Source organism: Oxyura jamaicensis, chromosome 10, assembly GCF_011077185.1.
Source record: "Oxyura jamaicensis isolate SHBP4307 breed ruddy duck chromosome 10, BPBGC_Ojam_1.0, whole genome shotgun sequence".
NCBI classification, from domain to species: Eukaryota; Metazoa; Chordata; class Aves; order Anseriformes; family Anatidae; genus Oxyura; species Oxyura jamaicensis.
The window spans coordinates 12,842,835-13,085,328 of NC_048902.1; the positions used below are offsets into that span (position 1 = coordinate 12,842,835).

Consider the following 242,494-nt stretch of genomic DNA (forward strand, 5'->3'; position numbering starts at 1 on the left):
GTGGGGGGGTGGGAGGGTGGGAAGGGATTGGGGTAAAGTTGTGCCAGGGGAGGTTTAGGTTGGATATTAGGAAGAACTTCTTTACTGAAAGGGTTGTTAGGCGTTGGAATGGGCTGCCCAGGGAAGGGGTTGAGTCACCATCCCTGGAGGTCCTTAAAAGACGTTTAGATGTAGAGCTTAGTGATGTGGTTTAGTGGAGGACTTGTTAGTGTTAGGTCAGAGGTTGGACTAGGTGATCTTGGAGGTCTCTTCCAACCTAGGTGATTCTGTGACTGTGTATTTACTGAAAGGCCTGAAGCCACCAGTAGGAGGCATATTGGGCAGATGGGTTGGTAGAGCCACACAGACAGCTGGTTCTGCCTGACATACAGGTGTTTAACTTGGCTGCTTACAGATTAGCTACTAGATGCCAGAATTTTTGAGGGGATCACCTTGTTTGAGAAAAAGTAGCTCTTGTCCATTCCTTGTAGCAAGTTCAGTGAGCGAGCCAAAGTGGCAATTTTCACTTCCTCCCTACTCATCTCTGACATGGTCCAAAAACCCCACTCGCCTTCTGCCAGAGTTGGATTTCGGTGGGAGAGAAAATAGTCTTTGTAGTTATGGCACTGTGGTTCTTGCCTTTTCTTGTGGTAGAACCAGAATGTGGAGCAAGAACAGACATTGCTGGTGTTCAGTATTCCCTTTTCAGATTACAGGCTATTGTTAATGTTTTGTCATTCTGCAGAAAGTTTTTATCTTGTTTTCAATAGATTGACAAACATTAGCCAAGCTCTGGGTGCCTTTACTTGAAAGAATGTTTTTCAGTAGTTCCAAGATGAGCTAGTCCTTGAATGTAAGTATGTTGGGATTCAGTCTGAGAAATTTTTGAGCTTTGTCCAAAAGTTAGAGTGCAGAAATAGCTGTATAACACCAGCAAAGCCAGTCTGCAGTCTTCCAAGTTGTAGTGAGCCATAAAATAAATGTACTTGATGCACTGCTGATGGATGTCATCTGAGAGTCTCCAATAATGGTGTCAGATGACAATGAAATGCTCTCTCCTAGAACACTGGTTGTCAAATTCAAACCTGGTATAAAAAGGTTAAGAAAATTTGCCCAGAGCATAATATTGTCACTGGTGTACTTCTCTTCTTACAATAAGTGTGTGTGCAGCTAGAATGATCTAAGATGGCTGTGGAAGCCAAAATTTTCCTGCTGAATTTTTGCCTGGTATTCCAACCTGACTGCCTTGTCCACCTGATCCCTTTTGCAACATTTGTCTTTCCTGTATGGAAGCAGTTCTGTAAGAAAGAGACTGAGCAACCTCACTTTTAAATTCATGTATAAATTTCTGACTATTGTAACAAAATATATATATATATATATCAAATGTTAATCTAACTTTTTTTTAATCTTTAATAGAGAAAAATAAGAATATATATAGAATGTAATATTTTGTTCTTACTCCACAACAAAAGCTGGATTTCATAACTTTAAGTAATAAGCACTCAAAATGCTATTAAAATGCTCTTCCTAATACTGTGCTTTATGAATGCAAGATGTGTAGTCAACTTCCTGAACATTGCATTTGAAATGTAATTCCTATCATCGGGATTCACTTGGTCTGAAGAGTTTGTTGCAGGCACCTGTATTTTGTGTTAAAGAAGCCCATGTGAAGACTCTGGACTTGTCAACTTCTTTTAGCAATGATTTCTGTTAGCACGGGATTGTAACAGCAGTTATATTTGGTTAACAGGTGGCCCCTAATATACATATATATGGGTTTGTGTGCATATGAATAACATGAAATGGGTATTCTGTATGTACACAGAAAGCTAATTCTGCAGCAAAGTTGCTAGACGTTGCAATTTACAGTAAAGCTACTGGACTGCAGTGACAGCCACTCTCTGTTTCCATGTGTATGCTTGTTGTATTTTTTTTTTTAAGGATTTTTTTATTTTATTTTTTTATAAGGAGAAGGTGTCAGATAAGTGTAGAAAATGAATGTGTTTATATTTGGGATGAGCAATCCTGTTATGTTATTTCCAAGTCTGCCTTAATGCTACATGTTTTCATTACATTCCAGAGAGATGGCAAAAAAGGAAAGTAAAAAAAAAAAATTTCAATGAAAATTCAGGCAGAGCCAAGTAAGAGTGGAAGAGTGGAATAAAAAATGAATCAAGAGAAGCCTGTGTGTAAAGAAGCAAAGTGGGAAAATGAAAATTTTAATGCAAATAAGTGTCTGTGCCAGTCTAGTATTTAGAGACTGCTCTGTTTCAATGGATGTTCAGTTAGTAGAAACCCAGCGTTATTAAAACTAAGAAAAGGGAGTCATTCTTTGAAAGGAGTATGAATTTAACTGATGGAAGAAACAGGTCCGCGAACTGTAACAAGTTTTATGAACACTAAATATAGTTTGAGAGGTTTGAATTGCTCTTTTAACTCTTATGTATCTTGGTTTCTACTGTACACTTGTAAATCATGACAGTTCTCCAGACAAAATGTGTAATTTAGCGGATTGGTCCTAAAACTGCAATGCTCTTTTTTTCTTCTTCTTTTAAAGTGTTCTGAACACTCATATTCCTTTCTGTGTGGTATGATTGACTATAGCCATACCACTTAATGATGTGTCTCAAGAAACCTTGTGGCATCCCTTGCCCTACTGTTATACAAGAGGCCAGTCGCATTAATGTCTCCAGCAGTGACACAGCTGAGGCATTTCAGCATCTGCCCTTATAACAGAAATGTAGCTGTAAATGAAAGACAGTATTTTGGTTGTGGTTTAGACATCCATAGTGCTTTGTCTGAGTTAATCAATGTGCTTGTATGACATGATTAGTTACAGTTATGTTGTAACTCTTTTTATAGGTGTGGTAGGTGTGAAGCAATTAGGTAATAGCCTATGAGTCCAGAGCAGTCATTAGAATACCATATGGAGCCTGGATAGGGTGACAGTGGAATTACGCAAATGTATTGGGTATTTTTGTATGGATGTATTGATTTTTGTTTAGAAACGAAATTTGAAAAACAGTACGGTGGGTCTGGACAAATGATCCCCCCACAGGGCTGTGCTGTTATAGCACAGTGGCTTTCCTCCAGCCTGAAGCTGTGCAGGTGCCAGGTCTCAGCAAACCAAGGGTTCAAAAGAATCAAAGGGTAATTGTCATTTGAAAGGCAAATCATAAAATGATCAGCACCTTCTTTTCGTAGATGGCTCTGGAGACTTATCGCAGGCAAGCCCCTCAGAAGAGCAGCGTGCTGGAAAATTACACCTCCGGAGCGGGTTTGGAGGCTGGCTTCTCACCGCAGCCCCGCACCTTGCAAGCGTCTGCCACAGCCGGAGCTTGTACGCTCAGCCTGAGGTAAATCATAAAAGTTTGCTCCTGAACAGTCATTTCGTTGAGTGCCTCTAAATCTGTTTTTGCAGTCACGTCAGTTCACAAGTTGACAGCTTAACTTAAAACAGGGAGTACAAGCTTCACTGTCTTCAGTGCTGTGAAGCTGCTCTGGAAGACGTGGTGTCTGCTCCAGCTTTCCCTCCCTGGGGTACTGCAGCTCCCCATAGACCCCTAACCGGTGGCTGAATGCCACAAGTTACACTTCTGAATGTGTCATTACTGCTGTTTTACTGTAGTGACTGATTTATTATGCAAGTCTGCGGTTGTACTGTAATCAAAAATCCATGTGGCTTTGGGGAGACATGAGAGGGTAACCAACATTAGTCTAGGGTGGATTTGAACTTTCTAGGTGTTGAGTTGTCACCAAAAATATTTACCTTCCCTTTAATATACTGCACAGTAGATTACCTTCTTATTCTAAACAAACAAACAAAATATAATGAATTAAAAGACCTTGTCATATATTAATGAAATTCAAAAGACTTAAAAGAGGGGAACAAAGGGGCAGTCATAATGAATGTGATATCTGAAACAAGAGCCAAGTTTAAAAAATGATTAGCTGTTTACTGGCCAAAGAAAACAAATCTCTGTTAGGCCTAACCTGCCTATTCCTCTCCTAAGTCTCAAATACCAACACATGGGAGTTCTATGGTGGAAATTTAAGTTTAATTCTGTTTTGTTTTACTTGGCGATTGTATTCCTCCAACCTTATTGTTTTTCAGCATTCAGGATTTAATCCTGCATCTCAATATAAGGTATAAGAGCACAATCAGTCCTGCAAAATAATAAAAACATCACTTCTCCTTATGACATGTTGCATAATTCCCAGGGACTGGCCTAGAGGAAAAGCTTCCCTTACAACATATTTTACCCATGAAGAACCCATTTCATATCTCCACAATAGATAGATGAAAAATGTACTAAATATCAGTCATAGCTGACAGCTACAACTGTAATCTTCATTCTTGATTTGGAATCCATTGATAAATGAACTTGTGCTAACGCAGCATTTTTGTGTTTGTGCTTTTTGGGACTAAAGTGATGCGTGCTTTGGTTTTCTCTAGAAAATAAGAACAGCCTCACAACCCCTGGGTTTATCTGGTCCAACAGCCTGTCTCCAAAAGTGGAGCAGTGCAGGAAAATCTGTCACGATTCCTGGATGTGCAAAACAGCAATATCAAAAGCTGGCATAAAATCATTTTGCCATCCAATGTTCTGGGCCAATGTTAGATACACGTGGTACTGAGGAAAAAAGATTGACTTTACCAACAGAGAAGGGATGCTGACAGAAGATGAGGAGGAGCATATTTTCACCAGTAGGCAGAACTCTTGTTAGTACAGCATTCCTAGTTTGTGCCTCATCACGTAGAAGGATGTCAAGGATGGCAGAAACAACAGATCATGGCCAGTGGAGTAGATGATAAATTGCATGAAGAGTTGAAGCAGCTGGAGAAAATCCAGGCGTGTTGAGAATATTACTACTTCAGGAGCTATATCGCTGAATGTCAGTGTGTCTAGTGTCAGCAGCAGAGACCTGTTGGAAAAAACAGAAGTGTCAGGGAAGAGTAAGAACAGAGCAAGAAAATATGGTATTTCTGTCATGTACTCTCCTGTGTTCCACCTGTATTTAGTTAAGGGAATTTCCTGAACTTATTGTGATTTCATGTATAGGAACCTTTGAGGATTTATTTTCCAGGTATTTGTTTAGACTCGCATAAAAATTGCATAAATTTCTTGCATCCCTGGTATCCATTTTTGAATTACCCTATTACCTCTTGCATTAAGAAAATCTACACTTTTGCTTTGAACCTGGCTTTCATGTGTTCGTGCTTAGTTCTTATGTTGAAACAAACAGCAAACAGTCATTCTTTATTTAACCCCCTTTAGGCCATGAATGATTTTGTAGCCTTCCCCTCTCTATTCTATGTGAAGATTCCCAGCCTACCATTTTTTTTGTTGTTTGAAAGCTCTTCTGAACTCTTACTCATCCTTGTTACTTTTCTCAGAATATTGGCCTCTTCTAACGTACCTTTCTCAAGCTGAGGGCACCAGAACTGCACACAGCATTTAGGGTGTAGGTGAACTATGGATTTATATGGCGGCAAGAATATATTGCCTGTTTTGTTTTCTATTCACTCCTGATTCCTCTTTCTTAGGCTTTTATATGTGACTTTATTCTAAGAGATGCGTTTTGAGTTTTCTGAAAAAATGAAGTAGGAAACCTCGTGAGTATTTTGGCCCTACTGTGAAAAGGTCAGATTTTAAAAAGACTTAGGTATCCTTATTCCATGTATTCTTCAGAAATTGCATAGCTTTCCTTCTGGAGTATATAATTCCCTTAGAATCACAGGTCCAATTTTTGAACAGGCATCTTGAGTTGTATGTGTTTCCAAGGCCTTTATATATCTCTTAATAAAATACTATTACCTCTCAGCTGAATTCTCCCTTAAAGAAATGGCATACACATTTTAAACTTCTAGCATTACATAAAAAATTAACGTGGACTGTAGACACTATGCTTGGGATATTTGTGTACTTAACATTGGCTAATGTGTAGCTTATGTAGCTGTCCTTTAGCTCCCTGATGTAATAGGAAAAACAAATCTTTCAACATGTGCATTAAATTCCACAGGATGTTTAGGAATAGGAAAATAATTAATTATTCTAATCAATTCTATTGGTTTTCTTTTGTAATCTCTTTGCTGCTGTGCCCTCTTGTTGAAATTATGTCTATTTTCACTTCCTGTGTAGTCTTATATTCTTTTTTTCTTGTGCCCGTTTCTCTCATAAAAAACTCATTTTTATCACATTGTTTGCTTAAACTATGTTGTCTTTGCTGCAGTCATTTTTTGAACATAAACATTCAGGTTAGGTTTACCTAGATAGCTTATTTAATAGTAAGAGTTTAGAGAAACAGTAAGGAGTTTGGCAGGCTAATTTACTCAATTTCCACAGTAAATCACAGCTTTGACTAGATCCTGACAAGCCTCAAACCAGACAATTTAGAACTGATTTGGGGTACATCTACATTATTCTATGAAAGCTGCTACAAACGTATACTTGGATGGATTTTCCGTAGCTCTTTGAAAGCCTGGCCTCTGCTTTACAGTCTTTGCATTTCTTCTGTTGTGAAAACAGAAGAAAATGAGCTAGTATTTACCTTGCTCCTTCACATGCCAAACATCTCAAATAATTTCTGTATTGTAATGACTCATTCAGTCAGAGAAACTTAATGTCCTTTACTCACATGAATGTTTTAACCATCATAATACTTTTCTGAACTAGTTAAGTGTTATTAACCCCCTCCCCACCATTTTTTTTCCAGCAGAAAAGTGCAGATAAAAGAAATTAGAAACCCCATTTTCAAAAATGGTCTATTAAAAAAAAAAAAAATGCAAAAAAATAGGAACAACGTTTTGGATTTGGATGTTAGTCATTCTACCAGTGTCACTTAGGAAATTTAGCAGTTTTGGCAACACATCTTTTGAATCTTGCTTTTCAGTTTTATTTGCACATTAAAAGTATTGTTTCAAAATGAACATAAAAGCATACTTCGCTAAGAGTCAGTTCTAGAAAGAATAAGGGCTACAATACTGAATTCAGCGTGGTTGTAAAGCTGTGCTCCAGCAGTTTATTTAATAGTGATGTTATTTATAGAAAGCTCCTTCACGTGATGTTGTTGCCAGCAACACAGATGTCCCTTGAATGCACTCTATTTTAAATAAAGGTGAAAGGCTAAGGAAAATAGAAAAAGAACCCACCTTTAATATTTGAATTCAACAATAACAAGCAGGGTGTGGCCACTCTGAAAGCGTGGCTTGTTGGATGCTTGGGAGAAGGGAAGGGTGGGAAAGCTCTCTGCTTACCAGTTCCACAGTCTTGTTAGCAAAAACACATCTGACACCAGCGATTGTGGCCTGAGAGATACAGGGAGAACGGGTGGTGCTTGCAGTCATTACAATGAGTAGAGGGGTCTTGCTTAGTCCTTGGCACGTGGCCATGCAATAAGCATTTTTAGGGGTGTTAATGTACTTAAAGTTTCAGAAGTTGTGAATGAAAACTTGAGAATTGTTGCCTGCATATTTTAGAGGGAAAAAAAAAAAATAGTTACCTTCTTTGGACTGCTTTTCTTTTCCCCCAGAGAGACAGTGAAGCTCTTCACATAAAGCTTATCCTGAAAGCTTCATGCTTAATTCACTGTAATTAAACTGGATGCTGTGGTATTTTCAGCATTTTAGATTAGACTTACAAGCTATTATTTACAAAAATAAAATAAAATAAAATAAAAACCTTTTCCCATTTGACAGTGGTATGGTAGTGAATGAAGTTCACAGGAATGTGGGTAGGTCAGAGACAGAAAAAAGCACATTTTACGCATGGATAGTCATCCTTGCAATACCAGGAAATTTTCATTTTTAATTTTTTTTATTATTTGATTGAATGAAAAGTGATAAACTAAAGTTTCCATGAACCAAAATTTTAAGGCTTAAGTAATAAGTATTTACCTGAAATCAACGTAGTGGAAGCTAGAGGCATCCTAAGCCTGGAAAAAAATCACATATAGATCCACCCAGAACAGACTTCCAGTAACCCACAATCACCCAGATCTCGCTCTCCAACATATGAGGTCACCTGGAACAGCCACCTAGTTTTCTGAATTCTCCTTTTATTGGGGTTTATTCATTTAGTTCTGATTCAAGAGGAGTTAGAGCCTTAGAAAAAGTTTTAGTGTTGTATAAAATCACAGCCAGTGTGCTTTGCTATTCCAGAAGACTCTACCAAATAACTTCCACTCTATCTTATCCATGAAGAATTTTATTCTGAGAAAAGGGAGTATTTTTCTGAGTGTGTAGCATGGTTGAGTGTCTGCCATAAAACAGACTGTTCACCTCTCCAAAAATGATACAAGCAGGTTGTAGCGAGCCTAGTATCTAGACAGATTTTGTCTGGGCTCATTCAGCACATGGAAAAAATATTTCATCTCATTTCTGCACAAACTGACACCACAAAGCCATTCCCATTTATTTTCCTGACACATTGTTGTGTTGTTCAATACTGTATGTAATTTCCCCTGACTTTGGAACAAACTGGTAGGATTGAGTGAAACTCTGACATTTCTGTAGTTACAAGGAAAAATGAGATCATAAAATACAAAGTTAACTACCAAATAATGATTGGGGTCTCTGTACAGCAACATCAAGCATATCTGAAGTAAACAGCTTTAAGTTTTGCTAGCCAGATACTATGCAGCTATTTCTGTTGCTTTCTATAACCTTGTACAGGCACTACCAAAAAAAAAAAAAAAAAAAAAGAAAATCACCTACAACAACTTTGCACATAGTCCTAGGCTGTCAACTTGAGAAAATTACCAATGCTGCAAATGGCACAAATAACACCCCCATCTGTGTCCTCTTCTAATCACAATAGAAAAATATCAAACTCCTTTGCAGACAAAAGCAGCACTAAGAAACTTGCAGGGAATTTTCTTGTTCCTGCAGAATCCAGTAGTGGAAAAATAAATGTGCAGCAAGCTTAGAGAAGCTTGTAGCAGTTCAGGGCTGAATGTTAAGTGCAGAGGTGAAAGACCTGTGGAGCAACTGGTATCCTAGGAGCCTGACTTTACTTGAAGAAGAACAAACCCAGTTTGGAGTTCCATATTAGTTGAGCTATGAAGGTAAAAGAACAAGTTGCATTTCAAAGACGTTTAAAAGGTACAAAAAGCTTGACTCGCAACTATTTGTTGTCTCTTCAATCCATCACCGTTGGGAATCAACCAATTTTATTTTATTTTTTACACCAATCCAACAAATAATGTTTGCTTATCAGTTTGTTCAAATTGCTGCATAAGCAACAGCTGAGGAAAGAAGTAGAGACACATCTGAACAAAAATAAAAATCAGTGATGGGAAAGTTCAGGAAATCACAGAATCACAGAATAGTCTAGGTTGGAAGAGACCTCCAAGATCACTGAGCCCAACCTCTGACCTAACGCTAACAAATCTTCCACTAAACCATATCCCTAAGCTCCACAATGCAGTGATGTAAAGGTAAAATGAGGTAAAATGAAAGCAGAAAAAACTGCAAACAGAAGTACATCCATCATTCATGTGGGACCACCTGGGCTCCCCCTTCAAATGGAGTCTACTTTGAAGGTGTTAGCAGAATAGTATTTTGTTATTTATTTGAAGACTATAGCTCTTATTCTTATCAAGGACTAACTGCAAAGAATTCACAGTTCCCCTTGAATTTACAGCTAGCAAATCAAAGGTAGCTCATCTGAACTGGGACAGCTGCTTTTGTGCAACTGATTCAGAGTTGCATGGAATAACAGCCCTTCTCTTATGCCTTTTATTATTTTTTGTGTACCAAGACTTCTGCAGATGCTCAGGCATTGGGGCCTTAAAATTAATTTCTATGAATGAGTGCTTTAGTAAAATGTGATCACTTGAGTGGTCTTAGAAAGTTAATGCAAAGGCAAGAGGAGATAGGTAATCTGTGATAACTGAAATATAAACTGTCAGTAGTTGACCATGAATTAATTGTAAGTCACAGTACATTGGGTTGCAAACCATGGACCTTGGGAGATCTGAGTTTAGTTTCCTGCTCTAACACAGATTTACTCTCTGAAGCTGGGTAAGTCATTTAATCTCTTTTGCTCACCTCTGCCCTTTTGCTGCTGTTGTCTCTTTAGAGTCTCCTAAAAGGTGACAGTCTGTCACTACAACACCAAGCTCCATGCAGCCTGATGGGAGATGGGGCTCCCTGCACGCTGTCATTTGAAAAATACGATAACACTGCTCATAAATAATAATGTTTTACAATAGCCCTTTTCTTCAGCTCCCAAGAAAAGGACACAGCACACTGAGTTAAAGAAACAACTCTCACCTGGTAATGTTAAGGATGCTCTGAACTGCTCTGAACACCATAGAAGTCAGAAGTTGTAAAATCCCAGCAAGTTGGTGTGATTTTAACACAGGTTTAGGCCTGAGCTTGAAAATATTTCTTCTAAAGAGAGTTTCTTTGAAAATTAAGGTGTGAAATGTACTTCTCAAAATGATTGTGGGTCTTTCAGGGTTTCGGGTTTTATTCCCATGTTTATTGGTGCCTTTAGGCTTGCTAATGCCTTTCTAGCTCGAAATAGCAACTTAAAAATGGGAGGAAAAAAATCTGCTATTGCAAGTATTTTAATGCAAGGTGATTCATTGCATGTGCACTGCAAAATGACAGCAGTGACTCCGTGGCTTGTCCACGCTCAGGGAGCCTTTTCCGTCAAATACTTATGGTATGACTGGATACATGCTCAAACTAAGATCTTTGTTTAGTAAATACTGAATATTCCCCTAGTCCTTTATATCCTGTCGTCATTTCCTTTGTACAGCTTGCAGCTGTAGTTTCAAGCCAATGTGCAGATTTAGCTGGGTAGGCAGAGTTTCACAGTGTGTTTAACCATGTAACTGAGATCTTTTCTCATGGTTTTTCCTCTCAAAGTTCTTGCAGCTCTGTAGCCTATACCAACATCATCATCTCTGGGAAAGGTATAATTAGCAGATTTGTTCATTATCTATTTCAGAAGTATGAATATGCTGTAATATATATACATATATGTATAAAAGTAGGGAACTTGGTTGTCATGTAGTCATAGTTTGTGGTTTTGGAAAGCCACAGGCTCCAGGGTGGAGATAGCCATTGTATTACATTAGCTATTTTCTCACAGTGTAAGCAGCAGCAGCTCAAAACACTGTGGTCCAGACAGCAAAATACACAACAAAGAAGCAGTTCCCTCTTGTAGGCCCATGTGTCTCACCAGACCTCTGGCAAGAGGTGGGTGGAAAGGGGATGCTGGCAAGCTCACGAGTGCCCCGTGCATAGGGCAGAAATGGGAATGGGGAAAGGGAGAAACTGTGCAGTGGTGAAGTCGTGTGACAGGGAACGTGAGCTGGGTGAAACAAGTGGGGGTAGGAGGACAGCTTACCTCAGGTCTTCACAGGACTTGCTCCACCGTAATGCCTGTGTGTGTGTTGGCTTTCAGTGGCAAGGGGGAAATCGGCAATATTGCCGAGAGCTTCTGGCAGTTTTGAGTCATGGGCAGAGCACATGGGTTTGGGATTGAAATTTTCCTTTTTTTTTTTTTTTTTTTTTTTTTTTTTTTTCCCTCCAAGTAATATGGAAATGGAAATAATTCCTGTGAATATTTTCTTTTTATATTGTCCTCTTCCTGTATGATTCTGCTTGCTGTGTTGACTGTGCAAGGGATTAACACCAACCTAGAGTTAATTAATTGTATAATAAACTTCGGTGTCAGGGCTGCAGCCCCTCTCAGTTCTCACTCTGTGTAAGCTCTGTTGATGGGCTTTGGTTGTGCAGGAAGGGAGTTTGGGTATGCGTGTTAGGAGACGTATTGAAACAGTGAGCCCCATTTGGGTATGGCACTGAGCAACTCTTCCATGGGAATGTGATTCAGCTCTGTGACACAGTCATTATTTTCCCCTTTTCTGCCTTGCAGGATGTATATGTGCTTCAAAGCCACAACGTGAAACCTGCAAATTTTGGAAGCACTCAAACTCAGCACTTCCTGGGATTTATTCTCCCAGGAGAATATAAGGATATAAGGATGTCAGAAAGGCCACAGAAAAATAAACTCGCTTGAGGTAGGATTCATGCTCAATTCTCTAAAAAATTGACTCCCATTTTAAGCACAGTAATCCTGGACAGGTAATGATCAGCAAGCAGCATCCCATTTTCCACACTTACAACCTGGACCACTGCATCGGTGGCCTCGCTTATAGCTTGTTCGTGTCATGTGTCAGATATTTGCTCAGGCCAGAGCCTGTGGTTGATGCCTCCTGCCCTGCACTAGCAGGGAAAGCGGTTGAGACCCAGTACTTTTGGTAACAGGGTGTGTCATTCCACATGAAGGGAGTCGGCCTCCCAGAGATGGTTTTTCCAGTGTTAAGATAATGGAATAGCGCAAACTTTCAGGAACGTGGAAGACCAAGCCTCTCTCTGAAATAGAAATGATTCTTTTGACAGGGTAACAGAAGAAAGCTGATAAATAATGTTATCACACTGAAGGAAGCAATAAATTTGCAGTGTTCAGAGTATCAAACCAATGATTAGCTCATTCAATTTCAAATTAACCTCATTAAATTTTGTAAATGTAAAACCTCTTTTGAAAAATGACTTCAAAAGTGAACCTTACTCTAGAGAAATGGCTGGAATTTGACCTCTTTCTAATTGCTTTAATTTTTTCCCTTTTACTCTAACATATTATGATGGCGCCAATAAATACAATAAGCTGTGTCTTCTGCCAAAATACTTCATAAAGTGTTATCTGTCTTCCAGGGGAATGGGGAGGGGAGATCTGCTAGTTTAAAAATTAAGTGAATTAAAAAAAAAAAAAAAAAAAAGAGAGATCATATAGAACATGTATTTCAAGATTAGACAATCTCAGAGGCCGTGTTCAGAATTAAAAATGTTTTATATTGGACTTTCATGCAAAACGATTCTTGCCAATTCATTTACACCACTAATTATCTTGCAGAAATAAAACTGCTTCATGAAGGCTCAAATCCTGGATCCCAGTCTGCAGCTTCACAGTCATTTCTGCTCAGGGGAATTTTAACACGATATTCCCCCAGGTGCTACAATCGGGTCAACAGCTCTCCTGGGAGCTCGAGCATAGAAACAGCTCCGTGGGAGTCAGACAGCTTTAGCGCTGCTCACAGCAGATGCCATCCAGAGAACATGAAAGAAACATATATTTATTATCTCCAGGCAGACTACAGAGCAGGAGCAGCTCTATATAATGGCTTTCCTGCTCCACAGTTCCCCAGGGTTGTTGCTCAGCTGGAAGAACAGACAGGTGAGCCAGCAGTCTGCCTCTGTCCTGAAGGTGCTGGTGTCCTCTACACTATCTGGGCAAAAAAAAAGCTAAGATGTTTGCATTCAGCTTCATGATATGTGAGGGTGAACATACTTCACTGCCATTTCCAGAATTAAACACTGTCAGTGTAGTAAGGCTAGCTTTAACAGCACAGATGGGGGGGATTTTTTTTTTTCTTTTGTTTCTGAAAACACTGCGGAGGGCTCTTTCTGTTATCTGGCTCTCCCACCTGTTCCAGCTGCGCTCACGGAGTTGTGTTTAGTTTGCAAGGTTCAAGGTTAGCCTGAGGTTGGGCTCAGACCATGGCCAAGAAATGTAAACATGTAAAAGGCATGTGGTATGAACGCACTTGGGAAATGCCATATGGTGTTCTTCCTCCTCCCCATCCTTGCTAGTGAAAGGCCGCTGATATTTTTGCAACAAACTCTCTAGGAAAGAACAGATAGCACCAAGAGAAAACTGCAGAAGAACAAGGCTGAAGCTCAGATGAGAGTTTGCCCCTTGTCTGAAATGCTTAATCATGCAACATGATTTAGGCACTGGTGTCTGTGGACTCACTGTTTCTGCCTGTCTTGCATGAGCCATGGTAAGAAAGTCATCTCAATCATTTCAGGTGCATCCAGGCTGCTTTAACCTGTTTCCAGTGGCTCCTGGGCATGTCTGCGCTGCACAGGGGAGATACCTGCTCTGGCTCCAGGCAAGTTTTCTCCAGAGCCAGGAGCAACACAGCTGTGTCACTGTGGTGCTTTGCATAAGGGTAATTGTAGTGCTGGTATTTCTGCGTGGCTGTGCTCAGGGCTGCACATCTCTACCGCCTTGTTCAGGCACATGGGGATAACTCTCGTACAGCTCTGCCTTTTGCAGCACAAAGATTTGCTCTCCTCACGCACTCTGAGGATTTCTCCTAACTTCAGTTTCTGCAATTGCTTCAGCTAATTGCTGTCTTCTGTTTCAGCAGGAGATGAACCCACCACAGAAATCAGCCCCCGCTGTTGCTAGCTGTGCTGACCTCCTGTCACTCAGTTGGAAGAGCCGGAGATCTCCAAAACAGTTTCTGATGAAAGGGACTAGCATCCTACACCAAGGTACGGTGCAATACTCAAATTCTTGCTCTAGAGGCTCTATTCTGAAAGCCCACCAAATGCAGGATTGCCCTGCATTTACCAGGAATGGCTGCCCTCCATCTTCTTCTCCCCAGGTACCCTGACTGACCCAGAAGAACTTTCTCCTTTCCAAGCTACCATTTTCCAGACAGCATAAATCCTCCACCAATTAGTATGTTGCATGAGCTCTAAAAACGACGAGATAAATGCTTCAAATCTACTAGAAAAATCACAAAAGGTCTATTTTTTTGTAAACCTTCCATCAATTCAGCTAGAGTTGTATTGCAGTGCCCAATTTCCCCAGCCAGTTGGCTTGCTTAAGTGTCTTGATTCCATAACCAGGTCTCCTGGGCAGCATGTGACTGGCTGGAAGGCACCCCCACCTTTGAATTTTTCCTTGAAAAGCTGGGTACCTGTCTGTAAGTTCTGAAAGTTTAAATTGTTTGCTATTTATGATTTGGTTTCTCTTGCCTGAAAAATCCCCAGGTAAGAACAGTGCCTGCTCTCAGCTCCTTTCTTGCTTCCCCAAATGTAATGGGGACACACGGGCCATACATTGCTCCCAGCTTTCCCCCGTATATTTGCATTGTATCTGTACCCTGGGTAATCTCAGGGTTGACCTACAGCCATCTAAGTTAAGGTTAACATTTCTGTTTGTAGTCAGAATGTGTCCAACATAAACGTCACCCACTTTTTCCCCTCATTCCTCTCCCCTTTTCTTTTATTTTCACACTTCCTTCAGGTACAGCATTGTAAGAAGCCAGTTTCAGTGTTGAAGTAGACTTAAACAGTCTGCATTTGGTCTCACCCCAACTCTGCATTTCTGTTTCTTTAGCCGTGATCCTACAACTGCTGTGGGGACTCACACCAGAAGCAGAAGCACTGATGCGATACACCAGCTATACAGTGGGGGATAGGGGAAAGAAGAGGGCAGAGAAATGTGTTAAATTGGCTTTGTCTCGCACACCTTTTCTCCAGTAGAGTGTAAAGAAAAGTGTACTACTGGAGCATGCAGGACAAAAAATGAGCAGCATGTCAGGTTAAACCAATTACAGTTCTGAGTAGTACGGATGATGTGTTAACGGGGCTTCTCAGAAGAGTGACTTGGCCTCTGCCTGCTCGTGAGGATGCTGGGTGGTATAATGACAGAATTTTCACATGGCCAGGATTTCATTACATCATTTGCTAGTATATAGCATATCACAAGGGAATTTTACTTTATTTTAATATAGTAACAATGAACAGCTGGCTGCATTACAGCCCTCTGTGTCGGCGAGGATACAGTCAAAATATATTAGTCTAGTTTAAAACAGTCAAATTACATTTTTGTAGGTTGGCCAGTATGCGCTGTGAATGAGCAAAACAAGGAAAAGACAATTCAATAGTGGAAATAAAATGTCAAACATAATGAGAGCCTGAGCACTATGCAGCAGAAATGTTGGCATGAAAGGTGTTAGAGGGATTTAACCTACTTAAGGGACATAGATTATAAAGGCATCTAGTTCCCAAGACTGCTCTGTTGCCTAGCAGGACTTTAAGCCAGGAGTTGTATATGATACGCTGATCTATATCACTATTTATATCACTATTCTGATAAAATTAGGGTTTGACTTGCTTGAAAATCCCTGTGTTAAAAATGTCAGTTATTAGCTCCTTTTGTGCCTCTGTGAGTTTAGTAGGGACATTTGATCATTCCTAGCTACTGACACTGCTTGGTCGATTAGGATGGTGTCTGTACCACCTTCCCTTCCCCTCCAGCCATACCAGTGAGCGATCTTCTCCGCCAGTTTTGGTACCTATAGCAGAGAAGTCTAGGACCATCTGCACACCAGCACTGTGTGGGCTGTCATAGAAGCTAGCATGCAGTTACAGCCTCTGTAATGGTTAACAGACTCTGCTCCATTAGCCTCTACTTTCTCGTTTATTCCTGTCTGGCCTTCATCAAGTCTCCTAATTTTTATGAATCTCAGTTCACCAGCAAGAGAATTAGGTTTAAGCACGATTTACTTGTGTGTTTTGACAGATGGACAGAGTGCTGCAGTCTATTCCATAGCAAAATATAAATACCCCACACAAACTCATATTCTCATGGGATTTTTAGTGAAGTTTACTGAAGCATATACAGAACGATACAAGTTAATAATAGGAAGAAGAGGATTTAGATGTCACTTCTTGCCAGTCTGTGGTATTACCCACCGACCTTTCCAGAGCACTTTGCAAATGTAGTTTTACAAGCTGAAAAGGACACTGTGTTCCCATAGTTTCTATAAAAGATCATTCTGTGATATTAAAATACAGGATCGACAGGAAGCTTTCGCTGATGATTGGCCTGATTTTTTTCTTAAATACTCATTTTTATACCTTGGCATTTATATTTTCCTAATGGCCAGCAGAGTAACACTGTCATTAGCTTTTCTTGCCATTAGAAACAAGTAGATGTATTCAGCCTGCCCCATCTTAGAGTAGTTGATTTCTTTGGGCATCAATCGTTTGTATCACTTTTCTCAGAACATCCTCTGGCTCACCTGTTGTTCTGCTTTGGAGATGGATGGCCAGAACTAATTGGCCTTACCAACCTTTGAATAAGCAAACAAACTGGAATCTTGCTAGACAATTAAATGTAACTTAGTTATGCTAAAATGCCTGGATGGAAGGGGATTCAAAACTGAGATTTAGAAGGAAAAAAAAAAAAAAAATGCCAATAATAACATTGGGGTATCACCTTCAAAGAAGGCTTTCAAAAAGGTGTCCCAATTTAAGGTTGTGCTTTGGGATTAGAAAAAAAGTCTGAACAATATTATACAGATTTTTTTTCCCTTTAGAAAATAATTTTGTGATCTGTGAAAGACAGTGAGGGGGAAATGTTTCACTTCAGCTGGGGAAAAGGACATCAGAACCCATTTATACAGGGCCTCTGAAAGAAATATAGAGGGACTGATGTCTCGCATCGTACAGTCACTGATAGAGAAAGTGAAGGCTGAAGGTTGTAAGGATGGGTGAAATTTCCCCAGTGCAGAGACTCCCTGCTGCTTTGGTCCGTAGCTGAGAAATGTACTTCTGGATACCATGAAATGCAGAGTCCTGCCTGCTGTCAGCAAGAAAACCACATTTTTGCCTTTCAAACAAGAGACATTGAAATGCAAAGCTGCTATTCTTAAGCACAGAGAGGTGTTAAAATGGTTTATTAACTAATAAAAATGTGACTAGACTCTGTGTGAAGGAAGGTGCTTTCTACCTGTGGCTTCCCAGCTGATGAGGCACGAAGTAGGAAATGCATGGGGTGCTTATTAAAGGAGGGAAGAAAATGGTAAATTCACAGTGCTGGGGCTCCTGACTGGGGCGAGTGAATTAGAATGAGACACATGCAGTATTTCATGTTGGCTCCAACATCTCAAACGACAACCACACAGAAAACACAAATGTAATAAAAATTGTATTGTCTTTGGAATAATGGAGAGAGAAATTTATGATGTTTGGGTGACAACAAATGATGTGATTAAGACTGCACTATAATAACAATTGTGATGATAGCTATTTTAAGGAACTTAAACCTTTTGACAAATTCTCCTTTTAAGCTTTCTTGATTGCTGCAATAGCTGATAAAGAAAGTCACTCACAAGCCTATTTCTTAAGCTTGTTAAAAAAAAAAAAAATGTAGGAAATTAAATAAAACACATATCCTCGTTCCAGGTTGCATCTTTTAACATAAACAGGTTAAGAAACATCATAATAGGATTCAATGGAAACAGTTTTTCCTATGTAGCAATTTCTGTCTTCTTTGCTTAAAGGCTACTTTAACACAGTTTAACCTAAAATTAAGCATCTTGAACATCCCTAGATGTTCCAGCACTGGAATATTAGCACGTGCATTGCTTGATAATTTCCTTTAACAACTCAGCATTGTCCTTATATTAAGGTTTTGATGTAGCATAATACTTAAGAAAGTTGTTCATTCTTCAGCATTTGCTTTTTTGTGGTGGTGGTGGTGTTTATTTATTTATTTATTTATTTATTTATTTTCTGGATATCCATGAAGTTAAGCACATGCTTAATTGATGTGTTGACTCAGTGCCTGAGACAGTTTATCTGCAGTGTTCCTGTAAAATGCAGCGCCATGTAATGGGCATTTCAGCCTGGGGCATTTCAGTGCTCACCAAGAGCTGATGCAGGCTGGGCTAGCATACCTGCTGGGAGGATATGCAGTAGTTAACAGCTGTGGTGTTAATGCTCTGCTCTGCAAATAAAACATTTAATAAACCAGGCTGTCTTTAGCCTTCATGTTTTCATTGCAGCTATTTCCCAGACACCAAAAGTTTAATTTATTTTTTCAAAAGAGACACCACAAGTATAAACTATAGCATATCTGTTTATTATTTGTAGACGTTGTATGTTTCATTGCTGAAGAGCAGTATCAAGTCTTTACACGGGATGTTGAATTTAGTGCTGCTAAGGGAAAATGATCCATCTTCCCTGTGCAGAAAGCATTACGTCATGAAGGGATGGAAACAAAGAGCTCTGAGGGACTAGGATAGGCAAACTTCCCTCCTTTTACAGGAAATGGGTGAAGCCTTGCTTGAAATTATTATTCAGACGTTTTGTGCTGTGAAGGAAATGTCTCCTGATAGCCCAAGCTATTGGTTTCCTGTTGTGAACTAACAGTTTTGGCATAACCAAGAATGGACAGGAAGGGCAAATGATTGGGGGTCAGCTGAAGAACTTTGTTTTAATGAAAAGACCAGCCCAAGAAAGTGGGAAGAAATTTACCTGGAAAAAAAAAAAAATGAAATTAAAGGGGGGTGGGCGGAAGAAAAGGGATCAGCTGTCGAATGCTAGGGTCTCCTCATGGAAGTAAATAATAATAACAACAACAAAAAAAATCCATACTGAGGTTTAGCAGGGCTCGCAGAAAGCAGGGAATGTTGTTGTTGCACAGGAAGTATCACGGGGGGAGAAAGCCCTTTGTATCCTACCTAATTAAGAGCCTGATTCAACAAATATATATCCGGCTTCTACACTGAGGAAAGCAATTTTTGGAAGTTTTCACAGATGTGGGACTTTTTTCAAGCAGGACCTTATAACAGAGGCACTTCCAAGTGCTATTTTTCAACCCTGTTGTATAAATAGAACTGCCATTAGGTCCCTGAAACCGCCTTAGCGTCAGGCCCTCCGACTGCTTGCCTCCCATTTGAAGCAAAAGCAGGCAAAGGGAAGGGGCACGTGTTATATTTTCCCATCTCAGACCTTCTTCCCAGCCTACTGCGACAGCAGAATGGAGATGGTTTCCCCTTGGCTTTTCCCAAGGCCACTGGGGATCGGTTCACCTTCACGAGCTTGCTAACGCAGTGCCTGGGCTGCCTTCACATTGCTGTCCGAGTCGTTTTTAACATAGAATTTTGTGTTACATGTTCTTGTAGCAACCACTTTCACTGCAAAGATCGTTTTGATTGTATGGAACTTCAAGTTGTAGAAAACGGCCACCTATTACTGAAAACAGAACATGAAAAGAGTCAATCAGTGTTTTCCTACTCCTAAAAGGCCTTCCTTGAAGTGTTTTTTGTGATGCCAAACCCATAATAGTTTGTAAAACTGTGCCTGAATTTCTCTTTGGATTTAATTTAGATGGAATTTTAAAATCCATGTACAACAACATTTCTGCTTTCTACTCTTAGAAAAATACAAACTTCAGTCATATTTGAATCACACTTTCTTTTAACATATCCTTTTAAATATTTTTGTTTCCATTTAGGCCTGCCAACATTTCCATGGAAACCCCCAAAAATAAAGATTTTCCCAGCCTTGTGAGAGCACACCTGCAAAAGAAAGAATTGCAGTTAGCCTCTTGCCTGTCCAAAGCGAATCTCTCATTATTGGTGTCACCTAAGGACATTTTTCACGGTTGGTATCATTTTTTATCTCAAAATTTATTGGAAGTATCAACTTAGAATTTATACAATTTGAAATCTTGCCATGGAGCACTAACAGAAGTCTGTTGTTATACAATACCTCTCTTTTTAATATACTATCTCAGTTTCAAGGGAAAAAAAAAAAAAGCTTTACAGATTGTAGTGTTGAGATTGGAAGTCCTGAAAAAAACAAGATGAAATAAGCACTCACCTCAGTGAGACAAACAGATGTACAATGAAGTCCCAATAAGTTGTCTTAAGAGAAGTCATTCCACCGGCTTCAGGAGGATTTGTATCAGAATTACAAAGACAACTGAAAGAATTCATCTGCTTCTTCCTAGTAGAAAGGTGCAGCATGTTTACTATTGAACAGCTGGCTACTGTGAAAACTGATGTTTAGACTTTTCAACATTGTTGATGTTAGACACACACATATATATTAGAGAGATAAATTTAAAGCAGTCTGATCTGTAATTTTGTAATTGGAACTAATTCTGTGTAGTTTTCCACTTAAAAATATTAATATATACAATTAAAATGGCTTCACTTGGATTTTTTTTTTCCAACAAAAAGGCAGCTATGATGGTAGAACTGAATTCAGACAGTCTGGCAATACATAAGAACAATATTTCAAGAAGATATTCTTAAATTTCATATATATATATATAAAAAAAAAAACTCAAGCTGACAAGAGCTGACAAGTTTTTTATTGGAGCCTACTGTCATTTTTAGTTACATGAATTATATATCCTGTTTGCTAAATTGTTAAATTTCCTGTATGTGAAGGCTTTTGATTTGTATGCATTTCTGCAGTGAGGTGTCAATTTGACAGCAAGTCTGCATCAGTAATGAGCACCACTGGGAAAACAGAGACTTTGCTGTTTCTTTTTACTAAGGAAAGACTTACCATAGATCCCAAACCTAATGAAAAATTGAACTTTAAATACTGCTAAAAATACACCTTTACGTTACTAATGGTAATATGGGAAAATCTCCTACATATTGTTTTGATTTTTTAAACATACCAAAAAAACTTAATTTAAATTCATTCAGGTCTCACCTAGGTTTGCTTTTCACCACTGCTTTATAACTCTGTGGCAGAATTGTTAGCCAACACAGACAAACCTCAGAAATGCTAACTATGGCATATATGTCGTATCAAATGATCCTGTTGTAATTAATAGGATGTTCTGTGAAATTTCATGCTATTCCATATGAACATGAGTATCAGCAAGAGCTGATCGTCTCAAGGACTATGGAAGAATGAAAGGAAAGAGCAAACTCAGACCTCAAGCAAAGTGTTTTTGCTATGGAACTGAGTCTGAAGAGATGGAGTTTCATTCACAGAACATGGAAACTGGATGTGACAAACAAGTGTCATGACTATTGCACCATCTCAGACTACAATCTCACCAGAATATATATGTTTTGCAGGACTGGAGCTTCCTGTTGCACATATGAAAAAAATCAGAGTAGTAGCCTGCTGTTTATAAGAAGAAACCTTCACAGAGTGGCACAGGTACTGTTGATACTGGTCATTCAGAGACAGCTCCCTCCCACTGTTAATAAAATCCCTGTCCTAATCACAGCATTGAATTACTTTTTGCAGAACTTAACAGCTTTAAGTAAAACATTATCACAATTCCAAATATTTTCAGTCAAAAAGGTTTCCATGTCACAAGAGAAATATTTTGCTAGCAAATGCTGATTCAAATATTGTGTATTCCCACTGCTTTGGATTTTGCTCTAGGCTAAGTAGATGACTGTTTAGCGCTGATACAAAGCTGTCAAATTACTTCCACTGATCATCAAAGAGCCAGTTGTATTTGAGCATTAAGTGGGGAGTATTCCTGTGCATGCATTTGTGCTCAAAATGACTGTTAAGTTTTGTTGCATGTTCATTGATACCCTTTAAGATGGATTGGTGTTGCAGATGGGAGTTAAGAGTTGAATGCCCTTGTGAAGGTGGGTGAGAATCTCAGTGGCAATAAGATTAAACTGGAGAAGGGTTATAAGTGTTCTGAGTTCTTCAGTGGCAAATGCCATGGAAACTACACAGGATAGCTGTCTGTCAGCATTGCTGAAATGCACAGGAATTCCCACGCAGGGTCATTTTTTTTCAGGAATGAAGTGGAGAAATTAAACTAATTGTAGAGAAAGTTGTAAACTGGCATAGATTTAAGCTCAATCATCATAAAATTGTTCCTGTTCCTTTGGCTAGATGCTCTGTGTGAGTGTTAAAATCACCTCTTTCGTTTGTACTTGCTTTCTGGAAGTGATGAGATTAAAACAGCATACTACTACTTCAACTCAATAGGGAATGATTGGAACTGAAAAGCGTTTATTTGTTTGGCGTGAATCATTCTGCAGTATGTTTCAGTTCCATTCTGAAGGGGAGGTTTGTTTGTCCTTTAAAGGCTTACTTAAACAGGAGAGGAAGCGAGAATGAGCCCCTGGCACCTTTGCTTTGCTAATGCAGCTGATGCATGCCTCACTTCATACTGCTGACGTATTGCTAAAGGACATCTAGGATAGTTTCAGCTATTCCAGTTTTATTGTTACTACATCAAGCTTTTGCCACTGGTTCCCATGATTTTTGGTAGTGTGATCAAGTATTAATATTGAAATATGAGTGTCAAAGAGAAGGTTACAAATAAAGAAAGGTGATGGGTTTTGCTGTAATGTCAGTGTCTATTGGCTCTACCTTGCCAGTAATTTTTCAGTGATCTGGACGTTAAATAGCTTTGTTTAAAAAATAAAGCAGATGCTATATGGCAAAAGATGTCTCTTGAAGAGGACTGATGCAATGTGGAGAGGGTAACTTAATATTATGGTAACCACTTGGATTTGATTTTATCTACATTATTAAATAGTGCCACATCAAGGACAACTTTCAGAAAAAGAACTCAAAAGTTATAGCTCCTACAAATGTGAGAAGAAATACCAGAAAAAAACATTAGCTATTCATTTCTCTCGCTGCCTCTCTAAGCTTAATTCTGCCTCTTAATCTCCTCCTTAAAAGATGTGTTGAGAAGTAGAAGCTTCATTTTTCTATGTGTATTTCATTTCCTTCACCTGCTCCTTACTCTGAATTTCCTATATTAACTTGGTTTGTCAGTGAGAACTGGTGATAAACTGGGATCCCAGAGCAAATGGCTGCTTCTTACTGATTTCTGTATTAAGTATCAGGAGCCCTTTCAGTCTCCTTGAGTTCCACCTGAAAAGTTGGTTGTTTCCATGCCAGCTGGGAAGACTTCTTGCTCAGATTTGCTTCCCTGCTGGATATGTTGGGCTGGTCTGAGGAGCACATCTGGTCACAAAAAGCAGCAAGTTCCATTACAGTTAGGGTCATGGGGATTGATTTATGAGAAGGGACACATGCTTTGTATGCTCCTTTATCTTCTGTGTGACAGTGACCTCAGGCTCCCAAATCTAATGCTCAGATGTTGAGGAGGAGTCATCTTGCACTAATGCACAGTAGTTTTGGCATATATATATATATACATATATATTTAATGGAGTTAACAGTTCAGGTCAGATCCCTCTATTCTGATTTATGTACAAGCCAGTCATGGCTTAAGGATTGAACTGATGATTGTATTGTACCAAGGGAAGTGGGGTTTGTCAGAAACAAACACATATATAATTTTTATGGGGAATTATTATTGTCAGAAAGAACAGGCAGGCTTGAAGTCTTTTCCATGGGTCTGAAAAGGAGTGGCAAGATCTAAGCTAGAGACAAGGATAGGCCCAATTCCTCTTAATTTAATCTAATTATGTTAGTCAGGCCACTTGAGAGATAAGAGTACTTAGCATGTGTAGAGCAAAGCTCCCTTCCATATTACAGCAATCATATTCTGTTGGGAAAAGTGGTCTTGCAAGGCGAGCTGTGCAGGCCTGTAGATAATTTCTCAGAGACCTCCTAGAGTCCATAATTGCCGACACACATTTAGCCATACTGGCAGCAAACACAGCACCTCAGCCCAGCCACACGGAATACAGGGACTATGGGGTTCAGAAATCATCTGTTTTAATGTCATGATGTGACATTTGTACACAGGGCTCCACTGAACCCATGGTGTCGGTGGCTACCTTCTGGGGGAGGCTTGTTCCCTGCGAGAGACCTGCAGGAGCTTGGTGCCTCTCATTTCAGGAGCCCCTTTGGGACCACTTGGAGTCTTTCCCTGAGCTGGTGGGTGGAGGAGATTCAAATCAGGCAAATAGATGGATTACCAATAACTCATGTTGTTTGGCCATCTGGATGTATGGCCGCTGCCAGGCTCATTTTTCAGCTTGATGACCATTATGATTTTGGCAATAGTTGTGGCTGCTCCCATTCATTCTTTCAATAATTTCCATTACCCTTGCCAATTATTTTGGGGGTCTCAGCATTTGCTTTCAGAGCTATGCGTTTTTGTTTCATGATCTCTGAATGGTGATTTGCATGAGTATGTCTCTTTGGGACTGCTTTTGATCTTCTTAGAGCAAGTTTTACATACAGCATATGCCTTTTGAACTAGCTTGTGACAAAATGACTCAGACAATGCTGCTGTAAATAACCTTCCTGCAACCAGTGAATGAAAAGGAGACAAGTCTCAGCTCTCAGCTTTCCATTTTGCTGGACAGGGAATACACACTAAGCATCCAGTCAGATGGAAAAAAAAAAAAATGTTTTTTGGAGTGTTGTCAGTAGCAGATCCCAGCTGTTCCCTTGGATATAGCACACAGAGGGACTCCCTGTACAGGACTGGTTTCAGCTGCATTTTACTCCATGGTTTTGTCCATTTTTAGTATTTTGTCAGCCCCAACAGGCTGAAGCAGGCATCTTCTTGTGTATTTTAAGCTGAAAGAAAAGTCAGTGAAAAGATACTGTCTATATAGGCATCCAGGAGGAAAAATAAACTAGCATTGTAGGATATCAAACTACTTGTTCTGAAACATTGTTCAGTCTTATTCTGTCAAATATAGAGTGTACAGCTCACAGCCTACTGGGGAAAAAAAATGAGTTCCCAAACATGCTCAAAATACTAAACTGTTCCCAGGAGAGAAAAATCTAAACAAATCCTATCCCCCTTGCTGAACACACCCAATCCTTCCCTAATCTAAACAGCCACTGACACTATCACCTTCTGCCAGCAACTCTCTTTTATTGTTAGGAAGGAAGGCTTACGCTGCTTCTGCAGGTTTTTGCCACCTCTGTACAATTGCATGCCTTAGATATTCCACCAGCTGTGTGCTACCAATTCTTCGAGGGGCTGACACACACAGAAAGGGATTCTGTATCAGAATGCTTCTGCATTAAGACTGTGTGGTGACTAGTGGTGACTGGTCGTTAGGTCACCACCAGTCACTCGTGAATCAGCAGCACACAGCTGTCTGAGTATCTGAGGCTAGTCACTTGGGGTGACTGGTGCCATCCCTTGCATAAGGGACCAAACAGCAGACAGATTTTGGAAGAATGGTTTCAGAATGACATGCTTCCTGATATTAACAAAGACCAGTGTACTTACCACAAAAAAAACAGACAAGGCATCTCTAATTACCAACCCTAACTCATTAAAGTAGGGTTTATTAGTTTTATAGGCTTGATACAAGAGGTTATACTAAGGATCAAGGCTGTACTTGGTAAAAATCATCAGTTACCACTAGAAATAAAAGCATTTTATATGTCATTTCCTTGAATATGTGCTTAATAGTTCCAAGTCTTTGAAAGCATGTACCAGCTACTCCCCATCGCACAGCTGCACTGGCTCCATGCTCTCTGGATTCAGTTCAAATCTTGTTTTCAGTGTGACAGGAACTTTTGTCAACACTGTAGTTGAGCAACAAGATGCATGCCAATAACAAGACAGATAAACAAAAATACCTTAGCAAGTAGGTGAGGTTCTGGATCCTAAAGCCCTGGGAAAGTTTGGCTAACTTCTCAGCATTAACAGGCACATAGCTATAGCACTGCATATGTGGTTAAATTGTACCTGAGATGGCCGCCTCTCAAAGCAGGTTCTGTGACATGACCCAACTTCTGTCCAGGTTGCCCTTGCAGACAACCGGGATCCATGTTGTCCAAAAGTGCCGTGTGTCCTCACGTCACGTCAGCCTTATGTGAAAGGCTGCAGGACATCTCGTCTGGCTAGCCTCTAAGGTATGTTCTCATCACACAGGGACATAGGGAAGTGACTGGGTCAAGTCATGCTCAGAGCCTGTTAGCACTGTGGGATAAAGATCAGATGCTTGGAGCAAACTTGAGTGTACTCTGAGTATGTCACTTTGTCCCAAACAGACAGTCAGTCCCAAATTTGCTGCAGGGGCCTGATGGGGAATTTAATTCAAAGCAGTCGTGAAGGTTTTCTGTAGGCCATGCTCATCTCACTGAGCTCCCCTATCCACTGGATCAAAGAAACTGCAGAAGATTACACATCAGGTATGCACAATTTCATAGCAAATGAAAATACATACTTTAAATGTCATATAAATACTGTGGATTGCATTCATAGCATGCTGGAGGCATAGTTAAATACCATCATTTGTTTTTCTTCAATGCATATGTCATTCATAATGGCCTGCTAACCTCATCAAGTTCTTCATGCTTTAAGGCTGAGACACTTCTATGTGATATACATCACAACCCCCAAAGAATAATGGTAGAAGAAAATAGGAAAATTCCCTCCCTATAGGGAAGACTCCCCTCTGGCTTTAAGGACATACAACTTCCAATTAAACCCTTACAAAAGGGCTGATAGGAGACTAAGGCTTGGTACTGCCACAAAATACGTCTGTCTGATGAGGTGCCTACGGCACAGCTGTAGCTTTACAAACAAGTATCAGTAAATCCACCTTTGAATGCAGTTCATCTGTCTGGAGAATGAAGTTCATCTTTCACAGTACAACATGGTCTTCTAGACAGAAGGAGAAAGGAAAAAGAAAAATAATAATAATAATAATAAAACATTTATCATTTCTTTGCCAGGCAGAGTTCAACTTGAAAGAAACTGGATGAATTGTGCATCATTCATCTAAGGAACAAATCTACACTACAGATTTGTCTGAGAGACAAGTGAATGCAATCCAAAAAAGCTATCCATTTCAGAATGGGAGGCTTGAATTCAATCCAACCATAAAATGCATGCTGAGTAGCATCCATTTATTCAGGGTAGTAATGGCTTCTTTTAAAAGCACATTGCCTTGATCATTTGTGTTAAACATGGCATATATACCAACAAAAATCCCCATCTCTGTGAATGCAGGCTATCTGCCAGCTCCACAAAGGGATTTTTTTAAAAAAACAGCTACTGAGCAAGGGCTGTTGCCTGCAGAGCAGATTTTATATGTTCAGTCTACTGTGATCATCAGGTCTGAGTGAACAGTAAATGGAATTCACAAGCCTTTCCAAGTCACCTCCTGTGTAAAGCCCTGAACAGACAGTCCCAGAAGTGAAGTAAGGAACAACTTCTCTCCCCGCCCCTTTGGGCAGCTCGCATACATGCTTTTAGCAGTACCTAAAACAAGAAAAACACCTAGATCCACTTCGCTGGGATTGACGGAAACAGAACGGAAATGAGAAACTGATTGAGTGGTGAGCCGGCTTCTCTTGCAGAGAAACTTCCAACTTTCTTTCCTAATGATTTTTTTTAAAGCACTTCATTTTTGCTTGTATTCCATTATTAAAAAAAAAAAAAACTTGGCCCATGAGATGAGTACTCGGTGCCTACACTGATGAAAGCCGTGAGAGGCCTTAAATGACTTCAGCAGGAAACTACTGGGAAGGGGAGTGGTCTGTTTTCTGACAGTCCCATTACACATTTCTAGGAAAAATCTTTTCAAGTTCTGTGTACGAAAATGAAACAGGATTACAGCACTGCCTCTCTCTTGGAGACGATCTCAACAACACTCTTTTCCTGCTGCCATGCTGGAATGCTGCATGTAATTCCCTTTTTCCTCCCTCCTTTTCTCCATCTATCTCAGGATCTTGGGCTCAGAAACAGCACTTGAAATGTGTTGAGTGTAAAACTGCAATCTGAAGTCTGCTCAGACAGGACCCACGTTTTGTTCAGGTAACCTTCAAGAAGACTTTGTTCTGCAGTTGCATTCATAAATGCATCTCTCTTTACCCCAAACCCTCACAGAAACTGTTTAGTGAGCTCAGGAGTTTTCCACTTAGTAGCGATGACAAAGCACTTGACTACTGCAAAACCCATGACAGAGAAGCTGAGCAATAACAGCCGCCAGCCAAATAGATCACTGGGGTGGAAGGTCATCCTTGAACTCTATTTCCATTTTTCCCCTCTTGGTAAATTGCTCTGGGAACAATCCTCTTTTCTAGCATAATGTAATCAAGAACTAGAAAGTCACCACCACTTACACAGCACTGCAATTCCTGGCCTGACTGACCGTGTTGGGAATTTGAACTGAAGTCTCCACCCAGGCAGCATGTGGAACCAATGTAATGGCTAACACAATTCAGAGCTTAAAATGGAGCGACGTTGCAGTTCCAGCTGGTTTTGTAAGTCAGAACATGAGATTCTTGGAAGCGTTATAGGAGAAATAGAAATAAACAGAGGTGAGGAATGGCTCCTAGTCTGATGATGTACACTAAGGAATATCTGAGTGACAATGCAAAAGGCAAGGCAAAAGCAAAGCACCACTAGACAGCATTACACAGCAACATACTCGGAACCAAGACAGCAACGAGAAAGTGATGACTCTGGGACATGCTTCTTGGGAAAGAGGTGCATTATTTTTATCTCTGCTTTTAGAACAGCCGCAGCCCTGTGCATATGGAAAGGAGAAGAGCTGTAACAGCCTAAGGGGTAAAAGAAAAAAAAAAAAAAAAAAAAAAAAAAACCTTTGCTGAAAAAAATTTGCAGAAGAAGAAAGGCTTGCTGTATGAGTTTGACATGGCCCAAGTGCCCTTAACAGGTTCTGTGACTCACAGTGTTCTACAAATCCCTTAATTATCTGAGAGTGGCATCTCCTGATGTACTGACTAAATCCAAGCTTACTCTGGAAGGGCCTTCTTTCTTGAAAACTGGTACATTCTTTTTGATGAAACAAGTTTCTACATTATTCCTTAGTCCTAACATGCAGAGACCCAGAATCACTGACAAGCATTCACCTTACTACCAAACCTCTTTCCATGGAACTTGCTGCCTCTAAGCAGAAATGCTCAGCTAACTGCCTACCCCATGCCCTTGTTTAGTGGCTATCTGCCTTTCCGGCAGACTCTGTCTTCCCAACCCAGTAGTCTTTGAAGGCAAGAAACCTACTGTTTTGTAGAGAAGTGTGTGGGGAAGGAAGGTCAAGCCACAGACTTCAGAAGGAGTCTCCTTTGTGTGCATGTTTATGCCTGCGTACCTCGTCCCTGCATCTAACACACCTGTTGCATCCTTATCTGTCTGAGAAAATCCTGATTGCTACACCGTATTTGGAGATCACAGGCAAAGTTCATTGTTCTTAGAGTTCATCCATCAAGACTAACAGCACAGGTAGGAGGCTAGAGATAAAGTGTTTATACAGTGAGAGAATCATGATACAAGATCTGCGCTGAAAAGAGATGATTTGCCATATTCATACAGAGCACTCGCTGTGTATTTAGAAAATACAGAAAAGATAGGCAATAGAAGTATTTGAGGAGAAAAAAAAAAAAAAAAAAAAAGTGAGATCACCACAAAACACTTCTGAGATTTTCACCCACAAAAACAAAATAGCAACTTATAAAAAAGAAAGAGTGGATTTTTTTTTTTTTTTTTTTTTGAAAAATCTCAGCATCACAGTCTCGAGCAATGAAGTTCTATGCTGGCATTACAACAAAATACCTCAAACCATGCTAAACCTGTACATCCCAGTTTAACATCTGCAGGTAGGACTCACCCTGCAAACCAGATCTAACTAGCATCATCTTTCCTAAGTACATTCTAAAAGGCTTTAATTCCCAAATGACCTGGTCTGGAGGAGATAATTCTGCACTCTTTTGAGTGGTGATAAACAGCTTGAAAACAGCATGCTTCAGGCTTGCAAGAGTCCTCAAACATGCTACTACAAATACAACAGCCTTTCAAATTACTAGAATTTACTTTAAAATTGCTAAAATTATTAAAAAACAAAAATAAAAAACTTTTTTTGCACAAAAAATACATTTAAACTATTATTCTAAAATAGACTATGAACAGAAGCAAAACATGAAAGCTTTTGCATCATGTAGGTTATCTTTTTTTTTTTTTTGTAGCTAAAGTTCTTTAAATATTTTAAATTTTAAATTAATATTCTGAAAAGGAGGGAGGGGGGCTAGTTCAGACAGCTATTGAGAGTTGTCCATCTTAAAGAATTTTCCTCTAGATGTGCTCTATACTTTCTTTATGCTTTATTCTCTGGATAGGACTGATTTTTTCCTTGATATTTGCGATTTAGGTAAACTCCAGATCACTTCAGCAAAGTGCACTTTTGCAGGAAAGGACATGCAACAGATCATAGCTTTAGAAAGGATCCAAAACCAGTTAACAACTGCATCTTCTGTAAGTAAAACTACTCCATCTTATAAAATCATCTCATAGGGGAGGAAATATCTAACAGTAACATTAAATGAGTGTAACAACAAAAACAAGTAAAACTTTGGCTAAAACAATACTTCTGGGAATAGCTTTGACAAAGTCATTATGATTTTTTTTTTAAATCATGTTTCTATCAGAGAGCATTACTAATTTTTAAAGTCTGTTTCACTTGAACTTTTGAACACCACTCTACATTTGCAAAGCACAGTTGTCATCCCAGGGAGAATCTTCAACAGCCTACTGTCATTTTCAAAGGGAAAGGGAAAACATAGCAAAGGCTTCAAAAATGTGAGTGAATTATTTCATCCCCTTACAAGTGCAACATGTGCTCTCTCTTCTGTAGTGACAGTATAGAAAACAAGATCTAATTAAAGCAGTTCCTTTGCCAAATGAGTGGGATCTTGTAAAGACTTGGCACACAACTCTGATTCAAGCTTTCTTGTCTTAAACAAAACTAAACTTAATACGGAATGTAATAATAATGCCCTGATGGGGTCATTCAATTTTTTTTTTTTCAATCAAGTGACCACAAAGTGCTGGGCCTGTGGTCAAAGGGACACTCACTATCTAAAACAGCAATATTGAAGAAAATGGGGAATTTTGCATAATGTCACATAAGTGAACCAAAGAACATTTGGCCTTTTGTTATCTTATATACCAACCCAGAAAAGCTTTGGTCTAGCATGCCTTTGCCTCTGCTCTGCCAAAGTGAACAGGTGTGTTTTTAGCCACACACAAACCAAAAAACTCAGAAGTTTCAGAATGTACCTTTGAAATTTAGAAGTAAAATTATTTTTCCAAGAAAGTGATTTTCATCTTATTATCCTGAAATAAGTAAATATAGTGTCTTGAAATAAGAAATATAATCTTGCAATTTCGTGGGTGATATTGGTGGTGGGGGGACAGTTGGACCAGATTATCTTGGAGGTCTTTTCCAACCTTTATGATTCTATGAAACTGCCCATAAAAGGCAGATAGGCAGGGAACCAGATAAAACCACAGATAGTGTTTTGTTGGTTGGTTGGTTGGTTGGTTATTTTTTTTTCCAGTTGGAGAGAAAATTAAGGAAAATTAAGAAAAAAAAATATTTTTTTTGATTTAAAAAAAAAGAAAGAAAAATACAAAAACAAACAAACAAACAAACAAACACAACTTTGGTAATACAAGCTGAGCATGAGGTATGGATCACCATTAATGTACAATTTTTTAAAAAAAGTCCCAGGGCCCAATATAGAAAACTCATAGAAGATTCAGTAATAAATAGATTTTACAGTGCAGTGTAAATCCAGACGCTACTTCTCTGTTATTGAACTCAAGCTGCTGATTAACTCAATACACAACATTAGCAGAACAGTAGAGTTAATTCAAAGAGAGCCAGAAAATGCCCCCAAAAGCCTAAATGCTACTCTGTTGAGAAATCAGTGCCCATGGCTGCTACAACAACTTTGTTAGCCACTAACCTACATCTCACAGTATCCAGCTAACTCACCAGCACCCCGAGTACAGAACACCTCATAAATACATGAAGCCAGATTACCCTTTCTTCTGAATAGCATTACAGCTCTTTGACAAACTGTGTGTGAAACACAGTTCCTGGGAATATGGATTAGAGACAGCTCTTCAAGATGTATTTTGAAAACACGTATGTGGTATTGAGGTAGTTGGAATTTGCATACAGAAAGAACAGGTATATTTCTGATGCGATCTGGACCTCAAATGGCATGAACTGTCTTTAAGTGCACGGCCTGTATGAGGACAATGTGCACAGAGCACAAAGGGATCTCTGTTCCACATCTGGGTGTTGTACCAGGAGCAGAGGGCGGAGGGAGGGAGGCGAAATCTGCGATGCTGATGTGAAGGTAAGATGCAAGATACGGGCATCTGGCAGCCATAAGAGGCAAATGAGGTAGAGTCGGGCCTCTGGCTGCTTGCCAGCTGAGGGTGTGTGCAAGGATAACAAGAGCTTTTAACCCGTACCGAGAGGTCAGGATGGTAGGAACAGAATTATGGCACATTGTAGTTCGACTGCAGATTTCTGTGCTTTACAGTTCCAGTAAAATTCTACCCCATTTGATAATTAATATTTAAAATATATGCAATCAAACTTAAGCACAAATGACCATGTCCACAAAACATCTAGACGTATAGCTCCCATTAAATTCACTGGGCGTTAAGCCCCTAAATACTCCTACTGTTACGACCAAATATTTAAAGGTGGTTTTGTTTTTCTTTTTCCTTCTTAAAAACTAGATTGTGCCCTCACTTTGAAACAGATGTCTGTTGCTCGTAGCTTTTTCAGACCTGTATTTTACTGTAGCTCTCCACGAGTACCGCAACCTGCAGTGTCCCAGGCAGCAGCACATTATCTCTGAAGTTTCAAAGATAGTGCTCGTGTGTCTCTGCAGCTTGTACCCCTCACTTCAACAACTGCTCTTCAGCCTGCTCGGATGCTACCAACCCAACTTGCAGGCTATTGGGACAAACTTCCCTGACACAACAGTCAGAGGAGTAGACAAGATTACAGATTTGGAATGAGTTCCTGCCTAAATTCAGTATTAAGAAAATTTTATGCAGTCCTTTTTTGCACACAAATTCTCTTGCAATGCCTAGGACCAATCTTAGTTTTCCAAACGGCAAGTTTTTAATTATGAGCAGAGAAACAATAGCTTACTTCAACATGAAAAAGAATACACCCACTATTTTTCCATGTTCTATAATTCAAAAAATAGGTCAACTAATTAGCTTTAAAGCTTTCAAGAAGATTAAAATTGAAATATAGTGCTCAATTTTCTCTTTGTTTTTAAGCCAGACAACACAGAGATTAAGAATTTTCAGACTAATGGCTACCTTAAGACAGTGAAAGGGGTGAAAGTTTTGAACTATGAATCTAACATTGCCAGAACACATTGATTCCATAGTAAATTTTTAAACAGAGTAATTTTTTAAACATAGACTAAATGTAAAGCATTTAAATAAGGCCATAGCATTAACTACATGACAATTCAGAAGTGCTACAGGGCCTATAATTCATCATGCTGCACCTACAGATCTACCTGGCTTTTTTCACCTTTTTTTTTTTTTTTTTTTTTTTTCCCCCATAGAGCGCACATCTAGAATGCAAATGGGGGCCAAAGTACACCTGAAGAGCACGCCTACCAAGTCAAGGGGCTTCCTAGATTGAATGTGAACCAGACGTAATCAACATGTTCTGAAAAGAGCGACCAGAAAACAGCATAGTTTTTACTCTGGATATTAAAAACATAACACTGGAGGCCAAAATTCGTTTTGATCATGCTTGGCAGTTAATGACAACAGAATTATAATCAGCATCATGTTGACCCAGTGTCCTCCAAGCACTTTCTGTGTGCACCAGAGGAACACCTTGTACAGACAAGAGTATGAAACAAGGTCCCGCCGTTCATCAGTGCTGCAGCCACTGTGCACAACAGGCACCACGTTAGAGAAATGTTCCTAGCTTCAGCAGCACGCCTGAATTTCAAACAAAGGAAGCCTCACAACTAAAATCCAGACAAAGCCCAATCCCGGTGCTGCTGTTCTGTGCGCTATTGGAGACCCTTTGAACTCAACTGACTGAATGGGCTGAACAAAGAGTACAGCACCCCAAAGGATTGGGGAGTAACAGCGATTTCAAACCACCTTGTTATGAGTCCACCCTGGCATCTGTATGGGCTCCTGTGCCAATGGTACCACTTACAAACAGCCTCAAGGCACCACACTGGTGATGGAGAATTTGATGTGAAGTCTCTCCTGCTCACCTGAATGCTCAGAGCAGGGAGGCAAGAGACACAGCAGCTAGTACAGACACTTTCAGTCATCCAAAGGCTGGTTAAACACATCCAGGGATACAAGCTGCTTACAGCAGCCTAGCATACCACTGAACCACACCCTTCAAGTTATTTCCAGCAATCCTAACAGCCACTGCAGTCAAAGACTGTCTTGGGGTTTGCATCTGAAGTCCAGATCCTGCAAGAAATGCTACTGCAGGATTTGGGGCCATGTTCTACGCTTTTCAGGATTCTCTGTCCTTAGACTCAAGTTCAGGTTCCTGCCACCCAAACAAGCCTGAAGAAAAACTACTGGTAAGTACTGGAGGTAAGTCAAACACTGCCAAAACCTGACTGCTGAGGTATCCTATACTTGCAGTCACTTCACCTTAAACTAATTTGACTTTAAAACTTAACTTAAGCGAGTTATTAGTAATCACTTTACACATATTTCTTTATTTTGTTGGGGAAGGAAGGGAGGGAGAAGAGAAAAAAATGAAGCTATTTAGCTTTCCAACTATTTAACATAAAACCCAAAAGAGCTCCATCTGGCAACCAGCAGGATTTCTAAATAATCTAAATAGTATCTACATAAGAACCAGGCTGTCTATAGTGAGACAACTTCGACATTTACAGGCACAAGAAGCCTTTATTAACATAAAAGGAAATTATAAAAAATTAAGTTAGAACAGGAACAAGAGTCTGGCAAACTGACAAAAGACCCCAGGAATCTCTGGATTAATCTTGAAATGCGGCCTTTGCCTTTGTCGGCATATAGCACCATACGCTGGTTGGTTTAAAAAAACAAACAAACAAAAAAACAACTTAGGTTCAAAGGACTGTAGTATACAATAAAATCAGTTCCAAGAAAAGATTCAGATTCATTAAAATCAATATATGTAATTCCTCACTTTCCAACACGAGAAGACCCCTGATGTTTTAACATCGTGGAAAATATTAATATTTAATTACAGACTTAACTGAGTCATGGATGAGGCCCCATTTCCACAGACATCCTTCTTCATTAAGAAAATAGTTTATAATGCCACTAATTCTGTCAGTTAAATATACCTTTGAATAACTTTTTATGTAATTTTTTTATAATTCATAATTTCCAAGTAAATAAACACCTCTCCATATTTAATTTTCCGGGTTATCCATAGGATGGAAATGGCCTTCCATGTCATACCTAGCCTGCCTGTTTTTTGTCCTGTGTGCATGAATGCTCCAAGCCTGGTGGTGTTTTGGTGTCTTACACAAGCTGTTAATGGTCAGGGTGCCACTTTCAAGCTGCCACCGGGATTTTCTGTCAGCGTCCTGCACAAGAGCCAAAGAACGACACCAGTGGGCCCAAAAAAGCCCGTGTTGTGCTGATCCTGTGAGGATGGGGCAGCCTTGAAGCTCTGTGCTTCCTGAAGCTCTCCTGGGTTCCAGGAGGGGAATTTCTATCTTTATCACTGCCCATCTGGCACCTCTCGCAGGCAGCAAGAACAAAGAGTTGGAGTTAAACGTTCTGGTCCCTACCATCTGCTTCTGCTCGTAAAGTCTACAAGGAGCCTGATAGGGAGAGGAAACAAGAAAACAACCTTCATCTCCCACCAAACTGCTCTGGCAAGTACCTGTTTTTGCCTGTACTTCTAAAGGCAGCCCTAGGGGCCCTTGGTTCCCTACAGCAGTACAGCTGCTTGACACAGAGCATCCCAAATGCTGCCAGCCCAACATCTCCATTCACAAACATCTAACAGCCTGGAAAGAAAGGTTGCGTTGTTTGAGATCTGCTTTACTGGATCAGCCTCTGTTCTATCTAGAATAGGAAAATTCCTGTGGGTTTAATAGGAGGTATTACCCTACAGATTTTCTCTGGTTCCACCTCCTTTCCCATCAGCCACATCCCCTCTTGCTGCGAGGCTGCATACACCATGTGTTGGCTCGACCCCTTCTGTCTCTGACAGAAGTTTGGCCAAAAAGAGCAGATTTTCTGCTACTTTGATCATTTCCTGTGGTAAAAAAGTGAAGGGAATTATCTGACCCATGGTCTTTTTTTTCTTAGTTTTGAAAAATAACAAGGATTTACATTTGCAAGTTCCCTTAAATAGCATACTTGCTTTTCAATAGCATTTTGCTGCTAGTTTATTGGTTGTCTTACAGAGCTTTTAACTTTCTTTTTTTTTTTTTTTTTTTGTAGAATCAGAAGACACATTGCTCTGTCAAATTCTGCAATCAACTGCTATATTTAATCAATACAGAACTTCATTATGATGAAGAAGCAACCAAAAGGTAGTATCAAATTCACAAGCAATATAAAAGTGGCAGCTTCTACCCTGTTAAAAAATTCTCACATGTAAAAAAGGAGCTTAATTCTCTTTTGGTGGGGATAGTGTTATTTTTGGCTACAAACATGCATTGCATAATGTATTTAGAAATATTTAGAATAAATATTTAGAAATAAGTTAACCCTTTTATAAAATACACTATTAGAATAAATCCATGAGATACAAGCAGCCTGAAATACAAAGTTTTCTCTCATCTACGAGAGAAACTTTGGAACCAAGGTTCTCTCTGGAAGGTTCTAGTTCAAAAAGCAGGTCTAATGCTTGTCTAACCCTATGTTGAAATAGTGACATGACCTGTTTACCCAAATGGTGTAAGAATTTTGGGCAACACAGACCTCAAGTATGAAGCCAAGTGATTATCGGTGACCATTATGTGGCCTGAAACTGCAACCTGAAAGCAAGTCCATTAGGTATTTTTTTCTGTCCCAGAAAATACAAAGTAAAAGAACAATATAAATATACCCAGTGAAATAACCTTAAATCAGAATTAATATTCTATAGGAATACATTCCAAAACAATTATCACAATATACATCATCTTTATAAATAATTATTTTCCTTAACCATTTACTCAGAATGCATATAAACAGTTGTTTGTATCAAAAGCCCTTTTTTTGAACTTTGCTAGGTTTGTAATACATATAGTACAGATTTTGACAGATAATCCCTTGAGCTGAGGCCAGAGGAGTGCATGACTACCTTTGCTGTTAGTGAAGTTCTACTGTGGGAAGAAACAATGAAGGTATATATTTATATACTTCAAAATATTATCAGAAAGGTATCAGTATCCTTGTTAAAAACTGAAATTGTACTGAACCACAACAAAATTGGTGCTATCATTAATAATATATTGCCCTTCATACACAGAGGCAATAAGGAGGCTGCACTGTGATCCATATAACCTCATTAATAATGTATAAATGAATCAAAAAGAATCTAATTAGTTCAGCAGTGCCAAAAATTATCAAGTAGAAACATCAAAAGAGCCGGTGGGATTTTTTTTTTTTTTTTGTCAGACATGCTGCAGAGCTGCCCTTCGGAATCCTCTGGTTTGTATCTGGAAGCAGGCCTCCCAAATGTAGGTTGCGGTGACTCCAACGGGCTAGAGCTGGGCGACGGGCAGCACCGTCTCCCCACGTCCCGCACGAACTCCTGCACCACCTAGGATCTATGCAGAGGAAGGGTGGAGCCAGTTCCTCACCTCCTTTCCGCAGCCGCAGAAGATAGCACATCCTGAAAGCATTATGTTTGCTACAACCCCTTTTTTTCTCCTTCCCCTCAAGTGCAACTGTGGAAAAGAAGGAAGGGTGGACTGGGGCAGCATCTCGGCTTCCATGGAGACATGCTAGGAGATACAAAGGAGAGCTGAGCAGACAGCCGCAAGCACGTAAGAGGTGCAGGACCTCCCTGTAGATGGCCTTGACTTCCTGCAAATCCCTTGGGAGCCCTACAGCTGTTCCTGCCATCCAGCTGGGAAAACGTGAGTGCACGCACACACAAGTCTCTGAGGAAATACCTGCAGAGGTTTCTTCCACTGGATAGTCCAGCAAATTTTATCTAAGCCAAAGTTAGAACAGTATCTATCTGTACCCATGTGGGTATACACGTATAAAAACACTCATGCATATGTCTCTATCTATACATAAAAGTGAGAGAACTTTTCTACCCTACTGCGTCCTCTGCAGCATGTAGTGATAGCGTTATATTGCAGCAGAGAGGTAGTGAGAAAGCCATACCCAGGGGAACGTAGCTTGGATGGATTTTTCACAAAGAAAAGTGCGAATTGTACAATTCACTGAAGTAAAAAATTACCTTTAAGAATAAACAAGACCTAATAGTGGAGTCCACTGTACTTATTTTCTTTTCTGACCCTGAAGATACAGATACATAAGCTTAGCATGGACCTCCTTAGACAGGATGTATTTGTCCACTACACAGTCCTGTTTTACTCATGTTTGAAATTAAGTAAAAGCACCATATGCAAGAGAAACAATAACACTATAAAAGGAAGGCCTTTCACTACTCTGGGACTGTTCTATATCTGTAACCAAAAGGCTCACTTCTTCAAAGAAACAGATAGGACAATGGTTGTACAGTAAAGGTTTAAAACACGGCAACAACATTTTTAGGTATATTTTCCAATAGCTTTCAACAGTGTTCAAGCTGCAGACCTGTAAGAAAAAATACAGTTATGCAATGGAGCTGCGCAGACAAATGAGGCCCCCTTACCAAAGACTTGCTTTTCTTATTTACCTTTCATGGAACATAAGGAAGGCAATGGACCCCACAAGCCCACCAAGATCAGGCTGAAAAAAATCCCTGCAGTTACAGGAACTACTGTGGTGTTCGCTTAGGTCCCCTCACAGCTCCCAAGGAAATCAACTGGAGCTGAACTGGGCCTCAAAGTTAGCTAACTTTTCACAGTATCTGCAACATCAAACTTGATGTGCTTTGACAGAAACCTGTACCGAGGAGTTCCAACACAAACATCTGAGTAAATCAGAGTGCCCAGTCCAGCACGCCTTCACGCTCCTAAGGAGACACACAGAATAAGCCAGGCTATCCAACAGGGTGAAGTTTTTCAAGAAGTCCTTAATAAAATAAAATGAAATCTCACAAGCTTAATGCACGTAGCCCACGACATCTGCTAAAGTTAAAATACACAAACTACTCAAAGATTACACAGAACGCTGATAACGACAAACAAAGCCAGCCTATGCCATGTCGCAGCAAATGCAGATACAGAAACCCCAGCGCATCCAGCACTGTCCAGCTTTCCACAAATACAATTAAAGAGTATCTCTATCAGAGACGTCCGTCCCAAGGAGGAGGGGTGGTACCAGGGGAGGGACAGTAGTTACGAAAATAAAAGAACTGCATTGAAGCCTGTATGCTGCTGTCTAGAACTACATTTGTACCACCCATTCCCTGGGGAAAATGACATACAATGCAAACAGGCCTGGTTGTTCAATTATTCAAGTATTAAGAGATTCACAGAAAGACATCTGAGAAACATAACATTTTAATAGATGAAATAAATACTCCAGTACATGCAAGATAAAAACTGACATTGGAAAAAAAAAATTAAAAATCACTTTTGTTATAGTGTAATTTTTTGTTTGTTTGTTTAAACACTCACAGTAGCTTTTCCCCCAGTTTGGAAATCAACACATGGAAAACAAAATCACAACCTCCAGTCCTTCCACTCCTACACACCAAATGCACTTCTAACCTACACTTGATGCAAAATAAAAAGTCATACAAAACAAAAACAAACAAAATAGTAGCTACATCCATCATCTATGTGGTGGTGGTTTTTTTTCATTTTTTAAATGAGTGAGAACTGAGGTAACCTTTTTCCTGAACAACCGAACAGTAAAATTTAGAAGGGAAATTTCGGAAGACAAGACAAGACAAACTTTAAAAACCGCACCCAGCGCGATTAAAGCTATTTTTTTCTTTTTTTCTTTTTTTTTTTTTTCTAAGATACCCCCACCTCCCCAAATATAAAACTTTTAAACAGTTGCTGTTACCATTTGTGAGAAGACCATGTTGAATAAAGGAACATTTATCTGCAGATACTTCCTTGACTTCAAAGTAAAATAAAAAGAAGCCAAAAGCGGCTACCTTTGTTAGTACGTATAGTTTGAATATGCTGTTCTGCTTCTTCACCACATGAAATCAAAGGATTGGGCTCATCCAAGCAAATTCTTTGGTATACAAAAAAGGGGCGAGGAGGTGGGCTATTATTTTCCTTTAGCAATGACTGGGATCTAAACAGAAGGTGTGGGGGTTAATTCACAGAATTGGAGTTCACTGGCGGTAAAGTCCTGGGTGAAGATCTTTCTCTTAGTGCCTGAGATAACAGGTTGCAACCATCCGAGACGGCGCAAGCTGAGTTCCTCAACCTTTCCCTGTAATCGCTCATTTTGGTGCTACTTTCGGGGTGTTGGGCTATATCCCTGAGGCATTGGGTCAGGAGCACACAAGCAGATACCACGCTCATGGCTCCTCCTAGGATAGCAGTTTGCACAGCTTTGCCCTCTGGATTAATGGTGGCAGCTTTACCCAAAAACTGGGGCTCAGTGGCAAAGCCCACCAGAGCATAGACAGACTGCACCAAAGGTCCACTGAACAAGACGCAGCGGTTCCTGGTCAGCTCACTGGGTGAAGTCTTGACCTCCTTGACACACGCCAAGAGGGCGGAGGCGCTGGTGCTCATACATTTGACACTGAGTTTGAACTGCTCCTTTGCAAATTTATCCTTGGATTTCTCACTGGCCAGCACGCAGGCGTCTGTCAGGAATTTCAAGTTCTTGGACATGTTCTGGGAAACCTCCAGCAGGAGCTGAGGGCTCATATCTGCCAGAGGGGTGGTCTTCAAGACCCCACAGCCGTGCTCCACCTCATGCCTACATCGGGTCACCTTGTAGCGATCCACCAAGCCAGGCATGGCAGGCTGGGCCCCCGGAGTCTCCACTGCAGCCAGGTAGGCAGCGTGGGCAGAGCATTCGGTCAGGGAGACCACCAGCTCCCCCATCTCCATCAGGCTTTCCCCCACCTCCCCGAAGCGTCCCATATTGAGCTGGCTCTGGACGTCGTGGGTCAAGATGGAAAGTCCTTTGGTCCTGGCAATGATCGTGTCCCTGCACTTCTCGAAGGACTCACCGAAGACAGACAAGCTCTCGGTGTTCACCGGCCTGGTCTCGCTCGACAGCAGCAGCAGATCGGCCACCAGTTGCATCTTGATCTTGCAGTGGTCGCAGATAGAGACGAGCTTCTTCCTCTGCACGGAGCCGCTGCTGGGGACGCCGCCGCCGCCGGACACCTCGCTGCTGGACTTGCCAGAGCCGCCGCTAGCCATAGCGCCGGGGGGGCACTCGCATGCCGCTCGCTACCCCACTGCCACCGCCTCTGCCTCCGCCGCCCGAGCAGTCCCGACTGAGCCCGGCAGGATCGCTCTGCCTTTTCCGCAACATCATTCCATTAATCGCCGGGAGGCGAGGGCAGGCTGCTGCGGGGGGCGAGCTCCGCCGGGGCTCCCGCACCGCTCCGGCGCCAGCCTCCGCTCCTACGACGCTCCAGCGGCGGCTCGGCGCTCGCCGGGACCCCCGGGGCCCCCCTCGGGCATGGCGCGGCTAATTTATTAGCGCCGTTATTATTTTCCCCCTCCTGCTTGCACTTCCCTCGCCTTCCACCGCGGAGGGATGGGGGGGATCCCGGCGCGAAGTTCCCTCCTTTAGGAGCACCTCGGAGGAGCGGGGGGGCCGCGGGGATTCGGGGTGAGGGAGCAGCCTCCCGGGTCGCCGCCGTGCCCGGGCTCCCGAGGTGGGCGAGCGGCAGCCGGGAGCGGCTCGCAAGGGCCGGAGGGGCGGCGGCTGCGCACCATGTGCCGCCCCCGGCGGCCCCGCGCCGCCGGCTCGCAGGAAGCGGCGCGGAGGGTGTGGCTGCCGGGGAGGGGAAGGGAGAAGGGAAAGGGAAAAGGGGGGGGAGAGGAGGGGAGAGGGAACCGGAGGGGTTAAGACCGCGGGAAGGGATGGGAGGGGGGGGGAATTAAATTTAAAAAAAAAAAAAAAAAAAAAAGCCACCGGATCCGGGTGCTGGGGGGAGCGGAGGGCGGGATCCGCTCGCCTTCCTCCTGCGGCTGCCTCACTCCTTCCTGCCTCGAGCGTTCACGCGGCCGCCGCCAGCTCGCTCCCCGCCGCGGTCCATGCCCGCTTCGGCCCCGGGCCCCGCCGACTGGGCGCCGCCGCCCCGAGTTAGGCTCTTCCCGCAAACAAGGGCGGGGGCTCCGGGCTACAGCCGCGGATGCCGCAACCCGCCCGGCCTGGCGCTGCTCCTGCCATGTTCTGTAGCCGAGTCGCCAACTCCCGAGGAAGAAGGAGAAGAAAAAAAAAAAAAAAAAAAAAAAAAAAAACAAGCGGAGAAGGGAGGGGAAGATCTTCTTTTAAATTCCCTTTCTCAGGCTTTGAGACAAACTATTGGGACGGGGGGGCTCCCGGGGGCCTCCCCGCAAGCCGTTCCGGGCTCTGGGGGGGTCCCCCCCCCCCCCCCTCCCCGTTGCCTTTGCTGTAACCTCACTTAAGCCTATCGCAATCTTTTGTGCGGTGTCACCGCCCTTCGTTTAAATCCTGCCCTCCCCCCGGCGCCCCGCTCCACGCCTGCCGCCCCGCCGCTCCTCCCCGCCGCCGGGGGGCCGCAGCAGCGCCGTGCCGCGGCCGGCACCGCCCGCACCGCCACCACGGCAGCGGCCCCCGCGGCGTTAAGGCGTGAGGAGAGCCCGGTGTTCGCTTGGGAGGGCTGCGGGGGGCGAAGGAGGGCCGGGGGAGGTAGGGACGGAGCGGGGCCGGCGGCCGGGCTCGGCTGGAGGGGGCTGAGGGGAGGCGGAGGAGCCGCCGCCCTGAGGTGAGGGGCGCGGGCTCGTCCCTGAGGGAGAGCGGCGGGGGAAGGTGGCGGAGCCAGGGGGAGGCTCTCCCTAACTGAAAGTGTTTATAAAGCCGGTTCTAATTGGTGCTAAAGCGTGGTGGAAGGGGTCGTGAGCTTTTTATTTACGGGTAAACACATCCCTCGACAGCTCGCGGTGGTCTTGAGACAAGTTTTAACCCCCCCCCCCTTTTTTTTTGAAGCAGTGGAAATTAATTTGTGTTGCTGTCACAGTGTTTGAAGATGGGTTGCCATCGGTTAGGCTGTAGTGGGGAGAACATAATCCTACTGACACTAACTTTGTGTATGAAAAGTCTTTGAAAACAAGACTTTCTCCTCGGTATGTTTCTGTTCTGGAGCACCCCAGGAACTCTGGTCCTGTCAAAAGCAAGGTGTTGTGCTTGGTAAATCCGAGGCAGTCGAGTAAATGCCATTAACTAGTAATAAAATGAAAATTACTAATTGTGCTGGAACAAGTTTTAAGAAGATGGGTTTAATGTTCCCTGGGATGCTTCCAAGGGGAATATGTCGTTTGGTAAATGATGATGATAATATTGGTGTCCCACGCATGAGATTCTCTGCTGTCATGCCACATCTTTATCAACATAATCCAAAAGAAATCAGAGTCCATGTTGGAACCACATTTTACATTTGCTACACATCTTGCTGCAGTTAAATAATAACATTCTTTTGCCCCTTTCAATCAGACTTAACTTTTTAACTCAGGCTTGTAATTCTGGGTACTTACAACACATTTAGCAGGCTACACAAATCCAGAAATACATCATTCTCAGTTCACAACTATGTTGAAGTCCTGCTACATTCATACGTCTGCAGGGGTATAAGTGACCTTGATGCAAGTGAAATTTGGACCAGCCCATGCCCTTGCAGGCCAAATCCAGTAATGTCCTGGCACAAACAGAGCCCCTCTAATGGATTGCATCCGTTCTCCGGGCAAGTTTATTTGTACATCTCCTCCCCCGTTACCTGGAGGAACCCTTGGCCTTCTCTGCTCACTGGCAGGGAGGGACGTGAGCAGGATGCCTCCAGTTCTGGAGGTGGTAGGGTTAACAGGATGTGTGCTTTTTGGGGGGTGGAGGGGAACCCTTGCTGTAGAGCCAGGCTTGAGGGAAGGGGCAGATAGATAGGCAGTTTTGGGTGTGTCCAAAATTCAGCAGTTCTCCACCCACCCCTCACAGCAGCAGTGTGAGGGAAGTTCTGTTTACTTAAGTCACATTATAGCAGTTTAAAGGAAGGTCATGATTTGGGCCTAAACAATTTTGGTTTACGGCCAACAACTCGTTTTCAAAACTATAAATAGGAATGATTTCAGAATACTCTCACAAATAAAAATCAATGGGCAGCAGAAGCCAGCTGAATTGTATTTCAAAATACTTCCAGATATGTCCTTAAGTGAGGCAGTGGGATATTACGTAGCACAAGGAATGCCTTTCATACAAATATTAACCTACTTTCTTTTAATGAGTAGTGACTACATTTAATGAGGATTTTAAAATTTCATTTTAGAAACTTTAGTTCTCACCCCTGGCTAGAAGAGGTGTTAAATAACCTAATAATCTCTTCCATTTTTAGATGCTGCCACTATGATTATCCACATGGAGCCATTCCCCAGGGACAAAGGGAACATCCGTGGTTTGGACAGTTTCTGTTGCAGTTCATCCACAGCCTCTGTCCCTGCTGCCCACATCAGAAACACAGCGAGGCCTCAACCCATGGCAATTCTAGCAGATGAAAAGGTCACCAAAGCAGTTCGTAACTCCCTTAATATAAAGCAAATATTCTCTGAGCTCCTTTAATCTGTCTTCAAGACTGAGGTACTACTAAACATCCTCAGCATTAGCAAGGTGGAAAAGTGGTGATTGTTTTTGTTGGTCAGTTTCTTGTCTCCAAGTCTCTTACCAAATGTCACTTTCCTCTAGTACAAGCCCTGGGTATTCAGCTCTTTTGCATATGAAATGTGTAATGAAGAGAGACACAGCTATTCATTTTGGCTTGTTTTTTGGAAGAAAAAATGTAGAAAATACCACCTTGGTCAGTCATTTCTTGGAGCACCTGCCTGTTGAATCCTTCTTACAGATGTCATTGTTGCTTCATAGGTATGCCTCGCCTAGCTAGGTTCAAGATCACAGGTAGTCTGTTTTGGTTTTATTTTTTTGTTTGTTTGTTTTTAGAATTGTTATTATTTGGTGAAATAAATCCTTGACTATTTTTGGTGCATCTGAGTATGTGGCCAGGTGAACATACATAATTCTGAAAGATGTCACATGAACAGCGTGCACATAATTTAAGGAAAAAATAAAAAGTTTCTGTATATGCTCAAAGGAACAGGGAAGAACAGGGTTAGCAAGCATGTAGGCTTTGTCTTCAGTACATAAACTAACCAGTTCTCTCCTACTCCCCATATAGCAACACTCTAGTGAAAAGGTATTTCCTTCCATTATTTCTATACAATTTGCAGGCCATTATTTGACTGTAAACACATGGTCTTACTGTAAAAGGGAGCTTTAAAGACAGATTTTCTTGGGTCCAGTAATTTGAGGAGGATTGTGGATCAGCTAGCTACATGCTTTAAAGGTCCACTAGATGTATCTGTATTGTTTAGGTTGAAAATTTTACTCAATTTTTGGGGTGGTTATATACCAAGTCCTTGGCACATCTCTTTCAAGGAGGATTTGTACATACCTGCTTGATTTCATGGCTGCTGAGTCCAAAAGCATCCTGCAGGACTTTGGCAGCTCTGTGAATTAGTGTACAGACTCAGAAGACATGATAATCAGGTAGCCATGCTTGGCTTTAAAAAGATTTCACCGACAGACTCTGAATGAAATAACACTCTGGGGCTGAAAACAGCAGGCATTGTCAGATACAAGGGATTAAAAGGCTTTTTAGTGTGGCTTAATAGTGTACAGAAGATTGGCTTACTTGTGAGAGTTCTTCTTTCGTCACATTGATCTTTATTTTGTATTGTGCTTCATACAACAAAAACTGGAGGTCGAAGTCTTCTTTCTTCAGTCATCTGACAACGACTTGGTGCTTTTATTGCTTAGTATTTTTATTTATTTTTTTTTGTGAAGGAGAAATTGATTTTTTGCTCCTGTAGCCAATGTTGAGTAATAGCTGAAAAAAAATACCAAGTTGTAATAATTTTATGAACGCTGTATGTGGCCTGGTTGGTGAGAGGAAGTCACTATGGAATGGGTTTCACTACTTTATATTACTGTCCTGTATGGATGTATTGATCTAACGTAATGAGGAGCTAGCTGATGAAGGAATAAGAGGTAATTCAGCAGTTCCCCTGTGTCAGCTGTATGTGACTAAACCCATGAGGTGGTAATTACAAGATGATAGCTCCAATTCCGAGGGATGCAGCTGCCTTGTCAGGCAGAGAACTAGAAATGAGAGGAGGATAGCATTGGCAGAGACTGACAAAGGAAATAATTTAATACAGAGCACGACTTTGCAAAAGGAGCTGGGCCTTCCTTTCACCAGCAATAGAGCAGTAAGTCAGACAGAAGGAAAGGCAAGCGCGTTGACTGGTTTATTGTTTTTGAGATCTATTTTGTCTTAAATGGTTTGGTGCTAAGTAAGTGTTTTGTGGTCAGAACTTACCGTTGCTGCTTTGTGAGAGACTAAACCTGCAAGGTCTGGGTCTGTCTCAGATCTGCAGAGGTAATCATGGTTGTTACACCAGGGATGCAACCTGAGACCTGGTCTGCATGTAGCAAAAAAAAGACAGCCGGAGATCTGGAGGAGCAGTTAACTGATCACTTGCGACAGCAAATAGCAAACGCAAGTTTTGCTTGTTCTTCTTTGAAAATGATTTTGTGTATAAATAAGTAACTTTTAGAATAATAGGTAGGCTTTCACAGACTTAAACTTGGTGTTTGGTGCTTCTTTTTCCTTTGTATGGCATAGTTAAAAACACAGTATCTGAGATAAGAAAAATAATACATAGATACGGTAATATAAGTATCTCATTTATGTCTAAAATACTGTTTAGCTCCTGTTGCTGCAACAGAAAGATAATACAGCAAAAGTCGTTTTTTTATTTCTTTATTCACTGTTTATCTCACTGTTGTTTTCACCACTTACCATATATAATTGATTTTTTGTCCCCTGCTGTAAATATGGATTTTTACTACATTGACGTGGTAAAGAGACAGGTTTTTGCATAAAAGGGAAATACAGCTATAAAACTTGGTTTTCACAGAATGGAAGGTTGTGCCATGTTTCATGCTGAAACAGCCAACAATGGCTTTCTGCGTCTTGGTCTCATGTACAGGTACAGGTTTGTAGATCAATTGTCTTGAAACTCAGAAGCACTTGATGGACGAGTAGTAAATGCCATTGGTAAGAGTGGTCTGGCATAAACAGGAATCCCAGACCCTCCCTTCAGGCCCTTAGGTCTGGTTTTGTTTTGTTTTGTTTTGTTTAGATCAAAGGAGAACTTCGTATTTTGAACAAAATGTGCAAGGGCCCACCCTTCCTGAATTGCATTTTTGGTTATATGTTCAGTCCTGCAGCTGTAATACTCAACAGAAGTCTTTTTTTTATTATTATTATTTTCTTTTTTAACCCCCTCTCCTTTTTAATATATATCATGAGAGGATTTAATAGATGTTTTCATAGGATAACTGCAAGGAGTCTCTGATCCTACACTTCTCTCACATTGTGCCTGAGTAGTCTGTGAGGAGTGCTGCTGATCATTACCAGTTTAAGTCTAACACCTTTAATTCATCAGAAGTTCGTGTAATGTATTACTTACACTGGATGTAGGTGCCAAAACTGACCTGTAAACCTAAAAGTAAATTGGGACTACAAAATTAATTTGACTTAGATTGTGGAAAATAGACTATAAATGGAATTCTTGTGGGAACAGTATAAAATTCCTCTTTGACATTGATTCAATGTAATTCTTTTCTTAAGAGGGTAACTTTAAATTGTATAACCAACACTTCGCTTTAACCAGCACAAGATTTTTAGCAAATTTAGGGGTAAGACAAGTATTGACAAGAACGTTCTGTGGTCTTTCTGAATTTAAGGATTTCAGTGGCTAGCTTTATTGCAGCTGACTAGACAGTCAGACATCATAGCCCCTCCGAAACCTGATCAGATGGGTGATGCTATGAAATTAACACTCTTTGTCAAACATCTCCATTCAGTCCATAAGTTTTAATTTATAAAATGCGTATGCACATAACTTTGTGGTAAATATATGGTGAAAGCTGAATTCAGAATCTGAATTTCAATGTTATAACTAAATCAGAAATTTATGTTCAAATCACAGTAATTGACCCCTGATTTGGGAAAATTTTTCAACGTGGACCCAAGGTCTGATTAGCTGCAGATCAAAAATAAGTATTCTCTTAATAGATGATGAGTGTTTGATTTATGCATGAAATTAATTTGAGGACTGAAATTATTCTAAATCATTCATATTTTGCTCTGGATGCTGGCATGCTTTGCTTGCTATGCTGCTAGTAACAGTATTAAGCAAGATTTTTTTCTCTGTCTTGAGATTTAGGAATATTTTGTTGCTTTTAACAAGAGCACATTAATCGTGTCTGATTCTTCAAGTTTTTCCCTGATTGTGACTGTATTTAGAAGTCTGAATTAACACACGCACAGTCTTTGCATGAGAGCTCATGCATTAGATTGTCTCTGCAGGGGAAAATTTAGGGTACTTAAGTTAATTTGCACTACGAAAACACTAATTTTGAATGTTTTACTGAAAGTAACTCAGAAATCCCTGGCATTCTGTAAAATGTAGGACAATGCTTTTAAACAGAGTAAGAGTACTCTGAATGCTGGGTCATCTCAAAACTTGCTTCAAATTTTCTGACATCTGTAACTGACCAAGTCTTTTGTATTATTTAACACAGTATTGGGCCTGTCCTTTACTAACCACGTAGGTGCAAAAGCAGGTGTCATGTCTATCTGACTGTAAAAAGAGTGTGTCTGGCCACTAGACCTTAATCATTTTAGCTATTCCAAGTAATCACTTAAAGGCTGCCTTTTGCCTCATTCATCTCAGCCGCTACTAAACGTCCTCTTGTATTAGCAGAGTTCTTAAAATGAATTACTTCTTCCAGACATTGAATGTGTTGATAGCAGGTAGCTCTTGAATCTTCTTCCACCCTTCTGCATGCTTAGGGTTGATCTTCAGACGCTGTTAGTTTCTTTTCAGCTCTGAACTGTCTGCATGTCGTTCCAAGAAGGATCTGCCTTCCTTGGTGATTTCAAGTTCTTTGTTTTTTTCCAAGGTGACTGTCAATGGAAAAGCTATAAGATCCAGTGTATTACCTCTATTGTACTGTATTTGCAAATAAAAGTAAAGTATGATGAATGAGAATCCATGCTTAGATAGAAAACTGCACATGGAAACCCACCACCAGTAAAGACTTGAGAGAGCATTTGGCAGTTCCAAATATGTGCAGGTTCTTTTAACTCATAAGAAATAACAACATTGGGCAGTACCTTATGCAGATGTACAGTTCCAAAAAATGAAGACTAGATTAAAAAAAATCAGGTGGAGAGTGAATCCCAAACTTCATTAACAGAAATTTAGGACATCCTGAATAATCTCAAATTACAAACTTGACCTAACCCTACTCAGTAATGAAAACATTTTACATCAAGAGGGGGAGGTAGATTTGCATTTTTGGTAAAGTATAACTTTGTAATTGAAAACACTAGTAATAAAATTCGCATGTTGCGGAAGTTGAAATTATATTCACAGCTTGAGACCTCCCCTGGCATGACTAGGTGAGACTTTAAGCTACCAGATAAATCATTAAGCACCTTGCATTTGCAATCTATAATGGCAGTAGCTATTCATTGTCAGGTATGCTCTTTTTTGAAATTATAATAGTGTTAGCCGCTAGGACTGTAAAAGCTGTTAAGGAATATGGGAGTGCTTAAACTATAAAAAGCATATTTGTATGATTCTATGGCTACCCTGAACCAAACACGGCATGTTTCACTTAAAAAAAAAAAAAAAAAAAAAAAAAGACATTTTTTTCTGTCAGTGATATGGATGGATAGCTGCATGGCTTTTGTTTCATGTATGGGAAAGAACAGTGGAGTACAAAGAGTATGAATAGGTGTTTGTCCTGCAGGTGACTCCACAGAGCATATATACTTTGAGAAAGTTCTTCCCAGGCACAGAATTCTGCCTGATAATTGCAAGTTCAAAGACAAGCATGAAAAATATCTCCCCTTCAAAGTAACACTTTCATATGCATGACAAAGAAATGCATAGCGTTGTTTGGTGCAATGCTTGATATACTGAACTTCTTGCTCACTCAGCAAAGGAAATTGCATTGCTTTTGAGATCCACATGTGAACGTAGCACCAGATATTAAAGAAAGTCAAAGTTGGCTTGGTTGTTCTAATAAGGAAAAACAGTTGAAGAAAATATTTCCCAGTAGAAATTAAGTAAAAATACATTTTATGCTGCAGTCTAACATTACAAAATTGAATCTGTAGTCTTTTTTTTTTTTTTTCCCCTCAGTGAATGTAAGCATGATCCAGTAATAACAAAGTTAGCAGGAACATACTTTAGTAAAACCTCATTAATCAGGGCAATCTGATATTAAATATAACCAATATCAGGAAACTATGAGAAATCACGGAGCAAATGTGCTCATTAGTGACTTACTGGACAGCTTTGTGAGAGGTACTTGACTAAAACCCTGTTCCAGTTACTGTACGTTTAACAAGCTCCATGAATAGCTATGGTCTAACAGCTTCCTGTTTCTCAGGCACACTTGGTAGTATTTCTGAAATTTTATAAAACAATAACCCTCAGGATGGAGGTTGCAGACCAGGCTGGTTGCTTATCAGGGCACTGCAATCTTGGATCCCACATCCTCTGCTGCCTGCTAACTCTTGGAGACTCCAGTTTCTCATTCTGCATGTGTGCTTGGCAAGCTGCTGCTGCTTCGTGTGGCACGTCTGCCTGAAGTTTACAAGCTGTGTGTCCCATCAGGGTTTTTATCAGGTCAGGAGATAGTCCTGGATTCAGAAAACCTCCAGAACCCATGCCCCAGATGCCTACTGACTGCTTCTGTTCTGCATGCTGTGCCCATAAGCACAGCAGGCTCCTGTTTGTTGCAGGACTGTGTGCAGTGACAGAATTAGGGCTGAGGTGTTCACTCAGAACTGGTTCCATTGCCCTTGGGTGCCTGTGTGTGAATGGAAGAGCATCCTGTTTGCTAATCAGCCCGGCTCAAATATTGCCAGTAACAGCTGCTCTGATGCTTCCTCATACTCCCAAGTTTAAACATACTGGAGTCCACATCCAGAACACAAAAGAGAAGACAGTGCTATTTATAATTAAGATCACCTGTATGATGAAAAAAATGAAGACTGAAGAGTTAAGTATGCCTATACAGACATTCATTTGTATAATTCATTTTGCTTTGGATAATGGAAAAGTAGCGTGTACAAAGAAAAAGCCTACTCGTTTTGGTGGTGGTCAGATGCTGTGGAATATTATTTTAGTAATAAAGTAGCTTTATTTTTAATAGTCTATTATAAAAACTGATATCGTTGTAATTATTGATTCACTAGTTTAGAGACTCAGTGCAGTTGGCCCGGTTCCTATCACACAGACCAGTGGACACGGATCCTCGTCCTGCTTTAAAGAAAGGATGAAGCGGGAGGACCTGCACGCTGCCTGTCGGGGAGCTGCCCAGCCGTAGGTTTGTAAAACCACGGCCGGACTTTCACGTGCAGCCCGGGCCGTGTCCCCTGGGGCCGCAGCCCGCACCATCCCGCACCGCCCCGCAACGCCGCGGCTGCCGGCCCGCGGGCCGACATGTCGCGGCGGGGCGGCCGCTCGCCCTTCTGCCCACCCCCGACTCCCCCAGCGCCTCTCGCTGCCCTCTCCCCGTCTCCCCTTCCTGCTCCTCCTTCTCCTCCTTGCCCTCCCCGGGCTCCTCCGGCGGCTCCGGGCCGAGCCGCGCCTGCCCCCGCCCCTGCCAGCAGCCGGGGCCGCCCTCCCGCGGCTGCGAGCTCCGGCACAAGATGGCGGCGGCCGCTCGCTGGGCCCTGCTGGGCCTGGCGCTGTGGCTCTGCGCGGCCGTCCGGGCCGGCGAGCCGGAGGGGAAGCGTCGGGCCGGGCCGGCCAAGAAGAAGGACATTCGGGACTACAACGACGCGGACATGGCCCGGCTGCTGGAGCAGTGGGAGGTACGGCGAGGGGCTGGGGGCCCGGCCTGGAGCGGGCGGAAGGGTGAAGGGAGGGATGCTCGGTGGCTTTCGGGCGGCTGGGGCCGATTTGTGTCCCCTGAGGGTACACCGCCGGGCTGAGCGGGCCCCTCGGGGAGCTGCCCTTTGCCCAGCGCCACCAGCCCCGACCGCCGGCTGGGGAAGGACCTCAGCTGCTGTGGCTCGCTGGCGGTGCGATGCCAGCGTTTGGCAGCGTTAAGCGACACGGATTTTGTGAGTGAAGGTTGAATAGCAAGAGGGATATTTATTTCACTTTTACGGGGTGGTCATATTGTTGGGTTTTGATTGATTGTCTTTCGTGGTTTGTGTTTTCCTTTTCTTGCCACCCCTCATTATAATGGTGTTTTCTAATTCCATCTCTCTGCCCTCCTTAACCCCCATCAGCCTGCTGCCTTAACTTTCTTTGACAGGTCGCTTTGGACAATTCCTCATCACGCTTTTCTCCATGTGGTTGTTGTGCTACTGTTCAGTTCTCTGCGTTATTTTTATCTTCTGTCATCTTCTGATAAACGCCAGAGCACTCGTGCCTTGTTTTTACTCATGAGGCTGTTCTCCAGAACATTCTGCACAAAAACTGGAGGAAAGCTTCTGTCTCATGCAACACCAGTGACGGCTGCAAGTCAAAATGAAGAAGTAGGGTTTGTATTCATAATCCGAACGCAGTTACTTATCTGAGAAGTAGGGATGCCTGCCTTGAACCTGCTTGGCTTGAGCGGACTCCTTGTTCTCATGAAATGTTACCATGTCTTTCTGCCTCCAGAAAAGCATTTTATTAGAAAATTGAGTTAAAATTTAAATTAAATGTTGTAAAAAGCCCAAAGTTCACCTTCTGTTAGTGTTATCAGCCAAGGACCAGATAGTCCCAGATGCTAAAAAATCAGCTTAAATGGTAGTAGTGGGCAAATTCAACCAAGTTTGGCATAGTAGGAAAAATCTTAAACAATAAGCATGTCTGAATTTGTGAATTAGTAGTTTGGTGAAAGGGAGATGCAAGTTACTGCCTCTGGGACTCTTTGGCTTCATGTTCTGTTCCAGCTGTGTGGTAAGCAGGGTCAGGAAGCCATCCTGTTTTTTTCTCTTTAGCTGAAGCGGGACTCAGATCCAGTTTGCCATGTGCTGCACAAATGCTTGCAGCCATGTTGCATGCAGATGTGGCTGAGCAGCTGGAGAGTTTGCTGCTCAGGTTGGCATTGCCGCTGAGGAAATGCGCGTACAGCCAGGGCCATAAGAAGAAAAAGACTTACTGAAGCAGGGGCTCAACAATTGCCAATTGTGTGGTCTTCTGGATGGTCAGCTGTATGGCATTTCCCCTGAGAGTAGTTAGGGCAGATATGGGGAACATGAAAGACTTGAGGGTGGGGTGGCGGATAAAGAAGAAAAGCCGAGAGTGGGCTTGATGGGGTGGGGATGACAGAAACAAAGGAGCCATTATGAATTTGGATAAGAGCAAGAATTATGCTCGGGAGTGAGGGGGCACAGGGCACAGAGCTGTACAGAATCAAGTTTCCTTAGTTTCAGCCGAGTGAGATGATTCCTAATATTCTATATTTCCTTGGCAGTTAGCACAGAATCACTGGAGGGTGGTGGTCTTAGCATCCCTGGGGTCAGCCACAAGCCTGGGAATGTACTGGCTCTACCATGTGCGTGGCTGCCTGGTGAATATAGTGTGATCTGGTGGGGAATGAGCATGGGGAGAGAGGAAAAGAGAGGGATTTTGCTTCAGCAGCTCGGCTGCAGAATGTGAACTAGAGTTTTAAAATACGAGCTCTGTCTTCTTGCATCCTGCTTTCTTACTTGTGAGACTGTTTTAAAAAATTCTGTTCATATTAACTGCAGATAGATAGGTAACATTTCCTGATGAACATGGTTTTTGTAAGAGATTTCGTTGCAATCTTCAGCATCTTTGAAGCTTGTTTCGATACCGCTAAGGCCTGAGGGACAAAGTTACTACTAAGATCTTTCCAAACTTTTAAGGCCAATAGGTTGGAATAGAGCAGGCTTGCCAAATTTAGAGAAGTTCAAGGGGTTTAATTTTGACAGCTTGCAGATTTTAATTTTTGTGGCTTGCTACCCCCACAGGGATCAGTAAATGAACTATGATTTATCAGCATTTGGTGTACTCAGCCATTACTTTTGGTAGAGAAAAAATAGGGTGGGAAAAATGGGCTTGGTGTGTGCCACCCAGGGATTTCCCATGTGGTAAGGGACTCTCCAGCAGTCTTGAGTCCAGAGGAGCTGGAAACAGAACTGAGAATCTCATCTGAAGGTTTTTCTGTTGCTAAAATGTCATTCTTTAAAACAGTCCGCCGTTGCTATAAGCTTCAGGGTTTCTAAGGTTTGACTCTGAGCTATGAGTATTTAATAGGCTGTGGAATTAGGTGGCGTTTGTTGCTGATATTTTTAAAAATAAAGATAAAGGAAGTTGATGAGAAAGGTATGAAAACGGGAACTGAAGGGAGGATAAGGAAAGAATGAATACATAGTTGTCACTGTATCTGTGCAAAGTTTTCCCTCTGACACATCATGTTAGAGTTCAAATTAATAAATCTGCTGGACATTTCAAAGCAAAAGTTTACACTTTTCTGTCTTTACTTTGTAGATAGCTTTATAAATACAAAATGGTAGGATGTTCTGTACAAGATCACCGAGAAAAGAACTAACATGCAGGAGAGCTTTTGACTGCTTCTTATAATATTTATACTCAAACTGGAATAATAGCGCTTTATGAGCATTCAGTTGAATTGTTAAGAGAAAAATCAGGTAATATATATTCCTAGATTGGGCTGTCACTAAAGCTAAAGTCAATATTCCTAGGTTGGGCTGTCACTAAAGCTGAAGTCAATTTCTTTATTACATAAGGAGTGTTTGCAAACACTTGTTTCTGCCTTTCCCTTTCAAAACTATGAAATAAGTTGGTTTTGCACTAGCCAAACTGGTATAAAGCAAGGTTTAATTTGCTCTTACTTCTGAAGAACATTTTTCATTCAATCATGTAAGATCTTGTACTTCAGCAGTACTTTACAAATACAAGTGTTTTCTGGCTTCCTCTACAATAAGCCTTGTCCCGCTTAGTGACAGCAGCAGGACTTTCCCGGGGCTCTCCTTTTGCTCCCAGTTCACTTGATGTGGAAATGTCAAAGGCATGTGAACTATTAAATACACGCTTCAGACTTGAAAAATTGAAACAGGTAAGTAATTAGTAAGGAAAGGAAGGATAATATGTAAGTCATTTGCAAATCTCATTCTATAGTAATTAAATTTTGAAGTCCCCTGTCAGAAAGACAGCATATTGTGTGTAATTGAGATGGGAAAAGAGCGTAGGTCGCTTGTATAAACCTTAACCTTTAAAGGGTATGGGACGCTCCCAGTAGTGTGAGGGTGTTGTGGGAGTTCATATGCGCAGGCAGAAATAAGAACGTAATGCACTTGTAGCTCTAAAAATTAATCTGGGCTCCTGACCTCCGAGGCTTCTGAAGGGGGGGAAATATCTCTAGATACTTCTGCAGTTCACATTCCTAATGGAGCAATGCATATTTTCTCTAAATGTTTGAAGTCAAAACAACACCTAAAATATCTACCTTAATTCCCACAGATTTAAGATTCCTGATTTTTTTTTCCTTTTCTTTTTTTTTTTTTTTATTTCTCTAATATAAATACTGTTAAGAAATCAAATTCTGGCTTAATGTAAGCTGTCACTATACTCACTTATCTCTGTTGGGAGCTTTTTCAAGGGGCAGTAGTTTGAATTCTGCCTATCCAAATATTTAAATGCCTGTCAACGTCAGCAGAAGCATTAATAATTTCTTTTTTATCTAACACTGATTTTGTCTTGGTGATTATGTTGTCAGAAAGTGAACTTCTCTTCATCTGTGCATTAGAAAAATCATGAAACCTTTAATATAAGTTTTCTTGTGACTTGAGCATTGAAATTCTAAATTCTTTTATTTGTTTAAAGGCTATAGTGAGGAAAATGAAATTCTCATTAATGGCAGAGTTCCCAGAACTGAGCTTTGACCTCAGTTGTACATTGCTTTTATTATTATTTATATGTGTATGAGGCTCTTCAGGGCAGTTTTTTTCTCGGTTCATCTTGTGTGCTCAGTAAACTTCTGTGAAACTCTGAGGAAGAAAAAAAGGTTATTTTTGAAGTACCAAGGTGGAGTTGCATTGAATTGGCCATGAGGCTGAAATATTTCTCAGTACATGGTAAAATGAGATTCTACGTGTTGGTATGAAAACGTGCATCATTGCGAGGGGAGGCTTACAAATGGGAAGAGCACTCTTAGTGAAATATCCTGAGACAAATCTCCATGTTTCTTTTTATTTGAGAGTCTCAATTTTTAAACTACTGTCCCTATCGAAGCAGAGTTACTTTGTATAAGCAATGGAGAGCTTTAAAAAAGAACAATTTTGTGGAACAGTGAATTTTAAATTATCTTTTTCCTTTTCAAAACAGAAAGATGATGACATTGAAGAGGGGGACCTTCCTGAACACAAGAGGCCTCCAGCACCAATAGATTTCTCAAAAATTGATCCGGGCAAGCCTGAAAGTATCCTGAAACTGACGAAAAAGGGGAAGACTCTGATGATGTTTGTCACTGTGTCAGGAAATCCCACAGAAAAGGAGACAGAAGAAATTACCAGCTTGTGGCAGGGCAGTCTCTTCAATGCAAACTATGATGTACAAAGGTAAGCTGTTGTACACGAGGGTAAGGTTTTTGTTTTTACAGAGCTCTTACTTCTTTCTTCCTGAAAATCTTTTTGGTTGTTCATCCTGTGCTCCTCCCTAGCTCCATCAATCCTCACTCTTCCTTTGTTTCTGCATCAGTTTATATACCATTTTGTTTTTCTTCTAAGTCACTCTGGAAAAATTCTGGTGTGGTGCACAAATCTTTTTAACGCTTACTCATGATGTGTATAGAGCCTAGCTTCTTTTTATCTCATTATGGTTCAGCTATTTATCAGTTTTAGCTGCAATAGTTTGCCTTTATGTGTTGATGGAAAACATCACACTTGGAGAACTTGTAACCACAAAAGGCTTTTTGTTGCCCTAGCTAAAAATGAGATTTTTATCCGAGAAAGGATGATTTTGAAGCAGAGGAATGTTGCACTCTGGAATTGAGACTCAGAAGGGTTGCAGTAAGACCATTAAACAGATTTAATGTCCATTAGTAGATTTTATATAGTGTCAAATTAGTTCTAGAGTTTTCTTCATAGTCTTTCTCCTACTTGGTTGTTTGTAAGCTTAATACTTTTTAGTCGTGTGTGCTAGTAAAATGTGCTCATCCTCATCCCCAAGTAACAACAAAAACAAGAGCAACTTCTTGCTTTTAGATGGATGTCTATCTTGGAGTGCGCTGAATTAAGCAAAATGTTTTAGCACCGGAAAGGCACAGAGCTAACTGAAAAAAATATATGTATCTTTCCTCTAGGTTTATTGTTGGCTCAAATCGTGCAATCTTTATGCTACGTGATGGCGGTTATGCCTGGGAGATCAAAGACTTTCTGATAAGTCAAGAAAGGTGTGCGGATGTTACTCTGGAAGGCCAGGTTTATCCTGGCAAAGGAGCAGATGAAAGTGAGAAAGGGAAAAACAAAACAAAACCTGAAAAAGCAAAGAAGAAAAAAGATGCAGACAAGAAATCTAAAAGCAGCAAAGAGGACAACCGAGCAACCAAGCAGAGAGATGATCTATGACGGTCGCATTAACCAGACTGAATACTGCTCTGCTGTTCCTTGAAGGGAAACTGAAGTTTCTGTACAATTTCTGGCTTTACTGGGGGGAAGGAAGGAAGCAGACATTACTGAGGTTAAAAGACTTCTATGTTGAAATACACCAGTTTACTTATTAATGTTGGCCATTTGTTTAGTTACAGGAAAGGTAATGTTTAATGCCAGCGACTGACTAGTTTGTAATTATTCATGCTTTTGTTGTTGTTCAAAGTTAACATGAAAATCTGTGTGTCTAATATTACAAACTTAAGTGGAAGGGAAGAAATACCGTCTCGGAATACACCTGTGTTTACCTGTAGTAGCTGCTGTCTGTCATGGGTATGCAAGCTGGTCATTCATTCATCGTTACTCTTAGGTAGCAGAGTTCATTTCTAAAAGATTTTTTGGGAAGCCAATTTGCCAGATTTAGTTTGCAAAACTGGCTGAAATTGCAAAGAACAGTGTTACAGTGGCCAAAGGTGCCTGAAATTACAGGGTTTAGGACGTCTGACTAGACTGCCTTTCTTTAAAATAAACAAAAACTCTTCTGTCCATACCAAAAATCCACAGAAGCGCTTAGAAGCGTAATAGAAGGCTAGGCAGATACTCAACTAATGCACTCCAAATCAGTACAAAAAGAGATTCCGTACCTATCAGAATTGATGCTGTTGCAGTTATGGAATTACAACACCAACAGGAAAGGTGTTGGGTGAAAGGAAGTCAGATTCATGACATTCAAGTTGTAACTGCTGCCAAAGACCTGTGCCCATCAATGCAAATGGTACGTATGCCCCATTATCTTGACAGTGAGTGAGAAGATACAACTTTAACTCAAATTAATTTGTTTTGCTAAGGGTTTGCTTAAATCTTTGAAAAAACACTAGTTACAATAGAGAGTTACACGTGAAGTAGACGTACCAGTTAATGATGTCTAATAACCAGATTATGGTGATTTTTTTTAATTATTTTTTGGTAGATTCCTGAGTGACATGGTTGACTGTAAATGAACGTTGATTTAAATACAATGAAGATTGATACTTGGGAGCAAGTCCAATTTCTCTTTGAAAGACTTCATGTAATTAGGAAGGTTTAATGATAATGCAAACTGTATTCAGTTGAATGCATGGCTTAGAGTTGCATTTCCTTTATCCCTTACTATGTGTTAAGGACTAAATGCACCAACTTTTTGTTCCACATCGTTTATCGTTTTCCAGAGGATTAGCACGGTATTAATTGTCTTCATTCAGTAGTTCTAAGATAACGTTCCTTTGACTTTTTTTTAAGGTGCTAATATCCAAGTGTTTTGGATGAAAGGTCCTAATTGAACCATAATGGTTGATTTTGTGGAATACTTCAATATCAAAAGTGGGAAACTGTGACTTACTGAATGCTTGTTCCGAAATAAATTATGTGGCTAAACTTACTGTTTCACTGAGTAGTAAAACCTTTTAAATAATAATACATTTAGATAGATAACTGGGGAGAAACTAACCTGTCTTTGGTTTCTGTAGTTACTTGTAAGGACCGAATGATGTTGATGGAAGTTCCAGGTGATCATTTTTGTTTACTTTCAATGGCATTTCTATTGAGTATTAAATAAACCTTTCCTACCACACTTCACTAAAGAATTGTTGGAGTGGAAAACTGAAAACCGTGTATTTCTTCAGGTTTAACTTTTATATATTACTGTTAATCCAAAAATGTGGCAGAGTTAAGTCTCTGTAGATACTTGGATATGGCACTGGGGAGAGATGTGTAGTCCATTCCTTGTTCATAACTAACTGATCAATTTGTAATTTTTTCTGGTTTTGTATCTCCCTTATTTTAAAGAATATTGCTTCTCAAAAGATAAACGTTGTTCAAATGAAACTGTAAATATGACGTTGATCATGTTTTTGTCTTTTTACAACATAAATCTGTAATACAGAGATGACAAATAAGATTACCATCAGAAAGGTGTGGAAATGTTCTGTAGTTTTCCTAATGTTACGAAGCATAAGCATATGACTTCTTTTTTGATCAAACTGTTTTTTTTTTCCTGAGCTGAATAATTAAGCAATGTGAAATAGTATATGGTTAATATAAAATCAAATATGCTAAGGAGGAGGGACAAATACTACCCTACAACTCTAGCCCAACTTTTGAGAATAGATGCTTGTTTTAGTCATTCATAAATCAGTGTTTACAGTAGGCTGGGTCTCTTCGCATTCAAGTTAAAAGAACGGGGAGAGACTAGCTTTGAAATTCAACCAGACAGTTGGCCAATTGTTTGCTTTTGAGTGATTAATTTGAAATTGCCAAATGTAGGCATGTTTTGTACCACATAGCTCACTTTAAATGTTTTTTTGTTTGTTTCTTTGTTTTTTAAAGATTTTGCTAGGTATTCTGGTGTTTGACTCATTTTTTTTTTCCCTCATATAAAATACAAAAAAATGCCTTCAAGTAGACTTTGTCTTGCATTTTCCTTCTCTCTTCTCTCCCCGCCCTCTGCCACCCATGCTTTATACCCAACAAATGAATAAATATGCTACTAAGTGTAATGTGTTCATCTGGAAGTAACGTAACCACCAGCCAGTCTTTCTCCGATGTCACAGTTCATAATTCTACTCCAAAACACTTCATGTTCCCTTTTAAATCTCTTTGGGATCCTAGCACTTGTACTGGTACAGTGTTACATAATCAATGTTATTTTCTACTCATCTAAGAGACCCAAAGACAATATTATAGATATGTATAGAAATATCTTCAAAAAGTTATTTGAGGTTGTTAATTTTCTAGAAGTAACCCAACAAATGCTGGTTTTCACTGTACCGTGTTGTGCATTCAAGTCTCACCAGCCTTCCAACAACAGTTTTGTGGCTCTCTATGCAGGCAAAAGATACAGCGTTTACAATGAAGTTCAACAAGTAGGTTGGTGATTACAGATCTCCTTGTTCTTGCCTTCTTATTAAGTTCTACACAGAGGTACGTGGAAAAACATCTGCTGGCCTGACAGCTAAACTTCTGCTGTTTTTCTCTACTCCATTTAGTTATTTCTCTGTTCTAGTGTTGTAATTAAGTTTTCAAGGTTATCGTTATATTTTAATCCAGCTGCCCTTCTCAGAAAAAAACAAAAACAAAAACAGTTTGACAATGGTACCACACACAATGCGGTTGTATTTTGTAAAAAAATTCTGGTTGACAATATTTTGTCTGATAAAATACTGGAATTAATATCTGTTTTCTTTTTCAAGATAATCCTAATGTATACTGTTTGCCTGGTGTGTTCTACTGTGTGTGTTTGTTTTTTTTTTTTTCCAATTAAAATTCCTAGCTAGAAGAGAACAAGGGCATTTCCTATTCTTGAGGGCTTAACATCATCAAGCAAAGTAAGTAAGGAAGCTGACATTTCAATTACCAGGACAAGGACCTGGAAGACCTGAGAGAAGAAGCGTATGCAACAGTTGAATCCTGGTGGTTGAATTTAGAACAGAACACCCTCACCAAAGACTACATCTTATTATTTAGGAGATGCAAGCAGTGTAAACATTGATTTTTAAAAGAGGAGAATTCCAGGTGCAGACCTGACTACATTGCTAAAGTTTACACATAACAATGCAATAAAGTTCAGTGCCATCAACTTAATATAAAACAATGCCTATTACCAGTCTTTTATCTCTATCTGTTGCACATTATTTGTCCTGCTAGCAAAAGATGCATAGGATTTGTAGTTTGCATTCCTTTCGCAGCTTCTCTTTTAGTTTGTCTCTAACACCATTCTTGCACTGGGTTGTAGGTGAAGGACACATTTTTAAAATTCCGTCTTTAAGTAAGTCCATTATGACACACTTAGAAGCTCCCCAGCCAACAGGACTTCAGATACTCACTTCTCAAAGCATTTCTCTTCTCTGAAAAGTCAGGTCAGCTTTGGCTTCAAGAAGACCCCACATTCCCATCACTGCTTTTAAACTCTTTCAATTTTCTTTCAAAAAGGAAATAATAAAATATAATTCCATTAAGATACGGAACAGCCTATTTTTTGTTTGATATTTGGCCACTGTTCTCTTGGGCTTTATAGCAAGGCTTGGGAATTATTTCCAGTCTTTCTGTGGCTCATTTCCTTTCCTATTTAAGGAGCAACAGTGCTTGCCTTCTTCAGTTTTCTTTGATGGCATGCATGTTTACAGCAATGCAAAGACTCCTTGCCTCTATAAGATGCATGGAGATGCCTCTGTTTATGCAAATACCTGTTCCATTAGTGCTGTGATGTTTCTGATTCTTAAGATTTCCATCCTACTATGTGTGTTGCTATAATTTCATTTGATAATTCTTATTCTATCTGTATATCACTGTTTTCAGTCTTTCACACTCATTTTAACAGGGAAAGACTCTGGACTCGGTTTATATTAAATTGCCAGGAGGTTAGAGCTGCTTGGATTCATGAGGGGAAAACACTCTGCTGTTTAATTTCCAATTAAAAAAAAAAAAAAGTCTGGCAATGCAACTTATTTGGACACATGATGCATCTCAAGCAGAAGAGGTTTGTGCACCATGGATTCTGATTATTATTTAAAAGGTTGATGTAGCACATTACAACCAAATGTTACACAGTGTACCAGATTTTATCCAAAGACAACTGGTTAATGCTTTGTTTCTTTCCAGTGTAATGCTCCTTAATAGGCCAGTGGTTTCACTTTTGATACTGCTTTTAGTTGGGAATAAGTTATCAGTGGCATTGTAGCGATGGAATTTTCTAATATCAAAAGTAAGTCTGTTAACCATCACTTAAATTAACAGTAAAAAAAATTCAAATAAAAGATTTTTTGAAAAAAAAAAAGTGTTTTTGAAATGTTGGATGTTATTGTGGGAGGGAGAAACGGGATAGTTAAAGGAGCTGCAGCCTCCTTCCAGTTTTACTGGCAAAGGCCAGCAAATACATATTGGCAGAGCACATGAACTTGCTGTTAAGATAAGGATGGCCTTGGGTCAGACACTGCTCCTCGCCTGCTGATCCCACATAGCTCTGTGCTGTGCGATAAGACCGTCTTCCTGTCTTGTGAAGTACTGTAATTCATCCCATTTAGGGTGCCTTCAAATACTTCAGCTCATGAACAGCAGCACTGGGGTGACCGCATCAAAATGGAGCCTTTCATCCTGTCATCTGAAATGAAATCTCACAAGTATCCAAAACAGTACATACTTCAAATTGCAGAATTCCTTTGCATGAACATTGTATTATTTATCCCGCCTGTCATAGCACAGCGCAGCCCTCCTGGCTTGCCATCCTTGATAGTCAGCTGTTGTCTTTCTGCTGCTATAAAACACGTTAATAGCCATGTGAACTTTAGATAATTGCAGTTATAATAGGATGCAGTTGCCAGGGAACTTAGTGGAAGCGTAGATATGGAGGTGTTCTTGCACTTAATACAGCAGATGAATAGAGGATTTTGAAAACTGTAAGCTTTTAATGTGGGAGGTAGGTATTTTGTTGTGATCTAATGAGCTGTGTAACCCAACCCAAAGGCCATGTTCCCTCCACCTTCCATCCTGTCTCTGCTCCTTCCCACCCTGTTCCCACGTCGCATCACCATATAAGCCATATTGCTGGGTCTCAGATAACCCTAGTGGTGCAGAGCCTGAAATATATTTCAGTCACCTTAGTATTTGTGGCAGTAGCAATAAGCCAGGACAGTCTTACTTCCTGGGATGGGAAATCAGCCTCAGATTCATGACAGCAAAAATGACACTCAAGAAATACCCGAATACTTAGTAGCAGCAGTTGAATGCGGTGCAGTAGAAATAAAAGCCAGAGCAACTGCACTGGATCCCTAAGTTGCTGCTACCAGCAGGCAGACCCTTGGGCCTTAGGTGGGGGACTGGCATTTCAGGAAACATTTCTGTCCTGTACTGTTCATTGCTCGCTTACACAAGAGACGACAAGGAGGTGGCTGTACTGGGGATGATCTCTCCCTAACCTCACATTACAGCCTTTGCCAAGGGAGGAAATACTTATTTCTAAAGGGTTTTCTCCAGACCAATTCCCCGGTAAGCCCCCTCTCCGCTTCCTCCTTGCAGGCCCCTGCCTGTGTCCCACAATAGCTGCTGTCTCTGTGATATGCCAGCTAGGACCCCAGCTCGGAAATCTGCATGTATTTGTGAAATGATGGAGCTCCCCTGGGCTTTTGTTTCAGAGGGGACATGCTGCCTGGACTCGGCTTTGTGGCAAAGAGATGGCTGCAGGGAGGGGCTTTCGAAGGTGCCGTTCATGAGGAAGGCCTGCAAGAGGAAGGAAGGGTGTAGTTGCAGTGGTGGTTTCCCCACAGCCCTCCCTATCCTTTGGTCAAAAGGAAGGTGGTGTGACAGAACGGAGCGGCCTCTGAGTCAGCGGACGGGATCATGGCCCATTGGTGATGCCAGGACTCATTGGAACTCATGCACCAGCCTTGTGTACTGGTGGGAGGTGGGGGCAGGCTGGGCTGCACAAAATGTGTGGTGTAAAAAAGCTGATCCTTGCTGTCCATGTGTGGAAGAAGCAAGGCTTTGGCCCTCTGTTGGGCTGTGAAGCTGGGAGACCAGCCCTGCATCTCCTAGTTATGAGCAGAACCGTATGCAGGCAGCTCTCTTCTTTGCTTGGTGCTCAGAATAGGCTAAATATAAGCTTGTGATGTTCTGCTGGGAATATTACTGTCATGCTGGGATAAGAAAGGGTTTATTTAAGAACTAAAATCACTTTTTTTTGGTCGTTGTTTGGTGGTTTTTTTTTTGTTTTTTTTTTTTTGGTTTTTGATTCAACTCCCCCCTTTTGTTAAAAAAAAAATAAAAAAAATAAAAAAAAAAAAAAAAAATAAAATAAAATAAAATAAAATAAAATAAAATAAAATAAAATAAAATAAAATAAAATAAAAAACCCGCCCCAAAGGCCCGGGCTCCGCTTCACCCCTCCTGCAGGGCAGGGCTGGGCTGAGCAGGCCCCGGGCACCGCCCCGCGTCCCGCACGCGGCCAGCAGGGGGCGGGCGCGGGCAAGCGGCGGGCGGGGTCCCGCGGCGCGGGGCGGGAGGCGGGCGCGCAGGCGCCTTCGGCTCTCAGCGCGTTGTAACCCCTGGCAACGCGCGGCCTGTGGGCCTGCGGGCGGCGCTGCGCTACGCGGCCGTGCGCTTCTTGTATTCAGTGTGCCAGGGCTCTGTTTGAATATATACAGCCGGCTGAGTGGCCTGGTTATTTTAGCGCTGGCGTAGAGTTGGATACAGTTTGGTGTTAGTTCTGATGGCTGCATGTATCATAGACATACACAGCCATGAACACTGCCTCGCCTATATACACAGACATATTAGATATATACCCACGTACAAATAGTGTATGCACAGAAATAATATTCAAACACACTTGTACACACATATACACAGACATCATAGAAGCACAGAATAGTTTGGGTTGTAAGGGCCCTTAAAGTCCATCCAGTTCCAACCCCCTGCCGTGGGCAGTGATACCTTTCACCAGACCGCATCGCCCAAGGCCCATCCAACCCAGCCTTGAACACTTCCAGGAATGGGGCATCCACAGCTTCTCTGGGCAACTTGTTCCAGTGCCTCACCACCCTCATTGTAAAGAATTTCTTCCTTATATCTAAACTAAATCCCATTTTTCAGTTTAAAGCCACGACCCCTTGCCCTATTACTACATTCCCTGACAAAGAATCCCTCCCCAGCTTTCCTGTAGGCCCACTTTAGGCACTTGAAGGTCTCTGTGGTGCCTTCTCTTCTCCAGACTGAAAAAAAACAACTTTCTCAGCCCATCCTCGTCAGAGAGGTGCTCCTGCCTCTGATCATCTTTGTGGCTTCCTTTGGGCCTGTTCTATACATCCATGTCCTGGTGCTGGGGGCCCCAGAGCTGAATGCAGGGCTCCAGGTGGGCTCTCACAAGAGCAGAGCAGAAGGGGAGAAGCATCTCCCTCAGCCTGATGGCCGTGCTGCTTTTGATGTAGCCCAGGATGCAGTTGGCTTTCGGGGCTGCAAGCTCACACTGAAATTCTCATCAACCAACACCCCCCAGGTCCTTCTCCTCAGAGCTGCTCTTAGTCCATTTTCTGCCAAGCCTGTATTTGTGCTTGGGATTGCCCAAGCCTGGGATTGCCTGGTGGGAGGCCAGAAGGGGGGGGGGGGAGGACGAGAAAAGGTGGGAAAAGAGTGAAACAAAGATGAAGAAGTTGCCCTTGACTCCTTCCCGCGTCATTGTGGCTAGACAAATCTTCAAATGTCTCCTAAGCTAGGAGGCCTTGTGGGCTGTAGGTCCATATCAAGAGCAACGCACTTCTCATGTGGGCTTTTCTGCTGAAGGAAGGGCTGTTGGTACAAAATGGAGGAGCAGCAGGAGGCAGGGAGCTCGTGCATGTGGTGCCCCTGGGGCAGCCTGGTAGATCTCAGCATCGCAGCCCTTGATGTTATCACACTATTAAATTAGTTCCCCTTTTTTTTTTTTTTTTTTCCCTGCACGGGGTTTGTGGATCAATGTTTTTTTTTTTTTTTTTCCTCTCCCCCCCCCCCCCCCCCCCCCCTTTCCATGTAGTTGATCTTCAAAACATGATTGCATCAGGAATTTCAATCCGACATTAGTACGCAATGTGTGTTTTCAGTCTCCTGCCCTGGAGGAGTTATAACGGCAGGTGATGCCGTAGGCTGGAGCAGGGACCATATTCTCTAATGCACTACCTACCATTGTGGGACTTGGCTGATTAAAACTTGTGCTTGGATGTTAGAGATGCTGATATCTGTAAACACCCCCCCCCAAAAAAAAAAAAAAAAATCCCATTCCAGTTTTGAAGCCTCCAAATGTTTTATAGCACAGTCTGCTCAGCTGGCACTGCCCCAGAGTGAAAAATTTACTGTCTAAAGGTCATATTTGATCTGATAGTGAGATTATCAAACTTTAACAGCTGCCCACTACAAAACCTTTGTGTTTTATATATTATTTACATGTATATACATACTACATGTTTACCCTATTTAACTAAGAAAATAAAATATTTTGTGAACAGGGAAACTAAGGAAGGTTTTTTTCTGTCTTTTAAAATAAGTAAGGAGCTGTGTACCTGGATGCAATAGGTGGGGGGGTGGAGGGGGGTCTCCACTCTAGACCTAGTGGCATTTCATCAGCCTTATTTTCTTATGAAACTAAGCTACTAAGAGGTAAGCTAAGACACTTGAGGTGCAACGGTCTGAACAAACTGAGTTGGATGAAGAAGGTGATATTCCAGAAAATACCAGTTCACTCTTAGAGAGATACACTGAAGAGACAAGAGTCAAAAATAAAATAAGAAATTTGCATTGAATATTTATTTTGATAAACATTGTGTACTCCGAACAACTACATGTTATTTCAGTTGTAAGCCACAATCTTTTGGAACCAATGTCCCAACAGCTCTTGTCACCATAAAACAGACAGTCAATGCATTACCACATTCTGCGGACATAGAGAGCTTTCAAGTGCAAAGCAGATTATCAGAAAAGCCATATTGCCGACCTCCTTAACAACCTAGGCAATGCTAAACTCCAGTAAAATGCTTCGTATGTCTGCAATTTAGTTGTCTTAGTGCCATTGTAATAAATAAATAGAAAATATATCTTTTTATTGGAAAGTCTATAAGAAAATGTACAAAACACTGTACATCTAACTCCGAAAAAGGACCAGCTATTTCGGCAACAGGTAAAATAAGCATTTGAATAGATGAAAAAAAAATAAAAAGAGAGAAAAAAAAAAAAAGAAAAACAAAACAACAAAAAATCAAACAAACATCCAAACAAGCAAACATCCAAACAAACAAAATCCAATCAAAAAAAAAGAAACATTCTGACAATGGCAACTGCGTTGGCAAACTTGAGAACATTTGCAGAAATAAAACCTTATAAAGAGGATAACTGCAGCTTGTGCAGGGACTGTTAAAAGGATGTACAAAGTATAAGCAGTCAGTTAATTCACTAGTCAAAATGTGCACGTTTAATTCCTACAACAGTCAAAGATTGAAAAGCAATCGTATGGCACAAAACTATTGCTGACTGGTGATGGCATCAAGCTAAGCTCTGCCTTCAGAGTAACACACTGACTTCATCCCATACACGTCAATGGGAGCCCTTTGCATTTCACGGGAGTGCCTGCCCCATTACACTCTGCTATGATGCTCTATTATCCCTCAGGCTTACAGACTGCAGTGATCCTGTACTAAGTATTCACAGCATGAGACCCAGCCCTAGCTCCAAAACAGGCCCCATGTGACAAGCTTTGCATGATACAATAAGCTACTTAAAAGTTTTCTTCTCCTAATAAGACAAGATTTTTTAGGAAAAAAAAAATCCTAGAGCCAAGTCTTATGATTTCACCCTGAGAATTCCAAAAACTGTAAAATCAGAAGCTACAGCTTTCACACAAATGCAGCATGCTTGTAGTAGCTGAAGACAACAGTCTAGAGGACAGCCCTGTGTGGCACGATCCTCCCAGGTGTTTCCACATGAATGGGAACCTCCACCGACCCAGGGGAACACTGCTCCACAGGGTGGGTATAGTAAACCAGATCCAAACCAGGTACATTCTGAATCTCGCTTTCCTGCCCATGTCAAGTGCTCATGAAAGAAATGCTCATGGTTTGGTCCATCTCATGGAAGCGTGTGTGCTCCAGTGGTACAGGTGCAATTATACAATCAGAACTGCCTCGGCGTGGTGAAGATGTTTAGATGAACCAGCCTAAAACACTCAAGGGATTTTTTTTTCAGTGTATTTGCTCAACTTCAGGGATCTGGCTCTGTTCTGGCTACCAGAGAATGTCAGAGAAGCGATAATTGGATCGTCATGTTTTAATTCTGAGACTGGCTTTTTAAAGGAATAGTTTGTGATTTGAGGGTGAAATCCCCAAACCATCATAAGACATCGAGAAAAACAAAAACAACAAAACCCACCATCTTACTTGCCTTTTTAAAGTGTTGCCCATTTATTCTGGAAACAGCAGAAATGCCTAAAAATCAAAAATGACTGTGCTGCTCCTTCATTAACAGGCTCTTGTTCAGAAGCAAGGGAGGGACAGCTTGGATTATTATTTTTTTCTACATACACATGACATTCAGCTAGTTCAAAACAACTATACAATAAGACTGAAAAGAACGTTTCCAGTTTCAAAACCCAGGAGAGGCTGACATTCAGAGCAATCGATCTAAAAAGTAGGGTCCGGGCTTACAGAGTTCAGCATCAGCCCAGCTGTGGAATGACTCACTAAATCATCGCTCCTTCATCCTAGTTACAAGACAGTATTTTGGATACTGTGGGGGAAATAAAAAAAAAAAAAAGTAAAAAAAAAAAAAAAAAGTGATTTAGTTACCAAAGCTCTAATTAAACCAGAGCAAATTGAAGTAACTATCAGCAACAAGAATAATTTCTGTAGCAATGTGAGCTGGGAAAGACAAATTAGGGAACAAACCCGGATATTACTGGCAAAATTGACAATTATATGTGCTTTTCAAAGCTCTTCATCCTCTCTCTAATTCCTCCTCCTGACAGCCACAGACTCTATGCCTTCATGGCACTTCTGAGCAACAGGCAGAAATACCACTGAAGACTGGAAGTGCTTACAACAAGACAATCTTTAATTTCCCAGCTTCAAGAGGTGTCCCCGGGGGGGGTGCTGACTCTCACTCATCTGCCTTCATTCCCCAGCTAGTGCTTTGAAGAAGGGGGGAAGGAGCCACAAGACATCCAACTAGTGTATGGGGATTCCCACTCTAATTCTTCAGCTTCCTGGTAAGACCTCGAAGACTTCTACCTCTGCCACCTTCCACCTAGATTTCATGCAGCTCTTCCAGGGGGTCAAGACATGCCTGTCCTTAAGCCCGAGGACGTGGTGGGAAAGCAGCACCCAGCAGACCAGCCCACCCTGTTCCCTCCGACACCCCTGGAAAGATAAGGGCTGCTCACCCAGCTGTGGCTGAGCAACCCAAGTCCCAGTATCCCCAGCTGAAAATGGGAAACCTTGAACAGGATGCTCTCTTTGACTGGCTACCATAAACCTTCCAGACTGGCCCTGAACATTATTATATGGAGGAACTGGATGCGAGAGGCTGAGAAAGTGTATGTGCTGAGTGACAGGTCTTTTCTTCCATCCTATGGCTAGTTGAAGGAAGACCGCCTATTTGAGTGACCACTATTGAATGTCCTGAATCCGTACAGGAGAATCACAGTTCTCCGAGCAAGCAGAAAGATGTGGTTGCACCAATCTCTGTTGGTGTTGCTTTATTTGCTCCTCTCCTCTCTTCCCCATCTATGTGCCATGGGTTAGTGTTTACAATACGGATCCCAAAGAGCTTGATCAGTTGTCACAGAAACTTTAGGGTAAATTCTTGCTGTCCGGTTATCCTAGCATCTAGGTAATCATTCAAATACACTCTTGCTGTCTTAGATTTTCAACCAGCCTTCGAACTGGCTAGTTACACCATGAAAAAAACAAAAACAAAAACAAAAAACACAAGTTTTTGGACAATGTGGAGTCTGGTACAAACAAGAATCTTCAGAGGCCTTTAGGTCTAGAGCTGATCCTTCGAGAGACAGCAAATAACTTAGTCTGTCGTGGGCGTGCTGATAAAACCAGCACCTTGTAAATCTGGTCAAACCTTGCTTAAGTGACACGAGCATCAACATGACATCAGTGAGCAAGTCAGCTGGTGAGGAGCTGATGATCACGGGATATGTGCTGATGACAGAGGAATGCGTTTCCGTCACATGTGGCCACTCTAGCTACTTACAGTAAGATTTCTTTTTGAACAACAACAACAAGAAAATGCTACACTGCTGGAGCACGCTGGTGATGTGCTTGTCATGACCAGTCAGTAGTCCGTCCGACTGGGGGCAGTGCTGGCAGCCAGAAGGCGAGGCGTCGTGTCCTCATAATTTCATTTTCTTCACCACAGGAATTGGCAGTGCTTGGTAGATTTTAGCCGAGTCCTCATTAGTGACCAGCTTCACCCAGACAGGACGGAAGCTGCCTTTGAATCCAACAAAAGCCATTTTTTCTGCAAAACAGAGCAAATACATTAGGAGTGCATCAGGGCTGGAAACAAATAGGGAAGCCAGTGTGTGGCTACACCCACATGGCTGGACGGATGCAGGTGGTCAAGAGCACAAATGTGCATGCAAACTTTGCCAATAATGCATTATCAAGATATTAAAAAATACTTTCCTGATGAAGTTTAATTAAAATTGCATTTACGTGCTGAATGCTTGCATTAGTTAACAATAGCCCTTTTGTGACACATGGCAGAGGAGAAAGAGAGCAGGAAACCCCCTGTCAGAGCAGGCAGCTTGAGATGTCTACTGAAGCTATCATCATTTGCATGGTGGTTATACGCAGGGGAAAAAAGCTTGCAGTTATTGCTGATCAGAGCATTATGCACAAAGAACAATAGTGTAGTGCAGTACGCGATACTTTGAAATCAAGATGCTTGGTTTCAAGTTGGAACTTTGTTTCAAGAGAAAACCAGATAAAAATATTTACAGACAAATATTAAAAAAAAAAAAAAAAAAAAAAAAAAACTGTTTTGGGGCATATAGTGAGGGGGAAAAGTCCAATATTTCTATTGTTAAAAGACCTCTTTATTTAAAACAAATCTGGAAGCCCTGGAATTTGTTTACTCTAACAAAAACTGCCAGGTCACTTTTCCATCTACAGTTTTAAACCAAATGCTGTTATCCAAACCTGCGGGGGATACAAACCTCCTGAATAAGTAACTGACCGCTCCCAGGATGTCTGAGCGCATGCTGATAGAAATAAGCAAGGCAAAGTTTAGGGGCCGAAAAAAAAATGTGTCTTTATGGGAACCATGGGAGGGGGAATAGATCAAAGGGTTGTTAGATCTGCATTTTTAAAACGCAGTTACCTTTTAACCTAAAGCCCTCTCCTGCTCCAAGTTTCTCCAGTACTTTAGTCCACGGTCCTCTTGAAATGAATCTTCCTTTAGACGTCACCAGCACTATAGAGCTGAAGGAAACAAAGCCATTTATAAACAGATTAAGAGTTAGAAAACAGTCCTCGCTTGTCTGGCTTGAGCCTGTGTGACTCAAAGACACCCATGAACTGCAGTGGTTTCTGCCTTAATGGCTTTTGTCAAAGCTAACATCTTAGTCATATGTTCACTTTTCCAATCATGCAAAACCCATTAGAAAACAGATGGAATTTGCCTCTTTTTTTTTTTTTTTTTCTTTTTTTTTAACACACTGGCTTCTGAGGTGTCACAAATGTTTCCAACCAGCACTTCCATCATGCTTTGCTTGGAAAGGAACATGCTCTCCCTGGGATGTTCATTGCAGGTCTCAAATAATCTCTTGGCTTAGATTATTATTATTATTATTGTCCTACTTGCATATAGTTTTTCATCTCAAAATTTCTTGGGGTCCTTTACAAATGCAAAGTGATAAACAAAAGACTTGAGTTAAGTACTTTAAACTAGTACAAATCTGCAAGCACTTGGGTAAAACTCAGTAACCAACTGGGCTTAATTCTAAAAGTGTAGAATTAAAATCTGAATTAAACATGAAGGGGTAATCATACAGTGAAAATTGTCCAGAGTGGAGCAGAGGCCACTCAAGGACGTTAACTCATTGCTTCCTTACAAGATGCACAAACACCTCCAAGCGTTATCTCAGAGTGTATCAAGGAAGTGCAGTACACTTCAGTGAGCTTGGTGGAAGCTTGCTACTAAGTTCAGTGGGGCTGGGATGCCGTTCTTGCTCAGCTCTTAATTAAAGCTGCATGGCAGAACAATTGAGCAAACACTTGTTTAGTTAAATAATTGAATTCCACCTTGCAGGGTTTCCATGAATGAAGCTTTCCTGACTCAACTGATTCTCAGCTGAGAGCCTTGCTGGGTCTGCTTTCCTGCATCACAGTGGACACAACTCGCTAAAATTAATTAGGCAGCAGCTCCTGCAGAGCTCAAGCCCTGAGCTACTGAGTGCCATAGTTACATCCTAACACCTCAGCTGGAACTGGAACTGTTCAGGGGAAAACAGCAATGGATGGTGGCAAAGGAAAAATAGAAGCAGAGGAGTTAAGAGTCATTAGGTCTTTTCCTAAAATAAAACCGAGGTGTTAAAATCCACCAGTGCTTACAAGAATGGACTGAGCCTTCAGGCTGGTTTTTGACTATTTTGTGCATGCTGAATCGCTTCTTTGTTTTCTTTTTTTTTTTTTTTTTTTTCTATTTAGTAAAATCTTTAGTTTCTATTAAGCCTTTTCTGGTATGGAAGTTTAAAATAAATTAAACAGATGTTTTGTTTTCTTACCCCTGGGAAACTCATCAGATTTTTTTTTTTTAAAGTAATTTGGCCTGCAGAGAGTTCCTTAAATGAACCAAGAGGCATGCCATTGCAAGAAACAACTCTTCTCACATCCCCAGACCTATAAACCAATAAAAGGTGTTCCAGGAGTATCTTCATGAGAGGCTGGCTAGATGTTTTGGGTGGTGGGGCCTCCTCCCGTCTGTGAGCACCACTCCTCTGTACAGCTCGTGCCCTGCGCCGCAGAGGGGGAACGGTGACAAGAAGCTGCTGGCTGTACCGTCCCTCCTTTATGGTGTCCACGTACGACTGAACACCCTCACTCAACAAATGGGTGAACAATGTTTCATGGTTATAGGTGAAGTCTTTGTCTGATTGGAATGGAAAAGCTGGTAAAGCTTTTGGTGAAAGGAGAAGAATTTGAGGGTTCAGCCTTAGCAAGCACACACAGCTGAGTGAGACCCAAGAGCTGCTGACCAGGTTGGATCTAGTTCCAGTCCTAACTCTAACCCTAATCCTAATCCAGTTCCAATACTAATCAAGAGAAGACAATGAGGCTCAGATAGGCTCAAATGCACTTAAAGCCTAATTACAATTCAAAATTCCTCTAGAGTAAGAAAGAATCCATACAGCAGGGTTCAGCGGGGATAGAGACTGGACTTTTTGCAAAGGAGGATGATGGTCTCTGTGAAATGTCCTATTTTATTTTTTTTTTATGAAAGAAAAGTGAGCAATTACTATACTTCTCTACTGTAACTGCTTGATTTTTTTTCAACCTTTAGGACTATTTAAGACAGTAGAAACACTTTTGTATCCTCATGCATGGCACCCCACTGAAAATTCCCCCCCTTCCCCCCAAAGGCTCTAGAATAAATCCTAGAAAATTATCCTGTTGATCTACCTACAGTTATTTCAGATGGCTCATCAGCAAAGCAATCATAATTGTATTAAATGTTAGGTACCAGATTTCAAATCAAAACAGGCTTAATAACAGGGAAATAAGTGCATTTCCCTGTTATTCCCTTTACTGTTCCCACGGGCAAACCCACTGTCCTCCAGGATGCAAGAGCATTCGTTGGGTACCTACCACCCACTTGCAAGTCTCTGCATTTCTGTCTGCCCATGTTTTAAAAATAAAAGCACACAGACCTTAAGTGTTGGCAGGGAACATGTGCAAAGAGGAATGCATTTTATTAGTGGGATTTTCTGCTATTTGAGGGAGTGTGCAGGCAATAGAAAAATGTAAACTGTGCACATCTGTACCGATAAGTGCTGAGTTTATTCTTGAATTTAAGCCTGCAGTTTATCTGTAACCCACCACATAAATGTGGATCTGCAGTTTATTAATCAAATGTAGCTCTGCAGCTTATCGGAGGCTTGATCTGTTCCTAAATCACAGTCTGCATCTTTCTGCAGCCTGAATGTCCTGTGCACATTTGGACTCTGTTGGAGTCAGCAGGTACAGAAACACATTGCTAGCCCAGTCAGCCTGGCCTGTGTTAGGTGACTAAAGCCACAAAAAAGATGTTTTGCACAGCATTCTTGTAAAGTATGCCTTAGTAACAGCAGATTACTCACTGATCTTTGATGTTGTTGACATAGTTTTCGATTTGTGCTGGGATTCCTTGTAGAATTGAATTCTTGAATGTTACTCGGTCAACCACTTTCCCATGATGTCCATCAATCACAATCAGTTGAATACCCTCATCAGTGAGGAAAAACCTTACACCATCAACCTGTGTGGAGGATAAGGAATATTCTTGGTTTATTGAAGAAGCACAGAAGCAAAACATTAATTTCTTAGAAGCACTGATAATGTTGGATCAGGGGACTGCTCCTTATATCAAAGGGCAGAATTCCAGATCACTGAGGTCAAGCTGTCCAAGCTGTCCAGCTTTTTTCTTTTCTTTTCTTTTCTTTTTTTCTTTTCAAACTACAAAGCAAAAGTGACCCAAATCTAACTATTCATGGTAACATAATAAGCAAGTTTTCCATAAAAATGAAGCAAGTATCTTAGATATCTTTGTCTCATAAAGTTCACTGGGATGACCTGCTTACCTCAATGTATGCAAAGTCGTCCTTTAGGTGGAAGTACTGTTTCTTGTAAGTTTCTATTTTCACTTCCAGTAGGTGATCCTTTGTTTTCTGTTTATTTAAAAAAAAAAAAAAAAAGTTTCTGATGAGGATTTCCAATACCTGAATGCTGAAAGCATTTTAAACCTCAAAAATCAATCAGCAAGAAAGCTACATAATAAGCTGTGACTTGCCAAATTGCATTGCTAATGAGACTGGGCACAATGGTAACCTCTCTGCTCACCCTGCCAGCATCTAAATTGTTTCACCAAATGGCAGAGCTTAAGTGATTGTCACTTTGCAGAGCTGATACATGATTCTGTGAGGCTTTGCTATGCATTCCTGCTTCAAGGGTGATGAGTGGAAAACAAAAGAAATCAAAACAGAAAAATATTCCCCTCCTTCCCTCAGAACCAGACTGGACAGGATACAGGAGACAAAGTGTTGTGCAAAATCCTTTATATGAATGAGACACTCAGCTGAGCAGTTCCTTCTGTTCTTACAGCCTGGAAGAGCTGGAGGCCACGCAAGCATACTTGTCTCTCTCCAACATCACATTCCCTGGACCAACCTGCCTTCCAGATCATCACTTTTTACCCTGTGCTCTTAAGCACAGCTTCAGCTGAAGGCATGAACAGCTCTGTCCTTTGAGGAACAATGCGCTCTGCGCTTGCAAGAATATGTTTCATATAATTTTGTATGCCTGGTCCATTTCAGAAAATCAGGCATGGGATATCCTGAATCCAGTACAAAGTCTTTCCATGACTATGGGAACAATAACTACAGATTCACAATGACAATAATTCTGTGATAAGAACAGCTACTTTACCAGCTGTGCACTTGATAGCTTCTTAGGCATTGGCACTTCTACTATGGGCGTCTCAATGTACTTGGGATAGGCCATGGCTTCACAGTCACTGACACCAGCATGCTTTGGAATCACAGCTTTGATCCTTATTCGTTCACAGCCTTTAACAGAGCAGAAAGCAAATCTCTCCTTCTCATTTTGAGCTTTAAGTTTCAGAAACAGCAGCCTGTGGATAGGAGAGAAGAGTGAAGAGCATACTTCAGCATTCTGAGCAAAAATGACTAAGTCCCGTTTTCAGTGAACTCTTTCCTAATGCTCTGTAGTAATGCATGTTGCAAACCCTCAGTCTGCAAATGATATTGCTGAACATATTACATGCAATTAAATGGATGCATCTCAGAAATGGCTTGGGGAGGTCAGGGAAATTAAGACAGAGATTAGCTGACACCTGAACTACCTTAGAGCTCTATTTTATAATGTTCATTTATGCAGAGAGATAAATGGTTTTTATTTTATGTTTCTTTCTTTCTTTCCCATTTTTAAAAATTTGTTAAAAGAAAACAACAGATTTCACACTCTTGGTTCCTGTGCATCCCTTAGTATTTATAAATGGTTGATGTTCAAAAGAAAAAGGGTTGGGTGTGTCTCCAGTTCAGTGCTATGGTCCGCACTTTACTTTTTTTCCTAATTTGTATTCACTTGGCAAAACATTTCCCAGAGTAGCTGGCAGTGCAGCACAGCCTATGAATGACTGGCAGCTGTGGGAGTCCCAAGAAAATTAAATGCTGGTCACATTCCCAGAAAGAATTCCCATTTTTGTTGTGATCCCTGCTAATGGCATTAGCCAAAAGGCTCACGATTTCAGCAGCTTTCTCAGCACTGTGTCCAAATAAGTAAGGGTCATTTCCTTACCCAGTGTCCTCATCCCAGTAGTAGTATCCCTTGCTAGGATATCTGTACTCCAGTTTCTCCATTTGAGAGGTTCTATAGAAGGTTCCAGTTTTGTATGTTTTCTTCAAGAGACGATTGTGAATGTCTGACAGGATGGAAAATGTCGTCCCTCTAGGATAACAAAACCCTACTTGGATCCAGTCGTTCCTAAAATAGCAAAGACCCAAATTATAACAAGTTGACACATGACTATTATTTTTCTGGGCATGTTAAAAGCCAATTTAAATAAATCACTCTGAAATGTAACTTATTTTTTTCATGGCCAGTTAAAATTTTAATGACTTGGGATGAATCAATGCCGTGTAAATTAGACACAACATCCGTAGGTTAGTTGAGCAGTGGGGGTCAGATCCACTCCTGACTCCTACACCTCCAACTTCCATGCACCGGGAATGAATTAGCTCTAGGCTTCTAAAAATGAATGGTGTTATCTTCCAGGGCTTCCCTGGGGAGGAAACAGGAATCTGAGATGTCAGATGGAAGATGGTGAAGTCAATGGGCTTCCTGGAACAAGCATGTTCATTCTGGAAGAGTTCACGAGGCGATGAGCTCACCCATTAAAAATATGCAGTTACATTATTGAGCAGGAATGTTGGAATTCTGTTGGATCACTCACTTGTTGAAGTTGATGAGCCATATGGCCAGCTCTTCAGGGGCCGTCTTGTCCCAGTGGATGGTGTAGCCTTTCCTCAGAGTTATAACCGGCTGATACTGCTGGTAATGAGTGCTTTTGCTCAAAGCCCCTTCCAAGTAGAGTGGGTGATTGTGGTAGTCATTTTTTATTATTTTCATTTTGAGGTTGGCTGGCTTGTAGGCTTGGATGTAGATCTAGATGAGAGAAGGAATGAACTTGAGTAAAACATTAAAAGCTCAGCTACTTAATAGCTGTGAACTTGTGTGAGGCCTGTGACTTCAGCAGTGACTTGTATGACATACACTTATACCTGTATGTTCAGTTTCTTCAGTTTCCTTTTCAACAAAATAGACAGTTTTCAGGGAAAAAATAAAAAAAGAAGATAATTTTCTTATCCACTGAGTTCAAGAGTGTGTGTCAGTTAAGGTTGGAGGGAGGCCTACAATATTTAAAAGTGTTAATGGCAACCCTTGGCTGTGGGATGTCATCCACCTCAGACATTTGACTTCTGTTAAACAAGGACCCTTCTGTCTGGATTTCAGAAGCAAGAAAAACAGCTCAGTGGTTATGAATTGATTTTAGTGGCCCTACACTGAAAAAAACAACACTTGCAACACCTAAGACTAAAAAAAAAAGGTGCTACCAATGAGAGGAAAGTAAGGGCTCTCTCCCGGCAGTAGGGTGAGAAGCTCGTGTGGTAGGAAGAATGGTTTGTGGTTACACAACAGGATGAAAGTTCATGAGAGCTGAAGCCTAATTTTGACTCCTCAGCACACTTCCCATAGGGGTAGTGGGTAACTGTGGGTAACATTTCCCGCCATTAAACAAGGGAAAATAACCTTCTCCTACCGAGAAACCAGTACATTTGGGAATATTAATCTGTTACTGCTTGTGGAGTTCTCACAGGACTTCAGGTAAAATTTGTTTCAGTTAACAGTGAAGGCCAAAGCATCTGAGCAAAAGCACAATATCTTCACCTTCAAAGCCACACGGTCACGCATGCAGTTAAGTCCTGAGCACACCGAAGAAAGTGTTTCTAAAGGTCAAGATGTACAGTGTACAGTGCCAAGAGAATTAAAATAAGTATAAAGTGATTACAAAACTGCAAAGTTAGCAGCTTTACCTGTGCGTAGTGTCCACTGCAGATAGAACCTCTCCAGTCGGGCACATCGATGCAGTCAGGGTGTTTGATTAGCCAGTTATCTTCTTTTATCAGGTATGAGCCTGGATATTCAGACACAGAGCCATCTACATCATGAAAAACTGATGTTTTATCACCATCCATATCCAGATCATTGAACCAGGGTCCGGGTTCTCCAAAGAAGACCCTTGAGGTAATCTAAACAAAACAGTGAAACACATTTATGTCACCAAAAATGAATTAATCAGTTAAAGTACAAAGCAAAGGACAGCTGTGGTCACTGACACGGCTCAAAGGACCCATTTTCTGACTTAATTTGGTTTTAGAAAACAGCATGGACAAGAAATGTTGTTGAGTTTGGGGGTCTAGTTGTGCATGTAGAAATCAGTATATGCCTTAATATCATCATTCTTCAAACAGCCACAGATTTTTGGCTGTTCAGCTTGAGATATTGTAAGCTTGATATTGAGTGACCCTGAAGCTCCATGCCTCCAGATGAAGGCTGGAGTTCCAGGTGTTTTGGGATAACAGTTCTGTGCTAATAAAGCTATGAACTTCTGAAATAGGGCATCCAAAGCTGGAAACAACTAAATCATTTTCAGCTCAGCTGGTCCTGTTAGTTGGCAGGAACATCGGTGTTATTTGCTACAGGAACATTGGGATTTTCCCCCTTTTCCTGCACACTGCCTCTTCTTGAAGTCTGAAGTCAGTATAGAGATGGGTTGTGCTCTTTAAAGGTGTGTCTGGTTTCTCAGACAGAGCAGACACAGAGTTTCCTGCTGACCGTGGGGGAAAGGCTAAAATAACCTAAACTGCAGCCACAGTAGTGAAGACTTGTTTTAAAATTCTGGAGGAAGGTTCAGGAGACAGGACAGTTCCACTATAGCCACTTCACTTGTTGTCCACTAATACTTTATGAAGGTTCCAAAGCCACATAAAGTCATAATGATGCTGGGAACAATCAGTGACCTCCCCTGGGAAATGGCTGCTCAGGCAACTTCTGACATAATTTTATCCAGCATAAATAAATGTCATGTCACCAGCCTGCTTGGTGCAATGTGAGAGAGTGACCTACCAACACTTTTAGGGGAATTTTGCCTTTCCCATCCCATTTGGCACAAGGATCACTAGTCAGCACATTTCCTGACACGCGAGCAAGTTTGCTAACTTTTAGAAACTTAAGCAACCCAAATAATTTCAGTCCCAACCACTTTATTTATTTGTTGGTCATGTTTGGCAGTTGGATTTAACAGCTGCTAGAGGTGAACATCAGCAACCAGTTAGCACATATTTATGCAAGCAAATACAAATATAACTAAATCACAGCCCCCAGACCAAGTTCAGACCAGCACCCAGAAGTTCATGTTGTAATTCAACATTTGGCAGCCACTTTTTGGCTGGATTCTGCTTTCATTTATGTCTGCAGAACTGGAGTCCATGGATTTACTCTGGTGTGCAGGGCTGTACAGTTATCCAGCATCTGCTCAGTTTCACTGGCTGTTTCCCAAAATTAGTATTTGTTGCTTCTAGGCGGGTTAGACCTTCCACAACAGACTTCCCTCTGTTGTTACTTTAATATTATACCTGTGTTGAAAATAAGGTGGCAGATTCTTCTCCCTAATTCACCAGTTTCCGAGACATACAGAAAGGAAAGTGATTTTCACTTGGATGTCACTTTATATATATATATATATATACACTGATGGCTACTCCTGTTTTGCTGCAAACTGAATTTGCTTGTTATTTCACCCACCCAATTTCCTCTCTGTCAGGTGTCATTCTCTTTACTAAGTTTGTGGCAAGGAAAACAGGCACCTCCTGCCGATCTAGTGTTTTTTGTTTTGGTTTGTTTTGTTTTTCCCCAAAGGCTGTTACACCTTTTTTGCCCACAACCCTGTTTCCAAGCCAACTGGCAGAGGCCTTGCTGAGAAGGATAACTCACAGGGACGTCTTCAAAATGAATGTCGGTTACGTTGTTGTTGGGGCAGCTCTGCCAGGCGTTATTGAGCCTGAAGGCCAAGGCACTCGTGTGCCGGCCGTCAAGGGCAGCAAATTTGCGGAAGGTGCAGTTCTGGACGTTGATCGGGCCATCATAGAACTGAATCCCTCGAATGGGAAAGTTCCTAAAACACATTTGGAGGAGACAGAGAGACATGGTCATGACATGAGCATGAGGTTGAGAATGCATTCTAGACATGGACAGTCCCACAGCACTTGATTCTCAGCTGCTATCATTTTCCACAGCCCATGACTCCTGAGTTAATGTTTTGGAAGAGAAGGGATTTCCCTGCTTTTTAGGTCTGTGAAGTCTTCTTAACCTTGCAAGTTCATCTCAAGTTCTCTCATGTCTGAGACAGATCGTCTTTATTTAGTCTGTACTCCTCAAGGGAAGGAACTTACAGCCGTGCCAAGGCATTGAACTAAAAATGAATAAATGTGTGCTATCACAAATGAGTTCTGCAGCAGCGAAACCTGAAACTCCTCAGGTCTGCACAGACTCCTTGGGCTGAGTAACAGCAGGGCTAGAAGTCCTACCACATCTTTCAGACAAACAGTGCAACTTAACTTCAGTGAAAATGGATTTGAAATCGAGGAAAGATCTCACTGATAAGGTTGAAAACAGTTGAGAGGGCACAAACCAATGAAACTTTAAAAGCCTTTTCTGATACCATCTGCAAGGTAAAGACGACACTGTTTTCATGCTGATTAACTGAATGTGATATTTAAAATCCTTAAGAGGCTAAGATGATATTTCATATTTCACTTATAATAAATCAGAATTTGATCCCTTTCTCATATGAATGGTTTCCCTTCGAAACCCTATTTCTGTGGCAAGTTCACACTTCCGTCACTGTGAGTTTTGGCACACAATACACAGGACGATATATGCCCATGTATTTATATGTAAATGATATTAGAAGGAAGGTCCTAGTAGAGTGGCTTTTCATTATTACTATGGTTAACAATAAAGCTGCTGCATCACTACCAACAGGCAACGTTGAGACACATAGAATGGCAGAAAAATATCAGTTGCACTGTTTTTTACTACAAAGCTACAGTTAGGATAACTGTTTTCAGGAATAACAGCAAAACATTACTTCACTTGCAAACAGATCTGTAGGACTAAGGTCCAGGAAGAGGCCACACACGAAGTTCACTAGATGTTTTGAAGCTATTTACTGAAGGCATCAAATTCCTGTAGCACAGCAGCTCTGAGGACATCTATGACCACATCTAGGCCAGCTCAAGCCCAGGGAAGGCCTTCTGTGAGATTTCCTGGCAACTGCCTTGGATGGAGACGGCCACTTTGTGCAACCACTGCTGACTGTGTGTACCAAAGTGCCCAGCTAGCACACACTCCTTTGGCTGTCTCCTCAACTCTGTTTGCAAAGGGGAGGTGAAAGGGGAGAGGAGCTTGATGCCGTCTTGGCAGCCTGCAAGTACATACCTGCCAGCAGCAGCTGTACAGGGAGGGCTTTGGGACAGGGAGACATGAAACCAAATCCTTTGTGTGCAAGTTATTAAACCAAACAGTGCTGAGGAAACCACACCGGCTTGGAGTTTGTACCAGAAGTGGGAACAGCGAGCACTTTGATGTGCTGAGCTGGACTTACGGGCCGATGGGCAGGGTCCTGCCTCTGTGGTCCAGGCCTCCAGGTCCCCAGATCTCATTGTCCATAGTCTCTGTGCCCAGGTTTCCACTCTCGCCAACGAACAGGCTGTTCTTGATTTCTTGCTTTGAGCCGTCATCATGAGGGAAGGTCCCACCACTAGAGGGAAAGGCCTGGAGGTGAAGGGGCTGCTCACAGCCTCTGTACCCCACGCTGCGACACAACCTGCGTGACACTTACCTCGCCAAGGTCAGCCCAATGCCATTGTCTGCAAACCTGCCGGGACAAGAGAGATGCTTCAGAAGAGATTTTTGTTTGGTTTTATCATTTGTTTTATCACGTCAGATTGAAATCCCTAAACCAGTGAGGCGGAGGGCAGTAGGGCTTAATTACTGAATGATGCTCGTAGGAGAACTCAGGTTTTTGTGTGCTTGTTCCCTTTCCAGTTTTGGAAGTTTTTTTGGCACATCTCGAGGTATATGTGGGTCACAAGAAGCAGCAGCCGTGCACCTAATTGCTCCAAGGAAAGTTAAGTCTGAGATGGCTGGGTGTAGTTTACCTGTCAAAGCTTTTTCCCTACATCTAATGATCACACTCTTTTCACTGTTAGGTAAACAGATTGTGTTTATCTCTCACCCCAACTACCTTTTATTATTTAATAATGCTTTGTCTTACCCATAGCTCTGTGCTTCCCTGTGTTCACGTATTACATACTGTTTCCATGAAATAACTTTACTAGGGGACATGCTATAAAAGCAGTGAAGCTTGGCTTCTTTTTCACTAGCAGGAAGATAGAGATCTGATCTTCCTTTTTAAAAATAAAAATTACAATGTCCTCCAATTTTGCTCAAATTCCAAAGCTTTTAAATGATATAAATCACAACTATCGATCAATACCTCCAGCTTATGGGGAAGCTACAATTAATATGACGGTTTGAGTCAATATCTTGATGACACATTTACACAAGTAAATGTACACTTGTGTCACTGTTCTCTCCTGCGTATCAAAACCCTTAGTGGAGAGCCAGCAGCTGAAACCCAGCTCCGCCTTATCCCTCTTCTGTCTCTAGGTGGCAGCCCATTACACGCTATCGCCTGCCCTCTATTTCTGCGGCCCCATAAACGTACCCCGCACACCACGTTAACATTTGTTTTGTTAATGTACTACATAAGTCTTATTGTAGCAACGCAAACGGAAATTACGGTGGCTATAAAGACGATTACAGTCTGACAGCCGCTCCCTTTTATTCAGATACAGCCGTAGGATTGCTACTGGAAGCTCATAGAACGGGGTAGCATGCCCCGTTTATTGCCACGTGATATTTTGGTACCCTCCGAACGTGGCACTCAGCAGCACAGACTCAAAGTGACATGCGAGTGATCTGCAAAGACATCACTTGTCAGCCGAGGTGCGTGCTAGGTATTTCTGGTTCACAAGAAGCACAAACTCAGTGCTACGTTTCCGACTGTTCTGCCCCGATCTCCTTCTTGCCCATCTGACAGGTCGCTAGAGCCAGTTTATAGCCTCTGGTGGCTTTAGGAGGCATGGGTCACTCCAGGGTAAGGCAGCCCTGCCAGCAGCTGCGCACCAGATAATGGAGAGACATGTATTTGTGGCAGGGTGATCACAATATGCCTTGTAAAGTAGCTTTTTTCCTTTTTCTCCTCTTTCTTCTTGGTTGATATCAAGAACCTGGCTCAGCAGAAGGAAATGTAGCAGATCATGTGTTTTCAAGTGCAAAAGAAATATCTGTTCTGACCAGCACAGGAAACAGCCTTCAAAGAGCACAAGACGTGTTTGCCCAGTTTCATTCCCTTGCTGCTGTGATGCATAGTTTCATGTCTACTTCATCAGTACTAGCTTATTCAGCATAACACTGAACCACATAAAGCTGATCTGTGACCAGACCTAGCCAGGGAAGGTGGTGGATTTTGCTGACTTCTTGCCAAAGCACCTTGTTTTTTGTGTGAGAAGGTACAGTTATTTGCATCTGTGCACACCTGTGTGTGTGTGTTTGCGTGTTATCATTTTTGCATGCTGGTCAGAATCACACAAAAACAATCTAAGTGATCTTAGTGCAGACAAAAAACAGGTTTTGTTTGCATAAAACAATGCCTGCGTTTACTTAATGTTTCATCTTTATTTCAATCTTGGCCATATGAAAAGGTGCAAAGCAATATAAATAGTCTGAACCACAGCTATGCTCGCCATAAACACCAGGCTGAACTCCGAGAGTTGAAATAAGGCAAAACTCACTGGCAATTGTCCAGCCACACATCTCCACCCCGCAGCCAGGCCCCGTGATCCTGATTCTTGTAGGCAATAAAGCGCTCGATTATTGCAGGTTCCCTGGGCTTCAAAGGATCAGCATCTTTGTGTGGGCTGTATCTGTAACCAGAAGGAGAGAAGAAACGTTGGCGAGGGAAGGCAGCCTCGCTCGGACTGTGGCCCTGCAGGACATCTGGTTTCTGCTAGCTCAGAACAGCCCTGGGACAGCAGTCCGGCCAAGCAGCGTGTCTCGGCGAGCTGTGGTGGCCAGACCCCACTGCCAAGGGACGGCCAGTCCAGGCGAGGCAGTTGTAAAGACTCGCTCCAAGTTTCCTTTCACCTTGCCATTATTGTATTGCTGATATATTGCTGCAGGCATGGAAAGTTTATTATTGCTCCCAAAAGGCTGAGATGTTTTTTAATCCCTTTCTGTTACTCTTTAGCATATTTCTGTTTAGATAAGTGTCCTTTTGTTTCCCCTTTTGAGCATTCTTATCTCCTACCCTTGGCCATACTGTGACAATGAGCATTTTTTCCTCACTGCAGAAAGGAACTAAAACATCTTGGAGAGGGGCTGAGAGTAGCTCCTCCACTACCCATTGCCCAGGACACACATAAGAGATTTATTAGCTCCAAAACCCTCAACTATGATGAAATATTGGCCTGATGTAGGAAAGAAAAAAAAAAAAAGAAAAGAAAAAAAAGAAAGAAACATAAGTGGAAGCTACAGCAAAGTTTGCCCTCAGCTGCCGCCTGTCTGCCACTGCTCAGACAAGAGTATCTGAGTGAGGATCTGGTTTACTGCAGTGCTGCTGAGCTTGGCTGGCATTTACCTACTTCTGAGTGGTTGCTCTCCTCATTGCTACCGAAGGAGCATCTTCCATCAGTACAGCACGGCTTAGAAACCCTGACAGATGAGTATTCAAGTCAGTGCCAGCAGCGGATGGTCCAGAGATTAAAATTCATGCCTTGCCAATGGGTAGCGAGGCCAAGCTGTCAAATCGCTAACAGATATTCAATAGCGCTTTGCTTTGCTTAATAAGCCATCATATCAATCTAAAACCGAGCAGCAGGCTGATGGAGTTCCAGTAAATGAATATTGCTTTGGCAGCTTCATCACTATGAATTTGCTTTCAGAGATTTAGTATCAGCCCTTGTGAATTCCCTAGACATTGTTAAATACAGATATTGTAAGATGGATTCCAGTTTCATTCACATCCATGTGTATCTGGAATAACGCTACAGGGTACAGAGTTCTGCCCAGTTACTTAATGCCGTAACCGAATGCAGATTAATCTCTCCAGCTTTGTAACTGTCCAGCCTACCTCCAAGGCTGCCTTGGCTGGTCCAGCTATAATCACTTATTCAGGCTTTCAGCCTCGACACGTGAAAAGTAGAAAGCGGTAGAAATATTTTGAGCTGCAGCCCACGCTGGTGGGTAATCACCAAGCACAAACATGACTGCATTATAAATTGCTTGGCTTCCAGGGGTCATTCCTGCCCTTGTATGGCAAGGGACAAATTGCCTTTTGTAATCACTTACTGTGCCTCTGGCAACAGGCACTTTCCCAAGGCACGTGTTCAGCTATCTGGAAAAGCAGCATCGAGCTCCCAAGGGAATTTGGAGGTATTTGCAGGGAAGACTGGTCTTATTATTTTTAGCAGTTAATTTTATTATGTAATTAATTTCAATGTAATTATTTCAATTGATTTAGCGTTAAAATGATGGAAATAATATTCACTTTGGAACTTTGTTCAGCATCAGTTGCAAGGCAGGGCACTGGGGTGATGCAGACATAGGACAAAGGGCACAGCAGCGCTGGCTGGGTCCCCTCAAGAGGACTGATCCCACCCATGCAATCCTTGCCCAGTATGTGACTACAGCGCCCGAGAGATGGAAAGGGGACAAGAAAAAAACTGAGAGTCATTCTCCCTTCCTGGGCAGAGATGTTCTGCAGGTTGCTCTTCCCAAGTGGTTTCTTCTGTTGAGGAACCCAGTCATGGGAAAATGTAGGTTGAGTGCCACTGGAGGCACTGGTGTCAGGGAATAAAACTGTGCAACTTGAGAGCATTTAAGTCCTTTTCTCTCCCTGGGGTTGGCAACTATGTTAAGAGCCAGACCCAACCTCTAATGAGATAAAAGAGTGCAAGCACAGCCTTTACACTATTACACTTTGCCTGCAGAAGCCCTTTGCTTACTTCAGCCTCCCTGCTGTGGTCTGCTTTGGGGAAAGAGTGGGAACCGCCAGGTGCCACCAGACCAGCAGACCAGGTCTGCTGATATGATACATCTATAGAGAGGTTCTATCTACAAAAAAATCAATAGAACACCCTAGTGCAGGTGTAATATCCATGCCAGCTCAGCTCAGAGCTGAAAAGCAAGGACAAAACAGGAGGATGTACATGCTAGGAGTTGTTTATGATAGGCAGTGGGGAAGACAAAGTTAGGTGGTAAATCTAAACAAAGACCTTTCTTCAATAAGAATCCCCCAAAGCATCACAATTATTCTTATCAGCTTCCTTGGGAGCAATGTCATAGCTCTCAATCAGTGCTATATGGAAGGCTTTTACAAACCAAGCTGTGCAGAACACTTTACCTCCCAGAAATCAGTGTCAGGATAGGTCTTTTGTCCTTGGCTGAGGCTGGTGTGGTTTTAACACCATTATCGATGATCATTCCAGCCTAAAAGAAAAGGGAAATGTGACATTACAGTATATTTATTCTATGGTTCTTTTGATTTCCAGGCTCTTTCTCTAATTATTCTAAGCCAAAGCTTATCGCATGATCCTAAAAACTGTTTCTGTTAGTAACATACAGTATCAGGACTTGTGTACACCCCCCAAACTGCTGCAGGTTAACAGAAACCGGGTGACTCTTGTGAATGCACCCCCGTACCCATGAACACGCTACCATAGTCCCAGACCCTCAGTGATGAGCATCCCTCACTGCACAGCCCCACAGCACGGGGGTAAATAAGGCAAACGCGAGAGAAAGCCATCAGACACGGTGGCTGTATTTATCCCTCTAGAAGCTGTTCAGTTAATTGCTAACATTGGCAGTTGGGGTCTATAATTAGACAAGCTGCCAATAGATGATGCTCCTAGAGGAGCTATTTTAGGAGAGCAGCAGCACAGAGCCTATTGCAACTGAGCGGAGCGAAGAGCCCTAATGCCCAAGAGCCAAGTTGAAGCGGGTGCTGGCTGACTCTGCGTGCTCCCAAGCCAGCATGCGAGCTGCTTTATCTGCAGACACAAACAAGATTGCATGAACTTTTAGTAAAACAGAAAGCACAGGCATTAATAGCTTGCAGACCCAAAGAGCTGGAGCGAGAAAATGGTGTTTTTTTGACGGCAGCATTCCAGTTGCGTGCAGACTCACCCGGTAGTTGGAATGTGCGCGGTTGTTGGAGAATTTCCCCATCGGCATGTGCTCCGAGTAGCCGGGGGAATACATGCCCGCCGAGGGCCCCGTCGGCACGTGGTGCAGCACAAACCAAAAGCCTGTTTCCTGAGAAAAAGAACCGGCAGCTGAGCCTTCGCTTGAACCTCTTCACTGGTCTGCATTAGCCCGAGGATTTATCAGTAAACCCACAAGACACAAGCCAGAAGATTTCAGGACAAATCACAGCTAGCAGCATTGACCTCTCTACTACACTCAGCAGAAAGCTGAACGTACACACACGCAAACACACACACACACATAAATTCACAGTCAAACTCCTGCCCAGCATTTTCAGGGTGCTTTAAGCTAAGCTCTATATAGATCTATATAGAAGGTATAAGCAAGACTTTGTAATTCACTGGTGTCCTCCCATCAGTGGATGTGCAAGTCTTAAAAATCAGGTCAATGTTATTTATCTGCCTAAAAATGTATTTAGGAACCTGAATCCAGGTAATCAGATTTTGAAGGTTTAGAAAGACTCATCTCGTAAACAGAGATGCATTTGCTTAAGAGACGCATCTCTTTGTTTAAGGATTTATTTATTTATTTCTCTTTGTAGAAAAATAAGAGTTCCTGCTGTGACCAAGAATTCCTGTGGAATTAACATTAGGGCTGATTGAAATTTCAGAGGAACATTACTGTACCGCAATCAACAGAATCATCGACAAGGACTGGCACTATGCAGTCAGATTTATTTCATTTATTCAGGCTGCACACTGTGCAGAGGGTGGGAATTTTTGTTAAATCCATCCAGCTCTAGAAACAGCAAGTGTGGAGAAACAAGAAGTGTGCAGCAAAAGGAAAAGCATTATTTTTTACTGGCAGCACTAACCACATTAATATATGTTTCGATCTAGCAGTTTCAAAAATGCCTGAGTAACAGAAGCAGGTTTTGTTCCAACCAGAGCCTCAGCCTTGCAGGGCTCGAAGTTCTGAATTGTTACCAAATCAGAAACTTCTGTACTCACTTCAGATCCCGCAGCTGCACAGTTTATAAGGTTGTTGTGTGGGTTGGCTATCCAGAAGGTGGATACGGCGCTGCAGATGAGGAAAACAAAGAATGAGATGAAAATGACACTTTGAGCACATGCCAGAATCACAGCTCAGCTCCCCACAGTAAAGGCATGGCTGATAATGCCCCAGATAAGGGGTCCTGCCTAGGGCAAAGGGGCTGGTTTTTTTCTTTCCCTTCTCATACCACATTTGTCCTCTGTGGTTTGACAGAGAACATGGCCTTATCTTTTAAAACCCCCGAGTATTAAATGAGGAATTTCTATTGCAATTCCAAGCCTGCTATGAAGCTGTCAGGTGTCAGTCATGTTTTATGATAAGGTAAATATGTTGTTGCACAAGCTACAGAAAAGCACTTTGCCTCCTAATAAGCCTCGGGTTCATTAGAGGTTCTTTTAATCAAGGGACCCGATGAATTACCTCTAAAGGCTTTCCAACTATACCCCAGCACCTCATTTTTCTGTGAGCTGCTGTGATTCATTAACTTTATTTGCTCCCACTCCCCTGTGCATTTCTTCTGGGACAAAAGGACTCCATTTGCCTAATGCACATAAAAGACTCTTAATTGAAAGATTCCCATCAAGGAGGGAAGATCAATCCATCACCGTGCCTCCTGTGACATGCAGCATTCATTAACCAACGAGCACATGAACTTTTGGAGGAAAGCCTCCAGTGTTTACAAATAGCAGACTTGTGGCTTGCTCCCTAAATTTTCTGGGTGAGATTCAAGAACCTACCTAACCGTTATGTCTGTCTTATGAAGGACTTCATGGGGGCTTTATTCCAATGGATTTTGCTGGCCTAAGACAAAGACTCATCCCTCGTCCCTGTGCTGGGCGCCTTGGCCGCCGCCCCAGGGGATGGCATGGGTTGATGCGTGGGACAACACTGGTGTACTCATGCACCAGCAGGCTGGATGAACCCCGTGCAAAACCAAGGTTTTGTCTGATCAGCCCCTAAATGCTTTTATAAAGGAAGATGTGGCAGATGGAAGTACCGTAGGATTTTTTCATTATACCTCTGCATATTATTCCTAATGCTTTTTCATATAATAACCTTCCAAAATACAACACAAAATATGTTCCTCTGATTATTAAATGAATTATCAGTGGAAAATGAGCACAATGGATGATTAACTCTTATTTTATGAATGGAGACATTGAGTGTAATTTATAAACAAACACAGATGTGAAAAAGAGCATTGCATGTATTTCAAATCTTTCCCTTGCCAAAGTAAAAAGCTAAAAATATGTTTCTTTGGCCAAAACCCCAGTTTGTTCTGAGGACAGGATGGGTGATACTGGCAGAGTCTCAGCAGGTTGAGAATTTTTCTAAATACATGAAAACCCTCAAAGATTTTTAGTTACTAGGCATCAATCAGCTTCTCACTGTCTCATTTTGAGGATAGAAGTCTAGCTCCAGAGACCTTCTCATCAACTTCTTGTTGGTCAGAAATTCACTTTCTTCTAGTGTAGATCTTTTTCCCCATCCAAATACAGCAAAATAAAGCCCTGGAGAAAAATCTGAGCTAGGGGCAGAAGCTCTCCTCTCTCCCAGCATCAATGCCCTGTGGTCTCAAGAGAAGACTTCACTGGGAAGGACCTCCATTCTCTTGCATGGGGGTATTGTTCTCAAGCTTTGATGATCGCCACCAATTTAAAACTTTCAAAGGCAAACTTGACATCCACAGATTTGCTCCAGACTGTTTGTTATGTTCCCTGTCTGCTTGCCTAGCTATTAAGCACACAGGTTGTACTTTAAGAGTGTAGTACTCCATAAGAGTCAGGGGAATGGGAGGAAGAACAAGAAAGCTAATTAACTACCCAATATGCATCAAAACAAGTAGGTGGCCTAAGCAGCCAGTAATTACAAACTGAATCATGTTCCTAGGTTGCACATCTTGATTTAGGGAAAATAAATAAATAAATAAATAATAATAATAATAATAAAACAGCTGGAAAATCAGGGAAAGGAGTGCTAGAATGGCTTTCAGGAGCACAGTGACCTGAGCCTTGTGACAAGGTCAACTACCAGTACAGTATTCTTGACTGGCATTTCTCTAGCCTATGTTTAAAAATTGCTACCAACAATGATCCTATTAATTCTTCTAAGAATAAATTCTAATGCTTAACTGTGGGGCCAAGCTGGTCGTATTTCTTCTATACTTCACCTGATTTTTTTTATTTATTTACTTTTTACTTTTTTTTTTTTTTTTTTTTTTTTTCCTTCAAGGCAACAGAACTGCAAAAAAGAACTTGTAAAATTCCTTCTTGTATCAAGTGCTTCTATAATCCTCATCTAAACCTCAGCTGGCAGGTCTGAAAGGACACTTAGAGGAAAGCATCTTGCAAAAGAGAGATGAAAGGCATTCAGCATTTTTCAAGTTTAATACTGAGTTTGTGGCAAATAGAAGTTTTAAGAAGTTTTCATAGAAACATTTTCATGAGCTCATACACAGACAGAATATTAGAGATCCAGCAGACATATACAGTCTTTGATCTTTTATTGCCAAGTTCTAATTCTGTACTAAACTGCTTTTATCATACCATTTTGGTTTCACTTCACAGTTTGAGTAAACTGCCAAATGAATGCTAATGCTGTATCATTAAACAATATCTATGCTCTGCAGATAATGGCTTTAGAACTAATGGGAGTATTTTCAAAGTCAGCTATCATTCAATATGATAGCCCATTCTAAACTCAGCAACTTCTGGTTGAACCAAGGAGACTGCTCTCCCAGACCTTGGGACATGAAGCCCAGATCTGAAAAGAGGACTACCTAATTGTATGCACATAGTCCCGTCCTTTATGGCTCAGTTCTGCAAAGAACAGACAGAAGAAGAGGAGGCTCCCACTCACCTACAGTCCTGCCTGGGTTTGGGAATGTACCCTGGGTAAGCTCCCTCCGTGATCAGCTTGCACATCCTGCTGTCCCGGTCAGAGGGGAGCAGAGTGCTAGGTTTAACAAGCAGTCCAAGGCAGTGATCAAACGTGTTGCGCTCTTCTGGTCCATCTTCCGTAAAGAAACAATGGCCCAGTGCATCATAACCCACAACATCCTTCACCTGCATAAAGAAAACAAAGGTCTGTGTTCAGGTTTCATCCTTCAGCCATTACATAATGAGAAGAGACTTTACAGTAATAGCACCCCAGTACCCTCTTGAACTCAAAGTGTAGAAGCAAAGGCAAAAGCAAGATCACTTCCTGCTCTTAAGAGCTGACAGCATAAACAATAACTCCAATGTTTAAATTTAACTAGAATTTGTCATCACCTAGGAAATGTTAGTTCCATTCTTTTGTCTGTCTGCAAAATCAGAGACTATCTAGCATGAGGCCGGAAAAAACATCGGGTGAGGAGATGAGCGAAGGATGTTAGATACTCAGATCACATCTGGGCTCATTCATCTTCATATGGAGTTACATGAACAGCTATATAAAATGCATCTGAAAAATGCAGCTGAGCTGAAAAAATATTTTTTCAGGCTATCAGAGAGGTGGCAAGTTGTTTTCCAGACAGGCTGGCTTGTTTTAAGTTTGACCTGATCCTTTTTTCCAAGTTGTTGACAGAAGCTCTACTTGACCCTGAGACAAATCAGCTGGTGTTAATCAAAGCTGTTCTGTTTCTGGTTTGAATGATGTTAACATCAGGACTCCATTGTGTAGGACAGAACAACAGCCATCAACCCACTAGAAGATCTGAAAAAAACAGTTTCAGGAGCATATATGTAAATATGTGAGTTTGAAGCCTAAGGCTAGGACTGGCTGGGAGACAACAATCCTCAAACATGCTGTGTCCAACCAAGTCGGTTGTTATTGCTTATGTCTAGGATATGGAAAATGAATTTCAGGTCAGGTGAAGTGCTGGCTCTCCTGGCTCTCTCCTTAATTGTTCCATCAGCCCTCACCCATCAGCCACCTTTGACGTAAAAAACCTTTCTGGCAAAGCTTAGCTAGGTGCCAGTGTGTTCCTAGAGATGCTTCTGATGAAAGAGCAATGGTGAGGGGGCAAAAGAGGATATTAAACTGGATACAAAGCCTGTTCTTTATGGTGTCATTGGAAGACCTAGATTCCCAAGCACCAGAATTACTTTTGTAAACAGGACTGGGATTCATCTGTCATCTATGTGCCTCATCTCAAGGCAAGGAGCACCGATTTCAAATCAAATCCCAGGACTTGTGTTGAAATGATTACAAATATGTTTTCACATAAGAAAGAACACCGCTTGCCAAATATGTTACAAGCTTACACCTGCACCCACATCTATTATGCATCATCCATGCTCCACTGTAAATACTCAAATCTCTGGACACAAGTCACCACAGTAAATTAAGCACAGCTAAAATGACCTGCAAGGTTGTGTATTCCATTAAATTACCTAACTGAAATTTACAGCTAACTTTGCCCATTTAGTTAGATAACAGCTTTTGCAAAATTGAGGCTTCTTTATTTAGGTGGAGTAACTATGTACTACACTGAACTGTCCCTTCCTGGACATGTGAGCTGTCCCAGCCTTGCAATTGTAAAGTTTTATGGGATAGGAGAATATGTCAGGAGAGTGACCTCTTTTCAGAAGTTTTCCAACGTGTGGAGGAAGTCTTTCAATCACAGAGATGTCAGAACTGCACACAGCCACCAAAGCCAATTAGTTTTCTCTCACACAGCAGTACCATTGGAAAGACATGTAAAGAATGCCGCTGCGACATTTAGATGACGGAAATGGTTTCCTTAGAGAAACACTAGCCACGTGGTGTGGCTATTTATCTTGCCAGCTGGCATACTGCTCCACAAGGAATGGGGTATGAAAACCTGAGGTGACCAGACTAGAGCTGGGGCAAAGTCCACCTCCGTGCATGGGAAGAAACATCACAGGAGAACACCTCCCCCAGGACGTCCAGAGAGGAGTGAGGCAGATAAAGGAATGTGCACTGGCAGGGGGAGAGCCAGCAAGCCTGGTGTTGTCCTAACTCATCCCTGAAAGGCCACAGAACAACATAGTTATCATCCAGGGACCTGTTCCCTAATGTGCTTGTCACCCTCCGTTTGATTAATTATTTTTCCCATATCTCATCTCTCGGTCAGCTCTGACTTAGTTTCCTGTGTGTGTTTTCATACACAAGCCCAGTGCTGAAATGTTTGGATAGAAAAAGAGCTGCTTCTTCCAAAAGCATTTTTCCAATGGATTTAATTTTTGATTTGATTAAAGCCTTCTTAATAGTCCATAATCTCACCTTAACCATGAGTAATTTATGGCCAGATAATGCCCTCCATGGTAAAACTGTGCAGTATGGCTGGATTACTAAAAGAAGATACCACTGAAGTAGTTAGCACAGCCACTTATTCCATGAAGTACAGCTCTCCCCTGGCTCCTGCCGGAGTGTTTATTGGCCTCCATTTAATTTCCTGCCCTGATGGCTGTTTCTATTTTAGCTTGCTTGCTGGGATCCAGTGGGGAGAGTGGGAATCAGAGCAAAGTTTCATCCCCAGGACTGCAGTGGTGTAACTGGGTGGTTTTATGGCCAATGTGTTGAAGAAAACATTGGGTAATTATTGGCATTTTCAAACATTAATTATGGTGGGAGGAGAATTTCTACAGATTTGTTTCCAGAAAGACCCTCTTTCCCTTCCTGTGACTATGAATTTGTAGACAAGTGCAGAATAGCCCACTGATGCAAGTGAACTCCTGTCGGGATAGGGACTTTTAGCAGCACAGTGCAGACCCACAGATAAAACAGTCCTGCCATCAGGAATAAATAGGCACCCTTCAAGGCATTTACACAGGCACTTAACTACAGTCTTCTGAGCCCCTTGGAAATCAGTGGCCTAAAGTTAAGTACATCCTTAAATGCTATATACTGTGCTGAGGTTTAACAGTCCAGCTGATGTTTTTTTGCATGTTTCAAAGTACAGTTCATGCACATCATCAAGACAAATTTTCCCCCAGAAAAGTATGCTTTGGGTCTACCTGACCTCAGAGGGAATGACTGTTACCTGGGGGAAGAAGGAGCTCATTGCTGTCTGCACAAATGGTGCTCGTGCATGTAGAAACATGTGGTGTTGCCCAGGTTAGAAGATAATAGGCAGCAAGGAAATGTACGGAATAACCCTAGTAGTCACCAGAGACCCGTGTGGGTGTCTGTGAATTTATCTGGGGCAGAAGGAAGAGGAAAGGAAGGAAAATAGAGTCGGAAAGCAGATGAGGAGATTGCGGTGGAATCACCTGAGGAATCAAGGCTTGGAGCTGCTGAATGCAGATGTCTATCAGAGCAATGAAACACCATTTAGGTGATGCAACCTTTGGAGCACCTCTTCTGTGATGCAATTGAACAAACACAGTCAGATCACTTTATTTCACTGGGGCTTTCAATTCAGCCATCAGCAATAATTGTATGGTTAAAATAAAAAATCGGTTAAATATTATGAGTGGAGTTGAGCGTTCACACATTTCAATAAACTATAATCTGCAGAGATTATATTTTTGATCAACAGTTTAAGTTTTATGTCCTAAACTCTAAGATTTCTCTTGGATGCCTTATGAAGGCAAACCACAGTCATCTAGGGAACGGTGGCTGTTGAGTAACGGCAAGAGAAACAAGCTGCTTTCATCAGCTGCATCAGTCTGTCTGAATTTCATCATGTCATCTTGTCTGGAAAAGCCTGAGCACATGGATCCCTCTGCCATAGATTCCCCAAGGCACAGTTGTCACTCACAGAAAGCACAAGAGACAGAAATATTTCCAAATGCCCTATACAAATCCATCTGTCTGACCCATACGAAAAATGCCAGGCACTGGGTATTTGGGTTGGCAAGTATTAATCAGTAGAGAACGAAGATCTCACGTCACATTGAGAAGCAGGATTTTAGCTGGCCTGCAGCTCACCCACAGCTGTGCAACCTCTGTGTAACCAGTGCGTTCATGGTGCCATTGGTAAGAGCCTCGGGATCGTGTGAAAAACGAGTCCTGCAGCACTGCCCTTCCACCCTGCACATGAATTGCGTGCTGAGCCCCCATGTTGGCAACTCTGAGTTGGCAAGATCCCATATGACCCTGAATGCCTTATATAATTTAAATAGCAGAATGCTTTTTTCTTTTCTTTTTTTTTTTTTTTTTTTTTTTGTTTTTACTTTTTTTTTTTTTTTTTCCAGAAGCCAAGTTCACGCATTAGGTTGCACATTATAAACTTAGAAGGACAGAGGTCAGAAGCAAAACCTCGTATTCGTAAATAGCAGATAAAAGCTGCTCTGCTTCTGGAGCTGCAATTTCAATGCCCTTTCTTTAACTTCTGTATATTTTAATTATGCCTGTGATGTCCTTTTCCACTGCTGCCACAAAAGAGGCTGTAGCCTGCAGTCTGTGCCTAAAGGAGACTGTAAGACTAAGCCTATCATGCACTAGTGTCAGCAAAGGAGGAAGCACTCATCGGTAAACAAAGGATTACAACTATGTCTTCATCAGGCTTTGAATGAATGATATCCCCCAAGTAAGTCTGAGCGTAGTCTCTTGTAGACTCCTACTGTGAGAGGGTATGGTGACTTTAAAACAGTTAAAAAGCAGCATGAATATGAGCTCCTAATGCCATCTAGGTGATGGTCTGCTGGTGATACGTCTTCTTAAATCTCTGTTATATATGGTAGCAAGGCTCTTGACTATGCAAATACTCCAGGGCTCTCATACACTTTTTTTTTTTTTTTTCCTTTTTGAATACCCTGCCACCTCCCTGAATGGGCAGGGATCCTTTGCCTGCAGAAATCATGGAATTTCAAGACTCTGTATTTGAATGGATACTTGGGAAAAATTTGGCTAGTCAAACCTGATGGTTATTCCACAACTTTTGCAGCTCTGCATTTGGGATAGATTTCTTCATATTTCCTGAATGTAGGTAAAGATCTCTTTTCTCTTGTTCGTTTTTGTGAATGGAGCTGACTGGATATATAGCTTCAGGAATAGCATTCGTACAGTACTTTTTGGATCTTGGTTTCTTTACTGCAACCAGGTGGGTGCTAGGTAGGAGACCCTATCTGTTATTAATGGTGTGGTTGGCTTGGAAGATACGGCCTTAAAATGGTGGGAAGCTGACAAAAGCAACAAGGGACATGACCAACACAACCCATTCCTATCTCAGAAGCACCAAAGGAGCAAGTGTGTTTTCTGAGGAAGCCATCAGAGGTGGGATAGCAGTGTGGAAAGCCTTTTGGGGTTACGTGCCAGTCTCCAGGACACTCAATAAGATTGCATTTTCTTCTGCATGCTTACATAAAGAAAACATCCCTACATCTAGGTAGAATCTGAATGTGATTTCATCATCTCTGGTGTGCTGTAAGTTGTCTGATAAGCATATGTCATTATATAGATTTATCCTAAAGGATTTCCTGCCTGGAGAGCAACTCTGACAAATCAGAACTTTGTGAATACTTAATGTAGTGAACGACATTGCAAACGGAAATCTTTATTACAGGAAAGATGAAGCACACTTAAACCTTCTGATTATCCTCTTTAAATAGCAAGCTCTCTGCCTATACATAGACCCAACTGCTCATTAGAGATGGGCTGGTCGGCAGACATCCCTGCACACAGACAAAAGCTCTGCCCGCTCTGAATCGCACACAGCCTACAGTGCCACTGTGGTCTCCTTCTTAACACAGGTTGAATAACGCCTGGAACATACATCTACATAATCAGGACAAGAGAAGGAAACATACTAGTTCTAAGAATAAAACAAATGACCCTGAAATAATTAAGCTGCATTCACGCTACAAGGAAATAATTTGGTGCCTTGATCGGTAAGGCAGACACTGGGGTTTCTTACCAGTAAGCCATTGGATCCATGGACGGTGACACAGCGGGAGAAGGTGTGGTGGATGGAGACATCCTTCACGTACGTTGGAGGGTTGTAGCCTCCTTTCTCATCCACATCTCCAGCCATATGGAAATGAATTGGGTAATGTCCCATTGTCTGCTGTCCCATGTATTTCAATTCTAGGCCTTCCATATGGGTAGCCTTAAAATCAAGACCAATCTGGAGAACAAGAGAACATCAGTCAGGAAAGATGAGGAGAAGGGCAAATACAGCATAGGAATGGGTGTGTGGTATCTGCTAGAGAGAATTACTTTGTGCAAGGGGAGTATAGCTGCAGGGTGAGGGAGAGAGGGTCATGGTGGCCAAGGGGACCATAAGCGGATCTGTGGCCCCACCACTGCTGCCATGGCTACATCTGACTTCATTTGGAAGAAAAAAACATTCAAATTTAATGTTTTCTGTGAGTTTCTGTCACCTGGGCTCAAACTGACACCCCTGGGCTGCAACCACCAGAATCTGGGGAGAACTGGGATGGGAATGTGGAGGCTGTCTCTCAGAGGGGTTGAGCACCAGCCTGTGTGGCTGAGCAGTGTCTGCAGGCATGTGAGGTGCACTTAAAAGCTGGGGAACAGGCAGAAGCAGTGGGGAGGATCTGCTGCACCCAGGGAGGGGATGCTCGCCTCCCTTCCCACATCTTGGCTTCCTTGGTATGTGAAGGTGTGGTGAAGTGCAAGGAGAGAGCTGCAGCCCTACCTTGATGTGTCCCCCAAAGGTGTCGAAATCGAAGAAGGAGCATAGCTTGCTGCCGTACTCATAGCACCGTCCCTCCATCTCGCCCATCACCACGATGTTGCGGCTCAGCAGCCCCACTTCTGCCCGCATGTCCACGCCGTCGATGACTTGGCCAACGTGGAGGTATGCTGCTTTCCCTGGGGGAACAAGATCCAGTTTCAGAGTTACTCTGCCAACGCTGCTGGTTTCCCCTAGTGCTTCCCGTGGCGGGGTTGGTTGATAATGAAAGGAGTAATTGAATCAGCAAAAACTGTTGGCTGACTCCTCAAAAGGCAGAAGGCTGGAGCACAGGTGTCACACCATGTCCTGCTGAGATATTTTCAACAGAGGAAGTGGGATTTTTTTGGTCTGAAGTTGCTTCATTTAGATAGGGAGTTAAACCAACAGCCTGTCAGACAAAACACATTTCCTACCTCAGAAAGGGGCTGTGATCACTTGAGAGATTTTTACTTAGGTTTGCAATCAGCTGCGTATGAACATTCAGTGCAAAGAAAATTGATGAAGCAGCTACAGAAAAGCCCCAAAATTACCATAGCACTTTCTATAGCGAGATGCTGGCAGCTGCTCAGACCCTGCAGCACTGCTCACGGGCGAGCATCAGCCTGACCCTGCTAACACCATGGCTGCATAGCATTAAGGTCCGGGCAGAAAGCCTTGTGGAAATTGTGGGACCTGGGACCATTGCAACCCCTCAGCCAGCTTGTGGCTGGCCTCCACACACACCTGGCTCTGGGGAGGGTTTAAAACCACTGAGAGCCTTTCCTGGCCTGACCAGAAAGGGGTGAAGTCCGGGCAGTGTGGATGTCTAGAAAGCAAAATAATCTCTTTGCTGTAATTTCATTCAAACGTATTCATGCTTCTTCCTTCCTTCCTTCCTCGGCTTTCTGCAGAGAATGCAGTTGGGAAAAGGTTCATCTTACGGACTACATTCTGTATTATTCCAGTAAAAATAAGTAATAAACTCTTTAAGTAAACACTGAACTTTAAGAAATGCTACACTTGCATGTATTTAATTTCAGTGGAATCGTTCAAAGCAATAATTAGAAACAAATGGCAAGCCCAAAGCCTGGCTATCCCTGTGAAGCACTTTGTGCTGGAGCAGAGGTGCCAAGTTGCAGGGAGGATTTTGAACACTGAAACATTCTTGTTTTAACCAAAACATACTGCTTTGACTCTATAACAAAGATAAGCAAACACCCCCTTTCTCCTGGAGCTGGGAGCAGTGTAGTTCGATGGCAGTACTGGGATTTGGGAAGGGTGAGTGCTCCTCCTTGTCCTGAGATTACTGCCCTGCAGGACAGGGTTCACCCCTATGTGAGCCTCTGCCTCAGCTTCCCACCTTCAAAATAATGTGACAGTGGTAAAAGACACCCTCGGTTAACTGGAGTGGTGGTGATGGCAGGACTGGTGAACGCTTTTACCCATTTATCCATTCAGCTCCTGATAAAACAAGAGTATCACACAGGGGGCAGGAAGGCTACAGGAGCATGTCGTGGGATTAATTATTTGGCAGTAGTTTAGCTACGGAGGAGAAAGACTCGCTTCATCTTTTATGTTTTCCTCATATAATCTGCATCTTGCTGACCCCTCTTCTCCTACTTGGGTGAAAGAGTCTGCTGTGGGTGGAGGCAGCCTGTGGGGGCTGTGGTGGGGAGAGGATGCTCCATGAAGCTCCATGCTCAGCCCCAAAAATAAGGGCTGTAAGAGGCTGTGGGTTTGCACCTCACTTGCATTTGCAGTCACCTTCTTAGAAAGGTCCTGGGTTTCCCTGCAGTATTGTTCTGAAGCCAGCAAGCCTCTTCAAGTGTGTGACCAAAATCATATCCAGCCTTTCCAAAACAGTTTTGCCTCCCATATTCACATCTATTAAAAAAACCTGTGCCAGTGGGTGTCCTCTGCATGAGGATACCCTGTGCTGGACCCTAGAGCAGCTCCATTAAGAAGCACAGCCACTTGTTATGAAGCTGTTTTTAAGCTGTTATTTTTCAGTTTCCCCCAGAGTTGACCTTTCCGTGATTTACTGAGATGCAGGAAGAAGTTCAGATAATCATAAGAACATCCTATTTCAAGCCACATATCCAGGATTTGTGGCAGTGAAATTAGATAGGCAGTTTTGTTATTTAATGTGCTGAGCTCTAGAATAATAAATGTCATGCTTGCATGTATTTAATTTAATTTAACACCAGTCCAGACATGCAAAATAGTGTAAGCACTGACAGGAATTTTAAATACGCACTAACCAGTTTCTAAATATAACTCCTTGGGTGCATGTTTTTCACTCTGTGCTTTTGCTGACTTGACTTGTTTGGAGATAAAAGGAGAGACGGAAAGCACTTCCAACGTGAAAGTGGATTTTGAATAATAACCCCTTTAACAGAGTTTTGAAAAACAATCCTCTCCTTCCAGCAGCCAGAAATTCAAGCTCCTCATGGCAGTGTGGCCGTCCTGCCAAAATGGCTTGCAGGAGACAGAACCAGGCACAGGAGTGCTCAGGTGCAAACCTGCTGCAAACTGGCACCGGGCATTTCCCACGGGTCCGGGAGCACCGTGATGTTTGTCCATTGACACGTGGCACCTCCAGCAAGCCAGCAGGGCACGGCCGTGAGTGGCATGAGGAAGAAATAAAACAAAAGAGGCTGCTCCGTGCTGAGCTTGGGGAGTTCACCTGGGGATGGGAGCGACTCACTGCAGAGCTGCAAACCTAAGGCTAGGTTGCTGCTCGCCTTCCCAGGGAGCAGCCGTGATGTCCGAGCTCCTGAGATGCTGACCGTGGGCAAACCCAAGCCTGGGGTGTGCAGACCAGCCCAAAAGTGGTTTGATATGAAGAAAGGCAACACTGTGCTTTGAATGTGGGAAGAATGCATCTGCTACTTCAGCATCAGAGCTGATGCCTGCAATTGCCCAAGCGCTAATGAACCCAGGGTCACTGATTCACCATCTCCCTCTTTGGACTTGTTCTTCCTGCATCCCTCACGGGGAGATGTTGCCTCGCTGGTGAGCCAGACTTGTGCTGTGCTGTAATCTAAACCAAACAAAGCCTTGTGGCCGCACGGATTACATCTCTCCACAATAGGCCCATGTGATGGGCTTAGAAGAACGCCTTTGGTTTGCTGCTCTATTTGTCATACTGGTGCCTTCAGTTAAAATGTTAATTCACAGGGAAAATCAATCTCCTTTAATGTGCAGGCTTGCCTGACAGAGGTCTTGATTCAGCAAAATACGAGCCCGTTTCCATGCTCATGACTCAAGACAGTGACTATTAAAGTTACCAGAGCAGTTAGTAAGAAGAAGGTAATTATTAAAAGAAAGTATGCATTAAGATAAACATAGATGATCTACTAATCAAAGACACACTTATGTCAACACAGCAATTCAAAGTAGAGTGTCTTCAAACTGTACAAAGCTTCAGGAAAACCTGCTGTACTTGAACCTAACCATAAAACCTGGGTCTCAGGCTTATCATACCTGCGAAGGGTGGGACTGTAAAACTATTTCAGCAGCTACAGGTGTGGATGAGTGCTCAGCTCTGGCAAGATACACACAGATATGTCTCTGACAACCCTCCCAGGTACACTCATGCATTCCTAATTGTGTTGGCTCTAAGTGCCATAAACTACTACATCTCCCTTTCAGAAGTGAATCAGACATGAGAAGGTCTGGGTTGGATGGAGGTAAAGTGGAGCTAAGATGCTTCTGGTTTATTTTTTAATTCTCTTTTTTTTCTCTAACGTGTCTTTTGTTCTCCTCTGAACTCTGTGGATTAGACCTTCTCTCTCATGGTCTTTTAGTGTACCCTAAACCAGACTTTTCAAGGAAATGATAAATAAAAACCTGTCTGTTCAACTCCAGTAACCCAGTGACAGCGAATCCTTCAGGGCCCTTTTAAAACCAGTGCAACTCATTGTAGATGCCAGCCCAGACCTCTGTCAGATTTAGCATTTTTGCCAAACATTTGTCATCAATGGTGGTAATGCCCCTGTTGCTTATATTTAATAACCAACAAATGTTCACACAGGCATCCTGTCAAACCCTCATTGTTCTGAATTAGCTTGATGGGATTTGCTATTGCATCCCTAAGCCACAAGCCTGTAATGCAACGGGGCATGGTTTGGGAGAGCTGACCAGCCTCTTGAGCCAAACACTGCAGCCTGACATCTTAATGAAGACATATTCCTCCAATTCATGGGAAATCAGTTTTTCAGTGAAAAGACATAGCAGAAAGGATGAAACTTTATAAGGAGTTCAGAGCAAACTTAAGCCTTCTTGGGATATATTCCTGCTGGGTTAGTTAATTCATCCTATTTATGGCCCTTTCTTCTTCTTCTCCTTTGTGGTGCCCCAGGGCACACTGCAAAGCTCAGAAGCACACCCTCAGCTGTAGGAGTGGAAGTAGCCATGAGTTCACATGGATAATAGTAAGTATATGCTTTAATGCTGCACTGGACCAGAACCTTCTGCCAGTAGCCATTTGATTTACTGGTTAAAATGAGCAGACCTTAATGCTGCAGGCAGGTGTGAGGACTGGTGTGCACAGGTCTCTCTGTCTTACCCCAGTGACAGCATCACGCTCACTCCTAAGCCCACTGCTGCCCCACCTCATGGCCTCTTTCTGCAGCAACTACTTGGCAATCTACTGACTTATTTCTGTAAATGCTGGGTTTTCCCTCTCTGACCTTCTAGTTTTTTTCTCTCTCATCCTCACCAATAAGTTCTTGCAGTTGGCATGTGAAGATTACAGAGTTCTGATAGACAGAGAAAATCCTTACTTAAACCAGCCATGAACACAACCTTTCTGAGCTGTTACTTAAACTTGAGTGTATTTCTTTTAATACTGCTTCTAGGCAATGCCCAAAGTTAGAAGAAGGAGCTCTGAAAGGCTGATAGAAAGAGCCATCAAACAACACTTCCTGCCCAACCCTGAAGAACCAAAGATGCCTTAGATAAGAGTTTTGCCAAGTTCCAGCCAAAATGATGCCAACTTCTAGACAAAACCTTCTAAATCTCCAGAAGTATCTTAATTTTGGTAGTGGAGTAACTTCTTCCACCCTTACAGCACAAGATAAATGCTGACAAAGGCAGTTTCTGTGAAGCTGTTAGATGACTATGTATTTATTTCAAAGTTCTCTGCATTAACAAGATCCCTGTGAACACCATCTATCTACAGTATTCCCAGCCCAATAAGCTAGATTTAAGATATGTGGGCTTGTAATCATAGATTCACTAGTATGTGGGATAATTGGAGCAATTATGCCAAGCACAAAAAGTTGTTTCTTGTTTTATCAAGAGCATATAGACACACAAAAGGGCATTTCTATTCCATGGTGAAACTTATCAGCGTTGGTAGTAACTTCATACAGAGCAACCAAGATGCAGATAAGACTTGTTTCCCAGGGAAAATAGACCAAATGCTTGATCTTTCTTACTATCCAGTTCTGCCACAACAACACAACCCTTCCTTCCTTCCTTCCTTCCTCCTCTCTCCCTCTGCCCTGTGCCGTCATCCCTCCCCTTGTGAAGCTGCAAGATCAAACAGTTTTAATCTGTTCCCACAGAGAAAATAATCTAGGCACAAAAATGACAAGCGAAAAAAAAAAAAAAAAAAATTAAACAAAGGAGGCCAGTGGAGAAAAAAGTTCCATTTAACTGATTGATCGATTGACCAGGAGTGGAGCAGGACCTGCAGAGCTGAGTCCTCACCCAAGCCATGCTCCCTTGTGGGAGCAGCATTTTTGGCATCAGTGCAATTACTCCAATAAAGGAGCGCACAAGATCAGTTCCTGGGTGTCCTCCCCTTGCTTCCTTGCTTCTTGCACTGAGATTTTTAGAGTTCCACAGTTAGACATCCAAATCCTACTAAAAAAATGCTGATGGGAATTGAGTATTAACTCTCTTAAGCTGTTTTGAAAAGACCAGCCTCTAATCAGGCCATTCCTAGCAAGTAAAGCAAGTATGAGATTTCAGCAGGAAGTATCAAATATAAATAGGACATGAGCTAAATAATAAGTTTTACTTATTTGGCATAATACGCTAAACCATGTCTATTAAAATATTGTTAAACGATGAGAGCATCAATTATAATTAAACCTTGGTATGCCTAGTGGCTGCCACACCAAATTGTCTTTCCACAGAGAAGTTTTCTGCCTTTTTTAAACAAAGGGACTCCTAAGTAGTCCAGATCTGACATTTAGGTTTATTTTTAAAAAAATGGAAAGGAAAAAGTTTTATCATTTTTCTTTCAAAGGACAGAATTTTGGAGTTCTCAGTTGCTAAACTAAGTCTCTTAGGCAAATCAAGCCACTCCACGTATTACAAATGACATCCCCTGAGACCCCGTGTATAAATATATCTGTGCAGAAGCTTTTTCTCAGACTGAGCAAAGCAACTCCGAATTCTTCACGTCGGGAAAGGAAGGCAGACATTTATGACGGGTACCTCCTGCATTCGGCTGAGAGCCCAACACGGCTGTGCGGGGTCGGATGCTCACCTGGGCCGAGGCTGTGGGCTGCCCCCCTGCCTGCCAGCTACTTTATGTGCCTGCTTGCCTCCATCATTTTCCCTTCACACGTTGTCTGAGCCTCTGGGTCAACAAGTTTCATCAAAGCCAGCACCCAACCAAGCAGCAGCAGCTGCAGGCATGCACGTGCACAGCCTGGTTGCAGTGCCAGCCAAGCACTCATTGTGCTGGCATTTGCCTCCTTGAGCAGTGAGTGCACCTCAAATCCCAGTGCCAGGGCACAGCCAAAATCCCACACCCCCGTGGGCAGGGTTGTGCAGGCTGCAGGCAGCCGCAGGCAGAGCGGAGGAGCGGTGGCATGGAGACACCCACCCCTCCTGGCTCGTTAGTGCTCCTTATCCTGGCTAATTGCATGTCATGGCACGGGGCAATGGGTGATGTTAGGCGATGGTTGGGCATGGAGCAGCTCAGGGTAGAGCTTAGCCTTCCCCTGGGTTCATTTCATCGTGACTGAGCTTAGAATCAGGCAGATGATTTTATTTGCTGGTGTGAATGTGCTTTTGTTACAAGAAAGTTGGATGTAATTTTTACTACTGGATCAGATTTTGCCCTGATTTATATAATCAGTAAGATCCCATTGACGTCAATGGAGTTGCCTGGATATAAGTAAAGGCAGACTTTGGCCCCGGTGCTCATGTCATTTGTGGTAATAAAAGGAATGTCCTAATTCTCCTAAAGAGTAATTGGAGACCAAGAGCACAATTACTTTAACAAGTGTTTCCACTGCTTCTTTACTTGAAAATTGCATGAACTTTTTTTGTAGTTTTTAACCCCTTATTAATTTCCTTAAGCTAACTTAGTTGCCATTGTTGAAGAAGATAAATATAATTACATGATTTTTTCAGATCCATTACATTATGGGAAGCTTCAGAGATATATTCATATGTCATCTTTGTTTTTACTGACGATCTTCCAAGATCATCTTCATGATGTAACTTGTATCATACCAGTCTGGTACAATTTTTCCAATAGCTCAAAAAGTTGCTCAAGAAAAATAGCCAAGTTGGAGATGCGTCTTTGAAAGTACTAGTCATTTTAAGTCATAAGACTATGATACATTCAAACTGTGAATAACATTTTTCTTGGCTTGACAAGCACTTCTCCTTCAGACTGTGCAACAATGAATGGCTGGAGGTCTGTGGGAAGGCAGCTGCCAAAGGAAGTGCATTCGTACCTTCCAGAAGATGTTGCATCAGAGATAATGGTGAAGTAGCCCATTCCACAGAACCGAGCAAACTCCCTGGTGCATTGGATGTTCCAAGTGCCCTGATGGTTTCTCAGAACGATCTTACTGTAAACTCTGACAAAACCTCTGCACAGAGCACTTGCCAGCATATAAGAAAAAGGTACTGTAACATGCATATTTTACCACCAGACAAATACAGCCATTAAAAATGGCTTCCGCTGTTACATACTCATATAGTGAAAAATTACTTTTGCTTTTGTAAAGTATGACAATTAAAAGTCATTTGCCTATCCAGAAAAGATGTAGTTCTTGTGATATTTCCATGTTCTGCTCATTAGTGTGCCAAAATTTAATTCTGGAAGAAAAAGCCCACTTCACAGACTCAAGTGGAGATGCAGATCTCCCCCTCTGGATTTCACTTTCATGCTCATATCAGTAAGAGTCTGTGCTTCATCATGGAAATGTGTCTGAAGGTGACTTTACAATCATTAGCCTGTGATGTCTTTTCATCAAAAGCAATTTGTTCCAGATTTGAGCTAGTCACCTTCAAGAGGAAAATGCTGTGACTGTGCAAAGCTTCCTGCTCCTTCTGCTCAGAGGACTTTGGTCAGCACCCTGCAGACTCCCTTTCCCCACGTGCTGTGGCACAGCAAAATACAATGGCCACACGGCTCCAGAAAAGTTTGGCTAATACATCACCTCATAGCAATGCAGACTAGAGAAGCAGTAAAAGAGAAACAGTGGCTTCAGTGGTACCAAACAGTTTCTAAAATGTGAGATTAAATTTCATGTTAAATACAACTTTCTTTGGAAAATACCCAGCTGATCCATTACTTCATAGCCCTTCATTCTCTCACAGTCTGCTCCTCCCCTAGCACGCTGCTCGGATCAGCTGTGCTTATTTCCTGCTTTCCAGGAACTGATACATTTTCAAATGCAGAAATGCAAAATTGAACATTTCAGATACATGGCCTGTATTTCTATCCCTGAAATAAATACCTCGATTCAGCAATATGCCTGGGGACAAACAGTGGAATCAGCTATGAAAGAGGAAGGCAGAAAACAATGAGATGCAAATTAGATAACTTTCAAGCAAGAAAGGTGTATGTTTCCCAAAAGCATCACCTAAACTAGCCATCACATTCAGATTTCTTTCAAATTTTGGCAACTGTTAATGAATTTCCCTCAGTGCAAAAGACAGAATTTATGTGATGCAACACCAACATGACAAGATGCAGCACCTTACCTGCTACCTTGACCTGGGTGGGTCTGCAGGATGGGCATGGCAACACTTGGAACTCCTCTGCCTGGTACATGGAGTAGTCGGTGCTTGCAACCACAATCCTGTCTCCCGGCTCCCATGAGCTCACATCATCCACCAGATTCAGGACGGTGCTGTTCACATTGGTGTCAATGGTTACCGTAAGCTTTGGTTTCACTGAAAAGCCAAAAGGGAAGGGTGGAGAAGTCAGTTAATCTTATCAGAAAGTGCCTGCTTTTTTTTTTTTTTTTTTTTTCCCCCCCCCCCCCTTTTTTGTAAGCTTGGAACACCACCAAAAATGATAATTTCCTCATGCGACATAAGATAGTTAACTCCTGAAATCATGCTCTGTACTAGCTTTGCCTTGGAAAGCAAGGAAACAAGGAAGTGTTTTCTGTTAGTTGTAGGCAGGTGGATTTTCCACTAATCCCATGGCTAAATTTAAATGTAGCTATGAGTGGCTCATTTTCACCACACCCACTTAGCAGCAGCTCCTGTGGGCACTGGGCACTGTTATTTACAGCAGCCAAGTGGTCTTTAACATAATGACTGTGTTTTCCAGCAAAACAACTGTCTTCAGCCCTCCTTTTCCCGTCAGCTGAGCACTGAAGTATCCTAATGACCTGTCTGATGGCTAGGTTATGGGCAGTGGTGTTGGAATTAATAATTACAAAACAAAGAATTACTTTCAAAACCTGTTGTCTTCTCACATGCTGATTGACCAATCCTACGTCATCCTAAAATGTTTTAGCAAAAGTCAAGATATTTACGGGAAAGGACTTGCCAAGTATTTGCCATGGCACTGCTGGGTTTTTGAGACACCACCCTGCTTCCCCTGTTAGGGCTCAGGAATTTTTCCTGAGATAAATCTTCAGCTGTTATATCTGTGTTCATGTCAACAGCCCAGCCAAAATTTTAGCTTGGGAACTTACTCTAGGTGTTCTTACACTGAACAAGAGTCAGTCATCAGAAGGCAGTGTTTCTGCTGTTCCCTGGTCTGGATTATACCTATACTGTCTACCTCAAGTGGAGTGCTCAGTGGGGAAGACCATATAGTTTTAGATATCAGAAGCAAAAATACTGCACAAAATTCAAGTTCCTCAAATGGATTTTATTTCTCTGCTTCTCTAAAGAGCACAAGAAATCTGACTTTCAGACATGGGGCACGTACCAGAGCTGCCACACAGGAACCGTACTCTGTAGTTCCGGCAACCTTCGCCTGTCTGGTCCTTGCCATGACACAGAAACCGATAGTCGTGGCCACTCTTGTAGAAAACCTCGGTTGTTAAATTAGCTCCATCAAGTGTCACTGCCTGGAATGAGAATAGAAATGTAAAATTAGTCACAGACTGAGTTAAAGGGAATTTACCAACGTATCAGTGCCATCATAAGAGGCTTTTGCTTTGTTTTGGGCGATGCTGAGCAGTTACATAACAAAACAGGATGACTGTTGTGTGTGCTATCCAGCCGGCATCCCAGCTGGTGCTCCAGCGCAGCTATTTTATGTGCAGAGGGCAGAGATTATTGCTAGGTGTATGTTTCTCTTATATCTATATTAAGACCATGTGCTTTTTTTGGGAGGAGTACTCTGAGCTTCACTCACATCTGGTCTTGGTGCCCTAGATTTGCTCTGGCCATTCGTTTGAGGTCAGATGACAATGCTGAACACAGATGCTTGTACCCAAATGAACCCATGCTTTCTAAGCTCTTACTGCACTGCCTCTTCTCATTGCTGGTGGCTGGACTATGCTTGAACCTTGCAGAAGAATGCAGTGGGGTGAAGCTGTTCTCATTTTTTTTTTCCTTACATAGATCGGTCGTAATTTTTCCCTGATCAAAAAATCAAAGCTCTTCCAATGCCCTTGCTTTAGAAGGAAGAAGTGGCCTTTTCTCATATACAAGTACCAGCGTGCAGGGCCAGCTCGAGGAGGAGGCTGTGGATATGCAGCCTCTCCTGTGCTTCTACTGGGGCATGTCACCCCTCAGGGTCACGTTAAATTTCACAGTCCAGCTCTATAGCTTGCAATTCTCTTGCCCTTTTCACAAAAATGCAATTTATTGTATCAGGAAATCCAAACAACACGTGCATTTCAACAAGGCAGCAGGAGGTAAACCATCTTTCAATGAAGAGCCTCACACTGATTCTTTCACTCATGCAGACCTTCCTCATTAATGCAGCCACTCTGCTGCTGTGTATAGGATCAACACCATCAGCTGGAGGAATGTGCCTCTGGCTGCACTGTGTTTCTGTTATTATCATTGTATCTTCACATTTTTTGTGTGCAGTGCAGTTGGAGCAGGCCAGCTGATATAAATCAGTGTAACTTTATGAAGGCAATGAGAAACACCAGGTTGCACTACCTGAGGATTTTTTCTAAAATCTGCAGAATAAGCTAAAAAAATGTTGTTTTACTTTTAATATACATGGGGGAAAAGAAGTAACTGGCATTGAAAGGAACAGAAAAAAAATGGTTTGATTCTGAAGCAGAATATATACATATATATATATATATATATATATTACTACACATGCTAAAAGGAGCCGTATCATAGTGAACATCTGACCTCTGTTCTGAACTAAGTTGTCACTTCTAATACATGTATATGGAAGCCGAAATGAATGTGGATTTGCTAAGACCTGGCAGAAAGTTGTAGGGCAGTTTTTTCCTTTCTGTTCAAGGGGAGATTCTTTATAACATCTAGCCTGGAAACTTTCACTCATACTGTCAGCATTCCCATTTACTTCAATAGCTGCATTCTTGTGAGTAAGGAAAATCCACTGGTTCAGAGCATGCAGGAACCTCAGCCTCCCACAGATATGAAGCATTTTATTGTCTTTTGCTAGGCAATGCTTCTGTGGTAGCTGTTGTAGCAGGTAGACAGGCAAAGTATATTGCTAGCTTTTGCCAAAAAAAAAAAAAAAAAAAAAAAAAAAAAGCCTTGGATTTGGTGCTTTCTTTTTTTGGCTTAAAGAAGCTTCAGCAGTCTCAGAAAAGGTATATCATTTCTCCTCAGCATGCTGGCAAGATGGTGTAATTATAATGTTTAGCCCCAAATAGAATTCAAATTTCTTTCCACGGAGAAAAACCAACTGACTCCAAGAAATAGCTGCAAGCTCACTGACATTTTTTCCAACCTACTACAGCTGGTAGCATTACCATCTCATTACATTCTGTGATTAATTTTTTAGGGAGGGTCCATTCCAGGACCATTTAAAAACTTTGAAATTTTCACGTATTTTTTTCCTGTAATCTTCCACCAGGGAACCACATATTTCATGATAGCATCTGTGCTGTCTGTGACCCCATCTGTACTCCTTTTCATGCCAGAATTTACTGAAAGGAGCTTAATTCTTTAAAATTTTGTCTCAAAATGATACAAGACTGCATACCAGATCTGGTCAGCTACATATTAGAGCAACAAAATAAACAATGTCTTTTGTTTAGAAACAAGATTTACTGACAAGCACATTTTTGGGGGTTCAGTGTCACCCCACAGAGGACTCACCCCGTCTCTTCAAAGCAAGCAGTAAGCTAGCCTACCTGGATATCAATGGGTTGCCTACAGATTTTATCAGGATGAGCAGCTTTGAAGTCAGAAAGCTTCTCCATGTCCTTAGATCTTGCTTTATCAGGCTTCTCAAACCACTCTGTCCATTCTACATCTGGAAACAAGTGCAAACAAGAAAAGTCATTTGAAAATCAAGCTTAATGAATGCAGCAAAAATGCATGAAGCATAATTTGATCTCAGATATAATTTACAAGTTTCTTCACTGCTGATCTGATTCCTGCCTTTTCCTGACAGTCTGTCAGCCACTTCTATGATACCGGGAAGTGCAACCAGCCAAGGGAGAGAGGAATTATTAAAAGCTACATAATTGGAGTACGTAGTATGAGCATTACTAATAGTTATGGATTTTGGATCCGAGTCCTCCTTAGCTGCCTTTTTGGATTTTCAGATCAAGTTTCAGTCAGTTACTGTATGTTGTCTGAAACATGGACACGATGACTATGCATTCAAAAGAGATAAGAGGTTGTGTGTGATCTCTTAGATCATACGAGATGGAATTTCATATGCAGGGCAGAGGAGGAAAATAGATGCTAGTTATCCAGCAGGTCTTGGAGACAACTGGGGAAAGAATCTGTGCACATACTTGACTTGCATTGGCAGCAACATAAATAGCAACTAGCAAGTCCACTCTTCCCAAATGGTAAAGTATTGCAGTGAAAAGAATGGTTCACACCATTTTTCAACTCTACTACTGAGTTAAACAGCAAACAGGCCTCTTACCTTGAACCCACTCACTAGTCGAAGAGACATTAAAAAGTTCTCCATTCTCATCTTTGAATAGTTTGAATACTTTGGCGACAGCTGACCCTTTGTGACCTGTTTAAAAAAATGGTAAATAAATAAATGTCAGAACTCAATAAATGTCAGAACTGAATAGGCAATTGTCTCTGTGTGTATTTGTGTATTTTGGGTATATTATCCAGAATTAGCCCTGCGAAGCTTCCAGAGAAAGTTACTGATCTTGGAATGAGGCTTCAGACACTCATAACTGCCTGGACAATCAGGAGGAAAAATCTTCAAAATTCAAGAGGGTATAAAAAGCAAACAACTACAAAACCCAATTATTTGTAATATATTGCCATTTTTATTTGGTACTGTACTAAGCCATGTTGTTAGCTGTTCTTGAAAATGTCATGAAAAGCCACAGCAAGCCTCAAAAGACTTCAGCTAGCAACAAAATGGTTTTGTGGGAGTTTTTGAGGCTACCAAAGCAGGATACACTGATCAAATTTTCAGCTGATGCAAAACGGGCTTGTTCCATGGCTTTGTGTCAAAGCAGGAGGCAGAGTCTCAGCTCAACAGAGTTACAAGGATTTATGCTGGGGTAGGATCACGCCTGTTACCTCATGGTTCAGATAACCCAGGTTATACCCCACACTCTGCTGCTTCAGCTGCATTAATGGAAAGTAGTAAAATGTCAAAAGAGCATTAATTATATATTCCAAACCATCAATTGTTTACAGCTTTCATGTAATGCAGTGTCAACTTAAAATGCCATTGACAAAATTAATCTCAGCCATAACTCCAGTAACTTCCATAGATAATGTCAAGCGAGCATTTTGTGCGTGAATTACCTTGATATTCAATGTGGTCTTCAACAGAAGAGGAGGGATTTCCTTTAACAGTAATAAAACTCCATGGGTGCCTAGAAAATCAAAATGAGAAACGATCAATTTATGTCATGTACAAGATGCATATTTTTCACAGCATAACATTATTGAATTTCTCAGGGGCTCCTCACTCAAAACAGTCTGATTGATGTGACAGGCAGTTTGGTTAAAATTAAAAATATCTTAAGACTTCGTATTTCTTCAGTAAATATATTACAAGATAAGGAATTTCAAAGACAAATCCCTTCTTAATACAGGCATACAACAAGCATGTTTCTCTTTTAAATGAGTGTTTAAAGAGGCTTGTGTGTGACAGACATATAGGACACCAGCAACTCCTTAGGGGGTCTGAAAATCTTTCTTTTGTGTATGTGTGTGCACTAAAAAACATGAAAAAAGCCAGTTCTGCTTAAGTAAATCTAGCTCATTCTGAAACCTTGTATATCACAATTGTCTTTGGAATGACCCATGAGAATTTCTGATAGACAGACTGGCTAGGCAAAGGGCAATAAAAAATACCTAGATTGTCTCTGTGTATCTAGTTTCCTCATTTTGAGCTTTGAACAAGGACAAAGGTTTATAAGTCTGAATTGTCTGTTCCCATCTGATCCTGTGTCAGAAATAAGTTCATTACTGCCTGATTGTTATTGGTTCAGCAGGCTCAATATCTATCAGCAATACTGGAAAATGAACACATGGTCGAGTAAGCAATGGAGACAGAGACTAAAGTACCTCCCAGTGCTGGAGGTGAACCCAATTAATGGGGGTCAGGAGGGAGTTTTGTCTTTGAAGTAGAAGAAATTCTGGCGTATCTGCTCTTCATGACTAACAGAATAACAAATATGCTTTTAGGGTGGTAGGGAGACTGTCACCCTTACCCTGGATTTAGCATACAGCCCACAGATTAAATCATGTCTCTATCGGTAAAAACACTCGGTGATTTCAATAGCATCAAGATTCACCCTTGAGTCTTGCAGGTCACCTTCCATTTACCATCTGCCTGGTGTAAGTGACATTACAAACCGCCCTGGGACTTCGGAAGAAAACACAGACAGACACTGACAGATAGCACGCAGAGATCACCCCTGGGCTTTGCTGAGGTTCACGGCCATTCAGCGGCCGTGGCTCCCCAAAGCACAGCAGTCCCAGCGGCGTGTCCTCAGCACAGGACGGGCTCGGGGGAAGCTGCCAACACACAACTGCCTCGGGAGCCTGCCAGCCAGCCAGATGCTCCTGCTGGAAAACTTGCCCATGTGCCAACTGCCAGCGGCACTGCCGGGCTGTGATCTCCATCCAGGGAGAGGAGGGGATGGGGGGAGGAAGGACACTTTATCACTCAGCACGAAAGATAGGTCTTTTTTCTTTTTCTTTTTCTTTTTTTTTTTTTTTTCTTTTGTCACCAAATTCAAAACAAGTTACAAAAAAATAAAAATCTAAAGAATAAGAAGCTATCTAGTTCTGCAACTCAAAATTTCATCTCATTTCATATGTTACAGTACTTATTTATCCCAGTCAGTTTATCACATAAAACAGTCCTAAAGTCATTCAACTCTAACATGTAAAAACACATGCAATCTGTTTGGGGTATTTGAAATGAAGGGACCAGTAAGTCCAGAGCCAAACCAGTGATATTTGGGTAGGATTCCAGAGAGAACAACTGTGTCATCAAGTGCTGAAAGACTTTCTTTAATTTATTATTTGAAGAAATAAAAAAAAAAAAAAAAATCATGCTTAAAGAGCAAATTCACTTTTCAAAAGGACAACAATAGAGGAGGAATGCAAGATTCTCCTTTCATTCCTAATGTTCTGGGCTCAGAGAAAATAGGCAACTGAACTTGATGCCGGGAGCGCAGACTTTTTTTTTTTTTTTTTCAAATCAGCATTGCTCATTGGCTCTTCTGCAGCAACCACGATTTGCACAACTTCATAATCTGGTTGAATATGGGGCAACTGGAGATAGGCAGGAATTTGGCCAAGTAACTCCTTCCAATGCCTCCATGAGAAAACCAGCCAGCCTATGGCTCAACAGCCTGACTCACATGGCACCTCACAAAGTGTGAAACAGAACATCCCTATCTCAAATTACTACCTTGCTTACACCATCCTTGTCTCAGTGATGCCCAGGGCCAGCCACATTTACAGGGAGGGGGTTAGGTGGGACCGGCCAGCAGCCCCATGGTGCCAGGCAGTGAGCAGGTCCTGGCTGCCATTTGGACAATTTTTCAAAGCTGTTGAACTTATACACTAAGAACACCCCTAAAAATACCTTTAAATATTTTTATTTAAAAATAAAAATAATAATAATAATTAAAAAAAAAAAAACAAACAAAAACGAACAAACAAACAAACAAAAAACCACCATGATATGGGTATTTTTGCATGCACTGGTACTCTGGTGAGGGATAATGGTGACCAACTCCTACTACATAACGGTACCCACAATGTCTCTATTATTTATATAGGGAAATATTGTGGTATTAGAGATAACAACATGACAAGGATTAGCTTTCTGAATACATACAGTAGGGATGCAGAAAGTCACAATTTAATACAAGAATTTCTATGGTATTTCCATTATAGGCATTTACAGCAAAGTGAGAAACTAGCATTAAAAAACCACAGCAGCCTAAAAACATCAAGAGCAATTTACTTTTATAAACATATGAGAAAACCATCATTTTTTTCCTGTTGCAGGCTTGGAAAAAAAGTATAATGTTTGAAAATCTTTTTCTGTTTCCCTAATTTTAGTCTTCAAAAAGAAGCCCAGCAGGCTCCTGGGCTTTAATATGGGTTCAGAGTATCTGAGAGGAAGTGTTGCACTGATGAAGATAGCCTATGTCTGGAGACTATTTTGCAGCCTTGTTTCTTTGAAATGCTCTACCTGGTGCACAGAAGTCCCTGTAGTATTTTACACAACCTCTTCACCAACTACTCCAAATCTTGTCCAACTGACACTCGTCTGCTCCCACAGGCTGCTCTTCTAAATCACTTCTCCCTACAAAGCAGATATATTTTTCTTCATGTTCTGCAGTGACCCTCAGCATCTGTACAGACCATTGTCCACAGAGAGACAGGCATCCTCTTAAACAAACAAACCTACATAAATTCAGATAATCACACACAATTATAATGGTTACTGTTGGATAAATAGCAAATATTCTCATTAGTGTGTGTGCCAACACAGACAATGTATTGGCCACAGAATGGTTTATAGTTAGCAGCATAAATTAATGCATGCTAAATTTCTGTGCTGCACAAGTCTCTAAATATGTATTGGACAAGCTGATGAGCAAGCTGTATGCATGTCTGTAATGTATTTAGCCAGGGTTACAGGCCTATTATCCTACCCTGCTTAACGTTCAGGCCATTCGATCCATTGCAGGTACATGGATATGCTTCTTAAATCTTTGGGGGATGACATGAAAATTAATAGGAATGAGTAACTTTTAAGGGAAGAATATCTTGGAAAAACATATTTTTAAAACAAATCATATATATAGACACTGAGTGCATCTTAAACTATCTAATTAGCTGCTAAAACTTCATGTTGAAAGGTTTCCCTCTTTTTTTTTCTTTTTTTTTTTTTTTCCCCATGTGAAAGAAGTTTGTGCCTTTGAGAGAGTGGAATTATTTGGACATCTGAGGAGCATAATAAAGCCTCTGTGCTGGGAGAACTGGCAGGACTGGCACATACCTAAACCCAAGGTGGAGGAAATGCTTGCTGCCCAGTTTGGTCATTGCTTTCCTGGCCAAGTCGTCCAAGTTTCTAGATCCTTCATCGTTCACAGCAACTGACAGGATCATGCCATTTGCAACTCTGCCCAAATATTGGGCAAGACGTATGCTTTCCTCTTTTGCTCTGTAAGTATCAAACCTAAAGCAATTAAAAAACAACAACAAAAAACATTTATTTTAGTGATCATTGCAGCTCTAACAAGCACCACAGTACTAACAAATCAAGTGCTATAAAGAAATAATCTTTTTGTATTATTTACAACAATGATATTATGGCATCAGAAAAACATTTGTCTGAGAGGTTCCAGGTTTCTGTTAAAGCACATTGATTAAGCTCCAGTTAACACAATAGTAAGACAATGACACTATTTTTTATTTTGCTATTTGGGTTTGGAGATCAGTGATCTAGAAAGAACTGCATATAGAGACAGCAGCACCCATTTGAACTAGATGCTAAACCACATGCTTCTGAGCTTGCTGAGAAGCTGTTCCCAACTTGTTCCCAAATCTAGACAGCTGTAAAGTCACTCACCGATCTGAATGGACAACTGCCCCGGTCTTTGGGTCAATGACATGGACAATGACACCCCGATGGCCCCAGCTCCTTTCAAAGTAGTATCCGCCTTCTTCCATGCCACCAGGATGAAGAGTCTTGTTTAAGAAAGTCCAGGACAGTTTTTTCTTTCCATGGATCTCAAGAGTTCCACCCTTACTCACTCCAATGTACTTCCGCCCAAAGTAGGGATTCGGCTGGCTGCCATCATCCGCTCTGCAACAGGAAGGGAAGAAAAGATTCAATTTTCTTTTTGTACCTGACAGTCAAGAAGCCTCTGCCCTTGTTCTGCTATAGCCCAAGGAGAGAAACATCATGACTTGTAAAGCATTTTTTTCAATGACCTTAAGAATTGGCAACTGCTCATGTTCTACAGTAAATAAATTTGAAATAATACTAGCAACTATGGACCAGGAGCAATCTGGAACTCGAATTATATATGTTGTTTTCTTTATATTCAGGCCTGAAGCCCAGACTGAACAACACAGCTATGTTTTTGAATTCCACAGGAAGTTAGGACCCTAACCAGGACTTGGTAAGCCTTAGTGGTTGTTAAAAATGAGTTTGGCATCCTTGAAAAGCTGAGAGATCCCGTACTAATCTGCAAGACATAAATGTCTTATCCTTTGGCTCACCTACTTCTCACTCTCATACAGAATTAAAGGATGCTTAGGGAGATTTTTCTAAATAAATGTTTAGACTTTAAGCCTATTCTGGAAAATCTATGAATCAACCTAACTGCAGCTGATTTTCTGGCATGCCTAAATACCCCAATGTTCATCTCACAGTAGATTTGAAACCAGAACCAAAACTGTGTCAATTATTAAATGACATTTAAATTGTTTAACAAGCTACTGAAGTTTTTACAAAACATACATGATAAATACATCTGAGAAAATGTAATTTTAAGGAACATTTTTTTCCCTGTTGTGGAAGAGAGATACTGGAAAGTTTTAAGATAATATTTTATTGTGCATACATACCGCCCATACAAGATGATAACCACATTGCCTTGGTAAGGGCACGTGTCACTGCCAATATGCAACTCTCCATCATTTTCGATGAGTATATGTCTAGTACGCAAAATGATAGGCTGCACATCATCTTTAATGATCAATTTTCCTAAGTAGAAAAGGTTATGACATTTGCTTTAACATACAGAAGTTCATCAGAGATTGTGACATCATTGTGCTAAAACCAGTGCTGGGTTCTCATCCAAATTTTTGAAAAATTCTGCCCATTTTTCACAAAACAGCTCTCAATAGAAATCCTAAAGAGAGTACTTTTTTTTTTTTTTTTTTTTTACTCAGTCCAGCTCTTGAAGAATGCAATTAAGATTTGCTTGGAAGAGGACTCATTCAAAACTGAGACAGAAATCCAAAGTTAAGATGAATAAAAGCTATTTGTGCTAACAGTTGCCAGCAATGCTATGACTCTGTCCTTAGAGACAGGAAAGCCCATATATATCTGCCCTGTCCTGAGATCCTGAGAACATAACAATTGCATTATGTTATCAGAACAATAATTTAGTAAAATATGTTTTTTGAAGTAAAATGTGGAATAAAAAGCAATATGTATAAGTACTTTTGTAAATTCTCCAGAAAGGATGATGAGTAGGTTAATTATAATGGCTACAGGACTGATAGCATCTCAGCTACCACCCACCCTTGTACCAAATTAAAGCTGGGCTTGTCCAGCAGCCACCCAGTTCTCGGCAAGCAACAGGAAGCTCTGCCAGCATGAGACAGGGTGATCTAAATAACCGTAGGGGAAAGCACTCGTTGCCCAGCTTTGCTGCCTTGGAGGCAGTGAGTTTTACCTCCATCAGCGATGTGGATCGAGTGGACAGTCGCAGAAGAAGAGAGAAGCAGCTTCCTGCCGTTACGGATTTCAATGCGGTTTTCTTCGTTGTGACCTGGGTTCCAGTTCTGTAGCTCAGGATCCTTATCAGGACACATCATGGCTGCTTCTGCTGGATAAAGTGGAGAGTGAAGACAGTTGCCACATGTTTGGTGCAAGACAGAGAGCTCCACATATGGGCTTCTTTAAGCACCAGTCTCATACCCCCCTTGGCTGCCTCCCTGGAACACAGCGATAACTCAGTGCAGCAGTGTCCCTCTGGGTCATGACCAAAAGAAAACAAACAACAGTTTAAGCTGTATGATCTTCTGTTTTCTGGAAGCATGGAAAAACCCACTGCTGGATGCAAAGGAGCCATGTGAAGGATGCAGTTTCCAGAAAACCACTGGAGAAAAGCCTGGAATAAAGCCCTTCCTACAGTGACATTCAGCTCTGTTCATACTTGTCCTGACAAAAAGCCTTTCACAAGCTCAGGGAAGATGTTGACAAAAGTTTAAAACAGGAGACACGTTTAAAAAGGCTACCTAATGCCCCCCCAAAACTTGTGAGGTTTAAAATTCTTTGTTTAAGGTAAAAAGGATATTGAGATAGGTTTGCACACTGTGTTTTTAGTGGGGACAGGAAATAATAGTGCTCAAATTATCACGAAAGCACCACACACTAAGAAATTACCAATCGATCCAGAAACAGAAATCCCACAAGAGAGAGACTCCGGCTTCATAAGCTTTTTCAGACAGAAGAGATAAGGACTCATTCTCTTTGGTTACACACATCACTCATCTCTGCATACATATTTGATTACAGGCCGCTGTGACGTGTTAGCTAAACTGCTCCCATACCAAATCCAAGTCTCATGTCATAAATATTTACTTAAGATAAAATATTTCCCTGATATAATCTCTCTCGATATGTGAGTCTCACATCTTATTCTAATCAGCACAACTTCACAAGTGCAAGAGTCCCATGGGGGATGCATATTTTCTGAGGGCAGAAACCTTTCTAATCCTAGGAAGCTGAGGTCAGTGGAAGTTTGAACAATGAGTTCTGCCATCAGAAGGGCTTGGGAGTTCTCAACAGCTCTCTGATTTGTATCTTTTAAAACAAGAACACCAAAGCAAAACCACAGGAGCCACAAATTGGTGGAAATAGAAGCGGGATGAACCCCCTGACTTCAGCAGGATTATGGTTCTGCACTTAGTAAAGTTTTTTGTTTGTTAGTTGTTTTTTCCCCATGGATTCTAATGCTGTCAGTCAGCATCCTAATGCAAGGACAACCCTGTGGATCCATGCAAGGAAACCTGTCCTGCTGCTGGTGCAGCTGATGGAGGGCTGACGTGTGTTGTCGCTGTGAAGCTCGAGGACCACCTGCAATTCCACAGCAATAGAAACAAAATTGTCCGTTTGCATTCAGTTCCCTCTCTGATTCCTCCACCAGCTTCAAGCCTTAAGAAAACTACAAAACTGGACCAGCTATGACCTTGATGTCTCCATGGCCCCGTTAAATACCAGCTATTCAAGGTAACTTGTTCCTACCAGAGAGCAAGAGCAGAGCACAGCACCCACACTGGCTGCCCCAGGGCCACTGGAAGGTTGAGCACTTCCTGCCAGCCCATCAGGAAACCTCCAGCCTGGATTAATACTCACCTAGTTTTCTGGGGAATAAGAGGGCAACTTTTACCCAGCACAGAGAATTAACTGAACAGTTTAATTCTTGACCAAAAGGCCCCAAACATGGCAATGAAGTGTTGCTTCATGCAGATGCAGCATTTGGGGCAAGACATATGGTCTCTTTGTTCTAAACAAAGGCAACCTTCCAAAATAAATTAATTTAGAGTATGTATTTCCAGCTTCCCTTTCCTCTGAAACCACTTAGGATAAGGGCTGCTTATAGCAGTCAAAATCAAGGGCAGGGATGTGCCACCCCAGCGCTTTTTGGTCTCCACATCTGCACTTGGACAAAGCAGCAAACTGCTCACCACCCACAGCCACAGCTATTAGGACTTGAGGTTTCCTTTGTTATTTCTTTGTGGCAGTTTGTTGGACTGGGGTTTGTTTTAAGAATGCATGGCAGGGGCTGAAGGCTCCCTGGGGATACTTTCACCTGCTCAGAAATTTCACTCTTTGCCACTCCAGCTGCCCAGATGCAGGAATACTGAGACATCAGAAAATGGATTTTCTCCTGAGATTTTCACTTGTTCTTGGCTTTTTTAAAATAAGAATTTGGATCAAAGAGTGAAAAGTTGCTCAATCTAGACCAGCAGTGTCTTTATTTAAAGGCAGTGTTACAAACCACGCCTTATTCCCACCCCCCATAACAGGAAGACTTACCTGTGCTTGCAGAGGAGACCACAAACAGAAGGAAAATGAAGTTTTCAGCCAGGTGCTTGGAGGTAGGTAGAGCCATGCTTCAGGATGCAAAATTCTCTGGGTTGATACCTGTGGAGACAGAATATCAAGAAAGTGTGGCTTTTTCTTTTATTTTTTTTTGTTGTTGTTGTTGTTCCAGCTCATGCAGAAACTGCTCACCACCATTACCACGTTGTGTGTGCCTTTATGACAGCCCACTTCCACTCCCAGCCGGCTCTGTGACTAAGAACACCTTCAAGCTGCTTCAGGAGCAGCCCAAACAGAGCAAGGAGCCAAGGGCAGCTCTTCACCTTTTGTTTGGCTTAGGATAAACCCACTCGGGAATCCAAATAGACACTCAGAAAGCAACCACCAGATGTAACCAAAAATCTCTTAGGAATGCAATATAAACACATCCAGCGTCAGGACTCTCTAGGGCTGAATAATCACATGTGCAAAAAAGAAATGAAACACAACAGAGAAGGTGTTTGCAGAGTGACAAATTTGCACAAAGTGACCTCTCGGTGGCACCTTCCTCCCCCCAAACTACCCACACATTTTCAGCAACCCTGTTTTGTACACCCCCAAGCTCAAACTGCACTCAAGCTTCCAGTCTGAAGTGTGCAGTTTCTTGGATTTCAGACCTGTCTGCTTAATCTGCCAGCTCAGAATCTTGTTGCAAAACCAAAAACTGTTTTTGAAACCAATCTACCTAATATTGTTTTTGTTTCTACCATAGCCAAGCCCCGGCCAAACAAACAAGTAGTGTCATGAAAGTCAAAATTAGAATTAATGGGATTCTCTCCAACAAGCTCAAGTGATCAATTCTGCAATTCTGCCTGAGTGCATGGCAATTTATTGACATGCATGGTCACACCGAGGCACAAAGACCCACTGCTGTAAGTTTCAATGCTCCATACTAATAAAGCACTATTTAAGATTCACACACAGTCCAAGGGTCTGCTAGGTTTTATCATGTAAGCCAGCATTTGAAGAATATTGAAGAAACTTATTTGTATCTGCCATGTCACATCACGTTGATGAAATACGATAAATGTATACATTGCACAGCTTAGACGCCAAAAAAGCAATTGAATGAAATTCCAGGGTGCCCCAGTTTCTTCAGGCTGAAAACACGTCATTTTTCATGTCACTTGTTAATATAAAACAAACAAAAAACATAAGAAAAAGATAGGCAAGAAACCAGGGTTTAGACTGGAGCCAATTTCACAGTGTAGATATGCAGAACACATGTGTGTAGTCTTCCTAGAGGTGACAGAGCTCGAGGTGCAGTGGAATGTTCAAACCACATGTAATCCAATGACTGTATTAGAAATAGCATTAGAACCAGATTTGTCAGGAAATATTCCCGGGGGAAAATGTTTCCTTGTTGTGCTGTAGTGTACTTGACAGCCGTGAGCTCTGGTCACAGCGCAGACGTGGTGCAGTTTATCAGGTGCTGAAATGCTGGTACAGAGCAGTAGAAAAGAGGAATGCACTTAGTAACTCTATAACTTCGAATGATATACATTATCGGGGAGCAATAACGTCGCCATGGAGTTTGTGCCAGAACCAGGCTGCACGTGTCTGACATTTTAACAGCATTAACCTTCAACGTTTGATAAGCCAGGGCTCTTTTAAAGGAACATTATTAGTGGTGTGCCCAAAGTACAGCAGTCACCATGAATATGTCAAGATTTATTAGCCATTACTACACAGTGTAATCTGCAAACCCAATCGCTAGATTCTGCCTTAATGACAGAGAAAAGCTGAACAACTGGTAATACCACGGGCTGGTCATTGCAGGCAGCGTTTGCTACGGTGCAGGCACAGCTGCGTTCTAGTGCTGCACAAAGCCAGATTCCCACCGGTAAGGTATCGGTCGTAAAACACAATCAGATGATATTCACAGAAATAACAAAACGGGATGAATTTTTGACAGTGATGGCAAGCATTTGCTCTCCTGTCACTTTGTAGGTGGTAAAGAAATTTCTTGGCTCTGGACCACTAAAACCTGCAAACTGTGAGGAGTGTCTCTGCAATAAGCCACACAGTTTATGGTTTTGTTCTGACAGCAACCTGTAGCAAACTGGTAGGAAATAAGACATACTGTAGGTATAAGAAATCTCACAGCCTTTGCTTTCTCAAAAGCCATGAACTGCATGGTACTTACCACCAGGTTGTGCAAAATGGCTTCTGCTTTTATATCCCTGCTTGCTCCCAGGGGACCGCTTCCCTGATTACATCCATCCTCATCAGCAGAGAGCAAAACAAGCAATCACACACTGGAAATTCATGGCATTTTTTGGAGGCATCGGTTGTGTGCGGGGCTCCAATATTTTTCTAGTGTCTGATCTGCCACAGTTCAAAGAATACCCTGCTTATTTTGTGGCGGAAGCAGGGTGTTTGATTCAGCTTTCCGTGAGCCTGAGTTCATTGCAATGTTAGTATTAACTGGCACTCAGGTTGGAAAGGCTGAGAGCTGAGAGGGCCAAGGAGAAGTGCTTTTGCTGCTAGCGCTGGCTCCTCTGATTCATCTCTGACTAACCCAGTGCCGGTAAAGTTGGAGGACAATCATCTCAGGAATTTTCCTTCAAAGGCTCTCAGCTAAGCATCTTCCCCAGATACTAGGCACAAACAGTGACATGCTTGATTTTACTATTAGCTATAAGAAGAGGAAGGGATAGGGAAGGGATAGTGACTTTCCAATAATGTCTCCTGCTGGAGAGGGTTCAGGAGCAGCTGCCTCCTGCCAGAGAGCTGTTGCGTTAGCTCAGTGCTCCGAGACACATGGGAACACAGCAATCGCACTACATCTTCCTTGAACGGGCGCCACGTTGCTGAGTTCAGCTCTGATGTAACCTGCTCTGTCAACAAATCTCCCTGTGGATTTGGGCACTCTGAGAGCCCAAGGGCCAGGCAAGTGTCCTCCTGAGTCTATCTCCAGTGTTTCTAAAACACTGTAATGCCTCTCCTGGGTGATAAAAGCTTTTTCATCTCACCATTAAAAGCTGCCTGGCAATGGCAAGTGGGACTCATATCCCTGGATCTGGCAAGGCAGACTTTCTGAAATGATTCCCAGCTTCTGGATCTTGCCAAAGAGTGAACAATAGTGGCAGACAATGCTAAAAGTAGATACAGGAAACCATTAGTCCCCAGCTGGCTGCTACTGCAGGTGTCAGCAGTGATACTGTACTAGAAAGCGCGCTGCGTAGATAGGAATCCCCATCCACTGCACTCCATGAGGACTTAAAGCTGGAGGCAGCACAGAACAGACTGTCCTGGGGGTAAAACAGTGAAGAAATGCTTTGAGAAAGCCGGCTTGTCCCAGGCTTTGTGGTGGAGTCCTGTGGACACCCCAAAGCCTGGGTGGCAGAGCTGAGCCCTCCAGGGCAGCACGGGCACACTCTTGCCTGGGCTGAGCATCTTCCAGGACTTGGGGCCAACCAGCTGAGCCCGTGATCAGAATTTTAAGAAAGTAACTCCTAATACTGGGTATTTTAAGGTGCTTTGTAAGACTGGCTTGATGCACTTTAGAGGATGTGCCTGCAGCACCTGTGGAAGAGGAGTGTCCTTTCTGGTACGTCAAGCAGGGCTTGACGGGAGCATTAAGCCACCCGTTACAAACACAGCAAGGACGGGAGGCAAGCAGCAGCTGCCTGGTGGCTCCAAAAAGAGATATCAAACAGGAGCAAGAAACCTGCCTGCACTCTGACAGCCACTGCCACTGCCCGGCAAGAGCAGCCACAGCCCAAGTGGGGACCTGGGACCATCCCCAGGGAAATCTCACAGGATCCCGAAGGAAAAGGTGCCTTTTAGTCCCAAGTAGGGTGAACACTTTCCCTCCTGCTCCAGGCAGACAAAGCTGGGCCCTCAGCCTGCTGTAACCAGAAGGGCAATGTAAGCTGATGCTGAGGTTGTAGTGGCTTGTTGGCTAGGTCTGAGGAGCTGCTGTGTGTTTCCTCATTCATATGCAAAGAAGCCAAGTTCAATGTGGGAGCCGATTCCTGAGAAGGAGGAGCTGTTTAATTAGCACCTCCACTACCTCCTTGCTGACACTGCACGGCAGTGGCTGTCTGCTCGCCCCACTCGGGAAATTTCGCATTTTAACCCCAGCTGGGAAGACAGATTTGATGAGCACGTTTGCCTTTCTGACCCGAGGACATGTCAGCTCTTGCTGCAGTGATATTCCTGTGCAATGGGAGCCTTCACACACGAGCCGCAAGCACAGCTAAAGCCTTCAGACGCCCTATACAAATAAACAAATGCATTTTGAGGGATGGCTAATGAAAATGCCATCCCAGTCCCAGGGCAGCACGGCTGTGAAGAGCTGCTCCTGCTCTTCATCTTGATCTTGTGCCTGCCATCCAGCCATTAGATGTTTGTTTTTGCTGGCAAGTAGAGGATGAAATGGAGGAAAAGACCTTACTTTTCAGTAAAATCAGTACTCGAGTCAAAAGCAGAAGTCTGACTTTTTCCCCAATGAACCTCAGTTTCTTATCAATTTATCCAATGTCTTTCCCTGTGGGGAAGAAGGTTCCACTCACATTTTCCATACATAAATGTCACTGCAAGTTCCTTGCCTCCTGATGTTCTTAAAAACATCTGAACAAGGAGCTGGGGTTAGAGGGAGTTTTTACAATGAATAAATTAAAGACAACTAAGGTGTCTGCAAATTCATTGTGACATTGGCAAACTATTTTGGGACAGAAATAAGAGAGTTTTTTTTTTTCTTTTTTTTTTTTTTCCCCCAAAAATAATTTCCCCCCCCCCCCCTCCCCGGCTCACAGACCTTTAAAAGGAAAGGAAGTGATTTTTGGCTTAGCTAAAACTGAATCATTTGCAATTCACAACATTCCTCCCATCAGAGCCTGACTGACTTCCAGTTTCACATCCTCTCAAAGTGCTCAGCATTTCATCGAATCCTTGTCCACTACATGAAATTTTCAAAGCACCAAGCTGGTGGGAGGCTGAATCCCAGTTTCTGAGGTTCAGGATTCTCTGACTTTAACTGGGAAAGTCCTAGATGGATAACCAAGCCAATTCTTTCAGAAGGGGCTATAGTATATCCACTGCAGAAATGCTCAGGGAATAAGCAGGATGGCCGTATGTCCTGAATGCATTGGATGTCCTGAACATGTCTGGATTAGATAGAGGGCGTTCACAGTCCACATGGACTCCAGCGTGCGGGTAGAGATATTCCTGCTCTGGACATCCCGGGGAGGAATATGGCAGCTCTCCACAAATATAACACCCACATGGCACTTACCCTGCAGCTTCACACACTCAGACTTCTGGTGCACGCCAAGTTAGCAGTAGCCTTTGAAAACCTCTTCCTGAATGTCCCGAGGGTCCATTGAGGAACTGTACCCTCTGCAGAGTGTCCCTGGTGTTAAAGAGATTTTTTCCCTCCCAAGGTAAGGAAAGTGTGTGCAGTAGCTCAGAGGATCACAGCATTCTGAGTCCTCTTCGAACTGCTGCTTTTAACTATTCAAATAACTGCATCAGGATGTAAATATTTTTCTTTTTGCTTTTGTGGTACTTGACTGTTTGCATCCAGCTCAACTCAGCTCCACACCTTCCTCTCCAGGACATTTGCCATTTGCTCTCATTCTGGTGTGGGAGGAGGAAGACAGATTTTTCAGAAGTTTAGGCACATTCCTCTCCTTCCTTCACTAGGTTTGTCCTTTCCCAATTGTTTAGTCTCAGGCTGGGGTTAGAGCTCTGCAAAGTTTTATTGGGATCCAGGGTCTGGACCTGTCACGGATTATCAAATAAATCTCCAAGAAAGTAAAGGCTCGCTCTGTAAGTAGTTGTTCCAATGCTGGGCTTAAGCTCACAGCCAAAAACATCTTGCTTTTCTTCCCCTGCATGGCCTCAGAAATCATAACAATTAGGTACTAATAGTTCAGAGGGACTTCGGATTGCTCATTGGAGGTTCAGTGCCAGCCACTCGGCCTCTTGTCCTGCTGCTCCCTGTGGGGGCTGCACAGGCCTGTGATGTCCTGTCTGTTACCCTCCCTCCCCTGAGCAGCATCATCGCTAACTTCTTTACGCTCTCCAGCAAGCCAAGACCTCTCCTCTGGCTGAACCCCACTCCCACCTCTCCTCCCTGATGTGGGGATGGGGCCACAGCCTCCTCCTCTGCCCACAAACCTTTTGGTGCCCTCTCCCCCTCACCCAGGCGGTATGAAGTGGTGGAGGTAAGCGTCTCGGCTGGGGAGGTCAGTTCCCGCAGGGACACACGGATGCCAGAGCGACTAACCCACCAGGGAGCAACAGTCTGGCCAACAAAACACTGACCTTGCCCTGTAGCAACTCGTTTGGCCATTTCTGAGAATTTCAAAGAAACGACGGGACATTAGTATCAAAGCCTTCACCTACCTGTTTGAATAACCCGTGGACAGCTGTCAGGAAAAAAGAGCCACTCGTGACACAAGGTCTAGCCTTGAAATGTAAGGGTCACAATGTACTACACAGCGAGGAAAAGATCAGTACATTTTAGTAGAAAAGTTAAAAAAAAAAAAAACACGTCATTCTGCAAAGAAAGTGTCTGCTATTTATGGCCATGGATTTCATCTACTCATTACAGACATGAAGGCACATCTAGGGACATACACACTCACCTGCACATTTGAGCAGTACAAGTAGAGCTACTTCAGATTTCTCTCTGCTAGACAGGGCCCCATGACCTGTCACTTTTTTTCCTCATTTGCAAAAATAGAACAACACAAAAATGAAGTTTTTTTCTATACAAATAATCCAAACCTTGGCCTTTCTCTCTGAGCTACCTTTCTCCCCAGTAGGATGCCCTCGCTCAGAACCATAGCAACCGATCAGCAAAATGATTAAACAAATGCTGTGAGCAAACAAGCCCTACCTGTGCATTTTCTTGTACTCTGCTGTTTACAAAAGAAAATAGAAAATTACCACAGATTAAGACCAACAGTGTCCTTGATTGGCTTGTGATTTCTGCACTTAAGAAAGCAAATCTAATATTTTAGTTGCAGGCTTAACAGTAAACAAATCAATAATAACAAAAGAAACACAATTATTTTATTTACCTGCATCAGAATTTCAACCTTTCATTTTTTTTTATTTTTTTTTTACAGTTTTGAACATTTTGGAAGCTTGTTCAGTTCCTGTAAAGAATTCTTTAACAAAGACATGCTCATCTGAACTCACTCTCCCCTTCAATGCTGTCACCAAGTAAAAAAACCTTCAAATCAAAATGAGCGTGTCATCATTTCAAGCTAAGTTTGTACTTAAATTGTCGTCAGCAAGGTCATCGGCTTGTTTCTTAGTTTGCATACAAAGCTCTTCCTTTTTGTTCACTTCAAAAAGCAGTAACATAAACAAAACAAGAAAAGCAACCAAAGAATACTAGCTACTAACCCCAGCAGTATTTCAGTCCTCAATGGGAGCAGAAAGTCAATACAATAATTGTCTGAAGGAGGAATGCAAGATTTCACCCTGCGCAGCGTATACATTATCCTGAGTTTTATTCCTGTAGGTCTTTAATTAAATGTTCACATCAATTGGGCAAACATCATTTCACCAGTCATTAGCTACAGACAGAAATGCATTTATAATTCCTTGTTGCATCCGTATATATTCAGGTCGATCAGAAGGCATTATTGTAAAATCACCACGTGCTTACCCATCGATGCAAGCAGATGCTGCTGAGGTCACCTAAGATGCCATAGAGGACGGACACTTAGTTGTTTTTAAATGCAGACATTAATGGAGGGAAAACAGTACTGATGGGAGAATTCCCTACCTCTGCTGAAGGTTCATCTGTTTCCCTGGATGCTGCTAAAGTTTCCATGCCAAGTTTCATTTCCAGTCCCTATGAGACTGAAGAGCAGGTTTTCACCTTTTAAAACTTACCATCTGACCCCAAATTGTAGATATGTTTGAACACTTCTCTCCTCGGGAAGCGCAGCCCACAGGCTTTTCCTATCCTGTCCTGTGGAGTGCTGTTTGAAAAATAAAACTCTACCATAGCAGGTAAGATGAAACTATATTTATTAGTTATAAAATATACAAGTGAACAACATTGGTTCGGTACAATCCCGTAAAAACAAAAGCAGGTTTTGGTGACAGCTGCTGGACTTGCCTGGCTGGCGTTACACCACCGGTGCTAATCGTGGGACACCATAGCCTCTGCAGAGATGTGCTCTGAGTGGTTCTGAGAAAAAGTGTTAGCTGGACATTGATACTCTTTCAGCTTCAAGGGAACATAATGCTGTAGAGAAGCGGCTTTCTGATAACCAGCGTGATTAAGGATTTTAATCCAGGAGGGCTTGGCTTGTCCTTTATAGCCAAGCATAGCAAAACTCCCTGTAAAACAGACACAAGAGCATGACCCTCTGGGTGGATCCATTCAGTTATCAGCAGCACAGCATGGATATCACAGAAACTTCTTAGCCTTTTATTTATATATTGTTTGTTTGTTTGTTTCATTGGATTAAAAAACCAGAATGCTTAAGAGGCAAAAAAGGGATGAAAGAGGGAATGAGCCTTGCTGAAGCTGTACCCTCACTGCATCACAGCTCTACAGGTATTTCAATAAGTTGAGAGATATTCCCAGATGCGAGTTAGCAGGAATATTGCTTTACTCTTTATTTTTAACCACTGGTACTTTTTCATATTTGACTACATGAAAATGGTTAGGCATTTTGAATCCTTCTTTTATTAGTTTACATCACTTTCTTCCTGTTATGCATAAACTGTTCCCCATGTCAATTCTGCTCTTGTCCTCTGCTGTCACAAAGTACAAAGGCATTATGTGTTCTTTGATTTTAATAATAATGTCTTGTGTTTATATTATGCTTTTCATTGCAAAGACTCCCAAGGCTATTTGCAGATGGTTGGATCAAGACTATTCCTGTAAACACTTCTAATTTAAATAAGGTTTTGCAGAACCAGGCAACAAGACCCTAAATCCTGATCCCGCTGGGGTCAAGGGGATTGCTTTTGTGCGTTATCCCTGGCAGCATCAATATGCATTTGGGAGAAATGTTCCAGCCTGCCCTGAACTACGGCCCCCCAGAGCGGACCACGGCGGCTGCTGTACGCAGTCCTGCATGCAATCGCCTTTGGAGCTGTGAAGTCAAATAGTGCACATACCTGAATCAGCAGGAGAAAGCTCATGAATCAGAACATAATTACCCAGACTGGAAATCAGGGCAGACACGCGGGTGAACACCCTTGCCCTTCAGAAAAGCAAAACAGAGGCGACACAGGATCAGCCAGCAACGGCTTAGTCCTGCTGCCAGCCACCAGCACAACAGCCCCACTGGAGAGGTAGGGCAAGGAGATGGCCACCAACAGGTGTGTCCTCAGGATGGGGCACTGTGGTGGCCCTGCTTGCTCCTTTGTGTGCTCCAGGAGCGGTCAGGGCTGGAGGCTGAACTGAGCTCCCAAAATGACCTGGCAGGGCTGTGCCCAAGTGAGCAGCGCAGGTGTTCCAGGGAAAAAGAGTTTGACAAAGCAAACAAAAAAGATTACTTCTTAATAAAAAAATTCCTTTCAAAAGTAGTCAGGGCTTTGAAGAAAGAATGAAGTAATGAAGTTCCAGGACAAAGAAACAAAAAAGAAAACTTCAAATTTTTGCTTTTGAAAGGATGAAAGCAAAAACAGCTTCTTAGGAATCAAGCAGGCACCAAAGTGAAATGCTGTCTCTGCTGTAAAGATTATGCTGTCCTCCTCCTGGAATAGTCACAGGAATGAGCTTTGAAACTTGAACCAGAAATTAATGTAAATTTCAGTAAAGCAATAGCAAGAAAAGAAAAAATAAAAAAAAAAAAAAAAAAAAAAGAAGAAGAAGAAGAAGCTGGAAATGCAACCAATTCTGCATCTGATCTCTGCTTAAGAGACTGCAAGTGGAATCTGAATCAAGCTAGCTGGCTGTTTTCCTAATTTCCTTATCACCCGAACCATTTGTCCAAACTTGGACTTTAACAGCCCCCTGTTTCCAGAAGGGAACCCAGCATGGTAAAGGCAATATGTGACTGGCAGCTTTGTGCACACTGAGTTTCCAGAAGCAGTTCTCTTAATTCCATCAAAACCAGGGAATTCAGACCGAAAGCTGTTCTGCCAAAAACATGTGCTGCTCAAAGGCATTGCAGGGAGGAAATGCCCACAAATTTGCTGTTTTCTCACCCTGAAGAGAACAGACATTGGGATTGAATAGTGTCACTCGGGATTAGGATTGGGCCAGACTCCTCTGCAATGAATTTCCTGCTTTCTTTCTTCTTTCTTTGAAAGTGCAGTGACAATATTTCTAAAGAAATGCTCTAAAGCTATAAAAATCTGTGATCCCAAACTACTTGGATTCTCTGGAACAATGATACCAATGGATTTCTTACAGCAATTCAAGGTAAATCTGCAGTAAGAGCTTTCCAAGACTAGTGATTTCACCTTTCTTTCATCCAAGAAAATAAAGAGCTCCTATTTCACTGCAGGCTACTTTCTTTTTCATTATCCTTTTAGTTTGTGATTATTTTCCCTTGAAAAGCAGCTGAATTTTAGAGATGGAATCTGTGTCAAATAATTATTTGATGTTGTTAGAAAAAAGGCTCCATTTAGGATGAAAAATTTGCAGCAAGCAAACTGGTGAGGCAGGGTCAAAATCCAAAATAACTCTCCCACTTCTCAACATCACTGAGCTAAGAGGTTTTTTATGAGATTACACAGGCATATTTTGTAGTAGCAAATATATTGATAAGCGCTTTGTGAGTGTGTGTGTATTTTTCATAAGTAGACACACCAGTCAGTAATTCTCAGGCAAAAGAAGTAGGACAGAATACATATATTTACCTTCCTTGTGGAAGACGATAGGCTTTGCAGAACCTAACCTTGTAAAAACAGACATTTCAGAGCTCCCCACCACGTCTGCAATATCTCTAGAGCACACAAGAACAAGTGATCTGAAAGGAAGGACAGTAATTACTGCATGACAGCAAAACATTACAATTGCTAAGAATCTGCAAGACCTGTAAACTCTAATTCAGAAAAGGACTTGAGAGCTTGCCTAACTTTAAGAGCAACCTTAAATCTCTTTGATTTCAATCACATGTAAGCTTTCATAAGCTAAACCCTCTGTTTAAATATGTTCCTAAGTTAAGCCTGTTCCTCACACAGACTCAAAACAAGCACAAAGGACTGTGAGTGCACCCCTTTTAAGAAAGTGACACTCAGCTGCAGAAGAAATTCAGTTACTGTGCAGTCCTGAGACACTGAAACCATCTATAAACTGAGTCTGATTTTCAGTCAAGCCTCAGCCTGACTAGTCCTCACAGATGTGCTTTCAGCCCTCAGTGAATTGTACCTGTGATGAATTGCAGGCACAACTGGTTGCATTTAACTGAATGCCCAGCCTTGCAAAAATACACATCCTACAAGAAAATCAAACCAAATGTACAGGCATCACATGCGTTTATGTCACTTCTTGCACATTTTATACACGTACATACTCGTGCATAAATAAAGATGTAATAACTCCAGAGTGTTCAAATCTTTGGTCATGAACTGCTCAAAAATGTCTTGGACTGAAAGTCTGTTTTCTGGTTATTTGACCTGCTTCTGCCAGCAGCCAAGAATTTATCTATAAATCTCTGTTGTTCCATGTTTATGTGGCGACACATAAAACCACAAGGAATGTGGAACAGACACAAACAGAGATGATCCAGATCTTTGCCAGGACACATTCAAGGTAACAGCCCGCAGGCACGCAGGTCTATTCATTGGTTTGCCCAAGAAAAGTCTTGGAAAATCTGGCACACCTATGATTTTCATCTGTCAAAAGAGGCAAAAACAATCAGTAAAAGTAAACAGAAACCATCCCATTTCAGAAATGGAAAACTGAATCATCAGCTGCCAGGAAATTGTTGGCCATTGGGATACGTACACAGGACTGCAAATGTCATTGCACAGACCTTATCTACTTCAAAGTGGAAAATGGATTGTTAATTTAGAAGAAATGGCCAGATTTCCAGAAAGTCTGTCTCTTTCTGCTCTAATCTGTGCAGTCCTATGAGAAAGACAGTGCTTTTCTTATTATCTGGGTGATATTTGGGATTTGTACATAATTCAATCTTTGCCAAATATTTTCAGAGCACAGGTTTGGTTCTGAAAGTAGATCATTTTCCTCTCTTTGTCTATCAGCCCTAGGTCACTACGTGAACTGGGCTCTCAGCACTTTGCTTACCTCTCTTTTATAAATGTTTGAACATAATCAGTTATTGAATTGGCCGCATTTTCCCCAGTAACTGTGTCAAAGTGCCGCCTACTCACAACTGCTCCTGAACATGCATCTAGCACCACGAAGAATATCCCAGGGCTATTGATCAGGAACACTGTACCATTTATCTGCAACAAAAAATGAGGTAGGTTTTATGGAGACAGGCAGTAAATGACTGAGGAGCTTCAGACTCTGAGCCTGCTTTTCCATAAGAAGGGAGTTATGAGCAAGGAAAATATCACATGTTTACACCCTATAATTTTCAATATGTAATTAGTGCAGATGAAGTGACATCACTGATATCTGGTCAGTGGCAGGAGGAGGAAAAAAACACTAGGTTTGAATGGCACTGGTAAGCCCAGTGGGGTACCAAAAACATGAGAAGTGAGATCATTGGCATCTTTTGTGTATTAAGAAGATATATTTGGGAAGCAGAGAATCCTGGGAGTAAAATGCTTAGTCCGGTCTTAATACAGATTCTTTTCATGTGGGTGAAATTACTGTCACTTGGCAAGGCAGATTTGACCAAGGAACACAGGAGAGATGCTGAGACAGCGGATGGGGGAATAGAAGCAACAGATGGACATTTTTTTCCCCTTGGAAAAGTAAACATAAAAAGATTTCAAAAAATATTCCTTGTCGGTAGAGCTGTCCCAGGCCCTCAAAGAAGTTGCAGTACAAGTGACTCCTACTCCCCTCCCTTCCTACAGCGAGGGCTCCTTTCTCAGGTTACAACTCTCAAAACGCACCACAATCTCTGCTTTTGGAAAGACAAAGGCTCTCAGAGATGCAATAGGCCAAGGGTAAGGGAAACAAAAATGTCGGGGCCATGGGTGGGCAGGGGAGAGTAAGGAGGAGCAAAGGCAGACTAAATCTTTTGCTCATACTTCTAAGCCTCTACAATGTGTCTAAGTCTGGATGCAGCCAGAGCAGGGAGCAACCACAAACAACTGCAAGCTGACCTATACCAGCGCTGCTGGCCAAAGAAAGAGCCCAGCTGTGTGTCTTGCCCTGATTGCATGCTCCAGACCCACCGGGGCTCTTATGGACACATGGGAGCTGGAGCAGGGCACCACTGCACCTCAAGGGGCTCCATCATCTGCAGGCAACGGCCCTGAGTGCTGCCCACACACAGGTCTCTGCAATTCACTGCAGGTGAGGATGTTACCCCCAATAACACCTGCTTTCCTATGAGTTGAATAAGTTTTTATGATGCAGCCAGAGCACATGGTGAGAAATACTGGCTGTTCTCACTCCATAAGGATTCTTTACCAGCTTTGCTTGGCATTTTTTTAGCATTAACATAATTCAGTAACATGTAAACCTGGGAAACTGTCCTTGCTAAAATTATTTCAGTCACCCTTCTCCATCCAGGCAGAGATATAAGGCATGTGCAGGGATAACATGACAGCTCCAAACTCCTTCAGTAGTGAAATACGGTTATTTTTAACTTTTAATGCAATGCCAGAAGAAAAAATTAGAAAAAAAAAAAAAAAAAAAAAAAAAGCTTTTTTTCCCCTACATCCTTTGTAAACAGTGACTTCTGTTGTATTTTTCTCCCCACTTCCTCCATATTAGAGTGGTGGTGTTAATTCTTCTGCTGAGGTGATAAAAGGTCTTTTCTCCCCCTAAGGACTCAAATCCTCATCTGAATAGAATACAAACTCCCAGTGACTTTAATGGAGCTAATTGTAAGGGAGAACAATGCACTCGCCTCTTCCAGGGGAACTTCCCGTTTCCTTCTGCCAAGGCTCAGCAAGATTTCGTAATAACTTTTCTTGGAGATAAAGTTTCCCCTGTTTAATCACCACTTCAAATACATTAAAACACATACCTTAATGAACGCAGATGTCAAGTGGCTTTGTATGTCTGCCTTGCTGAGAGACTGGATCTGGATTCTTATATACTTGACTGCGGGTGTGCTAGTGATAGCAAGCTGAAATTACATGAGAGACAGAACCTTAAAAACTGGATGGCACCAAGTACCATTGCTCACATACATGATTGCAAAACTCATAGAATTAATTCTTTTCAAACTATGATCCCAGTTCACATGTAAGAGTTTGTTGTTAAGACAACATTTATTAAAGAATCATGGTAACGCTGGTTGGAAAGGACCTCTGATGGTCACTCTGCCACTGAATAACAAGTTGAATATGACTTTCATATATTTTGCCTGGATTTAAAATCAAGAGCAGATTTGTATGAGACTGAAACAATTCAACAGGATTTACAGTGGGGTGAACTGACAGTAAATGAGAAGAAAACCTGGCTCTAATTTTCCGACTATTCCCATTAACCAGAGTTACTTCCCAGTCAAATTCAACAGTAATGCTGTGCACTGGAATTCAAAGCTAATCCAGTCTGAGCCCTCTCAAGCGTCTTTTTATTCTTTGAAATTAAAAAAAAGGGGGGGGGGGAAGGGGGAAAGTGCTGTGGCTGTACATTCACATGCTTCCAGTTGAGTGATTTTTTTGAGGCTATCTTAAAAAATGGTACCAAGAAGCTGTAGAAATTTAGAGTAAAACACTTCCCTCAATACACATGACATGATGCTGACCAGATTCACAAGTGGCGATTCCCTGTGAATTTTCCCTGTGGGTTGTGAAAATGCATTGACTTCACACAGATGTATGTATGCTGCATAACCCAAACACGACGGAGGACGCGCTAGGTACCTGTGGAGCCCCACATGCCCTGCACGGCCTGGCTGGGTGCTGGGACACAGGGCTCTGGGGGGCTGCCGGCCTCTGTGGGAAGGGGTTCGGGGCACAGCTCCAGGACCCCCCTGGGTACATATGTGCCGTAATTTTAATACGTTCACAGCCTTGCTGAGAGCAGTAACTGTGGCCTTTCCGAGCTTCGTGGGCTTGCAGGTGAACAAAGAGGTACCTGGAAATGAGAGCAAGCAGAGGGGTCAGAGCGTCTGTGTGTTTAGAGGAGAGGCTGAGTAGAGGCAGGCTCTGCACTTGTCATACTGCATTATCCCTCCCATTCCCCAATGACACCAAACAACTCTGTCTTAGATCAGTGTAATACAGCACGTCCACAAGTTGTGCTTGTAAAATGAGTCCTGCAAGGATGCTTGTCGAGCTTCCCTCCTTTCCTGGCATGACGAGACCTGCTGCACTTAGAGCCCGTTTGCCTAAAACAGCTTCCTTCACCAGGCAAGCATCCGTGGGGCAGGCACCACTTCCACTTCCCGGGCGTGGTGGCATCCTGCTAGCATGCTCACGCTATCGTGCAGGCTTGCCTGTAAATATTGGCATCTCCCCGTTTGGCTCTCCGCATCTCATGGCCTTGGCCTGCAGGCACAGCTTAGCCCTAGGCATGCATGACAAAAGCTCCAAGGCAGCCAGATCTTCTGGCCCTTGCAGTTCATTTTTTCCTAGTTGTTCTAAGTATGTTTTCAATTGTGTCCATTCTGAAATTCAGGCAGAGGAAATTATATAAACAGCTCAGCTCAGCTTCAGGATCAAAATGATGCATGAGCTTTAAAAGTTTTCTTTTTCTTTCTATTTCTTCAAAAAACTAAATATTTGTTTCTATTTGTCTGGAAGAAAGAATGAGTAAGCTTGGTTCCTCTCCAAGGATCCAGCACGTGGGGTTAAAAAAAGAAGGGGAAACATCCCATTTATTATGAAATAAAGTCTAAAAAACAACAACAGGAAAAGAAAATACCCTAACTTCTGTACTCTGAGAGGCTAAAAAAAGCACTGCTGAATTAAACAGAAAACCAAAAGGTTGATACTGCTAGAAGGAAGGTGGGTTATGTCCATCAGTCTGCATGTACCAGGTCCAGATGGCTGCTGGCAGCTAATGGCTCTGCACCCACAGACCCACATGTGTAAGCATTTTCCCTGCTCTTCAGTAGTAAAAAACCTGTTTACAGAATTTTGTCAACACTCCCCCCCCATCCCCCAACACACACACACACACACACACACACACAAAGAAAAAAAAAAAAGAAAAAGAAAACCATTTACTAGTTATTCCCCCTTATTTCACAATTCCTATCATGAGAGAGACCCGGTGATCACCAAGGAGCTTGGTTAAAACAGAAGGCATCTGGGGATTTGATTGCTCATATATTATGGTTCAAAGAATAAATATATTCCATCCTCTTTTCTAATTTGGCATTTGTGGATTGATTTCTGAAGTAGCTGCTTAGTCAGGTGAAGCATCATGGGACTCATGGTTAGACCACAAAACACTTTTTTCCTCCCCAGCTATTTTAGCTGACTGAGAAACACGGTTTCGTAACATGTTTTTGTAACCAAAGGTGTTCTAGATTCTCATAAAGATGGTGTGTGATCTCTAGGACTCTCTTCTTACCTTCAAAATACAAGACGTATTATGGTGCTATCCTATTTTTTTCCCTCCTCCCTCCTTCCCCCTCCAAACTCTAATTTTTTGAGTGTGAACATTTTATAAGTCTTCATGGGAATACAAAGAAGTTGAAATTTCCCAAACTATCTCAGTGTTGGAACTGCAGCAGGCACAGGAGGGCTCCTTTTCACAGCCCTTAGGGCTGCAATGGATTTTAACAAATATTTACACTGTTCCCGCACCTCCATCGACCTGAGCAGCAGCAGGGGGGAGGCTTCAAAGGAGCCAGGGCCAGGGAAGAAAAAAGCTATTTTTTAATGGCAATGCCAAGCATTGCTTGGTGATACAGAAGTAGACCTAAGCCAGGTTACACCAGCCCGTAACTCTATTTTGACCTGAAATCAGTGAAAAGACCATGCGAGCTGGATGGGACTGAAGTTTAACTATGAGGAAGGGAATGGAGGCAGTGGGGCTGGAAAGAAGACGACCCCAGGGAGATGCTGCCCATTCGCTTGGGGTCTGTCATGGGCTCACCCTGATGCTCTGTCGAAGTAGAAGAGCCTCTCGCCAGTCCCATTCAGAGCACTGGCCCGGGAAGGAGCTGCGAGGTAGTGCTTTATGCTGTGTACCATCCCCGTCTGTCGCTGGTAGACATCTGTCACCACGTGGAAAACAGTATTCCTGGGGTAGCAGAGGGCAATGTGCAGCCAGTCTCCTCTGAAAGAGAGAAAATGCACTTTCGGGCTTGAGTACAGGAGAGATGGTCTCCAGCCAAGAGTATAATCTTCAGGGGAAAACAAAGAAATGTCCTTTGAGGTTTTATTTCTCTTTTAAACAGAAAATAATAATAATAATAATAAAATCCTCAGAGCCAAAGAAAATCAGACTTTTTCCTTTGTCTGGAAAAAACGGCTGTTTATTACAAAGGTCTGATCCAGAGACCCCGATTGACCTCAGAGGACTTTGAGTCAGGTGCCAGAATGGCTTAAACCCAGAGATTTTCGCCTCCTTGTCCTGTAAGGCTGAGGTACAACCAGTCACATACCCACTTGCATCTCCGGAGGCAGCAGGGGCTTGTTTTAGTTCATCCGGAGCTGCTGCGAGAGAGGGAACCGGCATCCAGAAGACATTTCACCGGGGGCACAGATTCAGGAATTAGAAAGTAATCTGTGACTTGAACCAGAGCCATGGTCTAAAGAGACCTGCTTCCGCCACTTTACAGCAACGTTTAGTATTATGGTTTCCATTAAAATCTCCCTCTCCCTTGCTATTTCTTCAGTGTCAGTTTAGAATAACTAAGGGTGAAGCTGAAAAGTCTTTTAACTCGTCCACCACAATTTCAGCACACGCATTTGCAAAAAGTTGTGCCCATTGCTTTCCTTTATTTTGTGATGTGTATCGCCACCCTCATAGAGACCAAAACTGGCTCCACACAATAAAGCTTTGCTTTATACTCAGAGCCAAAAGATGCAGTTGCAGTGCAATTCAGATACTGATGGGAAGAATCTTCCACAAAACCCAACACCCTTTCCTGTCTGTAGGATCCACTTGTACCAGAATAAGCCGAAAGCCACAAGACATTTACACTTGAAAAGAAAAACTGAATACCAAGACAATTTGCTTAATTATTTTTGTTTCCTCTCCAGCCTCTGAAGCGGCTCCGGGTACCACATGCAGGTACCTGACCCATTACTGTGGTTAGCTTTCCTTATATTACCAAAGACACCAAAGCCTTAAATGTATTCTTTTAATTACCTCGATTCCTGGCTAAAATGTGAAAATATCAATTTCGCTTAATGGCAGGCAGTTATCACCTTCATCAGCTACCTTCCAGGGCCCTGCAAAGCTGAGAAACACAAAGTTTCTCCTAAGGCTCCGCGGAGGTGACCCACCATCCACCCCTGCCTGCAGAGCAATACAGGAGTGGAAACCCCTTTGGTATGGGTAATTCTGGGGGTCTGCATGCCTAGACCTCTACTTTGCATTACATGTGAACTACATAATAGCAAAACTTTTTCAGCCTTTTTCTGTTTTTCTCATTAAAACAAAGCAAAACTACTACAGGGCTGAAGAGGGGACAGGCTGTTCTAGAATAATAAATCAAAGTCATACAAAGACCCATCAGCTTAAGCCAGATACTGCCCTCTAGATTTTAACCAACTCCATCTGTGTCATAACATATGACGACTAGAAAATGGATATATTTTCAGATGATTTGGCCTCTGACTAGAGGAAATGAAAGAAATGCACCAGAGCCATGTTTGAGGAATATTTTTGGGATGGAGTCCCAAGACATTTGGCTGTTTCATAAGGGTGATTTGCATTGAGTTAGTACATTTCATCCCCTGAAGACACCATCAAAAAATGGCCTCGTCATCTCCCTCAGATGTTGGGAACCAGATTTGGTGCCATGTTATGCCAACTGCCTCTTCCCCAGGGACAAGAAAGGCACCAGAAAAGGAAATTGGATAGTGAAAAAAAAAAAAAAAAAAAAAAAAAAAAAAGTGTAAAAACCTACAACTGTGACTGTCTTGAGTCACCAGGACATTTAGGAATATGAGAGCCCACTGTGCACATGAGCAGGCTGAGTAAAACTCTGAACTAAATTATATCAAGACTGAGAAGTTCAAACAAAAAGCACCTACCCTGGAGTCTGGAGAAGAGATGGAAATAAGAAAATTCCCACAACAAAAGGCTTGGGAGGAGATGCGAGAAGGAAGGTATTAGAAGTTATCCTTTATGTAAATATAGGAAAGAACAAGGTGGTTATTTTCTCTTTATTTTAGAGGTATTTTAACAGCTTCCTATTTAGTTCTTAGTGTCAGTTTTGTTTCTTCAGCTTGTGCTGCTGTGAATCCTCCCAGATACCTGGCTGTGTGGCTGAACAGAGCTCCACTGCCTCTAGGAAAAGCAAAGTCCGGAACAGCAGCGCTGCTGCGGGATGCCCGCAGGACTCTGCCCTGCAGATGGGCAGCAGATAGGGATGACATGCCTTTTTTCCACATTACCAAAACTGAAGGAGAAATGCAGCCTCAGGCAAGCAGAGGTAATCAGGCATGAGATGTCTGAGACATTGCAAAGGAAAACAGATGTGTGAGTGCCTTCCTCAGCCACCGCACTGGCCGCAGAGGACCTCTCCTGGCTGGGTCTCCAGTGCAGGAAGCCTTTTTCTTTTTTTGGGGTGGTCAATAAACTACAACTTCTCCTTTATTTCTCTGATTCAGACTCTCCATTCTGTCATATTTTCTTGCTGCTACTCTGGGGTGAAGATTTGCAGGCAGAATCAGAAAAATTTGAACCAGCCTTAATATCCTGTAGGACCCTCGTTCTGCTGCTGAGAGTGCCTTGCACATCAGCTGGGATCCCCACAGGTGTCCCAGGGACTTGGGGACACACTCTGCACTAGCAAGAAGGAATGCCCACTCAGAAGAGGACATTTTCCTATGGATAAATACTCACACAACAGAGAGAAAATAATCATTTAAACCTTGAGGGACAGAAGTCAGAATATGGATATACAAAATGCTGTCCAATGGAGCAATACACAGGACTTCTTTCTACTTTCATTCTTCAGAGTTTCTTGCAAGAGAAACAAATAAAAATATGCTCAGGCAGAAAGTCTGACTTTGAAATTAACTATCAGTTTAAACAAAAGTTATATTTACATATCTAGAAAACCAACTTGAGCTATTTAAGATGTTTTCACCCCAAAACTATGTAAACACACTCACAACCTTATCTAGTGTTTAAGTTAAGATCATTTTAGAAGTAAGGAACATTATTTTTCTAACTCCTGCTTTTAATCAGGCCAACATTTTCCTATATGTTTTTAAATGTACACACACCCCTACAAAAAAGACATATAAAGGAGGAAAGCTAAATATGTACTAGCACACCATCACCATTTTGTGGATCCTAACAGTTTCAAACACCTTTTGGACAATATTTGAGTCTGCCTGTATCAGCATGTATTTGAGAGCCTGCATGTATCCAACCCGGCATTTCTGCCCCTCTGTTACTGTCATTCAACAATTCCCACAGTGCATTTCATGCATTTTTATGAATGTATCTAGCTTGTTTATTTGTTTATTTCCTTTTGGAAATGGCTGGGAGAAATAAACACAAGAAGCCATTCTGTTTTCACCAGGGTTTTGACATTTGCAGTTCTTACACTTTCAGGTGGACCACAAGCATCAGGCAAAGTGTTAAAAAAACACGCTTGTGTTTTGGCAGTGAATAGGCTTCTTGGGATAAGCAAAAGGAAAAAATGTACAAGGGAAAGGCAAAATAACAGGCAAGAGGTTTCCTGTTCTTGGACGTATGGTAGATACAGATCTGCATGTACATACATAGATACCTCCTCTACAACCTCAGAACAACCCCCAGAGTCAAACCCCAGACTCCCAAAGGCAATGCCACTCAGAGAAACGTGATTGAGCAGGCAAGGGAGGGGAGACTTTTGCAAGCGGTGGGATGTAAAGTGAGTCATGTAACTTGGAGATAGATTTGGCTGCAGTAAACATTGAAAGAGTGCATGTCTGGGACTCTCACTGCCTGGGAGAGGACAAACGAACACTTGTTCAATACTGTGAACGTGTCCCTTGACTGTATCTGTTGGAGTATCGGTCCTGGACAAATGGGTCGGGTCTAGTGATGGGGTTGCTGGTTTTGCTGGGCATTATTGCTGGCTGTATTTTGGGTAAGGGAAACTCTAAGCTGATGAATATTATTCTAGAAAACAACTCCACCATGTTTATTGACATGGTGTGTCACGTAGCCGATGACCATGGAAGTCACAGTCCAAATCCTGACCTCACTGATGAAAATCTGGGGTAAGCCAATGAGGGAATGCAGCAGAGTACAACTAAAAATTACTTACTTTTTCCTCGGGCTTGAAAAAACAAGAGGCTTTCATCCAGTGAGTCAGCCTCCCCCCAACTGTTATTACTCCTATTTAAAAACAACCCCTCTGACATTTTGGTCAGATCTATGTGAGCTGAGACAACGGGGAATTAGAAATTTTCCTGTTCATATTATGGGAACCAAGCAAAAATCCTCATGTGCTGCTTCTGTAAGCTTGCCTCTCACAGGATGAATGTTGAACTTCAAAAGACAAAAAGAGCAAAGCAACCTTTCAGCCTCCAACCCATCTCAAGAACAAATCGCCGGAGGTCAGTCTTCCTTGATCTCAGTCATGATACAGATGTTTTTTCTCTCCAAAAATATATCCTAACTTCACAACAATCTGCCCAGAACTGGCTTAATCTCCTCAGCACAAAACCCACATGCAGGACAGGCTATCTCCTCCCACACCAACATCATAGGTGTGGAGAAAGGAATGAGAAATACCCCACATCTCATGAATACTGAGAAGAGTGGAGAATGGGCTGCAAGGAACCTGGGCCATGCTCTCACTTCTTCCCCCAGTCCAAGCTCTTTTTCTTCAACTCACATTTCCCGCTGGCTCCCTGCGGCTCCCACTCCTTTTTCTAGATTTCTTTTTTAATTTTCTGCCTTCGACTCAAACCCATTAAACACATCCAAACCCCCATAACAACAAACATTGCTCCTGGGCAAATGTCCAGCAAATTTTTTTTTCCAGGACTTGGTTATTAAGGCTAGACAGTTCTGAAAGGCAGCATGCTGTGGGCTACTAACACATTAGGTACGTGGTTAGCTAGCTACAGTTGTGTGTGTTGGGATTCAAATGCCTTTCCTAAATGTTGCCAGTTAGGAAATGCTATTAAAAATTCAAAAACATAGACCATCTCCTCATATAAATTAATTTTGGGGGAGTATTACCCATGAGCCTACTTAGGCAGAAAGAATGATTTTTGCTTGTGCAAAACTCAACACATTAGAGCAGGGCTCCTGCCCTGAGGGTATGATCCTACTGACACTCATGAAACCAGTATCTGACTCAGGCAACATTTGGCTCACAGGCAATTGTATTTAAGCAAAAATCTAACAACTTCCTGCATTTAAATACAGTACATCACCTTATCATCTTTGACTTTTTTCCCACACTACGTGCTTTCTTGGAGGAATCCTAAAACAATTCAATTTATCTTTTTTTTTAATGCATTCCCAGGTACTGTATCATAGACTACTGTGTATTTTGTATTTTCCTGATGCTGCGCCTAGTTTGCAGATGCCTGCTCTGGAGAATCTGGTGGACCTGACGAGTCCCAGGCTGTGGTCCATGTTCCAGGAGAAGAGTTAAAGCAAAAGAAAACCTTCAGGTTTCACATGCCAGGCTTCAAAATGCCAAAAAGCCTGGTTTGCTACAGCCATTGGGGGGTGGTTGGTTGCTCTGACTGCTCTAATTTGTTCAGTAAAATGAGCAACTTAGTAAGGACGTGTCTCCTCAGACTTTCCTTGTTAACCCTGGCCACTGCAAGCAGTGAACACAAGCCATGGAGGACATAGAGCAAAAAAGGGCTGCAGACGGGGAGGCAAAGACAAGGCTTTAGGATCACTCACACAAGGTAATGTCAGCACCTGGCATGGCCCAGCTGTACTGAAGCAGTGCAATCTGCAATGGAGTGTTCTGGCAGATGTTTTAGCTTCTTTCCATATATATATATATATATAAATCTCATGGCCTTCATCCACTTGTTGACCTGCGGGTAATTTAAGGGATTCAAATAGACAGAAGGGATTCAACTATATGTGCTGATTTCTGTGTCATGTGGATGATTAACTCTGAATTACAGATGTAATCAGGATGGACAAGCTATGAAACCCAGGTAGTTCTTTACTTATTATTGGAAAGAGTGATGGTGTTACTTGTATTACATCCAGATCTAGGCGACCGAGGTCAGCACTCACATACGTACAAGTAACAAGGAAGCAGTCACAGCCTTGAACTGTTAGCTGCACTTTGAAATACTAATTTCACCTTCCTGTCCATTTATCAATCTGGAAAGCACAAGCAAAAGTGCATTCGGAACTAATTTGAAAAAGGAACAATTTAGGAGATATCCATAAACTGGGCAAGTCTGCAACAAGCACATTCTAGCCTTGTCTCATTATCTTCATTTTCCTCCAACCCTTATCACCGCTAAAGAATTTAATCGCAGAAATGACAAGTAGCTGAAAGTATGAATCAGAATGGCGTTGAATAAAAAGCCATAGGAAAAACACCCACCTAGACAGCCCTGAAGAAGACAAATATAACCAGTCCCCTGGAGTTTCAGTGCAGACATGGTCTATATAAGTTGTCTGCTTGCACTAAAATCTCCACCTTTGGATGGGTGACAGCATTCTAGAGATTTCATATCTCCCAGCATCAGAGGGCCCTGCTGTTTTTAATCCAGAATTTAGACACAAGCCAGCTCATTCCAGCTGCTAGAATTTTCAGATAATTAAGATTATTTGCTTGTGAACATGACAACAAGCCCCAGTGCAGAACTCCAGCCTAGCAAACGCAGGAATCCAGCAGTACACCTGCGCTGTCCCTGCACAAATACCACAGCATGGGGAAGGCTGGACATGTGCCCAAGCACACACATGGACATCTGCTCTTTTTTTTGCTCTTGACAAGAAATTTGGCTCTCCACTGAGAGGAAAACCTCTCATGTGGATTCAGCTCCTGTGACAGGCACCAAACAACGTCAGTCCTACAAACCTCACCGTAGCTCTCCAGGTGAAGCTGAGAGAGTGCCGATGAGGAAAGCCCATGGAAGGCTGCCCTGCACTTTTCCCTGGTGCTGGCATCAACCAGAGTTGCAGTACACATAAAAGCCCCTGCTTGCAAGACCGTGGCAATCTGCCTGTAAAAAATACCCCCTTTATACTCCCTTTATGCTACTACCTGCTCACATCTCCCTGAAATTCTCCAAATCACAGCAGAGAGCCCTAATAAGGGAAACTGTTCCCACTGACCCTCAACAGACCAAGTATAGAGATATTTGCCTGTGCTCATAAAAAAAAACAAGGAATGTTTAATCTAATTGCCACTGCTTTTCAGGCTGATTCCATAACACAACTGACTACACTACACTTCAGATATGGGCTTTGGGGAGATTTAATTCTTATCTTTAGATCTGCTGATAACACATATAAGCATGACTGATTTACTGAACAGCACTGTGCCTTTGATAACAGTATGTGCTTTAGCTTCTTCTGTGATTAGAGAACTTGCACACACACAAAGCCTATGTCATTAAACTGATGGACTTTGTTTCTGACTTTGCTTACTCTATGAAGTCCCGATCCTTGTACTGGTTTTCAGCACCTGACAGGAGGCACTTACTTTCAAGTGAATGTCTCTCCTCCTGTCTTACTAGCCTTTCCCTCCTCTCTTAACAAGCCTGATGCTCTCTGAGGGCCTTTGTTCTTCAGAAACTGGACAGAAATTTTGAGCAAAGCCCTTAAGTCAGTTTTACAGATAGTCCCATCTTTTTGTGAAGCACAAAAAGAAGAAGAAAACTCAGAAACAGCTCTGAGGGGGTGGGCACTGTTCCAGCAAAGAGATGAAGCCTGCGCAGGAGAGGTCTGAGGTCTCAGTTCATGCAGCTTTTACACACACTTCATGTTTGATCAAAACAACCTTCAGAAGGTCTGGACTGGTTCTGGAGCACACTTTATGCCTGGTAATTCAAATTCTAGCCAGTACTTTCCTTCCATTCACTTGCCAAAATGTTCAAAAGTTACTTGTCCTGCATTAACTCTTTCCAGAAACATCAATAGCCAGCCTTTTCCCTGTCCTCACAGGGAAACTCCCAGCCACTAGACAGACAACCCTATCTACAGTAACACATACACACACACACACACACACACACACACACACACAAAAAAAAAAAAAGTAAAAAAAAGCATTTATTCTCAGACAGCCATGCTCCCCAGCAGACTACAAACAGCGCCGGTAAGTCTCAGCCCAGGCTCTGTATCTGCCTGCCAGTCAGCTAGTGCCACAGCTCCCCTGACAAACACAAGCAAGTGCAGCTCTCATTTGAAGCAAAGTTGAGTGCACGAAGCACCCCTTTTGCGCTTGACTTTGCACTGCACAGCCACAGATGGCAGCACGTGGAGACACAGTGATGTTTTTGGTTTAGCTACATATTTCGATGCGAGTGAAGAAACTGAAGAAGGAAGGTATTTTAAAAACAACATCAACAACCCTCTAAACGTGGCTTGAATCAGCGCACAGGAGATACACACACTGCAGCAATCCTTCAGGTGCCACAGCAGAAGGAAGGCAAGTTGTTCTCCTCCACTGAGCAAAGACACCTGGGCAGTGCCCCTGACGAGACTCGCAGCTGAGCCTTATGAATTCTTCCCAACCAGCTCCTGCCCACATGAGGAATCCTGATGTTCCAGTCTTTTAATAAACATTTAAACTAGAATTACTTTTATGAGGTCTTTGTACAGTGCTTCAGAAGCAGTGAAAGTGTTAATCATACAAAAATTCAACCTCAGTGCTATGCCTGACCTCCAAAGAAATGCAAATCCTGGTACACATCTCCTTGTCAAATTCCTTATTTCCCCTCTGACCTTCCTTTAGCCAGCACAGAGAAAATCCTTCCAGAAGCATGAGGCAGCTGTGAAAGCAGCATCCTGGATATATTTATCCATCATTTTACAATGACAAGTCTAAAAATAGTTTGATTGTTTGGTAAAGTTATATCTGAAAATACTAATCCTAGAATATTAAAGTTCATCAGGCATTTTTTGTTTTGCATCACAAATATTTTGCATGGATATAAACATTTTAAGAGCACATTTTTTTGGCAGATTTTTTGGTATTTTTGATTTTTGAGAAAAGGACAAAAAGCATAAAGCCACTTGAGACAGGTAAAAGCCTTCCCTGATTTTCCAACTCTCACGACTCTGGGCCCCACAGTTTAAGATTTCTTCCATTCCAAAAATGATTGGAATACAATGTTTAATAAAGATCATACATGGAACTGCTTAAACAGGAACTTGTTTTCCTTCAAGTTCCTAAATCCTGTTTTTCACCTCAGAGGAATCGCTTTTGCCTATGATTTTGCATGCAGTCTGAACATTTCACCATTACCATTGCCTCAACTTTAAGTCTCACAGCACTGACACAGAGTAGTCACACATCTCATTCGCAGTTATTTCTTAGCAAAATGCTTTAAATAATTGAATCATGTAGGTTGGAAAAGACCCTTAAGATCATAAAATCCAACTATCAACCTAACATTACTATGTCCACTGTTAAACAATGTCCCTAAGCACCATGTCCGCACATCTCTTAAACACCTCCAGGCCTGGTGACTCCACCACTTCCTTGGGCAGCCTGTCCCGATGCCTAATCACTCTTTCCATGAAGAAATTCTTCCCAAAATCTATTCTAAACCTCCCCTGAAAGAACTTGAGGCTGTTTCCTTGCATCCCATCACCTGAGAAAAGAGACCAACATCCTCCCCACTACAGCCTCCTTTCAGGTAGGTGTAGAGAGCAATGAGGTCTTCCCTCAGCCTCTTTTTTTTTTTTTTTTTCTTTTTTTTCTTTTTTTCCAGATTAAACAGCCCCAGCTCCCACAGCTGCTCCTTGTATGTCTTGTTTTCTAGTCTCTCCACCAGCTTTGTTGCTCTTCTCTGAATGCTTTCCAGCAACTCAATATCTTTCTTGTGGTGAAATGAAGTAAAATTTAAAAGAAAAAATATTTTTCCCTTATTACAGTATATTTCTTTTTTATAGTTCTTTAAAACACACACCTTGCCAACAGTTTCTGGATCAGAAAAGTCTACAAACCTTTGCCATGTTCAAATAACTTAATTGGTTTCACACGAGACAAAGACAACCACAAACACATTGCGGTTTTCAACAGTAAAAGTTAAATCTGTTGCTGCTTGAACAGGGGCTGAACATCAAACTGAGTTTTATCAATCACCCAGTGCTGCCTTCAAATTTTACTCTGTGCTTGAAGACCACGAGCCAAAGCTTTGGCAAGTACTATCTGGCAGAGTGATAGGGTAATCACCGTATACGCAGGCAGAAGACGTAGGTCTATAATTACAAGGAAATAGCTAATTATTTAAAGACAGACAATAATTGCAAACCTCAGCTTGTCCATGATTGACTAAAGGGTTTTCCTCTTCCTTAAAGTGCATGAACTTATATTAATAGAGAAAACAGTGATTTAGTTCTAATCATTCCTCTGTGACAGGAACATCCAACCACAGCTCCTCCTGTGACTCGGTCATGGCCCTACAGCTATCTACGTCTTTCAATCCAAAGAGGACCAGTTACACATCACTTACAAAAATGCATGTGATGCATAAAGAGAAAACATTGCCTTTCTCAGCTACATTTCCATGAGGCTTCATAACTGGACTGCAGATAGTATTTTCCCCAAATTTCATCAGCTCCAAAGTTCAGGGGACCCAAACATTGTTCAAGCCTTTGAAAAAAATATCCTAAGCTGAAACTATGGCAGTGACCCTCTGCTAGAGGATCAGAGAATGGGCGTGGGGCTTGGTGGATAATACAGGATGGACCTCGAAATCCTCCACATTTACTAGTGGTACATGCTACTTCACATCCTCTATACCTCTGACTTCTTTTATGCCAACTACGTAATACCTTCTTTGCAAATACAAGCCTCCACGTGGCTGGGTTACATGTAGTTATGAAAGATCTCATTTGCATAATGCTGCCCTCTTCCTGTACTGCCTTTTTATTAGGAAACTGAGGAGCCACAGAAACTGCCAAACCCAAGGGTATGGCCAGGTATTCTTTTGGTTCTCATCTCTTGCAACATCTCTGCTAGCCTTGGCAATGTCTGTCACAGCTAAGCCGAATGGATCACAGGACTCTCTCCTAGCAGGTGTACCAATGAAAAGGACAAGTAATTTCACCAAAGAATAACATTGATCCTGAACCAGCACTGAAAACTGTAAAAGAAATTAGGCAAAATGAAACAGATTGCAACGGAAAATGGTAGGTCTAAAATGGCTGTGCCTTGCTTTTATATAACGCTAGATGAAATGGAAGAAAACATGGAAAATAAGTACAGCACAGCCTACAATTTTCATGTACCAAGTCCTAATGCTTTAAAATATTGCGTAGAAAGCAACAGTGATCACAGTACTGTTTGGGTTAGAGAAGATGCACAGCTATGTGCACATTCTGATAGACTTCTGCACTTTATATATATGGGAGATAAATTATGTGTGCAGTAACTAGTACAAACTAGTGAACAAGAGCCAGAGCTTTTCTGGAGGGATTTCAGGGACAGAAGGCCAGGACTTACTTGGATTCTGTTTCAAAACCTACTGGAAAGAGAAACACCTCTGTACATCAAAAAAGCTGGAACAAAGTGGAAGCAGAGGCAACTCTTTGCATTGGTAAGTGCCAGTCATTAACACCTTGCTTTGGTGCTCTCAGTAATTGCAGAAATATTCAAAAGATGAGTTGCAAAGAACCTGGGAAATCCATTAGAGCTCCAGAACTTTTAAAACAGAACATTTTCTAACAACATAGGGGAGTACCTGTTGAAGTTGATCGGGTACAGGATGATATCCTCAGGTGCTCTTCCATCCCACTGGATGATATAAGCCTGCTCCAGCATGACGACAGGCTGGTACTGCTGGTATGGTGCTCCTCTGTTCACGCCTTGCAACTGCAAGGGGTGGGAAGAGTATGTTGCTCTGGCAATGGATAGGGTCAGATTCTCAGGGCGCCTGGCCTGAATATAAAGCTGAGGGTGAAAGGAAAATGACAAACATATCCATTAAACTAGCCAGGCTCAGCCATAACATGTGCATTTGATCATTGTTGCCTGTAAATGTTTTTTGCCAGTGAAGAACTCAGAACATTTGGAAAGTCACTGAAACATTTCCAGTTCAAATAAAAAGGTAAAACAGAAATAGCATCTGCAGTCCTTTGTGGGGACACCATGAAGTGAGATATGAATTGTACAGCACCATAAAAACATTCACTATTCAAAATCTTCAGGGAAAAGAGTAATCAAGGAAATATTGCAAAGTAACTGTTTTTTATGAATTCAAATAACTACACTTTAAAAACACCCTTATTCCACTGAAAATACAGAAAACTCTTAAGTGATTTCAACTAGCTTTGGATCAGGTCCAGTTATCTAATGGAATCCACATCTCTGCTCTCAAGCAGCAAACTAGGCTGAAAATTTAGGGGCTAAAACTCAATGGCTTGACTGTAAGATCTTACAGACTAAATACAATGGTGCACGTTTCAACAGAGAGTTCTTCTGTCTGAGGACTAACAGTTCAACCCTGCAGAAGGAGGAAGCATTGTCTTTGAGGCTGAACACATGATGTCCACTTGCTTCCCCCCTGCAGAAGGAGGATGCATACAAACTGTCATACAAACTGGTCTCAGAACACAGGGCTGTAGCATGCAGCTTGTCATATTCCCTGAAAGGTTCAAAATGCATAGTGGACAGGTGGGAACACCTATAAGCATGCTTCTTCCAGTCTCTTGCAATGCAGAATAGGGCTGTTTGCCTCAAGAACAGGAATGTCCATCATAAAAATCCGTATTAGCTCAGTAATGCCTAAGCTTCTACATGAGCAACAATTCAGCACAATTATTTTTAAACTTAATTTCTGTCTTTGAGGTAGATCAAAATGGAGGCAGTCTTCCAGCAGATTTTAATACTGCAGGTAAGGACACAAGCACAGCCAAGACTAGGAGAGGTCCAGACAAAGTCTTTCAGGATATCTGCCTTCCAGTGCTAGGCTGTGAAACCTTAGTCCCTCACATCTCCATATCTGCTTCTCTTCTCTTTGTCTTGTCTACACAGATTGAAACCAAAACAGACTGTATCTCACTGTTTTATACAAAGACTTCTTTTAGCTAGGGTTTCTAGCTTCTACTGGAACACTAGTGATAAGAGAAGGCATCACGCCCTTAAAATACAACAGAAATTGCTTTACTGACTCCGAGTCATAGCCAAGAAGCAAGTGCTTGCCATGACATTTGGTTTGCCTTTTGGCAGACCACATGACACCAAAAGCAGCAGATTCCCATTGCTTTCTTCTTTGATTGTAATGCCCTGGCCACAGCAAAATTCATTTGAGAGAAGACAGAGGTGGTGTATCCTCCTGTTTGAAGGAACAGGGGACAAGAAGGGGATCCTGTCCCTGTCTATGCAATCCCTGACCTCCTTGCTGTGATGCCAATTGATGTTAGTTCTAGTACTTGGATTTTGTTACCCTTTCAGGACTGCAATCAAGACAAACAGATTAAAATCCCAGAGGAGTCATCCACCAAAGGATGCTCTTAATTCCCAATGAGCTAAATGAAATAAAGGACTCTAATAAGATAATTTTGTTCTAGGATGAAAAATTCATCCTTCTAGCAACATCTCCGTTATTTTTTGTTTAGATCTACAAAAATATTTAAGAGAAGAAAGAGGGTCATAATGATACTCTAAAATATGATAAAATAGTAAGAGAAGAACACGCCTCAGAAACTACAACCTAAGGAGAAGAAGAGCTATTTAAAACATTCTAAAATGTGAACCTACTACTTGCCTGGATCATTTAATGGACATAGTTGTCATTTTAGCTGCTTAACACTTCATGCTAAAAAGGTGTGCCAGATTTCCCTGTGCTTACATGGCAATTTTCCCAAGTAGATTGTGAAACTGTGAAGATAATTTCTTTTACAATTCATGGGGGAGCTGCTATTCAGCTGGACAGCAAGTATGAAGATAAGCAAAATGCAAAGCACTATAACAGAAAATCTTGATTTCTGAGAGAAAGTTTGGTTGCCTTTCTAGTTTCTTTAACATTGTTTCTGTTCTGCTTTGCTGTCAGCTGTCAAACTGGGGTAAAATCCTTTAAAAATGAGAAACTCAAAACATGTCTTCTGCTCTTCTGGTTTTTCAATTGTTCAAAGTAGGCTCGGTTCCCAAGAGAACAATTTTTCTCTATGAACTTCCAAGTGAAGACTTTAGAATTCTTTCAGAAAGAAAAAACAAATAAAAAAATATATTTTTTTCATCCAGGAAGACATACTAGGACCAATTTTAGCCCTAAAAATAACAGCAGCTTTGCTGACATCAGCAAAACTATTTTTATTTGGTGTGCATTTTCCACTGGTGTGCATCAGAGATCAAAATTGGACCTCTTTGTCCAAATATGGAGCCACTAGCTGAAAAATATCTTGCAGGCTTTTCCTTCTTCCCAGCCTGTGAGGTACCAGCACTGCTCAGGCACCACACATTACATTATGATGGGATCATAAAGTTTTGCTGGGAAAAGCACCGTTCACCACATACTGCATCTCTTGCTTGCTTTACCTTTAAAAGCATTATTGCGAAAAACAGCTATGCAGCACTTAATAGATAAGTGGCTACCAACTGGACATTTGCAACTGAGAGGTGCTGGGTTATTGTAATTGCAAAAACAGAGTTAACAGGAATTGAACGATTTCTAGTTCAGCAGCATGCAGTAAGGTGGTGATTTTTTGGAGCAAATTGGTGAAAAATCAACAGCATTACCTAAAGTATTTTGTAATAGCAATGCATCAATTTTTGTTAACTCAGAAATGACACTAATCCAGCTAAGTGGCAGTCTCTTATGAATCTCTAATATTTTTTTAAGCTTATAAAGGAAAAAAGCACGTACTGCCAAAAACTCTGCCTATTTTAAAATAAACTAAAAAAAGAGGTTTCACAGTCTGTCCTGATGAGTTTCTCTGAAGTCTGTAAGGAAGCAGTAAGTGCACAGCTTCAACTGCCCAGTAGGCACCAGGGCACTTCTCTTGCTGTGTATATAAAAATCAGAAATGGGTGAGGAATCTCATTTACATTTTCACAAGTAATGCAGGTGTTGAGGAGTCTCCAGGTCAGTGCTTTTGGAAATCTCACCCATCTACATGGAGAGAACTATGGGATGGACCTCTCCCTACATTTTTCTTTTATTATTAGCCTCTGCAACAGCTGAAAATCAGGTTGAGAAGATACTGAGAACCTCAACACTCTGCTGACAGAGTCTGAGTGACTCACAGAGATTTCCAGAAGCTGTGGTGCTGCCAACTCTTGTGATTTCCTTGTCAGTCTCCCTCTCTCTGATGTTCTTCCTTAACGCTTGGCTTTGTTTACATTACATGAGAGTTTCAGCGGTCATCAGAAAAATAAATAAAAAACGATTTGGTCTCATTTGTACAACGATAACCCTACAGACTTCAGAATCCAAAGGGGAGAACAAAGAGGCCTGATAGTTCTTGTCTGTGTAAATCTCATGATCTTAAGGTGGTCCCACAACCCTTTGTTGGTAGCGAAAGGCAATGTTGGAACCAAAGCACAAGGAATTTCTTAGTACTTCCCGCTGAAGGAAGCTCTCAGACACCACATGGGGAAGGTGGCATAATGCTCCTTGGACATGGCGAGGAGCGAGGGCCACAAACCAACCATGGGAAGGTGGAAACATCAGCCTGAGTCGCCAGATTAAAACATCCTCAGGAAAGTCTGTCCCTGGGATTTTGTGGTGCTAGAAACGCTGCCAGAGGAATAGGTTTTCCCCTGGCATTTCCTTTCCTGGGCAAATTTCATCCAGAAGAAGAGCATGAAAAGTGAATGAAAGAAACCAAGCAGAAAGGAATTAACTGAGCTCTAAGCATTTTGCTCAGAAAGGATTTGGCTGCAATGTTAGCCAAAGGACTTGGATCTCCGTTTTCCATGCCAAGTAGCCCATCCCTAGTCTGACTATCTTGGGCCTAGTTCAGCAGCAATATAAGAGTCACTGTTTCCTTCAGCTGAAAGGACATTTTCACCTGCTTGCGCTAGGGAAGAATAAAAGTTCTTGTCTACCAGAGCTACATGAAAAGGAAAAGAAAAACAGATTTTGTAATAGAGCTGCTAAGATCAAAGCCAACCATCTTTCTCCATAATTGGATTCACTCTTTTAGGCTTTTGATCTGAAATATGACACTCAGAACTTAGCACACAAACAAATCATCAGTTTGTAAAGACACTGAGAACTAAGGTCAAGCTGAAATACTCCAACAGTTATACCCTCCAAATTAAATCAAACCCTGCTGCACAGGACCAACTTCTTCTACACTGCACGCATATACATTTCCCTACCAAAAACTTATAAAGTTAATAAGAACTTCACTCATCCTGCTGGATGCTGATTAGAAGAAAAACGCTGGTAAGTAATGGATCCCAGAGAAGCAAATGTTTACACTTGCCTAAACCTAGCCAAGGAAATTCTCTATGGTGGAAAAACTGCCTCAACACATAGAGTGCCATGATCGCAAGGGTATTAATAGACATAAAAATACAAATGTCTACTTGTTTACAATTCTGAATTTAACCGTTGTGTTGCCAGAGCACAGAATATTATTTCTCTAGAGACACAGAGCAAAATGTAAGTGCCAAGGACAAATCCCTAGTTCCGTGGAACTGCTATCCATAGGAGCCTAATCCTGTTTCCGCCTAGTCAATAGTGAACCAGAGGACATAAGTCCAGTGTCCAGACACTTAAATAGCAATTCCTGCTCTCTGCTGTGCAACTAAAGCAAACACAAATAATTATTTTTAGCTTAAGGAGACACACAATCTGGGCCTGACTGTGTATTATGTATGCATAGAGGTCTCAAAGACAATTGCATTCCTAAAATTTTCATGTAGAAAAACTCCTTGGAGAAAGGGGAGCAGAGTGCTCTTTGACTGCCTGAGCTATGAGCCTACACTTTACTACACATCAGAGAACTACAGAAAAAGTGCCTTCAGAAGTCCTCCAAAGTGGAAAAAATGTGAATCTGACTTTGCAACCCCTCCGGAGATGGCAACTGTAGGACATCAGGCTCTGCTTATCCTCATGCTCACAAACTGTTAAAAAGGCAAACCTGACAGTCTGCTCTTTCCAGTGGGGCAAATTAATGCTTCCTGGTCTTCAGTGACTTCAGGCAGAGTTTCATCCTGTGCTGCACCTACCGATGTCTGGGCAACGACTACTGACTCCCCATGAGACAAGAGTAACATCTTCTATTACAGAAACTAGACTCACCAAAGTGATGGAAACTAGAGTTATCCACTGGAGCCCCACGACAGAGTGGACAAACTCCTGGAAATAAGGACTTAGAAAACATCAGACTTTTCCCCAGCTAGATTTCAACTTGTAGCCTCTTGTGGGCAATGGGAAGAAAAAGGGCTCCTTACAGCCATAGGTTAGAGGAAACTGCACAACAGGGGCTTTGCCTTCTCCTTGGAATTAGGCAGATAACACTGAGAGCAGTAAAGTTATACCCAATTTATTATTGTTCTGTTATCTTCTCGAGAGTTCATCAGGTTTCACTCCACCACCCCTAAGGCCCACCCAACACACCCAGTGACATTGCCTGCAGCCACCCCTCTTACCTGTGCAAATCTCCCGGTGCACATCATCCCATTCCAGCGTGGCACAGTGAGACACCCAGGATGACGCAGCAAGTAGTTGTCTGCTCTGCCGATGAAAGTGTCCGGATACCCTGTCACAGAGCCATCCAGATCGTGGAAGATGGACATTTTGTCACCATCATTGTCGTTGTTTCCAAACCACTGGCCTGATCTGCCAAAAAACACTTTCAGTCCAACCTAGCAGGAGAGAGTAAGAAGAAAAAATAAGTAAGGGTTTGAATTTGCAGTGTATTAACAGTCGAGACAGTGATACAGCTAGAACTAGAAAGCATTATTTGTTGAGCAAGAATTTTGCTTTGCCTCTTCTACTTAGATTTCTGACTACATTGTTTTTGTCTCCTATTTCTTAATCCCAGGAGATATTTTCATTAAAATTAGGCTTTCGGTTCTTTCAATTGAACCCGCAAAACCATTTATTCCTTGAAATCACACAGCAATAAATTGTGCTGTGTCAAAAAGAAGAGGATGACTCAAAGCGAAGGGAAGTACTGGAAGATTATGAGGTCTGCTGAGAAGTAATCATCATCTACCCCAGTTGTGATTAAAGAAACAAAAACTACTAAACCTATGGTGAATTTACTCATATATTTCCAATGACTGTTTTAAGTGGTGCTATGAGTGCCGTTTTTTTGGTAATTCATTCCCCCAAAACCTTATGAAACTCATAAAAGTGACAGAATTTTTCAGAATTGGCTCTGGCGTACAACCCCTGAAGAACATATATGTGTATATATATATATATATATGGCAAGAAAAATAGCAGGGGACAGCATTATCCTCATTATGCACAGCTCTGTTTTCAAAATCTTTCAGTTGCTAAGCAAAAGACTCTGTCCTGATATGAAAATACAGCAAAACAAGGAAGCTGTAGATGTTCAGCAAAAAGGCATGGGATATTTTAATGTTTGCAGAGAAAATTATTGCAGTGTGTGACAATTAAGTTCTGAGGCAATCAAGACAATAATTATTCCAGGTCAAGTACACTGAATGAATCCTGCAGCAATGTATATTAAAAGAGACAGCATAAATAGCATCTTGTTCACGCCGACCCAAAAGACTGTAATTTGTTCCATTTAGCTCAACTAATTTTAATTGGGCTGCTCATAGAAGTAAGAATTAAGGTCAGCAAGATTAGGCTGCAAGTTTACTAAGTACTTTAAATGCTTTATTTTCACAATAATAAATAGAACAACTTAGGAGAATAGGAGGAGCATTGTGATTCTTAGTTAGATGGAAAGTCCCACTGACTTAAAAAAAATTACTACTGCAGCAAGAACTACTTGCAGAATAAAAGTAGCGAGCACCTTACACTGCTCTATTAAGTCTTTATTACCTTAAAATTAAATTAAACCCTAGAAGCATTTTTCTGCCACCTCCTTGTCTAAGTATTAGCCTCATAAGCAAACACCTGAAGCAGTCTCACTTAAAAGAGGCTCAAGCATATGGAAATTTAATGTGTATTTTTGAGTGTATTAAAACCTTTTCTTACTGCACTGCAGGAAATTTTTGCCCAAAGGGCTATTTGGCAAGGAAGGAGGATCTCCTAAGTTCTGTGATTTTTTTTCGTTTTGTTTTTATTTTTATTTTTTTTCATTTTAATTTATAAAAGAGGAAATCTTTGCAAAATGCAAACGCTGCTGCAGCTCAAAGCTCCACTATAAACACTTTGTGACAGTGTACTTCTGGGGCTGAATTTGAAAATGGGCACTTCACTGGGGAAGAGAACAAAGTCAGCTGTACTTCAAAACAAACTAAGGTACAGCCTGTACAGCTTACGTTTGATTAACAGTCAGTGATTCCACCCAGCAGGCAGATAGTTTTGATGCTAATATGATTTCTAACATTCTCCTCTAAACAGTCTGAAAGTCAGAAATGAAATGGAAATGGTAACGACCAGTAACACTTTTTAACAAACCTTATTTTTGTAAGGCATATGATGGATGATGGTTACGAGAGTATATAATTTCTTAGGAATACACTAAATAAACCTGCCCAAAGGCAGCACAGCTAGCACATCTGCAGAGAAATACTGAAGATTATAGTGGAAAACCCTTCTTTTTAGATTAAAAAATAATATCCTTGTATTGTTGCTATCATTTTAAGAAAACCTTTTTCAGCCAGTGTGAACCTTCTATTTTCTCACTCTCATTAGCATAGCTTTTCCTATACTGGAGTGTTGCAAGCTCTCATCCTGCCAGTTCCCTTTAGTCAGGAATCTCTTTAGCTGTTTGCTGTTGCCCTCTTTTTTTTTATTATTTTTATTTTATTTTTTATTTTTTTATTTTTTTCCCCAGGGGATAACAGACCTGCACTTCAATTCAGCATCTACTTTTCTTTTTCCCAATGTGAACTACTTGAAAACTTCTGCTTTGACACAGAACCCCAGCACCATGATAACACAGGTTAAACATAAAAAGGCAACATTAGGAAACGTCCCTCTCTTAGCTAGGCAGGACTGCAGTCCCATGGGAGATGCTAGACTATGGTCAAGAACCTGCTCTGACCCCTCTGAGCTCTTCTAGAGACCACAAACCTGCTGGACATGGACCACTGGAATGTCTTTGACATAAAAAATTTTAGAGCTGCCATACTGTTGGCACAGTTAGGAGTAAAATAGGCTTGAATCCCCCCTACACTCCTGGCTACAGGGGAAAAATGCTGTTAAAAATACACAGTTATCTTTATATAAGAGAGTTAGGTTTGCGAATGGAAAGGCAACTAGAACACTTTCTGTGGAGCATAGTGTTTAAGTCTTCTGTTCTACCTGAGCATTTATTTTTATGCTGGAATTAAACAAGACCTGACTGGCTTTATTACTCTGTGGTCTAACCAATCAGCTGATTAGTCTGATTAATTACACAATTATTCCTTCAGCATGACTAATAGTTTTATCATCACTGTAGAACTTGCAGTAATGTTTAATTTATTCTTTAAAAACAACTGTAAAATGATTGTCCCTTAGGGAATTAGTACTTAGCTACCCTTTAAAAAGTAATAAAATGAAGCCTGGAGATGGAAAATTAAATTAAAACAGTCTACAGGTTCTATCTTAACTAGTCAAAGACATATTGTCCCATATAGCAATTAGCAACAAAACAATAAACTAGCCGCGCTCCTTCAAGTCTGAAATCAGATTTAGCACATCTGGGTTCAATCCAGATAAAATAGAATCAAAGTGAAAAGTGCTGGGATGCAGGTGGCTACAAATATAAATGATTATGAAGCTGGCAAAATACCAGCTTCAGAAATGGACATTTCTTGGAAATGTACACATATGAAATAATTATTTGGATAATGTCATTAGTTTTTGTTTTGTTTTGTTTTGTAATAGGCAGACACTAATTATTAAGTCTTCTGATCGTTTTTACCATGAAAATCTCAAATCTTAAAGGTGTTGCAGTACTAAACTTCCTCTCAGACAAGTACTGCTGGGACATTTAACAGGCTCATTGGCCTCAAATGGCACAACAGTATTAAAGAGTTTTATTTTCAGCCATTCAAGAAATAATCATCCCCTTTGCTGATGTGCACAGATATCTATTTGAAACCATTCCATTCGATAGAGTCCTACAGCCATTACTGAAGGAAAATTTCTGCTCTCTCTCTTCCAATCCTCTGAAGAAAATTTTCATCATACATTTTCCTGACCCTTTTTCCAGGTTGATTTTCTCATTCTTGTTCCCCGTGATCATCTTACAACCATTTCCTCATGGAAGACATAAAGAAGTAAGTAAATGAGCCCTAATTCTTGTTCCAAAGCTCCCTAAAGTATCCAAAATAACTGAGAGCTCTTTACTGAAATAGAAAGGAACTGTGTTTACTTAAAGGAAGCAGTCAAGTGACTGCAATCAACATCATCCTTTCATAAAATACGCTGCTGGTGATGATCTAAAGTGTAACAGAGAGGGGACAGACAAACTGACTGCTTGCCAGAGTAGTTATATTGGTTAATCCCAGAGCAATGGAAATTTTTCTCAAGATAAAGCCAAACCTCAAGCCAAAGTTACTACAGTTCATGGACATCCTAACAAGCATGGACCTTGTTTGAAGAAAAAAAAAAAAAAAAAAAAAAAAAAAAAAAGAGAGAGAGAGAGAGAGAGAGAGGTTATGGCCCCTGAGAGCAAGCCAGGTGGAATTTATCATTTCCCAAGCTAAGTGTGCAGGGCCGTGATCCCTGCAGGAATCCAAGACAAAGACTGGAATTGCTCAGCAACCTATGGCTCCTGCCAAGACAGACACGGCCACATTCTGCTGTGACTGCTCAAGGAAAGTCCCTGTTTTTGCTCAACAGGAATTTCACTGCTGAACCCAGAATCTGGACCATGGCTTTGACTCTAACTGCATTTCCTTTTTCATTTATAAGGATTTTATTGCAGCTTATAGTCTCCTGACATCTCATTGGGTCCCTCTCAAACTCTGAGACCCAGTCTTCACCACGTTCTCAGTATATATTAGCTGTCAATGCTGCTACGCTAAGAGTGGTGATGTGGCTGTTCTGATTACAAGGTGAAACCTTCCACTGCTGCAGATTCTGTTATATATATCTGCCCAGGTATAAGAAACCTTGATACTGATAGTCCCCAAATTTTATTGGTTTATAAATAACCATCATTAATAATAATTATTGTAATAAAGTCTTGCAAAATGAAGTGATGGCATGCACCAATGTAACATGCACCACAGCCTGGAAATTCCTGCCTTAGGATAAATCTCTCACCACTTCTAAAAACTCTGAAAAATTGCAGATCTAACAGCATGCATTCCTGTTTTACTCACGCTTTTCTCCATCAGGATTTGTGACACATTATTCTGGGGGCTTATCTGCCAGGAGTTTTTCATGAAGAACCCAATGGCACTTGAATATCTGTCAACAGTTGGGGTGAATTTCTTGAAAGTGCATTTTGCCATCCTGACAGGCCCATCATAAATCTGGAATCCACGAATAGGGAATGTCCTGTGAGATTTAAAAACAAACAAAATCCTGTGCTAAAAGTTTGGACTAAGTCTGAGCAGAGAAACCTATCAATGAGCAGGTAAAATATCTTTCCTTTCCTCAAACTGGTATCTGGATGCTTATCATATAGTTAATGAAAAATGAATCTCTGCCGAACATCCTCTACAGGATAAGCCTTGAAGGACAAACCAATGACCTGCACAGCTTACATAAGGCTAGTGTAAAGCAGTTCAAAGCTCTTGCCCCCTGCCACCCAGGGGTTCATTGTTATGAGGAAGCCCCAGAGGGCTATGTGTCAGCATTGCTATGAAGTTTCCTGTTCCAGGATAGAGAGATTTCTTCAGAAAACCTCAGCATAACTGAAAAAATGATATCAGTGAGACTCCCTCTAGGCATCTCCATGGAAGAAGTTACCAAGTGGTGCAGCACTGTTTCTGCTCTCCCCACAAGCCACCTCACATGAAATCCCCAGGACCTAGTCCACAGCATTTAATGTAGAAAGCTGATTCCTGCAGCACCAGCCAATGGACATGTCAAGGCTGAAGAAGACACCATTGGAGAGAACTTACCCTTTCCATGGTCTGTCTTGAGAAGGTGTCAAATTTACTTAGCCCTGGCAGTGTTTGATTAAAAGGTGACCTGCTTCAGCTTTGAAGATGGTAATGAAAGCTGGCCAGTAGCAGCATGGGAGGGTAGGTCAATGCCCACCATGTCCAGAAAGACTGCCAATTTTTTCAGACGTAAAAGCCACACAGCAGACAGAAAATGGGCACACAGGCTCTCTCCAGCCTGTCGGTCTCTAAGGACCAGATTATATTATTTATTATAAAGAGTTTAATGATTGCTGAGCATCACCTATAACATATATTCGGGTAGAATTTAGGCTTGAGGAAGCACAGCTTTCTCAGGGGGTGCTGTTGCTTTAGAGGAGGTTGTGCTGCTATCAAAATAGAAAATAACCTACAGACATTGAAAGAGAAGTAAGATTCAATAATGAAGACACCTTTCTCCATTGTCACATTGGTCTTGTTCGCTCACCTATGCCAGCAGGAAGGCACAAGGGAAGCATGGCATAAGGGAGCTGTGCTGTCAGGTTGATGCTGTGTTAATGAGGCATTGCACAAAAGCAATTTGGTATCTTTCAGATTCTCTAACCCACTCTCCAGTGACTTATAAATCAAGCAGAAAATTAAATCAAATATTCAGTTGAGAATGCTCTCAAACTGTTGTCCTGACAAGTGAGTTTACTTGAACGCTTATTATTTCTGGCCTGTACAATAATTTAAACACTCAGCACAAATTACTTTTTGGTAGCCACATTCATTCCTGAGGTTTTTCTTCAAGCTTGCACGAATGCCAGGAAGAACGAGCAGAACAACTCACTTGTTTCTGGGCAGGGTCCTGTATTCTCCATTTGCCCCTTTCCCCCAGTAGCTGTTCTGCCCTCCCTGGGAGCCAAAGTTGCTGCTTTCTCCAACAAAAATGGAGTGTGTCACTTCCAGGCTGGAGCCGTCATCGGTAGGGAATGTCCCATCACTAAAAGCAGACAAAGTAACACCAAATAACTACACAACCGATTAATTTGCATTGTTAATTACACAAAATACATAGTATTTCTACCCAACTTATGTGTCTATCTGCTCTACAGCAAGCTACTCCCTAAGTTTTTAGCTACTTCCCTGACACAACAACCAACCATCGCCGATTCTCATGGCCTACAACAGGCTCTGGATCTGGCTTATTTTTGCAAGATTTTTGCTAGAGAGGATGTGACAAGAGAAGCGGGAGTGGGGCAGACATCAACAGGCAGATGATGGCAGTGCCAGGCCAGCCTCTGTGCCCATGGTGTACGAGCTGCAGGCTGAGCTGGGCCACGCCGCCAGGCAAGGGAGAAAGGAAAGTCCTCTCCTCAGCAGTGCCAGGTGCTTAATCTGTTGGTTCGGGGCCTACCAGCCAAGAGGAAATATTCGGCAATTACGACATATTCCCCAGACATGCTGAGGCAAAGAGAACGAAAGGCTAAATTATTCCCTGTGTTAACGGCTGCACTGGGAAGGCTTGATGTGGTCTGTGAGGGAAACGTGAGATTTTCTTATGTTTTACAGTAATTACCGGGGGAGTGTCTCAGCTTCCATCCTTTGGCCTGATACGTTGTGGGGAAAAAACAGGAAGAAGGTACATTTTAAGAAATTACCTTGCCAGAGTGAGTCCAATTCCATTGTCTGAAAACCTAGGATGGGGGAAGCAGAGAGGTGTAAATTACAAAGAATGTCTGAGGTGAATTTGGCCTACAGGCCTGTTCACGTCTGCCGTGAGGGGAAGGTACAGTGTGTAATTATGGTAACCTACCCGGAGTTGCGGAAGATAATGTCACCACCCCTGGCCCAGGCCCCATGGTCATTATTTTTAAAAGCAATAAGACCATCAATTACGGCAGGAACTCGCGGCTTTTCAGGATCAGCTTCTTGATGTGGGCGAAACCTGAAGCAAGGAGCTCAGTTAATGCAGCACACTTAGGAGCTCTTATGCCATTTTTCAGATGTAAATTCTTCTTAGTAATTAAAAAGAAATTTTGAAGTTTACAAACACGGTAACAGAATAATGGGATCTAGAATCCTTTTCAAGTGCTTCACGGCTTAGTCTTCATAACCCTAAGTGCACATGTATCATTTTTGATTAGCAATAATACAAACAATTTAGTGCATAGCTCTGAAATATTTGACTCTGCACTTCAGAGAGAGCTTGTGTGTATTTTCAGAAACTCCAGCCATAATGAGGCATTAATGATCTGCTAAATACAATGCAGAAGCCAGGAAGCAATACAAGTATCCAAAATACTTAGCCATAAAGCATGTGCTTACCTGGCATTATCAACAGTGAGATACTCTCTGGGATCTTCAGCGCTGGCTCTTGTTGTCTTTACTCCTTTTCCAATAAACAAACCAGCCTGAGAATGCAGATGACTCCAATTATTTTAACAGACTGCACACAAGAGACCAGAGATCACAGATTTTATCAATGAACGTGGGCAGCCAGTGTGTGCAGGCTGAGTGAGTGCCTGAAGCCTGGGCTTTCTCTTCCCTTTTGGTGTCACTTGGCACCGCTCAGCATGACATTAGCACAGGATGTAGCACACTGAAGTCAGGACAGAGCCTGCCCTGCCATGTGTTACGCATCAACATCTTGGGCTGTCTTCTGACCCAATGCGAGGCACTGAACTCCCACTCTCTCTCTTGCAGAAAGCAATAAGAGACTTTGCCAAGCTCTTGACAACTTTTTGGAAAAAGATTGTTGTTAAGAAGTAGGGCTTTAAATAAAGACTGACGAGTCCCCCGACAGTCAAAAGAGAACATGAGCTGCTGTAGCCAAGTTAAAGACTTTGGGATAGAGCAGCAGCTGTCACGGAGCAAGATGTAATATACACAAGGCCCAGAAAACAGCACTGATTTCAATCTAGAATCCTGAGAAGTAAGTTAAAAATGCTTTTTATAGCTTACAGGTTAAGTTTTCATGTCAACAGTATATTTGGAAAATGTGTTTTTCTTGGAATTACCCTTGAATTTTTGGTCTAATTTTTCAAAGGTGATAAGCAGGCCCTGGCACAAGCTATTTTTACTCATCCCCCTATATTCTTGCACCACTGTGGCCAACAGCAGCATTCAGTGTCCTCCTGCCTGTCATTTCTTAAATCTCACTTAGTAGGTGCACCTCTGGCCTGGGCACATCCCCTCTAACACGGGCACCTGAACAGGAGCCCCATTCTGCTCAGGTCCTTTTTAATCTAGAAAGAGCATCACCCCCAAAAGCTGAGTGTCTTTTAATATAGTGCTATAATACCATAATCAAAATTTAAGACAGCCATAAATCAGAGCACCATATTTGTCAACCCTACACCATACTGTTGTATTGGTGGTAACATACAAAAATCATCCACATGCCTTGAAATTGGAGTGGACTCTGTTGTTGTAAAATACTCCCAGGGGGGTATGTTCAGCCTGTCCCTCTGGATATCGCCCCTCGGACTGTCCAGTTGGAACCCGGTGGAAGATGTACCATATCCCGACATCCTAAAGAACAAAAGGAGGTCCAAGGAATTAGACACTACAATTAGTGATATAGATTTTCCTGGGGACTTAGTGCTTCCCACTGTGCTGGCCAGATTTCCCAGCTGAGCCTGCAAAACACGTGCAAGTCCTAGGGGACACACAGCAGCACATACTCTCACACCACCCCTCTTATCTTTTGGCATGCACAGTGGGCCCCTGAGGCACACACACATGAGTTTTAAAAATCCATATGTTGAGGGTGAAATACAGGTGCTGTACAGCCACATTAAACACAAACATGATTTGGTTAAACATCAGCGATAACAACACGGAAAGAGTACATATTTATATATGCAAATGTAAAATTATATTGGGCATTTAACTATTAACTACTAATAAAAATCAACATTTGTTAAAAGATGCCACACACCATTTCCAGCCACCGTTGTGAGAGAAATCAGTCTCAGAGACAACCGTGACACAACTGCAGGCAACTACTTGTTCTTAACAGAGAGAAAGGCTGCAGAAATATATATCCAAATTTTATGATGACTTACTAAAAATTCACTGCCCTCACATTAGTGACATCAATAAGAGTAGAATATACAGGACCTGGAGGCAAAGTATAGTTCTTGAAGTTAAATGGTTTTACCTGAGCACCCGCTGCTGCATTCTCTATTAAATTGTTGTTTGGATTTGCAATCCAGAAAGTGCTGACAGCCCTAAAAAATCAAAATCAAAATCAAAATGATCCTAAGCAGTTACCAAACAGGAAGGGATACATTTTCATAGCACTGTGCTGGACTTCAGCCACAACCCTCCTATTGACATTAAAACTCCACACAACCCTTTAATGATTCTCTTTAAGGAAAAGCATCTAGTGATGTCAGACATTCATTTATGCAGCCACATGCTGAACTTATTGTAAATTATATGAGACCATTAACACAAAATCCATGCTCTTTTAAATGCAGCTTAAGGAAATCTGATGTCTTTTTTTTTTTTTTTTTTTTTTTTTTTTTTCCTTTCTTCCCAGAAGTTAAGCAGCTTTGGAAAAAGCCTGAAGAGTGAGCTTCTGTTTTGTTTTTTGGAACTTTGGGAGCCATGGCAGGAGGTAGGGGATTCGCTATGGATTTACTATGCTTCCACTTGGAAAACAAAACAAATGTCCTTGCAAGCCACAAATGGCTCATTTTAGCGGGAGATTAAGGAGATATTATTTTGACATTTGTTCAAATAAAGTTTTTGCCTCAGAGGGAGGATCAGTAGTGGCACAAACAGAAGCCAGACATACCTATGAAAACATTATGATCTGTTGTCTTACTTCATTTGATAACATCTTTTGCAATAATAAAGACCACATGTAAAAACACTGTAAACCATTTCTCATGGCCATAAAAATTAATTTGATCATTCTAAGCAGAAAATCTCAATAATTTTTATCTACCTTAACTACTGCATGATCTAGAATCCCCACTCCTTTGCTTGAACAGAATGACTAAATAAGTGCACAATAAATCTATATTAACCGTACAATCAACTGTGGCATTTCAACAACCGTAACTGTAATTAACTCAATTGGATTACTTACGTAAACTAAAATAAGTAGGGTTTGGGCACTTGATCCTTTTCCAGAAAATGTGAAAATACAAATTTCTGTTGATAAATTATACTTTCACTTGCAAACAGTAACCAGGCCAATTCCTGGATCTCTTGAGTGCCCATGTTACAGCACATCAGTCTCCAAAATGGAAGCTGACTTTGGTCAGCTATAGCAGGATATCGTTTACTGTATTTTAAATGAGGCTCACTGTACTGTATGCTAATCTCTACATTCTCATTAAATCTCTTAGTATAGTCTAGATACTCAAATACTTATGTACCTGTTGACTTTAGATGCAAAATTCAGCCCTGATGAAAAGAGGCAAAAATTCCCTTTGGACTAGGTGTTATTTTTTCCAGCTTACACCAGGGCTGTACCAACTTGCATTTATCAGACAGATTTCATGGAACTGTCAGGTTCAAAAGGACTGAAAGTTGTTCAGACACAAGTGAAGTACTCTGTGCATTTATGATTCTTGCAAAGCAGCAACAGCAATAAACAGCAGCAAGTATTCCTTGCTTAGGATTCATGCAGATGCTAACAGATATCTTCACGTGCAAAACAAGGTCAAAGAGCTATATTATTTTTAAAAGTGAAATAATAGGAAAAGCTGCACATTTTTCATCAAACAGCATAAACTGTATCACAAAAAGTTTTGTTTCAACATAGCATTTTTAGGACCCAGCTACAAACCTCAACATCAGTGCAAAAAACTAACTACATCTCCTGGAGCACTTACATGCAGTCAGTGCTTGGCACAGGAACGTAATTCCCATAGACGTGGCTCCGGATGGCAAGGCACATAGCTTCATTGCGATCTGAGGGCAAGATCGTTCCTGACCTGGTGAGGAGGCCCAAGTTGTGATAAAACGTATTGCGTTGCTCTGTCCCATCTTCAAGGAAGAAGCAGTGCCCCAGAGTGTCATAGCCAATGGTGTCTTTTACCTGGAAGAAAGCGTACAGGCCACAGATTGCAATGCTAAGAGCAGTAGGAATGACGAGTGATGTGCTTTATCAGTGAACTCAGAAACTCCCATGGGTTGGTTTTGCTACAGTGCAGTGTCTTAATGTGCATCAGTCCAGGAGCTGACTCAAGCCACATGCAGCTTGCATAAGAGTGACTGATCCTTCTATACAGCGTAACTGCTATTAAAATTACACTGAGGGAGATCATATGCATTAATTAAGGGAAAATCATAAACTACTGGATTTAAAATCACTCTCAGCTCTAGGAGAAAATATATGTTTTAGTGTCATGAAGTAAATATGTATGTGTCTTGCATGATGAACCAGAAAGTTAGGCCGGTTAATCCAGAAATTGTCATGACTGCAATACTTCCCAAATAAAATAATAAAAAATCTTTAAATTGAACTATATGAAGTAATTTATTTGATGAAGATTTCTGTTCTTTCTGCTCCACTCTTAGAATATTCAAGTCCACTTCATTCCTTTAATGATCTGCTTGGGCAGAGATGGTCTCTCACTGCTTCAGCCTATTTAAGATTAACTGACATGCATTAAATCATACTTTGACCAAGAGGATTTAGCGCAAGCTTCCTTTGATGTACAGCTTTATGAAGACAAATTTAGAAATCCTTTAAATGTGAATACTAAATCAGGTTAGTTAAAGTACCAACTATTTGTCACTAAAGCTCACTTAAACCGAACTTTGTACTTCACGTGATCCCCATCAGCATATTTATTCACTCTTCAAGCATACCAAATTCCTGTTGACGTCAGTTAGAGTTATGTCCTTGTAAAACTCAAGATTAACTAATATTAACCCATTTGGTTATTTCTGTATACAGAGGGGTACTTGAAACAAATTCATTTCAGATTCATATCCTGTGATTAGCCCTTAATGGCCTACGACTGTACGTAACAGCTGGAGTCACAAACTCTGTAGTTTCTGTAAGTGTATTTCTACTGGATTTCTTGATTTCCTGGCAGTAATCCCTCAAACATGTCATCTGCTCCTCTTGTTTTGGCCTCAGTGAGGTGGTCAGGTTAAAAAAAGGCAGCATACAACAAGGTACCCAGCTCTAAAAGATACATTTTTGGAAATCACTGAGGTTCTGCATGCAGGTGCACTAGTTTAGGGTGAGCTACAAGGAAGATAACCAAGAGCCTACAGACAGCAACACTGAGAGAAAGCGTCTCCATCAGTTTAATCTCAGGAATGCAGGTAGGAAATGGATTTAGATCAAAATGCACGTGCCTTTGCCAACCTGCTAAGAACAGTAAGCCTGGCTACTTATATCCTTCCAAATGATGGGCAGGAGCTGCATCAAAGACTATTTTTTGGAGAGAATTGGTAATGGCAAAATACCTGCTGCCATAAAGGAAAAAGCATTTCAATTGTAGAGTTATTTCCTATAAATTTAGTTCAGGTTCAATTAATCTGTGCTTCAGAGAAGTGCATTGAAAAACAGCCTTGTACCCAAGTACAGATTTTAGCTTTAATTAATACAATTTGTGGCAGTTTCAGAAACACATGGTGACTCTGAAAACCTACACATGGGAAATTATATTGATCACTTTTCTATAACATTTTAAAGACCATTTACATTTGCACTTAATGAGAAGGATCCATGCTGTTAGATCAAAACAGCAACAACTGAATGCTCCCAGCATATCACAGAAAGAAACTAGAGGCTTGGAAAGGAAAGCCTGCCAGCAGCACTGTGACATTAACAGTAGCATATTACTGTATATGTCAGCATGCAACATTGTCCCCAACACAAGCTACAGACCTGTTGGCGTGTCCAACACCAGATGTTTAAGATGCCTCTAAACACTGAATTATATATAGATCAGCAACACAATATAAGTGACCTTTAGGCACTGCAACTTTATACATGTAAGACTACAGTATTCTGCAGTAAGTGTGATGTGTGCCAGGGAAGCGAGCAGCATGTCACAGCCCGCTTTCTAACCACAGTGAGTAACCCAAGCTGCCTGTGCTGCTGCCGTGGGCTTGCAAAGTGGCACAAGGCTGGCACGCAAGAGAAGCAGATGGGAGAAGGGCCTCGCACACAACGCTGCCTGACCTGTGCACAGCACAGCACAAAGCACAGCACTCCTGTAACTTCTAAAGTTACTTCTTCTGAAAAGGAAGGGGGAAAAGAAACCTGTCTGGTCTATTCTCCAAGGCTGAAGTTACATATCCTGGTGCAAAAATTGATACCCTCCTACTGCCATTGTCCAATTAACTGCCATTATCCGACACACATGCAGTTCTCTGGAACTGCAAATTATTTTAATTTATTTTAAAGCAGGGCTTTTTAATACACTGTAATTACTCTTAATGAATGCATTGAAACCACATGATTCTTCCACAGAATCACTTATTTCACCTTTGCTATGAAATCTGTTGATTAATTCTTGGACTCAGAGCCACCCCGGTCTGGTCGCTGGTGGCCTGGATCTCACTCTTGGATTCCTGATTGCACACCTACTGAATCCCACATACCCAGCTAAACCTTTGACAACCTCCCTTTTGACAAAGACCTAGGGAAAGACCATCATTCTTCTCAGGAACAATATTAATGTAAGGCTTAACTTTTCATTCCTGGCAGGCTCCTCTTATTCAAAGGGTGTCATACTGATGGGAAGAGAAAGGGAGTTGAAGTGTATCTACACATACCGTGCAAGTCTCCTGCCACCTAAGGGCTCTGTCAACAAAAGCAGGTGCTATAGCCAGAGAGAATCATGTATATGAGAAGGCAATTAATAATTTTGAGTGTTCTGGACAATAGAAATACTGTTCAAGACACATGAAAAGTGCTCTCAGTTGTACAGGTCCAGTATCGGAGTTTTACTAATACCTGCTTATAGGTGGACCCTTTTAGACAAGGATCCCACCAGAGCATATCTATGTCATTTCTTACAGAGCTTTATGTCCAGAGCTGTGAAAATGTTGCCAGGAAAAACCTGGGAGGTCACAAATAGTTCTGGGAGTGTCTCTGCCTAAGCACACATCAGGTGAATGAGGAAATGTCCATGAACATGAAAATACCACTCCAGACCCTACAGAGTACACAGCAATTGGACGTGTCAGGACTAGAGCAGGATCCTGTCTTCTCCAGCTGAGGCACGTGTGGCTTTTTTTTTTTTTTTTAAATAAATAATAAAATAATAATAATAATTTTTAAAAAGTTCCTTAAGTTCATCTCCACAATGCCCTTGTGAAGATCTAGGTCAAAGCCAAGTTCCTGAGGGCTTTTCTGGCACTGAAGTGGCCATTTGGGTCTGTACATCTCATATTGCATTCCCTTTGTCATGTGCAAATTTTTTGGATTTGTTTCACGTTGCCCTGACTTGAACAACCCTTGTCTTTTTTATCTCCATTGCCAATAACATCTATTGCCTCAGTCACGTCCATTAAAAGCCCATTACTTTCATTTTAAATTAAACTTTGTATGATCACAAACTGTCCACAGTAACCATGACAGAGATTTCACTATATCTGATCACACCATTAATAGTATTAATTACCAAGAGAATACGAAGAACCTGAAATTCAATTCAAAGAGCTGCACCACCAGAACAGCAGTCGTAACCTGTCAAATGAGCTTGACAAGTCAAGACATCTCTGGGGGAAGATCTTATTTCAATATTCTGATTTCTCTTTGCATCACAAATGGCTCTTACTGTTTAGCAGTGCCTAAGCAAAGAAATTAACTCGGTACTAATAAAATGTGTTTCCTACCAGCAGGCCATGAGTTCCATGTATGGCAACACACCTAGAGAAGCAGTGGTGGATAGCCAGGTTATCGAGGTACGTTGGGCGTTCATATCCTCCTCTCTCATCCACATCCTCAGCCATGTGAAAATGCACAGGGTAACTGCCCAGGATTTGCTGCCCCATGTTTTTTAATTCCACTCCTGACATGTGAACAGAACTAAAATTCCTTAGGATCTGTTGAAAGAAGTGTAGGTCCAAGTAAGGCATTGCAATATAAATAACATGCTAAAAGAAAAACACCTTTTTCCCCATTAGGCAATATGTTAGCAGTACAAAACAGGGCCTGATCCCAGAAGGAGGTGCCAGCTCCCTGCTCTGACTCACAGCAGCACCTGCGGAGAAGCGTGCTGGTGGCTGCACACCTACAGGTGTGGGGGTGCCAAGGAATAGCTGCCAAACAGCATGTACAGCATTCAGCAACAGCAGCACATAAATGCGTGACACAGCTGTGGACAAAATACTCCTGCCAGCTACAGAAAGGGACAGCACTTACCAACAGGTTCTATTTCCTGAAAACTTCATCTCTGTCAAGTGATTTTAGGTCAGACCTGCCCAGATCTCTGCTTTCCACTAATTGGGAAGGCATTTATCTTACACAAAGCCCCTGGAACAGCAAAACTTTGCATGTCCACCAGGAACACCTGGGACAACCCAGAGAGGGCTAAGCACAACTGGCAAGACCCAGCACTTATCTGAGCCATGAGTGGAGCAGGTTTGCTCTGAAGGAAGCACAACTACTTCAGCAGCACTTTGCGACCTGTGTAACTTCACACGGACCCTACCAACAGCGACGGAGCTAAAGAACCCCGCTAGTCTGGAGAAGGGTATGCTTTTGGATATGCAGAGAACCAAATGGCACAGCCTCATTGTAAGTCTAGTTTTGCAAAATAGGCCAACAAACTTTGCCCACCTTCATAGACAAGCATTTTTATTTTTATTTATTTATTTATTTATTTTTTTCCCCAGACACAATGGTATTTTCAAGCAGCATACTGCTCATTTACAAACCAGGGCAGGAACTACCTGAAAAAACCTACAGGCACATGCATTAAGAATCACTCACTTTAATATGTCCTCCAAATGTGTCAAAGGAGAAAAACTGACATTGATTTTGTCCATAGCAGGAGTCTTCCATTTCTCCTTGAATAAGTATATTTCTAGTCAGAAGACCAACCTCTGCCCTCATATCGATGCCATCTATGACTTCTCCGATATGAAGATAAAGTGGGCTGCCTGTAAAAATCAGAAATTCAGGAGAGGTGCAGTGTCCTTGTTATCGTGTTGTTCTAGGCAAGTGCACACCTTTCATTTAAGCAATCACCAAGTTAGGGACATGCCCTGTTGTCAGTATCTGACCCACAGGAGATCAGCCCTTCCCCTGACTTCTACAGGGGACTGATGCCTCAGGCCAAATTTTAAGTCCCACTACAATATCAGGGCCTTTCAGCTCTCCTACGGCAAGTGTCCACATGGGACAAAAATTAGAGAAAGAGATAAGTAACTGTAAATGTAGAGCATAAAAGACACAACAGTATAAACATTTGCAAAAAATAGTAGCTTAAAAAAATAAATAAATCATACCATCAATTTTCACTTGATTATTTTTACATTCAGGGCAGGGAAGGAGATTAAACTCTTCAGCCTGATGCATAGAATAATCTGTGCTGGCAATGACAATCCTGTCACCAGGTAACCAACTTCTAACATCATCCACTAAATGCAGAATTATTCCTTTAGACACTTCCACCCTAAATCCATTATGAGGCACCCCTGAAAAATGAAGCAATCAATTATTTGTACAGTTGCACACGACGGAGTCCTACAATTAGTCCAAGTGCTTGCCAATTTAATTTTGTGTGTAATAGAAGCGCTCTGGTCATTAAATATGTCGGTGTCAGCTCTTTGTAGGCAGTTAAATGTTACATCACAGGAGTACTGCTGTTAGTGTGGTCACCATGCACAAGGGCACAACTATTACTATCATGGCACAGGTCAGATTTCTAGCTGGCAGAGAGGACCGAGCAAAGCAGCAGAAGGCAAACAAAGATGAGGAGCCACTAAACCTTTAATCCATCCACTGAAAGCAGTAACAGTGAAGCGGGTGCCATCGTAGGTCAGGAACTCCCTCTGGGCTACGGCGAACCCCGTGGTCCCGTTCCCGTGATACTCCCTCTTATCTTCAGCCGTGGAAAGCGCATCCCCTCCGAGGATCCCCACCAGCGCCCAGGGCTGCCTGAAGGACACCGGTAGAGAGCGGTCGGGCAGGCAGCCCGCACACACATCCCCCCGGCCTTCGGAGGGCTCCGCGGGGCTCCGGAATCCCCCTCCCTCTAGCTCCGAGCCCCGACCCGCGCCCCCCATCGGGCTCTCCCCGCGCTGTCCCGCAGCCGCGCGGCGCCGGGCGCGGAGCTGTCCATGGTGGCGCCGCGGGCCCGCCCCGCCGAAGCCCCGGGAGCCGCGAGTTCGAGTCCCGCGCCCGCCGCTCGCTCACCTGTAGCCCAAGCGGGCGATGTGCTCGCTCCGCAGGCGGTCCCGCAGGAGCAGCCGCGTTTCCAGCGTGAGGCTGCGGGCCGCCGAGTCCCCCACGGCGGCCGCCACCACCCTGCCGGGGGGCTGGAGGGCCAGGAAGGCGAGCAGCCGGCGGCACTCGCCGGCTCGCAGGTGGGTGTCGAAGCGCCCCGCCGCCAGCACCCGCCCCGTGCCGGCGTCGAGGATGCGGAGGTTGAGCCCGCGGCTGCCCCAGCGCTTCTCCGAGGTGTAGCGGCCGTGGCGGAGCCCTCCGGGGTGCAGGGTTTTGTCCAGAAGGCTCCAGGAGCGAGGCCGCCGGCCGTGCAGCTCCAGGACGCCGCCGCCACCCACTCCCAGGAATTTCTGCCCGAAGCCGGCCACGGCCGCCCCGTCGGCGGCTCGCCCGTACAGCGAGATGGTGGCCCGCGAGCCGTAGGGGCAGCGCTCCGAGCCGACGTGCAGCTCCCCGCCGTCCTGGATGAGGATGTAGCGGGCCCGCAGGGTGATGGGCGGCCCGCGGGGGCGGTCGGCGAACACCAGCTTCCCTGGAGGGCGTGGGGAGAGCAGCGGGGTCAGGGGGCTCCCACCGGCGGGGACGGGAAAGAGGGGACCTGGAGGTGTCCCCCCACCCGTCTGCGTGTCCCCTCCATCGCTTACCTCCGTCGCGGATGACGAGGGAGTGGAAGGTAGCAGAGCTCTCCAGGCGCAGAGCCGCCCCCCGGCCCACGACGGCGGCTCGGCGGCTGTCGGAGCCGGGGTGCCACGGGGAGAGGTGCGGGGCGGCCCCCGGGCACGGCCCTGCAACAGACGGGGGCAGCGGCAGCGGCGGCGATGCGCGGCAGGGCGCGGCGGGGGCGGAGGGGCGCGGTACCGACCTGCTGCGCTGCCGCTCGCTGCTCCGCCGGGCGTCCCGCGGCGCTGCCGGGACCAGGACCGGGACCGGCTCCGGGTCCGGCTCGAAGGGCAGGGGGAGCCGCAGCACCCCCAGGCTCCCCCCGGCCGCTACCTGCAGCCCTCAGCCGCCGCCCGAACACGTGCACGGCGCCGGCTCCTTCTCCGCGGCTTTGCACGGAGCTGGCGCCACGCCAAAACTCACTTTGCGGTGGGTTTTTTTTTTTTTTCCTCCTTTTTTCTTTTTTTTTTTTTTTTTTTTCCTCCACATAACCTAGCAAGAGTGAAACCAGAAGCAACCTCCTTCCCCCGCTCCGCACGCAGCGTGTGACAACCCCGACAGCGGGACGAGCGGGGAGCCGGCGAGGAGAAAACCCCAGCGGCAGACGGACGAGAAGCACCGGAGAACTCCGGCTGGCGAAAAGACCTCTTACCTAGAGCCCCGGCAGCGCCGAGCCGCAAACTTTGTACGCCGCCTCCCGGGAGCTCCCGACCCGGGCTGCTGGGCAGAGGCAGGCGCAGGCAGCTCCCGCTCCTCCGCTCCGGCTGCCTCCCCTCCGCCTCCCTATTTATATCCATCTTCCAGCCGCCGGCGGTGCCCGCACTGTTTACAGCAGCTCCGCTTCTGGCTCCTCCCAGCCGGGGACGAGCCCTCCAGCCCGGAGGTATATCTGCGGCCGGCGCCCAGATGCTCGGGGCCGGGGAGAGCCCCGCTGCCCGCCCGCAGAGGTCGGCCCCGGCCCCGGGCTGCTGCGGGGGTCCCCTGGCTCGCGGGGGTCACAGCGGGTCTCGGCCCGGGGTGGGCTCTGAGGGCTCCTTACAAGCCCACAGAGCACCCAGCTGGGCTCAAAAGTGTGAAGTGTGGGGTTCAAGGGCTTGGAGCCTGCCCTGGGGGGGGGGGTTGAGGCATGCCACCCCCCAGGTCTCCCTGCAGCCCTCTGGCACCTCAGAATGAATTACGGAATGGCTAGGATTGGAAGGGACCCTGGAGGTCATCTAGGTCCAAGCCCCTGCCATGGGCACCTTCCCACAGGGGTGTCCTGCCCCAGGCCATCCTGCAGCAGGCAGCTCTACGAAGAGCACACAAACCCAGCAGCTGCAATTGTCCCCCCAGACAGTGGTGGAGCAGAGAGGTATCTGCCACATCACCCCGCTTCACCTCACCCGACCAAGCTGTAGTCATAGCCCGCAGCAAAAGCCTTCCCTCTAGAAGGTGCTCTGGCAGGATGCAGCTTCAAAGAAATCCGTGTGCATTTATCCCCATGGCCTGGGACTGTTCCTTGCCCTTTACGGGCTCCAGGCTGGTCTCCGGTCTCCGCACACACAGCACTGCCTGCAGCAGGACCACCACACACGCTTCTGCTTTCCATGAACTAGAATACCACATTTTTTCTAGGCTCTAGCATAACTGAGCTTCCAGGGAACACATAAAGACAGGCAACTGCTTATTGCAGCCACTGCCACCTCCTTCCCAGAGTTTAATCCCTCATCTCTGCTCCACTGCCCAGCATCCAGCGGCGAGGACAAGCCAGAAGCAGGCAAGCAGCAGCGTCAGCCACTGCTCCCATCCAGTGCCAAAGCCAAAGAGGTGCGAAGCCACAGGTGCTGCTGATCTCAGCGACATTTGTGTGCCATCATCTGGTCAAACCGTTCCAATCTGTCACCCCTGAAATTTATTCTGGTGCAGGATTTCTTCTGTCGGAGGGCACAAAGAGGCTATAGTTATGTTAATAAGGAGCGAGTGCTGTCAGACAAAATATGAGAACAGACTGGGAGCAGGGGGGTGGACGAGGGGCACGGCCGCACCCACGCTCCCGCTGACAGCTCTGGAGCAGGAGCAGCACTCACTTGTGCTGAAGGAAATGCATTTGTTCTCCTACACCCTGCTCTGGGACTCAGGGCGGTGCTGAATCAAGATAAGCATCCAGCCGATACTCCCTCATAACAACACTCCATAATACAGGGAAATGCTAGAGCTGCCACCTTTGCTACCGGCTGTTCATCTATCACATATTGCTGGCACTTCTATTCCTGTCTCAAATAGCTTTTGGCGTTTTCCTTCCAAAAAGCAGCATTAGTCAGTACTGTGCCTCCTTCTTATCTGAACATGACATGTATGAATATGGGTCATGTGAAAGCAGAGCAGTTATCAGAGGTATGGTAGGCTGTGCTCATTTTTGGGAGAAAGATTTATCTACTGGTGGGAGCCGCAGGCAGGACAAGACAAATAGGAGTGCTTTGTCTTAAAACAGACTATTCTCTCTGAATTCTGAGGTTCTAGAAGTGTAGAATTGGAGGTGGAAGAGAACTTGGACCTTTATTTTATGCCTGTCAGTCCCCTAGAAACCTCATATATATTTATACAAAACATTTACTCTGCAAAAGATTTCATAGACTTACTTGCAATGTAAATAAAAGATAAGAATGGTTAACCTAACCTAGTAAGAGTGGAAATAAGTGTAATACAGGCTTTGGGTAGTGCTAAATTTCATGCAGGCCTTGCGAAACTATTAACAAAGCCAAAAGTGACTCTGGTGCACATGGGCCTTTTTTTGAACAAGAACCCAAAATCTGTATGGTGTGAGCACTGTTTAAATCCTTCAAAGCCATTTCCACCCTGTAGCCTCAAAATCCACTAGCTGCACTGCTCTGTTGTATCATTTTCTCCTGCATTGTTTTCTCTGACTGAGGAGGAAAATTACAAAGCAAATGAGACTGGATGTATCATCTTGTTTTTCTGAAGAGTCCCGTCTCATTTTCAGGAAAGCACAGAAAAGCTTGTTGTTATCTGTATTTTGGTGCTCGTGAACTAAAATCTTTTCCTTTCACTCTTTCCCAAATTTCCTTTTTGTGGATGATTTTTGTTTTGCAGCAGCGCCAGGCTGAAGCTTACACAAGAGTGCTCAGTTACAGGGCACATCCTCAGCGCGAGCACATTCCCAAACATCCTCACACCTGCAAGTGGGAAATCATGACTAATCCTCACTGCCTCGAGCACACTGCTGGGGTAGATCTTCCTTGAAAAAAAATAAAATAAAAATCCTGAGCCTTCCTCTGAGTGTTGTTACGGATCTGCCTTGAAAAAAAATAAAATCCTGAGCCCTCCTCAGAGTGTTGTTACTTTGGGTTATAAACTGAAGTTTATCTTTCTAGCAAACAAAGTCGGTCGTCTTCCTCTTCTTTAATGGGCTACCTGGTACGAGGAGATCTCTGCCATCTCCCGTCTCGGCTTGCTCCGAAGGTAAACACAGCCGGAGCCTTCCCTAACAAACCCCGGGGACTACCGAGGCCTCGCTTTCAGGCGGTGCGGAACAGAAAAGCTGCTCCCACGCCAGCCGGCTGGGCATGCACCGACTGCCAGGGGAGCTCCTGCAGGGGACGGATCCTGAGCGGGGCTGCACCGCGGCCTGCCGGGCGGCGTCGCCCTTGCACAGCCCTGGCCGCCCAGCCTCGGACCCGGCCCCGGTCCTCCCAGGCCCCGCTCCCCTCAGGCCCCAGGCCACTCAGACCTCAATGCCCCCCCCAAGCCCCTGTCCCCTCAGGCCTCGACGACCCCCAGTCCTCAGTCCCTGTCCCGTCCTTCTGAGCACCCAGTGCCTAAAGGACGCAGGGCGTCACCTCCTCCATTACCCTTAATTAAACAAACTTTATCAATTGGGTCTTCCTGCTCCTCTTCCTACCTGCAGATCCTGCCATCCTCCACCTTTATTTTTTTAAAAATTTCTTCATAAATTTTATGTTTTTCCATGCAGCACAGCTCCCCAACATGTTTCCACAGGCAGCCCCCAGCTCCGAGCAGGGCAGCGGGAGGCGTTGGCACAGCCGTGCCCTGGGCAGCCGTGGCAGCACACTCCTAATGCATTAGAGATGCTCTCAGAGGCTGCCATGGGCCTGGCAGCCACACGGAGCCAGGTACAGCACCGCCACGGCTCAGCTTTTAGTACTGGTATCGACACAGGCTGTCTCCAAATAACGCAGCTCGCAACCAATCTACGGCTCATCTGCGGCGACTGCCCTCCACACGCCGCCCCAGAGGCTCCTCTTGTGCAGATGGTGGCTGCTGCCAGCCACCTCACCACACACCTCCTGCCTCGGGCTCAGCACCTCAGCCCTCATCATCGCTCAGCAAAGCACCGGGGACTGCACACCGAGCGTGGCTCCCACCTCAGCCCCATTGGCACGAGAGAATCAAACCCATCTCCTCCTTATGTACCTACCACTTTGCTCCACTTGGGGCTTTAAGGGCATTTTCTTTGCTTTCAGCATTTGCTTCTTGAGGAGAGCGAAGACCTTGGACTGCTGACGTTCAGACAGCACTCCCATGTTCCTGAGAAGCTGAAGCATCCTGTGCAGCAGGAAAGGCTTCAGCTTGTGCTGTGCCAGCTTGAGAGGACTGATGTGAATTTTGGGCAGGTTGACTTCCCGATCACAGTGATAAAATCGGAAGAGATTCCAGGCCAAGCTAGGTCCAAAGGTATCCATTAAAATATACCTGGAGAGTTTAAGGAGCATGTCACAGGACAACTGCTTTTCTTGTGATTTCTGGCCCAAGTTCTGGCTCAGCAAACTTCTGCTGTCCTTGTGACCGATGGGAGAGCTGTTTCTGAGCAGGCTGGAGAGTTTGTGTGAGCCCACAGTCCCGGGAAGGGTTTTCTTACTGTACAGCAGTCCTTCGTACTCCATATCCCACCAAGAACTGTTGGGATTCAGGCTATGTTCTGAAATAATTGTAAATACAGCAAAACCTGTTAAACATCAACAGTGAAGAATCCTAGTGGGCTTATTTCTTTTATATATAAACACGTACATATACAGACACTTTTATGAATATTTCACTGTATCCTTGGATACACTACAAATTGTTACACTACTTTGACAAACCAGCTGTGAGGTTCTACAGGTCAAATCCATACATAGATTTAGAAATCGGTAGATTTGGGGAGTACTATAATGTGATAATGATTTTTTTTTTTTCTTTTTGCTGCTTGCTGGTTGGTGTTTCCTTTTCATTAAACTAATATTTTCCCTAAACATTATGGGAAATACCTTTATTAAACATATATACACTCCAGAGTACACAGGTTCCTTAAAAAAAAGACCAAAATAGGATGTTCTACTCCATATAATTTTCTGAAAAATATTAAGAAAAGAAGTGATTCCTATTAAAGACTGGAAGAACCTTTTTCTTACATGACTAAGAAAGGAAAATTTACATTCCCACTGTGCCATTCCCAATTTGAGCCCAGCGCCGGGGGCCTAGCACAGCCTCCAGGTTTCCAATAGCTGCAGGCTGGGTCTAGATGAAAGGCTCCATTCTGCTTCCCAGGTGCTCTCTCTGGTCTCCACCTGCTGATCAAAGCCATTATTACCCTGATGTAACGGGGTTAAGCTCTGGCTCAGAGGCCACAGCAGCCTCCTCCTGCGGATGAGGTACTGACTGCTACAGGAGAATCCAGACTCTCTGGAGCTTAAGTTTGCATCTAAGGCAGTGCTCCTACACAGCACTCCTTCATCTGGGCTGAGCCTGAAGGTTCAATTTACACCCTGAGAAATTATCAATAAAACAAATTCAACATTGGTAGGCTGGGACTTCATAAATTGGACTACAAACATCCCGGAAAGCTCTACTAATTAAAAGGGACAAGGAAGGCAAAACTTGGCTGCATCATGCCCGGAGTGTTTGAAATAGTTAATGGCTTAACGTAAGGACACACTGCTAAATGCTGGAGGTCACGTCCTCGAGCCCTGGAATGTGCCTGCAGCGCTTGCTTTCATTTCTAAGCAGCGGACAAAATTTTTAAGAATGTTCTATTTCCTAGAGGTGGACCCCAGTCCAGCATGTCTTAGAAGCTTCAAATACTTTTTATTTGATTTCAAGATCGGGGTTAAGTAGTCGTGACTTACCATCCATCAGATTAGTTGCGTATTGTCAAAATATTAGTTAAATGTTCTACTATTACACTGGAATTTTATATAACAAACTACATATTTACGGCTGTAATTGACTAAAAGATAACCCTGCATTACTTAGAAACTGCAAAATACGCCTGATAGAACTATATGGCAGTGGATGATTCAGGAATATCATCATGAAAGTGGCACTTTGTATCCTTAGTGCATCTTTCATTCAGAGCAACCCACAGACGTTGCAAGAACCCAACTCACACAACCCTGAGATCAATGAGCTCTTCGTCTGGTTTATCGATGGGCACACTGAAGCCGGGGGCAGCTAACAGCTTGTGCCAGCTCCCCAGAGGAACAAGGAGAGAGAACGGAGGTGAGGGCTGGGTCCATGTCACCCACTAGTCCTGCATGGAAGCACTGGGGCGAGCGACCGTGCCGCATGGCTGCAACCTGCCTGGCGCCGCTGTGGGACGAAGGGAAGGGCTCGGGGTCAGCCCAAGGCATCCCTCCCCAAGCGCACCCAACAGCAAAGCTGCAGCAAAGTGACTTGAAGCACAAGTGGCATTAAACCTCTAAGCAGGTCTGCAAATTTTCTAGGATAAACTGCTGCACAAAGCATCACGTAGAGTGAGCGCACCTTTGGGCTGACGGCTTGTCTTCGAAGACAGCCCTTACATTAAAAAAGGCCTGAGGAAGTTTAGAGGAAATGAATCAAGGGCCCATTGCACGTAGTCACCTCCAAAGCCATAATCAGAACGCGCCACCTATTAGCTGGAAACCAGTCTCTGCTTCCCTCCCACCAAGGGGCGGTGAGTCCGAGCAGCCGCGATCCCCCCGCTGCCCCCAGGCTCCAGCACGGAGCTCGCTGCCTTTTTGGCAACCCCCAGGTGGGCTATAACAAAATATTCCTCCCTCCTCCTCCTCCTCCTCCCCAGCACTGCCCACCCCACCGCCGGGCACCCGAGCAGGGACCGTCACCGTGTCGCTGCTGCCTTCGGACACTCATCTCCTGCACCTCTGGCCGTGCGCCCAGCACCAGCAGCACCAGCAGGATGAGGGCAGCGCTCCTCGGGGGGCTCCCTGCAACACAGACAGGGGGTTGGCCACCCTTCTGAGGCTCCCCCCGGCCGCCTGTCCCCTTACCCGGCGCCCCCTTACCCGGCCCCATGGCTGGAGGCTCAAGTCCCGCGGGCGCGCAGGGGCCGGCTGCGGGCAGCTCCATGCCGTGGGCAGCGCCGCCCGGCCCCGCTGCGAGCCCGCCTCCAGCCAGCGGGGGGGATTATTTTTTTTTTCTTGCTGGGGACAAGAATCAGCCGTGCCCGGAGCTGGCTCAAACGCTTCAACGCTTTCGGGGAGCAGGGGCTTTGGAAAACGGGAAAAGCAGGTAATGCTGCAAGCACGGCGCGCACTGCTTGCTCCCCGGCCAGCCTGGAGGATGGCAGAGCTCAGCTGTGTCCCATCGCAGCGGGCCCGCCTGAAACCCCAAAGATGCATATTTACCTTTGGAGCAATCAGAAGACAATGTAAAGTTAAGACCCTGAAGAGGTGAGGTATTGGTTTTGTTTGTTTTGAGAGAGGCAGCATGCACGTTACTCTAATGCTTCCCGCAGAATGGATTTGGTTACTGCTGGAACCCAGCCACGAAACCAGGCACTGGGGAAACAAAGCAGTACTTGCTCTGCTGCTCCAAGCTTGTCCTTTTCACTGTCATAAGGAAATTCTGAGACCCAAATATTTCACATCTGAAATATGATGAAATTCACTTTGAAATCATCCTGATTTGACCTAAGAATTACTGCAGGACTTCAAAAGCCACGGAGATGAAGCAGGTAGGTTTGGGGCTTGACCTCGTTCCCAGCAGCAGCGTGCCCACCACCAAAGAGCCATCCTTCACTTAGTGTTGGGAGGACAAAACGACTGCAGTAGCAAAACAACAAATTTCAGAGCTAGAACAGATGGTGAATCCACAAAGAAGGGAGGTTGGATATGGAGAAATAAGTTACATGGACTTAAATAAGATCATTGATTTACATTCATGAGAACAGACCTAGGGAAAAAAGGATTTGCCAGATGAGAACAATCAAGTAACTGCAGGAGGAGAGGGGACTGGTTCTCTATTTCTATATTTAGCATTATTTAGAAAAAGCAAATATGATAGAGGGTTCATCAAATAAGCACACAATACTTAAGTGAATTTACACTGAAGTGTAAATACAGGCTTGGGCATTCAGAAAGCTGACAAGTCAGTGCCCTGAGCAGAGCTGCCACACGCTGCAGGAATGACAAAGAACCAGGAAAAAAAAAAAAGTAGCAGAAGCAACAAGGGTAACAGATCTCAGTGTGAACAAATACAGGCTAAATTTATAACAGTTACATAAATTTTAAAAAGATGCGCAAACTCCTTCGAAAACGCCACCTTTAAAGTTGTAACAAATATTTTCCTCTGGCTTTTTCGAAGTACGAACGTTAGACAACTGCTCGTTTAAAACCAGACGCTCCACAACTTACCTTCCTGAAAAGAAGCTGTACGTCTTGTACTGCTGCACTGTATAAACAAAGTTAGCAAGTCGCACAGGAAAAACGGGAAGAAAAAAAGTTATTTACACTCTTGGAAGACCCATTGCATAACTTATCCAGCATATACAGCCACTCTTACAGTAACACCTTGGTAGCTCTAAAATATGCATAACAAGTTCTTGTAAAGGCCCACATTATACATTCAAATGAGTGAATGTTAGCAGTTTGCTGGAACAAGCTACTTTTTTAGCCCAATCCAAAGATTTCTCTTTCATAACCTCACATCATCCCCTTTTCCACTATCTAAAACTTCTGTTCCAACCCTTTTTTTTTTTTTTTTCCTTTAAACAAATGGGGACCTGAAACCCACTGTCTTCTTATTAGCAGTTTAATGAGTTGGCCACAGATATTTTTAAACTAATAGTTCTAATGCTGGCAGGCACTGGTACTATGAAACACCTGAAACAGTGATACCTTGATACAGGGGACCACTTCAGCTTATAGCATAAAGAAGCTCACTATTATTTGCCTTCTTTAAAGGACGTGCCAGGAAATTATATAAAAAAATCACAACTCATCTAAGAACTATTCAATGGGAACAGGGCTACAACAAAAATTGTTCAAGGGACCAAAGAGGTCAACAGATAATTGAATTAGAAGAAAGTGAAAACCCCAGTGGATCACTGATAAGTCATTAACATCCTAATTAACAGTAAAATATTTGTATTTGTTCAATATAGACAAATCCTGCAGAGCAAAATAGGCAATGCAGAAGCCAGAAATACAGGAAGGTATTTGTGAGCATTACAGTTATGCAGAAATATGAACAAATAAAGGATAGTAAAAAGGGAAATTCACATACAGTCAGAACACTGAACTTGGGCTGCATGTGCAGTGACCCTGGGACCAATGTGACAATGTTAAATTCAGATTTGGGGATCTCATTAACAGATGAATACTAACAAAAACAAAGCAGATTCAAGGACAAGTCACAAAATTACTACTACTTTAACTCCCGCAGTCATAAAAAAATAAAATAATAGGGAAGAAGATGTTAGTAGCTGTTTCTTGAAACAAAAGGGGTCCTGAGGAGAACAACATTGTACACTGAAGTTTTCAGAGCAACCCAAAGTTCAGCTGGGGTATCAAAAAACATTGCCTAGCAAGTAAAAATTCCTCAAGCCACTACACGGGAAGGCTTACACACTTGAAGAGTACCTGGAGTGCCTCCTGATAGCGTGGTCATCCCAGCTTTGCTTCCACTGAGCTTAAGTCTCAGCAAGAAACGAACACATTCAGAAATGAGAAAACTACACACTCACCTTGGATCTACAAAGGTGCACAATTAAAAAACAAATCAGATGTAACTGAATATTTATTTAAAATACAGGACAGAAGAGACAAGGTTGAGGTGAAGATTAGGCAGAACCTGCCAGTTAGGGCTGGAACAGTCACCAAGAGAACAGGCGGGTACCCTGGTGCTTGGGGCATTTGGGCATCTAACACTGACCGGACAACGCAGGTGCAAGCACCCAGAGTAACAAGCCAAATGATGTGCAGCAGTGACAGGTGTCCTCATTTACCCCCTACCCCCCCCCCCCCCTTTACAGTAATAGGACCAAGCCAATAGCCAAAGACACCAGACACACTCGCGGTGCCGACAATTAACTGCAGGCCTGTTGCAAGGTCTCATGACAACTATGCTCAGACATTTCTTCTCGGCCGTGACTCATGTATTTTTGTTATTTAAAAAACAGCTGGACATAATTTAAAAATAATCTTTTTAAGATTTGATCTACATACCATATTATGTAAAATGAGGCTTTCTACTTTAGCATAGTTTTTCCTTGGAAACAATGAATTAAATAATGACATTTAAGTACATTTTGTTCTTTTTTTTGGTATGAAAATAAGATTCAAAAATGCAGCAAGATCTAATCCATGCATCCTTTATTCCATTACAACCACTGTGTTGCATTCTAGCAACAGGACACAAACTGCAATCAATCGCGATCAATTTATACAACAATCTGAGGCTTACAGTACATTTAAGGCCTTTAAATTTGGAAAAATTAGACCTATGCTAGTAGTGTAACAATTACATGTTTTGCATTTCTGATGCATAATCTGTGCGATTCCAGTGTCAAAGAATCAAATTACTCCTAAACTAAAAAGATCAGCTCAATGAAAATTTAGTTACATAAATTCATCAAAACATAAATGTGTAAATTTTTTGTCCTGGAAACTTTATAAAACTTTAATAGCAAAATAATATAGGGATAAAAACATATTTTAACAAAATGTATTCAATCATATACAAACCAGAATTTCGCAGTTTATTGTAGCTAGACTTAAATTAAAACTACCAATTAAGAATCTATGCACAATGTAAATTCAAATATGTACAGTACTTTTAAAAAGTCTACAGGAATGCTTTACAGAAGGAAATGTCTGTTATGGCTATTATTCAGACCATCTGAATATTAAAATGAGTTTTCTAGTAGTAAATTTACACATTTATTTTTAAACAAAAGCAATTTTGTCCATAGTTCCTTTGAGAATATTCCAGTTATGTTTATACAAGGTAATGGAGAAGTCATTACAGAGTTTAGCCCCATATAGTAGTTTGTTTATTATCAGGAAAAAGTATATTTAAATAATTTACTTGGGAAGATCAGTAAGTTAAAAAAAGAACACTAAAAGGGAGGAGGAACTTCATCACAATAACTTTCCAGTTACAATACCACAGCTAGAAACTTTACAAAGAAAGTACTCCCTTAGATTGAACCCATGGCTGATTGTTTAGAAGAAGCTGTAGCTCATAACAGTTATGTTCTACACATTGAGAACATTGGAAAAAAAAAGTCTTTGTAGGACAGAACTATAAACAATCAGAAGTGAGACAGAAAACTGATCTTCAATGAATACAGCACTAGGTAAAAAGTGTCCCCATAAGCAGCTAGTATTCCCCACTTCCTTCAGGGCAATGAAGCTAAAAATTGTTGGAATTACAGTAGTTGACCATATTGTGTGCATTAGTAGAATAGTTTCCAGATATAAAAGACAAATTTCATCAGATGTTTGATTAGAACACCCTAAATACAGGGCATTTCTTCATAGTATAAAGCTATTACAGCTATCCAGTTAAAGCATGTGCAAAAACAGGTAATTTCTTCCGTTCACAGTAACTGAGGTAAAATCAGGTAGGCTTCTTCAGGAGTTGGGAAGTTCATGAGATATGAACTGTTTTAGTCTCTCTAAGTACTGTGCATAAAGCTCTATGTCATTATGCCCAGCCCCTTCCACCCAGAGGGGCTCTACTGCTCGTGGACATCGCTCGTACATTGCCAGGCCGTGGGAGAAATCGATCACCTCATCTTCGGTACCATGGATTACCAACACAGGAGAGGTTACCTTAGATATCTTGTCAATGCTGGGGGATGGAAAAGGAAAACAGTGCTCAGTTTGTGGATTTAATTTTCATACAATTAAAGAAAGCTAGCTTAACAACTGGCACACACTCTGCTTACCACCGTGTGTTTTTAAATAGATACAAAACCTTGAAATTGTGCCCAAGTGATATGAAACAAGGCTTACTCCCAAAATGCATGAGCCTGTGCTACCCTTACTCCGTCAGCTCTGATGACAAGAGGCTCGAATGGGCAGCAGTGCAAATAAAGTCTGGCACCCAAAACACCAACCAATGGTGTACCTATCAAAGAAACCACTGTGGAAAGCTGGTGAGAGGCAAATCAGATTCCATGAGATGTGTTACCACTGTGGACTCTTTGTATTACACATTATCACCTTCCAATATAACAGATTAGCAACCAGTTAACTACATTCCAGTTATAAGACTTCATGCAAAAAGAGTCAGCTCATGACGTTTGAACCTGTCTTTAAACCCCCAAACAAGGGGGGAACGAGATAAAGAAAAACAACCCATTCTTTGTACTGATTGTCTAAGTTCAAATGGCCATAGAGAAAACTGGGAAAACAGCATGATACGAGGACATTTAACTGCAAGCCCAATGAAACTCACACGGGATTTTGTTTCATGCCGCTGATTTCTTGTCCCACTCCAAAAAGCGGCCTTAAAAGCAAGCTGTTTGAGTCACATTTTGCAGGCCAATACACCTAGTGAATGCCTCGCACAGGAGAACAGGGGCAGAGGAAAGCGAAGAGTGACAAAGGCACCCTTACACCTTTGAGTTCAGACCAGAAATCCCCAATTATGAAGCATACTGGTAGCATATCAACATATCAAGGTGGTAAACAGCAGCTTCTTCCGCCTGCCTTCACCCAGGCACCAACCTATACTTCCATCAGCCGTTCCACATGGGTAGCTACCTGTAACTCCAGACCAGTGCACAGGCTCCATGTGCTTATGTGCTCAGCTCCCCACCACCTCCACTTATATCAACAAAAAGAGGAATTGGCCAATAATGAAACTATGCTTTGGCTCAGGACATAATGTAGAATAGGGGATGAGCTGGGGGGAAAACGAGCATCAATAATATTTGATTTGATGGGAGGAAAATTTTATTTCTTTACACTAATAGAATGTATTTGGATTTTCCTGTCCTGAAGAGAGAATGTGATTTTAGTAAGACTTAGAGACTTTACAAAGCGACCAGACTAATTGCTTAGGATGATTACAAATACAGATGCCAACATACGCCGATTTAAAAACAGGTTTAAAGAAGATTTATAAAAATATAAAGTTAATTAAAAATTAAGATGTAAACTGAAGCACTAAACCTCATACACACATCTCAGCATTCAGTATTCTACAGAACAGCCATTGGTATTCCAGTAAACAGCTGAGTGTAAACACATTTTAGTCTCTATACCAATACTTCCTCGAAAAACAGATTTTGTGTTATTTAAAATTAAAATGCAGCCTATTTCACTTCTCCTGTCTGGAACCTGAGTTGCATGCAACTGTGCTGAATACAGAAAAATATCCCAAGAACTTGAGACACAGAATAATGCAGATTTCCTCCCCCAGCTATCATCCCCAAATTAGTACAATAGCCAAATGTAATACTTCATAATGAAAATGCTAAGTAAACTGAAGTCTTAAGCCCATGAAGGGTCTGTCCCTGAGTTCCATGATATGACAAGACAGGTCAGCCACATACAGTTACAGAGATATTTCCATATCATTTGAGTGGCTACAAACTAAGATCTCATTTATTGTACGAAACCAGGAAACCCCTTTCCCTACAGTATTTAGATACTGAAACTATTTTTCCCCACATATATTCACAGACCATTAAGCTAGATATTTGTATTTTGCAGAAAATTGGAAAGCGTCCCATTGCCAACTCAGCGACTCATAAGGCAGCATTTAAACTGCACGTTGGACTTACTTAGTATTCTCAGCCATACCACTCTGCAGCTAGAAAAATCTACAGAGACCACATTCTCACGGAGTCCCAACATAAAATGCACATAATAGCAATTCACCGGAGGTGCACACAGAACTATTTTGTTTCCTGCTGTGAAGACAGACAGTTGAGCTGTACACATTCATGAAAACACACTGCTGTTTATTTTCATTGCTGACAGTGTAAGTGAAGTCAGACTGACAGCAATGAGCAGCTCACTAGGTTAAGAACAAAATACTCAAGAGCTACAGTGCATCTGTTGTCAGTGCCCCCCCCTTTTTTAAAAAAAAAAATCCTTGATTTGGCTGCTATCAGCTAATCACTACTAGTTTTGGGATCACAGCTATTATTAAGGCTTTGTTGTTTTCTCTAGCAGAAGCATTTGGAAATACTGGGTTTAAGGTTTGAGGATGATGAACAAGTTTGTGTAAAACAATTTCAAATTCTGATTGCACCTTCAGCAATTTACATTTTTTATCTTATTTGGAAGAATGCAAAATTTAGGGACTGGACAGATACTGTTACAGCCACAGTTACTTCTGGCTGTTTAGGCGTGGGTTTACAGCTACGGTTTTCACCCTCCCCCACAGTCTAATTTTAATCTGTTGTAACCGGAATAAAACAAACATGACATATGCTATGAGCATCTCCTACTATACTCATTGCAAACATGACCTTCTGAAGCAAAGTCAGGTTTGCACAAGGTTTCAGTGGGTCCTCTGCTCCTCCTTTGCCCTTCCATGGACCACTTTGCTTTTTATCTGTCCTTCCCCTTACTCCCCCCAAGCCTGTATACACTGCTCTAGAGACTGGCTCCCCTCTCACATTCCCAAACGTCCAAGTCCCACAGATAGCTTTGTCATTGTCTTGATGCAGGACAATGATCACAAAAATATCTCAATTTTCTAAACAGTAATCCACTTCTGGCAATACTTGAAGTGTAACTGTTCAAAGACACAACAACAAAACATCTGTAGGAAATTAGTACGGCTAAGCTCAAATGCTAAGATGCACAATGTAGAATTTACTAAAGTCTTAAGAGTCATTAGACAGTCACTTAGACAGTTACTAGATATACATTGGCCTGCACCATGTGGCTTATTTACTGGTTGTGAGAAAAAAAAAAAAGTTATGAAATCAAGAAAATGTTTTGTCCTATCACCATTACAAAAAATGATTTTGTAAATTTCCATGCAATAAAAGGTAAGCCCTTTCAGCGGGAAAAAAAAAAAAAAAAGCACTGGAACGGAATTTTTGGGTCCCTGCAAACATGTAGAAATACTAAAAGATTCCTAAAACGTCTGCTATTCCTAGAACATCATCTACTATTCCCAAATATTGGGATACTCCTTGACTTGGAACTGTTGCAATTTTAAGAGAGACACTACACTAGGCTCTAGAGACAAGTGTTTTATCTTGAAACCAGATGTTCATACTTTTCTATATGTAAAATACTCCAGAGCTGCTAAATCAAAGCTGAGATTTTAAGAGCGTACATTAATAATTTGTTAGTCATTAGTCTGAAGGACTTGCTAGGACATTATCAGTTATTAAGCTACCTATCCAAACTTGAAGGTAGAGAAGTCCTGATTTTAACAACCCATAACAAAAAAAAAAAAAAAGGAGAAAAAAATAGTTGCAGACACTAAGACTTATTTGTGTGTTAAGCTATCAGTTTGAGACTGAGAGCAGCCTGCTCACGTGGTGAATCTCTACTTTGATTTAGAAGGTAAGCATACATAAAATTTAAAATACAGGTCACGGTTCAATAAAGTTCCCCAGAAAGTTACATGGCTAGTTCTTTTTAAACACCTGAAGAACACCTTCAGTATAGAACAATCATCTTCGCAGCGTTTATACATACCTTGGAAAAGCATCAAAACAATAGGTTTTCCTAGTGTCGGGAAAAGCTACCCGTAATCCAGACATCAAAGGAGAATGAAGGATTACTGCTGCGCACTCGTACCGAGATGCCAGGTCTACTGTAGGGACAGTACCAATACTCTGACCATACAGAATAATGTTCTCAGGACTAACGCCATACCTGCAGAGAAAATAAGTATCAATTTAAAAAACATATTTTGCATCATAAAGGCAAAAGACAACAAGAAAAAAAGTGGAGGATGTAAAATGCATCAAAGAGAACCACAAAGCACCCCTTCCATCCATTGAACTTTAAAATCCACTCCTAGGAGACATGAATTTACAAGCTTAAACTTTAAAATAGAACAGTAAAGTAAATATTCAATGTATTGCACAGGGTGAAGAAAGCTATCCTCAAAGGAGGAATGTCAGTTTGTTGATCTGCACCATTTTCATGAACACCTCTTATCTTTCCATTCTGCAGCACAGCGAATTATAAATTAGACTTCTCCCTACCTAGAGTCACTTCCAGGAATCTAAATTAGGTATTCTGGAGGCTGACAACCTTTCCACCATTAAACAAAATAGTTACTCCTTTGACACTCCTTTTTTTCAACACAGCTGAAACAAAAAGACCAAACTGCATTATTAGTGTAGCTGAAGATGCCAAAAAGCATAACAACTTGAGAGGATAATTTGGTTCATTTTTCAGTTGTTGATTGGTATGAGTTACTCATCATTTTTCTTTTCCTGATTAAAATATGATGCGGAGCTTATTTTGCAATTATAAAGACATGTCATTCCATAATTCCATCATTCCATAAAATTCAGGGTTCAAAGGGAGACTTGGATGGCTCTCAAATATTTCTATCTAGCCTGTACGTTGTCCTAGCTTTTTCGCTGTGCTTTTTCACAGAAGTGACTAAGAAACTAAGTTAATAACATCAATTTTAAGTATGCAAAATATAAAGGAATTTGGAAACAGCACAGGAGGAGGTAACAGGGTAGGGTAGGAGGAACAGTACAGTAGTATTTGGTCACTACAACTTGTTAAGAAAGCTACAAAGCAAAGCTATTTCTCGGTTATAGATTATTTATCCAGGTTTCTACATCTAACTCAATTTTCTATTGCAAGCTATATATAGAATAATTGATCGGGAAGAGAACACATTTCTATTTGAAGATAACTTGCACTGAACACATCTTTTTGCCAGTCTACACTGTCTACAGTCCTACTGCCACTGCTATGACAATGAAAATCAAAACCTACAGTTTAGCCTATTACTAATGTACTCCTGGGAAGTTTTGACAAGCTGATAAACATGTTTGACAGGACTTAATAGTACCTGACTTTCAAGCAGTCAAATGATTGGGTACTTGCAAAAGAGATAATAAAAAATACAGTAGAAGAATAATCCGGCCCTGACCATCCAAGTACAGACTGGCAAGATTGCCTGTTTTTATCATGAAGTAAAATGAGGCTGGATTGTAGATTCTGTGAAATTAGAATTTTCTTAACATTTCCATGCTGCTGAGCATAAGGGTGCTTTTGGCATCTACTGTAATATGAATAAGCATCTGTATAAAAATATCTCCCTGGAGTAAAATTTTATCCTCTTGGTAACCAAGCAGCAGCTCACGTTGGTGGTCTATCACCACAGCCATGGCCTGATGTTTTTAAAGAGATGCTGTAAAGCTCTTTTAGGAGAATTTTTTCCTTCTTACTGCTAGAAACAGTCCAGCACACAGTAGAGCCTGACTGGTTTTGGTATGCATGTTAGCAGAATCTCAGAGCAAAGCCTTGTCCTCACAGACGACATTCCAGCTGCTGGGTGGCGGGTCAGAAGCATGCACCTTTGGAGGCTGAATATGGAAACTGTGCATCCAATCCGCTGACTTACCAGCTGTTGCATCATATTAAAGAGGAGCAGGAATGCATCAACATCAGGAAATAAAACCAAACATGACCTGAACAAAATGTAGTACTTCAGTGAGGAAAGAACAGCATTAATATTGGTAGGTTTTGCAGAACCATCTTGTGCTCCAATATATTAAGTGTAAAGTCCTATCTCTAAAGGATTCACAGTCTATGGAAAGTAGAGAAAAAGATGTTTGAATTATAATCACAGGATAATAGGACAGCATAAGGCAGCCAGAGAATTCCTTTAACACAATTGCCTTAGCACTGCAATTTTCTTCAATTCTGTTTCTTTCTAGCACACCTATTGCCATAGCAGCAAGCTGCTCAACCTGCAGTATAAGCTGTTTTCAGAAACAAAACACCAAAAGCAGTGAATACAAAGAAAATCAATCTTACTGGCATAATATGAAACTGGAAGACAGATACAGTCTAAAGCGTCATAAACAAAATCAGAGATCTCTAAATGTAAAGAACCCTTTCTTCACCGAAGCACTACAACTAATCAGTATTTAACTCTTCAGAAAGGAAACACGGTGATGTTCACAAAACAATTCTTAAGAGTATGGGACATTGAGTGAGTACATGTTGCAGCCTATCATTAAGTTGAACGTCTTTTCTATTTTGTACTACTACTAACGGGCAACTAAAAGAATCTCTTGGACTGTTTCAGTCAGGGGCAGTCCAACTTTCCAAGCCAGGAGAGTTACTGTTACAGATTTATCTTTCTAAGCCCTTTCCCATTAGACCATCGATCAGAAGGTGACACATCAAACTTACCACAAACATCAGCAGAAACATCTACATGTAAAATTTATTGCAAGGCCAAAGGATAGCCGACAACTCGCAAGGAAGGGCCATGAATAATTGACACACGCGAGGCCCTGGGAGCTGAAGGCCGCGGCCTGGCACCGGGGCGCTCGAGGCCTCACAGAGGCTGCCCAGCCGGCGGTGACTCAGCAAGGAGCGCTTAGCTGAGGAACCAAACAGCCCAAGGATTTTGTCCTTAAAGCACAATATTCTTCTGAGAGGAGGCTGGGCTTCTCCTTGCTCCACCAGCTCCTTTGTGGTGTTAAAAGATTATTGCTGCTGGGAACAGCGATACTGAAAGTGAAGTGGAAGAAACAAGGTAGCGGAGACACGGGTAAGAAGAAAGCAGTGAAATGGGGACTAAGTGACATACAAGTAAGGGAAAAAAGTGAAAACAGCGAAAGCACAAAGCAGAAGACACTGAGCAGAGAGGAACTGTTAGTCTGCTCGCCTATTAAGGAAAAAGTCTTTCCAGAAGCTAAACAGCAGCTCCTAAAAATATCTTTCTCGAAAGGAGGGAGCATTGGTCTCTGTGGAAACAGTGCTCAAGCGGAGGGATGGCGAGGCCCCAGCCAAACCGCGGGGCTCAGCACTGGCACGGCGAGGTGCCTTGTGGAGACAGCCTCCCAGCGAGGCAGGAAGCAATCCCAGCACCTGCAAAACATCCATTTGACAATAAAATGAGGGAACGAAAAAGAAGAAGCGAAAGTCAGTTGCTGAAGAGTGTGAGGCTACTGCTTTTTAAAAGGTGTGTTTCTGCTTTCCCAAGCCACAAACATTTATCAGGCGGCAAAGTTCTCCAGTGCAGCCTGCTCCCAAGAACCCACACGAGTAGATTATCTGGATTATGGATTACATTTCCTAGGTGTACTGGAAAAAGCAAACAGCCATCTTCACAAACAGCACAGCTCCAGGCACCTACAGATTGCCAGCTCAAGCCAGGTCGAGCTAAGGCATCAACACACCCCACAGTTAATAGTAACACTGTTTGTTTTGTTCCCTTCCCTCCCTTTATTCCCTCAATTTATATAAATAGGCTAAAAGTACACCATTTACAGCAATTCTGGTTCCCCTCTGCTAGCATGAACCATATTCACTTAAACTGGCCATTAAGAATCCACATCCCTGACTTTCCCACTTATTCCTGGGCAGACTAATATGAGATTCCAGTCACAGCAACAGGACTTCAGCTTTGAGTGATACTGACAGACAGTTTACCACTGCTATTTTCACTCTGTTGCAAGCATTAGTGGCATGTGGCTGCAGGGACTACAGAAGTGCCATATACCCCAACCCTGCCATGCTTGTGGCCAAAGCTACAGTATCCCTGCCAGTCCTCCGAGGCGCTAAATACATATTCATTAATGAGGGCAGTTCCTTCTTTCAGGCTGAATCAGTGAAGTTAATCACCTCTTATTTTCAGTTTTGAATTTTTATGGTATTTGCTGGCCCAATATCCCTTACCTAAACTGGAAAGCACATAGAGCCGTGTGGATATAGCTACAGCAGCAAATCCAAGTTTTCATGCTATTAAAAACCAGTTGCAGTAGCTCTATCTAGACAGAGAACACCACAGAAGTGTTTTGAATACACAAAACCCATTCCTAATGCTGTTAAGACTTACGGTTCCACCAATACCTGACTAAGGCAGCTACTGGTGATCAAGTTCTTCCTCACAGAGTTTTTAAAGAGAAATGGCCAGAAAAAATAAGGTACTTTGCTCATGTTCTATAAGAAGACTGAGTATAAAACTGTGCATTTCCCCTCTCAAGGGAAACACCACAATGAAAAACACGTAAAGGGAAACCAGCATATACCTGGAGTAACAAAACTTCATGCCACATTTGGAAACAATAGTGACTTCAAGTATTATTTTTTTTCCTATAACATACATGTGCTCAGATATAATAAGATCTTCGTAGGCTTCACTGCAATACTGTTCCTCCCTCTGTATACAAATCCTTTCAGTTTCCCCATAAATATTTTAAACATGTACTTTACAAAATGGGGCACTACAATCATTTGAAAGAACAAAGAAAACACTACAAATTACTCTTACAATTTTAAATTGAAGAAATCTTTTTGAAAGAACAAGTTATCACTACAAGCTATTAAATACTAGGAAAAACTACGTATGTGGCATATTTTCATTTGTCACAATGTACTTTTCATTTATTTTTCAAAACACATTATCTCTAAATCGCATAATCCAGAGAAATTTAGATTGCTTGTTAGGAAACACAAATATGTTTTTCTTTAGCATCATTATACACTTCCATAAGATCTACGGTTTCAGAAATAAGTTTGTTTGTTTAATTTTTTAATAATCTGGTATGAACCTGAAAATCTAATTTGTAGTATTGAAAGAAAAAAAAAAAAAAACAAAAAACAAAAAAACAAACCCACATGCAAACTGCATGTTGAATATGAGATTAAACTGTGGGATCTTTATGTTTAAAAAAAATAATCAACAAGAGAGGCTTGGTCAGTAAGTACTCTAAGTATTTACGTTATCAGAACAAAACACTGAATTTCACATCCTGGTTCAGCAAGTGCCACTCCCGCATCTCAGCCAAAACACCACAGAAATCACAGCGGGTTTTCAGCCTAAATGCCAACGCTGAATTGAAAGCAAGACTTTAGATTAAGCATTTTTGTGTCAACCATAACATCAACTGTAAAATGAGAAAATCAGAATTATTTCACAATTCACATGAAGCCCTGGCACACAGCTAGAGTCCCTCTGCCAGTTTCTCACTCAATTTTCCTTGAATTCACATGAACGTAGATCTAAAATTCTTCACTGTTTTCATAAGCACAATAGACATTGACACTGATTCTTTAAGTTATGTGATGTCTTCCTCCTCTACCTTTTTCCTGCCCAATTCGAAGTACAATGTGATTCAAGTTCACGTGTAGGAGACTTTCAGTTCACGTTTTCATTGTAGTAGAAGCCAGAAACAGTTTGGATAGTATTCTGGCTTATGAAACTGCAAGAAAGAGACAATTTGTTTTGGCATATTTCCCAGCACACTGTCACAGGAGCAGACAAGTAATTCCACAAATGTGTTCACACTCAAAATAAGTTCAATGGTTGCCAGAAAAATTTAATCAAGGAATATGCCACTGTTTTATATCACTATTATTTTACTGCCGCACCAGAGTCATTTGCTTATGCTATGGAGAAACCCCAGCACTGATCAATACATGTTAACACTGGAGTTACAGAACAAACCTACAACACCTGAAAACGCCTTCTTAAAGGTTATTTTAGAAGTTCACTACTTGCAAATACCACAGCATAGCAGGCAACTGTGGCGCTAATCCAGTCATACAGCAGCTCTTCCCCCCCCCCCCTTTTCTCTCCATATAAATCAGTCAACCACAAAGAAGCAACTTGGCTTCCTCCAGCCACTTCTGTAAGATGATCAGCTGTGCTGCAGTAACGTGCACCAAAGCATGAACTGCCACATCTGCCTCTTGGTTACTGCCCTGTGATAACTGGCTGTTTTTAAATATTGAGAACCATGCCCACACCAAGCGTATCAGCCATGACAAACCCAGGTGATCTGCACAGCGCTGAGTGGTGAAGCCACAGCAGGTTCAGCCCTGAACAAGTAGGGCAGGTGAAGAAAGGCGATTTTGCGGCATTCTCTGGCACAAGCTGTAATGAAATCACACATTAATTGAATTACACTGAATTGTTTGTTACCAGATCTACTTGGAGAGAAGCCTGCAAGTGTAAAATTAGGGGCAAAATGTTTCAGTAGTTTCTAATCATTAACCAGATATATTTCTAACAGCAGTCTCAAAAGCCTGACAGCAGCAGCAGTGTAACTGCTCCCCACCTCCCAGCCTCCATCCAGCCCTTCCCCACTTCCCAAGCACCGTACTGCCACAAGCACTCACACTGAACTGACAGAACTGAAAATCTCCTCTTTTTGCAGAGCTTTCCCTGCCCAGGTTAGTTCAAGCATGATGTAAGATGTGGAAACGAGCACCTGACACTGAAGTCAGGCAGAAGGATGGTAGTAACTTCCACTTATTAAGCAAAGAAAATAGCCTTTGTTGGACCAACAAAAGGGGGAGGGGAAAAACAGACAGGTGAGCTTTTTCAGCAAATGCTGTTCTTCAGGTGCTGTGTGATGTCTTTCTCTTGCCCCAGTAGTACTAATTGCTCTAATGATCACTATTACCTCTACCAACTAACCTGCCTTATGTCCTCACACCCATATGGTTGTAACAGCACTAGCACAAAATCAGCTTATGCAGTACCACTGCATAGCCACAGCTTAATTCAGAGGCTAACTCATTCCTTGACAGGGTATAATTGGTTAAACCAGTTCTATACTGAAAGAAAGAGAATTATGGTAGACCCCAAGTTCAACACAAGCCCGTGTCATACTGTAACCACAGTACTTAAACGTGCCAGATGTTCAGATAAGAGATTTTGCCTGGTTCACTCAGAACTAGGGGGTTCTGGTTCTCAGCCAAATTACTGCATCCCATCTCCAGAATCTCATGGCGGAAGAGAGGTGGAGAGTTCAGAGAGGAGCAGCAAGAACAACCAGGTATATAGGGAAAAATTGTTTAGAGAACAAAGATTTGTTTATTCCAATGGAAAGAAGGCTTCAGAAATGCATGACAGGTTTCAAATATGGAGGAGGCAGCTGCAGAGATGAAGATGCAACCCACTCTGCCTAGTTTGCGTAGAACGAAATGGAAAGGGTGGAAAAAAAATGCGGCAAAGAGGTTTAGGTTAGTCGTCCCCCCCCCCCCCTTCCCACATCCTTTTTATCTGAAGAAGCACTGTAACAGACAGCCAATGAGACAGAACTTTCTTGATTTAATGTTTGCGAGAACAGGTCAACCATCCACCTACCAGCAGGAATAGGTCAAAGATAATTAGTCATGGCTTGGGAATGAATGGTACACTTAAGGACTCCTCACCTCCATTTTCTGCACTTCAGGGCTCAGTGGGGTTTCCCACTAAATATAAGACTAATGTGTTTTTTGTAAAAAAAAAAAAAAAGTACCGATTACTGCTTGGCATAAACTGAACAAATTTTGAAAGCTCTACACAGAGTAGCTTTGGGGTGGGGGTTGATATACTATTTTTAAATAAATTCCTTAGTATAACAGCTCCTTTTTTTAAAAAAAAAGCCTTTTTTTCTTATTTCCAAATACATTAAGTTACTTTGTGTTCATCTGGCTTAAGCACAGGCCCCTGGAGATGTCACGTTTTGAAGTGGGAAACGCCTTCCCCTCATTTTTTCCAGCTCTACCAGCATAAGTATGTTCCTTCTTCCCCTTTGCCACCTGTATGGTAGGAGAACTTCATACCACGCCATGAAGCACTTCCACAGGCTCGTCTTGCACCACGTTTCTGAGCCATCTTACCACCACCCTGCTGCCAGCCCAGCCACAGCTCCGCACCCTGGCAGGCAGCGGCTCCTGTCTGCAGCCCGTCTGCTGTTACTCATAAATCAGGCTCTGTCCTCACACCCATGTATAGCTCATGATCTCACAGCAGAGACCATTTAACAAATGCAGTAAGACTGCACCTATCCACTTGAATTTTTTGAGCGATTTTCATAACATAGGCAAAAAGAGAAATGAATGAGAGAAAGTAATAGCTGGTGGTATGCCTCATCAACTAGGAAAGACTTCTGCAAATCCAGATTCTGGAAGAAGCCTCCTCCAAGCTAGCTGAGCAGTAGCAAAGTGGGATACAGAAGACAGAATGGGCAGAAAATATATACTCTGTGCCTGATGATTTATTTATTTATTAAGGAGCTACCAAGTAAGAACCCCTTTGTTTTCTCTTGCACTGAGAACTCAATTGTATTTATAACACGACACCCCCAGTAACCTAGAATACTGAACCGGCGTTCCGTTTCTGTTAGGATGCTTGTTTGTCTCCACATGAACTAGCTGTTATCTATGAACAAGGCACAGATTTGAAACCACTGCTTCTGCAGGACTGGGATTTTTTTTCCCTACAGATAACAACTTAAGCTATGAGGAAATAAAGATATTTCAGTACATATACGTTGAAATTTAAGCAGAACTGGTAAAATGGGCACACTGACACAAGAGAACAGAGTAACTTTACCTCTACAATCATTTTGTACTGAGAGAAAGTTAGCAAGAAGGCCACTGATGATCAAAACCAGACTTTTCTAGAACATCCAAAAACCATGAGCAATGACACGGCCAAGCGTTTACTTGAACTTCTACCTTTATCATTCCACTATTTGATGACAGTAAGGTAACGCTCCAGTATCAGTGTGCGTTCATACAATGAGAGGGAAGGATCACTCTCCTGTCAAGTCCCACGGTTTCTTTTCTTCAGTTTGCCTACTGATAAAGACCTTGACTAGTCAAGAGAGCAGGACAGAACAGCAACTTGGGAAGTCAAGAACAAACTACCGCGATTCCAAGGGCACACAGTGACGTTGTCTTCTGCTCACAGGGAAACCATAACAAAGCTTTAAAATATATATATTATTACACACATACTCCGCATAGAACAAAAAGAGAAGCAGTAACTCTAGGTAGCACAAAAAGCTAACCTACCAAACTGCTAGAGAAAGGCACAGCAATAGCTCTGACAGAAGAACCTAAGCCTGCTACAGGTCGCATTATGACAGTTTTCTTGTTTCTCAGCCTTGTGTTTTTAAATGACTTTGAACAATTAGCAGAGCTTTCTGACCATGGTGCCCTGCAACTGAAGAGTGACTTCAAAACACTTCAAAGATTTCAACCAACCTCTCATGTGTACTCATTGTGAGGGCAGAGTGGTTAAAAATTTAGCCGGTGTAGAAGTAACTGTAAAATTAAAAAAAAAACCTTCCTTGCAGGAGGTAACAGTATTTAGGCATGAGGCATCACCCTCTGGCTTCTTAAAGAAGCCTATAAACTAGAACACAGATGTGTTTTTTTATTCTTTTACCTTGTGCCTTAGTTAAAAGGGACACACCTTAACACACTCATAGCACTCGTGATTTTTGAGACTGTCCTTTTTGGCGTTTATTTTATCTCCCTTCTCACAGGTGCAAATACGATCAAAACCACCATAAACTGAGAGACCAGTAACTAGTAACGATTGAAATAAGAGTTAAACACATACATACGGGTGTATTTTTCCTTGCTTTAACAACTTGAGAAATCAATTATAGCTCTGAAGCCAGCACTGCGTCACAAGGCAAAGGTTCTGAAGACACACACGTACTGTCTACTATACTTAGTTTCTTGCTTCTCCCAAATTCTCTAACAGCAGTCTCGATTTACACCACTTAGGTGTAAAGCAGAATGGGTAGATGGCATACTAGGACACAATGGGACACAATGGGTAGATGGCATACTAAAGTCAATCTCTCAGTCCAGTTAGTTTAAAAATAGTGTTGGAGTTACTTCAACTTAGTATACTGCATTTAATTAAGGTGCTTCATAGCAAATAAACATGCAAGAGAGAAGTATTAAGTTTTATTCATCAAAGACAAGGAACCTTTACTGGCCACTAAAAACTATCTCCATTGACCACAGCATGAATAATTCACAAAAACTCTGCCAGCTATGTTCCATTATATACTCTTTACTGTAACCAGTGTACAAAATCTATATAGCCAGTCTCGGAGGTGCATTTAAATAACCTGATACAGCAGAGAAAATTCTGCTACTTACTCAGAGAAATCCAGTCTATAGCATCTTCTGGAGTGAGGAATTCATTATCCTCATCCCCAGCTTCTTTCTCTCTCATCTCTATCTTGCTAAGGTATTTTTATTTAAGCCGCATACTGCATACATCATGTTTTATAATACAGCAGAGCTAAGAGAGGTAAGTATAACTCACAACATTTTAAAAAGGCATTAAAAAAAACAAACTCAATCTTTTCCATGTAGCAAGAAGCCTGAGCTTTTCATTTGGGGTATCCTGTACCCAAAAGCTGAAAACAGACTGAAACAATGCAGTAAAATGCTCCCTAAAGTTGTATCTTATAAGGGCTGTTGCAGAACAACTCGTTGTTGTAAGAAAAAAAATATGAAGATATGCAAGTCCCTAGACACAGTATCTTTTTATATAAAGATTTCAGGTAAACCAAGTTATGTGGCAACTAACACAGAAACTGTTCTTGCAGAAGAAATCTCCTCCAATTCCCTAGGAAACAGTAAAAAAGAGTACAAATATTAACACTGGTTCTGCAGTCCCACAAGTTCTGTGCTTTCGTAACTGTTTCTTACATTTCAGCTTCTTCCAAACCAGAGAGCCTTGCCTTCTTCTGAGGCTGAAAGCTCAGAGTGAGCCAAGGCATCCTCTCCTGGCTCCCTCCAGAGTCTGGCTGCTCCAGCAGCCCATCACACAACCCTCCTCGCCGGTCGGGGCTCGGCACAGGGAGTCAGAGGGTTTGCAAGCCTGAGAGAAGCAAACTCACTGCTCTCCAACAGCTCCCAAAGCAGTTTTGTTCAGAAGCACTGTATTATTCTTTTAGTAGCCCCACCTGTTTGTCAGAGCACCTCTGTCACCTCAAACAAACCTCAGGCACTGCTCTTACCCTGACTTGGCCACATGAGGCCCTGAATTCACTTTTGTTGCATTCCCCTCCCCTCCTGTAACACCATGCAATATAGTTTAAGGCCATTCTACTGCCGCACTAATTACCAGGAGCTGCATCTATTCAAGTCTTAAGCCTCTGACTCATGCGCTGAGATTACTTATCTGAGAACCAGTACAGTAGCTTTTGACCCCAGCTGCTGCCTGCCCCACCCGCGTCTGATGTTTCTACCCTTTTACCAGCTCAACTGCACTCAAAGCAAAGGAATAATTGCTGAAGCATGCACTCTAGAATAGCCAAGCCAAAAAAAAAGAAAAAAAGAAAGGCACCGGTTTCCTTTGAACATGCCAGGCTGTAGTTTAAGTACAGTTATTACTGTACAGGAATATAAGCTGAACATCCTGTCCTCATGCAGGGTCACGCACAGATTCCTTCCCAAAACATATCCCTGCTATACATCTGTCTTAATTCAGAAGAAACAAACAAATATTTTAAAAATCACAGTTTTCCATCCTCTCTACCAATCAGCACATAGCTCATAAAATATAATTAAAAAGTGAACTAGTTAAAGCTGATGGCAGAAACAAACTTCACAGCAGCACTGATTTAACTGATCCCTCTTCATCAGGTAGATCCATCTCAAGGAAACAAGTCTGACCTTACATTGTAACCAAACTGCAAAGCTCACCTAAAACGTCACGCTTCCAGGTTTGCATAGCCGATCAGCTATACGCGCACACACAATGACTTAATGAAAAAAGCATCCCCTACATAAGGATCTTAAAACAGAAGCAACCTCTTGTGAAGGCAATTGTCTAGATGCTCCAGAACAATTAAATGGCTTTCCAAGCTGGAATGAATCCTTTGGAGACTAATATTAGGAAGGCTAAATAGGGAAAAAATAAAAGCAGATCACTCAAAAACTGATTTGTATAGCATAGGGTCCTAGAACTACATCTGTAGCTAGTCCTACCACTGAATTAAAATGAAACTAATTAGCTTTTTCTTCTGCCTTTTTTTTGTTTTTGTTAATTATTGCAGTACTTTTGCATTCTCTCACAATTATATCTACATTTCAGACTTAAGGATATTTCATCTATAGTTTTGACAAAGAGCCTTATGATTTCAGGTGATAAAAACAGGAGATCAACCCCATTAAATGACTAGCTTTGCTACAGTTAATTGATGTAACTTACAAACCACTGAACACGTGGCATTGATACAGTATTTTCCTTAAGTCACTCAGACATCTGTAATTATATCCAGAAAACAAGCTGACAAAAAAGATTCAAGCATTATCTCCATAATGCTGACAGAAGAGAACAAAGAAGTCGAACAGCCTCAGCAAACTGCAGGCGCTTGTATCTGAAATCCTATTAGAGCAGACAAAGTTAAAGCCATTTTCCCACTGTTCTTCAAAGATCCCTGGAAATCTGAATGCAGTCTCTCCCGCAGAGCACCAAAGCCGAAGTCCCAAGAGGATTACACCGGAGCTGGGATGGATAAGGACTTACAAGTATGTGAGCAGACAATCTGCACACATTGTTTCTGCCTATCCCAAAGCATTGTTTTAGTTCTGGTAGTGATTTAAGAGTCCCTGGTAGAAATGGGAGGAGAGGGCAGGAAGGGAGAACAGAAGATGAGGACAGCAGAGAGGTCCTGCTACAAAAAAATGTAAGTACCTATGCACTGGCCCAAGATTCCTAAAGAGAACTGACTGCAAATGGACGCATCTGTCCCTGTTAAATGAATATTTTATTGACAAGCATTATATGAAGATGACTCAGCTGGCAGTAGCGTTTCTCCTTCCCTTGCATACTTACATTAATATGCTCATGCACTACAGAAGAGCAAGCAAAGTTATTAAATAAGACTAGACTTCTCTCAGAGATATGCAATATCTCATGAACATTTAAGGGCTCAGTGCAGAAGCTAAGTGAAGTGTCATAGCCTGTTTTTTCAGGGGAACACACATCCTGCTTGGATAGCACTCTTAATTCTATGGAAATATTTCATGTTTCTTTGAGTTACTCTGAAACCAATTCCACAGATTTAAAGAGGAAAAGCAATGCTTCCTTTTGATCTAAAAATCTAAGCATTCAGCACTTCCTCTGCACTGACATGTCTTGAGAATCACAAACAGGAAGAAATCCTGCTTGGATAAATGACACTGTAACCTCTATTTTTCCCTACCCCCAGCCAAGAGCAGAAAGCATATCGGTTTTGTATGTGCTGCAGACACCGAGCTGTACTACAGCGTGAATTTGTATGTGCTTAGGCATTTGATTTCAAAGTGGAGAACATTCACAGCCTCACAGAGAAACACCACTCTCCTGCCTTCTCTGTTATCCATTCTCAGCCACATTTATTAAATATTCTAATAAATAACAAGAGTGCTAACTGCCAAATGGAAGAAGACAGTCATTTCATGAAACCAATCTATTACAAGAAAATATTTTTCCAACATCTTTTCAGAAACAATATCTCAGTGTTCTTTGTTTCTCACCATTTTTAGATTCTATTTTTGAAGTAAGGCATCAATTCATTTCTACTTTTTTGCTGTGGCACTCAAAATCTTATCTCAGGGCAGCCTATATAGAGTTATTCCAATGGAAAAAAGCAGTAAGGAGGTTAAAAAAGGATACTAACAGAAGCTTAGGAAGTGCCTTTAGACATAAATGGATCTTAAGCATTCATTTCATGTTGAGGATAAAGAACAATGTTCTTATACTACAAAAAACCTCCTTGTATCAACTACGGGTATCTTCTTAACTAATCTTCAAGAGAAAGTGTATTAATAGATACAGGGGTGGGAAGGGAAAAAAAAAGCAATGGCCTCCTGTAGTTTACATTAAAGTAGTATATAAATGCGAAACTGGAAATGATTCCAAAGCATCCTCAAGTTCTTCCATTCTCGTCACTCAAAGACGGGCTGACTTGACTCTACCAGGATTAAAGACCTGTTGCTCCCCAGAATCCATACATTTTTCAACCAATATTTAGACTTGCATAATTTTACACTTATTTTTCCCTCTTGTGCACGTTCCTTTAATGAACTTTTAGCGCATTCAATGTTCAGACCCCAGTAACAGTCAATATAAAGCTAAGATGATTAAAAAAATACACAGCAATCACCGGGATTAACAGCACCAGATGTTCCAAAACAGCAGATCACAGATAACTAGGTTCAGAGCTTAAAATCAAATTTCCTAGCCAAAGCCTTTATCATCCCAGACCTAGGGGCTAAATCCCTCCTCCTTTTTTGTCCAGAAGCCACTACTTGGAATTTTGAGCAATTTAGCATGGACTCAGCATTCCTCCTGCGTGTTTGGTTGAAGTGGTCACGAAAACGGCCTTGTGTTCTCCAGGAACTTGACAACAGAGCACAAAACCAGCAATTTATTACATAAACGGATGTCTGCATTTAATCGCATGCAAAAACATTACACGTTACTGCATTTTACCTATTTTAAAGTTACTAATATTAGAAGTACTGATCCCGTTTCTTAAGACTAGAGATTTAGGAAGGTACTAATTTTCTCATAACTTTCCTGAACTCGCATCAGAAAAACTTAGCCCTGGAACTAGGTCACAAACAGTCGTTCAGCTTAAGCAGGTCTTACTTGGCATCATCTGAGCTTCTACGGAGTAAAAGGCATTTTGACCAAACTGTGCAGATCAAGATGCTTTTACGATATTCAAACAGCATGGTTGGGTATTTTGTTTTCTGCCAGCATTCTCTCTAGTTAACAAGGCCAATTGTTTTTGTGCTCTGTCTGAAAGATTTTTTTCCAGGAGGAGGTTGACTAGCAAGAGAAGGATGCTTATCAGTTATCAGACAGCCACTCCACAAGCAGCAGAAGTACCTAGCAGTGGATCAAGGACATCTGTTAATGCAATCACTTAAGTGCATTACTCCAGCTGATGCTAAAGGTAGATACTGACCTGCTGATGCATCTTAGGAAATAAAAATAAATACATGAAACATTAAAAAATAACAGAGGAAGAGAGGAGAAGTAGCTTCCTGGACTACGATGTTTTTCAGTGTCCTATTTGCCTCTGTATCTGTGACGCCATTCTGGTAAACAAATCAGGTTCCCTACTTAGTTGCAGCACCACCTGAGAACAAGTGGGTATGCAGGAAAAAATGCCAGCAATTCCAGTAGGTGCCTCACCAGCAGCTGCCTAGCATGGTTTATTGTTATGTCTTACGCTGTTGAAGTTTCTATTTTTGAAATAGCAGATAACGTGTAATGTTTAGAAGAGTGGGTGTATTCACGTCTACTTTAGCCAAACACCCATTTGGTTAGTAATATTGTGTCTGTGTAGGTTTTCTGTAGTTCACCATTTCATGACACACACACTTTTATTTAGAAGCTGCTGCTGGGTTGCCCTCCCAGCACACACTCTGCATATCTAGCTCTCCACACAGTTACACTTTTCAAATGAATAACGCTTCCCTTTCTCCTAGCACCACAAAGTTTTCAATGCAGAAGCAAAACTGAAATATTTCCTGAGAATTTAAAAAGAATATTTAAAGACTAAGATTGACCAGACTTATTATTGACCAATTCTACGGTGTAGGGCAGAAAAGACAGTTCACACCAGAAGCACTGGGAGCAGTGGAAGGCAGAGGAGGCTAACAAATGACAAGCAACCCTTGCGAAATCCTCTCCCCTTCAAAATGCCAGTAACAAAGCAAGCTAAGTTTAAACTAACATTGCTTCCCTTTTTCCAAATTAACACTCACTTTGGATTAAAAAAAATAAAATGCTGTGGATGTCCAACCAAAGAGACTAATTATAATAATCAAAGATCATCAGCTTTGGTTTAGATTTGCCTGTTGTGAAATGTAACACGTTTCAAACTGCGTCCAGATAAGAAACACAAAAGATCCTCAGGTTTAGTGAAAGATCCCTCATTATGATCACTATTAAAGTGGATTTTGGACTGAGAGGATAATTTCCAGAAATAATTGGAAGATGCCCATTCTTATTTGTATCAATAGCGTCTGTTCAGTGCTCTCCTCAAAATGGACCACCAATCTGAGATGCGCTTTGACAGAAGGGCATCCAGTTTGGACCAGCTTGCTCAGTCTCAGTAGAATAAAAGGCTAGGAAAGAATTCAGCAGACCAAGGACACTTTGCAACCCTCTCACTCTGGACAAAACTGGGTCAATATTGAGAATTTACGACAATCTTTTAGGCCAAAATTCAGACAAGTTATATTCAAGTACAATCTGTTCTTTGAACCTACTGGAATCTTTGTTCTTTGTTAAAGCAAATGCAAATCAAAGTGATTCCTTTATTTGAAAGGCAAATAAATTTGTGCCTGTATTACTTCAGAGATAATAGTTCATATGTAATCAGATTAGTTTTTAGTACAAATTTTATAAAATGGGATATAGAACTAATTGTACTGGTTTTATGCACAGGCTTTAGAAACAAATATAACGTTACATGAATAATTAGCAAGAGCTCAACAGAGAGCGTAGAGGGTTACTTCATCAGAGAAACAAGGGTTTGGAAGCTGACAGAGGTTCAGAAGTCAAAACTTTTCAGCCATGCTAGTCAGGCTTTGGGTCAAACACCACGTATCTTAAACTGCTGTACTGACTTCTAAAAGGGTGCTTCTTGCATCAAAACCAGATCCCTGTAACGTATGCTAAGTCAGTGTAATTATTAACCACCCTGAGGCAAAAGTTACATGCTCATAAACTGGTACCCGTAAAAATAGTAGAACTAGTTGAAACACCACCCCACCTTTCTACAACTTGGTGCTTTCACAGTTGGTTAAGCACTGAAGCACTATATTTTTCTGTAGCATTAAGACATATTAAAGCCGTACTTCATTAGAAAAATATACTGACTTTTACAGCAGGGAACAACAACAACAAAATATTGTGAAGAAAATATATACTACAACTCAACAGGTAAGTTGAGATCCATCTGAGATTTAGAGGTAGTAAAAAACGGCCTGGCTCTTGAACAACTGCCTCGAGGTAGAGAATTGTCCAGGGAACACCTCCAAAATAAATATGATATTGAATTAGCTATTTCAATTAAAAAACAAACAAACAAAAAAACACACCCACCAGAACATACACATACCTTTAAGAGAAATGAAGCTATGAAGAACCAACAGCATGTTGGAGAAGAGTTTTCTAAATTTGCCCCTGGAGGACATGCTTCAAAACCATTTTCTTGAAAGATGCCACTTTCCCCAGGCTGTCATGCATTCATCCTACATGAACACATCACTTGTTGGGGAAGATGATACAGAGATGGGACAAAGATTAAGATCTGTACAGACAAGCCAGTCCAACATTTAAAAAGGCAAGCTAACTACTAAAGAATTCCTTTAAAGTGCAGATGGGTTTGTGTACCACAAATGCAAAATGCTTAACAGAAGTTTACCCCCATATTGTTGTTGGCTTTTACTTTGTTTTGCTTATTGTAAGACTTGCAATTTATTGTATAGTGCAATAGTTGAGACAAATGACCCTCCCCATCCCCCCCAACAGCAGACCTTCCCTTTTAATTTATTATAAATAATGCTTAAGATTCATGGAATAATGATTAAATAATCTGGACCTTATCTCAGCTTATCTTACACTGGAAAGAATACATAGCCATTTTTGCTGCTTTGCTGATATTCAACACCATTTTTCAAGTTCTCATAGAACATCCAAAGCAAAGCTTGACAAGCTTCACAAGCCAGCAGTGAAGAATGCCCCGAAAGACCTTACAGTCTGAGCAAAGCCTTTTCTAAACAACCCTCTTGTTGAAAGAGAAACACTTCAAGCCACATATAGAGCATGCCTTCCTGAGAAACGTGTTGAAGTTGGTCTCCAGAAGTTCAGATTTTTTGGGTCCCTTTATTCATGCCTTCATACACATCGATTTGTGGTACATGCAAAGAAGTGGACATGCGATGTCATAAAGTTAGATTTAACTGTTCTAAGGTACTGGGATCCCAAGAAGTTTAGCAGTGTCCTGTACTAGAAAAGCTCTGAGAACTACCAGTTGACACCACAAGCCTCAAGGAGGGTTCCTTGCCAGGCGCTGCTCTACACAGCTCGTTTCAGCAGCATGCCTTGGCTGATAAACAAGGCTCACAAGAGTCAACATTGTTAAAGTAACTTTTTTTTTATATGTAAGCAGGTTTTTCAAAGAAGGCTCAAAGAACTTCCTAAAAGCATACCCCAAACTGTGTAAACCAACCATTAATTTCAAATTAACATTTAAAAACGCATTTTCATCTTGAAAGACGTGCCTAGAAAGAATTTCAACAGACTGTACCAATAAATAATATTACTTTCAGACAAGCACAAATGAAGTTTTTTCTAAGAAACGGGCCACACAAAAGCCACAGATGCAATACTTTGAGATTACACGAAGTTTAAATGTTTCCCTCTGCACTCTGAGGCAAACATGCTAACTTAAACCTCATCTTCCACATCACCATCATTTTTCATTTATGAACCCACATGAAAATTTTCCTTTTTAAGGAAAAATGATGCACATTTATTTCGTGACTGTAGGGATTTTCCCATAGATATGCAAGCGCTCATCAAGACACACGAGACCAAGGGAGGGAAGGCGGGTGGGAACGGAGCCGAACCCTGCTGCTCAGCACAATGTTCTATGTTCTGCCTGTGCATGATGTGGTTTCATGGTCAGCAAATCCAACCACAATGTTTAATGCCAATACTGGAGAAGCTTTGGTCTGTAAAACTAACATGGTGGTTAAAAAAGATATGGAATAAAAGTACAGATATACATAATGCCTGTATAACACTCATTATGCAGCTGGCTTAAATGTGCACCTTCCTGAGATTGCAGGTGGCTTCATGCACAAGCATGCCACAATAACTAATTTTTCCTCAAACCAGCCTTAGGAACATCTTTGCATTCCTTATTCCAAAGTCCTTAAGCTGTCAGCACGTATTATTCACCCCCTTCCATTAGAAGCCTTCTAGTCTTCTATTAAGAGCATCTTCAGTCCTCAGTGTTCAGGGGGCGTTTCCTGGGTTTGCAACCACACGCTTCCATTGCTCACACAACAGGCAACACTGAGAAGAAAAACAAACAAACTGCTCCCACACAGCCCAACAAAACACTCAGTTTGACAGCAGGAACGAAATTCAGCTTCATCATCAGATGTTGGGCTGTGCACGCAGGACTGGTATATGCCGTTCCTCTAAAAACTGGCAAGCACAGCAGCAAGATGCAGGAGGAGCGACTGGGTCACTGAAACGGCTTATTCACAAGTACCAGTCCCTGTTATCTCCATTATCTGCTATCTGCTGATTCCTGTAGAGGCTGAGTTTGTATTCCTATATATGTTTGTCCACCTGTTGTGTTTTAGTCCACATTAAAACTGATTTTTAAGTTAGAAAAAATAATACTTAGTTATTTCTCCTTCAGATCAGTATAAACAGTCAATATAGGCTCAAATTAACACGAAGAAACAAAGAAGAGCCTCAATAACACAAAAACCATCAAGATATGCCCTTCTTAGATTCAAGAAAACACAAGGAGCCTCTCACCGTGCACATGGATAATGCCTTTAATTTCTCTTAAGTGCAGTGGCAACCGAAATGATCTCCTGAAGTTAATCAACAGAGAAAGAATTCTGCCCTTTTTAGGGGCTAATTGGCAAAGCAAACCTGGTATGTGCAGGAGCACGTTAGTTTCAACATATGCGTAGCTTATTTTATGACTCATTTCAAATGCTTCCAAGGCAGCCTTGTAATTGATTTATTTTTGAGAAGGAGGGCAGAAGGGAGTGTTAGTTATTCATTAAATTTATTACCAGCTTTAGGAAAAAAACCAGCAATGTTACTTGTCCATTGAATTTATTAGTGCTACATCATTTTGAGGCTGTTGTCTTTAAAGCCAACACAGAATGCAACTGAGGAATTAATTTCCTATTTCCCTTAAAAATATTTGGGACAGGGTTTAAAGGTAAAAGTTGCTGTAACTACATTACTCTCTCCACCATGCAAATGTCATCTTAAAACCAAACAAGAAATTCAGACATATGCTACACTATTTAGGCTCCAAATGGCTAATTGCTTGGCATTTCCTTTATACTAGTGTACTTCCACATGAGGAAGCAGCACAGAATCAAAAAATAGAAAACCAAAAAAAACCTCACCTGTTTCCTTTATTCAGCATGGAAACACAAATATCCATTTGCTCAAGAAGTCAGTTTTCTCCACAAAACCAGTTGCTGGCAGATAACCCACCTCTGCAGCTAAATATGTTTCCCCACTTGTATCCCCAGGTATCTACAATCCTGGACACCGTTACAACTTTTTTCCCCCTTGTTCTTTTCACTTACACTCACGAACAGTGAGCCACTGGAAACTTGGGGAAACGCTCCAAAGAAAAACAGTAGTAAAGGACAAGCAAATATGGACAACCAAAGGGTTGGATTTTGGAGTCTTTTTTTTTTTTTTTTTTTTTTTTTTGAGGTTGAAGGATTGCCTCTGGCTTCAGAGCAAAATCCAGCTCATCCTCCCATTAGGAGCACACCAAACAAACCTACACGCTACCAGAACACGCACAGCTCGAGTGGTCACCCTGTAACAGCCTCCAGCTCAGTCTTGAAAGGGAACACACTTCTCTGGCCAGAGTGAGAAGGGGAAAAGGCTTGTCCTTCTTTCTCAAAAGACTTGAGGCAGCTGAGCAAGAATAAAAACAGACAAGAAGTCTTTTGTTACTTTAGCATGCAGTATTTAACAGTATGGCTCTCTAGAAACCCCTATGTTCCATGCTCTGATGATGGAGAGAACCAGGCCCTACAACCTCCATGTGGCACGGTAAACTAACCTCTCTAGCTCCAGCGGCTGGATTTCAGGACTATCCACGCTCAGGATGACAAATAGCATTATCCAAAGGTTCTTTGGCAGCTTAGTTTTCTTCCCAAACACACCGGTTGCAAAAACATTTTTCACTGTCAAGAATATGTATGTATTTTTTTAAATATGCTTTTTGATCTTACGGTCCCAACAGAAGTAGGAAAGTATTTAACAACAGTACTTTCTTCTACTGCAGTGACTCATCTGTGTAATGTGACACGAAAGCTCGATAAACATTTTGAGTAACTTTGAACATCAGAGCACCTGTTTTTAAACAGTTGTCGGTATTTGTCCCTGGGACATCATCTGAATTCATCTCTGCTCATTACACAGACAACAACAGGGGACTATTTCGTGTGCTTCTATTTTTGAGACAAGTTGTGTACAGTTTTTCTCGAAGTACTAACCACAGTGGGTAGAATACATTAAACTTCACAAAACAGCCTCCTTAAAAAGTAGCAAGCATACATTAAATAATCCTTTGCAGACATCTTACCAACGTTATTAAAAACCTCAAAGTGGGAAATAACCTGTTACAGCCAACGACAAGAAGTCCCGGATCTAAACCCATGGCTGGATTTATGAAGCTCCGCTGCTGACATGCTCGAGGAACCAGGAGAGCACACGTAGGCTACAGCTGGTTGGGAGAACAGCTACGTTATTATAAATATTATGCAAATTATTAGCCACAAACTGCAGTAAGAAGCAACACAAGGAAGTCTAGGTTAATATAATGTAGGGTGAAGGGCAATAGGCAAATCATCTGCTACCTAGGTGTGATTTAGAACTGCCTGCCAGCTGATGCACCATGAACAAGGAAGCATGGTGGAACCCTGTTATTCCTGAGCTCTGCCAAGCATGGCTCTTGGCCATCTCAAGAATGAACGTGGCGAATTTCACGTCAAAACCTCTACATTTTCACTAAAATAGTACCTCAATTTTATGAAAAAAATATGCTGGTTTATCTGCCTTCAGTGATAGAAAGGCGATGCAAAGATCCTCTTGCAAAATTTATATTCGAAGTAACCAAAGTTAATGTGTAACATCATTATTGTATTTTCACAGTGGTGAATACACAGAGGGAATTTATTCTTAGTATAAAACATGTTGGGAAGGTGCAAAACATCTCATATGTCTCTTCATAATAAACTATGACTTCTGTTCTCCCAATTCCACCAAAAGTACATATTACAAATTCTCCAATTAACTGCTTCTGGAAGCACTGAGTGGAAAGGAAGGACTAAGGCTAGGTCTTTAGGAGGGGCTTCAAAGGCATATGTAGAATGAAAATTTTTAGGTTGAACCTGAATGCCAAAATATTCAATCCAGAGAAATCAGGCCAGGTCACACACAGCAACACAGCGCTAAAGAAAGAAGACTGGTGCAGAAAAAAATAAGGTAGAAAGTAACTACTTTAATAAATCAAGGAAAAAAAACTGAAACTATTATTCACCTAGAAAACTGCAACCACTTCAGCAAATGGAGACTAACTACACTGACACAACCTCAGAAGATTAGTTATCGCTCCAGTGTAATCCCATTAGGTGTTTCCTAATTTTCCTTAAACGAAAGCTGTAACACTCTTCCACCAGTTCCTGCAAAGGAAACAGCAATAAGGAGTGACAGATAATCAGCACTGCAATAAAAATATTCATATAAAGACAGCTGTTCATTTTTTAACATGAAATTTGAGGGAAAAGTTTTTAAAATAATTAAATATTCTAAACTATCTGCCGTTCATTTGTCAAAAGCCCTTGCATTTCACAGTTCAATTCCTTCCATTGTGGCAAAGACAGATTTCTGTTGAAGCCTAACCAAAACCAGAAGTGAACCAATGCTCCTCTATGGACTGAAAGGCAAACTTAGATGTACCTGTTCTGAGAATGAACTAAACATCTCAATGAAATCTATCATTTATGAAAAGCTAAAATAGAAATAGAAGGTATTAGGATAGTTTATACTGTGCACAACAAAGAACTATTAAGTGGTATGTTGTTAAACACAGTAAGAACAGCTCTTCTAACCAATTTATTAACTATGTTTTCTTCGCCTCCTCGCAGCATCCAGAAGATGCACTATACTAACAGGTTCTCTTTGATACTCTAGCACAGAACTGGAGACTGCAGAAGCAGTGCCTTCTTTCATTTTACCACGATTTTAAAGCCTTTCTCAAACCTTCCCCAAGTTTTCAGAGAACATACAAATTGATTTTATCACAAATAGCATGCAACCAACAGAGCAGTCACAGCTTTGTGCTTGCGCACAGTACACGAACCCTGAGTGCATATCCCATTTTTAAACACCATGCATCATCTTCATGTAAAAGTGTTAGAAAGCTTGGTCTCTCCATGGTCCCCCCCCATTCAGGAAGGTGGGGGGGAGAACAAGTCATTCTGCGCAAATGCTGTACTGTTTCAATCAGATATGAGGGGGAGAGTAAATCACACCCCAATAAAACCAAGAATTTGAAGCCCTCCAGGCCCTGCCAGAGAGCAGGACGATGCAGCTTCCTTCCCTTCAAGAAACAGAGCAGAAACGCACCTGCCTGCCCAAAATGTAGCCCTTAAAAATGTCACCTGAAGCAATGAAGGTTGAAGATCTATTGAGAAATACTTAGGTACGAGATGGAAACTTGCTGATGAAGAGGAAATAAATAAATACAGTTAGACATTGGAAAGAACAACAAAAAAAAATCAAGGGGATAGAATTATAGGACATCTTACCTAGGCTGAAAGACATTTAACGTTAAAACTTGTAGTTAGCATTCATCTGACTAACAGTAAGGAAAGTGAGTTACTCTATTACAATGACTAGAAGAATGGCAAGTAGTTGACATTGATTCTCCAAAGAGAGGTCGATAATTGAACTGAACATAAACCTCAATGATATTACTTTTCATCAACTTTTTTACAATCATTTGTTATAGAAGGTCTGATACCCAGCTGTGTATGTGATAACAAGACCCTCATGTCAGTACCTTCAAAACTCATCAAAATTTGCAGGCATGTTTGCAGCCACAGTCAGTTCATCATCATCCTAAAACTCAGCAATGATCTGTTTTGTCCAAGTGTAGTGTAAATTCCTGTCTTACTCAGCACAACATTCAAAACAAAGTGATTAATTGATATTTGCTAAATAACAGTTGTACTTTGCAGGCACAACATTAAAAAAAGGGAATCCAACACCTCCAACATTTTACCCATTCCTTTCTGTTGCCAGGTGGAACGCCTGGTGGATTCAGAAGCGCGACAGTTTCGCACAGACCTCAGCACAGATGACTAAATACTTTCTATGGCATAGTGAACCTCTCCTATTTTAAGGCTTCTCTTCTAACTGCGTGTTACAGTTCACTACCGCATGACTCCAGGCCAAATGCTAGAAATTTGCATTAAGAACGAAACCACACACAAACTCTTGGAAGCTACCAATTAACTGCTGCAGCAGAAACAGCACAGCATGACATTTTACCTCAAAAGACAGATTTGTATTTTTACAGCAGAATATTTCTCTTAAACATTTGCACTTATTAAGTGGGGCTAAGAAATTATCAGTCTTTTGAAGTTCATATTACCGCTTAGAGATTTATAAGCAGGGAGATGATGGTTTCCTTGTAAGCTGAAAGTCACCTCAGAGGATAGGTTGGATTTTTTTTGTCTGGTTTTTTATTTATTTATTTATACTTCGATTTTACTGTAATCTATTCCTTTACTGCATACCTAAAATACTATTTCCTTTGGCTGCCAAAAATCTAAGCAATGGTAACACAACCACCCTAGCAGCACTCCCAGCGCAGCGCTGTGATCTGGGATTTACAAGCATGGCAGAGGAAGAGTCAGCAAATTTCAACCCCTCAGTTTAAGGAAGAACAGAACCTAGACCTTGTATAAACCGCAGGAAGGACTCGAATACAAAATTATGAACTTCCTCCAGTCACGCTTCAGTAGAAGGAGCCAATCCTTTCAGGGCAAGCAAGGCACCTGTTTGCATCGCCTTCTGGTTTAGGTTTCTTGGTAGGCTTGAGTGAAGGAACGCCTTGTTTCTGGATCTACACTGATCTTAAACACGCGCTAAACGCCTGTCAAGATGTGAGCACTGCCAACCTGATGTGAAAGCACTTCTCCAGAGCTATAAAAGGCTTTCATGAAAAAATACCATCAACTAAATAGTGAAACGGAGAGAAAACACAGCTACAAAATGACGAGCATTAGCTAAGCTCAGCTTATTCAAAGCAGTTTCCTCCCTTATTTACATCAGCCACACGCAGTATAGTAGCGGCCTTTAGTTATTTATTCTGCATGCAGAATATTAAAGTTATTTCTTTCAATTAAAACATTACTTATACTCAAGAAACACTTGAATTTATTTTATTTTAAGGAGTCCTAGAACCTGGCTTACCCACCATGCAGACAAAACACACGCTAATGAAAGGGTAACTTTCCCCCAGGATCTTAGCTTGACTTGGGCAGACCAACGTCAGAAGCCATTTGGACTCCATAACTGACCAATCCCCAGATCCTTGAAAAGCCAATTAGCTAAATTAGAAACAGCTCCTGTCACTATTTTTGAAGCTGGCACGTTTCCCCAATATAGACATTAAATACTCAATTCTCATAAGCCAAGTTCATCCACACAGCCACAGAGACAAGAACAAGAAACATCCTGCGTTCTTTTGTCTTGCTCTAATGCAACAATTAAAGCTTTTGAAAGCTCCCTCTTTCATGAGGCACTCTGCAAGGTCCTGCTTTAAGAACCACTTACACAACAACAAAAGTCACTCATGGCTTCCATGGCCAAAAGCAAAAGGCCCAGGTACGTTGGGCAGCAGCAGCCAGGAGCTCAGGGCAGCAGCTCTGCTCAGGATTTCCTGGAAGCACCGGGCTCCATGTTCCTACCAGCCATGCCACCTTGCCGGTCTTCTCCTTGCTGCTCCATCCCTCTGGATGCCACCTCCTTCAGCATCTCCGCCTGGCAGAATCCCCAGCTCTACTTCCACCTGTCAACACTCTTTTCCTTCCACCTCGCTACCCTCCCGAATTTGATAACAGTTGTTTGGTTGCCAGAAGAGGAAGACGTGTGTCGCACGAGCTTGCATGAAACCCCAGACGCACCACAGAGTGCCAGCAGTTTCCTGGTAAACACGAGCCTAGGTCACTGCCAAATTCAGTCAAAGCTTGGCCTCAGCAGGGTTACCTCTAAGCATAGTAAGTGGTGGGAAAGATTTATACCAATGCAAGTCTTGGAAAGAAGTTTTTGTCCTGCAAGCTCAATCTGCAACCAGTGCAGTATCTCTTGCCCAAGATGGAGATTTGTAATGGCGAAGCACTGGCTAACATATAACATGGCTGACTAAACCCCTAAGTCTAGAAAAAGCCCATGGATGAAGGCTGGTGCATCCTTCTGAGAAATGAAACCACCCAGCAAGTCACACCACCAAAGCAATGCACACCATCTCCAGGCCCTTCCCCTCCACCTCTCAGCAGGTTAACCGGGCACACATCGGACTTCTTCGGACTATGGAGAGACACAGAAAAACCTTGTTCCCAACATCCATTTACCTTGTCCTGAGGGCCTGCCAGGCTGCATCAATGTCTGCGTACAGGTTTTTCTCAGAGGGCTTGCCGGTGCTCACCCCGTAGCCGGAGTAGTCGTAAGAGAAGACGTTGCAGTTGATGCGGGAGCCGAGGCCAATGTAGAAGCTGCACATCTGGCCCAGGTCCACGGCGTTACCGTGCGAGAAGAGCAGCGTGTACCGGCCGGTGGGGGCACACCGCACGAACATGCAGCCCAGCCTGTTATCTCGGGCCGTGCGGGAGAAGAACACTTCCACGGCATCCAGTTCCCGCTGCGAGTACTGCCAGTCCGCCCGCTCGCTCAGGTGCAGGCTGCAGGTGCCCGATCCCGTCGGGGTCCCTGCCCCGGCGGCCGCCCCGGCCTCCTGCTGCTGCTCGGGCTGCAGCACGGTGTAGGTGGGCTCCGGGGGCAGGAAGGCCAGCTTGGCAGCGATGCGGCTGGGGCAAGGCGGGCAGCAGAAGAGCCAGCAGAGCTCGCCCAGAGAGAAACCGTTCATTCTGGGGCCTTGTTCTGGCATCAGAGACGCCGGAGGAGAAAAAAGAAATGAAGAAAGAAAACCCCCACCGCGGACCTGTGCTGGGCTGCAGCCCGCGGCCGTCCCCCGGCCCAACCCGCGCACCGTCCTCCCTGCGGCCCTCCCAGAAGGCAAACAGCCCGAGGGGGGGGGGGGGGGGGGCTCTTCGGGGCAGGAAAATGCGCTTAGAAAAATAAAAAGCGCCCAAAACGTGAGCACGACCAGGCCCTAAAAAATTAAAAATTTGGAAAAAAAAAAAAAATAGCACGGAACCACCCCGACCCCGCGCACCCAACTAACGCGGCAGCGGCCGCAGCCCCCCCACACCGCCCCCTTCGGCGGAAAGGTCAACCCCGGGCCGGCCGAGCAGAGCGGCGGCCCCCGGCGGACGAGGAGGAGGAGGAGGAGGAGGAGGAAGGAGCCGGCGAGGCGGGGGCTCAGCCGCGCGTCGCCGCGCTCCTCAGCTCAGGGCCATGCCGGCGGCGGCCATGTCCCGGCCCCGGTCCCCCCCCCCCCCCCCCCCCCCCCCCCGCTCCGCACCGCTTCCGGGTTACGGGCGCGGCGCGGGGCCTCCCGCCGCAGGTGCCGGCGGGGCCGAGGCGGGGGCCGGGCCCTGCCCACGCGGCGCCGCCCGCCGCGGCTCGCGGCCGCCCCCTAGGCCCTGCGCCGGGGGGAGCCCGGCAGGTGCGCGGCGAGGGGAGGGGCCGAGAGGGAGAGGAGAGGAGCGGCAGCCCCTAGGCGCGGCGGCTCAAGAGGGGAGAGGGAGGACTGGCCCTTTAAGGCAGCCCCCCCCCTTCCGCGCCGCGGCATGGGTCACGTGCAGAGGGAGCGCTCCCCCCCTCTGTCCCCCTCGCCGGCCGCCCACCGCGCGCGCATGCGCGGAGGGGCCGGGGGCAGCGGCTGAAGGGCGGGCGGGGCGCGGGGGCCATTTGGCGGCGGCCCTGGGGAACGGGCACTGGGCCTCCCCCACAGCGGGGCCCTGCGGGCCCCACGGTGCCCCGGCAGCCTGGGGCCTTGAGTCTCTTTCCTAGAAAATCGGTCAAGGTGTGGCCAAAGTTGGTCAAGAGCTTCAAGAGGTGCCACAGAGAGTTGATAAAGACACACAGGCAACTGCATAAGCCTGATTTCGGTGGAAAAACGGGCTAATAACCCACATCCCAAACCGCATTGAATCAGTTACCAAAAGATTTATGCCAAATGACAGAACCCAGCGCTGGTCAAGGAAATGGGCCTCAACATACTGCTTTGGAGAACAACAGGAGACACTGAATAAAAGACAAATGGACATTAATGTTAATGTTCCTTTACTAGCGAGGGTTATAAGTAAGCCCTTACGTTAATTAACCAGCAGCACATACTTGCTGGAAAAAAAAAAAAAAAGCCACACTGTAGGGTAGCATTAGCTGTCCAAGTGAAAATATAAGGAAAATGATACCTGGACTTAGTACATAATTCATGTATTCATGTACATCCAACCACCACCCTGACTTAATTCCTGCCATGCGCACTCATGTCTTGATGGTGCTCTCTCTCAACGTGTTATTTCCCTGATTTGGGAAATTATTTCCCTGTTCCTATGAGAAACAAAGTTTCAAATACTCAATGATAGCATTGATCTAAGGTCATTTCATTAATGACAAATGTGAGACTAAATTCTCTTCTAATGTTTGTCAAGTCTAAGAAAGTTATTTCAAAAATGTATACAAAAGAGTCAATCATGCATGGTATTCCTTTGTCTTTGGAATGTCAAAAGTAAGACCAACCCCCATCAACATCAATCTTAAGTTTTGCTGACAGTGGAATTCTTAAAAAACAACTAACTTCAGTCAGCCATAATTGTGTCTGTGGTGCCTGTTAAGGTGACAGTTGTGTATCTCCAAACAGCCTGAAAGGTGGCCTCTGGCACAGACAGCCTGTTTCCTCCAGAGGACAGAGAACATCCATTTTTCTAACCCGTGTCCCAGGCACGTCTTGCTTGGGTGGGCGAGAGGCCCAGAGGTCTGGCTGTGTCCTGAAGCACATCCCACCTGCTGGCGTTGTGAACTGGGTTCTTTCAGGTGGCAGAGACGGAGCCAATGTGCCCCGCATACAGAGCAGTGGACACCTCATGAAATGGTGGAAGTGACTCCTCCTCAACAGAGTGTGATAGGACAATCTGGATAAAGAAAATATAGAATATAGAAATGAGGAACCCTGCAAAATTCCCAGGAGATCACAAACGGCCTCAAACTCCACCTACACTGTTATGAGAGGCACTATTGATATTCTGCTGAAAGACTGATACAGCCCTGAGAAAAACCTGGATATGCCCTGAGAAGTAATTTAGCTGATGAGATCTGAGAAGAGCCTGTTTAGCGCCGCTGCTACGTGTCCCTCTCACTGCACACACGCTGAAACCAAGATAAGAGCTGGAATTTGGGCATGTACCACCTACTGAAAGTAACATTTCTCAGAACCCTCTCAAAGAGAGTATGACTCGCCCAGAGCCAGACAGCAAAGGCTGTTACATCATAAGTAGATTGCTACTCCAAAGAGTAGACAATTAAAAGGACAATGTTTCCCAGGCTCCACCCTGGTCCTTCGTTCATGTTTGTAACAGTAAGATTAAAACGTCCTCTTGGAATCCAAGGGGAAGTGTCAAGAAATTTGCTCCTTGAGTGAACTAGGCCGTGCAGACCTCATTAGTTATTAGAATTTCTTCAGTGTTCTCATCATTTGCTCTCAAATCTGCCCATCTGTCATACAATAGAATAGTTCCTGCACTCTGGGTGCCTTCTCAAGAAGCTGGTATTTGCCAAAGTCTTGGAGGACAAAATAAAGAAAGGAGCAAGAGGGAGTGACTCAAAAGCAGATCATGCTAGATGAGAAGGATGGAGAAGTAAGAAAAAATCAGTTCCTGAATACTGAAGCCAACATGGCAAGCTGAAAACACACTGCCAATAAGTTTGTAGCTCAAGAAAGTAATCGGGACTTAAAATTAGCACCTATTTAGTGCGTATCCTTCATCCTGAGCTGTCAAGAGACCTGCAATGCACAAGTGCTTAAAAGAGTGAAAATTAAGAGAATTTTTATCCATCCATTTGCATGGTGCTTCAGTGGCAGCCACGCCTCAAACCTTCCAAGATCCCAGGTTGTGCAGCTTGCAGAAGGGCCAGCTGTGGAAAGTTAGGCACAGGTGGCTTCACACCTCTTTCACATACACCCCTGTCCTGGCACTGCCCAGAGCTTGGTTTGTTCTAACATTTTAGACAAGTCTCAGAGTTTCCTAATTACTGTAGCCCACCAGACATTCACGCTGGCTGCTTCCATCACCATCGATCTGGGATGCTTTGGTTCCCCACTGGTTTCTCCCTCCTTCCTTCAGCAACCTCTTCTGCTAAAGTTCTGGCACTCTCCCTGGGATGAGAACGTTTCCAGGACGCACAGAGGTGCTGTACTGCTTTCTGTGTCATTACATCCAGGTACTCTGTTACAGTGGGCACAGAAAGGCAACAGACAGTTGAGCATTTCTCATGGTCAACATCTGAAACCGCTACTTGAAGAATGAGCATTTTGGACCTTTCCTTGACGTGTTCCCCTTGATACTACTGCTTTGGGCCAGCAGTCTCCCTTGGGTCATCTCTCCTTTCCCTCAACCCCATACTTCCCTCTGCTCTTTCTTCTCCGTTTCATTTTGCAGCCAGCAGGCGTCTGCATAGTTTTCACTTGACCAAATACTGTGAAAAAGCTCAAGAAAAACAACAATTTCTGCCTGTTACCGCAGAACTCGTCTTTTTAATGATCTGTAAATAAAGATGTCCCTACTGCTGTGCCTTGTAACTGACATGACACCAAGGCTCAGTGAAGTACCCTGCTTCTTCACCAAATGCTAATAGATGGCCTGCAAGGGTAGAATATGCAAGCATTTAATAATAAACAAATTGTCAAGCCCGCTAAGAGATGGGAAGTAATCCATCAAAAAATAAGTATCTGTGAGACCTTTACCATCAGCCATTAACTAGGTGGTGCTGGACATGGCAAGGTGCCCCAGATGAGCAGGGGAAATCTTCAAATAGCTACCAAAAAGGTGAATAAAACAAAGGGAGCACATAGTGCTTCATTGTGTCTTGATTATTTCCACTGTGTCCTGCAGCCTTGCCATTCCTGTTACAAGGGCAGAGCACTTCACATCCCGCTTCCTTTTCCTGAATGCTAGATAGACAAAAGAATAGGCAGAGACAGCGAGACTGAAGCCAAGTAAGACACCTGGCAGCAGCACATTGAAGATTACGTATCTTAAACATTAACCATGCCTGGCTTCCTGCTGCTGCCGGCCAACTGTGGGATTGTTTCAGCTGCATAAATAGTCCACAGCTAATACCTGCACGCCTGCAACAGTCATCTTATTGAACGGCCACTTACAAACTCCAAACTCAGACTAGGAAGCTCCTCAGTGCATTTCTGCTGATTTCCTGGACAAATACTCCACGAAGAGTGCAAGTATTGTTTCCTACTGTTTATATAAGTTAGTCTCTGTGTTTTCTAGATCCATTCCAGAATGTGTCAAAGCAGTAGCAAGGCTGAAAGGCAACGCTTCCCCAGCTGAATCATAAGGCAAGAGATCACACTGGAGGCTACCAAACGGAGGGGCAGGGGAAATAAAGAAATGCTTTGCTGCATTCTCATCATCCAAGTCACAGGCGACTTCTTTGCAGCTTCTTGGCAGAGGCGCGAAGGAAGGATTTGAAGGAGAAAAATGAATTTGCTTTGGGGATGGAAGAGGACTCTCACAAGCACAATTGAAGCAGATGTAGTGGGAAGATGTGTGTTTGAAAAAGGCAATGCCTGGCCAACAGATGGTGGCATCAAGAGTTTGCTGGAGACATACATCACTTTTGTGTTCCTGAGGAGACGAAAAATTGTATGAGGACACACTGAGAAAGCCTTGTCAATGACGTCAAAAAGAGGTCAAAGTGACCTGTAAAATTAAGGAGTAGTAACAAGATGTGGATAACTTTAATTTAGAGCAGCTCTTTAGAAATACAGAGGCAGTTGCAGATTTCTTGGGTAGGAAAATTTACTGTTGCTGCCCCCAGCACAGCGGTGCCAGGTTAGCGCTAAAGCACCACTGCAGAGGAAGAGGAGAGGAGAGGGAAGGGATGGAGCAGGGAAGAAGGGCTAGACTGTGAACTCTAAGGGCTGGGCTTGCTCCTCTTGCCACTGCGGGGAGGAAGGGAGAGTCAGGGGAGTAACTGCAACTCCCGGGATGCAACGGATCCTCCACCCACAGAGATCAGGCTCCCTGTTGGCAGCAGCACACCGTGTTGCTTTCCAAGATGCTGCCATAAACAAAGCAGGCGCTGGGGCCGTGCCTGTTCATCCCCCCTTGGCAGTCCGACACGGCAGCCTCCCCAGCGGGTGGCTTGAGCTGGTCCTGGTACTCGGTGTAGCCTTGAAGCTTCCGAGGGTGGTGGATGCTTCAGGTCGCTCAAACTGCCAGGGCGCCAGACACTGGCCTCTGTACAGCCAAGAGTTTAAGATGTAACACCTAAATTAGGCACCCTTGGTAAGCAAGCTAAATATAGCCTTCAGTAGATGGCCCATGCTTATGTTTTTTCTGTTGGGTGTAGTCTTCCCTACATTGTGCCAGTGGAAAGAACTTGCATTTCTTACTTTTCTTTCTGCAGCTGAGCAAGATTGTAGCAACTTCCTGCCATGTAGACCCATGTAGCATTAAATTTACAGGTCTCTGTGGGCAAAAGTGCATCAATTACTCTACCAGAATGAATCAAAAAGGGAAAAATAGTAGAGGAAACCCACAGAGCTTGAAAGATCGATTTCTTCCAGAGGTACGAGTCTAAGATAAATGACACTATTCAGGTTTTAAAACAGCTTTCTCTAAGGCTTGCAAGAGTTTAATCAAGACCCAGCTATTCTCACATTTGCTGTGAATGCAGTATGAGAAGAATGTGGAAAGGAAAACAAAAATGTACAAACAACAAAACTTACAGGAGGGAAAGTGGGGAGGGAGGGGGGCAACTGTGATATACAAGGAGGGTTTGGAGTCTTGATTTGCAGTGACTGCATTTTATGCTTGTCACTGGCAAATTGACATTTTAAAGATATGTTCTTGACTGCTTTTTCATGTCAGTATCTTTGTTCAGGCTATATCTGGGCTGATGAAAGGAATTTCAATTAAGGACGAAATCTTTTCCTTACTGTACTGAAATGCACAGGGTGGGAGCGGAGGGAAAATGGAGCAGTGAAAGCTCCATAGAGAGTTCTTAAAGCATCTTGCTGACACAGGATGAGGTAGTTTAGGAATGCCTGGGGCAATGCACTCTGTAGCATGGTTTACTGTGCCTTTACAAAGAAGCAGTGTGCATTCGTCTTAGTGCCTACTGCCTGAAGCCATATATCACTCAAACAGGGGGCTAAGGGTTTAATAAATCCCAATCTAGTTTAGTCCCCAAGGGAATGGCAATCTAGACTCATTCACGAGTGTTGGGAAGGATGGCTGCATAACCTGGCAAGAAAAGACTGATTTTTTGCCCTGTGACGATAAGCAGTGTCTTGGGAAATGAAAGGGGTTGTAAATCTGCATTGCTACATTGGGAAGAACTGAGATGAAGTAGCAGTGAAAGCCGTAGGGAAAAGAAGCTTGAAGAATAGTAAGACATGGACATAAAGGCAGTGCATGAGAGAGAGAAGAAAAAAAAAGGAGAGAGAGAAAAAAACAATAGAAAACACACGGAAAAGAAATGTAGAAACCAAAACTGCTTTATGTATTTAATCTGCAGTCGCTGAATACTTGGGGTGCAAGGCAAAGTAGTTTCTGATGATCACATTCACACAGGTGTGTTTCTCTTTGCATTCATGCCCTTGCCCACCATTTTCCACCCTGTCCCTTTGCTGAAAAATTTTATTCCACTGATATGTCTGGGATCACCACCAGGGCCATGGTCACCTTCTGAGAGCAGCCAATTCATGCCCTGCTCCCATGCATTCAGCAGGTCTGTAACAAACACGCTGCGAAGACTCTTTGGGATCTCTGTATGGAAGCTGTAATTAGTGCACTTACTTCATTTGGGCCAGAAACTGGAGTAAGCACTGAAGCATTATTGCTACCAAATAAAATATGGACAGAGCCAGAGCTCTGTACTGCTGTGTCTAGACCAGTAATCAAGCTATCAATTAAAAGCTAATTTGTGTATGTCTACACTAGCACACAGTCATTAATGTGACTTGAGGTGTAGGCATCCATTTAATTCATTACAGGAGCTCAACTACTAAGATTATCTGATTTATCAGCAAGAGCCAGAATTACTGTTCGCCTGGTTTACGCTCGCGCAAATATTCAGGGGAGAGGCTGTCATGTGTGCGATCCCAGTCTCTGTATCTGCATAGCACTGCCACATCTGTGCATGGCAAGGGAACAAGAGTAGATACCTTCCCAGTTCTCCAATGCTGTATCGCATTGGTTCCTGAGAAAATCAAAACTAGAATCAAAGCAGAACACTGTATTTTGTGTTTCCTCATTCTCCAGAAGTCACCGGAAAACATATGCTTCATTTCATCATAAACCTCCAGGGGGGTTTCAAGGTCAGGGGAGATAAAGCTTAGGCTCCCGTTCATGAGTGCTGGTCATGTAATTGAAATAGAAAAGTACATCTAGGCTTATGTCTGTAATAAAGCAGCAATGCTTTATTGAAGCATGTGAACCTTTCCAACTGTCATTCAAATGAAGACAGTCTTCACATACAGACTCTAAGCCATATCATTCAACTGGAATAAACCTATTATAATCAGCTTGAATTTCAGTTTTACAAGTATAGGCACAGAAGGGCCACAGATGTTTTTTATTTCATGTGGGAGGTATATCATTTTTTTCTGTTCAACATCACTCAAACTCTGTTTTCTCAAATCAGACAAACCAAAAATGCCATTAGTCTGAGACCATCCATGGACTCCCTGAAAGGGATGTAAATCTGAAAACCACGTCACATGTTTTCACCTGGAGTATGCATTTGAGGCTAGAAACCCAGCTCTCAGGCATTACCTCCGTTGAGGCCTTTCAGTTGGTGTGGTTTACAAAAGATCAAACTCTGATGTTCACAGTCTAGGGGAAGTTTTCTAGAAAATTATTCTGTAATTTGTCCTGTCTGAAAAGGCAAGACAATTCAATCCAAACTCAGAAGCGTAAAAAGGCAAACAGAGTGGCCTTTTAGGAAGTGTCCCTATCCTACTTGAAAGCAAATCCATGCCAGTCTGAAAAAAGATTTTTTATCCTGTTCTTGAAACGCTTCTCGTGAGGCAGTCTCAGGCAGCCTGCTCCATTGTGGCCCCATTCTTCCCCTTTGCCAGTGATTTTCTTAATTTCTGAACTAAGTGTTTATATTGCTTAAACCCACCACTACCTTTCTCATCTACAGGTAGCGTTAAGAATAGTATTTTTTCCTCTTCAAAGCAGCTATTTACATATTTATCCTTCTCTCTCTTCAGTCATTTCTTCCAACTAATGCAGTTCCTTCAACTTCTCCTTGTAGCTTCTGTTTCTGAATTATCCCTGTTTTCGCCTCCCTGAAGGTGACCCACAGCTGTCCTCAAGCGCGCAGCCCCAGGCTGGAAATGGTCCCCCAGCTGTGGCCTAGCTCCTGCTGAGTAGTAGGATGATCTCACAGCATATAGACTGTACTTTCACTGATCTATCCCAGTATGATGTTGGCTTTTTTTCCCCTTTTTTGTTCAGAGCTACATGATACTGCTGGCTCCCCATGAGCCCGCAACCCACTCTAACCCCCATGCCTTCTCAGCACTACTGCTTCTCGCTCTTTTGGCTCCTCACCCCATTTCTTTGCTGTTGCTTGTTCCTACCAACACGCAGAGCATCACAGTTGTCCTTATCAGGTTGCGTTTCTCTGCTTCTCATCCAGTCAACACACTCGGCACCTGCAGAGCTGCAAACAAATACAGTGTTGAGTACAGGGGACATGCTCGGGTCAGCCCTGCCTTTTAGGAAGCACTTAATATTCTAATTTCCAGACCCCTTCTTTTCTATGGGTGACACACACCACCAAGGCTTTTGGCCAGCCAGGGTGACCAAGGTGGTCTCTCTGACAGCCCCTTAGGCTGGCCATGAGCAGGCAGCAAGTGCGCTTCTGTGCGGTGAAATGCCAGCCCTAGCCACGAGTCAGCCCTCCACGCCTGGACCTGAAAAATGACCAGCAGGAGAAAATGCTCGCATTTCCCAAAAGAGATTAAACATTTCACTTCTTTTTGAGTCATATTGCCAGAAGAAAATAAACAAATATTATTTACCATCCAATGGAAATGTAACTTTTTTCCCCTTTTTTGCTGAACCTGCTGTGCAACATCTGCTGTTATAACTGAGGTACTTTAGGGGAAATGCGCTTACTTGAAAAAAAAATATTTTGGAAGTGCATAAAGCTTTTGACAGATTTGTCCCCAGTCTTCTAAAATCTCACATGCTTTTGTATCTAATTAGCAAACTCTATGTGTATGAACTCTGGCAACATAAGAAATGAATGGAGCTAGCTTAGTCATTCTTCAGCTTTGTGTGACAGGTATTTTTGAAGAGATTGGCTGCTGATCACTTTGGCTGCAGTAGAATGGGTGTATAGATAAAAAGACACTCGTTATTTACTGGTGAAGTAGTGGTAATGAAATTAAATGACAGTGATGTGGATGCTAAACCCAGAAACAAAATAATCCAAGTTACTGTGATAGCAGATTAACGTTAAGTATGCATTTAGATAAGGCAACATGAATGAAATAAAGACATGTAAATCAGCTTAATAGTTATTTCATAACTTCTTGCCAAACATATCTAATTAAAGGTTTGTTACTGCTTCCTTTGAGGAGAACAATGGCATTTTCCTTCAGGGGCTACAACCCTGTGATTCTGTCAAGCTAAGCTCATTGCGATAACCTGCCAGATCCTAAATAGTTAATGAGGTAACAACAACTACATTTATATGAAAGAAAAACAATATACAGCCAGTTCCTTTTGCTAAAATCTTGAGGTTCTAAATATTAATGCCATGGTACAGATAAACCATATGGTAATTTCCTGAGGAAAGATTAGGGGCTTGTGCAGAAGATAAAACCCAAAGCATATGTTTGACTGCCTTGGCTTTCACGTATTAATTATATATATAATGATGGAGTAATTGGAACAATTCTGTGATGGTCACAATTTGCTGAAAGCTGTACTACAGCTAAGTACACATTCCTTATTCTCCCACAACAAGAACCTGGATGTCTCACTAGTAAATAAAAGGGAGTTTGGTGCTCACAGTGGCTGTCAGTGGTTAATAAAGGCTGGATTCCACAAATGCCATAGGAGATGATGCTCACAGCTCCTCAGAGCGGTCACAGCAGACAGGTCTTCTCGGTGCTCCAGTTACTGAGAGGAGACCCCCCCTTTCTCACAGGCTGCCTTATTCGCATCAGCGAGGCTTTCAGCAGCCACGTTAAATGCCAGAGCTCTTTTCCAGACCAGGGGGCTTGCTCATGGCATCTTGACGCTGAAGTTAATCTGCTAGTGAAGGCACTGTGGAAAAGGTAGACCAGGAACGGTCTATGCGTCTGCTAGTCCACTTACTATTGCTTTCAAGTCTAAACATAGCCAACACCAACTTGCAGTAAAAGTACTGCAGAGTTGGAAAGCAGAGGAGGAAAGTCTGACAAGTTCAGGAAGACCCTGGAAAACTTCCCATGTGAAACACGCTGTTTTCCTCTTCCTGCCTGTTGGTCACTTGGGGACTGGAGGAAAAAACCCTTTTGGGCTGAGTCATTCACACTTTACCAAGAAAAATACTTGCCGTTTACTCTAGGGAGTAGTGCCACAGTAGATTATGATGAAGTGGGGCTCATTTGTTTTACAGGAAACGTCAGTACCTGAACTTTGCTGTTCATTTCCAAGCACCCAGCCTGGGAGGTGTCTATTTTCACAAGTTACAATTACTGTCTATATTTCAAAAACAAACCAGTTAAAGTTCAATGCACTTCTTTAGTTGTGCTGAAATGGGATGGATTTTTTTTTCTTACAGAAATTGGACAAATGTTGGCTCTGAACTGATTCAGTATTTATCCTGGCGTTTAACTTGAAACAGTCCAGTAGTTCCATTAAATGAGCAAAATTGTCCATGTACACTAGGTTACTTTCCTGTTTTTCTGGACTGGGTCTCTGCAGAGCATTTAGCTTAATAAATACAACTCTAAGCATAATTTTAGACTGTCTAAAAAGAAAGTGGATTGAAAGGGTAGATCTGTGGCTTTTTTTTTTTTTTTTTTTTTTTTTTTTTTTTTTTTTTTTTTTTTTCTTTTTGAATAGAAAGCTTGCTGCTTCCTAGTTTTGGCCAAAAAGTAGTTTTCTGAGGGATGGAAAATCCACTCTGTCACAGTTCAAGCTTCCACCGTGATGGCAACATTTGCAGCTTTGTTTGCAGTAATTTTTAACAGAAGGATTATTTCTCCATCTCGGATACATTTGTTTCTTGTAAGCGCTTGCTGCAGCGCATCCGTTTGGCAGTCACCCCCTGGCTGGGGAGCCACAATCTGCTGCTTTTGCTTCACGTCTGAAGCTTTTCAAACAAAGCAAGCCCCGAGTTAAATTTATCTGAACTCACTTAGGCGCGCTTCACACAGCTGTTGAGTCACCAGAGCCTCCTGTTCCTCACACCGTTCCTCCTGCAGAAGCCAGCGACTGTCCGGGGAGGTGGAAAGGCAGCTCCACGTGTCAGCGGGAAGGCTTCTCGGCTAGGAAAGAGGGAAGGACTCCTGCTGCCAAAGCCCCGGCCTACGCCACGCACAGTGACCCGCTTCCCCAGCCTGGGAGACTTGGCCGATCTTCACGGAAATGAGTGAAACCGGGTCAGATACCCACAGTGAAAGATCTGGCTGACGGAACAAACAGGATGGAAAAGGGGCGTAAATGATAAAGGAGCTGAGCATGGCTTGAACTGAAGTGTTCAGGGAATTCATTCAGGTGGCAAGAGGATAAAGGCTCAAGGACAAGGCTCCCCTGGGGCCTTTTTCCCCTGTACACGCACCGTTTCGTTTGACCCGGGAGCCCTCTCCGCTCCTGGCGTGGGGTCACAGCACGGTGCAGCCTGGCTGTGAGTTCATTGCTGCCTCCACCAGCCTGAAGGAAGGCTCCTGAGTCACAGGAAGAAGGAAGCTCGGGGTTAGATGGTGGCATAGTACCCCCTTCCCAGTCCTAGGTGGAGACAGCCCGACAGGAGAACATTAAAATGGGCTGTGCCAGTGGATAGAATCATAGAATCATTAAGGTTGGAAAAGACCTCCAAGGTCATCTGGTCCAACTATCCCCCTACTACCAATGTCATGCACTAAACCATGTCCCTAAGCACCACGTCCAACCTTTCCTTGAACATCCCAAGGGACGGTGACTCCACCACTTCCCTGGGCAACCCGTTCCAATGCCTGACTGCTCTTTCTGAGAACTGTCTCCTCATTTCCAACCTAAACATCCCCTGGTGTAACTTGAGGCCATTCCCTCTAGTCCTATTACCAGTTATTTGTGAGAAGAGGCCGACCCCCAGCTCCCCACAACCTCGTTTCAGGTGGTTGTAGAGAGCAATAAAGTCTCCCCTGAGCCTCCTCTTCCCCAGACTAAACAACCCCAGTTCCCTCGGCTGCTCCTCACAGGACTTGTGTTTCAGGCCCTTCACCACATGTTCAGCCTTACTTTGGAGTTCAAGCATAAGGATAGAAAGATAGGTACAAACTTATAAATAAATTGAGGCAACAGCACAGCCCTGACTGGCATTTGCAGGCCCAAAAGCTGTCTCCGGCCTGGATTCCTCCCCCAGCATCTCAGTGAATGTGCCTGCAGAGCTCCGGCCTCCCTGCCATGAGGCCTCCATACGGCCTGATAGCATGGGGCACGGGGCACTGCCACCAACTCCTATTGCTTCAGCACCGTGACAGACACCCCATTTCTGTAATGCAAGGATGATTGAAATGTTAATTTCTTCTAGGAGAATGTCAGCAGCCGCACTTGCTCGGCTGCAAGAGAAGCCCCAGGACATTTACCTGCAGGTGGACACGGGGCCTCCTCAGGCCAGGGTCAAAGCGAGCGGCTCCGCTGCTTTCAGCCCTGGTGCCTTTCCCCTGCAAGACAGAGAGCTCAGGATCTGTTCTCTGTTCGTTAGTACAGCCTGGCAAGGAGAAACTAACTGCACAATGGGAAGTCAGCCATGAAATAAACAGTTAATGCAAGTAAGGAAGCAGTGACAGACATCACAGTCACTGAGCTATGCTTATGTTTTGGCAGATGACAGGATCCCAGCAGATCATTAGCAGGGGGCAAATGCAGAAGGCCTTCGGCTAAATCTTGCCACTGCTCCCAGTAATTGCCTTTTAAGCAACTGGGAGACTGTAGGGGAAAGGTCTTGTACCACAAGAATGAATGTTTTCTGACAGTAAAATGCTCCTGACTTACGGTCAGAAAAATGAGACCCTAAATAGACATGGCTCTGCTAATACTGACAGAGCTGTGCAGTCTTTCATTTAGAGGGTGCTCTCCTTAATTTTGTTGTAGCTCATGCAGCCAATAAACAGATCACACTGGCTAATTATAAAGATATTTTCTTTACACACAGATGGTATTAGAAAACATCTCTGTATATAACATCTGTAAATAAACAATGAATTAGTTATCTGATATGCAATATATTCAATTTTTTTTTTTTTGTGCAATACCCCCAGCAGGAAGCAAAGCATGTGCAGTGGTGACTAAAAACAACATTATTGCTTGCTTAAATAGAGCAATGCATCCTGTTGATGGGAAGGGTAAGCTTTGCCTGGAAGGGACTGTTATTGCAGCTTCAAGTCATTCAAGACTTTTTTTAAATAAAAAAAGCATTTTCTATTCACTTCTAAGCAACAACTGTTGGCATATTTCCTTACAGAAGACACTGCTGTGTCCGGCTATTACTCAACTAGTAACATCAGACATTAAAGTTGCAGGAAACACAGTTCATCTTTTGCGTAGTTAGAAAGGAGTTGGCTTCCCCATTACCCTGGAAATTGAACTTGCTGCTGGGCAGAAAACCACAATTCACAGCGGAAAATAATAGCTGATATATGAATATCTACCTAAAGACTAATCAGCAAAACAAACAACCTATGATGAAGGTGACCTACATGACGTCATTTGGAGGAAATTAGTCATCAGTATTCTCCTGCTTCTTTTTATTTTACAATATGAAATCGCCACCCCTACCCAGTTTAGCTGAGCATGGGTTAATACAATCTGTTGTGAATAAGACTCAAGCTGTTATCACAAGACAAGCTGCATTTTACCAGGGCCTGATGTTGCCCATGTGTCTGTTGAGTTCCCAAGGTGTTACTGCACTCTAAGCAGTGCTAGGGGTCCTAGCAAGCACCCGCACCATATAAGAAGGGACTAGAAGATGGGAGGAGGCAGGATCAGGCTTGCTTCCTGCACGCCTTTTGGGATTTCCTACCATGTTCATTGCATCAATGAGCACCCTTTAAAAATTTTCTTCCCCCCCAAGCCAGTGGCTTAATGGCATACCATTTAGGGATGACAACAGGCTAAATATTGCATTGAGATAAGCCTCTCCAGATCTGAAATAACCGCACTGACTCTGACTTCCAGCATAATTATGCCAATGCTCAACCAAGACCAACCATGCCAACTGCGTGACGTACAAGCAGCAGCTCTCAAAGTGTATGTTTTCTTTCTTTTCCATTGAGAAACTGTGTAAAACATTCTGCACGCCAAGCACTACAGGACGTGCGTAACAAACAAACAAAAAAGGCCACGAGATGAGTCCAGGACCCACTGATGTCAAGGGAAGTTTTTGCTGTTTGTTCCACCACGACAGGGATTTGCCTGTCCTGAGCGCACAGGCAGGACAGGATGGGGTGCAGTTGGTGCGTGGGAGCTCCGGGGTGGTGCGGCTTGTCCTTCAAGGTGGATAGTTGCTGCTTCTTGTCAAAAAGCCAGAGCATCTCTTGGTTGTCACTGCATACTGCTCTGTGTGTGTGCTTAGCTCTGAGGCTGGCAGCCCTCTCGCTTCTTTGGTTTTAATTAGGCTCTAATCTCCAGCAAATTAGCTTGATTGCAGATGACCACTTTTATTAGTCAAAGAGCTAACAAGCATATTTTACTTACAGCTTCAGAGAAAAAAAAAAAAAAAAAAAAAAAAAAAAAGATCCAGACTCACCAGACTCACTACTGCTTCACACTAGGCTTCCCCAGACCAACAGCATTTACTAACACGTAAGCTCTGCGGACAATAGCCAGCTTTGCCCTACATCCACTACACTCCAAAGGCATGTGGCTTGCTAAACTGGAAACCACTGCCAAAACAGTCCATTTCAATGTGTAAACCAGATGAAAGGTCAGGGCGCTGCGCAGCAGACAGGCACTGACACCAGTGACGTGCAGGAGCTGGAAAAAGCATCAGCGTCCGCGGGTGAATCTGGTGACACGTCAGCCTGCTGCCTGGCTGCTTTAGCAGGTACCAGCCCTTCCCCTGTGCGCTGCCTTGGGCCACCCGTTATATGGCCACCCATTTCTGTGAGCAAATAGCAACTCTGGCAGAGGTTTAAGGGCTGTCAGCCTCGGGCTTTTGCTATCATGCTTGTTTTAACGTAGCTGTTTCACTGAAAGCAAGCAAGCCAGCAAAGAATGAGCCCTCAGCCCCTCAACCCCAACCCCAAAACACTGTTTTGAAGCTTTGAGAAAAATTCTCTTTCCCTCCCACTCCCAGGAAATGACTCACCATATGAGAAACATTAAAAAAAATCAGTTTAATTGTCTGTTAGTATAAAAATCAATTAAAAAACAAAACAAACAAACAAAAAAAGCCACGAGAGATCTGCAGCTGGCTTCACTGAGTCAATCTCCTAGCAGCGGCCTTCCCTCCTCTTGCCTCTTTCTCCTTTGGCCTCCTACCCTGCAGCTGCAGCTGCTCTCATTCCAGCTGCTACTTTTTTGAGCAAACCAGTGCTACTAGAAGTCGTGAAGAGGCCAAGCTCCATCCCTTTCACCTCATCTCCTTGTGTCTGCAGCTCCTGCAGCACCGCCTGGCTGATCTCACCTCCTCCTGCCCCAGCCACGGCGCCGGGACCAGGTTTGCGATTATCCCAGCGCCGCCGCCAGCAGGGACGGGAACTAATGACAGCTCAAGGGGCAATGGTTTTAAACTAAAAGAGAGGGGAAATTTAGATTAGATCTTATGAGGAAATTCTTCACTCAGAGGGTGGTGAGGCACTGGAACAGGCTGTCCAGAGAGGTTGTGGATGCCTCATCCATGGAGGCGTTTAAGACCAGGTTGGATGAGGCCCTGGGCAACCTGATCTAGTGGGTGGCATCCTGCCCATGGCAGGGGGGTTGGAACTGCGTGCTCTTTAGGGTCCCTTCTAACCCAAGCTGTTCTATGAGTCTAGGACTCCCTCGTTGCCGCAGCGACATGGCTTGGCTGTCCCAGCAGCAGGCTGTTGTAAGCAGCCACTTACTGGTTATACTCGGTGGACATACTGTTAAACCACTCAACTTACCACATCCAGATAATGCAATTATTTTCTGGGATCGCTACTCACCCAACATTTTCAGCACTGGCTGCCGCACAGACCCGCGAGGGATGGCGCTGAGCCGTGCACGTCTCCATGCAGCGAGATTCTGGCGTTACTCATTCGGCCACCACCGCTCCACCCGGGCCCTGGGGAAGGAGCTGCCTGGCACTGGAAGGGAGCTTCGAGAAGAGGCCGGACCCGTGCCAGGCTTGGCAGCCCCCCAGCAGCTGGAGCAGCACCTCGGGGCACCGCGCGGTCAGGGGGTAATGAGCTCGCGGCAGAGTGCGAGCGTGCAGCTGGTGCGGGTCACAGCGCTGACTTCATTTCCTTCCTCCCGGCTCCCTCGCCGCGCTCTGCCCGGCCATCTCGCCCAGGCCTGGCCGGTGTCCAGGCAGCACCCCTGGGCAGAGCCGCGGATAGCGCTGCTCTCCCGAGGCGTAGGGCACCTGGTCGTCGCCCGAGCCTTTCTGGGTGTGTGATTTTCTCTCTCAAGAGCTACCGGGTCTCCCTGATGGCTCCCAGAGAGCATCCAGAGGTGATGGAGCAGCAAGCAGGCCCTCCCGTTGTACCTGCCTGAACTGGAGACCGCAACAGTGAAAGGGAGAGGAAGGCTCCTATTCACTCGGGCCACAAGGCTCTCTTAAAAGCTGGAGACAGGAAACATTATCTGTTAGTGACTGATGAGCATTTGTGCTGCAGCAGCTCTGAAGGCTCCCACTGACATCCTGCTCCTGTTATTCTGGGCACAGGCACCAGATTGAAAACAGTCCTGGCCGCAAAGACTTTGCAATTGAACCCATCTAGAACATGAATAAATAGGGCCTGCCCCACCAGCAGCCCCACAGCTAAAGGACTTCGCTCTAAGAGAATTCAGCAAGGACCCCAGGGGCCACAAGCTTCTGGGCCTATTACATCTATCTGTGCAGCCTGCCCAGCCTCCTCCAAGTCCCACGTACCCAGCCCTGGCCACAGAGGATGCTCCTCAGTACCTGGAAAGGCAGCAGCAAAGCTGGGGGAAACCCAGCTGCTTTCAGCCCTGCTTTCCCTCCCTAATAGCTCCTCATTTGATTAATGGTTTTGATGCTCAGCCTCGCTACCTTTAAGTAATTCTGTTGATGTCCACAAATAACCAAACCAGACCACCAGGGCTGGGTGGGAGATGAAGGGCTGTATCTCGGGATGCAGGCCTGCAGCACAGCCCAGGGCTGCTGAGATCCAGCCTGTGCTGCCTGCTGGCCAGCACCACTTGTTGCGCTTTGCCAGCCAGCAAGTCTGTTACTGCTTAGGAAACCGCTCACTCCATTTTTCACTAAATACCTCTTGTTGGTAGTGATGGCACTGCAGAGTTATTTCACTGTAGTGAGGCTCCTGAAAAAAGCTGAAAAAGAATTCACATTAAATCCAGGCATCAGCTCCAGTGACTTTCCTGGGAAAATACAGGGCAGAGAAAGGAGTTTTGGTTTAGGTTCCCCTAGATCTTCCTCATCATTTATACCCTCTTGAACCTATACGAGGGTCTAAAAGAGAGCATTTGTTTTTCAGTTCAGTTGTATTTCATGTCTCTGTCTAAACATCTTATGTTGCTACTTCATTTACGATAAAAATGGCAAAAAATAGAAATATAAATCCATCAGTATCCATTGATACCATCAGCAACCAATCACACTTTGGTTTAATTTCAAAATTGCTGGAACATGGCAGATGCAAAAGCTTTGCTTGGATGACACTAGGCTTGTGTTATACTTAGGAGAGAAAAGGGGAAGGAAAACGGGAGATAAGTAGACCACGTATGTGATATTCCTGAGATTTTTCTGTTTCATTGTGTTTGAATAACAGGAAAAAATGTTTTGTCATAGCAATTTTCTGGGATTTCCAAAGTGGAAGACGAAGCCCCCAGAATCTGCAAATCCATCAGCCTATGCAGCACTTCCAGCTGTTGAATGGGAAAGACTGAGTTCATTACTAGGAAGTGGAAACTGCGCTACCATGTCTTGGCTGAAGTGCACGTGATGAAGAGATGCTTGCTCTGCTCGACTTGCCATGCCAACGCAGGACACGTGTCTGCTGGACTCTGCCACCTAGAAGCCAGCCGCAACCGTCAGACCTGTGTGGTGCCAGCGTGGGTGAGGGTCTGACAGTGGCACAGGCTGACAGGGGCCAGGAGCCTGGCTGCAGTGTGCAGGGGCTCAGGGGCTCTCCCCACCTCCTGCCCATGCACATGTGCTGCCTGGTCCTGGCATTCCTCTCTGGCTTGGACCAGGACAGGAACCTCTTGCAGCAGGACTGTGAGGAACCCACAGCCTGAGGTCAGTGTGGAAGCCCAGGGGCATGGCCTGCACGAGACCAGGCCTCTAAATTTACATATTTTCAGTGTGAAATGGAGAAAGCTCAGCCTGGTTTGGCTCCCCCACCCCTTTCTTCCACCTTGGTTTACTGCCGCTGCCTTTGGCGGAGGAGGCCATGCAATGGGCAGCACGCCCCCCTCGCCCACCACGTCACTTACTGGTAGGCCACAAGCGACACAGAAGAGGAACATTTCTACTTCGCATACAGTCAGCAGCGCAGACACAGTGCGATGGATCTCCAGCCCCACATGGGGGGAGATCCCCAGGAGAGCTCAGCTCTGCATGGAGCTGCTGGAGAGGAGCAGAGAAACGCCACTGCTAAACACTGCAGAAACAACACGATGCACACCTAAGAGCAAAGCTGATCACTGAAACACTCTGTAAGAGTCTGCTCAGCTGATAAAGCTTTCAGCAGCTTTGGAGCAGAGTACAAGTGGTGGGACCACCAAAATGCTGTCACGTAGCAACAGCATTAACACCAGAACCTGAGCGTACAGCTTCGAGTGACAAACTGCACCGTGCTTGGATGCTGCTGTGCCCAGCAGTGCTGTGCCACCCACTCAATGCACAGCCAAGAGAAAGGCCCTGGAAGCAAGAACAATTTTTTTCTTTTAAGTGATGCGTGAGTCCCCACTGAAGCCTAAAGCATTTTGTCAGGGAGGGATCAGCTTCAGCAAGTGCTGGGGCCTCTGCAGACGCCGTCTTCCTGAAGCTTTAACCGGCTTCCGCCTCCATGAAACTGGGGTACTCATGGGGCAAAGAAGCAAAGCAGCTTGGGTGGCTCCCAAATGGGGAATGGTTGAGGCATGTACAATAGGAGACACAAGCCCTTGTCCTCTGGTAAGTCAAAGCATGGCCGTAAGTACAGCTGAAAGATGCTTCAGGTGCCCTTCAGACCGAGTCAGCACCTCCACACAGAGGATGTAAGTACAGTTAAGTGCAACAGCAGTGTGAGGCACAGTAAGGCGCAGCCAGCCCAGAACAAGAAAATTGGGTATGAGCAATAGAAATAGACCATGAGAAGGTGCAAGGAAAGCACGCACAGAACAGTGAAATGGCAAATGGCTCTGCATTTGCTTTTACTTACTCAAATCCCAAATGCTACTTTTGATTCTCTCCTGGAGTGGCAGTAAGTGGTGACCCATCCTCTGTGTTTATTCACAGCCAGAAAAACAGCAAAAATTAATTGTATCGGATGTTGCTACAACTGCATTTGGAAGGATGGCTCATGTTAGTGCTGAACACAACACGTCTCTTGTTCTTCTGTACCCTGTGATGCTCAGGAGAAGAATTTTTTTAAAAAAGAATAAAGATCTGTTGTTGGGTGGTTGGGCACACCATCCTCCAGGAAAAGTTTTGTCTTCCTATAACACAAGTAAAATGAGAAAACTGAACAATGAGGGCGCTCAGACCTCATTGCTATTCAGGAGTTTGGCGCATTGATTCTTACAGCAACGTATTTCAAGAGAGGTGCCTTCCCCATCCGCCGCAGCGGCATCAGCGCATCCGTCCCTGGCACTGCCTCTCGGGCACGAAGCCAGGCTGGGAGGCTGAGTCCTCTTCCTCCTCTGGTGGAGGGGAAGAAGCTCCGTGACTGACGGGAAGTGAACTTGGTCGTGTCACCTGCAGCCCCAAACACCACCATCATCTAGAATGATTTTGTTTTTCCTCATTTCCCAACTTTTTGTTTAGAAAAATAGCAATTTTGGAGGAGGGATTTAGGACTTGTGATTACAAACAAAATAGAATATTACTTGCATAGTGGGAGCAGCTCGGTATTACACGGCTGTCTTTTGACATGTTTACACAGCTGGCCAGAAACCATTAAAACATATTTTCTCAGGAGGCAGTGTGGTCTCACGGAATGAGCACGGGCCTAGGAGTTGGGAACTCCCACGTTGTCATTTTGGGTTGCCAGTGATTCGCTTTGGTGCAGACGGAGCCATTTAACCCCTGCGCGTGTCAGCAGCCCAGCGCCTAATGAGGAATAATAGAAGGTGACACCTCCTGATAGCAGGCTGACGGTGAGGATCCATGCATTAATCCTGGGGTGGGAGAGGAGGACGAGGACCCTGATGTGGTGCACAAGGTCAAAACACCCAAATAAAGACTGAGGATGGATGCAGTGGCTCCTAACTTTCTCCTACCTTCACCTTTGCTGGTTCGGGTTAGGCACTCTCTGAATCAGGGTCGCTGCATCTGACGGGGTCTTGTGCAAGCCGTTCTGCTCTGAGCTGAGATCACCCGTAAGCATGCCGCAGCAGTTTCTCACTTTCCCTAGCAGTAAAGGAACAAAAGCGTTCTTGGTAAGACCGCAGCAGCTTTCTGGATCCTTGGGGAAGTGAAAAAGTGAGCAAGTGACTTCTAGCCCAGGAACATTAATGATTAAAAAGCATCAATTTCCAAACAGCTGAAGAATGTATCAGCTATTACATCTGAATGGAAGCTTGCAGAGCAACAGCGTTGTAAATGCCATGAAATGACTGGCTCTATTTCTAGCTCAGGTGGTTAAACATCAAATAAAACCTAAATTTATACTGAACGGGGGCCTATACAGTGACACCATTTGTAAGTGCAGCCTTCCTGCTTAGCAGCATTGCCCCTGAATGGGAATCAGACTCAGGCATTCGGTTCAGGATGCTTTTGCGATAGCACTGAGATCCCTGAGCAGACTTCAGATTTGACCTAGACACCGCATACAAACCAGTCCATATAGCTTCTGGGTGATGAGGATGGAAATAATCCTACAGGAAGATGTTCTAGCTGGTGGCTAAACTGTGATCTTACCCATTAATATCCTTGTTTACTTCTCCCACTGTTGTTACGTCTGGTAACTGCCCTGCTTGCGTTTTACTGTGCTGTTAATAAAGGTTTTATTTGATGGAAAACTGGAGATCATCCAGCAAAAAAAAAAGGGTTCCAAATCAGGCAACAGCTATTTTGTTTCTTCACTCTGGTTCCTTTTTTCCCTTTCCCGGTTTCTCAGGGCCTGTAATAGAAAGGAAAAGTTGCTTGCAAAACGCAGGGAATGGCCTTGCTGATAGACTGTATCTCTGGGGTTTTGTCAGCAGCTCCAGAGGATTTTTGTCAACAGCTTGAGTCATTCTGGGGAACCGGCCTGCTCTTTGTAAAGCAGATCTCTGCAGAGGAGGATGGGTGTGGGAACAGCTAGGTGGCACAAAATCCTGATCTGCGTTACAAAGCATTTTCTCAGAGCTTTTTCAGGATATGGGAAAGGATGCGTCAAGGCGTGATGGACACAGAGCTGGAGGCGGCTGCGGCCAGAGAAAGTCTTGTGACTGCTTCTGTTCAGCCCTGCGGCTGCTCCACCTTGCCGAGGAGGCCAGATGGACTTTTCAGCTGGCTCAGGTTGGTGACCATGTAAAGGTCTTGATGCCTTCTCTCCGTGGCTGTGTTGAGGGTGGGAGCTGCCCCCCCAGATCCCAGGCATAACAGAGGTACCAGGCCCATGGAGGCCACCTCGTCCCCTCCTGGGGAAGCAGGGCTGTCCCCACCTCACGACCCGGCCCAGCAGGACCCTTCAGCAGCCTGTTCCCACACCACACAAGCTCTCCGAGTGACAAAGTTTCCCCAAAGGTCCAAACTGAGCCTCCCAACCTGCAGGCTGTGGCTGCAACTCGCAGGACAGGGGTCAGACCTTCTCCTCCACTACCACCAGGCTCTGAGAGCAGTGACGAGGACAGGAAGACAGCCACCATCTCAGCAGCGTTTCTGGATGCAGCTGAGAGAAGTGCTGGTGCATCGCTCATTCGCATAGGCAGTGGGGAAAGATTTTAAAAATCCAACAAACGGCACCTAGTGCATGCTCTCTGCGTAAGAAGAAACTGAAACTTTTTTAAAAAATAAAAAAATAAAAAAAGATTGTTCTCTTCTGGATAGCAAACTTTAACAGCAAAGAAATTTGAGCCTTCAGGGTATCTTTAGCCCAGTTTTAGAACCTCCTGGAAACAGAAGCTATTAATGGGCTTATTGCTGGAAGCTCATCAGCTCCATTGTTTTAAATGGCTGTGAAACATGCTCCTGATGGGAAAAAGCATGAAAACAACAGAAAAACAGGAATCTGTTATCCGATATTGCCACCTCTGCTAATAAAGTTCTCTCTTCAATACTGAAGCCTTGCTTGATTTTAGAAGAGCCTTGTAAAATTGTCTTGACACCTCATTAACGTGGGTACAAAAATGCGCTCACCCACCCTTTAGTGACACAGTTGTAGATGGGAAGAACCAGGGGGGGGACACCGGGGGGGGGGGGGGGGGGTAAAAAAATGTCAGAGGAAAACTGTTGGTGAGCTGAGTGGGTGTGCGGTCTGTGATGAAGTGTCACGCATATCTACAGTGATCTATAAGTATCGAATATTACCATCTACTGCGTTAGGGCTTTTGTCTTCTAGTAGCCCTATTTATTTAATCGACACTTGCTTCAGTGGGGTTGCTTCGGCATTTCAGTACCAGATGATGTATCCAGGTCAGCCTCGGTAGGTTAGTGCAGAACCCCACTCCCTCAGCAGGATCTGGAAATTTAGGTCAATTCGCATAACTTTGATGAATCTTTAGAACTGAAATGATTAAAGTGACAACTTCTATTGACTCCCTGCTGAGGTCTCTGACCTTAAATCATGGAGGTCACAAAAAATATGTTAAGAATCCAAATAAACTCCAATTCAGGACCCCTTTAGATTAAGCACCTCTGTGCAATGGTCATCAGTATGACTTAAAGGAACTGCGTTGTTTTGAACGCTTTATAGTTTCTCAATAACTGTTTCCTAGGAATTTCATGAATTTCAAAGCGTGACTTTTTTCTTTCCAACCACACCAAATGCATTAAAAAAAAAAAAAAAAAGACAATGGAAAACATAAGGATTAGAAGTTCACAAAGCATCAGTTCTACGAATTGTTCAGAAAGCTGTAGCACCTTCTAGTTTTAGGGTTGCATGGAATAAACTCAAGACATTTTTCAGTTAAAGGGTTTGATACTTTTCCATGCCACACCACAACAGATGCAGATGTTCGGTGTCTAAGTTTCATGGGTAAAATGACAAAGACCCTTTCCTACATCACTGAACAAGTCATCGGAGAAGAGCTTTGCCTGCCTACAGGAGACAACCACGATGAGGCATGTGCTTGGTATTAAAGGAGGAAACTTTGATTAGCTGATGCTATGTAAAACCAATGTCCAAAAAAA

The 242,494-nt window shown here is 42.6% G+C and overlaps 5 protein-coding genes and 3 long non-coding RNA genes across 17 annotated transcripts; 3 read left to right on the plus strand and 5 right to left on the minus strand.

Annotated features, from left to right (window-relative positions):
• The first annotated feature begins 3,187 nt into the window (after nt 1–3,187).
• Nucleotides 3,188–34,914, plus strand: LOC118171887. 3 transcript variants are annotated; one of them, XR_004753441.1, is made up of 8 exons: nt 3,188–3,338; nt 11,877–12,021; nt 14,215–14,341; nt 14,702–14,778; nt 20,106–20,254; nt 21,697–21,781; nt 30,667–30,770; nt 33,908–34,914. It is a non-coding gene; the product is annotated as an uncharacterized LOC118171887 (long non-coding RNA). The 3 variants fall into 3 exon arrangements; XR_004753442.1 differs by lacking the exon at nt 11,877–12,021; XR_004753443.1 differs by lacking the exons at nt 3,188–3,338; nt 11,877–12,021 and adding an exon at nt 13,423–13,842.
• Nucleotides 34,915–39,928: 5,014 nt separating this feature from the next.
• On the minus strand, nt 39,929–43,041 carry TLNRD1 (talin rod domain containing 1). The gene has a single exon (XM_035335340.1). The coding sequence runs from the start codon at nt 41,786–41,788 to the stop codon at nt 40,718–40,720; it is 1,071 nt and encodes a 356-aa protein (XP_035191231.1). The 5' UTR covers nt 41,789–43,041; the 3' UTR covers nt 39,929–40,717.
• Nucleotides 43,042–52,353: 9,312 nt separating this feature from the next.
• MESD (mesoderm development LRP chaperone) lies at nt 52,354–62,774 on the plus strand. The gene is made up of 3 exons (XM_035335341.1): nt 52,354–52,563; nt 57,059–57,291; nt 58,035–62,774. The coding sequence occupies exons 1-3, from the start codon at nt 52,399–52,401 to the stop codon at nt 58,297–58,299; spliced, it is 663 nt and encodes a 220-aa protein (XP_035191232.1). The 5' UTR covers nt 52,354–52,398; the 3' UTR covers nt 58,300–62,774.
• A 4,822-nt stretch (nt 62,775–67,596) lies between these two features.
• On the minus strand, nt 67,597–179,799 carry CEMIP (cell migration inducing hyaluronidase 1). Of its 5 annotated transcripts, XM_035335578.1 has the most exons (30): nt 179,676–179,789; nt 175,893–178,475; nt 121,748–121,855; nt 119,379–119,531; nt 118,543–118,681; nt 117,539–117,775; nt 116,966–117,145; nt 113,236–113,306; nt 112,382–112,477; nt 111,633–111,754; nt 109,262–109,403; nt 108,076–108,267; nt 99,091–99,266; nt 98,347–98,556; nt 92,400–92,605; nt 89,498–89,567; nt 88,467–88,595; nt 87,685–87,770; nt 85,076–85,207; nt 83,059–83,094; nt 82,822–82,977; nt 81,150–81,330; nt 79,190–79,405; nt 78,049–78,260; nt 77,394–77,579; nt 76,503–76,707; nt 75,659–75,745; nt 75,179–75,336; nt 72,202–72,302; nt 67,597–71,337 (listed from the first exon to the last, which is right to left on the minus strand). In XM_035335578.1, exons 3-30 carry the CDS (start codon nt 121,821–121,823, stop codon nt 71,210–71,212), a joined length of 4,083 nt encoding a protein of 1,360 aa, XP_035191469.1. In that variant the 5' UTR covers nt 121,824–121,855; nt 175,893–178,475; nt 179,676–179,789; the 3' UTR covers nt 67,597–71,209. The 5 variants fall into 5 exon arrangements, with proteins under 5 accessions (XP_035191469.1, XP_035191471.1, XP_035191472.1 ...); XM_035335580.1 differs by lacking the exon at nt 175,893–178,475 and having other exon boundaries at nt 179,676–179,799; XM_035335581.1 differs by lacking the exon at nt 179,676–179,789 and having other exon boundaries at nt 119,379–119,528; nt 175,893–178,969.
• Nucleotides 128,265–132,476, plus strand: LOC118171990. The gene is made up of 3 exons (XR_004753506.1): nt 128,265–128,277; nt 128,312–128,314; nt 132,341–132,476. It is a non-coding gene; the product is annotated as an uncharacterized LOC118171990 (long non-coding RNA).
• On the minus strand, nt 129,777–182,712 carry LOC118171988 (cell surface hyaluronidase-like). 4 transcript variants are annotated; one of them, XM_035335575.1, is made up of 25 exons: nt 182,521–182,632; nt 182,341–182,442; nt 179,676–180,176; nt 175,225–175,365; nt 174,551–175,112; nt 174,123–174,292; nt 173,641–173,829; nt 173,123–173,292; nt 172,024–172,233; nt 168,051–168,256; nt 166,361–166,430; nt 165,601–165,729; nt 164,524–164,609; nt 164,012–164,143; nt 163,857–163,892; nt 163,046–163,198; nt 161,485–161,662; nt 156,670–156,885; nt 150,809–151,017; nt 138,876–139,058; nt 136,691–136,904; nt 135,847–135,948; nt 133,980–134,140; nt 132,590–132,699; nt 129,777–130,108 (listed from the first exon to the last, which is right to left on the minus strand). In XM_035335575.1, exons 1-25 carry the CDS (start codon nt 182,582–182,584, stop codon nt 129,909–129,911), a joined length of 4,494 nt encoding a protein of 1,497 aa, XP_035191466.1. In that variant the 5' UTR covers nt 182,585–182,632; the 3' UTR covers nt 129,777–129,908. The 4 variants fall into 4 exon arrangements, 3 of the variants coding, with proteins under 3 accessions (XP_035191466.1, XP_035191465.1, XP_035191467.1); XM_035335574.1 differs by having other exon boundaries at nt 182,341–182,709; XR_004753505.1 differs by having other exon boundaries at nt 129,973–130,108; nt 134,066–134,140; nt 182,341–182,712.
• Nucleotides 182,713–185,812: 3,100 nt separating this feature from the next.
• On the minus strand, nt 185,813–218,637 carry ABHD17C (abhydrolase domain containing 17C, depalmitoylase). The gene is made up of 3 exons (XM_035335963.1): nt 217,843–218,637; nt 191,137–191,316; nt 185,813–187,312 (listed from the first exon to the last, which is right to left on the minus strand). Exons 1-3 carry the CDS (start codon nt 218,373–218,375, stop codon nt 187,093–187,095), a joined length of 933 nt encoding a protein of 310 aa, XP_035191854.1. The 5' UTR covers nt 218,376–218,637; the 3' UTR covers nt 185,813–187,092.
• Nucleotides 218,638–220,273: 1,636 nt separating this feature from the next.
• Nucleotides 220,274–235,352, minus strand: LOC118171857. The gene is made up of 3 exons (XR_004753433.1): nt 234,975–235,352; nt 227,197–227,300; nt 220,274–220,527 (listed from the first exon to the last, which is right to left on the minus strand). It is a non-coding gene; the product is annotated as an uncharacterized LOC118171857 (long non-coding RNA).
• Nucleotides 235,353–242,494: the final 7,142 nt, after the last annotated feature.

What these genes read in the sequence shown, in the direction of transcription:
- LOC118171988 (XM_035335574.1), bottom strand. Translation starts at nt 182,584, where the DNA reads ATGGAGCTGCCCGCAGCCGGCCCCTGCGCGCCCGCGGGACTTGAGCCT. An exon ending in CCGAAGGCAGCAGCGACACG is followed by an intron (nt 180,177 to 182,340) that starts GTGACGGTCCCT and finishes CAATTATTTCAG; the next exon opens with AACATAGCCTGAATCCCAAC. An exon ending in ATTGGACTCACTCTGGCAAG is followed by an intron (nt 163,199 to 163,856) that starts GTAATTTCTTAA and finishes GTCTGCTTTTAG; the next exon opens with TGATGGGACATTCCCTACCG.
- MESD (XM_035335341.1), top strand. Translation starts at nt 52,399, where the DNA reads ATGGCGGCGGCCGCTCGCTGGGCCCTGCTGGGCCTGGCGCTGTGGCTC. An exon ending in GGCTGCTGGAGCAGTGGGAG is followed by an intron (nt 52,564 to 57,058) that starts GTACGGCGAGGG and finishes TTTTCAAAACAG; the next exon opens with AAAGATGATGACATTGAAGA. An exon ending in GCAAACTATGATGTACAAAG is followed by an intron (nt 57,292 to 58,034) that starts GTAAGCTGTTGT and finishes TCTTTCCTCTAG; the next exon opens with GTTTATTGTTGGCTCAAATC.
- TLNRD1 (XM_035335340.1), bottom strand. Translation starts at nt 41,788, where the DNA reads ATGGCTAGCGGCGGCTCTGGCAAGTCCAGCAGCGAGGTGTCCGGCGGC.
- ABHD17C (XM_035335963.1), bottom strand. Translation starts at nt 218,375, where the DNA reads ATGCCAGAACAAGGCCCCAGAATGAACGGTTTCTCTCTGGGCGAGCTC. An exon ending in TGGCAGGCCCTCAGGACAAG is followed by an intron (nt 191,317 to 217,842) that starts GTAAATGGATGT and finishes TTTTCTCTGCAG; the next exon opens with GTATGGCGTTAGTCCTGAGA. An exon ending in TGTTTTGATGCTTTTCCAAG is followed by an intron (nt 187,313 to 191,136) that starts GTATGTATAAAC and finishes TCCATCCCCCAG; the next exon opens with CATTGACAAGATATCTAAGG.
- CEMIP (XM_035335580.1), bottom strand. Translation starts at nt 121,823, where the DNA reads ATGGCTCTACCTACCTCCAAGCACCTGGCTGAAAACTTCATTTTCCTT. An exon ending in GGTCTCCTCTGCAAGCACAG is followed by an intron (nt 119,532 to 121,747) that starts GTAAGTCTTCCT and finishes CACTTTATCCAG; the next exon opens with CAGAAGCAGCCATGATGTGT. An exon ending in TTCATTTTGAAGACGTCCCT is followed by an intron (nt 79,406 to 81,149) that starts GTGAGTTATCCT and finishes TGTTTTGTTTAG; the next exon opens with ATTACCTCAAGGGTCTTCTT.